General features: G+C 36.8%; 1 protein-coding gene and 1 long non-coding RNA gene across 3 annotated transcripts; both read left to right on the top strand.

Moving 5' to 3' along the window:
- Nucleotides 1-4094: 4094 nt before the first annotated feature.
- On the top strand, nucleotides 4095-10868 carry LOC147581753 (uncharacterized). The gene is made up of 2 exons (XR_015250219.1): nucleotides 4095-5638; nucleotides 9538-10868. It is a non-coding gene; the product is annotated as an uncharacterized LOC147581753 (long non-coding RNA).
- Nucleotides 10869-30267: 19399 nt separating this feature from the next.
- Nucleotides 30268-186437, top strand: LOC147581754 (uncharacterized). 2 transcript variants are annotated; one of them, XR_015250218.1, is made up of 5 exons: nucleotides 30268-30807; nucleotides 36364-36495; nucleotides 112871-112958; nucleotides 182505-182692; nucleotides 183215-186437. XR_015250218.1 is itself a non-coding variant. In XM_086704221.1 (4 exons), the coding sequence occupies exons 1-3, from the start codon at nucleotides 30681-30683 to the stop codon at nucleotides 112951-112953; spliced, it is 342 nt and encodes a 113-aa protein (XP_086560347.1). In that variant the 5' UTR covers nucleotides 30268-30680; the 3' UTR covers nucleotides 112954-112958; nucleotides 182505-186437. The 2 variants fall into 2 exon arrangements, 1 of the variants encoding a protein (XP_086560347.1); XM_086704221.1 differs by having other exon boundaries at nucleotides 182505-186437.
- Nucleotides 186438-288358: the final 101921 nt, after the last annotated feature.

A 288358-nucleotide genomic window follows, 5' to 3' on the forward strand; every position in this document is an offset into this window, starting at 1 on the left:
GTACCTAACTCTGACTCATTCCTTCAACATTGAACACTGTTCTTATCTTCTGTTGGAGTAAAAAAGATCAAGACTATTTGAGAGAACTCTTTTTATAAACGACTGCAACTTGCCTTCCTTCAACTCACAGCATCCCTTCCCTCATTAATTCTTTCCTTTTCTCCGATGTGAGGTAGAAAATTACCCTCCTCCTCATGAAGTTAGCCCAGACACGTGTGTTCTTAATTTTGCCCGATTCCGTTCATTTTCCATTAATCCCTTAATTACTGAAATATTCAGCTTTTTTCTCTTAAATACATCCTCTGATTGGCTTGCATTTATCCTTTAGAAAGAAACAGAAATAAAGCATTACTTTCAACACTGTGTTGCCCTTCAAGCTACTCTTGCTTTTACTCCCACAAAACTTCTGAAAAGATTGGTCTACAGTTCCTGTCATCAATTTCCTTCATTTATTCTACTCCTGTTTTCATTACAATCCCATTTTCTGCTCCCCCATTCTTTGAAATTGTTCTATAAGAGTGCACAATTCCTATCTACCGAGGACAATTGTCATAGTTTTATACTATTCTGCATCTGAGTGCTCTTTCTGTTTGGTGTAAATCCTCGGGTTTCTACTTCTTAGCGGGAAGCAGGGGTTCATGTTCAAGGATAAAGAGATCAGATGCTCTTTGTACCCCCAGGAAGCTAGGACACAGCACCTAGTACTGGTTTGGCAGTCAGATGGTTCCCACCTGGGGACAGAGGAGAATTTATTCGCAGAGGGGCAGCAGCAGAGCCTGGAACAGAGGTGACGGTGCTAGTTATAGAGCCTCTGGTGTCCTAAATTAGACTTTCTCTCTTCAGTGTTTCCCATTGATTATCTCTCTTGGTTCCTTTCTGCTTTCTGAGCCTCATTTTCCAAGTTTCCCATAATTCTGAAAGCTGCCTAATACTTTTACCAGAAACTCCTTTCATCCCTTACTTTTAACATATTTGGTTTATGTTCTTTTGAGTTAAAGACCTCACCGATACAGAGAAAGGTACTTGGGAATGGGTTTAATGTAATGGAACCTTGGGGAAAGTGGGGTTAGGAGTGAGGATGTGGCTGGTTTTCAGACTGGGGCTGAAAGCAATGAAATTCCATTCATCTTCGGCGACCTTGGCAGCCCATTGCATGCAGTGGTGAAAGAGCTAATTAAACACAGCCTACGGGTCTCTGGAATGAAAGACTCCCTTGGAATCAAATGCCTATTCAAGGTAAGGCTTTGGGAGAACCAAGTTGCCACTATCATTAAGCAGATAAAATAAAAGCCTATAGGGTTGCCGAGAATGTTTTGAGAGCATTGAATAGATGACAAAGGCACATGGTAAGTTTCTCTCCTTAAATTCTTGATTATGGCAAAGACTGAATCTCAGAAACTCTGATAATGCTAAAAGAGTCTCTTCATTCTGTCAGCATCTTTCAACAACCATGTACTTGAAAATGAAACTCAGGGTTTGATATGGTTGCCGAATTATGATAAAATTACCTTTGGTCTTGCTGTCTTCTTGTGTGAAAGTGAGAGCACTGATCAGAAAAATGTTGAACCCTAAAGCATCAGAATCAGACCATGTGAGCTGATTCCAAAGGCTTGCAGTTCCTTGAACTTCTCACCTCCTCTACCCTCACCCTCATCCCATCCCCCTCTGTGGTGGTGTTCTGGACCTGGCTTTTTATGGCTCATGAGGGCGGAGCATTTATCTCTTCCCACTATGTTTTCAGTGGGACACAGTATTATGCTGACCACTTGAAGTAAGCCACAGAGTATTTTAAATGCTGGAAATCAGGATTCCCCTCCCCCTCTTGCTGGAGAGTGGGTTGTTAAACATTTACCAGCACATCCCTGTTCTTGGGATTTCAGAAGTACTTCCTTCATTATTTGATAGGTCTATCTCTTCTTGCTTGGAGATTGTATTCCTCTTTTCCCAGGGGCTAACTTTGCAAGAGAGAGAGCCAATTCACCCCTTGGAACTGTAGAGGAGAACTTTTTCTTTCTTCCCTTCTAAGTTCTTTGGTTGGTCTCATAGTTAAATTGACATAAGACAGAGTGACAGAGGAAACACAAATGCAATTTCATTTGTATGGGAGGCCATAAAAATATAAGACTCAAAGACATGACCAAAGCAGGCAGCTCTCATACCTTTTAGACAAGAAAGCAGTAAACTTGTGAAGAGTTGGCAAAAAAAAAAAAAAAAAAAAAAAGGGATTTGGGCTTGGGGTAACTAATTGGTGAAAAAGTAACAAGGTTTGTGTATACAGCCTCACAGCCCCGAATTTCCTATCCCTGGCTATAAGGATGTCTACTATCTTCCTTCTTAAAGAGGATACTTTCATGTGAAAGATTCAGGGGAACAAATGAGGGTCAGGGTGTTCTTTTTGTACTGTCTGGGTCTCAAGTAAGTTAAATTCAAAATAATCAGTATCCAAAGTGGCATCTTTTGGGGTGGTATATTCTGCTCCTCTTCAGAATCTACAAACCTCCCATTATCTCCAAACTTCTAACTACTGGTCAGAGGCTGACATGTCCCAGAGGAGTCAATTGCGCTGTGAAACCTGGATGAGGTTTTCTCCTTTCATTTTTATGATGATAAAACTTGGGACTATACATAAGAATGATAATGACTAATAACAGTGACTGGCCTTGGATAGGTAAAGCATAATTTTTCAAAGTGATGACTGTATCATTCTGAGCTAGCTTGAGTGGGCCTGTTTCTTGGCTCATTTGTTTGACTATAATCTCAATTCAGTGGAGACTTAAGATAGTGAACTTGAGATTCTAGAAATTCTTTAACTAACACAGAGAAGGGTAGTAAGTACTCTGGGGTGAAATTACCATATATAAGTAATCTTTACCCTAATTTGTCCCCCAAGAAATCTAGATCATTACCAAGGTCTTAAGAAACGTATTGGCGAGGGGACTGGCAGCAGTTTTGAGGAGTTTGTTTGTACTGTTCTTCTAGGCTGAGGATATCAGTGGCAGATGCTTCAGTTGAAATGGTTTCCCTGATTGATAGGAGAAAAAAACTGGTGTAGGGCAGTGGAGGTCAAGTGCAGCATTCAAAAGTAAAAGACAAAATTGTTGTGGTGGCCATAGTAGGCAGCAGGTCAAGTTCAGCAGTCAGAATGTTCTGAATTACAGGAAACTTTGGTAGTGGTTGGCTGATCAGGGGTCCCTTAACGGAAATATGTGATAGCACATTAGTCCTTCTTGATTTGTGTTATGAAAACACTCCACGACTGGAAAGCATAGGTCTGACACAGGCCCCCATTGCAGGGAGTTGCTCACTCTAGCCCAATTATCATATTTGAGTTAGCTCCATAAGCAAGAATTACTTAATGATGGATTCAGCAATATCGCTTGATGTGCAATTAATCTCCTTCTTAGCCTTCACTGAAGGCTATTTGTTGGCCATTTACTATGTGGTACAGATAAATAGCTCTTAATCTGATCAATTCAGTTCTATGCTCTTGGTTCACTCAGAATGGCTGGGAAATTTTGTCCTTTTGAAGAAAGAATTCCAAAGACTATTGCTCTTTGATACCAATGATCTAGCAACCATCAAGAATAACAGTATTACATTGTGAGGGTAATGTGCTTTGAGGAGTCAACATTCACGTAAACATTATTAGGTACCAAGTGTTATTGTCTTGACTTTGTGCCAAAAATAGACTTCATTTCAGGTCATGCTGATACAAAACCATCCTAGAATCTGGCTGCATACACATTTCATGCCAGGTATTATCTATATGTGAAAAGAATACAAAGAAGGCATAAAATTCTGTATAGTAAAAATACATATAGCCAACATGCCCTGGGAAAGGGAGATAACTGGAGCTTTGGAGTATTGTTAAATACTGATTCTGAGCTACCTAATTCATGGAGACTGAGAATATCACTATGGTCTACTGATCAGAATGACAAATTGTACTTCAGGTTATACATAGAGTTTCGATCCGAGTCTCCCTCTAGGTGTTCCAGTCTTGGGGTTATTTTTCTGAGGATATAAGTGGAATAAGTCTCATAAGCAATTGGCTGAGTCCCCCACTGGGTCCCTGTACCATGAATAGAGCTAGCAAGATTGAAATTGCCAAGCTTCTGGACTTGACCTTACCTACTCAAGTACTAAAATTCAAAGTAATATTGAATCCATAGGTGAATCACAAAAGTTAAAAGACATCATCAAAGCATGAATGATGTCCGGGTGAGGATTCTTTTCATGTCTCCATTTAGGCCTATGTAAAAGACACAGAGGTACATTGAGTGGTTATAAATTGTACCCAGTTATCCATTTAATAAACATGTATTCAGTACCAACCAAGTTTCATACTTTGCTGGATGTTAGGTACAATGGAGAAGACTGGCATTGATCAAGATAATTCTATGAGCTCATGTTGTCTGGCATTTGTGTGTAAGTGTGTGCAGGGAAGGTTTGAAGGAAACAGCAGGAGAGATAAGGAAAGTCTTCCTTCAGCAAGTGACACTTCACATGAGCTCTGAGGCAGAGGTAGGTATTAGCTTAATCAAAGGGGAAGGGCCAAAACACCACCCGCCACGGGAGAGAAGAGTGTATCTAAAGAACTGAATGAAAGACTCTCTACCTGGAGTGGCGATGGCCTGGGCCAAAGTGGCCAGAGAGGAGGCTGAAGTAATAGACAAGGGCTAAACTGGCTGGATTTGCCAGTCTTAAGAGCAATGCGAAATCAACCACATGTATTTTTTTTTAACTTTTGTTTTTGTTTTTTAGAGAAAGAGAGTGCAAGCAAATGGGGGAGAGTGCCAGAGGGAGAAAGAGACAGAATCTTAAGCAGGCTCCATACTCAGCACAGAGCTCAACATGGGGCTCGATACCATGACCTGGGATCATGAGCTGAGCCAAAATCAAGAGTCCGATGTTCAATTGCCTGAGCCACCCACGCGCGCCAAGTGCATGGTTTTAGGTAAAGAAATGTCATGTTCAGATATTTAAAAGACTTCTCTGACTGCACTGTGGGTTTAATCAGAGAGTAACAAAATATAGTATTGATCTATTACAGCAATCCAAGGGAGGGTTTGTTGTATGGACATAGAAATAGGTAAATTTATGAGATATCTAGGAAGTGATATTAATAGGATTGGTGATGGCCTATTGATAATGATTTGAAAATTGGGCACATGGAAGTAGAAAATGTAAAGCAGTATTCTCATATTTCTGGCTTGTAGAGCAGAAGATTATCTATCTATCCATCTATCATCTTTCTATCTAAAATTTCTGGCTTGTATAGTATATGTATATATATGTGTGTATATATTGTAAATATACATATATACACAATCTGAAGTATCTGGAGTGAGTCTGATTCTTGGCTCATTTGCTTTGAGGGGTGGGGAATAAACTTGGGGCAATGATCATAAGTTCATTCTTGGACCTGTAGAGACGGAGAAGCCTGACACATTTATGTGAAGATGTTAAGTGAAAACAGACACGGGGGTGAGGAATGAAAACCGGTTTGGTGATGAAATGCATAATAAATACAGGGGTCACTGGTCCATGGATTGGAAATGAAGCCAGAGCTGTGGGGAAATCACAGAGGGAGAAGAGAAGAGCCTGAGACCATGCACTGAAGGACTCAGCAGCCAAGGTACGGGTCCCCCTGGAGTGCGGTTGTACAGCAAGCTGCACTTAGCAAGAATTCACTAGAGGTTTTCGCACTTAAAAGCAAACAAACCAAAACCGATGGAGAAGGAGAGCACCCTTTCAGTCCCTCTCACATTTTACTAGCTTACTCTAAAATAGTGAAGATAAACAGAAAATGTTCCAAGTTGGATTGTAACGTCTGACTAAACTCCTCTGGTTCTGATAATGTTGGCTTTTAGGTATTTGGTCTGGTGATTCAAATAAGGTAAAAGATTTCTCATTTGTAAAATGACTTTCTGGTGCTCTCTATTTTGTGCCTTTTTCAGTGCTTAGCAAACTCTGCTTTATATTTAAATTACTTGGCTGGGAATCTGTCCACCCTTTAAGCCTGGGAAATTTGGCAGAGGAGGCCCACGTTTCATTCACCTTTATGTTCACAATGCTGGGGTGGTGTCTCCATGAGAGTAATTGCTTCTGTCTCTTATCAACATTTGTTTTTTTTTAAGGTGTGTTTCAATTTCTGTTATAAAAAAAAGTGTGTGTATATATATTCATATATATGTATATGTATGAACAGTTCATATTTTTTTTTGCCTGAATACAAGTTGGCAAAACTTTAAACAGAAACTCTCGTTTTTATTATTTGGCTTAAAAGCAATCGGGTACATTAATAAGCTACCGGTGGACTTCGCATGTTTCACCAGATGGTCCCCAATTTTTTGTTCCTTAATATAAAAATGCACTTCTAAAACTAAACCACTGGGGGGAAGCATAGTGCAAAGTTAGCATTTAGTTCATCCTGGTGCCCAGTGTAGACTTAGCAAAGCCTCTGGGTCAAAGACTTGTGCTAAGCTCTTAGTGTTAGCAGAGCCTTTGTCTGTCTGTCAGTTGTCTTCCCTTTGTCAAATTCTTCCCACTTCCTCTTTTTTCCAGGGTGCTTTGTGGGTTAAAACTTTTATTTTGAAACTTCTAGAAGCTTAATTAATAAACATGAAAACCAAGTCAAAGCTGGCACGATGCCCTTATTTTGCTCAACCACATGGGCATGCTAGGGTAATTGTAGTTATTTACATTTGGCATCCAACTGACTCAACGAGCAACATTGCCTTTTTTTTCTACCAGTACCGAAGCTATTAAATTAAACAGGTTAATGTGGCTACCGCATTTCGCCCCCTACTATCCCCACAGCTACAGTAAATCTGCCACCTGTTTATTTCCATAAAAATTCAATTAGGCGCCGCCAGTTATTCTTCTTATGCGAGCAATTAACCTCGGGCAGTTTCAGGTCCCAAAGAAAGGCCAGGCTGGCCTGTTCCTTTTTTCCCTCTTTTCTCCCTTTAGCCGCCGGTGGTTTCTTTTGCTAAGTGACTGCACACCCTCACACCAGTGAAAAATGAAAGAATAGACTCGACTGCTGTGCACTGTCATGCCGGTTGAAAAGCAAAAACTGAAAGATCGCCAACAACCCTTCTGCCTCCCCCTGCCTGGGCAGTGGGGGTGCCTTGGGGCCCCGGGGACGACAGCAGTGAGCCTGCAGCCAGGGCCCTGGGGACACCCCAGCGTTGCAGAAAAACACACCAAAAGGAAGGAGAACTTGCTCTAAAAACTGTTTGTTTTCTTTCTTCTTTGTCTTTGTTAAAGTCTGACCGTGTAGGGAAAGGTTGGTAAAATGCCACGGCATCCTGGCTAAAGCAACAACACGATTATGACGAGATAAAGCCACATTCATGGCGCTTCTCCACACTATGGATGGGACCAAATGCATAGCAATGCAGTCGCTTTTCCTTTCCTCTTTAAGAGGCATGTGTCTTCAGTACACGTTGAAAATGCTGACTTTTTCTTTTCTTTTTATGTCTGCTTCTCTTTGTCGTATTTCTTTCCCTTCTCTCAAAAGTCTACCAGTACAAAGAAAAATTACCAAATCTTACACCTAGAGATTTCCTACAGGATCTCGTGGATGACCGGGGATTGAGGTATGGGCTTCTCGTTAATCTTTAGCACATTGACATGTGCTTGAAGAAATAATAGCAAATGCCTAAATGTAGTCTCAAGAGCAAATTAAGACTGGAATGATCATTAATTAAATCACTCGTAGGTTTTCGGATAAAACGAATGTTTCTTCATAAGTGGGTGGGTGCTCACTACCAATGTGTAGTGATTATCAACAAATTCAGTAAATGAGGGAACATGGAAACAAAGAAACGAATAGGGTGTGAGATGATAGAACCCAAGGTGACACGTGGAGAGCTCAGGTTATTCCTGGGTGTTGTTACAAGTCCCGGTGGATCCTGGAGTCACATTTGCTCAGGTGTGCTGCTGGGCTGGCACTGATGTCAGATGTCAGGCATCCCCAAAATGCTCCCAAGGGATTAAGTGGGTGTATATATAACTATATCTTTCCTTTCCTCCTGCATCTGAAGGTGCCCTGTGCCAGCCAGCATTAGTACACTGCTGGGGTAGAAGAATGTAATAAAGTGGACTTTGAAGGCAGCATGTCACAGGAAAAAGATACAGTCTAATTAAATTTAATCTTCTTTTAAATGGTTACTCAAAAGAGAGACTCTATTAGAAGTTCAAAAGTGCATGTATAAATCCTCCCCAGGCAAGTCGGTACCCAGGGCTAACACAGCAGGTGGAAGAGTGAAGGAAATGTTAGAACCCGTGTTTCATCTTGATAGGGCTGACGGAACTTTAATGAAGAAAGACCAATATTCTGTGGCCCTGAAACCACATCCTCTGCTGTCAAATGGGTTCAAGTTCATGGTCTTGAAAATTGTCCTTTTCCTGTCTTCAAATGTTCTCATGAGTCCTTTTCTTTTCAGTTCAAAGTAGAAATTAAAATAGGTTTTAAGTGTTTATTCTTCATCCTAGATTTTGGGCAGATGCCTAATTTCCACTGCTTCCTTACCTCCTGAAGAGTTTCAGGCTTTTTGCTTCTGCCAAAATGAAGCAAACATACAGCTTGGTACTTTGAAGTCTGAGTTAAAGCAAAACTAAATGGACCATGTTTATCTGATCAATTAAAACATTGCCTACATCCTTAGAACTGATGTTTCTCATTTAGACAACATTCTATACAATCCTCAGGAAATTAACAACAGAGATTGAGTTTGGGGAATGGGGGTCGTTATATAAAGAAATGCAGGAAGAGTGTGGAAGAATTTGACCAGGCTCCAGTATAAGCTACATAAACTGACTGGGCTCCAATATAAACTAAAGAATGTCTTAGTAGAAGAGGGACTACAGAAAAATGTTAATGACAGTTCCCCGAGTAAAAGTTTGACTTCAAACTCCTGTTATGTGAAGGGATCTAGTATACTTAATAGTCTTTGGCATTATTAATGTGTATAATTTAAGAATAGTTATAATTATAAAAGCTCTCAGAGATTAGAATGTGTACAGTTCAGTTTAAGCATAGATCAACAAGGTGTGCTCTAAAAGCAGAACCATGCTAGGCAGAGCATTAGATTTAGAAAAATAAAAAGAGCATGGATTACAACTCTCTTAGAAGTATATAGGTTTTTTTTCTAAATCACACAGATTAGCACCAATTAATTAAAATGATATGAAATAGTAGGTACTTGAACCTCCAGGCTGTCCCCAGTCAATACCCTGTTTCATTCTTCTCAGCAATAGTGTGAAGCGGGGCGCTTGGGTGGCTCAGTCGGTTGGGCGTCCGACTTCTTCGGCTCAGGTCATGATCTCGCGGCTCGTGAGTTCAAGCCCCGAGTCAGGCTCTGTGCTGACAGCTCAGAGCCTGGAGCCTTCTTCGGATTCTGTGTCTCCCTCTCTCTCTGCCCCTCCCCTGCTCATGGTCTGCCTCTGTCTCAAAAATAAATAAAACATTAAAAAAAATAAATAAATAAATAGTGTGAAGTAAAACTTGTTTGGCTTCCTTTCCAGCTTGCCCAGGACCTGTGCACATAACCTGTTCCAGAAAGACAGCAATCTCCCTTTCTTCAAAAACCCTGCTAGATTCGTTGTCTTTGGCTGGAGTGAGTTATTTCATCCAATTGGTGCCAACAGAATGAACTTTAAGCTGCATATAGATAATGGTTGTATATTTTCATATTTGGCAGATTCTGTGGAGATTGCCTTCCAAATTCCAAGATTTATCTCCAGAATTGTGGCTTGGCAGGAAGACTAATGTACAGTCTTCATGTGTAGGTTGTTTGATTTGGGGTGGATTTCAATACTGTAGGTGTAGAGGCAACCTGAAAGTTTATAAAATAGCTTTCTTCAAGTGCAAAGTTTTATGCCTTTTTCTCTTCAACCATAAAGGGGGAAAATGGTAAAGACAGAGCTGTTAAGTTCTTTGATCCATATATCCCTGCAAAGTTTTTTCCTCCCGGATTTGGTTTTGTATATGATTTATTTTATGCATCTATCCCTCCCACCAAGGCGGAGGGTGCCTGTTTTGATGTTTAATTAAGTTGTGATAACATTTTAATTTAATTACATATTATGCATTATAATTATTTGTGAAAACTTTTGTGGGTACAAGAAAAGCTGTAGAAGAAAAAAAGCAGATCTAAGGAAAACTGTTTTAAGATGCTGCATTTCTTGACAAAGAGCTGTGTCAATTTAATGTAACACTTAGGTCTCAATGCATTTACATATAAAATTTTGCGTCATTAAATGGCAGACTATGGGGCAAATTTGGAAATATTTAGAAAATATATATATATATTTTTTCCTTATATTTAGGAAAAATTCACATGTATGTTAACCCCTGAGACGGTGTTACTGATTATGTTATAATGAACTCATTATTTGCTCTGTCCTAGGCTTAGACTAAATGTCTTTGTTTATTTGACGTGATTGTAGGTATTCTTGAGTCCGGCCATATCTTCATATTGACCATTGAAATGATAATTTTGAGAAGAGTTAGAAAGAGTGAGGAACATTTTTATTCTACTCTATTTTTTCCTAGAATGTTTCAACCTGCCATGAATCTCTTGAAGGTGAAGATTCTTCTTCTCTTATCAACAGATACTTGATAACATTTGGTCTGTTTCATGTTTGGAAAGATGTGGGTCTTAGACCTAAAGTTCCTGGTTTGGTAAGTGCTGTGTGCCGAGGGAAAAAAAAAAAAAACAACAGCAAAAAAGAAAGTCAACAAGGCTGGTGAGACAGAATCACAGGAAAGGGTCTCAAATTCTTATCCTATTTGACCTGTTACTGTACGGCTGCCAAATACTTAAAATACAATAAATTCAGAGAGTACATTCTGAGTTTGTCTTCTCAAACAGTGTTGAACTGCATTTAAGTTGGTCCGTCTTGATAAGACAGGAAAATGGTCAAAATTTTGTAAATTGTAAGTCCATCTTTGGTTGGAACACTCCTCAACTTCTTCACGTAGTACACTTGACTAACAAGTTGTAATTAATTGGGTAACTCAAGGACTTGGACCTTCAGTCATCTGTTTGTTAAAGAATTTAACAAAAATAGGGGCGCCTGGGGGCGCCTGGGTGGCGCAGTCGGTTAAGCGTCCGACTTCGGCCAGGTCACGATCTCGCGGTCCGTGAGTTAGAGCCCCGCGTCGGGCTCTGGGCTGATGGCTCAGAGCCTGGAGCCTGTTTCCGATTCTGTGTCTCCCTCTCTCTCTGCCCCTCCCCCGTTCATGCTCTGTCTCTCTCTGTCCCAAAAATAAATGTTGAAAAAAAAAAAAAAAAATAGGGGCGCCTGGGTGGCTCAGTCGGTTGAGCGTCCAACTTTGGCTCAGGTCATGATCTCGCGGTCTGTGATTTAGAGCCCCGCATCGGGCTCTGTGCTGACAGCTCAGAGCCTGGAGCCTGTTTCGGATTCCTGTCTCCCTCTCTTTCTGCCCCTCCCCCCACTCGCACTCTGTCTCCTTCTGTCTCAAAAATAAATAAACATTAAAAAAAATTAAAAAAAAAGAACTTAACAAAAATAATCCCGAGAACAGCATGATTCAAACACTTCACAAGTCCTTTTCAGATTTTATGTTCATATAAACTTCTCTGAATCTTCACTCCATTAATGTTTTAAGCATTGCCTCTAAAGGTTGTGAGTTTTCTCTACAAATTATAGGAATGAGTATCTTTGGTCATCACGTTGCATGAATAGTAAGGAATTTTTAGGTTACTGAACCTATTCAACTATTGACCCTCATTACCCTCACACTCTCCAGAGAGCTTAGGACCAGAACATTATGTGACTCTTCGGGTCACAACTGGACTCTGTGGTTGGGGACTTTGTGTTGGTGATCTTCTAAGAACTCAGTTTGAGCACCTGGTCACTGCTTCTTCTACCAACCATCAGACAGGACCACTGAAAGAGTTAGGCTACTAGACATGCAGTCAGAACAAATTATAATTTTGAAATGTCTGATTCCATCTCATTTTAAGTTATATTTCAAGACTCATTGAACTTCTGATCTCACTTTTCACATACTTCTAGAGGAGTCCGACAAGCATCCTCCTGAATGACAATTTGATGTAACTGGCTCCACTTTCAGAATGTCTCTCTTCTTCTTCTTGTGTCTTGGCCTTGGTCGACCTTGAAGAAAGTTCAATACTACCTTACATTCCTGACTATTGCCAGCATTTTTCCCTTTCCCTCCAGAAGTCTTTATTGAAAGACACAGATTTTACTAAAATAAAGAAATCATTCAGCTTCCCAAATTCGTTATAAGAAAATCAGGCTTTGATATCTCTTCCCAAATTCTATTTCTCAAAATAGTCCTCATATTTCCTAGGAGACAGTTTATTTGTAAGAAGAGTTGTAGTAGTAAAAAGAACAAACTTTATGTTTCTACCTGAAAATAAATTTTATTGGTCATATAATGCTAATTTATTGGTTTACTTGGCTCAAATGGACAATTCCTCCTGTTCTCCAGCTACTGTCAAAAGGAATGCCTTAAGATGAATCAATGTGTGGGGCGCCTGGGTGGCTCAGTCCGTTAAGCGTACGACTTTGGCTCAGGTCATGATCTCACAGTTTTTTAGTTTGAGCCCCGCGTTGCCAGGAGTCTGCTTTGGATTCTGTGTCTACCTTTCTCTCTACCCCTCCCCACTTGTGGTCTGTTCCTCTGTCTCTCAAAAATAAAATAAACATTAAGAAAAACAACAACAGGTGAATCAATCTGTAATTAACATCATTGTCTTTGATAACGTTGTCTAGAATAAGTCAATTCATTTGGCTACTATTGACATGTTATGCAAATAATTAATCTAGCAGATATTTAATAAACTTATTATTCAAAACATATTTTACATAATTTTATGAATAGAAATTCTTTTGTTTGTTTTAAACAATTGGTAAACCTTTATTGTAACTTCCCAAGCTAAACCACTTAGGCCAAAGCTTCTTAAGCATCTGTAATAAAGTACTGCTTTGTTGGTGTTAATTGTCACAGTCACATTCCAATACTTTTGTAGAATTCACTGATCATGTGCTTGGATGGCATGACAATAACGAATTGATACGTAAGTCTCTTACTGCTTATATCCAATTTCTGCACTTCTTTTTCTTCTTCTTCTTTTTAAATGTTTATTTTTGAGGGGCGCCTGGGTGGCGCAGTCGGTTAAGCGTCCGACTTCAGCCAGGTCACGATCTCGCGGTCCGTGAGTTCGAGCCCCGCGTCAGGCTCTGGGCTGATGGCTCAGAGCCTGGAGCCTGTTTCCGATTCTCTGTCTCCCTCTCTCTCTGCCCCTCCCCCGTTCATGCTCTGTCTCTCTCTGTCCCAAAAAAAATAAATAAACGTTGAAAAAAAAAATTAAATGTTTACTTTTGAGAGAAACAGACACAGAGGGCAAGCGGGCAAGGGGCAGAGACAGAGGGAGACACAGAATCCAAAGCAGGCTCCAGGCTCTGAGCTGTCAGCACAGAGCTGAATGGGGCTCAAACTCATGAACCATGAGATCATGACCTGAGCCACAAAGTCAGACGCTTAACCAACTGAGCCACCCAGGTGCCCCAGGGATTTTTTTTTTTTTTTTTGACATTGCCCATTTAGTATTCTCTATTTGAAAATTCATGTGAAGAATCAAACTGATTTCATATTTGTAGAGAAGGTGCTTTTTTGCAAGTTATTGTTTTAGGCCTAGTGCACTTTACTATATACAAGAATGAGTTGTTAATCTAGCCAGTCCAGGCTTAGATGTTACTGGAGCATTAGTCATTTCTCCATGCAGCAAGTAAGTATTGAATGCCTACTATATGCTAGGCATGGTACTATCTCCTACTAACTCAATGGTGAGTAAACCAGACATATTTCTTACTCTCAAAGAGTAGAGAGTCTAGTGGGGGAGACAGTCATATAGTTAAGTAATAAGACAAATAAATGTAAACATTTGATTATGATAAGTGCCTTAAAAGGAGGGTACATTGTTATAGAACTGCACTTAACTGTTGGACTTATTTAACCAAAAGTGATGTGAACATGTTCTTCTCTTCCATTTCCTTGTTTTATGCTACTAGGTAGCTTAACACCGATAACAAATAAATCATCCCAAAGATATTAGGGATGGTGTGAAGTTCTAAGAAGAGAGATATCACTTGGGCCAACATTCTCTACAGGTAGATGGTTGATGTACTGGTGGGTTTTACAGACTTGGCTAATGTAGTTATTTATTTATTACCATACATGACTTGGTGTTGCTATAGAGACAGTTGTCTGGGTGTTAGTGATCTTGGGTAGGTGGTAACTTCAAGCAGAGTAAGGATGGAGATTCCCTTCTGGGGGGCAAGCACTCTCACAGACCAAGACGTTAAGGCTATTTCCTAGAGCTTAGAGGTCCCTATGGATATGGAAAAGCTGTAATTAGTGTCAAAAAATATTCTCCCCAGATTAGATTTTCTTCAATTCTGGCTACAAATCACAAAGTCCAAGATAAATACAGACAGATCCCTTTTGGAGGAAGATTTTGGATTTTAGATTGTTAGTACTGAACCTGGGTAGGCAGAACCTGACCAAATGCGAAAGATTCCATCTATCTTCGATTTGTTGAAAAGAATTATGTTAACCTTTTACGTTTTATCCTGTTTCTTGGCCTTGGCTGCGGAAATGGTGAAGTCAGGTCCTACTGGAGCAACAAAATCAAAGTTGGGAAAGAATTTGTACGCTGACTCCAGGGTAGTGAAGACTATCCAAGATCTAGGGAATTAAATTCTGAGGAAAGGTGAGATGAAGGCAAAGCATCTGGCCGACATAGTTGCTTTTCATTGACCCGCAAACAGTTCCGGTTTGGGAATTGTAAAGGAGAAGCATACAGACATAAGGACACCCTGGGGCTTCCTGAAGGTTTATGGGAGAGCAAATGGCAGCACAACTAACCTCCAGTGGAAATAAAAATCATAATGAAACTTTAGTTATTGCCTGGTTACAATTAAAATATATGTTATAATGGTTGATGATAAAATCTTGGAATAAAAGTGGGTTTGTAAATATTCTCCAAACCCTGACCACTCGTTTGTTAGGGAATTGTCCAAGAAAAACAAAGGCCATGTTCAGATATAATCCTTATGGATTCTGCAATTACCACTATGATTTTTCGTTCCCATATCTTTTATCAAGAAGATCAGAGTCTCCTCTCACTTTGAGCTGTTAGCTACAAAGTTTCTGTTGCTCTCCCTTAAAACGTGCCCTTTGAACTTTAAGCTATGAGTGCAAACAAAGCTTATAAAACATAAATGTTAGAAAAATATATTTGTTCACTTACATTTATAGACCATACTTGTCATTGGCAATTGAATTTTCTCACTATTGTTGTGACAATTAACCCATGGGCTATGATCTCTTTTGTCTTTATTTAACCTACCAATATAAAAACTGTGTAAATAGTCGTGTTAGTTAGAAGGATGCCTTGGACTTTGGGTCTGTTTTTCTTTTCTCCTACTGAGCATGTAAGGAAATAAATATGATGGCTTGTGGCAAAGATTGGTCCTTTCCCACAATATCTACTCTCCTTTTTTCCTTAGTAACACAATTCCAACTTTATTCAATGCAGTTATGTGCCTAGCTAGCTAGGAATTGTTTGTGTTTTCTAAACATTAAGAGGTAGGGGCTATTATATACTAGCTTGTCTCTTGACAAACAAGAAACTGTCATGGATTATTTAAACTTTGGAAATGTTTAAAGAGTTACATTTATTTCAGTGGATAATGTATTTTTCAAGCCTCATAATGCCAGATAAAAGTCTTTGATTTACCCTGACTTCTGAATGAAATCTGTGGAGTTGAACTAAGCCAAAAAAGAAAATTGTGAAGGGAAGAATATTGGACTTTAATATTTTACTACTTTAATTTACGAGGAGACAGAATTTTTATTGGGCATTTTACTTTCTGTGTGGCAGAATGATAATGGAATATTGTTCATTATGTTCAAATTTGGGAAAAAACTCCATTCTTATATTCGGAATATAATGGCTGAAATGTGCCTGAAACATTTGTTATTTTTGTCCTCTGGGTATCCCTTCTCCCTTCACTAACAAAATGCTTCTGTTTTGCTTTACTGAGACATCCTACTTCATTTCTCAGGCCATGTGATTGGGAGGGACTGATCTACTCCTGACTCCAGGGCAGTGGCAATTCTGAGTCCTGGCCAATCAGAATCATGAATTATTGTTTCAGGATAAGCTTGTGATATAAGCCTTCAGATTATCTCTCTTGCAGAATCCAAAGTACTAACCATTATTACACTCTGGAAAATCTGTCTTTCAGGATTAGTAAGGTAGAAAGATGTACGCACTGAGACGATATTGTCTTTTCAATGGCACGGAAAGAACCTGGCTGGGAATTAAGTCAATACAAAGGTAGAAGAACTAAAAGATGGAGAGCAAGCAAGCCCTGATGTCATGTTTTGCAGCACACATCTGAAGCTGTGCCACATCTGGATTTATCAATTAGGTGACACAGTAAATTCCTTGCTTAGCTTATGCTCCACTTGGGATGGTGTTTGGTTACCTGTAATTGAAAGAATGGATCTAAGACATTCTGTAAACTGTATGATTCTTTCTTGTGAACCATGTTTGGATCATGTAGCCGAGCATAAATTGAAATTTGAAGTAGAAAAGGGAGAAAATTTGGGGCGCCTGGGTGGCTAAGTTGGTTAAGCGTCGACTTCAGCTCAAGTCAAGATCTTGCGGTTCGTGGGTTCCAGCCCCGCGTCGGGTTCTGTGTTGACAGCTCAGAGCCTGGAGGCTGCTTCAGATTCTGCATCTCCCTCTCTCTGCCCCTCCCATGCTCAGGTTCTGTCTCTCTCTGTCTCAAAAATAAATAAACATTAAAAAAGAATTAAAAAAAATAAAAGGGAGAAAATTTAACCCAGTATTGAGTGTGTTTCAGAGTTAATGTTGGATGCCTGTTCTGGCATACTTCAAGAACTTAGTGAGCAAAAACCTAATTTTCCACTTCACTAGGACTTGGAGGCTACCAAATATCTCTTCTCCTACAATAGACACCATTTCCCTGGTTAAAACTTGACTTAGCTATTATTGGATATAGATGAATATAAAATAAAAATGAGAGAGCATAAGAAAGAGCTGGGGATGTTACACTGTCCTCAGGCCATACTCACCTCTGCAGATACCATTCTTAGCCCCTCCAAGGGAGAAAGACATATTAGTTAGATTAGTCCTTATTAGGTCATATTAGTCCTTATTAGACATATTAGTTAGATTAGTCCTTAGTACCATGAATGAATGTGTGTGCAGTGTGCAGTGCAGGTAGCCAGGACATACTGTTTGTGGGTGGAGTTATGGGGCAATGAAACCCTAGGCACATCCAAGTTCAGCTTCTAATTTCTCTTCCACTTCCTGTTTCCATGCAGCTGAGTGGATCTGGTTCCTCAATGGTTCTTGGGATGTGGTACTTTCTTCTGCTCTGTTTCTCCCTTTTTCTCTCTCTTCTCCTTATCTTTTCTCAGTCATGAATGAGTGTGCTGTTCTCAAGACTTTAGATTCACGGAGTTAGGTAGCTCTTCTTGGAGCATTTAGACCATGTACTCCAGCTCAGACTTTACCAGAGTTCTGAACTTAAGAGTATGAAGCTTGTACAACATTGAATACAGAGGTATGCTGATTCACTCTTGTTATTTATGTGGAAAAGAAACAGTGTGTTTAAACAACAAAAATAAAGTAAATAAATGTGTTTTTTTTTCTTTTTATATTATCTGCCAGGAGTTTCAAGGCCAAATGTGTGGCTTAATTTTTGTATATGTAAAGAACCCTTGGGCATTCCTAATCTGTTTTTATAAGGCTGCGCTCAAGCTATCATTGGACTGAGTTCTCATGTAGAAGCTCGACTGAGGCAGGATTCACTTCTCTTCTCATTGAGGTTGTTGGCAGAATTCATTTCCACGTAGCTATATGACTGAAGCTTTTTGCTGTCAGCTGCAGGCTGTCCTCAGCTTCTAGGGGTTGCCTGCAATTCTTTGCCACAGAGTTCTCTCCATAGGTAGTTCAAAACATGGCTGTTTGCTTTTTCATGGCCGGCAGAGCAGTGTCTCCTATTAGTCTGCTGAGGAATCTTACATAACATAACATAACGATGAGGGTGACATCCCATTACCTTTGCTATATAATGAAACCTAACTAAGGGATGGATATCCCATTATCTTTGCTATATTAAATTAGCTAGAAGAAAGTCACAGGTTCTTCATACACTTACAGAGAGGAGATTTTGCAGAATGTAACACACAGGGGTGAGATCCTGATAGTTCTCTTAGAATTCTGCCTCCCATAGCCAATATTTCTCAAAGTACATTTCATTGAAGATTACTTCCATAGTCAATATTCATCAAGAACAGTTTTAAAGTAACAGGATATAAGTGCCAGGTGACTGATTCAAATCATCTTAAGAATATAAATGAAAAACTGATTTTTTTTTTCTCACAGGACTGAAAGTGTTAGCTTTAGGCAGAGGACAGGACAACAATGCGATGAGGATTGAGAAGGATTCTGCCTCCATTAAAAACTTGATACGATAAGTAAAAGGGGACATCAAAAATGGGAAGTCATGAACGTTAGACAGCACTTAGGAAAAGTTCTGATAGAGGAATTAGCCATAATGCAGAATGCGCTGAGGTTAGCTTCAAGTGCAGTCCACTTGCCCTCTTCCCGGAGGACATTAAATCTGAAAGGACTCTGTCATGGACAGAATGAGAAAAGAACAAAACACAGGCTTATATCCTTCCACCCTGTCATGTTTTCCTAAACCAATATCACATTGTCTCTTATACCCTTCTGCATTTGTAAATATTGGCGCTTTTTTTTTCTACGATAATCTTTGCTCATCTCATCCTCGTCTCCTATGCGTCTGACCAACTTTCATTCATTTTTCTGTGACTCAGTGAGGTAACTCTAAGAGGTCTTCTCTAACCTCTGCCTGTCATTTAGGTGGAGTTGGGTACCACAGCCCACATGTCCATAAGTTGGTAGATACTGTTTGTAAGCTTAGCCAACCCTTATTTCAATCCCCTTCCTCCTCGATACCTCTAGCCAGTCATGGCCATATGATATGGCTCCTGCCAATGAGCCACAAATTACATTTCAATGTGGGGAAAACTCTTGTTTTCTTGAAACAGGAATCCTCCCTTTTTGGATGCTATTCTCTTTCTGGCAGTGAACACAGACATAATGGCTGGGGCTGTTCTAGCAGTCTTGTGATAATTATGGGAAAGATAAGAGACTCACAAAGACCTGGTCTCTGATATCCCAAAGCTGATGAAGTAGACTAACAACCAACTCCCACTACAGTTACATGTAAACCAAAAGAAAACAAAAACCAACCTTTAATTTCTTAAGTCATTATAGTTAGGCTCTTATTACCTGCAGCCTAATAAGATCCTAAATGAAATATAGTTTTCATGTATTTCTAGATGATAACACTAATTACAAACTGACAATTATTTAGTTTTTAACCTATCCTGTGGTGCCATGAATGAATTCCTTCATATTGTAAATGTTATCTTATTTCCATTTTATTCATTGTAGCCTCCATCGTCTTAGAAGCAGATCTAGCACACGAGAAACATTCAGCAAATGTCTGTCACATCTTTTACCTTCCACATTGTAAAAGCTTATCTGGAGAAAATAATGCATTCTTGTTAATCAGAATGAAAGATTTCTACTGGTATTATTTATCTAGGTTTTTAGTTGTCGCCTTATTTTATTCAGCATGTTGTCTCCAGCTTAGAAATAAGTCAGATGAATAAAATCTACAGGTGTTGCAAAAGCTGCAGCGATAGCTACACTCTTGGATGATAAAAGCAACATTCAGAATGAAATGCTGAAAAATTTGGGAAAGTCTCTTTTCCTAAACGTAGCAAAATGAATAGGAACCAAAGAACCGAACACTTAGAGGCAAAAAATAAAATTCACATCTACAATTTTGGATTCACAGTAGATCAGAAGGAAAAACTAACAAACCCAAACCTGTTTTGCTGAACATTAGACACGTCAAAGTTAAATCAGATGAAAAAGCATTGACAGAATGAAGAATATGGTAGATACGGAAAAGGTAAGGAGAGAGAGTGCTTATAACGTGACATATTTGAAGCACTTTCTTGGAAGAGATAAGTTAGATTTATTCAATGCAGTTTCAAAGAGACTAAGAGAAAAATTTGGAGGAATATGTGAAAGCTTCGGGTTGAGAAATTGAAGCTCAAAATGAGGAAGATGCTATCAACACAGATTTTTCAAAAGTAGATTTGCCTTGTGGGGCCCAAAGCTGTGCTGACAGGCAGTGAATTGTCATGTAACCAACTCCCTGTTAAGGATAATGGCAGAGATCTTCATGCTTTGGTTAGGAGCTTGACTTACCTGTTAAGATATTTTCCTTTAGGCTAAAACAGTTTGATAAATTGTTTTCTTTTGTCCCACAGGATGGCGTTTTGGGGTATGTTCTGAAAAAAAGTGACAAGGCAGTGGTAGTTATGGGGTGAGGGCTTATCAACCATATTACTTCTTAAATTGGGTTTTTACAAGATGAGGGTGTCCTATCCTGTTACTCCCTTATCTCAGGATAAAAGTATATCTAATGCTACCTGTTGCTGTTGGTGTGGGATGACGGACCATGATACTTGTCTATTTCAGATGGGTGCTGGCAGCTATTTATCTACAAACATAAGCATGTTCACATTCTGAGAAGTGTTGAATCAGAGGCCACAGAATACATGCCTGCATGATCATAGCATATTTTTATTTAATTTATCTTTTTAATTTACATTCAAGTTGGTTAGCATATAGTGCAACAATGATTTCGGGAGTAGATTCCTAAATGCCCCTTACCCATTTAGCCCTTCCCCCCTCCCACCACCCCTCTGTATGAGATCATAGCATACCTTTAACTTGGTTTGTACAGGTGTGGACTTTTCGAATTTAATGTTTTTGAAGGTGTAATTAGCGGTGGACAAAGGGGACTTTGACACAAGTTTTCCACCCCCTGTTGTGTTTCATTCTCTCATGAAAGTATGGACTTTTGCAATCTGTTTTGACTCCCAGGGATAAATCTGAATTATGCAGAATAGGGTTATTGCTCTGATGACCCATATATTAGTATTCCTGGCCTTCGCTGCATATACCTAAAGCCATATTGGCCATGTTTCAAGTGCTCATTGGCCACATATCACTAGCAGCTACTGTATTTCACATTGCTGGCCTAGGCTTTTTAAGGGAGCCTCATAGGAATGACACATTAACTTCCAGGGGGTTGCCATGTGAACAAATCCTCATTCCTAATTCTGCCTCTTCTTTCTTTCCCCACTATCTCTCTTGGGTTATCTATCTATCTATCTATCATCTATCAACATTATCTATCATCTATCTATCTATCATCTATCAACATTATCTATCATCTATCTATCTATCTATCATCTATCTAGCTATCTACCATCTATCATCTATCTGTCATTCATTTTTAATGGCCTTTAGGTCTCCTATGGTCCCATCTTCTACGTCTTCTAAAATAATTTACCCCTCTTTTGGAAACCGTTGAGTCCCAAGTCCACTCTTGTGTCTCATAAATTACAGAACAGATATTTAGTGTGTTTTGTGCACTACTATTTCCCCAAACCTAAAAAGCTTCCTAACATGTGAATAAGAATTAAGAAAAATTGTTCAAATGAATGATTTCATGCTCCAGATTAAGCCATAGGGTTGAAAGTGCTTTGGCTCTAAGAGAAGACTTCACTTGGAGTGAAGGAGTGATCTCTTGGACAGAGAAGGGACAAGCAAGTGATCCAATTTGGGGAGACTAGTTTTTTGTTTTTTTGTTTTTGTTTTTTGTTTTTTGTTTTATCCTCCAAGGAGTATTTTTTAAAAATCTAATATCTTACACTGTAGAGATTAGTTTCCTATATTAGATAATCCTATTCCACCTGTTAACATAATATGATTTCTTTTCCAAGAGATATTGGCTCTTTTCCTGATGCGGGTTATATTACAAATTCTCTTTAATTAATTTGAAGGTAAAGGGTCCAGGTGTGCTACCAATGCTGATATCTTGCTATAGTGATAAAATAAAGGCTACACTTATCAAATATATTTTATACGTATATATCTCAAGTGCTGTAACCGTTGTTCCTTTCCCGGCTTAGCCTAGTGCCTTAAATGCAGTAGGTAGTCCGTAGACATTGTTAAGTCATTTAACAAAGCCACGCACTGCCCTAATCACGTCAAAGACCTCAGTCAACAGATGAAAGCAGATGAAAATCTTTACTTTTATGGAGCTTACATTTAAGTAGAATGATAGGAAGAAAGAAGATAGTAAGCCACAATTAAAATAAATAATGAAAAAATACGTAAGGAAGAAATACACTTTATTAGACAGTGATCAGTGTAATGTGGAAAACAGTAGAGTAGGAATAAGGAATAATGGGGCAGGGGGAGAGATGGGTTGTAACTTGAAGTAGGAAATGAATTAAAACATTTTAATTGAGGCCCCTATGCTCTGAGGTCGTATACTATGTTATCATTTTAAAAGAGAAAGGCATAGTAGTAATATGCACACATTATTTTTGTGTATAAAAATGCAACTGAGTTTTTTTAAATAAGAAATTTTATTTGTATATTACTTGGCAGCCCTTTAGCTTGGATGAGACTGAATTGCTATAAACTGAAAGGTAATTATAGAGGGCTATGCAACTAACTGGAGAAAATATAAGAAAGGAAAAATACATATGCCTTACTCAATAACCTTTATTTGGAAAAGAATAGAAATGATCATGCCAACACATTTTGAGGAGTTTAATAAATATTTTGCAAATACCAATTATAATAAACCAATAATGACAATAACCTAACAATGGCAGAATTATAAAATAAAATTATATTTGAAAAAGACACATAACATAAAGCATCAGAATTATAGATATTTAAAAAAATAGTAACGGAGAAAAAGGAGCTATATCAACTTAGTAGTTACCGACTTTAAATGGGGCCTTCAGATTAAATGTCAAAAATAAATAATAGGGCCAGGGAGCCACCGATTTATCCACATTTATAATAAGATAGAATTTAACTTTTAGCCGTATTATATTATGAAAGTCATTAAATTGAAAATAACAGTTAGAAAAACAGCTTAGTAGAAGACGTTATAGTAATCTTTGATCATAGATGTGAATTTGGTCTCAAGTCTCGCACTGACAAATGACCTTCCATGTTTGCTGCTATAAATGAAATGGTTGGACCAAGGGCTCAGTGAGATCATTTCTAATTATAGAATTATATGACCCAAGCCTGTCCAAAGATTCTTCTGGATTATTTTAACTAATGGAAATAATTACTTACGTTTAGAGAACTGGATTGTGCTATTCAAAATCGGAAAATCCTCCATCATAAACCCAAGATCACACAGCTATTTATTAGCATAAATTTTCCTTTTAGTTGGCCCCTTATGCAATTAGAAGTTTTTATTTCATTTCTGATACCAATTCACTCTGTCATTATGCTGGAAATGTACTGGTAGAGGATTAAGTGCGCATAAAGCTATACGGTTAGTCCTGATGCGAAAATACATTTTTAAAAGTTTTTTTTTTCTTCTTAAATCAATAGGTAGCAGAGAAATATCAATACCCTTAGTCATAATGGTCTCAGTACTGGGGTCATAACAATAAATTAGTGGGATACAAAAAAATAAAAGGCTCAGCTATAAAGACTTCAACTAGTTTCAGATCATCATGATATTATCTTACTGTTATTCAGGAGAGTTTCACTTTTCAAGATGCCAGTGTGAGGAGTCTATGGACCTCATCTCCAGTGACACGAGCAAAACTAGTGACAACTCTAAAACAAAATCCAACCATTTAAAGTCTCGGGAAAAACACATAATGGCATACAGCAAAGAAGCAAAGGAAGAAACATATACTCAATAAAATCTGCTAAAATGCAAGATGCTATATGTGAGCATCTGTGGTATTTGAGCCACAACCCACTTCCTCTTTTTTCCCCATTCTAGTTCAGATTAACAGAAGCTTCATCCTGGGTGGGTGTGGCCAAGAAGATGGGCCTCCCTGTCCCTTCAGCTCCAATCAAAGCTTACTTTATCACATTCCCAGCGGAGTCACCAGCATTTTTCATTCCTTCCAACTACAAGTTGAAGTGACTAAATTCCTGGTGAGTATGGATGAGAACTCAGGGGCGACCTTCTTCCACCCTGCCCCTATCCATAGGATGCAGCCTCTACTACATCCAGGAAGGTTGAGAATACTTGGCCCAAGATGGTCCTCACCCTGGCTCACTCACAGGACAAAGGTGCCATGATGGCAAAGGCAAGTGGAGAAATCAAGAGGCTACCATCATGGCTGGTGCCCAGAACAGCGGCTCACAGGAGGAGAGCATTTCATGGGGTAGAAAGCTCTGTAGCTCTTCCTAAAGGAACAAGTGATTCATGCATTCACAGAATAAGGGAGAGATGATACAATATTCACAATAGGTAGTGAACACAAGCATTTAGCGAATTAAAGATTTGTGAAATAAAAAGATATTGGGAAACTAAAAAAAGGATAACATTTCCTTATTCTGGAATAACATTTCTAAAAGAGAAAAATCTTATGGCATGCATCATATTAATGGTGAAATACTGAAATCTAATCCTCTCGTATGAGGAAGGGAAGACAAGAATGCCCTCGATTATTTCTATTCATTATCATGCTTGAGATCTTAGCCACGCAACAAAGCAAAAGTAAATATACAAAAACATGCATAAATACTATTGGAAGGTAGAAAACAAATTGCCATTTTCTCATTGATGATGTTATTGTATATATAGAAATCCAAAAAAAAATCTGTAAGTAAGTTATTAGAACAAATTCATGAATTTAGCAAGATTGCTGGATAGAGGTTTACATTTTTAAATTTTATTGTATACAGCAACAACCAAGAATTTTAAATTTTACAGACATTACTAAAAGAATGCAAATAGATTTTCCACTTTCCAAATGAAGAGCAAGAACAGAAAACAACGTAAGGAGTCTTTGAAGAGACTACCACAGACTGATGTCAAGAAAGGGAGACTGCACATTGGCAACGACTTAGGAGGTGGCACAGGGTCATTTGTGCATTTGCCCTCAGCTCTTTTTTCTAATCACAATCTGTATCACAGAGGGCTGGATGCCTGAAGACTACCTTCTAGAAATTTCTTTGCCAGCTGGCTTCTCTTCGGCTCTGACCGTGTGGCAAAGGCGCTGGCAGGTGACTGGAAAGTGGCTGGAAGAGAGAAGCCAAAGCCCTACACCTTTGGGCTTTGGGGGGGGGGGGGGCGCTGAGGAGGGTAGAGCTTTCAGCAGAGACTTGGCAGCAACAGTAGCGGCTGGTGCTGTATACAGCAGTCGTGGCTAAGGCACCCTGCCCCCATCTACCCCAGGGGCAGCCATGAGGAACTTTGGGCTCCAGGGTCCCTTCACAGTGGCCGGAGAATGGCAGGAGAATGACTGTGTACTCCAGGGGGTATCATTTCCCCTGGGCTCCTATAGCCTAAGCTGAAGGAGACTTACTGCAGGTACAAATCAGTGAGGAACTTGTCCTTTTCTTATTCCCTGTATCAAATTTCCTCCAGGAGGAACACCAGGTGACGTTTCTATCTTCCTGACTGAACAGGGATACTGGATATATGATGGGAGTGTAATCCCGCAGAAGCCGAACCCGTTTTTCCTTTGTCTTTTCTTCCACATTTACTCATATTTGATTTTACTTAGTAGTATGCATTTTTTTTTCAACTTTTTTTTTTTTTTTTAATTTTATTTTCGGGACAGAGAGAGACAGAGCAATAACGGGGGAGGGGCAGAGAGAGAGGGAGGCACAGAATCGGAAACAGGCTCCAGGCTCCGAGCCATCAGCCCAGAGCCTGACGCGGGGCTCGAACTCAGGGACCGCGAGATCGTGACCTGGCTGAAGTCGGACGCTTAACCGACTGCGCCACCCAGGCGCCCCAGTAGTATGCATTTTTAAAGTTACATATCTAGAATAAGTTCTCTCACTGATGTAATACATACCACGTAAGCAGATTTAAAAATTCCATAATAAAATTTATCTCGAATAGGAATAAGAATATTAAATCAAGGAAAATATTAAATGTTGTACTTTGTATTTAAAAACATGAAACCACAGTAAGTCCTTCTGGAATTTAATACATGGAGTATAAATAATAACTTAAATCAAGATAGGCATCATATGATAGGTAAACACATTTTCCTTTCTCCTAAAAATTCTTTTTTGGGGCACATGGAGAAGAAAATATGATTATACTTTTAGAGTAGAAATTTCTTATAGTATTTGTTTGCTAGAATTCAAGCTTCACATTTTGACTTTTTAGGACTTGTCACAATGTACATATTACCAAGTATTGTATTTCCTGATTATGCTTTTTTTAATGCCTATTTATTTATTTGTGGGGGCGGGGAGGGTTTGAGGGGCAAAGGTGGGGGGGTGATCCCAAGCAGGTTCTAGTCTCAGCGCAGAGCCCAACTTGGGTCTTGATAACACAGCCCCGGGATCATGACCTGAGCCAAAATCAAGAGTCAGATGCATAACTGACTGAGCCACCCAGGCGCCCCATGATTATATTTAAATTATGATAGCTCATTTCTCCATTGAATTTCAAGGAGCGTGATGTGATTCACTATGTATACTTATGAGTTGTTATTATCACAGAGGGAAACCATATATATATATATATATATTTATATTTATATATAAATATACATACTTATACACATATAAATAAATATATATATATAAATGAAAACATAATTTTAGACATAAGGAAAAAGCTTAACCTTCATGAACATTTATCAGTGAAATCTGTGACACACCGAGAGCGAATGAGGAGGAAGACGACATGAGATAAGAGAATGTGCTTACCTAGTATTGTGCATTCTCATGTATTCCTCTATCTAGGGAATTTCTCCATATCAAGAAATAATAGATAAAGGTCTTTAACCCAAGATTTTCTGTAGATGACTGAAAGATTTGTTGAGAGTGATTGAAACCTCAATAAGAATTAGAACTATACATTTTACTACTCATTAAATTAGGCATATAAAAATCATATGTGTTTGTATATATATAGATAATATTTTGATGCGGGATTTTTTTTTTTTTTCACTTCCTTGTTTGTGACTGATCCCCATCAGTCTAGATTACCTTACGATGGTCTAACGTAGAGGGAAAAGGGTATGGGCTCTGGATACAAGCTGTCTGGTTTCAATTCCTGGTTCCATCACCAACCGCATTCTTGGGTGATTTCCTGAATCTCCCCATACTTCAGGAATGTCATTGCCAAACATCATGAATGCAAAATTGATACTGCACACAACCACTTAGCAAGGTGTCTGCTCCAGTCCCTGTATATTACCACATTAATATCGTTATATCTGGAATGTGGAGGACAAAATAGTCAAAGTCAACCCTTTGCACTTTAAAATAGGTTCTCGGGGCGCCTGGGTGGCGCAGTCGGTTAAGCGTCCGACTTCAGCCAGGTCACGATCTCGCGGTCCGTGAGTTCGAGCCCCGCGTCGGGCTCTGGGCTGATGGCTCAGAGCCTGGAGCCTGTTTCCGATTCTGTGTCTCCCTCTCTCTCTGCCCCTCCCCCGTTCATGCTCTGTCTCTCTCTGTCCCAAAAATAAATAAACGTTGAAAAAAAAAATTAAAAAAAAAAACAAAAAACTGGGCTTTCGGTGGCAAAGGACAAACACTTGAAAGCAGTTTTCTAAATCCCAAAATCTTTCCTTTAAACATCTAGAACAAAAGCTTGGAGGATTGCACATGAAGTTTTTACTATATATTATGAAATAGGAAGGGTGATTTAGAAGCAATTTCCTGCTGAACAGGGATTAGGGGAGTTCTCCTTCCAGCTAGAGGAAAGCAGAGAAGAGTACATTCAGGCTTCAAAGTGGAGCCTACTCCCATATTTTTGGTAATTTCAGGAGAGGGAGTATGTTCTCGGCTGCCACATGGGAGGCATGGCTTTATAATGCTCCCCAATTGGGATGACCAGAGGATTTTATACGAAGGTTTTGTATTTCCATGCAGAAAGAGAGCTTGGATTACGTCTTCTGCTACATCCCGAAGCTTGGAGAGACCTGGTGCGGAGAAAATCAAGAAAATGCTTTATGCTCTAATAAAGAACATCTGATTACAATGAAGGTTACTGGATTATATAGGAGGCCTGGGGTTGAGCTAAGGAGCAAAGAGAATGCATAGACATCAAGACCATGCTAGGGGCTCTGGTCATAAGCAAGGATGCTGTCCACCCACCAAAGCCAGATGGGAACACTTACATCAGCTGTGGATACAAAAAGAACCAATGTGGTCATAAAAAATTAACAGGGAGTGTGATCTAGACCATCGGAATGTGAGGATGGTCGTAAAATGCATTCCCCTACCCCCACTGTTGCGATGACCTGTCAGCAAATTCTTGCTCTCAGAAGGCTTCTCGTGGAGGAGGAGGGCAAGAGGCAACTGCGCATAAAAGGGCATATCATTAATATCTCTATTAATTAAGCATTTACACCAAAGAGAACGTGTCAACCTGAAGTGACTGAGTTACCTGCAGAAGCCTAGATTACATTTCTTAAAAAAATAGACTTTAGCTTATAGAGCAGTTTTAGGTTCACAGCAAAACTGAGCGGAAGACAGAGAGATCCCCCCATACAGCCGCTGTGCCCACACATGCAGAGCCTCCAGGATTATCAATAGCCCCTCATCACAGTGGTAGTTTGTTACAATTGATGTACCTACGTTGATACATCCTCATTACCCAGAGCCCATAGATTACCTGAGGGCTCTTATTTTTAATTTTTTTAATGTCTATTTATTTTTGAGAGAGAGAGAGAGAGAGAGAGAGAGAGAGAGAGGCAGTGGGGAAGGGGCAGAGAGAGAAAGAGAGACACAGAATCCCAAGCAGGCTCCGGGTTCTGAGCTGTCAGCACAGAGCCCAAGGTGGGGCTCGAACTCAGGCACATCGAGATCATGGCCTGAGCCGAAATCAGACACTTAACTGACTGAGTCACCCAAGTGCCCCTACCTGAGGGTTTTTTTTTTTTTTTTGAGAGTCTTTATTTGCCCTTCACTTTTGAAAGAAAATTTGTAGGGTACAGAATAAAAGATTGGTGTTTTATTTTCACTCATCCCTTTAAATATTTCACTCCTTTCTCTTCTTGCTTGCTGATTTCTGAGAAGTCAGATTAATTCTTAACTTTGTTCCTCTTTAGTCAGGTATTTATGCTCTATGCTTTCTTTCAAGATTTTTTTTATCTTTCCTTTTCTGTAGTTTGGAAATGATATCCCTGGATGTGATTTTTTTTTTTTTTTTTTTTTTTGCATTTTTCCTCCATGGAATCCGCTGAACTTTCTTGATCTATAGTTGGGTGTTTGATATTATTTGGATAAATTCTCAGTCATTGTGTCAAATATTGATTCTGTTCATTTACTTTTCTTCCCCTCCTCCTTCGGATATTCTTATTACATGTATATTACACCTTTTGAGGTTGTCCCACAATTCACGGATACTCTGTTTCTCTTTTTTCAGTTTTGTTTTTTTTTTCTTTTTTCTTCTCAATTTTGGAAATTTCTATCGTGATGTCCTTAAGTGCAGAAATTCCTTCCTCAGATTTGTCCAATCTACTAATAAGCCCATCAAAGTCATCCTTCATTTCTCTTGCAGTGTTTTTGCTCTCTAGAATTTCTTTTTGGTTCTTATGATTTCCATCTCTCTATATCACCCATCTGTCTTGCGTGCTGTCTACTTTATCCTTTAGAGCCCTTAGCATTTTAATAATAATTGTTTTAAATTCCCAGTCTGATAATTCCAATATCCCAGACATGTCTGCTTCTCATGTTTACCCTGTTCTTCTAATGTGTGTTTTGCCTTGTAGAATGTAGTGTCTTATATATGCGTATATACATATATATGTGTGCATATATACATATATACACATATATGTATATATGCGTGCATATATACATATATATGCACATATATGTATATGTGCGCGCATATATACACATATATGTATATGTGCGCGCATATATACATATATATGCACATATATGTATATATGCGTGCATATATACATATATATGCACATATATGTATATATGCACACATATATATGTATATATACATATATATTGTATTCAGTTGTGCTGAGTAGAAGAAGCTGCTGTAAAATCAGCCATTAGTAATGTAGTTGGGGGAGGGGCAGCATTCCATAGTCTTTTGAGTAAGTCTCAGTCTTTTATCTAGCCTCTGCCTCCGGTAAGCTTCACCATGTGTTTCTCAGTTACTCACTGGCTCCTCACCCTCCTCAGGTGGGACAGGACAGCTAGAGTGGGCTGGAATTGGGTACTTCCCTCCCCCCCAGGTCAGTTCGACTCTGATATATGCCAGTAGGTGAGGCTGGGGTTAAATAGTTTCTCCTGAGGGTGGACCTTGTTAGGGCGAACAGCATGTTCTGGTGTATTTCAAAATGGTTTCCTTCTCAGCTCTTGCTGAAAGTGAAAGGATTTTTCTCTCAGATATTTACTGTCAGAACCTGGTAGAGCTCTGGCAGGCACAGCTCAGGAAAGTGTGGGGTCCTCCCAATGACTGCATCCCCCCGGAGTTTTTATCTTTCAGGCTTGTCCACACTGACAAACCATTCATTCATTGCAGCTTTTCGTACCCTGGCACTGGCTCTACAGAGGTGTCAGCCCCTGGGTTTCTGCTCCGGTAAGTTGTGTTTCTCTATATTCACCTGTCAGTGAGTTTGGTGACCGCCGTTTGCCCCGTGACCTCGGTTCTCCTAGGGAACCTAAGGACGGTTGTTGACTTTTCAGTTTGTTCAGGTTCTCACTTGTTGGGACAGAGTGGCAACTTCCACGCCTGTTATATGTAGAATAGGAATCGGGAAGTCTGGGTTACAGTTTTAAAAGGAGGCTCAGAGAACAAGTTGATGGCAGCAGGGAGAAAAAACAGCAAGTTATGTGTGGTGCCTAAAGGGGATGTCTCTCAATCGGATGGGGACCCCCAAATGTGGGACGACAATTGGGTGGAAGCTGGGGCATGGGAGGTGAAAGAATTCACCTGAAGCAAAACAAAGGTGATAGAAGTTTACTGAATGCACCGTAAGGGAGCTGTGGGCAGGACCACAGGGGAGAGGCTGTCTGCAGGGAGGCTGTGGGAGGGGACTGCTCTTAAGAAGGGAAAGTGCGGAGGTTGGTGACATATGCAGTTTTCTCTTTTTGGGTAAGTGGGCCTGGTTGTAAGTAGCCCATTGGTTAGTTAGGCCCTATGGGTATTTTGAGGTGGGTCGCCTGACGGGCCTGTCTATATTCAGCCAAGTGGTTGCTTTGAGCCCTTTCTACATACATTCTATTGTACAAGCCTATTTGCCTGAAAGGGACCTCACATTATGTTTTTGTACATCTGAATCATTATGGATAAATACCAAACTTGCTATAAATGAAGCAAACTTACACACACTCTATAACACATACCTGTGAACCGTAATCACTAAAACATGACTGTGTGAGGGAGAGCACAGGACTCCTCTTCCAGGCTCCTACTGTTCCTCTTCTGTCTGCATAGCTGGGTTTTGCAGCAATTCTCACTCCAGCCCCCTTCTCATGACCCAGCCTGTGTTAGGGCGGAGCAATCACTTCATTTCAAAACCTTTCCTTCTAAATTCTTAGTCCTCACCTTTGCAAACACTTGCCCTTCTCTGCCTGCATGGTGTTTACATTTGCATTGTTTCTCTCAGTTATGTTCTCTCCTCCTTATTCTTTAGCCACGGTGATGGTTTCTGTGAGTTTCTGTGTTCTGTAGTTGTGTATCCAAAGCAAACATCCTTTCTTTTTTTAATGTTTACTTACTTATTTTGAAAGAGAGAATGAGCAGGTCTGCGCTTGAGCAGGGGAGGGGCAAAGAAAGATGGAGAGAGAATCACAAGCAGGATCCATGCTCAGCACAGAGCCTGACCTGAGGCTTGATCTCACAAACAGTGAAATTATGACCTGAGCCAAGATCAAGAGTCCCATGCTTAACCGACTGAGCCACCCAGATGCCCCTAAAGTGAACATCCTTAATCCCATACCTCACTCCTGTGTTTCTGTAATTGTCCAGCTATACAATCCACGTTCTGGACGATGTGTCAGTGAGAGGGTCCTTGTACATTGCCATTGGCAGGATGAGTTGCTTTGTGCTGAGAATTGAGCAGAAGGGTGAATCCTCAGTACCTAATTGGATATCACTTCCTATTGAAACATTACTGTTCCCTTGCCAGCAGCAGCTGCGATTTGTTAGCCCCCGAATATTTGCCATCTAATAGTGTATAGACAGTAAGAGTTCTGTATTCTCCCGACTAAAGATCTAACATAAAAATGATGATGCGTTTTTTTTATGAAGATTGAGAGTACTATTTCATGGTGTGCATTCTTTAAAGCAAACTAAATCTATTATTTCACAACCAAAAATCAATTGCTTGTTAGTGTGTTCAATTTTCAATAGTTTTGAGTGCATTTGGAAGGTATGAACTGTAAGTTACTGAAGAAGTTGATTTTCCTTGTTGAGGAAAGCTAATCACAAAGGAACCAAACTCAAGTTTCAACACACCAATTTTGATTACCTTTCTACAAGCAGTTAGAATGTTATTTTCAAAGCTGCAGAGCAATTAATGGCTAGAACTGCAGGAAGTATTTAATTGAGTATTGATTTAAGGCCAAGCTGTTGTTTGGCTGAGGCATTGCATTATAATTAATGGACCTTAACCAGAGTTTAATTTTTGTACACTATACCTGATTTTCAAGCATTATAATAGCAACCCTCAAACAATCTATAGAGGGAGCTTTGAATTTTTCCTGTTAACTTTTTTTAAAGTTTTGACTGCATTTAAAAAAAAATATTTAAATGTTTTATTTATTCTTGAGAGAAAGAGAGACAGAACATGAGTGAGGGAGGGGCACAGCGAGAGAGGGACACCGAATCCCAAGCAGACTCCAGGCTCTGAGCTATCAGCACAGAGTCCGACGTGGGGCTCAAACTCGCAAACCGTGAGGTCATGACCCGAGCCAAAGTCGGATGCTCAACCAACTGAGCCACCCAGACACCCCTTGACTGCATTTTTAACATACCCAGAAGACTTCTGGCTTTTGATAGTAACTTGGAAGTCTATGGCATTTGTAATATATTTAAGATTAAATTCTCCCATTGACATATTGCCAATTAGTCAATGAGTTCATTCATACAAATTTAATGCATGGAAGACAATGTTATTGGTGGAATGATTTACTGAAGAGGGCTAGGCCTTCAACTTCCCTGGAGTTCTGTAGACAAAGAACAGCTTTCCAGTTGTTTGGGATAGTGCTGAATGCTTACTTGAAGGGCAGAGGATGGGGTAAAAATTCCTTTCCAGGGCTCATCCATAATAACATCCAGTGATTAGTTCCTATAGAATGACAGAAATGTATGAATTTGTAATTTTAAAAGCAGCCATCTGGTCACTTTCTGAATTGGCATATGACTTAAAATCTAGCCTTGTTATATTTAAGATGATAACTTGAATTGTTATCAGTTTAAATACGTATCCAACGTAGACCATATCATTGGGATCTGTAGGTATACATAGATGAACAAAACAGGAGTGGCCCTCCGTCATGTGACAGCCTATTTTGGACACGAACATTGCAGAAATAACTACACCATATGGTGATATGTAATACATACTGTAAGAAGGAATGGCTTGCTCATTAAATCTGTTTCCAAAAAAAAAAAAACTTCCTAAAATTATCAGCCATCTCCTTTTCTTTGTCCTACTTACAAGTCCTTACCTTTCCCTCCGGTCACCGTTACAGCTAACTCCCCTTAATTTCCAGTCTTATCAACATTACCCAACAGTTGCTGCAAAGAATTCCGCAGTGTAAAAAGTTTGTCTCTTCAATCTCATCTTGCTATCTTAACGTATGAGCCTCGCTGTTTGTTTCTGCTGTGGTGTGGGGATTTGTTGTAATCCCAGTGGCAATTTCAAGTCTGGCAACTGCTTCTCCCTTTCTGAAGTGTGGAACAGCGACTTTGTGTCAGCTCCCCCGAGAACGAACACATTGGGGGGAAAAAGCAATGGAACACTTACAGGAATGGTTATCCTGGCTGCATTTTAAAACACTTCAATGGATTCAAGACTCCAGTACGTTTTAACGATCGTGTAGCCCAGAGCATAATTGGTTGATCTATCAGAAAAGTAGGTGTTCAGGATTAACCATGCGGATTTTAGCTACGAGTCACTGAGTGACCTTTAATTTATTCTGCATCTTCAAAATTAAGTGGTGTGAAGAAAAGCAAGGAGGAAGGTCGTAGATTTAGTTCCATTTCAGATCAACCAACTCACCTGCTGGTAAAACAGCATAAAAATTTAGCGCATTTATAACTATTTTCATTTTGGTTGCTCATCAGTAAATGTTAGGGGGTGGAACTGTGTGGGATGTGTATGTACTGATGAAAAGGGTCATTCTTCTCTTTTTGTGACTGTATTGTCTATATAACCAAGTCTGCATGTCATTTAACATTTGCAGAATTGTCAGCTCACTTAAAGAATTTTTCCTCTTTACACCCTGATATTTATTCACTTGGACTTTATTTGACACAGATGACGAAAATTCAAAACATTTTTGAGTATGTGTGTTTGTACGCCTTAACTTGGTCCTCCAGCAATGCTATGGGAAAGCTCTTTCCTTAAATACTTATTATTAACATACTGGTTACAATAGAATTGTGCCTCTTATTTTTGTATTGAAATGTTTTCAAAGAAATACAAACGACTCTAACTGTATTGTCGAAGCAGAGGAATTCTGGACTCTGTTCTGTCTGACTGAGTTAGAGAATGGGAAGCCGAGACCCAATGAGCTGATGAGAAAGTGGCTTCATCTTAGAAAGGACGTGGGCATCTGGGCCGGAAAGTGCTTGTGAATTACATACAGTTCAGGGCACAACTAGGGTAAATTGGGAAAGGACAGGAGTCTTGTTCAATGAATGAATATATGAGTGAGTGAATGAATGACAAAATTAAAGAATAGCCAGTACTGTTGTTGGCCACTATGGTTAAGTTGTATTTTCTGTTACCCACCTGTGTTTTCTCAGTTCCTATAGCAGACTGGGGAAATGCCATCAAGGAGATCCATCTAAAGGACAATAGCGATGATATCAAAATGAGTGTTTGACCCCTTATGGTGGAGGCCCTAGAAGTGGAAACCCAAGCTGCATCCCTTCCCTGCCCAGGGTTCTATACAGATTGGGGGAAAAAAAAAAGGCATCTGTTACACGAGGGTGGGAAAGACACTGGTCCTTGTCTCACGGATTTGAAAAGAATGAATCTCGTGGATGAGAGTGAGCAAAGCGATAGAGTTTGTTGAGAGAAAGTAGAAAGTTCTCAAGAGTGAGAGGGGTCCTGACTGGGTAGCTGCTGGGGATTTCTGTCCCTGGCTTTTTACTGTGACCTTCTCAGAAAGTTTGTGAGACTCCATGCATGGCACCTAGCCCTGGCAGGTCCGGAACACGTTTATCTTATTCTCTTCTTCCCCAAACTCTGCTGTCACTGCCGCTTCTTCAGCTTCCCACTTGTAGCTTCATCCTGCCTCCCTGAAGGTCCCTTATCTCTCCCTGCCTAATGTAACCCTCTCCCGATTCACATCTACAATATCCCATTTCAGAGCTCAGTATGCTGTTTTTTGTTTTTGTTTTTGTTTTTTTGCTATATAAACCACAGGTAAGTAACATTAGCCCACTATCCCTCAATTTCCTCCTCTTAAAAAGAGGATAATAATTGTCCCTGAGTCCTAGGGAAGGCTTGAATATTAAATGGGGTGATTTATGGGAACTATTTACAATAGTTCTTGACAAATTTGAAGAACTGTCTAGTTACCAGCAATTATCATCATTATTTCATGTGTGGAATTTTGAACGTTTCGTCCATTCCCTTCTGTAGACTTTTGAATTACTTTTCTGAAAATGATGTTCCCCATTTGCATGTCTGATCAAGAGTGTTGTTGTCCATTGTCCATGTTACTCTGACAGTCACACTGATCTGACAGTCACACATTGCTGCTCTCAGGCAATCCAGCTCTCATGTCATTCCTCCTTTCCTTGGGCGGTCCCTGTCTTTTTCCCTCTCTGAAATTTCTAACTAAAGGAAAGGATATCTTTATTCCCATGAGTCTTCGGGCAGGCCTGACTTTCTCAGTTTCTTACAGTGCCTTGATATTAAGACAATACTTATTAGTCTTTCCCTTTCTCTTGTAGATGTCTCTCAAGATCCCCGGGAATTGGTTGGAAAACAGCACATGTGGACCCTTAGAGTTCTGTACTCCCAAATACCTCTCATTCTACTAGTACTAGCCCAGGCCAGACCTCAACCACTGTCTTCCACTTCAGGTACGTTTGCTGATCACTCAGAACACACTTAAGTTTTAATAGAATGTCTCTCCCAAACCTCTCATACGAAATTCATCATTCTGATACTGTAAGCTGCAGCTATTACTTCCAAAAATCTCTTTTTAATTTAATGTTGCTATTCCTATATAGAAAGGAGGCAGAGCAGAGATGTGGGCAGGTTAAAAACTCAGGTGGACACATGGATATAACGGTTATTGCAAATGCAAATTCAAGGCTGGGAGCCTTGAATTGCCAAACTGAAGCACACTGCTTTGACTCTGTTGTGTCACAAATATGCATAATAATATTAAGGGAAACAACTTGAAGACCTACGGAGATGTTTTACATGGTAGCTTTGGTCAACCGAATGCCAATTCCACTGACCCTTGAGGTTGGAAATGGTTTAGGGGAATAGCACACTAAGAAGAAATTATAATGATTTCCCTTTCAACATGTATTTTAGTTTCTCTATGGAAGACGTGCTTTGGACTACTTATGAGTCATTTTGGAAGACGCTGAGTGTAAATCTGGTTAGTGACCAAACAGGAAAAAATGTTTATTATTTTAATAAAAATACAGTGGCGTAGATTAAGAGAACAATTCATTACTCCATCCATGAGAGATTTCAGGAAAAAATTGCCATCGATTCAACAGAATTAATTTGAGCATCATTATGAGTATGCAAAAGTATGTGAAAGAATGCAATTCATAGAGGCGGAAATGTTAAAAAAAAAAAAAAAAAAAAAAGCACAAGCCATGCTCTGAAACTACAATATTTCTCATTCTTAAAAGGGATACGAGAATATGAAATAAAGCGATAACTTTGAAAGCAGATGTACAACACTGTGCCGTTCCGTTGTTATAAATCATAACAATGCTCCACAATGTAAATGTTTAAGATACTTTTATTGAATTACTGTGACAATAATAACGGCCCATGAAAGAAAGGCATCCATATGTATGCTAATTAAGAAAAAGCAACACACTGTAACTACTGCAAAAATCATAAAATATTCAGTTCATGTTTGCTGAGAATCCAAAGAGGTTCTGTTTTAACTTTATAGGTGCAATTTGGCTGGAAAAGAGGTGTATGCGAAGCAGATTGTTAAACGCTCTTTTACTGTTACTCGCTGTTTAACAAGGTGCTCCAGTATGATGAGAGGGAAGGACAACTTGGACTTGAAATACTCTTTTAAATCACTTTGATGAGTTTGAAGAAGGATATTGACTCAAAAGGAAGTATCTGTGCTTTGCAAATCACTTTGATGGGCTTAAGTCTATTGGGTAGCTATTGACCAAGGTGATATGGTTAAATAGTTGGAATTGTTGGCCATAAGTTTGGTAGTACTTACTTTTTATCTGCATGTTAAACTCAGAGCTAAAGACTATAATGAGACCCATAACTCATTTCTTAAGTGGCCTTAAATGTACCCTACCGAATTGTCATTGTTCTTTCTATATCTGGGCTTCAGGGTACTTAACTACAGAAGACTGAAAAATGTCATTTCTTCCGTCAGATCTGAGAGTTAATTGAAATGATCTGATGAAATGCACTGGATATTTCCTCATTTGTTGTTTTATTTCTCCTTTATAATGCAGTATTTCTAGCCTTTGAACCAGACTTGAGTTACACAATTTTTGGATCCTGGACTTTATATTTTCTAAGGAGCATGGTTTTTTTGTTTTTGTTTTTGTTTTTTTCTGGTTTTTGTTTTTGTTTTTAACCATTGTTTTGTTTTTTACATTTTTAAACATTTTTATTTATTTTTGAGAGAGAACGAGAGAGAGTGAGCACGGGGAGGGGCAGAGAGAGAGGGAGACACAGAATCCGAAGCAGGCTCCAGGCTCTGAGCTGTCGACACAGAGCCTGATGCAGGGCTTGAACCCACGGACTGAGAGATCTTGACCTGAACAAAGTCAGACACTCAACTGACTGAGTTGCCCAGGAACCCCTTAAGGAGCATGTTTAAATTATTTTTGCTTTTGTGACTTTGTAGATAATAAAATTTTCTACATAACCTGTTCCCCTTTCTCAATGATCTCACAGGCTCTCTCTTCCAAGTTGGTAAGGAGATACTGAAAATGGGTTAAAAACCTACGCTCAGAACTGCTATTTTGGGAACTCCACGCCTCTTCACCTGCTGCCAACTCTCTTTGTGTTCCAAGTCCTATAATGATCAGGGCAGTTTTAGCCCTAGTGCTAATGACTCTGTAGACCGATTGCTTTAACTCTCTTTCCTCACTACTACGTGCATCCTAATCCTAGCAAGATTACTAGAATAGGCATGAAATTGCCTACATAGCCTTGAAGGTTTTGCACCAAGCTAGTGCTCTGGCTGAAGAAATTCCTCAGAGGGCACGTTTGCAGGAGCACTTTACTTAAGAGAAGAGCATTTTGTGCCCTACTTATAAATTTGCTATTATAAACCATCGGGGCTGGAAAAGGCATATAGATTCAGCTCAACATCTGAAAGCACTCAGTCTTACTGAAACTGATTAGAAATGTAGTTGGAGTCCAGAATACAAACATTTCTTTACTTGTCCCCTCAGGTTATACTTAGTTGGTGTAGAGACTACTTTGAATCAGTGCTGGAAGTTATTTTCTTTTGAATCCTTCCTTGTTCCTTTTTATGTCTCCTTATCCCAAGTGCCAGTTTCGTCTTTCTCATTCCTTTTATAATGAAACAGACTTATCTCATCTTAGCATTTTCCCTGGCGTCAGCATCAGAAATCCCATTATTATTATTTTTTTAATGTTTATTTACTTTTGAGAGAGAGAGAGACAGACAGACATGAACAGGGGAGGGGCAGAGAGAGAGAGGGAGACACAGAATCCAAAGCAGGTTCTCGGCTCTGAGCTGTCAGCACAGAGCCTGACATGGGGCTTGAACTCACAAACTGTGAGATTATGACCTGAGCCCAAGTCAGACGCTTAACCGACTGAGCCACTCAGGCCCTCCATCAGAAATCCCATTTCGCTCTGGACGTCACATTCTTCAGACTGGAATTTTAATCCTGTGGTGGCTTCGAAGTGTGTCATCTCAGCAAGGGTAGTAGTGGGGCGGGGAATACTTCACATTCTGTCAAGTCCTTCTTTAGCTTCTGACTCCTGGGGAGGTTATATGTACTTAGCTCCTAGTCTCTGTAGCACACCTGTAGTGCCAAGTATAAAATAAATGGACAAGGGTTTCAGTTTGTCTCATGGGTTTCAGCTCATGCTTGTGAGTACCAGCTTGCTTTTTTCCTCTACCACGGTATGTCTATTTTTCCTTCCAACTACTTGCCCTGTGGGCTTCAAGCTCCAGACTCAAATGTGGACACAAGCACTTAATCAGCACTTCAAATTCCACAAGGCCAAATCCTTGTGATAATTGCTTCATATTAATCTATTTTTATATCCATATCTATATATCCACCCTAGTGGCTTTGCACCTCTAATAAAATCCTGACGTATTAATTTTGTATTGGAAATAGTTCTAGGAGACCAGAATTTTAAGAATGATTACTCCAAAACGGTTCTGCATTTTCTTGAATTGGTTCTTTGATCTGATAGACCTAAAGGTATTAGTGACTCTATTTCCAGCAGTTAAGAGAGTACAGATAGGCTGTGCCATGCCATGGTAAAATGGTTGCATGAACGATCACCTTTAGATATCTGTAATCAAGCAACTCTAGAAGGCAAATCTCTGGATGACTAAGGATTAGGTGTCAGAAAAGCTTTTACTAACAATAAGAGTGTAATGGTATTGTTTGGTTGATTGTAACTCTCCTGGGGAACCTGGGAAAAATACATGATGAGCACAGGGCTTGAAATTCCAGGGTCCAAGTCTGCACTAGGGACCTGAAAGCTGCTTTGACTTCCAAAACAAAACAAAACAAGCAAAAACCAAAAACCAACCAAACAAAAAAATCCTTACATCCTGTAGTCACAATACTGAGTTCCTGGAAGTCAAACCTAAAAGCTAACCTAGGGTGACTGAATTACAGTGCAAGGAGTTTCTGAAACTCCTTGGATCTCTTTTGTTAAAGTTAAGGCATTGATTGCGAAGGAAAGGGACTGTGAAAACGGGGATAGGGACATGAGGATGGGTTCTGATGATGCCAGAGTCTTAAACTCCTAAATTTTGCCAGTTGGAATGCCTCTGTCTAAACAACCTGCAAAAGCTTCCCCTGAGTTGGTTGTTGACTTGCAAGGCACTCTGATCCTTCTCAGGACATACTCTGCAACCTTTCCTTGCCTCTGGATCTGTAGTCAGACTCCCATCCCGGCAGGCCCTAAATGAATATGGCAAAAGTGTGACTGGTCTGACTTGTGAGGCGGTACAATACAGACCAAAGGAGCTTCATGATTTCTCCAATTTACAGTGAAAGAAATCTGGGGAGTATGTGTGGGAAAGGAACTTTAGGGCATACGATCAAAGTAGAAGAAACATGAAATTAGATCAGGATGAATTTGCAGATATAAGCATAGTAAGCAAAAATCCCCAATTCAATGTTTTAGCTTGAGGGGCGAGGAATTGCTCTAACACCTTGCTTAGCTGGTTGGCTAAAACACGGATTCGGAGGTTGCCTACGCTAAATGACATTGGAAGGCCCGAATCTGCATGGTACATTGGAGAGAAAGGTGTCTGAAGCCTTGGGGATATTGGAATGTTAGAACAGAATTCTCACGTAAGACCTGCTCACCACCCTGGGAGGATCCAGAGGACTTTCCTTTCCATGTAACTTTGATAAATATATTTTTAAAGAGCTCTGTGATGGCTCTTTTCTGGAGGCCAGAAATAACAGTGGGAACTCCTGCCAACAAACTGGGATCCTGAAATATAATGAGGACGACAGGATTCCGAGGTGGCAGGGAATAAGCAGAGGCACTTAGTTAGACAGCAGAGCCAAAGCCATCACCAGGAAGTTCTGACTCATAGAGCTGTTTGGCATTGGCTGATTGCTCATGGCGTTCCCTAGAACTAAAACAGAGTTAATCCTTCTTATTTTCAGATTCTATTTGGTAAAATATTTTTCTAACCTCAAAAGCAATACTAACAGTAATTCATGGATACGTGCATGTGCAGAGTAGCAAAAAATTTGAATCACCTGACGCTCCCATGCCTGCTGAGGTCGAACAGTGCAACCCTTTGCTGTTTTGTTCAGGCATGAGTTATGATGCTTTTGGCCATGAGCTCAGTGTTAATGAATAAACGATATATATTAAATAAGGTATCTTTAACCAGAAACATATAAAATAAGGCTTTATATTGACTGCCTGATGAAAGTGTAACCAGAGGCTGACAAGAATCTAACTCTGTATTTTCCTTAGGAGCAGTGGTTCAGTATTTGCTCATTCAGTGTCTGTGGTGACTTTATAGAACATAACTATGAATAATGGAATCAACTATATATAGTAATGAAGTCTTATTTTAAATGAGCAGAAAAGCTCTAAATCTGGTGAATTTGATTCATGAAAACAGGGTTGCAGCCTCTTAATTCTTTCCCATACTTGAGCTAGTTTACAGACCTAGAACCCTTCGAATAAAGGGAAGATTGGGTCTATTTGAGGAAAGATCTTGCTACACTGTCACAAAGTATAATGTCAATCACCCTCCCAGCCCTCCTCAGTGGTACCTGCAGTCATTGATCAGGGTTTTTGTGCATGTTTATGGATAGTGGATACGGTATCTGAAGTCACATTAATTCCTAGAAATCCAAAGTGTCACTGTGGTCCACTGGTCAGAGGAGGAGCTTATGGACATTAGGTGATCAATGGATTTTCATTTAGGTTTTCATACGGTGGGCCGAGTGGGTCTCCAAACCCACCCTGTGGTCATTTTATCCAGTCCTGAAATGTGTGATTGGAATAGATGACATCCTCAGAGACTGGATCCTGCTCTGTGAAGTGAGAGAATTCACAGGATCTGTCTCTATCTACAAAAATAGCAAACCACATTCCTGGGAGGATTACAGACATTAGCGGCACCATTGAGGACTTGAAAGTTGTAGCAGTTGTGGTTTAACTGCTACCTGGTAGACAGCCGCTGATCTGCACACAAACTGCAAGGAGTCGGGTAATTGTAGCTGGCTAGGCAAGCAGTAGACTTCCGCTCTCCTGCTGCAGGGCTCTATGAACTCTCCAGTCTTATGTTATGATCTTTGCCCCATGGATTTTGATCAGCTTCCTCCCACAGAATAATCTGTTCTTCTATGACGCTGATTATATGATTCTGCTGCGGCCCGGTGTGCGGGAAGCAGCGACTACTCCAGACGTTGGTGAGATCATTGAATGCCGGATGGTGAGAAACAAATCCCACAAACATGAAGTGGTCTACTAGCGTGGTTGATTTCTAGGTATCCAGTTGCGTGGGGGCCATACAATGGGAAGCACAAGTCCCTGCATGTGACCCGTTCAACCACTAAGAAGGGATAATACTCAGAGAGGCATTTCTGGATTTCAAACACAATATACAATTCACTTGTGTATGTCACTCTGACCCATTCATTGAGTGCCCAGTGAGTTGCCATTTTGAGTGATGCCCAGACAAGACAATACCCCACAACAGGTCCAACGGCTGTGCAAGCCGCTCTGCCACGTGGACCATTTGAATCAGCAAATCTGATGATGCTTGAAGTGTGTGTGACAGGTAGGGAGGCTATTTGGTTGGCTAAAAGTGACCTACAACACAGCACTTAGGATTTTGGAGCAAAGCCAGGTCATTCGCTGTAAAAACAAAACAAAAGTCTATAGTCTTTAAGAACAGCTTCTGGCTTGCTACTGGACCTTAGAAGAAACTGAGCACCTGACCATGACCTGCTAAGTTATCATGTGACCTAAGCTGTCCTTTATGAACTGGATGTTCATACCATATGGATGGTATGGCACACCATCCATAAAGTCAGCCGTGCACACGAGGACACCATAATAAAATGTAACCAAGTCCTGGAGGCACAAGAAAGTTGCATGAGAAAGTTGGCCAAGGGGCCCTTACTTCTGACAGATTGTCTTCTCTTTCTCATCTTATATTTAAGCCTTCTTGCGGAGTTTTCTATGATCGGTTAATTGCCTGAGGAAGGAAAATGCACAAACTATCCACACATGCCTACAGCACTGCCACCCCACTTTGGAAAGGCCTCCACCGAGAGTGGTCAAGGGAAACTCTTCCAGTGGGTAGGACTTCAGGGGTTTTTACCTAGTGGTTTATTTAGTTTGAAAGAAGAGATGGCCAAATAGTCATGGGCTGACAGCAAATCATAGACTGTGGCTAATTTTTTAGCCATTTGGTTGAATGGGCATAGAACGGAGATGTTTGTGTCCTATGTGAACATTTCTCAAATGGTGACCTCAACAGAAGGATTTTAATAATCAGGATGGAAAGATTTATTTGGTGGATACTAGGCAGCCTCCTACCCTGTTGTCTAATGGGCTCATAAACAAAGTGGCCATGGTGGCAGTGTAAAGGTTATGTATGTTTTTCTCTTCACCAAGGCCAGTGTGACTGCAGTCACTGAGTGTTCAATCTGTCAGCAAATGAGATCAACACTGAACCCTGATATGTCCCCATTCCCCTGGGGTGTCAACAAGCTATATGTTGGCAGATTGATTGCTCAGGACTGCTTGCATAATAGATGGGGCGGTGTTTTGTTCTTACTGGAATAGACACTTTGGATATGGTTTCGCTTTAGATGTCCTCAGTGTTTCTGCCAAAACTACCATCTGTAGAATTATAGAACATCTTGTTACTACTTTCCATGTTTTGTTTTGTTTTGTTTTGTTTTTTAATGATACATTAGGTGTCCTATAGCTTAGCTTCTGGTCTGATAAAGCTATCAGCTTCCTATTAATCGGTTACCACTAAAATCTCCCTTGTTCTTAAGAGGTCCCTTAGTCTTAAATCTTCCCATACTCTGTAAAATCACATCCTTTGGAGAGACCCTCAATGTGCTCTGTTCTCATGTCCTACCTCTTCCCTGTGCAAAACTCAGAGCCACTGTTCTAGAGCTGGGACAGTGACCTACTTTTCTTGGTGTGATCTTCTTTGTATTGGGCAGGACACTGGACAGGGTTTGTAATTTCTAGTTTTGGGGGCATGCTTCTCCTAGTTTGGAGGCCTTACTTATCAAATGAGCTGGATTAAGGATGATGGAGCCCCCAGTATTCTCAGCCTGCTGTGTCTGAGCTAGAGCCAGAGCCCTAGGAGTATAGGCTGTGGGGGGGGGGGTGTGGGGGGGAAATACTAGGCTTACCCCTCGTGGGGAGATACACAGCCCTTGAGCTCAGGGACAAGGGTGCACTCTCTTCTTGGTCACACCCTGTTGGAGTGGATCTTCCATTAGCTGAGCTGTAATGGGGATAAGATCATGGCTGTGGTGCCACAGACTTGAGGTTCTGACTAAGAGGTAATAGATTTTCTTGAATAAAGATTTCTTCATTCGATTTATATCTTTAGGACACTTTCTGAGACTTAACTATTTTTTTTTAATATTTTTAAAAAATGTTTATTTTCTTTGAGACAGACAGACAGAGCATGAGTGGGGGAGGGGCAGAGAGAGAAGGAGACACAGATCGAAGCAGGTTCCAGGCTCTGAGCTGTCAGCACAGAGCTCAACGCGGGGCTCAAACTTACAAACTGTGAGATCATGACCTGAGCTGAAGTCGGACACCCGACCAACTGAGCCACCCAGGCACCCCTTAACTATGTTATTTATTTATTTATTTATTTATTTACCAATTATTGTTACCTTTCCTGGGAAGCCAGTCTGCGGAGCTCCTCATACCAGCTTTCTGGACATGTATCTCCATTTTAGCTTGCTTTTGATAGCACCTGGGATAGCCTATCTTGTTAGGCAGAGGTGTCATTTGTTCTTATCTTTATTTGGAGACTAAATATTGTTTAATGAGATGTGTAAGCTTGGCAAATTGGAAAGCAGTTGACTATGGCTGCTTTGCATTGTGTCACTTTTGGCGAGGCTGAACTCCATTTCCCAGAACTCCCTTTCCTTCACGTTTCTGATTAGGGTGGGCCACATGAGGGATTCTTCTGGGGCATTAGGAGGGCAGAAATACAGCAACAGCCATTTGGTATTTATTTGCAGACTCACCTCATGGTTGTGAGATCCCAGCTAGACCTGCAGCTGTTCCGCCTTTCTCTGGAAGCGAATTCAGCCTCGCTGGCTCCTAGGTCCCAGCTTCTGTAACTCTACCAAGTTCCAAGGCAACGGCTCACAGGTTTCTCTTTGTCTTCGTGGGCTCCAGCTCATGTTTGTGGGTTCCACTGTTTTCTTGCTCTCCCTTATGCATACACAGGACCAAGTCCTGTGGTGATCAAGATGCTCTTTCATTGGGACTTAGAGCATCTGTGACCTAGGATGGTGGGGTGGGGGGTGGGGGGGGCTAGATGAGTGATTAAAAAAAAGAAAAAAAAAAAAAAAAAAGAAACAAACAAACAAAACCCTCTGGGACCTGTGGTCCTAGATATGCCTGGATTGTTGCAGACTTTTCTACAGAAACATGCAATGAGTAAGAATTTTGGCTTTCACTGGCTTTTAACTTTGAGACCTTGGGAAGGTTACCTAACTACCTTGTGTCTCAGTTTTCTTGGAACTCATACACGTTTACGTAAAGATTGCAAAGCTCATGATAGTTATTATCATTATTATTTGCCACCTCCTCCAGCCTTTCGCTCACCCTCCACACAGGGAAGTTTGGGCATAAGCTGAATAGACCGTCAGGCAGGCCCTCCCAGCCTGTTCACGTTGCAGCTGTCGGGGTCCCACAGTCACGGAGTGCTGGCCTGCTCAAGCAACCGTGTTTCAATTCTGGTTTCTGTAGTTTCCATATCTTGTTCTGGTTTTTTTGGTCCAGTATTCAAACTCTTTGCTGAGAGCCATAGTAATTTTTTTCTCCTAGAGGAAATAGTGTTTTTCTACCATGTAGCCTTTCTTGTTGGCTTCTGAGGGTTTGGGGCCTTTGGGACTCTTTAGAACCCCGCTTTCACAGGTGTATTGCGCCCTCTGCTGGTGGATTTATTATGCTAGCAAGAGCTGCGGACTGAGATCTTGCTGTGTGCCTGGCATAGTGCAGGATTTGTGCACACATACATCATTTACCTTTCGCCTAGCTCTATCAGCTCTATCAGTTCCATCAGCTCTATCAGTTCCATCTTACAGACAAGGAAACTAAGGCTCAGAGGGGGCTACTTCACCGTCATGCAGCTGGTAAGCCAGCATTGGACCCAGTTAGTCTGGCTCTAGAAACTGTGCACTTCATCACTGTTCTGTAGGAAGAGCCGCTTTGGTCTCTATTGGGTTTGGAGTAGAAATCTCTCCTACCTGCTCACAAATATATGTTGAAGTTCTATTCCATGTGTGGCATTCCCGAGGGAACTTAAACTCCCACAATCAGCTAAAAGTACCTACCTCATGGGATTTTCATGAGGAGTCAAGGACATATTTTAATGTACACAATCTGGCATTATATCTGACACGTGGTAGACCCTCAGCCAATATTACTTATTGTACCTTCTTCCAGATCTTTCTAGTTTTTTTCCACTTCTGCCTAACTGTGGGAAAATTTCCTATAGCCTTAGAGCTTCTTTCGGAAGGACTAAAAACGTTTTAATCCCCTTTTATCACACAATCCTAACTTCAGGATTTGAGCCCCATCCTCAGTTTTAACATCCCGGTGGGTTTTAGTTTCCCCACTCCCATTCTCATCATAAGACTTACAGGCCTTGGGGCGCCTGGGTGGCTCAGTTGGTTGAGCGTCCAACTTCGGCTCAGGTCACGATCTCGCGGTTTGTGAGTTCGAGCCCCGCATCGGGCTCTGTGCTGACAGCTCAGAGCCTGGAGCCTGCTTCACATTCTGTGTCTCCCTCTCTCTCTGCCCCTCCCCTGCTCTTACTCTGTCTCTCTCCTTCAAAAATAAATAAACATTAAAAAAAATTCTTTTTAAAGACTTATAGGCCTTAATGCAACTAAGACTCCTGATAACTTGCCTTGATATTTCAGAGTTAACAAGACAAATACAAGATCAGTTTGCTCGTCATTCATAGCTTCCTACCCTCTAGATTGAATAATGTCAACACTAGCTCATGTTGGTAAATCTCTTAAGTCCAGGTTTCTTTGCGTGCAAACAAGGTGATTCAGGATGCCTGTCATTTAGATAAGTATGTGATGCAGTGTCATTTGGATTAGTCCCTGGGAAGTATGAATCAGCATACCGGCTATCAGATCAAAACATGAATGGCACACCTGTTATATCAAAATGACTTGCCGCATAAGTGTCCATTATTTTAAGAAAGCGAGGGAGTTTACCTTTGTTTCCACAGCTGAATTTGCTAAAAATGAGTGATACTTCAATAGGCTATGCCTTTGCCATTTTAAACTTTGTTCAAATTCAGGAGGTTGGACCCAAAGATGTCTAAGATTCATTTATTCTAAATTCAAGTGGTTTTCGTATTTCAGATCTCACCCTTCATATTTACTAAAGAATAGCCATGACACCCTAGTGGGTGTTTATTAATAAGCTTCAGATATAGGCACTGAAGTTACTGTTTGCATATAACCTGAAAACTATAAGAACTTATAAGTGAAATTTATGGTACATCTAGTGACATTTTACAGTGTTTTTATTGCAAGTAAATTGTTTTTAAAAATCTTGCGTTATTGGGGCGCCTAGGTGGCACAGTCGGTTAAGCGTCCGACTTCAACCAGGTCACGATCTCACGGTCCGTGAGTTCGAGCCCCGCGTCGGGCTCTGGGCTGATGGCTCAGAGCCTGGAGCCTGTTTCCGATTCTGTGTCTCCCTCTCTCTCTGCCCCTCGCCCGTTCATGCTCTGTCTCTCTCTGTCCCAAAAATAAATAAACGTTGAAAAAAAAAATTAAAAAAAAAATCTTGCGTTATCAATGTACATTTAAAAAATAGCTCAAATGTAATAGCTTTTATGTAGCTCTTGACAGAAAAGTTGAATAGGTTTGAAATACAATGGAAGATATAACTATAGGTTTCACCAAGGTACTGTAAAGTTATAACGTACACTATATCTGTTTTAAAACGTCACTATGTAATTATGGGTATTTCTGAATAATTCAAGTAGATTAGTTACAATAAACCTTTGAAGAATGTTTCAAATTTGTCCCTCCCTTTGTGGGAGGGTAGTGGGCCTACTTGAGGGAAGCGATCCATGCCACTAATCCAGATCCTCTTTAAAAAAGAACAAACTTCAAAGAATTTGGGGATAATCTTATCAAAAGGATTAAAAGATATACTAGAGGAAATATGATTTGTCTGGAGAATGGAATGGCTCACATAGTTATTACTTTGCTAAAGTGTAGTACAATGGATTGATACAGCTTCCTGCTTACCAGGATTAAATTACTATAATTTCTAAAATGCTCAGGCGTATTAAACCCTTGCCCATCTATTCTTTTGCTTTTTGGCATTTTGTGTCATAATTGGTATGCAGAGGAAGTCTGCATGTGTCTATTGTATGACCCCCTACACCTGCTGTACCGTCTGTCTCTTTCAACAGATTGCATTAAGGACAATACAAAATACCTCGATTTTTCAATACAAAATCGTCCTTTTGGTGACACGGCACTGCTTTGCTAACTAATAAGTTATTCTGCATCTCAAACCATGTGGCCTAGAAGACAAGAAAGGTCCAAGAACATTGAGTGCAATGGGGGGACATACAGAAGCGAGATTTGTCTATCATTCTGCTTCTGTGGATTCCAACCTATGGCTATGGATTTAGCTGTACATTTAAAAAAATAAATCAAAGACACTGGAATTCATGTGTGTCAGGGGAAGCCCAGTACACTTTCCTTATACTGGGAAGGTAAGAACTACCAGATAAGGACTTCCCCCTCTCACCATTTGCTACAGACTATGAGAACATTGTACCCTTCAAAGGCTATTCATTTCCCTCCCAGGACATGGGACCTAATGTTCTGTGGCACATTAATCATGCACCAGCGTGATTTATATGCCTACATGTTAGAATCCCCTTGCTTCAGAGATGAAACAGCAATTGAATACAAAGTTATGTATTTGGGGTAGAAGTACAGATAGACATAAATAGTAAAAAACCTTCATATTAATTATCGTGCAACTTAAATACGGATAGCCAGGGCCAGGGTGGAGTTTCAAAAAAGAGAAAATAAAATAAGGCCCTTAAGCCATTTTGCTTATCTGAGTTTCTTATTCTAGCTATAATTCTCCTTATAAATCAGTACTTTCTAATCTCACTCTCGATGCAATGCTAGAGCTAACTGTGCTGAATAATAATTTTGTCCTCAGGTGGAGAGGAATGAAGGAGGAATAAACAGGCCTTCTAGATAATTGCATCAGCCTCCCCCACCATTGCAGTGCCATGCCAGCATTTCAAGTAATGTCTCTTTTGTCTCGCTGAGAAAAATCATTTCATGATTTATTACACTGGATTAAAGGGTGTATACACTCAGGAGCTAGAACATGACTGAAGGGCAATCAGACATAAAGGATGTCAAAACACTTGGTATGTTTAAATTTTTCTGAATTTCCTAAGTAAAGTTTTTGGGCTAGGTTTCCAAGAAAACAGACGATAAAACGGACACAAGTTATGTGAACTCTAAATGATGACACCTGGCCATCCCCCTATTTTAGAATTAGGAGAAGAAACTGGTTCTGCAGAAGGCTTTCTTTTATTGAGATTTCTGTTTCAGCAAATTACCGTTTGTCAAAATGAATTCAACATGTGACTTCTTTCAATATCATTCTTTGTCAGTGAGATTGAGAGCCACGGTCGTTTCAGTGCGTGGAATATACCATAAAAACGAGCCGATAGTTTTTTTTCTCCAGATATCACTTTAAAAAAGCATAAAATCAAAGTTTATTATAGTTTTCTGTGCTCTGAATACCTGAAATTAGAGGGGGTCTCGGTCAGTATGGCAGTGATGAAATTTGATTTCTCATTTCTAAGTAGCTCTCGCTCCAGATAAGTTAGTTATTTCATCTACTTATTACTGAATCGGTTTCCTCTTTGTTTAAGATGACAAAGTTCCTCCTTCATGTGCACTTTAAATTGTTAAAAGCAAAAGAAATATTTTTATTTACTTTTGATTCCTCACAAGGAAAGTTGAGCCCTCAACTATACACTACAATAAATAAGATATTTAAGTATTTAAAGTTTCCAGAAGAAGCCAGTTCTACTCTTCCAGCCACTCTTTTCTTTTCTTAAAGATATTTATTTATTTTGAAAGAGCGGGAAGGGGGGAAAAAAGAGAGGGAGAGAGTGCGCGTGTGCAAGCAGGGGAGGGGCAGAGAGGGAGAGAGAATCCCCAGCAGGCCCTGTGCTGTTAGAAGCAGGGAGCTGGACTCAGGACTCAATCTTATAAATCCTGAGATCATGACCTGAGATGAAATCAAGAGTCTGACCGGACACTTAATCGACTGAGTTACTCAGGCACCCCCATCCACTCTTTTCGACTGAAGAATTTCACAAGATTTTGTGAAGAGAAAGAGAACTTGCCTAGCCAGCCAGATTTAAGTCAGATTATTCATCATAGAGGTGATGGATATCATGTCCCACTTACACTTATTCCTATATGTCATCTGTCTACTTCATGAAAACATAATTGCAAATTAAAAAGGAAACCATGTCCTCTCATCACCATCACCAATAAAAATTTATGTTAACAGAAACCTTATGTGTTCTGACTTAGTCTATTCTGAAAGTATCATTTTCAAAATAGTTAAAACCTTGGTTCTTTTTTTTTTTAATTTTTTTTTAACGTTTATTTATTTTTGAGACAGAGACAGAGCATGAACGGCAGAGGGTCAGAGAGAGAGGGAGACACAGAATCTGAAACAGGCTCCAGGCTCTGAGCCATCAGCACAGAGCCTGATGCGGGGCTTGAACTCACGAACCGCGAGATCAGGACCTGAGCCGAAGTCGGACGCTTAACCGACTGAGCCACCCAGGCGCCCCTAAAATCTTGGTTCTTATGCAAGTTGAGGGAGAATGATTCCAAAGTTTCTTTAGCTTGTCAATGAGGAACCAACAGAATAGCAAAATGGATTCATAAATGCATAAACAGAAATATTTATACTTCCTGAAACAATATGGGTATAGCATTGCTAAATTAAATAAAAACTCCATGCCCTTCAGGGATTTGTGCATGTGGCTTTTGTCTGACAGAGTAAATGCAATGAGACTGACAAAAGACCACAAAGTTCTTGGGAAAATTATAGCAGCAGAAACACTGTAAACATGAAAAGAAAGAGGGGATAGTACAAAATGAAAGGGGGCATGGTCCCCAGAAGGCCAGCTGAGAAACCTATTCAGTTACAGACTTGTGCTACCTTTCTTGAAAATGAAGGGTAAGCATTTGTTGCTTAAATTTGCTAGGTTTTGGGGTAAGCTGTTACTCAGCAGTAGATAACTGAGACACAGTGAAAGGTTCAGTGTTGTATTTGAAGTAAGTGGCCTACACATAATTTACGAATGGAGATAAGAAAGGTGCAGACATCCTTTACACAAGGTTAAGGAAGTGTCACTAGAAAGGCCCACAGGAAGTCTTACATCAGCTCCTTGAAAGAGTGAGCCAAGAGCACATTTGGCCATAGGGACAAGAACAGGCAAATGAGATGTTTACAGGAAGCAGTAAGTGAAAACACAGGAGCTGGATTTGAAACCCAATCCTGCCAGTTATGTGTTGTGTAAAGTGGGGCCGGTCAGCCCCTTTGACTTGTTTCTCTGTGTGTAAAATGTGGGTGGAGATCACCCACCGTGATGATTAAATGGGCCAAAGGCATATCCTTGTTTGCTCAGGATAGCCTATTTTTATGTTATTTGCCCAGGATATATTTTAATAGTGCCCCTCTTTCACTCTCAAAGCTTAGGTTGAATGATAAATTCTGTGGTGACCTGAAGATTGATCAAAATGATTCAGATGCAATTTTAAAAAGTTCTCTTTTAACAAATCCCCACATTTACCCTTCGCAAAAACTATAATTAACATTCAGTGAATTTGATTTCAGTTAACTCTTTGCACTTATACAGATACGTACAGAGATATGGTCTATTGTGCATTGGTGGATGTGTAGGTGAGTGTATACATACTGTTTACCCATAAAATGTAAAAATATAAGCCATATTTGCAAACAGTTTAAGAAGATTTATCTGATGGTGGTGAGTCACGTGATTCAGAGTAGAGGGAAGAATAAGAATATGGCGGAATATGGCAGATCTGCTACTGGAATCTTCACGTTCATGTGCAGCATGGATCTGTTTCTGTCTGATGGGGTATAGTACAGGAAACGAGGAATATCCTAAGTTACAGCTATGGTGATGTCTCACCCATAAAAAGTTATTTAAAAAGAAAGAAAAATCAACAAAACAACAGAACTAAACTTTAAGCAGAACCAACTGGGATGGTGGGGACAGCAATGGGAATAGGAACTTAAAAAGTTACTGGCTTGCAGAACACCAGGATGGGGGCACCTGGGTGGCTCAGTGGGTTAAGCATCCGACTTTGGCTCAGGTCATGATCTCACAGCTTGTGAGTTCGAGCCTCGCATTGGGCTCTGTGCTGACAGCTTGGAGCCTGGAGCCTGATTCAATTCTGTGTCTCCCTCTCTCTCTGCCCCTATCCTGCTTGTGCTCTCTGTTTCTCATAAATGAATAAATGTTAAAAAAAATTAAAAAAAAAAAAAAAAAAAGAACACCTGGATGGCTCCTTGGGTTAAGCACCTGACTCTTGGTTTCAGCTCAGGGCATGATCCCTGGTTTCGTGAGCTTGAGCCCCACATTGGGCTCTGTGTGCTGTCTGCTTGAGATTATCTGTCTCCCTCTCTGTCTGCCCCTCCCGTGCTCATGCCCTCTCTGTCTCGATCTCTCTCAAAATAAATAAATAAGAAAGAATTTAAAAAAAATAACTCACTGGCTGGGGCACTTTCTCAGGACATGCGTTTAGCACTCTGCCAAGAACCTAGTGATGGGGTGAGCTTGATTGTAGGGGAGCTCTTAAAAGATTCAACAAAGCGCTGTCCTGAGTGAACAAATCGAAATGTTTGTGTTGACCTGGCAGATGGTTAAAAAAAGAAAAAAAAAGAAAAAGTAGGGGCGCCTGGGTGGCGCAGTCGGTTAAGCGTCCGACTTCAGCCAGGTCACGATCTCGCGGTCCGGGAGTTCGAGCCCCGCGTCAGGCTCTGGGCTGATGGCTCAGAGCCTGGAGCCTGTTTCCGATTCTGTGTCTCCCTCTGTCTCTGCCCCTCCCCCATTCATGCTCTGTCTCTCTCTGTCCCAAAAATAAATAAACGTTAAAAAAAAAATTAAAAAAAAAAAAAAAGTAGTACAAAGTCAAATCTTAGATGTAAATACTAAAATGTGTGTGTGAGGTGAGCCCAGAAACCTTTCCAGAGGGTTATTTTCCAAAGAGGGTCCAGGAGACAAATCACTTACCACGGCTATCAGAAACCAGATCAACATCACTGAAAAGTCAGTGGTGGCCTCCTCTACAGACCAGGGCTACCTGCCTCAAGGGATGTGCCATCTACCTCGCGCAGTGACCTAATTCATGCTTTCAAGGCAATTCTCATTTCCTGAAATTCTCTCAAAGTTGCATCTTAAGCCTGAGTTGTACAAACTTACTATTAATAGTAGCAAGGTATGTTCTACTCATAAAAACAATTGCTTTTCTTTTCCTACTAATGTATCTTTTCCTACTAATGTTACTTCTAGAAATTCCGTTCTTCATAAAATACCATAATGTCCTGGGTTGTGGGGAAAGTTTAGTGAATCTTGGAATTTTCTTCTGTTACCAGACATATAACTTCGGCTATAAAAATTCTCTGAATCTCACAGGGTGCCTCGGTGGCTCAGTCAGTTAAGTGTCTGACTCTTGATTTCTGCTCAGGTCATGATCTCATGGCTTGTGAGATCTAGCCCTGTTTTAGGCTCTGAGCTGAGTGTGGATCCTCTTGGGATTCTCTCTCTCCCTCTCTCCCTGCCCCTCCCCTGAACACATGCATGAACTTTGTCTCTCTGTCTCTCAAGTAAATATTAAAAACATTCTCTGAATTTCAAGCTCCTTATATTTAATATAATAAGCACGGACATTTGTTGAGTACATACATGATATGTACAAAACACTCTTCTAAGCGCTTTTCTTAGCATTCTTTATTCAGTCCTCATTATAACCCATGAACGTTTTACTATTTTCATCCACAGTTTATTGATAAGGAAACTGAGGCAAAGCAAGATTGATAACTGGTAATGTGACATGATTTGTCATGGGTAGATTATTCTGGAATGTCTGGACCCACGCTCTTAGTCTTTTGATAATTTGCCTTTCTACTTTGACTTACTATTTTAAAAGGTGTTTGTTAGGCTCTTACTCCAGTCTTGGTTTCATGGATACAGTAGAAAATGAAATAGAAAAGATCTCTGTCATATTGTTGGTCACATTACACAGTGGAGAAGTGAAAATATGGAGGTGATTGTTATCAGGTTCAAATTCTTAATCCAGTGGACCTGGAATATATAGGGGCTAATTTTTTTTAATAGCTTTCTTTCTTTAAATGTCAGGGAAAATGATTGATATATGACAAAGTGAAAGGCCCAAATTCATAACAGATGGAAACTCAAAACTTGCCATTGTGAATTCTGGCAAAGTGCAAAACCTTTGTGATTTAGTGATCAGAGGGAGGCAAATGACTCCTCTGTGCATAATAACAAACTTTTTACAGGCAGATAATTCAGTATATTAAATAATAACTTTGCACAGTTTGGGTGAATCATTTTATCTTCAATCTCTGGTGTTGCAATAGCTTTCACATTTTTATCAGATTTGCCTTGGTATGAAGGATTTTTACAAACTTATCTATATTATGTATAATGTTATTGGGTTAGGGTAGAAATATAAAATAGGGTTCTATCCTCAAAATGGATTTATAATCCAAAGTAAAGTGGGAGGAAGGCCTGTTATACATATTTCATTAGCTGCTTTGTGGTAATACCTATAGTTTTAAAGAAATGTGCAGAAAAAGAAATGATTGGTGTGGATTGACATAGATTTAGTAGGTTTTACTACGTAGACTGGCTTCTGACATTCACTGACTTTCAGTTCCTACCATCAGAGAAAAAGTGATCATTAAGGTCCTCAGAAAGGACAATATAACCTACTGGGAAGTACAATTTTTTTCGTCATCTGTTGTTTCTTATATGTGTATCATAGAAATGATATGCTTAACCGAAAGTAAAATTCGTATTAACCACACATAAAAAAATTACTGCACACAAGAAAAGTAAATACCAGGTAAACCAATAAGACTTTATTCATTTTTAGGATATATGTTCTGTTGTTAAGCCATATGTAATTTATTCCTATAGATTTGTAATAAATAATTGATATAATTAAATTTATGGATTGTAATTGATTACTGAGCTTATGATACAGATGAAACAATACATGCAGTTTCTAAGCAAGGGGAATGACTATCTTTGTTAAACGGTTATTTGACATTCCCATTCTCCATTATAAGCACACATTAGCCAACTGTGGATGTACAGATGTTGTTGGGTTACTATGTTTGGAAACAACCCATTACTGCCCAAAGGATAAAATTCTCAAATAACATATTTGTTTTTGTTGTAAAGGAAGACATGCTAAATGTAAAAAGCCTGGCCAACAAGAGGAAGAAATGAAAGGGTCATCTTATTGTTTACTTTGGTAGAAAAGAGTGTAGAGTGAAGCAAATATTTATTCTAGATTCTATTGCAGTGTTGCATTTTAATTTTTTGTTTTAATCTTTATTTGTTTTTGAGAGAGAGACAGCGTGTGAGCAGGGGAGGAGCAAACAGAGAGGGAGACACAGAATAGGAAGCAGGCTCCAGGCTCCGAGCTGTCAGCACAGAGCCTGATGCAGGGCTCGAACTCACAAACTGTGAGATCATGACCTGAGCCGAAGTCGGACGCTCAACTGCCTGAGCCACCCAGGCGCCTCTGCAGTGTTACATTTTGACTCAATATTTTTACTTGGTGATTTGGGTTTTTAGTATAGCAAGATGATTAATATTGTGAGTATTGAGTATTGAGTTAAAAGTTTTGACAGTATAGACAAGTATTACTCCTATGATGATACCCTTGCTTTTGTAATGGAAATAAATAAGAAAATAGAATTCACTAAGATCAAAACAAACCAATAATATTTTTAAAAACATTTATCGTTTGGGGCACCAGGGTGGCTTAGTCAGTTAAGCATCTGACTTCAGTTCGGGTCATGATCTCACAATTCGTGAGTTTGAGTCCTACGTAGGGCTCTGTGCTGACAACTCAGAGCGTGGAGCCTGCTTCGGATTTTGTCGTCTTCTCTCTCTGCCCCTCCCCTGCTTACGCTCTCTACCTCTCTCTCTCCCTCTCTCAAAAATAAACAAATATTTAAAAAATTTGAAGACATTTAGTGTTGATATCACATTAGAAAATGTACATGTTGAAACTAAACTTCAATTCCATTATTTCCAAGTAGTCTATAGTCTACTGTTGCTTTCACATAAATCTTCGCTATGCTGTAACAAGTATGGTAGAGAATCCAGATTGCCCACACAAATGGTACAGTAAACCACAAATTATTCTATTTCCCCCTACTGAAATTTATCTTCTCATTTTTTCCCACCACTACCACTCCATCATAATGACCACCTCAATTCTGTCCACTTAAAATTTTGTTTTAATGTTTATTCACTTTTGAGAGACACAGACAGAGCACAGGCAGGCAAGGGGCAGAGAGAGAGGGAGACACAGAACCCGAAGCAGGTTCCAGGTTCTGAGCTGTCAGCACAGAGCCCAAGGTGGGGCTCAAACCCACGAACCATGAGATCATGACCCGAGCAGAAGTCAGACGCTTAACCTACTGAGACACCCAGGTGCCCCGGATCCTGTTGACTTTAAAATGAGAGAACTTTAAGACCCAAAGGCTTGTGGTGTCAAAGTTAATGGCATAGTTCCCGACTTCTGGTGTGTCCAAGCCCACGAATTAACTGTCCTTGTGTCACTGCCCTAAGATTATAGGTTAAACCTTGGATAGTCCCAGCTGAGTATCTATCCTCAAACAAGAACAGTCTGCGGGAGTTCTCAGTGCTTTTTTTTCCACCCACTCCTCTCCCCGCCCCAGAGAGGACAGCTCTCTTTCCAGGTAGCAAATGTGTGAAGCTCATCCAATTAAAATCTCCATTGACTCCTCGCACTGCCGGCTTCCCTCCAGCAAACCTGGCTGAGATTTAATTTTCTGCCGGGATCAGGTCAAACTCTAATCAGCCAGCCGTATATACATTAAGTACATTTAGACAAACTGATGATTCATACTAATTGTTTTCAAATTACGAACACCCAGAGGTTCCTCAAGGGTTCCTCTACTAAGCAGTATTGATTACTTCATTCTGAATATCATCATTGAGTACATACTATGCTCCAGGGTCCAGGCATTTGGGGGATATAAGAGTGAGAAAAATCAACAAGATTCTTCCCTAACAGTGATTATCATTTAGTAACAATATGTACAATAGTACAATATGAACAATATGTTCATCTTATTTGTCATGTACATGTCCTTTTTACAGATGATTTACACTGAGAACATTGCTAAAATATTTATTGAAAACTGCTGAGTTTATTTGAAGACGTGCAAGGGCAAAATGCAAGCTTGTCTCTGAGTTCCTATTTGACTAATAAACAGAAAGGAATAAATATAACGTAATTTGTTTAGCAAGAGGTATTATAAACATGGGGAAGAGTAGCTTACTTATATTAACTCAGATACCTTCCGGAGAGAGAAAGGAAAAGGCCGTTATGCAGCTGACGAAGAAATTGCTCAACTTTTTCTTTTGCTTGTGGGTGGGTAGCCCTGAAAGGATAGAACCTTAATTTGAGAGATTCCCCCCACCCCTAGCTGTCCTAACAGTGGAGTGAATAAAGTTAACTGAACTGTTCTCATCAATTACTGAATGGTTGACTTAAATTGATTAAAAAAGTTCATTCTTTCCCCATAGATATTTAGATACCTTGATGTTTCTAATTTTGAACTTTTAAAGTAAAGCAGTATGTACTGGATAGAAGATTCAAAACTCGAAATTAATAAGTCCCACGTAGATTTCATTTGTTTTACTAACTTCCATGACAATGAGTTTAAATTTGACACACATTGGTCTATTTTCACCCCAATGTTTTATTGGTTCTCTGGAGCAAGAATCAGAAAGGAGAGTAGCTATTGCATAAAATATTGTTATTTTGACTTGCTGTGCCATTCTTTTTTTTTTTTAATTTTTGTTTATTTTTGAGAGAGGTGGGGAGGGAGAGAGAGAGAGGGAACATGAATGAGGGAGGGGCAGAGAGAGGGAGACACAGAATCTGAAGCAGGCTCCAGGCTCTGAGCTGTCAGCGCAAAGGCCGATGCAGGGGTTTGAACCTATGAGCCATGAGATCATGACCTGAGCTGAAGTCAGACGCTCAACTGATCAACCGACTGAGCCACCCAGGTGCCCCTGGGCTACTCTTACTTAGAGGTTTCCTTTGTCTTTATTTTTTTTCACAAATATCTAAGATAAAACTTAAACCACATTCCTAAATAACAAATCAGATATTTTGAAGGAAGGGATATGCATATTTTTGAGGACGCCAAGAAATAAAATCAAAATAATACAAGAATAAATTGTGATTCCAAGTCAGTAATTAGTGCTGAACTTTAAAAGTTACTAATGGTGAATAAGAATTTTCCAAAATAGTATGGTTTTGTTTCATCATTAACTAATAGGTGAATAAGTATGTATTTAAATATTATAATCTTCATTTAAATTAAGAGAAATATAATTAAAATTTTGCAGTGGAAAAGCAGCTTTTAAACATGTGTTTTCACCACACTTAGTTCTCTAACACAAGAGAATTTTTAAATTAGTTTGGATAACTCAGAAATCAGAAGAAAAAAGCTTTTTGTTTTAAATGTTTTTTTACTTATTTTTTAGAGAGAGAGAGACAGAGTGCAAGCTGGGGAGGGACAGAGAGAGAGACACAGAATCCGAAACAGGTTCCAGGCTCTGAACTGTCAGCACAGACCTGACGCGGGGCTCAAACTCACAAACTGTGAGATCATGACCTGAGCAGAAGTCATACGCTTAACTGACTGAGCCACCCAGGTGCCCCTGGAAGAAAAAAGTTATAACATAATTTTTATAATAAGAAATATAAGAAGTAAAAGAGTAAATGCTTTGCGTGCTTACTTTTGACGAAGCATTGGGTTGGATACATGATATGACATATTTCATATGTTATAAAGATAATACTTTATACTTTCTACAGTAAGGAATATCGCATAGGTCAGTATCATCAGCATGCGAATGGTTTACACCCTTAGGTCATTTTTGAGAAGGGTCAGTAGTCAGCAGTAAAATCTTCCTGCTGGCCTAACGTTGCTAGAGACACAGTGCCCCTGTATCTTCCATAGTTTATCTTCTTCTTCTTTACCTGTTACAACCCAGCCATGTGCCCACTGTTGAACCAATCGGTTTTTACAATGGAAATACTAACCAGGAACCATTTACACTGGGGCTTATGTTTGCCCTGAGCAAGGTGCCAGCATCCATATGCACCAGCAGGGAGTACTCATTAGCAAATGTCTCCTGATAGATGGACTTGTCACCAGTACTCTTCTGGTGATTGAAATCTGTTACATGGCATTGTGATACAGCAGTTTGGAGTTGGGGACCTTTTTGTTTTGTTTTGTTTTGTTTTTCCTTGCTGGAAGGATTAACTTATTGGACTTATAGCTCTTAAAAATTACCAAGTAACACATGAAACCTACATTCTTAGTCCATGCTAGAATCTTAACCCTTCCCTGCTTAGGAGTATTAGGGATGTCATTAAGAAAAGTTTAATAAGAGTAACAATGAAGACTGAGTTAAAGTTAAGGATTGAATATGGATATGTCTTTTATTCCTGTTTGTAATAAAAATGATATTTAAGGATGTAAATTATGAAGCTTCTCATTATTTTGAGACTTTTATAGACAAAAAGATAGATGAAGATACAATCCAGAAGCTTACAGAAAACAATGTGGAATAAACTAGGGCAACTCTCCAACTTTTATTTCTATTTAAAAATCTTATTGGACTAATTTGCATTTCTAGAAATGTGAAAATTAAGACTTTTTTGTTCTCTCTGGTTTAAATGTGAATTCTTACAGCACTCACCACATTGGAGAGGTTATTAATAATGATTTAGTAGTTGTTTTGAGATAGATATTTTTATCATGTTAAGAAAGATCTTCTTACTACCGGGGCACCTGGGAGCCTCAGTCGGTTGAGTGTCCAACTCTTGATTTCAGCTCAGGTCATGATGTCATGGTTCCTGAGTTTGAATCCTGTGTTGGGCTCTGTGTTTACAGTGCAGAGCCTGCTTGAGATCCTCTCTCTCTCTCTCTCTTAAAATAACTTTAAAAAAAGAAATATCTTCTTACTACTCATTGCTAATAAATTTCATTGAGTATTTTCTCTAAACTGGGATAGTTTCTTTTTGAATTATAGATGTTATAACATTTAGTAATTTTTCTAATATTAAAACATGTTTGACTTTCCACCTCCAAGTTTACTTTGTTACAAATTAAAATTTTATACTAATAGTCAAATAAAATTGATTTATTATCTTCTTTTAAGGGATATTTTCTTATAAGGATTCTTTGCTCAATAAAATGCATTGACAAGCTTAATATATTTTTATTTTCAAATGCTATATATAGGGTGAAAATATTCCTCTTGGATGTCTGGAAGAACTTATACCTGAAATGTTTGGAAATAATTATATGATACATGTTTGTTCCTTTCAAGGAAGATCCCTTCTTTCCTTTCTTCCATCCGTCCACATTTACTTCCTTCCTTCTGCTCTTTTATTAAGTATAATATGCATGCAAAAACTGCACAAAACATAAACAGCTCAGTTCTCTTAACATGTGTGTGTAGGTGTGTGTGTGTGTGTGTATGTATATATGCGTGTGTGTGTATATGTGTGTGTGTATGTATGTATATACATATACTTAATATCCCTCCCCTGCAAATATAAACATTGTCTCAGAGTTTCTAAACCTCAGCACTATAAATAGTTTGTACTAGAAAATCTTTGTTGAAGGGAGTCTTACTGGGCATTGTAGAATGTTAAGCATCATCACTGTTTTCTACCCACTAGATGTCAGTAGAACACTCTTACCTTCTCTCTGCCCTCCTGCACCCCCTCCTTGCAAATTGTGACAAACCAATATGTCTCCTGATATTGCCAAATGACACTGGGGCATGGGAGAAAATCACCCCTGGGTGAGACTCACTGTATTACACTGACTTTTATGGTAGTCACTTCCTTTCTTTATTCTTTACCATGTAACTATGCATCCTTAAACATTATAAGGTAGTTTTGCTTGGAAAGCTTTATAAAATAATATAACTTATTAAATAGACCCTGATCCTGGGCCCTTAAAATAGCCCACATAATTTATAACCTAACCTAAACTGGAGCCACAGGCATTAAGTATGATTGATCCAGGCAAGTCTATATGATCACCCTACTTCTAAGATACATCAGCAGTGAATATTAACTTTACAGCCCCACACATCTAGGGCTCCCTCTTCCAATGGATAATTATACATAAAATGATAAAAGAACAATTAAAAACAGGACATCCTCTAGGGAAAAATAGGGAGGCCTAACTCAAAGCATCAGAGATGAGAAGTTGCAGAATAGAGCATTCCTCTAATTTGGGTCATAAAAAGTTCTAGTCTTCAAATAATTTTCTCTACTAACACAACATACTGATTAAAATAAACGTCTTTCAAGATTTGCACATAAATGCAAAAAGGATCATAATCACCATGTTGAAGAGATTTTGTGTCTGTGGGGGATGTGTGTGTATTTTATTGAGGTATAATTCATAAGCCATTCAACTCACACATTTAAAGTATACAACTGAACAGTTGTTAGGATGTTCACAAAGTTGTGTACCTATCTTCACTATTGATTTCAGAATGTTTACAACACCCCCAACACCCCTTCCCCCCATACCACTTAACAGTCTTAATTCCTCCTTTGCCCTAGTCAGGCAACCACTAACCTACTTCCTGTGTGTAGGTATTTGCCTATTCTGGACATTTCATATAAATGGAATGATACAATGTGTGGTCTTTTGTGACTGAATTCTTTCATGTAGCATAGTATTTTCAGGGCTCATTCATGCTGCATCATGTTTTGCTATGGCATTTCTGTTCATTGTCAAATAATATTCACTTGTATGTCCATTCTACATTTTATCTAGTCATCAGTTGATGGACATTTGTATTATTTTCATTTCTTGGCTATTGTGAATAATGCTGCTATGAACATTCCATGTGCAAGTGTTTTTGTGGACATATGTTTTCATTCTCTTTGATATATACCTATGTGTGGAATTGTTGGTCTTGTCATCCTATGCTTTACGTTGTAAAGAACCAACAAACTGCTTTACAATGTGGCCACACCACTGTACAATCCCACAGAAATGAATGAGGGTTACAATTTCTTTATATTCTTGGTAGCATTTGTTATTGTCGGTCTTTTTTTTATTATTATTTTATCCATCTTAGTGGGTGATATCTCATTACAATTTTGATTTGCATTTCTTTTATGGCTAATGACATTGAACATCTTTTTACATGTTACTTAACCATTTGTATATCATCTTCGGAAAAATGCCTGTTAAAATATTTCCCCTATTTTTACACTGGGTTCTTTTTTAACTACTAAATTATAAGAGTTCTTTCTATATGCTAAATACATGGCCCATGTCAGTTATAGGATTCACAAATACTTTTTCCAGTTCTGTGAATTGTCTTCATAAAGGGTCTGACCGTTGTTAATGTTTGTCTTCTGGAAACTTTTAAACCCTACCCATCTGAATTCCCCTTCCACCCCACACCTGAGTAAGCTGATAAAATCCAAATCGTCCTTCCTTTGGTTCAAGGGAAGTTCAAACCATGCATAAGGACTCTCAGCCCAGCCTTATCCTATAACTGCAAAATACCCCCAACCAATCTCCTTTCTTGGCTCTCTCAAGCTATTTTTGCACCTGCTCAGGAGTCATCTTGCTCACTCAGAAAGCGTCCTTGGATGAAAGTATGTATTTCATATCCTCGTGGTTCATACGTGGTGTCATCAGTCTTGCTATCCAAACTAATTATGGGTGGAAGTCCATTGGTTAAGAGGAGCGAGTGGTCACATAATTGTCTTTTCGCTGTCCCAGTAGTGTCCTTTGAGGCACAAAATTTTATAATCTTGACAAAATCCAATTGATTTACTTTTTCTTTTATCATTTGTGCTTCTGCTGTCATATATAAGAAGACTGTAGATAACCCAATCTCATGAAAGTTTACTCCTAGGTTTTCTTGTAAGAAGTTTATAGTTTTATCACTTGCCTTTTGTCTATGGTCCATTCTAAATGAATGTTTGTATATGGTGTAAAGAAAGGACACAACTTCATTCTTTTGCATATGGATATCTACTTGTCCTATTTGTTGAAAAGACTATTCTTACCTCCATTGAATTCTCCTGGCACACTTGTTGAAAATCTTCTGACCATAAATGTAAGAGCTTATTTCTAGACTTTCAGTCCTATTCCATTGAACTTCATGTCTTTTCTTATGCCAGTATCCCACCATCTTGATTAGTTTGTAGTAAGTTTTGAATTAAAAAAAAAAAAGTGAGTCTTCCAACTTGGCCTTTTTCAAAATTGTTTTGGTTATTCTAACCCTTTTTATTTTCATATGAATTTCAGGAAGAGCTCATCAATTTCCATAAAAAGAAAGCTGAAATTTTGATGGAAATTGTATTGAATGAAAAAGATTCATTTGATGAGTATAGCCATCTTAGGATTATTAAGTTTTGGATCCATGAACATGGGAAGTTTCCCCATTTATTTATGTCTTCCTTAATTTCTTTCAACAACGTTTTGTAGTTTTTGTGTGTAAGTCATGCATCTTTTTATTTTTTTTATTTTAGAGAAAGAGAGAGAAAGAGAGTGCAAGTGAGGGAGATAGGCAGAGGGACAGAGAGAGAATCTTAAGCAGATCCCATGCTCAGCATGGAATCCAACATAGGGGTCAATCCCTTGACCCTGGGATTATGACCTGAACTAAAATCCAGAGTCAGGTGCTCAACCGACTGAACCACCCAGGAAACCCCCTTTTTTAATTTAATTTTATTTTTTACACCCTTTATTAAACTTATTTTTAACTATATTTTTTCTTTTTGATGGTATTATAAATAAAAAAAATTTTATTTTTTCTGAATTTATTGAGGTAAAATTGGAAAATGTTTCTTTAATTTCTTTTTTGAATGGTTTGCTATGTATGTAAATACTAATTTTTGTTGTTTATAGATCTTCCTCAACCTTGATGAATTTATTAATTTGTTTAACTAGTTCCTTAATTAATGCCTTTGGATTTCCTATATACAAGACAAGACAATATTGTCTATGGATAGAGATTGTTTTAATTCTTTGTTTCCAAATATGGATGCCTTTTATTTTATTTTCTTGACTAATTGCCTTCCCTAGAACCTCCAGTACAATGTTGATTATATGTGATGATACCAAACATTCTTGAATTGTTCCTTAGGGGAAATGCATTTAGTCTTCCATCATTAAATATGATGTCATCTATGGGATTTTGTAGATGTCCTTTATCAGATTGAAGAAGTTCCTTACTGTTTGTTTTGTCATGAAGTTTGTTGAGTGTTTTGTCATGAAGAGATGTTGGATTTTGTCAAGCCCTACTTCTTTATCTTTGAGATAATCATGTGGTTTTTGTCCTTTATTCTATCCATATAGTACATTTGTTAATTTTCAAATGTCAAACCAACCTTGCATTAACAAACCTACTTGGTCATACTCGTTAATATTTGTATGTGTTGGATTCTGTTTGCTAATAATTTTGTGAGGATTTCTGCATTTATGTCTTTAAGGGATATCGATCTGTACTTTTCTTTTATTGTCATATCATTATCTGGTATTGGTAACAGGGTAGTAGCAGCCTCCTAGAATGATTTGGAAAATGATTCTCCCTCTTTTATATTTTGATAGAGGATGTGAAGGATTGATATTAATTCTTCTTCAAAGGTTTAGTAGAATTCAGAAGTGAACAATCTTGTCCAGGGCTTTTTTGGGGGAAAGTGTTTTTTGTTTGTTTGCTTGTTTTGTTTTTAATTACTAATTTAATATATTTACTTGTTACAGGTCTATTCAGATTTTCTGTTCTTTGAGACAGTTTTTGTAGTTTCTGTCTTAACAGGACTTTGTTTCATCCAGGTGATCTAATTTATTTGAAAACAGGTTTTTATAGTATTACTCTATAATACTTTTTATTTCTTTAAGGTCACTAGTAATGTCTCACATTACTAGTTCTACTAATTTGAATCTTCTCTCTTTTCTTCTTGGTCAATTCAGAGAAATTTTTGTTATTATTTCCAAAAAGCTAACTTTTTAAATGGGATATGTATTCTCTCTTTTAGCATGGCTCATAACTGTTTTCTTAATAAAAGACTGACTAGTAATAATAGTGGCAACCCTGGAAATCAGAAGATTATGTCTTGGGTTTATTTGTCACCATTTTTTGGTGTTGTTGCTTTGGTTGTTTGTTTTTAATGACTTTACAGGGAAGATTCTGTAAAGAATGGATTTTTTTTAAAAATGCTACTACTGAATGCTCTTAGTTAGCTTAGTTCTCAGCTAATGACTGAACAGAAATTTCCTTAAATGTCTTGAAGAAATAGAATGTCCCCATCTTTGCTTTGTGAATGTGATGGGACACATTTTCATATCTCTGGCAGATATCACTACTGCCTTAGTCTGCACTTCCTTCTTGCTCAGAGCCGTAAGATTACCCAACTGAGAGATTAAGCCTTCTGAAGTCTTTCATGGTCATGTTCACAGCATTGGACATGCAAGTGATCATCTATATTCCCAGGAATATATTGGAAGGTTACAAAGCCCTCTATGGACCTCTCATTTGCCAGATTTTCTTGATTTTTTAACATGTTTGCTCAACCTTGTTTCACTGACTCAAGCAGGTGCAATTTTAAATAATTGCTGCTGATTATTTCTGACAAACACCCTGGGGATATGGTTTTTCTCCTAAATGAGCTGTGAGTCAGTTCAAATGAAGACAAGCTGTATAAATAAGACTTTTCCAGGCAATTGCCAGATAAATCAGATAGTAAGTATTCTCTGAGGCAAAGCTTTGTGAAGAGATTCAAACCTATTTTGCCCCCTTTATTGGCTGCTAGGCTGCTGTTTTTCACAACTATTGTGGTTATGACACTATTGATTTTCAAAACTACCACAGAGCAGGGAAGAGGTGATTGGGAATCAGAGCAAGTTAAAGTGTTACAAAGTTTTCTGTTCTTACATGGGTTTTAGTACTTTTGTTGAATAAGTTCTCTTTAGATTGTTGCAAGTTTTTAGTTAATTTCCGGAGTTCAGAAAAAATTTTGAAAAGTTGTGCCATTTTAATTGCTTTTATTAAGCAGCTGATTTTCCTGAAGTCCATACTCGGCCATTTTGGAAGTGCTTTATTTTCGAAGGAATTTAGAAATTTTTTTTCCTAGAAATCCTATCATTCATTAAGAGTTTTGATATTATTAGGTGTAACAAACATTATCTTTTCATGTTATTTTTAGCTAATGTAACATTTTATTTTTCTATTTTCTGTTTGTGCTTTTTTAATAATGGATTTCAATATTTTAGTCCTTTTTAATATACTTTTTCTTATAAATTTTATTAACTTCTACTTTAATACTTCTTATTCTTTCCTTTTTATTTTAATTATTAGTCTAATTACTTTTCTTCTGATTAACTGAAAATGGTTACATTTACATGAGAGTCCATGAGTTTTTCCCCAATAATTGTTCTCAGTGATAGATCCTTGAATATTGAGTATATACTACTCAGAAGAAAGAAAATTTCTCAGCTATCTTTATAGGTTGGTACATCCAAGTGGAAATAGCATGTGCAATTTCTGGGTAGTGTCCCTAGAGGGAGCTGTCCTCTTCTTGCCTTTTTACTTATTCTGCTGTCTGCAAAGCAAACATGATATTGGAAGTTGTAATAATTACACTGGAGCAAGGAGCTGGAAGGATATTGATGATCTTTAAGTTGATCTCTTTATTCTGGATTTCTTACATTTAGGATTTTTTTCTTTAATGAGAAAGAAATTTCATCTTGTTTAAACTACTATCATTACAGGAGTTCTGTCAGTTGAAGATGAAAATAATTTTAACAGAAATAATTCCTAAGTGCTGATTTGATTAAATCCTATGTGTTTAACAAGGGGTTACTTTTATTGCATTCCAAGAAATCTCATTTCTATGTGATTCTGTCATTTACTTAGCTATTATTCAGAAAATTCTCATTTTATTAAAATTAAAGATGCTTTTGGATTTAATTTTTATAATTTAGTTCTAGGGTTTTTTTTTTCCTTTGAATTACGACAAGTAAAATTTCTGCTTTTTGAAGCATATTATGGACATTTTTGTAGAATAGTAAAAGGTCGGGGCGCCTGGGTGGCGCAGTCGGTTAAGCGTCTGACTTCAGCCAGGTCACGATCTCGCGGTCCGGGAGTTCGAGCCCCGCGTCGGGCTCTGGGCTGATGGCTCAGAGCCTGGAGCCTGTTTCCGATTCTGTGTCTCCCTCTCTCTCTGCCCCTCCCCCGTTCATGCTCTGTCTCTCTCTGTCCCAAAAATAAATAAACGTTGAAAAAAAAATTAAAAAAAAAAAAAAAAAAAAAAAAAGAATAGTAAAAGGTCACATATAATAAATATATCACATAGAGAGGGGATTCCATTTGTGGAATGGTCATATGAGGAGGTCTTTGGGCTGCTCTCCAGTGAAGCGACAATAACTGGAGAAAATTGAAAATTAGGTTAAAAACAACCATTCAGTGTCTCTGAAAATTGTTCTAAGAATGTACAGAAATGAATATAAAAATATAAATATATATATATATATATATATATATATATATATATATATATATATATATATATATATATTCAAACCAGAATCTTTGGGTTGGAGTAGGAGAGGTAGGGGAAGGGTGGTTGAGCCAGGAATAGGTTAATATTTTTTAGTGAAATATAATTAACCTACAGTATTATATTAGTTTCAGGTGTACGGTATCATGATTCAACGTTTCTATACATTACTCAGTGTTCATCATGGTAAATGTAGTCTTAATCCTTTTTATCTACTTTATGCATTCTGTTCCCTCTCCCCTCTAGCAACCACTAACTCATTCTCTGTTTAAAAGTCTGCTCTTGGGGTGCCTGGGTGGCTCAGTCGGTTAAGCAGCCGACTTCAGCTCAGGTCATGATCTCGCGGTCCGTGAGTTCGAGCCCCGCGTCGGGCTCTGTGCTGACAGCTCAGAGCCTGGAGCCTGTTTCAGATTCTGTGTCTCCCTCTCTCTGACCCTCCCCCATTCATGCTCTGTCTCTCTCTGTCTCAAAAATAAATAAACATTAAAAAAAAAATTAAAAGTCTGCTCTTTTGTCTCTTTTTTTCTTTGTTCATTTGTTTCGTTTCTTAAATTCCACCTGTGAGTAAAGTCACATGGTATTTGTCTTTCTTTGTCTGATTTATTTCAGTTAGTATTATACCCTCTAGGTCCATCCATGTTGTTGCAAATGGCAAGATCTCATTCTTTCTTATGGCTAAATGATATTCCATTACATACACACGGATAGACACACACCACCTCTTCTATCTCCATTCGTCTATTCACGGGCACTTGAGTTGCTTCTATATTTTGGCTATTGTAAATATTGCTGCAATAAGCATAGGAAGGCATGTACCTTTTTGAATAGTGTTTTCATTTTCTTTGGATAAATACCCAGGAGTGGAAGGACTGGATCATACGGTCATTCTGTTTTTAATATTTTGAGAAACTTCCATATTGTTTTCCACACTGGCTGTACCAATTTGCATTAGCACTAACAGTACATGAGGGTTAGTTTTTGTCCACATCCCTTCCAACATCTGTTATTTGTGTTTTTGATTCTAGCCATTCTGACAGGTGTGAGGTGATATCTCATTATGGTTTTGGTTTGCATTTCCCTGATAGTGAGTGATGTTAACATCTTTTTATGTGTCTGTTGGCCCTCTGTATGTATGTCTTCTTTGTAAAAAAGGTCTATTCAGGTCCTCTTCCCATTAAAAAAAAAATTAATGTTTATTTATTTTTGAGAGAGAGAGAGACAGAGCATGAGCGGGGGAGGGGCAGAGGAAGAGGGAGACAGAATCAGAAGCAGGCTCCAGGCTCCGAGCTGTCAGCACAGAGCCCGGCATGGGGCTCAAACTCACGAACCGCGAGATCATGACCTGAGCCGAAGTTGGACACTCAACTGACTGAGCCACCCAGGCGCCCCTCCATTTTTTAGTTGGATTATTTGGTTTTTGGGAGTGTTGAGTTGTATAAGTTCTTTATATAGTTTGGCTTTTAACCCTTTATTGGATATATAATTTGTAAATATCTTCTCCCATTCAGTATGTTATCTTTTAGTTTTGTTGATTATTTCCTTCAATGTGCAAAAGCTTTATTTTGATGTAGTCCCTATGGTTTAATTTTGCTTTTTTTTTTTTTTCTCTTAACTGAGTAGACATCTCCAGAAAAATGTTTCTATAGTTGATGTAAAAGAAATTACTGCCTACCTTTTCTTTTAGGAGTTTTATGGTTTCAGGTCTCACATTTAGGTCTTTATTCCATTTTACATTTATTTTTGTATATAATATAAGAAAGTGGTTAGGTTTCATTCTTTTGCATGTAGCTGTCCAGTTTTCCCAGTACCATTTGTTGAAGAGACTTTTCCCCCATTGCATATTCTTTCCTCCTTTACCATAGGTTAATTGACCAATGAGTATATATGTTTAAAAAAAAATCTAAATTTTGTCAGAATAGTGAGTTTCTATGGCACTTGCGCCAAAATCTGTTTCATCCTCTACTCCCTGCCCCCAGCTTAGCATAATGGAAGCTCTGTTCTGAACAAATGTTGCTAAGAAGACAATGATACCTCTCCTGCCCAGTTCCCAATCAAGAACTACAATACTTCCCAAGAGGAGAAGACTGCCAACTTGTCTTATCTCTTCCACCTATGCATTGCAGAGAATAAATTTCAGGTAAATGCAGTCAATAGTTTGGGCCCCCTTCTTCCACCAAGCTTTGACAAGGAGGCAGAGGCTATAGAGTTCAGGAATGGTGGGATGAGAATACCATTACATTTACCATCAATTGATAGTGTGCCATAAAAATTCTCCGAGGAAAAGAATAGTCATTCAATAAATGGTACTGGGAAAATTGAAAAGTCACACTCAGAAGAGTGAAGTTGGACCCATTCTTTACATCATATACAAAAATTAACTCAGATCATAATCCTAAATATAACAATTAAAACTGTGAAGCTTTTAGAAGAGAGCAGAGGAGTAAATTTGTGACTATGGATTAGGCAATGGTTTATCTGATATGAAAACAAAAGCAGAAGAAACAGAAGAGAAACAAATCAGAGTCCATTGTTAGTGATGAGAAGTTAGTATTCATCCTTATTGTTGATCTTATACATGTAATGTTTTTTTTGAGCTTAAGATTTTGTCTTTATCTTTGGTTTCTAGAAGTTTGATTATAATATGCTAAGGTGTATATTTCTTTGTCTTTATTTTTCTTGGTGTTTACTGAGATTCTTGGAGCTGAGGCTATTTGTTTTCTGACAAATTTAGACATTTTTGGTTATTATCTCTTAAATATCTTTGCCCCATTCTCTCCTTCCTTTGTTTCTGGAATTCTAACCACATGATGTTAGACTACATGTTATAGTCTATGGGTCATTGAGCTATGTTTAATAATAATAATAATAATAATAATAATAATAATAATTCTCTATGTGTTTATGTTGGGATAATTTCTATTCACATCTGCATGTCACTGATCTTTTCTCTTGAGGACTCTAATTTCCTGTAACATCCAATGAATTTTTTTCTGTATTATATATTTTAGCTCTCTGGTTTTCCTTTTTTAAAAGGTTGCTATGTCTCTTCTGAAATTCCTCATTGTTTAACTGATGATATCCATCTTTTTTGGACATTTTAAACATATTTATAATAGCTATTAAACACCATTTTTTTTTTTTTTTTTTTTTGCTAGTTCCAAAATCAAGATCCATTGCTGATTGATTGTGGAACTGTTGATTATGGATATTTTCCTGCTTCTTTGCCTAACTGAAATAGGATTGACCACTGGAAACTGGATGATATGCAGCAAAGACTTAAATTTATATAATTTTTTTCTAAAAATGGTTGACCTTTGTACTATCAAACTATTAAATTAGTAATGATATTGTTCTTGTGGAAGCTGCTTTATTAGAGCAGGCCAATTTCAGTTTTTATACCTTAACATAGGGAGTGATCCTGAGCTGAGTCCTCGGAGACATTTCTTACTCTGAATATGTGGCCTTTCTGGGGTAAGAGTATTTATCAAGCTTCCCTAACTTGGTGGGACTTGGTGAGATTTACAAACTGCTTCCCAGGAACTACATAGCTGCTAAAAATCTCTATGTAGCTCTTTAGCTTCCAGATGTTGCTTTCTGCTGTATCATTTGGAGATTTTCCTGTCAACACAAAGTTTAAGAGTCAGTTAAAGATTTGAGGGGAATTTATATGCAGATTTTAGTATTACGCAATAGGTAGTTAGCTCTTTTCCAAGATTGCTCATTGCAATTTTCAGTTCTGGCAGTGCCAACATCCAGTTTCTGGCAATTCCTCAGCTCTGTGAAACTGTAGTTCTCTCCTCCAGGTGCCATTCAAACTTGGAAGTGCCTTCATGGTTCCCGACCTCAACTGCTATGATTCTCCTTTGTCAAGAGCCACATCCCCTCAGTTCTGCTATATGCTGATCATTCTCAAAGAACGTCGATGTTTATGTTTTTCTTTGAGAATTTTTGTTATGGTTAGGATATTTACTGCTAGATAGGCTAACATGCTATTACTTCAATGAAATTCCCAATGTTTTTTTATTATGAAGAAATTACGTGGTTAAAGAGTCATTCTATTGAGTACATTCATGTAAAACACTATTTTAAAGAATCAGATCTAATATGACACCAGAAATATAGGCAACAAAAGAAAACATAAGTTGGACATCATAAAAAATAAAGTTTTTTGTATCAAAGGACACTATCATGAGAGTGCAAAGACAACCTACAGAATGGGAGAAATCACTTGTAAACTTTATATCTGATAAAGTATTAATATTCAGAATATGTAAATAACTCCTACAACCCAGAGATAAAAATAACCTATTTCAAAAATGGGCGAAGGACTTAAATAGACATTTTTCCAAAGATGATAGACAAAAGGCCACTAAGCATATAAAAATGATTAATATCATTAGTTATTAGGGAAAGAAATCAAAACCACAATGAAATATCACTTCACACTTATTTGGATGGCTATAAATAAACACACAAACAAAATACAGAAAATAAGAAGTGTTTTAGTCAATGTGGGGAAATTAGAACCTTCATACACTGCTGGTAGGAATGCAAAATGGTTCAGTCACTGTGGAAAACAATTTGGTAGTTCTTTAAAAATTTAATATAGAGTTATCATATGATTTAGTAATTTCATCCTTGGCATATATCCAAAAGAATAGAAAGCAGGGACTAAAGTACATAACTTGTACACTGATGTTCATAGCATTACTCCTAAGAGTTAAAAAGTGGAAACAACCCAAAAGTCCAGCAAAAGATGAATGAATAAACAAAATGTGGCTAGATATACAATGGAATATTAGTCAACCATTAAAGCAATGTATTTCTGATACATGCTACAACATGGATGAACATGGAAAACATTATGTTAAGTGAGGTAAATCAGACATGGAAGGACAAATATTGTATGATTCCATTTATATGAAGTACCTAGAACAGGCAAATTCATAGAGACAGAGAATAGAGTAGAGGTCACCAGGGGTTAGAAGGAGGGAAGAATGGGTGTTATCATTTAATGGGTACAGAGTTTCTTTTGGGGATGACGAACAAGCTCTGAACATCGATAATGGTGATGATTTAAAAAATATTGTGGATGGACTCAGTCCCACTTAAAATGCCACTTAAAATCTTAAATTTTATATTAAGCATATGCTACCACATTTAAGAAATCAAATCTATTGTTAAAAAGCAAGGATTTGTTACAAGGGAGGATATTCAGTGGTAGCTGGAGAAATACAATAGTATTTGCTAGCAAAGAAAGCATTCTAAAAAAGCAGTTTGAAAACTAACCAAAACCAACCAGTTTGTGACAGAAAATAAATGGTGAGATATGATTTTGAGTTATTTCACATCTTACAGGTCCAACTATGTTTTAAGTTTTTGTAAGCATGGACTAGGTCTTATTCTATACTTCTGATTCATAAATTCATATTCACTAAATTGTTGAATATTAACGTTTCTTCTACATAAGATTGTATTTTCTTTTTGCCTTTCACATAAATTCACATTTAGAAAACCTCCCTCCTAGTGGATTCCTCCATGTTCTGGGACATTTTAGAATAGTGTTTATGTTTTATGCTATCTAACTAGCTATGCAATGTCTTTTTCTCATAAGTTGTTCATCCTACTCCTGCCTTATGATATCCTATGTGAATCATTTTGTGTTAGGTAGACTTGATTAATGCTTCGTGAAGACCCTGTTCGTGAAAAGATGACTCTTCATCCCTAACAACTGCTATGACAGAGCAACTTATCCAAACTACTCTTACTTATTAATTGCCCAGCCATCCCCCAATTATTAGTTCCATTTGTTTCCATCCAGCCTCTTCCAACTGCTTAAAGATAATTTTTGGTTGTGTGAATGAATGAAATACTTTGAAAAACATTTTTTAAATGTAGTCTTTTTGCAAGTTTATTTTATTATAAAATCAAATAAATGACTTCATATGTATTTAGCAGTTGTGTATTTCAGAATCAGGTCAAATATATATGAGTCCACAAGGGGTACTGTCCATCTGGAAATGTCTTCTTAGATTTTTGTCACTATTTTTTTTTCCTTAGTGTCTTTTTGTTCAGTTATCTCAGTTCTCATCCATAAGGATTCTCTTTCCATTAAATATGACTCTCTTGTTTCCCCTTGGTCATATTATTCCACTTTGATTCCTATCCACAAGAACCTGTTATTTTAGAACAATAAGCTTACACTCTGAAAAGTGTTTCTAAAACATATGTAGTCTTTTCAAAAATCCAGGACTATGTTCTCCTTCTTTTATCCCTTGGATATTCTGTAACATTGAATTCTAATTTTAACTTAGAAGAATATGAAAAATAATCACTACTATGTATTTATGGTTGCCAGATTTTGCCAATAAAAATACAAAACACCCTTTTAAATCAGAATCTCAGAACATCAACAAATATATATACATATTTTTATATAAATATATTCCATGCAATATTTGGGACATATTTATACTAAAAATTGTTTGTTAAATTTGAAATTAATACTTAACTGTGTGTCCTGTATTTTATCTGGCAATCCTACTGATGTCATATCCAAGATAAGGGCATTTTAATTTATCCTGGCGTGATCATTTTCCAGAAACTTATGATTTCTAAATCCCAAAGCATTTTTAATGGTAAATAACATTCCTATTTGAAAGCTGTCCAATGATTAACTCCATAGCTAACTCTTAAAACATTTTAAAAAATTAGTTTTATATTACCATTAGAATACTTCTTGAGTTTTTCAATGGACACATCAAAATGCTTTAAAAAATTAATGGCCATATATATTTTAAGAAATTAAAATGGAGAAACAAAGAAATATGAAAATATCCATATAATCCTAGATTATACTGAATTTCCTATAAACTACACACAAATATGTTTCCATTTTGAAAAGAATGAAACAAAACCTATAAGCATGTCATAAGATTATACTATTTTTCTTTAATTTATCACAAAAGTTAGGACCTATATGCACACTTTTTTTTTTCCAAATTTGTCTTTTTAGAGCTAAAAATAAAGAGCTTCATAGCTCATAGCATGTACTCTAAATATGTACAGCCTAAAGCACAATTTTACAGCTGAATTTCAAGCCCTGTGAAATGGGGTTTCTAATGGAAATGCTGACAGACTGCTAGCTGCAGGGACACCAGCAGGCACCATTATAATAAATGGGTCTGAGAGAGACATGATACAGGCCCACAGGTAATTAATGGCAGGAGTAAAATAAAATATAGGCACACCATCCCACTGAGAGCATGATGCAATGGAAGAAACTTGTAATAAAACACAAAGAATGTCTTTAGCAAGAAGTGTGAGGAAAGTCTTGTAAAATAAATCATGAGCCAGGTCTGTAGCTATAAGAGTCATTGCATATTCCTTTATAATTAGGATTTTTTTAAAAAAAACAACACACTATAAAAATCATTTTTGGCTAAGCAAAAATGCTCTGTGTTGTGGATTGAGAAATCAATGAAACATAAACTCAGCTACTCAAAACAGCTAATAATAACCAGAGCTTTCTAGTTGGAAAGTCTACTTGTAAGAAGTCCAACATTATGACTCCATATTACAGAAGAATTGACTGTAAAATATATTCTTAGAATACAGAATGATATGGCTATTTTTTCTCTCCTCCAAATGTCTTGATTCAGTCTCTTAGTTGCAATTTTTGTTTAATTCTGGAGACCAAGAAGGTCCTAAGAACTTTCAGCTATAATTCTCCTTGACCTTTGAAGTCTGTAGTAATTTTTGGTTCATTTTTTCTTAATTAAAGGGTAGCTGACATCACCTTAAGTGACTGAAATCAACTTTGACTTTATTTCTACATAGGATGTTGACTCAGCCATTGTCTTTCAGAAAGTCAGTGTTTGTAAGTGCACAGCTATTCCTTTCTAGACTAAATTGTCTCCTAAAAAACAGAGATTCAGATTAAGACAGTACCATGCAGTTGGAAAAATACATGGTGGGGTGGGTGGTAAGTGGGGGAGGACAGAAAAGAAAAGAAAGAAAAAAAAAGAATTACTATGACAGATTATTGACCTAAAAATTTTAAGAGATTTCCATCAGTACTTCATCTTGTTTCCTGGCCTCAGGGTGGCAATAAATTAATCCCATATGTTAAATGGGATGACTGAGTCCCCAAAAGTTTGAATGACTTGCCAAGGTCTCATAGCCAAGAAACTGGAAGAGTAATGAGAAATAGCAACCACTTCCTCCTGCTAACATTTTTCCATTTTAATATATTGCCCTTGTAATTTCAGAAAAGAATAAAATTTTTGCTTGAGTTAGAAGTATTCTCAGTTGATTTACAAGCATAAATTTGGGATGAATAATTCAGATAAACTGACTTTTGCTAGGAATATCTGCATAGATGTTGACTGACAATTTCCTATACATGAAAGTATCAGCTATAAAAATCAACTACCATTATTTCCTCATTAATTACTTAGAAAAAAATTCAATAGAGTTATTTTTTAATGTCTTTTCTTCCTGGTGAAATTTGCAAAAATGCTTAAAGCTTATTACATTTTTGTAATTGATAATTCTTTTATTTTTTCCCTCTTTTATTTGATTAGCAAAAGCTGTCTCCTTGATAACGTTTCTGAGTCAGATTCTCTGAGATGAACAAAGAGTAGAGTAACTTATGAAAAATTCATCAGTTCTTTTTTCCTGATTATAAAAACGTTTTGGTGAAATTTATGGGAATGTACTTCATTTATCTTTGGTTGACTGGCTGATATTGTCTAATTCCAATTTCTGGGTTAGTTGAATTACAATTTTGTAGTTGAAATACGTCGATAACTAAATTGTTTTCAAATTGTTTATCTTAAGAATGAAGTGGAAGTATGGCAGACCAGTATTTTTAAATTCTAATTGCATTTCTGCCCTTGTATGATAGTAAGGAAAATCCTTTATGGTTAAAAATAAGTTGAATGTAGGGATCTAGGGAGATGAACAGGTGAGATGAAAGAATCTATAATCTCCAGCCACCTTGACTTCTGTTTTGATAGCCACATGAGGTGTGGGTTACAGGAGGCAAAACCTAGCACCACCCAACATAGGATATTGAGTAGGAGGTATGCAATAAGGCCCAGAAGAGTACACCCGCAGTGAAAGAATGAATTCAAAGGACTACTCTATTGAGAAAGGCAGTTAGGGAACCTGGCCTCTCTTTCCCAAGTGGAGGGAAATTATTTACTACGAAAAAACTTCATGGAAAATTCACAGGACAGCTTTCAAGTGAATTTGTAGCCCAAGCACATATGGACTTTCTGGTCCAAAATACCTTCAGTCCAGTGTTTAGTTGTACATGGCCTCTGTTATTTAATGTATTCGCTATGTAGCCGGTGAACTTCCTGTACCTCTAGTTTTGATATCTTCAGCATCAGGATATTTTCATTAATGTCTTTAATCAATAAACCAGGCTCTCGGCCTCATAAGATTATCAAAGCAAATTTAATAATTTGGCTTCAAATTATTTATAAAAAATGATATTCACTCTTGTATTTTCTAATTGCGGTATAGGTAAGCAATGGAACTTCTTTCAATTATATTATTAGTAACTGATTGGATTTTTTTTGTGTGTAAAATGGATATTGCATTGCCTATGTTTAAATCAATAACTTAGTTATTAAAAGTATAGATTGTAAGAACTATTTTTATCAAGTTTAACATATAAGTTGTGCTTTCAATTTATAAACCTGATAGCTTTTATAAAAAACAAAATCCTTTCATTCATTTTTGATCGTTATTAAATTAACTCAGTTTAACTTACATAGTTGATTATATTTATGAACACATTTCAAACTATAGTCAAAGATTATATATCTGAATCTCTCAACTTTAATTACAAAAATGACAGATTTATAAATCTATCAGAACCTAATGCACTTAAACTCACAAATTAGTGTCTAAATTTTTAAATATAAAAATCATGTTATATAGATCAATCCAAGCATAGTTTGAAAACCTAAGCTAGTTTTCTTATACTTTTGAAATTAAAAAGCTAATATGATACTTCTTCAATTAGATCATATGCTTTTAAGCATTTCAAACATTTAAATGGCACAAAGAAATGATCACCATGGTTAGAAAACTTAATGCTACGCTTAGTTTTGGACTATTAATATTGTTGTTCTTATTTGCTTCCTTATTTTTGTATTTATTTCTGTACCTTCCAGGGATTGCAAACTGATTTATAATACAGATAAAAGTATTGGAATTAAGATCTCAGTCTGACTAAAGTTTCTTGGTGCCAAAATACAATTATAGATTGGGATTATGGCACAAGATTTTTTACAGGCATATGGAATGTGGGCCGGATTACTTGATAAATCCACCTGAATTATAGGTTAATATGGCTATTTTAGGGATAGAGTTCTATCTGTATTGAATAAATGAAGGGAAAGTGGGCACTTAAAACTCATGCTTTTCAGCCTGAATTTATATTTTAATTTTTCAAGACCATGCATAAAGTGTTCCCTGGGTAACTTTCAAGGCTCATCTTCATCATATTTTGGTTTTAACCTCTCTTGACTTTTTAACCTTATTTGGAAGATAAAATTCCACACTCTACAACAAAGTGCAACTGATCTCTTTGCCTTGGATCACAATGAATAAAATTAATACTGTAGTTACTGGTAATAAAATTCTTTGTTGCTTAAGAAAAAAAAGTAATTTACTTCTGCATGCTTTTTATATTTTTACTTTCTTATTTGTCTAACTAATTGCCATTTCATACTTGGGCTAAATTCCTGATCACTTTCTTTCTTTTTAAATTTTTTTTTTCAACGTTTATTTATTTTTGGGACAGAGAGAGACAGAGCATGAACGGGGGAGGGGCAGAGAGAGAGGGAGACACAGAATCGGAAACAGGCTCCAGGCTCTGAGCCATCAGCCCAGAGCCCGACGCGGGGCTCGAACTCACGGACCGCGAGATTGTGACCTGGCTGAAGTCGGACGCTTAACCGACTGCGCCACCCAGGCGCCCCCTGATCACTTTCAAAATTAGTGATTTATAAACCAGATAATACTCTTTTTGTTTGTTGCTTTTGGTGGTTGCTCACAGTTTTGTGAGCCAGGAATTTAAAAAGGGTCCAGCTGTTGGTTGTGCCTACAGTTATTTTCAGGCTTGACTGGGCTGAGCATCTAACATGAATCACTCATGTGATTGGCAGCTGATGATGTTGGCTGGTTGTTCAACTAGAACAGTCAACTAGAGAGGCTGTGTATAGCTTTTACATATGGTGGCTCATAGAATGGTGGCCTTAGGGTAGTTGAATTTCTTATGTGGTGGCTCAGTACACCACTGTGAGAAGCCCTACAAGTAGGTTGGAAGCTGCATTTCTTTTATGACCTAGCCTTGAAAATTATTTAACTTCATTTTTTCTGTGTGCTTTTGATCAAAATACATACCCATACAGATTCAAGAGCATAGACCTCAACTCTAGATGAAAGAGGTGTCAAAGACATCGTTGCCATAAGAAAATTCCATGGGTATTTATTGTTAAAGCTGAAATCACTTATATGAAATTGACTCAAAATTGTGACTTATCTAATCCTAACATTACATCTTGTTATATGGACGTTTTCATTTAGGTCAAGTTTTTAAAAATTTTGTATGTGTGAACTGTTAAATTCATTGAAATTTATTACATAATTTTGTGCAGCATAAATTGACAGTTCTTTTTTTTTTTTTTTTTTGAGTTTATTTGAGACAGGGAGGGAGGGAGGGAGAGAGAGAGAGAGAGAAAGCTTTAACACAAGTGGGGGAGGGGCAGAGAGAGATTGAGGGACACACACACACACACACACACACACACACACAGAATCTGAAGCAGGCTCCAGGCTCTTAGCTGTGAGCACAGAGCCCAATGCAGGGCTTGAACACACAAACTGGGAGATCATGACCTAAGCCAATGTCAGATGCTTAACCACCCGAGCCACCCAGGCCCTCCAAATTGATAGTTCTAATCCAAGTAGTAAGTACAATGGAAGATAAGAAATTATGGGGGCGCCTGGGTGGCGCAGTTGGTTAAGCGTCCGACTTCAGCCAGGTCACGATCTCGCGGTCCGGGAGTTCGAGCCCCGCGTCAGGCTCTGGGCTGATGGCTCAGAGCCTGGAGCCTGTTTCCGATTCTGTGTCTCCCTCTCTCTGTGCCCCTCCCCTGTTCATGCTCTGTCTCTCTCTGTCCCAAAAATAAATAAACGTTGAAAAAAAAAAGAAATTATGATTCACTTTGTAATATTTTTCCATTTAAGAATATTTATTTATTTTATGACATTTAAACAAAATATCCTCATCCTACTAGAAATAAGGTATTCTTAATTGATTAATAAAACTTTAAGGGCCTCATTACAGATATTACAAACAAATTTATCAAGGGCACTTCTGTCATCAAGAAAACAGAAGGATGGTGCTTGAACATAAGGTACATCAAATCATACAAGTAACAATGCAAATCAAGTGTTCTGTAACCTGGAATACAATGCAGATGCTTCTGAAGAATAAAATGGAAAGTCAGTTTTAATATTAATGTTCTGATTTGTGGTGATCAGATTGATTTTTTTCAGGGGTAGGATGTTTTCCAATGATTTCCAGCAGCCCAGGACTACATTCTCACGCTACTGGTGAATTACAAGGAATCTTATTTAGAAGTCTGTAGCACAACTAGAATCTGTGATTGTCTGTGAATTAACACCTTTTGTCTTCACTGATCCTGTCATCTCCCAGACTTCTCTTATATGAATTTCCTGAATTACTTTTGTTTCTAAAGTACTTTACAAAGGAACTAATTTTTTTGTGATAATTGTAGATTCACATGCCATAGTAAGAAATTATGGTTAGATTGCCCTTCACCCAGCTTTCCCCAATGGTAACACCTTGCAATGGTATATATAGTATGATATCACAGTCATGAAATTGACATTGATGTTATCTGGCAACCTGATTCACATTTCACTAGTTTTACATGTATTTATGTGTGTTTGTATTTAGTTCTATGGAAATTTATATCATGTATAGGTTCATTTATTTAGCAACCTAATCAAGATACAGGAAAGCTGTATCCCTTTGCTGTCCTTTTGTGGTGTGTGTGTGCTGTCCTTTTATAATGACACACTCTTTCCCTTCCCCCATTTGATTACTGTTAAGTTCAATACATATAAAATTATGTTTTAATAAACATAATTGATGCAACTAAAACAGAGGGAAAAAGATAAGATTTACAGAAACTGCCGAGATTTTTATTTGAAAGTAATCTTGGAGATTATTAATGTAGAGAATTATTGCACTTGTAATCCTGTTGTTCCACAGTTATTACTAAACAAAATGTAGAAAAGGAATAGCAGTTCCCCTTATCAAATGCCTATACGAATACTTGGAACAAACGTTATATATATCATGCTGGGAAATTTTAAGTGTGACCAAATGTTTGCTTTCTGCTTGTTAATTTATACGATCCAAACTCTTTCTATGTACTGTTTTGATAGGATTCATAGAAGATAAACAATCTCACAATTGTATGATAATGAGGATGAAAGAGAAGTTTTAAAGCAATTTCAGCAATCTCAGGATACCACTTTTTTTAACCAAAATGAGGCAAGTGACTATATATTTTCAAAATTTATCTTAAATCCTTGATCAGTAGGTTTTTTCAACAACTTATCCTTTAAAACTGTTTAAACTGAGGCACCTGGGTGGCTCAGTCAATCAAGCCTAGGTCATGATCTCGCCATCCTGAGTTTGAACCCTGCATCAGGCTCCGTGCTGACAGCTCAGAGCCTGGAGCCTGTTTCGGATTCTGTGTCTCCCTCGCTCTCCTTCTGCCCCTCCCCCACTTGTGCTTTCGAGCTCTCTCTCTCTCTCTCTCTCTCTCTCTCTCTTTCTCTCTCTCTCAAAAATGAATAAACATTAAAAAAATAAAATAAATCTATGTTTATACTCAAATTACCTTTATTTGAATGACATAGACTTTTGGTCTATTAATTTCATATGTTTGAATATTTTCCCCCATAGTGGCTTTTTTTTAATTGCAGTATAATTCACATACAATATTATATCAGTTTCAGGTATACAATATAGTGATTCAACAATTCCATTCATTACTCAGTGCTCATCATAATAAGTATACTCTTAATCCCCTTCACCTATCTCACCCATTCTCTCCCCCACCACCTCCTCTCTGGTAACCACTAGTTTATCTCTTTTTTTCTAACTGTTCATTTATTTTGTTTCTTAAATTTCACATATGAGTGAAATCATGGTATTTGTCCTTTGACAGACTTATTTTGCTTAGCATTATTTCCTCTAGATCCATCATGTTGTTGTATATATATATAAACATCTTTCTTTATCCATTCATCTATCCATGGACATTAGACTTCTTCCATAATTTGGCTATTATTAAGAATGCTACAATAAACATAAGACTTCATATATCTTTTTGAATTGATGTTTTCATTTTCTTTGGGTAAATACCCAAAGTGGAATTTTCTTTGGGCAAATACCCAGGAATAGCATTACTGGATTATATGGTAATTTGTTTTTTTAATTTTTTGAGGAAAATCCATACTGTTTTCCACAATGGCTATACCAGTTTGGATTCCCATCAACAGTGTGTAAGGGTTCCTTTTTCTCTGCAGCCTTGCCAACACCTGTTGTTTCTTGTGTTTTTGATTTTAGCCATTCTGACAGGCGTGAGGTGATCTTTCATTGTGGTTTTCATTTGCATTTTCCTGGTGACCAGTTGAGCATCTTTTCATGTATCTGGTGGCCATCTGTATGTCTTCAGAGAAATGTCTGTTCATGTCTTCTTCCCATTTTTAATTGGATTATTTGTTTTATGTTGCTGTTGTTCAGTTGTATAAGTTCTTCATGTATTTTGGATACTTACCCCTTATCAGAGATGTCATTTGCAAATACCTTCTCCCGTTCAGTAGGTTGTCTGTATGTTCTGTTTATTGTTTCCTTTTGTTGTGCAGAAAGTTTTTATTTTGATATAGTCCCAATAGCTTATTTTTCCTTTGTTTCTTTTGCCTTAGGGATATATATCTAGAGAAATTTTGCCAACAGCTGATGTCAGAGAAATTACCATTTGTTCTCTCTTCTAGGATTTTTATGGGGTCAGGTCTCACATTTAGGTGTTTAATCCATTTTGAGTTTATTTGTATGCATGATGTAAGAAAGTGGCGCAGTTTCATTCTTTTACATGTAGCTGTCCAGTTTTCCCGCAGCGTTTGTTGAAGAGACTGTCTTTTCCCATTGCATATTGTTGCCTTCTTTAATTGACCATGTATCTGTGGGTTTATTTCTGGGCTACCTATTCTGCTTCATTGATCTCTGTGTCTTTTTTTGTGCTGGTACCATAATGTTTTCATTACTAGTAGTTTTGGAGTACATCTTGAAATCTGGGATTGTGATATTTCAATTTTTTTTTCTCAAAATTGCTTTGGCTATTCAGGGTCTTTGGTGGTTCCACACAAATTTTAAGATTATTTGTTTTAGTTCTGGGAAAAATTATGTTGGTATTTTGAGAGGGATTGCATTATATCTGCAGACTGCTTTGGGGAGTATGGGCGTTTTAACAGTATTTTTTTTCTTCCAACCCATGAGCATGGAATATCATTTCACTTGTTCTTGTGGCCTTCAATTTCATCAGTGTTTCATGGTTTTCAGAATACAGGTCTTTTACTTCACTAAGTTTATTCCTAGCTATTTTATTATTTTTGGTACAATTGTAATAAATGGGATTGTTTTCTTAATTTCTCTTTATGCTACTGCATTATTAGTGGATACAAACGCAGTGGATTTCTGTACATTGATTTTGTTTCCTGCTACCTTACTGAATTCATTTGTTTGGTAGATTTTGGTGGACTCTTTTTTTTTTTTTATTTTTATTTATTTATTTTTTTTAATTTTTTTTTCAACGTTTTTATTTATTTTTGGGACAGAGAGAGACAGAGCATGAATGGGGGAGGGGCAGAGAGAGAGGGAGACACAGAATCGGAAACAGGCTCCAGGCTCTGAGCCATCAGCCCAGAGCCTGACGCGGGGCTCGAACTCCCGGACCGCGAGATCGTGACCTGGCTGAAGTCGGACGCTTAACCGACTGTGCCACCGAGGCGCCCCAGATTTTGGTGGACTCTTAAGAGTTTTCTATATACAGTATCACGTTGTCTTCAAATAGTAAAAGTTTTACTTCTTTCTTGCTGATTTAGATGCCTTTTATTTCTTTTTGTTGTCTTATTGCTGTGGTTAGGGCTTCCAGTTCTATGATGAATAAAAGTGATGAGAATAGACGTCCTTGTCTTATTCCTGATCTTAGGGGAAAAGCTCTCACTTTCTCACCATGGAGTGTAATGTTAGCTGTGGTCTTTTCATACATGGCCCTTATTATGTTGACGTATGCTCCTTCTAAACATCCTTTGTTGAGGGTTTTTTTTTTTTTTCCACGAATGAATGGTTTACTTTGTCAAATGCTTTTCTGTATCTATTGAAATGACTTTATGTTTTTTATTCTTTCTTTTGTTGATGTGTTGTATCACATGGATTAATTTACAAGTATTTAATCACCTTTGCATCCAGGAAATAAATCCTAGTTGATCATGGTGAATAACCTTTAAAATGTATTATTGGATTCGGATTGCTAAGTATTTTTTTTGAAGATTTTTGTGTCTATGTTCATCAGAGATATTGGCGTGTAGTTCTCTTTTTTTATAGTGTCTTTATCAGGTTTTGGTGTCTCCGCAATGTGGGCATCATAGAATGAATTTGGAAGCTTTCCTTCTTCTCCAATTTTTGGAATAGTTTGAGAAAAAGAGGTATTAGCACTTCTTTAAATGTTTGGTAGGGGTGCCTGGATGGCTCACTGGGTTAAGTGTCCTACTTTGGCTCAGGTCGTGATCTCACTCTTGTGAGTCTGAGCCACGCATTGGGCTCTGTGTTGATAGCCCAGAGCCTGGAGCCTGCTTTTCTCTCTGCCCCTCCCCCGCTTAGCTCTGTCTCTCTCAAAAATAAATAAACATTAAAAAAATTAGGGGCGCCTGGGTGGCGCAGTCGGTTAAGCGTCCGACTTCAACCAGGTCACGATCTCGCGGTCCGTGAGTTCGAGCCCCGCGTCAGGCCCTGGGCTGATGGCTCGGAGCCTGGAGCCTGTTTCCGATTCTGTGTCTCCCTCTCTCTCTGCCCCTCCCCCATTCATGCTCTGTCTCTCTCTGTCCCAAAAATAAATAAAAAACGTTGAAAAAAAAATTAAAAAAAAAAAAATTAAAAAAACAAGGGCATCCGGGTGGCTCAGTCCGTTAAGCATCCGACTTTGGCTCAGGTCATGATCTTAAAGTTGGTGGGTTAGAGCCCTGCATTGGGCTCCTGTGCTGACAACTCAGAGTCTAGGAGCCTGCTTTCAATTTTGTGTTTTCCCCCTCTCTCTTTCTGCCCCTCCCCCACTAGTGCTCTGTCTCTCTCTGTCTTTAAAAAATAAATGAATGCTAAGAAATTTAAAAAAAAATTAAAAATAAATAAAAAAATGTTTGGTGGAAATCATCTGTGAAGCTGTCTTGTCCAGGACTTTTGCTTTTTTTGGGGAGATTTTTGATTACTGATTCAATTTCACTGCTGGTAATCTGTTCAAATTTTCTATTTTTTCCTGATTCACTTTTGGGAGGTTATATTTTCTAGGAATTTATCCATTTCTTCTAGACTATCCAATTTGTTGGCATACAATTTTTCATAAGATTCTCTTATAATCCCTTATAATCCATTGTATTTCTGTAGTGTTGGTTGTGAGTTTTCCTTTTTCCTTTTTTATTTTAAGTCTTCTTTCTCTCCTTTTTTTTTCTTTTTCTTTTTTTGATGGTCTGTCTAAAGGTTTATCAGTTTTGTTGATCTTTTCAAAGAACAAGCTCCTGGTTTCATTTATCTGTTTTAAGTTTCTATTTTGTTTATTTCTTCTCTAATCTTTATTGCTTACTACCTTCCATCGGTTTGGGGTTTTGTTTGTTTTTTTTTCTAGCTGCCTTAGGTGTAAAGTTAGGTCATTTATTTGAGATTTTTCTTGCTTCTTGAGACAGACCTGTATGGCTATAAACTCCCTTATTAGAACAGTTTTTTCTATATTCCAAAGATTTTGTACCGTTGTTTTAATTTTCATTTGTTTCCATGTATCTCTTGATTTCCTCTTTGATTTCTTGGTTGACCCATTTATTGTTTATTAGCATGTTATCTAACCATGTATTTGTGTTCTTTCTATATTTTTACACATAATTCAATTTTTACACAAAATTTACAATTATTGTATCTCGTTGTTGGATTGTTCCCTTTATTGTATGTATTGTCCTTTGTTTCTTGTTACAGTCTTTGGTTTAAGGTCTATTTTGTCCAATATGAGTATGTCTACCCTGGCTTTATTTTCACTTCTAGTTGCATGATAAATGCTTTTCCATCCCTTCACTTCCAATCTGTATGTGTCCTGCATTGTGAAATGAATCTCTTGTAGGCAGCATGTGGATGGGTCTTGCTTTCTTATCCATTCTATCACCCTATGTTTTTTTGATTGGAGCATTCAGTCCACTTACATTCAAATTGATTATTGATAAGTATGTACTTGTTGCCATTTTGTTATTTGTTTTATGGTTATAGTTCTTTTCTGTTCCTTTCTTCTGTTACTCTCCTCTCATAGGTTTGCTGGCTTTCCTTAGTGATACACTTGGATTCCTTGCTCCTTATTTTTTGCATACCTATTGCTGGTTTTGATTTGGGGATACCATTAGGTTTATATATAACATCTTATGTATATAATGGTCTAAATTGATGGTTTCTTAAATTTGAACCCACTCTACAAGCACTAAATTTTTACTTTTATCTAAATTTTAGGCATAGTTGTCATACTTTATATCCTTTTATTTTGTGAATTCCTTGACTGATTTTTTTGTAGATATACCTAGTTTTACTGCTTTGGTGTTTCTTACTTTTTTTACTCCTATCATGGTCTTCCCTTTCCATTCAAAGAGTCCCCTTTACCATTTCTTGTAAGCCTGGTTTAGTGGCGATGATGTCCTTTAAACTTTGTTTGGGAAACACTTTATCCCTCTTTCTATTCTGAATGATAGTTTTGCTAGATAGGGTACTCTTGGCTGCAGGTGTTTTCCCTTCAGCACTTTGAGTATATCCTGTCATTCCCATCTGACCTGCAAAGTTTCTGCTGTAAAATCAGCAGGTAGCCTTATGGTGTTTCTCTTGTATGTAACTATTTTCTATTGCTGCTTTAGAAATTCTCTCTTTATCAGTATATTTTGACATTTTATGTTAAATGCCATATGTCTTGGTGCGAACTGCCTTAGGTTGATTTTGTTGAGGGCTCTCTGTGCCTTCTGGATCTGGATTTCTGTTTCCTTCCCCAGATTCGGGAAGTTTTCAGATATTATTTCTTCAAATACATTTTCTTCCCTCTTTTCTCTCTCTTCCTTCTGGGATCCCTATAATATGAATGTTTTTACACTTGATGGTGTCACTGAACTCCCTAAATCTATTTTCTTTTTTTTTCTCTCTCCTGTTCAGCCTGGTTACTTTCCATTACCCTGTCTTCCAGGTCACTGATCCATTGTTCTCCTTCTTTTAATGTACTGTTTATTCCATCTTGTGTATTTTAAATTTCAGTTATTGAGTTCTTCATCTCTGTTTGGTTCTTTTTGTTTTCTATCTCTTTGTTAAGGGTCTCACTGAGGTCATCCACTTGTTTTTATCAGGTGCAGTGAGCATCTTTATGGCCATTACTTTCAATTCTCTGTCAGACATCTCGGTTTCATTTAGATCTCTTGCTGTGATGTTGTCCTATGCTTTCATTTGGGACACGTTCCTCTGTATTCTCATTTTGTCTGGTTCTCCATGTCTGTTTCTATGCATTAGAAAAGTCAGCTACATTTTTACCCTTGAAAGTAGTGGCCTTATGAAGAGGAGGTCCTCTAGTGCTCTGTAAGCCAATGTCCCTTGTTCACCAGAACCTGTACTTCAGGGGTGTCTCCTATGTGTCTTGCCTACACCCTAATGTGCAGAATCACATGATTGTGGCCGATCATGTTTTCCTTCAATTCAGTCATCTGCAAGGCTGTCTTTGCCGTTTGTGGACAGGGTTTGGTTCTTTTGTTGATAGCGTGCCAGTCTGGGGCTGCCTTGGTCTTGTGTTGGTTCACACCAGGCATTTGCCAGAGCTATGAGTACACCAAACTGCAGGGTGCTCTCTCTGTGTTGTTCCCTGAGCAGCTTCATTGGTGGGTGGGACCTGCTATCAGACTGGAAGCTTGCCTCCAGCTCAGTGCTGGGGCCATAGTCAAACTCATGTGTGTGGTTTTCTTCCTCTTTACCTGGAGCAGGAGTTATTTTGGGGTGCTACTCAGCCCCATTGGGGCTGCTTGCACACCGTCATTCTTGTGCCGCTTTGGATAGACTCATGATGAGGCTGGGTTACAGGGGGTAGGTTCACAGAAGAGCTCGGGGATAGGGTGTGCTGTTAGCAAGGCAGATGGAGAGTGTTAGTGCTCTTCTGTTTCCCTTAGTTGTCCCTGTAATCTAGGTTGGTAGAGAAGGGGTGGGAAATGGCATTAACCTGTTCTTTTGTTCCAGGACATGCTCTAAGATTAGTAAACAAATCTCTCTCTGGTATACCTTAGGCATTTTTAAACTGCTACTTCTATGTTGTATCTTGGTGGGGTTGTTTGTTATGCTGTCTTTTTCAGGGTGGGGACTCAGTTTCCTTTGATCCTGGGCTCTCCGGGGCCAAGTCAGCTGAGGTGTTAAGCCTCACTGGCTATAGGAATTTACAAAGTTAAACCCCTCTGGTTTTCAAATCCAAATGTTATGGGGATTTGTATTCCCAGTGCAGGTCCCCACGCCTGATATGTGGGGTCTGTTTCTCTCCCCTCTCTGTGCCTGTGGCATCCTTCCCTCCCACAGACAGTCCTGTAGGTCAGTTCGGGTCCAGACCACATCTCTGTTCTTCTTCTCCTCCGTGATGTAATCTTTTCTTTATGTTTTTCTTTCTAAAAATTTTTTTTATTTACATTTATTTATTTTTTGATAGAGACAGAGCACAAGTGGGGAAGGGTCAGAGATAGAAGGAGACACAGAATCCGAAGCAGGCTACAGACTCCTAGCTGTCAACACAGAGCCCGACAAGGGGCTAAAACTCACAAACCACAAGATCATGACCGGAGCCGAAGTCGGACGCTTAACTGACTGAGCCACCCAGGTGCCCCTCTTTATGTTTTTCTGCAGTCTTGCCAGTCTTCAGGTCATTTTTCTGGGTTATATACACTGATGGGGTGTTACCTAGGTGTACCTATGGAACAAGGTGAACCTAGGCTCCTCCTACTCCACCATCTTTTAACAAAAACTAAAATTTTCTAATTCATGAGCTGCAATATTATCTACTCTATGTCCATCATCTATTTCATTGAAAACTATAGGGACTATCTGTTCTTCTACAAATCCAACTTTTGTTGTAGTCCTTCAATCTTATTATTTAAAAAAATGTGATGAATTTATTCATTGCTTGGATGTGTTAAAATAATTTTTAAAACACTTAAGATATAGGTGAATAATCAAGTGTAGTGGAACAATTTATCTTTAACACTTTAGACAAAACTGAAACTTATTTTCAGACATGCTAAGAGTTTGTTCCACAATTCAAACATTAACACAGAATCTTTCTCCCACACTGTCTAGTATAGGTAATATTCATCAGGCTTTCTCAGTGAAGAGAGCAGTGAGTTGATTTATATTCTGGTGCAATCTTAATCTGAGTATCTGTTCAAAAATATAATGAATAAATATATTTTCCTGTGGTTAGAGCTGGACCTTCAGAAAGTAATCCTGCTCAGAACTTAAACTCCAAAACACATTTACAGATAGTGATAACATATTTTTGTGTCACAGCAATTTCAAAGTATAAATACTTACGTACATACATACATACATACATACATACAATGTGTTCCACACTTTAGATTCTTTCTCAGCCTAACAGTTGTGCTCATATGTGCTTCCTGAGAATGAAAACTGAACTATCACACTTGTATTCCTCAAGAAGAAGCATTTTAGGAGGCTATGAATATTAGATTCTAAAAATACATAAATACATATTTTTAAACTTTCTGAAATGAACAATTTGAGAGAAAATAACTTCTGTACTTTTTGACATGATGAAGGGTGTATTAGAAAAGTTTACCTTAAATGCTACCCACCAATCAAATAGCTCTTTCATTTAAAAACCAAATAACTTGTCTGAAAATGACTAGAAATATTTCCCTAAACCTTCAGTTTTGCTAGATCTTGGCTTAGCTTTTCTTTGCTTTTTTATTTTAGTCTGTCTCACCAGTGTCAATGTTCTGATTAGTTTCCACTGCTATGAAATAAAAGTGATCCACATGTCATCTGTTAGATATGATGCTTTTATATGCTGTTCTTATTTTCAGACTTCACACAAGTTAAAAATTGTCCAGGAGAGAGAATTCCTTTTCAATTCAATATTGGTCAAGTACAAACATGTTGTACACATAATAAATTCTGTTGATACTCTTTGGTAAAGTATAAACTTCCAGTTTCAGGGTTTTTTTTTTTAAAGTTGTGGTCATGATACAAATTTATGGTTTCATTTTTGCAGTTATGCAGGCTTTGAATTATTAAAGCCACCCTGAACGTTTTGTGGAACTATTGTTTACATACGGCAGTTTCGTTTGTACACAGATTAATACACCAATCTGTAAACCCTTCTTCTTATATAATTTCTGAACTTCCTTCTTCCTGCATTGCTGGAAAATATTTTAAACATACATAGTATCCAAAGAATAGTATCCTTGGCCAGATTTTTAAAAATTACATTGATTTTGAGACTTCTCACACAAGAGAAAACTTTTTAACCGAGGCAAGTATGATAGCTTAGTGTCATTCAAGATATACCAATAGAAAACGTGAGCGTCATAAATGTCAAGTGCCAAAGTGGTAATCATACCGATTACACTTCACATGGAAAACCACCTCAGTTTACATTTTACTGGAAGCAGGAAAAACTGTATCCATGTCTTTTTATTTATTCAACTTAAAGTTCTTCACATTGAAAATGCTACTTATTTGCCTCTTGGAAGGACGTATTTGTTAGCAGTATGGGAAACTAGCGAGGAGGGTATAACATCAGAATTTAAGGTCTTTCATCGTTTAAATTTACTCTGTGAAACACTTCTGCTTCTGCATGCAGATGGGCTAATGGTGCTGCGACTGTCATTAACCCAGAGTCATTTCCAAAATGCTATACTGAGAGATTATTTTCTGTGATTATAGTCTTGGGCTTTCAGTTGCATGGCCTATTTTTGAGCATAAAGTCATTTTCTTTTTTGTCTCTTAGCAAAACACAAAGATTTTGCTAAAATGAATTAACTCTGTGGTTGATTGCCTCCCAACTGTATTCTCTCAACTGCAGCTACTGTCTTTTGCAAAGCACAAGGCATTGCTCTAGGTCATGCCCCAGTAAGTCACTGACATATCTTTAAACGTGCTTGCTTCCATCAGTTCGTTGGGTGGCACGGCTCTGTTCCTCATTGATTTTCCCACAACCAGCCTAGCAAATCTGAATTCAAATAAGCAGCACTTTGGTGCTGATGAACTCGCTATTCTGCAACACTTCCATTTCATGCTAAGAACAGAGTGTGGATGGTACTGGGAAAATGGAATCTGAATAAGATTTCAGACATTGATGTTCTATATTTCATTGGAAATTTGTACCTTGGCTCTTTAAATCTTAGCCTCATCAGGGAATAGATGCCTTACTCATCTATCTGTATTAATCTGTGTTACATGTATCTTCATATCTAATCACTTCACCTGAAACTTTCTCATATCCCTATATCTGAGTTTTTTTCAGACTCACTGCTGCTTGTCGCCCAGGTGTGAAAGCTGGGAGCTATATTTACTTCCTTTTTCATTCTTAACACCCCTACCCTGTCACGAGTAAGTCCTGTGTAACTTCTTGTGTTCCTCCAATTACTCTTTCCTTGCCTCACTGCATTTCACCCCTTCAGTGACTTCCTGTTTTACTCAGTAAAAGCTGAAGTCCTTACATGACCCACATGGAGGAAAATAGAGGATGATACAGTGGTAAGCTCAGGAAATTTGTGACACGGGACATTTCCAAAGAAAGTAATCTGAAACGGACACAATATTTTGTATACAAACCTATTGCACACAATTAAAATTGCCTTTCATTATAATCTTCCCGTGGATAGCTTTTCTTTGTGTCATCTCTGCCTACGGAGCCATGTATATCCAGGGTATGTTCCCCATAATTCCGAGAATCTTCGCGGAAAATTAGAATTTTTAGATTCTTTGCAGTTCCTTCTATATTAACTTTTATTCTCATTTCAGCTTAATATTGTCTCATGGGTTTTCATTCTAATTTCATACATGCCATATCTTATAGAATGGCGAATGTTTTCCTGTCATTTTTTCTGGATACAGCAGGAGAATATTTTCCGAACTGTTTACTTTCCATAAATCTTCAGGATGATTTCACGGTCCTCTCCCCCGCTCCCTTATTTTTTGTTGTTCAGCAACCATGAGCGTTTTTTCCGTGCTTTGCTCATTCTTAAAATGAGATGAGCTCCCACAAGACTTGGTTTTGGTTAAGAGATAAGTGGTTGGAATGTACTTGCCTCAGATCTTTGGTGAGTTGGTGATGGTCCCGGATCCCTTCGGACCCACAGCTGGAGTTTAGGTTGACTTGTCCAGCCGTTAGTCTAATACTTGATTTCCGGAAAATATTCTCTTCCAAAAATGTCCTACTTCTATGAATCTAAAGAAGACACTAAAAACAAACAAAACCTTCTATTCTCTACACTCAGTGTCATTAGGGTTGTATTTTCTTGGCCATATCATACTTTACCTTCTGGAATCATTTATCCCAGGAAGTAGGGTAATGCTGGCAACCTCCTCCCATCCCCTTCACCCTTTCTTTCTTTTTTTTTTTTTTTTTTTTAATTTTTTTTCAACGTTTATTTATTTTTGGGACAGAGAGAGACAGAGCTTGAACGGGGGAGGGGCAGAGAGAGAGGGAGACACAGAATCGGAAACGGGCTCCAGGCTCCGAGCCATCAGCCCAGAGCCTGACGCGGGGCTCGAACTCCCGGACCGCGAGATCGGGACCTGTCTGAAGTCGGACGCTTAACCGACTGCGCCACCCAGGCGCCCCGCCTTCACCCTTTCTTTACACTCCCCTCTCCCCACCTGGTTTATTCCAGGTCTGTTGACTTCAGCTGTTTCAGAATTGATGTGCAAAGCCAAAAGGGGTTGGAGAAAGAAGAACTCTCTGCCTCAAAAGTAATTAAGACAACCGCCTATTTTTCTCTGACTGATACCAATTTTAGACTTAAGGCAGTAGGTAACTTGCCACTTTGTGAGTCTGTGTCGTGAGATTCAACCCGTATATTACTGAAACACAGCTAGTAGTTCCTAAAATCAGTGCTATTTTTTCTATGGACAAGTAAATATTCCACATTTCTGTTAACTTGTCTTTGAGGCTTGTTCTTAAAGTTTCACATTTTCTGTAGCATTTAAAATATAGTAAGCTGAGAAATTTTATGGTTTTGGTCTGGTTCACTTGTTTTGAGATGAATTCCAAGAATTTCACTGCAGCCTTCCCTTTCAGACCTCAGTTGTGGGAGTAGAATACTCAGGGTGAGCTTGGTTTCAAATGCGATATTATATGAACTGTGAGGGTTGCAGATGGTTTAGTCATATTGTCTTAAAGGCATCGAATCGGAAACATTTCTTGTCATTAAAATGTATAAAAAAATGTGAGTTCAACGAATTTAACAGTAACGCTTCTCTAATAGAACATTGCATGTTGTAGCAAAATTGAATACCATTTCAAGAAGGTAGATATAATCATGATAAAATATTTGGCAGTTGTGTGCTTGACATTTAATATATGCATAAAAATGAGGCATAACTCAATCAGTCGGGCACAGAGATACACTAAGTACTGAACTTAAATTTGAGATCTGCAACTGTATGCTCTGTGTGTAGCCCCTAATAAGGAAGCGTAAAATTGCCAATGGAATAGAGAACATGATTTCTGACCTTAGGAAATTTGCAATTTGATGGATATTCCGACCTTTTGATGTTATGCAGACCAAATAACTCAATATGTTTTTTAAAAAGTAAAGCCAAACACAGCTGATCCTTGAAATGCTGATTTTTCAGCACAGATCAAAACAGCAATAAACAGAGGAAGAGGAAATGGAATATTTTCCTATGAAGGGTAAATGACTTGAGAGAACTTACACTTTGAAAGTTTCATCAAATCAGTATTTTTTAAATGACTAATCTCATAGAAATTTGCCTTCTATTAGAATCTTGACTGTACTGAACCTAATAAAGGCCAAGGACTCTTGATACTGTATACATAGCAGACTTATATTAAATGTTTCTTGAATTATAAATAATGGATATATAGTGTTATTAATTAAAAATAAGGGAACATGGTTGACTTGCATTTGAAACTTTTGTCTATTTTAATTTTAGATTTCTTTAAAACTTTGTGAGACTCCTAGGAATGCACAGGTGAATAAACTCTACTTTTTATACATTGATTAAACAACAGGAGACTTGTTTGTACATTAAAAGTCATGCTTTCATTTATCATTAACCTCTTAATGCCTACTAATCTTACTTGCTATTTTCTTACCAGTCAGTAAAATCTGCTATCAGAGATTGCCATGGATCTTTGTTCGTTTTTAATGTTTACTTTGAAAGAGAGAGCACATGAGAGTGGGGTAGGGGCAGAGAGAGAGAATCCCAAGCAGGCTCTGCACTGTGTAGAGCCTGCACTAACAGTGCAGAGCCCAGCTCAGGGCTCAGTCTCAATCATGACTTAAGCCGAAATCAAGAAACTGACTGAGCCACCCAGGCACCCTGCCATGCCATGGATCTTAGTAATGTGGGTTTTTAGCTTAGCAAAAAGGCAGCAGCAATTTTTTTTTTTTTTTTTTTTTTTTTTTTTTGGATAACAGGCTAAGAATCTGGGACTTGATCTGAGACTTTAGATGCTAGCTTCATCTTATTTGCCCCTCAGGTCAGTTCTCCACTCTTCTCCATTCTATTCCCAAAAGGCTGAAGTGGGGGGACATAACTGGTTTCCAATAGAAGAACCTAGGCGCCAGATTGGAAGGAGTGGGGAGTGGGAGAGAAGTAGCAGGTCCTCTCAGGGCAGCTTTTCCCTGTAACTAATAGCATCCTTTGTTTCTGAGGCCGGGCCTTGGAGGATCTAGAAACAGCCCTGTGATCTGACACCACTAGGTTCTTTCCATGTACCCTGTACACTTGTTTATTAATACTCTTGGTTAAATCTTTCTAGAAGAATCATAATTTGAATATTCATTCTGTTTTCCATTGGGACCCTGCACGAAAAGACCTTTCTTATTTTTATGCTGTGTGCTACAGAATCAAAACATCACCTTTCTCAGGAAAGAGTAACATGATGTGATAATTTTGAGAACCTTTAGGAAAATCATTAAAATACCATTAAATCTCTATTTGAATCACTACAAAGCTTTTTTTTTTTTCAAAATGAAATGATGAAACAACAAAAGAATTTCTCATGTGTTAAAGTATTTTTTTTTCTTCCTGTCTCTTTCCTGCAAGTGTATTTATCAGAAAGAATGCAACTATCATGCATTATGAAGTAAAATCATTCACTGGGAAATGCTCACAGACATCTAAATTAATGAACTAAATCTGTCACTTTCAAAATGCTAAACTCATTGGATTTTTCAAGAAAATGAAATAAAGACTACTCCCTGAAAAATTTTAAAAGACGATACATTCAGTTGAAACACAATTGATATTATAAAGCCTGTTTTAACAATGCATTGCGGGGACTTTTTACTAGTGTTGTATAAGTCAGTCTGCTTCACAATATTTTTATTCATCATATTTTTATGTTGAGAATGTTATCCATCCTTGAATTCAGGATTTATAAATCATTTTATACTCATGATCTTGAAGTAAACACAGTCCACATTAATCTTTTGGTTACTTGATATTTTCTTAATGCCTGTGCAAGAGATTTTATACATCAAATGTGCTTGCTTATTTCTACCTTAGACTCTTTTTCAAGTAGTTTGCCATGCATCTCTGTATCAGAATTATGATTGTCTGGTTCACAGACCGTCTTCAGTACTTCTTTAGGATTCCCTAAAGCACATATTACAAAGTTATGCACACCCTACAAATATTTGTTGATAGATTTCAGTGACTAAAGTTACTCTGTAGCATATGCTGAATTCTCTGATCATGGAATTTCTAGGTACATAAAGCTAGTTATTTGAATCAAGCTTTAGAAAACATGGAATTTTGGCTTTGAAAGAGACTATCTTACCCTTACTCTCTAGCCTGTTGGCAGATGTTAGAATGTATATAATATAACCAACATTGTTTTAAGCAGAGCGAGGAATGGAAAAATGAGATACAAGTAAATCCATAACTTCAATAAGCTTACGTTATAAATTAACAACACATGGTAGACACCTCTACACATTTTAGCTTACTCAAATGTAAATGTTTTCTGCATTAGGAGGAGCCTTCCTAGAGTGAGTTGTATTAGGAGTCAGTGCTCTCCTGCCACCATACTAGGGATGAGTAAGCTGGATCTTCCTTCTTTTAATTGCTGGGGAGAGAAGACATAATCTGCTGAGACTTTGAATCTAAGAATTTAACGCAGAAACATAGGGAGGTTAAGACATTATTTTGGCATTGAGGTTGAGAGATTGAAGCAGTAAAGGTAAAGAGTATATCTTATTCAGACTGTTTCCAGAACCAACCTGAACTGTTTTCCTGTTTCCTAGCATCCTTGAATCCTGCCTATAGCCCAAGCTTGGTTCTACAGGCTTTATTGATTCTGTAAATTCTATTTCTGCTGACGTTATCTAGAGTTGCTGGCAATCAAAACCTGGAGTTGATGAATCAGATAAAAGCTAAAATTTGTATAAAATTTTGAAAGTTAAACATTAATCAGGGTAATACCTGTACGTGAAATAATGGTTGAATGTGGGCTCTAGTTTTCCCAAAAGATCCCATGGAAGAGAAGACCTACCTGTTGGAACTTGATGAAAGAGTAGACTTTGAATAAGTAGGAATGAGAAAGAGAGTTGCCTTCATGTAAGTAACATTGCCAACACCAATGGATTGAGGAATGAATGGGATTATGTGGGGGCAGTGCCATTTTTCCAGAATGAAATAAGTTTTCATTCTTTTAAATTTCACTAGAATTTTCTTATATACATAAGAATTTTCTTACATATATATTATTTACATAGAATACCCAAATTTGTCAAAAGTCTGGTAATAGTATGGATTATAGTTTATATATGTTTACATAAATATCAATAGATTCTTAAATAAGCATGCATGTAAATGACACATACACGTGTTTATTTTTGAACGCTTTCTTACTTAAAATTGGACCCAACCATTTGAACTCCTTAATTTCATAAATTCACAGCTGCTGCCAGTGTTCTTGCCTTAACTGATGGCAATGACAAGAGGCAGGTACAGGTACTTAAGACATACTCTGAGTCAGCCAACTCTGAACCTCCAGCCCATGGCCAGATCAAGAATATCTCAGTGATGTTAAATAAATATTAAATCAAATGTAAATTTAAGTATATCAGGTTGAGTACAAACAACAGAAATTTAAGGTCCAAACTGCCCCCTTTTTATTTGAAGAGGTGTTTTTATTTTTTCTATCTCTTAGTTATTATTCTATTTATGCTTCTCAGTTTCAAAAACGTGATAAGCATTAAGGCCATTTTAGTCAGTGAATTAGAGTTAAATATTATAATTTGGTTGAAACTGGCTAAAAATAAACGTTTGTGCTTTAAGACTTAATTGAATTAAGCACAATTTTATTGAGTGTCTTCCCATATGGTTGTCAGTGTCTTAGTAAAAGAAGAGCAATGAATGATAAATAGGAGGAGATCCCAGGCTTCAAGAGGCTTGCATTCTAGAGAAAAAGACATTTTTGTTTGTGCGTTCGTTCCATTCTGGGGGACGCAATAGGTTTCGTGCTAAACTATGAATGGGAATTCACCCTCTGTGTTTTAAGTCATCATTTTCTTCCCCATTAAATTGTGGGAAATTCTCAGGCAATGCAACTGCAAAAATATTGCCTCAGGCATATGCCTCTCAAAGATTAATATTTCTCAATTAAAAACTGAGAGGTCAATTACTTTTTATCAGAATCATTAGACATATTTTATAACTGCTTTCGTGATTCTTCAGGAAGGGGAAACTAATCTTAACTATTAATATAGACTGAATCTAGGAGCACCTTGTCTCTTGAACTTAGAGCTTCCTCTGAATTTACTCTCAATAAATTCTTTATGCAAAGCACTATTTAATAATATGTTTTAACATGTCACATTGTTTTCATGGTAGCAGCTCTTCCATGGCAAGTTTCTCTAAAGGGAAGTACAGTAGACTGAGATTCAAAATTCTTAGTATAACCTTGGTTCTTGTGCTTACCAGCTGTGTAACCTTTTAAAAGTGTAATAAGCACACCCAATTTACCTACATCATACACTTATTGTAGGATTATACACAATAATGAATATAAAATCTCAAATGAAGTGTGAAGAGCTACAAATAGAAGCAATTACATTTTTAAGTTTAAAAAGGATGCTCAGTTGAAAATGGTACAGTATATTTATCATTTAACAATTAATTAGTTTCTACTCTTTATTGTCCTTGACTTTACAGAGCTTATACTTTCTTCATAAAGACAGTATTATATGTTTACGTTACATACAACAAGATAGTGTCATCGTGCAACAATACTTGGCACAGATGTTTCACAGAAATGTTCAACAAGGAAAGGACTTGTGAAGAGGCAAATTAACTTCAGTCTAACTTGCCAGGATATGTGCCATGACCGTGGACTAAGTCAACCTTGAGGAGGGGACCCTTTTTGCATTTGTACCTATTTTCAGTTTGCACAAGATTCTCGTATGTGTTAGGAGCACCTTGAGTGCCATTTATATCTTAGGAACGACACTTCAAAATTATCCATTTTTAATTATTTTGGCAACAATATAATATTGCCCACAATACAGTTGGTGATCTCTTTATATTAGATTTGTTATTTGAGGCTGAAGAAATTGTTCTGATGATTTTTTCATTATACTTAAGACTGATAAACATAATGTGTCCTATTTTTGTACTTGGACAAACAACAAAATGATCAAATTGCAATATTTTAACTACAAACATTATTATTTAGCTATTTAAAATTATTAAAACGTGGTGACAAACAAGTATTCTTCTGTTATCAGAATAGTCACTGTGATTCACTATTGATCATCTTAATGGTTAATTTCTTATTACCCCAAACCAATGGCTTCTGATTTGTTACACTGTGTATCTTGAATTATAGTGAATTTCTCTGCTATTGTTCAGGGTACGTGGGACATCAATAATTACTGCCTGAGAGTTCAATAAACATGAGATAAAACTATCATGAATTAAATAAGCATTTAGTAATAACCATCTAAAGTGAATATATATGGGGCGCCTGGGTGGCTCAGTCGGTTAAGCGTCCCATTTCAGCTCAGGTCGTGATCTCGCAGTCGATGAGTTTGAGCCCCAGGTCAGGCTCTGTGCTGACAGCTCAGAGCCCTGAGCCTGCTTGGGGTTCTGTCTCCCTCCTCTGCCCATCTCCCTCCCTACTTGTGCTCTCTCTCTCACTCTCTTTCTCTCTCAAAAATAAATAAACATTAAAACAATTTAAAGTGAAATTATATGCGTGTCCTATATTAAAAATATTTTACATATATATTCATGTAAAATTTTGCAGAACACACAAAAAAAACCAATTTCTCTTTAAATATTTAATATGTAGAATGTCTTTTCATTGTAAACTGGTCCATTAAAGATTTTTTAAATGATACAGTACTCGACATGGATGTAATTTCCAACACTTTGTGTCTCTTCTTGTAGTGGTTAGAAACACACATTACATAGTCACAGTCACATTCCATTTTGAGTGTATTTTTACTGAAGTAACATGCTGAACTTTAAAACAAAAATAAATATTTTAATCTCTTCTTTGCTTTCTCTGCATTATTATTTCATCAAAGCAACTTTTTCGCTCTGAAATCCAGATGAGATATCATAATGGAAAATACCATCAATAATGGAGTATTTTTTTTTTCATGGAAAAGAAAGCAAGATATTCTAAAATTCTGAGACTTCTCATGTTTGATAATGTGTACCACAGGGCCTCCTCTTGTTGCTGGATAATGTTTCTCATATGTACACTTACATTTTATTTTATTATTTTATTTTTTAAGCTTATTTTTATTTTTGAGAGAGCATGAGCAGGGGAGGGGCAGAAAGAGGGGGACAGAGGATCTAAAGTGGGCTTTGCACTAACAGCAATGAGCCCAATGCAGGGCTCAGACCCACAAACCATGAGATCACAACCTGAATTGAAGTCAGATGCTCAACTGAGTGAGCCACCCAGGTGCCCCCACACTTACACTTGAGTATGGGAAGAGTCACAGAAAGGCATAACAGCAACCAGTTTAAATATTTAAACAAGCAGTCCAACTCATATTTAACCATTTTTTAATTGTTAGGACAAAATACATTCTTTTGGTTATTTTTCATAGATTGCTAGATTTTGTTCAAAAATAAAAAATAATTATTGTCATTTGCAGGAATAGTAATACTCCTTGAAGAACATACAAAATAATTTTTCTGATGAATTTTGACGAATATAGTAAAAAGATATGCTGGAGATTTGAGTTCCAGTAACACACATCCATGTCATGAAAAGTAAGAATGACTTTTCACAACCCAATGGGGAAAAAAAAAAGATGATTTTATAAACTTTGCATAGGACAAAGCCTTTTTGCATGATGGAGTTCATGATCTTCTGGGAAGAAATTAACTCTCCTGGTGAATAGCTTAAGCAAATATATGATGAATTTTAATGGTAATAAAACTTTTTTAGAAAACTACTCACCTAGGGGCGCCTGGGTGGCGCAGTCGGTTAAGCGTCTGACTTCAGCCAGGTCACGATCTTGCGGTCCGTGAGTTCGAGCCCCGCGTCAGGCTCTGGGCTGACGGCTCGGAGCCTGGAGGCTGTTTCCGATTCTGTGTCTCCCTCTCTCTCTGCCCCTCCCCTGTTCATGCTCTGTCTCTCTCTGTCCCAAAAATAAATAAACGTTGAAAAAAAAAAATGTCTAAAAAAAAAAAAGAAAAAGAAAAGAAAACTACTCACCTAAATCATTCTCAGTTGACTATGAAACATTAAGTATCTTTAAAAATGCATTCATTTTTTTTGTATGAAGTTTAACAATTATTCTGTAATTTGAGTAATTATTGAATTACTGAATATTAAGTAATTTTCCTCAAAATACCTCTACCAAAAGTGAATCTTTGAATTGGTTTTAGTGGTGGTTTTTTTTTTTCAGCAGTTTTAGGTTTATAGTAAAATTGAAAGGAAGATACAGAAATCTTTATGTCCCCTGTGCCCCCCCCCACCCCATGCATAGACTCTCTCATTATCAATATCTACCACTAGATGGTATGTTTGATATACTCCATGAACATTCACTGACACATCACAGTCACCCAAAGCCCATAGTTTACATTAGAGTTCACTCTTGATGTTGTATATTTGAGTTTAGACAAATGTATCCATCATTAAAGTATCAGAGTATTTTTATTGTCCTGCAAATTCTCTGTGATCTTCCTATTTATCCCTCCCACTACCTGCAACCCCTGGCAATGATTGTTTTTTTTTGTTTGTTTGTTGTCTGTTTTACTGTCTCCATAGTTCTACTTTTTCCAGAATGTCATATAGTTGGAATCATACATTGTGTTAGCCTTTTCAGATTGACTTCTTTTACTTACTAATGTAAATTTCTTCTGTATTTTCATGCCTTGATCACTCATTTCTTTTTAGCAGTGAGTGATATTCCATTGTCTGGCTGTATAATAATTTTCTTACTCATTTACCTCCCAAAGGACATCTTTCTCACTGCAAGATTTGACAATTATGAATAAAGCTACCATTTGCATCCATATGTAGGTTTGGTGTGGGCATACATTTTCTACTCCTTTGGATGAATACCACGGAGTATAATTTCCGGGTCATATGGTAAGAGTGTGATTAGTTTTGTAAGAAACCGCCAAACTGTCTTCCAAAGTAGCTGTACCGGTTTTGCATTCCCACAATTAGTGAATGAGAGTTCAAATACTTTGATGTTGTGTTCTAGATTTGGCCACTGTGATAGGTATGTGGTGGTATCTCATTGTTTTAATTTGCATTTCCCAGATGATTTGCAGGGCATCTTTCAATTTCTTATTTGCCATCTGTATCTTTTCTTTTGTAGGGTGTCTATTAAGGTCTTCGACCCATTTTTAATCAGGTCATTTGTTTTCTTATTGAGTTTTAGGAATTTTTGTATAACATGGATATCAGCCTTTTATGAGATGTCTTTTACAACAATTTTCTTCCAGATTATGGTTTGTCTATTCATCTCTTGACATTGTCTTTTGAAGAACAGAAATTCTTAAATATTAATGAAGTCCAGTTTATCAATTTTTTCTTTCATGGGTCATGCCCTTGGTATTGTATATAAAAACTCATCACCATGTCCGAGGTCATCTAGGTTTCTTTCTATGTTATCATCTAGGAGTTTTATGGTTTTGCATCTTATACTTAGGTCTATGATCCATTTTGAGTTAATTTTTAAAATTTTTTTCTTTTAGAGATAGAGTATGTGAGCAGGGGAGAGGGGCAGGGAGAGAGAGAAAATCCATGCTCAGCACAGAGCCTGTTGTGGGATTTGATTCCATGGCTCTGGGTCATGATCTGAGCCAAAATCAAGAGTCAGGTACTCAACCACCTGAGCCAACCAGGCACCCCTTGAGTTAATTTTTATGAAGCGTGTAACTTCTGTGTCTATATATATATATATATATATATATATATATATAGTATGAGGATGCCCAGATGTTCCAGTACTATTTGTTGAAGGGATTATCTTTGCTTTATTGTATTGCCTTTGCTCTCTTGCAAAAGGTAGTTGATTGTATTTTTGGGTACCTGTTTCTAGGTGTGCTATTCTGTTCCATTGATTCTAAGATTAATTTCAGCTTTCTAGTAAGTCATTATGTCAGATAGTGTTAGTCCTTCAACTTTGATCTTCTCCTTCAATATTGCATTGAAAATCTAGGTTTTTTGCCTCTTCATATAACCTTTAGAATCAGTTTGCTGATATCCACAAAATAACTTCCTGGAACTTGTTAATGGTTTTGGCAATAAATTATGCTGAAGAAATACTCAAAAGGGTCAAGTTAATGAGAGAAAAGATCAATTATTCCAGTAACTCAGAATTCAAATCTAGTAATACATAAATTATTATTGAACTTTTTAAATTAAATGTACCTGCCTAGTGAATTAGTGAATTGCTCAAAATTGAGACAAAATTTCCTCATGAACTTATCAGGTGCACATAACCAGAAGATTGTATCCTCTATTTGTTTTAAATAATATCTGTTAAGGAATTAAGGAGATAAGAAATATAATAGAAAGAATTTCAAAATGTTTATACTATATTCGAGATGTATAGAAAAAGAGAAATATAACACATGTGAAAAATTAATCCACCAGAGAAAAGAAGCCTTCTAATGATCAGGAATATAATTTAGTATAAGATGTTAAAATATTTGTATGTTGTTGATGTTAGGATTCCTCAGTGTATAGCATTTTAGTTAACATAGAAAAAAATGCGCTGGCAAAATGAAAAGCCTGTGTTGGAAGTGTAACATGATTGGTTTGTATATGTATTAAGCTTTGGGCAGAATTTGTATGAAGAAAAGACCTCTGGTAGGTTTATCATTTATTTTAAAAATTTATTTACAGATTTTTTAAAAAAGCTACAGTTCAAAATCTGATTCTGTTTTATACTTTTCAGTTGAGCATGAAAAATTGTTCTATTTTATAAACCTGGCAGATTTTAGTGATAATTTTTATTTGAACAATGGATTATGTTTGGGTCTCATTTAAAAATTTAACCACTTTCCAATGTTTAAATTACATGTATAAATTTAATATTCAGTTTAAATAGTTCAGTTTTTTTTAAATCTGCATACTTAAATGATTATAAGTATAATACATTAAACTTAAATGGAATGAAGCTTAAGGTCTCTTTAATATTTCAAAATTGAATGTAAATATTTTTTAATAATCACACATCTAAATTACTTTATTACATATGTAACTTGAAGTTAAGAATTCTAATTCTTGTCAGGAAAAAAAATTGAATATTTGGAAGGGACATAAAAAATTACTGGGTATGAAGTTCTGGCAATGTTAACTAGAATCACAGCATTATAGGATTTTGTGGAGGGGTGCACTTTTGATTGGCGTACAACTTGGTAGAGATAGATGTTAAATTGTAGAAACTGATAACAATGTAAGGTGTTGATCACAGAAATACAAATCATTCCTGCAAATGACAATACAAATGAATTTTGCCACATAGATAATCTAAATCTCTGCAAGTCAAATTTTCATTTGAACTAGTTTTAACATCTTATGGGTTCTCTTGGCAATTAATAAGTTAAATATAATCTTTGATAGTAGTCATTTTATAGTTTTATGAGAGTCATGGTTTTACTCTTTTGAAAATTCCACTTTAACACTCTAATAGGCCAACACCCTAACAGTCTAATATTTGACATAAAATACCAAAAAAAGAAAAAAAATGAGGAACGATGTCTTTCTTAATGCACAACTATGAATTCCAGTGTTTTACTTAAATTTTACTGTAGGTAGTTACCCTCCCAGAGCTGGAAGGTAGATACACACTAAAAGAAAGAAAGCATTCCAGATAAATCATGTGCCACCAGAAATTTCTGCCTAGTAGGAGAAGCTGCAAGTATCCCTAAATTGTTCTCATCTCTGCAACTATCATGTTAAGCCCCTTTTTAGAGTTATAGTATCCTGAGCTAAAAAATCTTGCCTTATTTCTGCTACCTAATGGCACTTTCTCCTCAGTCTTCAACTTTCATCGAAGTTACTCACTTGATGGGATTATACATTGTGTCTTCTCTTAAAGAACATAAATGTCTAAGTCTAAACACCTTATAACCTGATAAAATTCTAAATTCTTCTATATTTTCAGGACCATTAAACTTCTAAGGCTATTTAAAATACTATGTAATTGATTTATAGGTGTTTTTACACAAGTTTTTTTCTATTAGGCTCAATTTACTAACAAATTGAATTCTTAATAAACACACAGACATTTTAAAAAATATTTGACAGAAAAATAATTTTATATCTCTAGATATAACTACAGTTAAACTATATGATTTAGATAAGAGTCTTTGAGGAGTAAATTACATAAATATTTGCATGTTATAAACATTTTCATACTTGTGGATAGCAGAAGGCTGATGGGTGGGGGAAATGGGTAAAATAGGTGAAAACGATTAAGAGTACACTTATCTGATGAGCACTGATTAATGTATGAATTAAATAAATTTTAACATATATTTTAGTTTACAACTTTTAGCCAAATAATATGAAAGAAATCACAGCTTGCATAAGAAACAATGGAAAGTTCATAGGATATATTTAAGATATTTTACATTTTTATTTCCCATCAACTCAGGAGATTATCATGAATGTTTACAAAAACCAGTACTTGACCTTGAGAGGTGACTTATACCCTTAATTTAAGCCTAGAAATGACACCTTTATTCAGCATAGGTTTGGAAATCACATAGCACTCCAAAGGTCCTTTGCCTAGGGGACCTTCAGGGCAATTGCACTGGTTTGAAACAATAATGAGCTCTCTATGAAGCTGACTATGGAAACTTATCTGTCATTCTGACATGTTAGAAGAAATCTACTGGAAATGTTGGTGGCAAGAACATGAAATGGACTTGTTGCAATATAAGATATCCAAAAGGAGATACATTTAAAGACATCCCATTAATCAAACTGACAATGGAAAGCCCAAACAGAGGAAAGAGTACAGATGTCTTACTAAAGTATGGCTCATTAATTTTTCTTTTTTCCCCTTTCCTTCTCCATATTTTCTATTGCAACATTGCTTGATTCTGAATATAGTCAGTTTCATGGGGATGATTTAAAGCCTGGTAGTTACATTACATAGCAATTTATTTCAGAAATGTAAATATTAAAAAAAAAACAACAAAAAACCTCAATCTCACCCTTGAGATTTAAACTTCTGTTTCCCTAACCTAGGATTAAAAATAGCTTGTAAGGAAATGTTAGGTTGGAGATCTGTAAGAGTTTCCACAAACCAGTGGAATCCAAATTGTTAATGAAACAAATGGTTTGTAAAAGATGTCATACTGTGGTAGAGCCCCTCCCTAAGGAATATGGTAAAAACCTCAAGACAAGGGAAGGCAATCTGGTTATGTGCATGTATGTGACATCCCTTACAACTCTGTAACATAGACCGCCCATTCTGTATGTCTCTATGTTACCATGTACGGGAGATGAAGTCGAAATTGTATAAAATGCTACACCCTCCTGCACTCAGGGCTCAGTTTTTTGGATATGAGCCCACTTAGCCGGTGTCGGCACAAATAAAGTTGCTTCCTGGAAAGAAAAGACTTTGTCGGCACAAATAAAGTTGCTTCCTGGAAAGAAAAGACTTTGTGTCACAACTCTCTGTGCAAACCTCAGTCCTGTTACAATACCAAATGTTAAAGTACTCACTCTAGCATTCGCCATAGCTAAAGTGTAAACATTTTAATTTTAATTAATTAATTAAATTTTATATTTAATTTTTAAAAACACCTTAAAAACTTATTTTTAAACATTTTATTATAATCAGTAAATTAAACAAGTATCACTCATGAAGTATGAATATGAAGAATTTTTATTAGCTTTTTCTGCTGATACTTTATTTGTAGTCCTAGTTCTTCCTCAAACAAGATAAAAAGAGTATTTTTACGTTATCCTTTTCTGAACATTGTAGACTCTCATCAGTTGCTGTCATTTTTCTTTTGAAAATGTTCCCATCTTCTGTCCCCCAATTTCAATGGATTAGTCCACTATGATGTTTTCCACAGGGTAAATGTATCATATTTTATCTAGTTTCTTATGTGTTTTTCAATGGCCATACATCCAGTGTTGATTTTATCTTATTTTTGTTAAGTCTGTTTTGTTTGGTGTTTTTGTTTTGTTTTGTTTTTACTGTTCTCCATATGGTTTTTGTGGGGGTATCCACCATGATCCCATACCAATTCTCATCTAATTAAAGTCCGCATTTGGTCCAAGGAAACGCTAGTTCTCACTCCTAGAAAGTTTTGGAAATGAAATTCTCCTAAAAATGTGGCTCATGTTCTATGACAAAGATTCTCTGCCAGCCCTTCTATCCCTTCAAATTTCTAAAGAATGACTCAGACACTAGTTCACTTATCACCTCACAAATAGTAGAGGACGTTGACCAAGATTTTACTGAATACCTTTGAAGCCCTTTCGCTAGACTTGAGTTCAAGGGGTAGCAAACTCTGTATTCTTCTTTGGAAATGGTGAGACTCTAGAGAAACTCTTTTCAAATAAATTCTCTTTGAGTGTCATCTTAACTTTCTAGCCACTTTTTGCCAGAAATGTATAGTTGACTAACACATGGCTGGTGTTCTTACAATTTCAGTATACACCCTGCATCCCTGCATTTGTGCCTCAAATTTTACTTTGGGAACTTAGCAATAGTCTCAGCAAGAGATATAGTCAGATGTAGTCAACAAGCAATAGTCTCAGACTAAGAGAATTACATTTTAAAATCTAGGCAGAGGTAACTTTAAGAGACAAAACAAATATGGATAGTCTTTAGGTACATTTCTTCCCACCTCTGACATTTTAACAGAGTTGACTGAATAGAAGAATAGTGGATTATCAACTATTAAGATCATTCTTCCACCGGGGACCTTCCATTGCTACATAGACACAAAGATGTTTCCTGCTCCTCATTTCAAAGATCAAGTTCTATTAGAACATTTGTGATGATGCATACAGTCCAAGTTCATCTGGTTTAAGTATGCCTCTGGGGATTGGAGGAAGCCTAGAGGTTCTAGTGTGCTCTCCTACTCCACCAATTATTTTTTCTTAACAAACCCTATTTTATATTTCTACTAGCTGGATGTATACACCATTTGCATGAGAATTGGCAACACTGAAAGGACAGATACCACTTTGTCCCCTGCATTATATGTTCTTAGAAGTGGCAATGTTTAACTGGCTTAGCTTGGAAATGAGAAACATTCCTTCTTAGGGACAGTGGCTATAGGGAGACTATAAAAAAGTGTCAGAACTGCTGAGAGAGGCACTTTATATGCCATGGGTGGGGGCAGGGGGCGGTCGCAATATTATTTCATAGCCCAGGACCAAGCCAGGTGGCCAGTGTTTAGAAGACCTGAACTCCATGGGTAACCATGGACTCTAGAAGCCCCAGAGCCTATGGTGGCTGTTCATCTATAATTCCAGAACTGGAAGAAGTGGTACTAAGCCACTATAGGCCCCAAACAAGCCTTTCTAAAGTGAAGTAGATATGTCACAAAAAGAAATCATGGATAATTGGGCCAGTGAAAAGGAGGCTAGATTTTGCAGAGTCCGGGGGAACCCTGCATGAATGATAATGTGTTGTATCTAAAAATTAGATCATACAGTTATAAGGATGAGTCATCTTGGCTGTTGTTGCAGACTTCTCCTAAGATCAAAGGGACAAACAGACCTACTTGAAATAGATCTTACCAGCTCATGAAAACAAAACCAAAGCAAACTTGGAATTTTGTTCTTGTTGTTTTTGGCTATTTCTAGGGAGCAAAAACCCAAACCAATTGATTGAATATAAATTCAGACTTAAGAGAATTATATTCACAGAATAAACTAGACCAATTCTAAGACCTAGTTCACACAATCTGAACTCCCCAAAAGAAGAGGTTCAATTTCCTAAACTTATTGGATACCAGAACTAACACGGCTGTTGTTTTGGCTTTTGTTTTTTGATTGACTTGCTATTTTTTTATGTTGGCCCACACACCCTGATAGGGCTATCCAGGGTGTGTGTATGTTCTTGTTGATTAAATGCATTTGTAGCCCTGTTATTGGATTCTGTAACAATCAGTTACATGCATGGCCAAGAAAATCTTGAATACCTAAAGCTGGCCAGAATTGTACAATGGGAACACTGCTCTTGTGTTAAGAAGAGAACATGAATTTAGTACTTTCATATAAGATTCAAAACACAGATAGAGATAGTATGAAATGCTATCTTCTGCTTTAATAGCTTGTGTGGCTGGTAAAGGTTACTGATACTATAAGCCACAGAGGAAGTAGTCACAATTGTTCCCGCTGTGCCTGATATCACTGCAAATTGCTGATGCTACTGGAAGTTGGCATGCTGTTCATAATATTCCTAGTGCTCTTTTTTATTTATTTTTTGAAATGCTTATTTATTTATTTCGAGATAGCGCGAGTCAGGGTGGGACAGAGAGAGAGAATCCAAGCAGGCTCTGCACTGTCAGTGCAGAGCTGGACATGGGGCTCGACTCATAAACCACAAGATCATGACCTGAGCTGAAATCAAGAGTCGAATGCCTAACTGACAGAGCCACTCAGGTGACCCCTAATGCTCTTTTATTTAAAAATACCTTTCCTGGGGCGCCTGGGTGGCTCAGTCGGTTAAGCGGCCAACTTCGGCTCAGGTCATGATCTCGCGGTCCATGAGTTCGAGCCCCGCGTCGGGCTCTGTGCTGACAGCTCAGAGCCTGGAGCCTGTTTCAGATTCTGTGTCTCCCTCTCTCTCTCTGACCCTCCCCCGTTCATGCTCTGTCTCTCTCTGTCTCAAAAATAAATAAATGTTAAAAAAAATTTTAATAAAAAAATAAAAATACCTTTCCTGAAATAAAATTGCGTCCGTTTATTTTTATCTGGAAAGGCATTCAATACACTTTTATCACTTGATATCCCAAACTATGTTATTTGCTTGTTGGACCAACTCTAAAATTCTGCACGTTGAGTGAAATTTAACTATTGTATTCCATTGATGATATATTGTAATCTTAGAAATGCTGATAAAAATGCCTTCATTACATTTCAAGACATTCAAGCTAGCTGACTATATATGGGTCATGAATGGGATCAATATCTAAGGCTCTGCATCCCAGTGATTGCTCAGAGCCCAGGAGGACATTCCCCATCTTCCTATTGAGAAACAAAAAACAAAAAAACCTACACCCATAACCACTAACTGCAAAGACAGAGGTTTGGTCCTGGATTGGACTTTTATAATTTGAAAACCGTACACTCCTCCAGACCCAGGCATTTTACTAAACTCTCTCTACTAACTCAACAAATAAATTTGAATGAGTGCCCACAACAAGGAACCTTGAAACAATCTTGAGAACAATGAAAGAAAGTCTTCTCTGGAGCCATGTATTTCCTTCAGAATCCATAAAATTACAGGTGTTTGTGACCGTGAATTTCTAGTGTTTGGTCACAAAAATTTCAGAACTACTTGGTGTCTTTGGCATGGATACTCACCTCTACTTTAAGTTTTGGAGTAAACCTCTCCTCCCCCAACCCTACTGTTCTGTGGTATGCGTACATCTGCAATTAGGCCCTAATAGAGATAAATAATTTCTCTGTTACAAAGCCAGGAGTTCCAGGAGTTTTACCCAGTATTTCAACTCTTGAACGTGCTCTCTTTCAATCAAAATCACATAAGCTGCACAAGTCCTAGAGTTTCATTGTAAAATGGAAATTGCACCTCGGGTCAAGGGACAGCCTCCAGGCATTTGAATCTACACAAGACACATGGGAAGATAATAAAATGAAAACTAAGAAAAAAAAATTGAACCAAATCTACAGGGGCTCTAATGTAGATAATTGTCTTTATAATATATTTATGAGAATAAGTAAATGCTTGCTTATTGGGGACCTCATGTAGAGACTTGCTGCCCAGCGAAACGTAAGCTATAATTTTCTTACTGTATAGACGTAAGTAATTCTGAAAAATTTGGCTGGGTAATTCTGAAAATTTCGGAAACTAAAAATAACCAATTGTGAATCTTACAACGAAAAAACACAATAACTAAAGCAAAAATAATAAAATCAGGAAATAAAATGAGGCTAAGTAGACATAATAGGAGAGAGTAAGTGGACTGCAAAATGGATGAAAAGAAAATACTCAAAATGAGGCATGGTATTAGATAAATGGCCGAAAATACAGAAGGGAAAATAAATTTCACAGAGGAAAGAGGGAAATAGTCTAATATTTACACAATCAACTTCTGTAAGGGAGAGGAGAGAGGATTGGGGAAAATTTAATATTTAAGGAAATAATGGCTAAGAATTTTGCAAAACTTTACACATAATAAACTGTCTCAAAAATTTCCTTGAACTCCATATTGGTTTCTGGTGGTTTTCACCACCAAATGAAATGATACTTCTACAAGGAGAAATTATAATGGTTCCAATAAATTTGAAATAAAACATTTGGGCTCCTTATTACACATGAGAATACAATTTTGTGTGTGTTTTATTAAAATGTAGACATAGTATATTGTTGGATAAATAAATAATTTTCAATAATAAATAATATTTCTACTACATTAATGGGGTCCAAATAGGCTGTGAGTAGAATCCAGAGGATTCCCTAAGTGTTACATTATTTTGCCATTTGTAAATGTTCACTGAACCTCTCAGGGCATGATCCACATGGACTTAGGTTCATCTGTAATAAAGATATCTGGCAAAAACTCTTGACAGAAGTATTGGTCTAATGCCTGTAGAACATGGAAATGGATAAAGAAATAGCCTCTTAACTGGCTGCAGAGATTAAGACCCACTAATGTCATTTATAGTAATTTTTTTCTTAAAATTACATAGAAGTTGTGATAATTGAATGTTGTATTTTCTTTCCTCAAACACTCTATATAGGCTATATTGGTAATGTCTGAAAATGTCAAATGTTGCTGAATGAGATTAACATCATTATTGGATTTTTGATACTGGAAACAGCATATACCGTGGAAATTATTGTTAACATTATGAATTGGCTGAATGTCTCTTTGAGGAGAGAGTAGGTGTTCTTAACCATACATGGAGTAATATTATGTGTATGGAAAATACTAAAAATGCTTGTGAGCATAGTACTGAATGTACTGTTCCTAATTCCTGCTTTCTCTTCATCCTTCTTGTCTTTTCAGCCATGTCAAATGAGCAACAATTTATACCATGCAATGACCCCTCCCTCTTCATGTCATCATTGACCAGAGTTGATGGACTCTGATCTAAGTAAGTCAATCTATAAACTGATTAGATATATCTGATGTATGTTCTAATTTATGTTCTAATGTATCAAGACACATATCTTTTTTGGTTGAATAGAGATTTGGGTAAATTAGTCAATCAATGGTAGAATTGGAGTCTAAATAATACTGTAAGGATAGGTCTAGGGAAGCAATTATGGCCAAATTACTAGTTCCATGAGTTATTATTGCATGTTTATTCATATCTTTGAATTTTTCTATAGTAAATATTTGTAATAAGATGGGAAATTTAGAGGATTCAGTCTCTATTTGCTTGGGGTGGGGGTACTAAAGACAACGATAGTGCATTTATATATCCTTTCAGGATCAATATTCACAGAATTGAATGTAGATAAACAATATTGGTAATTTATAACTTTGAATAGAGGCAGTGGTGAAAATACAAACCAATCTTTCCCCATTGAGACTGAATTCATGCTTCTCTTTAAAGTTAGAATTAATTTATTACAATGTAGAACTTGAAGATGAGGATAAACCAAGAGGTAAAAAGAAAATCCAATCTAATCCTCTCTCAAATAAAATGAAACCTTATTAATTTTTTTCTAGAATTAAATACTATTAAAGTACTGAGAAATATGAAAGAAAAATAAAAAAAAAAGATGTTGAGATGGGAAAATCAGGAATTGCATAGTACAGCCAAAAGAAAAGACTAAAAGATAACAGGGTTTTTTTTTAAAAATTGCTGTTTAGCGTTTTCTTTTTATCTTGAAGGATCAAGAACTGAAAATTGAAAGTTCTCAACCAAGCCCAGAAACCAAATTTCATTCATTCATTCATTCATTCATTCATTCATTTATTTAATTTATTTAATTAATTTATTTATTTTCTGAACTGAAGTATAGTTGACATACAATGCTACTGTAGTTTCATTGTCGAATGTAGTGATTTGATAAGTCTTTATGTATGCTATGTTCACTTCAAGTGTGGTTGCCATGTGTTAACATACAGTGTTATTACAATGCCATTGATTATATTCCCTATGCTGTATCTCTTATTGCCATGACTTATTCATCTCCTAACTGGCAGCCTGCATCTCCTGTTCCCCTTCATCCATTTTGTCCATTTCCCAAACCACCTCCCTTCTGGCAACCGTCAGTTTATTCTCTATATTTACCCATTTGTTTCTGCTTTTGTTTGTTCATTTGTAACGAACAAATTTGTTTGTTCGTATGTAATTCCTTAGAGTCTATGTATAACTGAAATTATGTGGTATTTGTATTTCTGTGTCTGACTTATTTCACTTAGCATAATGCCCTCTAGGTCCATCCACGTTGCAAATGGCAAGATCTCATTCTTTTCTGTGGCTAATATTTTTTAAGTATTTTATTATTTTTATTAAGCTTTTTTATTTTTATTTCAGTATGGTTAACATACAGTGTTATATTTGTCTCAGGTGTACAATATAGTGAGTCAGCAATTTTATACATTATCACTACTCAACATGATAAATGTACTCTTAAATCCCTATCCCCTATTTCACACATTCCGTCCCCCCCCTTCCACATGCCCTCTGGTAACCGTCAGTTTGTTCTCTATAGTTAAGAGTCTACTTCTTGGTTTGTCTCTCCCCATTCATTTTGTCCTTTTCTCATTGGTTTTGTTTCTTAAATGAGTGAAATTCTATGGTATCTGTCTTTCTCTGACTGGTTTATTTCGCTTAGTGTTATACATGCTAACTCCATCCATGTTGTGGCAAATGGAAAGATTTTATACTCTTTTATGGCTGAATAATATTCCTGTGTGTGTGTGTGTGTGTGTGTGTGTGTGTGTGTGTACATATACACACCATTTCTTCTTTATCCACTCATCTGTTGATGGATACTTGGGCTGCTTCCATTATTTGGCTGTTGTAAATAATGATGCAATAAATGTATGTAAGTAATGATGTATGTACCCCTTGGATTTGTGTTTTTGTATTTTTTGGGGTAAAGACTCAGTGGTGACATTACTGGATTGTAGGGTAGCCAGTTTTAACTTATTGAGGAAACCCCCTACTGTTTTCCACAATGGCTGCACCAGTTTGCATTCCCATTACAGTGAGCAAGTGTTCCTCTTTCTCCACGTCCTCTCCAACACTTGTTGGACACAACACTTTGTTGTGTGTTTGATTTGAACCATTCTGGCCAGCATAAGGTGATATGTGATTATAGTTTTGATTTGTATTTCCCTGATGATGAGTGGTGAGCATCTTTTCATTGGCCATCTGTATGTGTTCTTTGGAGAAATGTGTATTCATGGCTTCTGCCCATTTTTAATTGGATTATTTATTTGGGGGGTATTGAGTTGTATAAGTTCTTTATATATTTTAGATATTAACCATTTATCAGACATGTCATGTATAAATATCTCCTCCCATTTTGTTGACAGTTTCCTTCACTGGACAGAAACTTTTTTTATTTTGATATAGTCCAAATAGTTTATTTTTGTTTTTATTTCTCTTGCCTCAGGAGACATATCTAGAAAAGTGTTACAGCCGATGTCAAAGAGATTACTGCCTGTGCTCTTCAAGGATTTTCATGGTTTCAGGTCTTACATTTAGACCTGTAATCTATCTTGAGTTTATTTTTGTGCATGGTGAAAGAAAGTGGTCCAGTTTCTTTCTTTTGCATGTGGCTGTCCAGTTTTCCCAACACCATTTGTTGAAGAGACTCTTTTTCGCACTGTATATTCATTCTTCCTTTGCTGAAAATTAATTGACCATGTAATTGTAGGTTTATTTCTGGGTTTTATTTTTTTTAATTTTTTAATGTCTATTTTTGAGAGAGAGAGAGAGATTGTGTGAGTAGGGGAGAGGCAGAGAGAGAGAGAGAGGGAGACACAGAATCTGAAGCAGGCTCCAGGCTCTGAGCTGTCAGCACAGAGCCTGGCATGGGGCTCAAACCCATGAACCACATGATCTTGACCTGAGCCAAAGTCAGACACTTAGAAGGCTGAGCCACCCAGGTACCCCTATTTCTGGGTTTTCTGTTCTATTCTGTTGATTTGTATGTCTATTTTTATGTCAGTAACATACTGTTTTGATTACTACCTCTTTGTAATACAATTTTAAATCTGGAGTTGTCATACCTCCAGTTTTGTTTTTCTTTTTCAAGACTGCTTTAGTTATTTGAGGTTTTTTTATGGTTCCATACAAATGTTAGGATTTTTTTGTTCCAGTTCTGTGAAAAATGCTGTCGGTATTTTGATAAGAATTGCATTAAATGTGTAGATATCTTTGGGTAGTATAGACATTTAATAATATTTGTTCTTCCAACCTGTGAGCATGGGACATCTTTCCATTTCTTTACATCGTCCTGAATTTGCTTCATCAGTGTTTAATACTTTTCTGAGTACAGTTCTTTCACCTGGCTTTTAGTTTTATTGATAGTTCCATCGCTGTGCCAAAGCTTTTTATTTTGTAAAGCCCAAATAGTTTATTTTTGCTTTTGTTTCCCTTGCCTGAGACAACATATCTAGAAAAATGTTGCTAAGTTCAATGTCAAAGAAATTATGGCCTATGTTTTCTTCTAGAAGTTTTATGGCAAAATCATTTTCTATCACAATGTCTAACAAATGAATTCCTTCACCTATCCCCAACACCTACACCTGTACATACACGTGCCATAAAGCTGTTCATTAATGTTCCATTTGTTCATCTTAGGTTACAAGTAGCTTTAAGAGGGTCTTTGTTAAGCATATTTGTGGACGGTATTAGAACTGGCAGAAACAGTAGGTACTTAGGCACTATAAACTCTTACCTCAAGAATTCTGTAATTTCTGTCTGTCTCACAATCCTAGGACAGCCACATGGTGCTCTGCTCCCACCACAGACAGAAATACTGCTTTTGAAGTACATCATTTGCATTCTGCATCTTCTAACCAAATCCGCTGGGATATCTGATACTGTCATAAATCTCCCCCTCCTTAAAAACTACTTTTGCCTTGATTTCTGATTTACCTCTTAACATTCCAACTAAGTCTCTATGTCCTGGAGTACACAGTCTGTTTCTTCCTATGGATGGAAGTCTCAAGCCTGATCTCCAAACTCCGTTTTTCTTCATTCTTTTCCAGGATTTTAATTCACATCTTTGTCAATATTTCACAAATTCTTATTTCCATTTTATTTATTTATCTAAAAAAATTTTTTTAACATTCTATTATTTATTATTGAGAGACAGAGAGAGACAAAGCATGAGCATGGAAGGGGCGGAGAGAGGAGACACAGAATCTGAAGCAGGCTCCAGGCTCTGAGCTGGAGAGCCCCACACAGGGCTAGAACTCACAAACCGAGAGATCATGACCTGAGCCGAAGTCGGACGCTTAACCCACTGAGCCACCCAGGCGCCTCTCTTATTTCCATTTTAAACAAATCAACTGTTTATTTTAAATTTAAAAGTTCTGATGCATATTATATCACTCTTAATGCATCCTTGGTGTTTGAAGAAGCCAAAAAATATCACTCATCTGTCCTAAGTTTTGAACTAATTTGCAAGTAGGACAAAATAATAAGCAGATTGAGCAGCCAAATCTAAACTTTATGAATGTCAAAGTTGTTTGGGAAAATGTGGCTTACACCTAATCTTAATATTGAGACTCAGAATCAGACAGATTTAGCCACTTGTCACTCACAGCTCTGGGCTGGGGCAGAGGCCTCACTGAGGAGATCAATTTTGATTTTCTAGAACTACTGGAAGTGGGACAGAACAGGATGCTCTCTATACATAGCTCACCCCAAAGGAAACAGGGAATAAACAGCTGGGATATTCTAAGATGGTCTTTAAATCATTCCTCCATTCTTTGAGAGGACTGAGTCAAAGTAGAAGGAAAGCAGGAAGGCTAAACTAATGATACTCACTCTACAAGAGAGGAAACACTAGGGAGTAAAAGAATAGATATTCCCACCTCCAGGCTATACAACTGAATTCATTCACTATCAGTTCTTTTTCAGCCTTTTCCTTTAATGGTGTTTTATTTTGTTTGGTTTTGTTTTTTGCCAAAGAAACTGGGTATCTTGATTTCACAGTTTTAGAGGTTTTTATTTGGTCTTACATTTCATTCCACATTCTCTTGCTTTGACCATTTACCACTTTCTTTTCTTTCATTTCCAACCAGTAATCATACATTCTGTACTCTTCAACTTATGTCTCTGTTATTGTGATAATATTCCTTATTTTTCTCCCTTCATTATGTCTGCCTTCAAACTATATTTCAGGCTAACAAGAATCATCTTTTATATACATGGTTTTCACTCTGTTTCTTTCTTTCTTTCTCTATACTACATATTTAGGGAAGACATCTTTTAAACAAGATAAGGCTGATAATAGTATAGTTGTTAAGAGCATAAGCAATGGAGTCAATGAAACTTGAGATAAATTTTCATCTCTGCCAGTTAATGGCAACAGAAAATTGGATAAATTACTTTTCTCTCTGAGAATGAGAAAAAAGAATTTGAACAGATCAATAAGCCATAAAGAAATTAAAGTGGTCATTGAGCTTTCCCTCTCTCAAAAGACTCCAATCTGAGGCAGATCTACATGTGAATTCTCCAAAATTTTGAAAAATAGCAGTCTTCTGTTAATGGAAATAAATGCAAAATTCATAAATAAATTATTGGCTATTTAAACTTAATACATTGGAAATAACATATTATGAAAATATAGGTTTTATCACAAATGTAAGTTTTTGATATTAGTGTATTTAGTGACAGATATTAATAGAGTAAATGAGAAAAATAATTATTTCAATCTACCTAGAAAAACATTTGATAAAGTTAAATGTTTAGTTTTTTGTTAAAAACTAAATTCAGCATATTAGAATGTGCTTAATTTGAAAAAGTTTTCAAATTAAGAAGGGAAATTCCTTAATTTGAAAAAGTTTAATATCCCAAACCCTAATAAAATATTGCATTAATTCCTTTTAAGTTAGGGAACATGACAAAGATGCCCACTATCTGCCCATTAGTATTTAAAAGAAAACTGAAATTTCTGGCCAACTGTTTAAAGAAAAGAAACATAGAAAACTGGCATAAGGGTTGAAGGAGAAGAGATATACCTCACTATTTACGGATCGTATGATTACCTAGAAAAAAAATAACCAATAAAATCAACAAACAATTAGAACTAATTAGTACTATTCGTTAGTTCTGGAAAGAAAAACAATTTACTAAAGCAATAACCAGGAAAGAAAATAGTAAAGTGAAATGCTTTTTATAATGACAAACGATAAAATATCAAGGATTTTACCTAATTAAAATTACAACTGAAGTGTCTGAAGACATAGAAAGATAGCAGATAATCAGGCATTAAGGTGAGATAGCCCATTCACTTAGATGATGAGTTAATACTATGTTAATATCAATTCAAAACCATTGCCAGGTCATCCTAGTGCCACTGTATATCTTCCTGGATAATGTCCAAACTGTCACTCCACATAGAACTGAACCTTCAGTGAAACACACACTCCAGAATTATAGGAAGGACAAAAGACACTATAGGAAAAAGCTATACATTGTTGTAGGAAAAAAAAACAAAAAAAGTCTATGAACTTTAGTGAGAAAAAAAAAAGTAATATGGATTTTCTTTTCTGCAATGCTATTAGAAAGCAGATCTCCAAAATGCCATAAAGTAAATAAACAGAATAGATGATGGAAGGTGATAGCTGGAATCCTAGAGGATTATTAATGGAATATCTCTTATGTAGGGGGGTTACTACACAGTTGTCAATTTTGATATTATTTTTTAAAAATACATCAAGCACACCTCATTTTATTGTACTCTGCTTTATTGCATTTCTCAGATGCTGTGTTTTTTACAAATTGAAAGTTTATGGCAACCCTGCGTTGAGCAAGTCTATTAGCACCATTTTCCCATTAGCATTTGTGTAATCCATTTGTGTCACTGTGGACAATTCTTCTTATATTTTAAACTTTTTCATTAGTGTTTGTTATGATGATCTGTGATTAGTGATCTTTGCTGTTGCTGTTGTAATTATTTTGGGGTGCCACAAATTGCACCCATATAAGACAGCAAACTTAATAAATATTCAGTGTGTTCTTACTGTTCAATCAACCAGCCATTCTTCCACCTCTCTCCCTCTTGTCAGGTCTTCCCATTCCCTGAAACATAATATCTTGAAATTAGGCAAGCAAATAGCCCTAAAAAGGCCTCTAGGTGTTCAAGTGAAAGGAAGAGTCACACATCTCTCACTTTAAATAAAAAGCTAGAAATGATTGAGCTCAGTGAGGAAGGCATGTTAGAAGCCCAGACAAACTGAAAGGTAGGCCTCTTGCACCAAACAGCCAAATTGTGACTGCAAAGGAAGCATTCTCGAAGGAAATTAAAAGTTCTATTCTAGTGAACACATGAATGATAAAAAAAGAAAAGAGCCCTATTGTTGACTGACGTGGAAAAAAGTTTCGCTAACCTGCATAGTGGATCAAATCATCATAACGTTGCCTCAAGCCAAAGCCTAAGTCAGAGCAAGGCCTGAATCTCCTCAGTTCTCTGAAGGCAGAGAGAGGTGAGGAAGTAGCAGAAGAAAGGTTTGACGTTTGCAGAGGCTTGTTGATAGGGTTTAAGGAAAGAAGCCATCTCCGTAACAGAAAAGTGCCAAGTGAAGCAGCAAGTGCTGATGGACATACTTCAGCAAGTTATCCAGAAGGTAGACTTAAGATAATTAATGAAGGTGGTTACACTAAACCACAGAGTTTCTGTGAAACAGCCTTCTGTTGGAACCTCCTGTGAAACAGCTTTCTATTGGAAGAAGACGTCATCTAGAACTATCATAGCTAGAGAAGAGAAGTTAGTGTCTGGCTTTATATATTCAAAGGACAAGCTGGCTTCTGTTGTTAGGGGCTAATGCAGCTCATGATTTTAAATTGAAGCCAGTGCTAGTTTTCCATTCCAAAAGTTCTCAGGCCCTTAAGAATTATTCTAAATCTACTCTGCCTGTGATCTAAAAATGGAACAACGAAGGTTGGATGACAGTACGTCTATTCATAACATGGTTTACTGAATATTTTAAGCTCACTGCTGAAACCTACAATTTGGAAAAAAAGGATTCCTTTCAAAATATGACCACTCACTGAAACACACCTTGTCACCCAAGAGGTCTGATGGAAATGTACAATGAGATTAATGTTGTTTTCATGCCTGCTAACACAATATCCATGTGGAAATCCATGGATTAAGGAATCATTTTGATAGTCAAGCCTTAGTATCTAAAAAGTATATTTTGTAAAGCTATAGTTGCCACAGATAGTGATTCCTCTGATGGAGGAAGAACTTCTAGACGTAATTTACCATTCTGGATGCTATTAAGAACATCTGTGGGACTTCTGGGTGGCTCGGTCGGTTGAGCATCCGACTTCGACTCAGGTCATGATCGCACAGTCTGTGAGTTCCAGCCCCACATTGGGTTTGCTGCTGTCAGCCCAGAGCCCACTTTGAATACCCTTTTCTCTCTGCCCCTCCTCCACTCATGATCGATCTCTCTCTCTCTCTCTCTCTCTCTCTCTCTCTGTCTCTGTCTCAAAAATAAACATTAAAAAGAATTTGTGATTCATGTGAAGAGGTCAAAATATCAACATAAACAGGAGTTTAGAAGAACGTGATTCTAACCTCATGGATGACTTTGAGGGGTTCAAAACGTCAGTGAAGGAAGTCACGGCAGATGTGGTGGAAATGGCAAGAGAACTAGAATTAGAAGTGGAGCCTGAAGATGGGACTGAATTACTACGATTTCATGATAACACTTGAATGAGGAGCTGCTCGTAATGAATGAAGTGATTTCATTGAGATGGAATCTATTGCTGGTGAAGATGCGTGAAGATTGTTAAAACAACAACAAGGTACCTTATGCAAAGTATATTGCATAAAGTTAGTTGATAAAATAGCAGCAGAGTTTGGGAGGATTGGCTTCAAGTTTGAAAGAAATTCTCCTTTGGGCCAAATGCTATCAAACAGCACCATATGCTACAGAGAAGTCATTCATGAAAGAGTCAATAGATGCAGCAAACTTTTATTATTCTGTTATTTAAATAAATTGCCACAGCCACCTTAACCTTCAGCAACCATCACTCCTGATCAGTCAGCAGCCATCAACATTGAGGCAAGAAACCTCCACCAGGCAAAAAGATTATGACTTGAAAGCTTAGGTGAGATTGAAAGCTTAGATGAGGTTAGCAATTTTTAGCAATTCATTTAACAATGTAATATAGTTAATTAAGATATGTACGTGGTCTTCTTAAGACATTATGCTATTGTACATATAAGAGATCATAGTATAGTGTAAATATAATTTTTATATGCATTGGGAAACAAAAGTTCATTTGACTTGCTTTAACACAATATTCATTTATTGTGGTGGTTTGGAACTGAGCCCACAATATCTCTAGGGTATGCCTGTGCAAGTTACATATATTTTCTATATAAAATGCTCTTTCATTTATATAAAAAAACAAACTATATATACATGCTTTCATATACAAACACACCAAAAATTCATAATATTAGATGCTTCTGGTTAGGGGAAGAATGTTTTGAAGAAGTAAGAGACTTTTGAAACATGTAATTAGATATTAAATACTAAGTTAATAAAATCACTTAAAAATAAATGTTGAAAAATACTACTGAAATAGCATCAAATTTAGAAGTCAACTTAGAAATAAACATTGAGGGGCGCCTGGGTGGCGCAGTCGGTTAAGCGTCCGACTTCAGCCAGGTCACGATCTCGCGGTCCGTGAGTTCGAGCCCCGCGTCAGGCTCTGGGCTGATGGCTCGGAGCCTGGAGCCTGTTTCCGATTCTGTGTCTCCCTCTCTCTCTGACCCTCCCCTGTTCATGCTCTGTCTCTCTCTGTCCCAAAAACTAAATAAACGTTGAAAAAAAATTTTTTTTTTAAAAAAAAGAAATAAACATTGAAAGAAGCAGGAAACTATAGAAAACAATAAAAATAGTGCCAAAATGCATGTGAACTAAAATAACTAAATAACTAAAATAAAATGAGCTAAAATAATTTATTATTATTATGGAAAGATTCAGGTAATCAGTATGTTAAGAATGTCAATTCACTAAATTATTCTATATATTCAATTAAAACCCAAAAGAATTTTTACTGGAACTCAAATATATTTTTCGAGTGTCGTGGGAGGGCATAAGATAGAATAATTTTGACCAAAAAAGAACAAATGGTGTGACTTGCTCTACCAAATATCAAGAAATAATAAAGATATGTCAATTAGGCCAATGTGACTGGTTTATAGATATATATGAAGACTTGTAAAAAAAATATATAAAACTAAGAAATAGACCTACATAGTTAATAAATGGGCTGCCATTGCTGATTAGGATGAAAAAAATGGACAATTCAATAAATTGTGGTGGGGCAATTGATACTCTCATAACAAAAATCTGTTCTGAAGGTTGGAAAGCAGAATTCTAAAAGTTAGGGGGAAATTGGGAAAATATCTTCGTGACACTGGAGCAGGGAACAGTTTTCTAAACAAGTTGAAAATAGAATCTGGTAGAAGAGTTAGTAAATTCAACTAAACTAAACTTTTAAAAAATTGTACATCAAAAGATACAATATAAAATGAAAAGGCAGCCTTCATACGGAATACTAATATTCAGAATGTCTAAAGAATTCCTATGAATCAATTAATAAATACACTTCTACAGAAGACTATTCCAGTCATACATACAGACATTTCTCAAAAGAGGAAGCCTGAGTTACCAATAAACAAATGAAAAGATGGTCTACCTTGCTAGTAAACAGGCAAATGCAATTTGAAACCACAATGTGACCATACACTCAAGAAATTAGGAGACATTAAAGTATTGGAATACGTGTATTAGTGAAAATGTAGAATATTGTAAACACATTAACTTTCCTTGTGATTCTATAAATCACTTCAACTGCTTTTTGAAAAAAAAAGTGGCAATTAGTTTAAAAATGCATACATACTTTCACCTAGCAATTTCTTTTCTAAGAGTCAAATTTAGATAAATACATTCAGGTACAAAAATGCTCATGGCTGTATTTTTTTGTGTGTGTAGTAGAAAAATTTAAAAATCCTTGAGGTAACACAAATTAATAAATGCAGTGAAATGATTTTGCATACATATTCTCAGAAACTCTAAGTGTGAAAAAAACCCAGAAAGATAAAATAATGCAATTCATATAAATTTCATCCTCAAACACTGTGTAATATTTAGATATATGTGCATGTATAATAAACATAATACCTTCCTAAGACTATTTACTCCTGGGAGATGTAGGGAAGGAATTCAGTCAGGGAGAGTATCTTAGGTTGGGTTTCCTAGGAGCAGAGGTTGAGATGGGAATTTTTGTGAAAGTTACTTATTAGGGGAATTCTCTCAGGGGAAGCAAGGTGAAGGAAGCAGGAAAGGACAGGAAGAAGAAGCAACAATGTGGTCTCTGCTGGAAAATAGATTCGGTTTGGTACTACAGGAGCACTGGAGGACAAATTATACATCACAGGACACCATCACATTGGTTGCACCCTGATGCGTCATACTGCCATGTCAGTTGTTGGCCAAGGGTTGCTGTTGGGTAACTTTCTGAAAGAGAAGGTTGCTTTTGGGCAAGCACAGTCCTACAGAAAATGGACAGCTATGAGCTTTGCAGGTAATATAGCAGCTGGTTGATGGATTACCTCACTGATCTAGTGAAGGTAATCTGGATGGAGTATCAAGAGCATCTATTATAGCCTACTGTTTGTACCACTCAGATCTTCTTACTTGTCACATTTAGTTTGCTACATTCAAGAACAGCTTGTTTAGGATTCTGGTTGGCCACAATTTCCAGGAAACATATATAAGAGGAAGGTTTGTGGGATGAAGCAAAAGATGTCAGATACCTAGGAGACCGACTCAACATGAGGAAGGTCCTCCATTGATCAGATAGAGGGGGCACAGAGCGAGGATAAGATGGCTGCCTCTAAGAACTGATGTTCATCATAAAACAAGAAACTCAGTCTTAACAGCTAGCTGCAGAAAACTGAATTCTCTCCAAAACATTAATGAACATGGAAGTGGATAGATTCTTCTTCAGAGCCTTCTGATAAGAGAACAGTTCAGCCTTATGGGACTTTCATCAGAGAACCCAGATTAGCCCACCTGAATCTCTGACCTACAGAATTGTAGGCTATAAGTCTGTTCATTTCAATCATGCATTTAAGAACTTGGGAAATTACTACTGGTTGAATCTATACACCCAAGGGACCTACTAAAAGATGGACCCAAGCGTAAGCCAGAACTCCATTTATTGCCTGACTCCATTTATTCTTACTTTAACAGGGAAGCCATGAGGGTACTTTGGCTCCCCAGATACTGGTGTCAGATACCACTCTATTCAACAGCCCTAGAAAGATCTGAGCATTCCTTCTCAATGTATAGTTTGTAGGTCCCTTGGGGAGACTGTAGGTCCCTTGGGGGAAAAGAACTGGGGAAATTACCACAGTATACAATTTGCATGCTGTTTCAGAGCCCTTGATGAGGACTTGTTCCCACCTTCAGTAATGGGTTCTGAGTTTGAGGACTGGCTCAGGTTTGGAAACTGGGAAAAATATCATGATTTTCCATATGTATAGGTGACCTCAGTCTTCTCTGTTCTTGATTTCTTTGATCAGATATATTAAGAAATAATCTTGTTGGCCACCCATCTAACATGCCTCTGAGAAAATCATGTTCTATAAGCCTTGACAATAGATCCCTGCAGATTCATCTTTCCTATTCGTTATTCTGACCCTGCTGCTATTACAATAATGGTGTCCATTTTTGGCGATCTTACCATCCCACTGCTACTCAAGAGCCCTGTACTTTAACGATGTCTCTTACCATCAGTCCCAGCCTGCAGACAGCAGCCATTGGCGAGCTTCTCAACAATGCTAGCGCCCCTTTGCAATTGGCTTCCTTTTTTCTGTGGTGAATGGAGTGTGCTCCAGGCTCTTCTGAGAAACACAGTCAATTATTGTTTTGTTAATTCTTAAACAGTAGAACCATTCGAGAATCTCCTCAGCTTTGAGTTTTGTTTTTGTTTTTGTTTTATCTCTTCCTCCATAGTCTGAATTGGTGGTTCAGGCATCTCCACCTTATTTAATTTGGGCCGTCACTTGTCTTAAGGTTCTGAAAGCCAAGCTTCTGAAAGCCAAACTCAGCAGCGTATTTGGCCCATCACCTCAAGGATGTTAAAACGTGCCAAAGGAGTGTGTCCCTATATAGACAAACTCTCCCCTATGGAGTTTGATAACTCTGCTTCTTGAGCCAACAGCCTCAGGATTCACTCCCAGGCATATTTTTGTTTCCTGCTTGTACAAGGTAGCCGGGTTCTACAGCTCCTGTGGTATATAATCTCTATCCTGTTTTAGCAGTCCTAGAATATTGCCAGTCAGATTTTGCTAAAATTTGACCAAATCATGTATGCATCACGGAGGTGGGGGGAGAGGTAAAGAATGGAGGTGAGAGTAGATCCTAAGGAATGCAAGCATTGTCTTTTAGGGTATCAGTAGATCACCTGCAGTATTTGGGAACACTGCATGGTCTTTAAGTAAAAGGGTCCCCCTAACTTCAGTAAAGGTATGTGGGCTACTTGTGCTGTTATGTGGGGTTCAGGGAAGTCTGGGGGTTCAGCTAGCCAAGGGCATCTATCCTGGATATGTCCGTCTAAAGTCTCAAGGTTTGCAGAGATATCCTCGATTATTGGTACTATGTGAACAGTTGGGCTTTTAAAACTGTTATGTGTATTTAAAACAATCTATTTTGTTGTTTGAATTTGTAAGAAGACTTTTGCTCCTATAGCCCTATGTTCCTAGAGATGACAAATGGTTACTGGAGTTAATGATATCTCGGCTTGGGAACTGCCTTGTCAATTTCCATGGAATTTTTCAATATTTTTCCAACTTAGATTTTGAAACGGTTTTCTGTTTCAAGTTGGTTGATTCTTCCCAAAATGGACCCAGGTGAAAGTGTTTATATTCTGTAAGTGCTTCTAGGAACTGACAAGAAAAGAACCAGGATTACTCTGACTTTATGTTGACATCTAAGGGAAGATGAACCTATTCATCCAGGCAAGACTGAAAGTTGATGTTTAATGTTTAAAGTGTAGTACAGGGCTTACACTCAAGAGAACCTCAGACCTAAAGATAAACACGGGGTACAAGTGCCACGAAAGGGCAAAGAGTCACCCAGTACTTTGGCTTTTATTTTAGCCATCTGCAAAAGAGAGAATCATATTGGAGAACAATAGCTGACACAAATGGTGAGCTGATTCATTATTTCATTACTTTAAACTTACCAGAAATATGAAACAATTTCTGTGGCCTTAAGCAAGAATACTGGGAACGTGGATTTGTAGTGTTGCAGGGCTCTGATAATTAATAGCACTAAGATCTTGGGCAAATTAATTAACCTCTGTCTTTGTTTCCTCTTTGGCATCGTGGGGATAATTCTATCCTCAGTCAACTATCATGAAGATTAAATGAGATGATATGCGACAAGCTTTAACCCAGTGCCTGGTAACAATTAGAACTTGAAAAGATATTTCTAAAATTAAAGTTGCTCCCTTCTTTTTCTCCTACTCTGGATGCAATTCTAGCTGGGCTTGATGCATTGGGAGCTATTAAAAGAATTCTGTTAGGATATTCATGGAGATTCTTGTTGAAAGCAACGGAAACTGACTCTTACTGATAAGCAGAAAAAGCATTTTTTTGTTAACGGATAGTTCATGGAATACTAAGGTGTCTGAAGAACCAAACTCAAGACTCAGCCTCCAGGAACATTGCCCAGGAACATGCCACGGAGCTGGCTTGCTGACCAAAGTGCTGCCACGCCTAGCCCTCACGCCCTCCTGCCACGAAGTGCAGCTCCTTGCCACCCCACTGGACTCATTTCCGAGCCAGGAACTCCATCTTGCCACCACTGCCCCTCGGAAAGCCAGCTGCCTCTGCCACTACCCTCATGGCAAAATGAATCCTGTGCAGATTCTTCTTTGGGTGACTCAGTGCTGAGGTAATTTTTTGCACTAGTGATCTCTGATCTCATTAGTTGAGACTAAACACCAAAGATGAGGGAATTGGGTTTTGTGGGCTGGACCTTGGGGAAGCTCAAATCATAAAGGTGGGAAATCTCCAACATAACAGGGATGTTTAAATGTTGTTAAGCAGCCAGAGAGAGAAAAAATCACCCATTGTAAATCACTGTGGAGAGGGATTTTTTTTTTATGCTTTGAGCAACTACCGTTTAATAAGAGTTGTGTTGATGGACTCGGTTCTTTTTTTTTTTTTTTTTTTAACATTTATTTATTTTTGAGAGAGAGAACAAGCTGGAGAGGGGCACAGAGAAACAGAGGCACAGAATCCAAAGCAGGCTCCAGGCTCTGAGTGATCAGCACAGAGCCCGATGCAGGGCTCGAACTCACAGACCACGAGATCATGACGTGACCTGAAGTGGGGCGCTTAACCAACTGAGCCACCCAGGTGCCCCTGATGGACTAGTTCTTTTTTTTTTTTTAATTAAAAAAATTTTTTTTTAACTTTTTTTTTTTTTTTTTTTTTTGAGACACAGAGAGAGAGACAGAGCATGAATGGGGTGAGGGTCAGAGAGACAGGGAGACACAGAATCTGAAACAGGCTCCAGGCTCTGAGCTGTCAGCACAGAGCCCGACGCGGGGCTTGAACTCATGGACCGTGAGATCATGACCTGAGCCGAAGTCGGACACTTAACCGACTGAGCCACCCAGGCGCCCCCCTGATGGACTAGTTCTTAAGTGAAGGGTCTGCTTGATCTGTGGTGGTTCGCCACTGAGCCAGCTCAGAACACTTTGGCTACTTGTCTCAGGGTGTATTAGAATCAACTTCTTTCCCTTGCAGCATTCAGTAGAACAGTTAAAACCGTACGAAAAGGCAGGTTAGTAGATACTGTTAGCTTCTAAACTATTTGTACATATGATAAATTTGGCTAATATTTATATTAGGATTTCACACTTAGAGTAGTGATTCTATTCAGCATGAAGTAAAGGAAAATGACTTAAATATAATGACACTATAAGGTTGCTAAAAGTAATGAATTGGTGTTAGTTAAAAACCTCATTTGGTTCAGCATGTTGAAATATCAAGGGCATGAGTATTACATGACACGTCCTGTCACAGCAGATGCTACACATTGGAATGAAGGAGTCATAGAAATGTGCTATTAAACTTCCATAACCAAAGGAGAAAATAGTGGAAATAGTTAAAAATTCAGTCTTTCCGTTAATAGAGAATCTAAGATTATTCCTTTAAAAAGAATACATATAAGGAAAAAATCTATACAATTATGCCCAAAGTCATAGCTCGATAATCCTGAGATGGAATCTAAAAATATCAAGATAGTAAATGTTTTACCTTTACTACATAGAAAAAAAGAAACAGCATTTTTCCCCCAGATGGTCCAGTTCATAGGAAGATACTTTTCATTTAAGTTACTATTAATTTTAATTTCTTGAACCTGGTACTCCTGAACATTTGTTCCTAATGTCCACTGGAGGTTCATCTATTTTTAATGATAGTGAATGATACAGATTTTCAAGTGAAGTTAGAGGAACTGAAGTTAAATGTCAAATTTACTAATGTTACAGCTGTAAAGGAATATGATTTTAACTTAAACAAGAACTTTTCTCTCTCCCACTTCAGCTGCCTAATATAATCTAACATTAACATTAGTTGGTTTGTTTTTACTAAGCACTTTCGGTCTCCATTATTTTATGGGGCAGAGAAGCTGCTGCTTTGTAAAAGTGAGTCAGTTGACCAAGGTGACAAGATTAGAGCGTATCAAAAACAAGGCTTTGGACACAAACAACCCGAGCCTACAATTTCCTGCTTAAAACAGGAAAACTACTAATAGTAATAATAGTCAACAGATTTGTTGTGTTTCCCAGGGCCAGGCACTGTCGTAAACACTATAAAAGTATTATTTAATCTTCACAACAAAACTGTGAGGTTGGTATGATTATCTCCATGTCACAGATGAACAAAAAGAGGCCCAGAGATGTTTAGGTGACTTGCCCAAGGTCGCACCGCTAGTAATGGGCAGATCTAAATTTTGAATCGGGCTGTCTGGCTCAGAACCCAGGCTAATAAATACCCCTCTCTCTCAAATGTAAATTGACTTAAAGAAATATATCAGATTCTGATGTATTATGTCTGAAGTCTGAATATCATGTTCGAAGTTACTTTTTTTATTGTTTTTGCCTTAAAATGATAGGTGATAGAAACAGGTATTACACTAGTGAACAAGGTGGAAAGATCCACAACCCACACAAATTTAAAAAGCTCACGGGAGACAACTAGGAGAGACTGGAGATGACAGGAAAGGGTGTTATTATGGAGAAAATACAAGGACCTTTGTGACTTCATCCAGGGACATGATTTAACGTAATAGGCCAGAGAAGGTCTCTTGGCTTATGTAATGTTTAAATTGATGTGTGAATACGCAGGTGTTATCCAGGGGCTTGTGGAGATGAGTATCAGGCAGATATTAAAGGGGTGATGGTACGAAATAATTATTAGAGGAACTGAAAGTAGTTTCATACAGTAGTTTCGAAGCATACCAGTATTTGAGGATAGAAAATGTGTTGGGAAGAATTTATGGAGGGAATTTGAGAAGTGTGGCTTTTATCCCGACAAAAATGAGAAATCATCAAGGAATTTTTAACAAAGTAATGATCATCAGTTTTGTGCTTTAGTAAGATTGGCCTGCAGAATGGAGGGATGATTATAATGGAGCCAGACTAGAAGCAGAGATAAGTTATAAGGCTGTTCCAAATGTCCAAGCAAGAGACCTTGGTGGCCTATGCGAGGAGGCTTTCACTGGGCAGGGGAGAGAGAAGTAAACAGATGGTGGAAATATTTAGGAGGTAGAATTTATCTTTGTGGTTGCATAGATGAATTTCAGGTTAACACCTAATGTAGCAGCTAATGCAACACTAATTTCTAATCAGAGTTACTGGGATAAATGGCATTGCTATTTACTAAAACTGGGAACACAGTAAGCAGGTTTTGGTGAGGATGGTGAGCTCAATTTTATCAAGAGAACTAAATGGATGTGTCAATAAGAGAGAGAATTTTAGCCAATTAAATATAGCATTTATTTATGCAACTATAGATGTTGCAGTGAACTTTTCATAAATAATTTTTATGAATATAGTAAATTCAATGTTAGAAAACTGGTTTTATTTTTGGCATTGTTGATATCTACTGCATTTTGAATCGCTCGTTCTGCTTTATGTTCTCTAACATTAAGGCAAGGGAAGAACTTTAGCTTTGAGATCCAAAGAGAGGAGTTCTGAAAAATCAAGGTGACAGTTTGCTCGTATGGGAAAGAATGAGCATGCTATCCTTGTAATGACTTTGCTTGCTTGCAGTAATGAGCAAATGACTTTGAATTATACGAAGGTTAATTAACTGGTCATTGTTGATGAGAGTATAACTCTGCTGTGGGTCATTTGTGAGACACAGTAAGTGCAGGGCAGATTTAGCTTGCCATTCCGGTTTTAGGCCATCCTTTGTTGTGAACACAATTCTAAATTCACTCTCTGTTACATTTTGACTGCTGCCATAGGTATGAATTAGCAAAGTCTAAACAGCTGGATGAATGTACACATTAGATGCGTTAGATTTATTCAAAGGCGCAAGCGTCTGTAGAGATAGGAGCTTGAAAAGTTTCTAATGGAAAAATGGCTCTGAGAGGGTCCCTGCAGTAGCAGCCAGAGTCACACTGATGAAAAGGAGGTTTCAGAAAAAGTCCAGCACTCAGTTTTAAGAGAGAGACCAAAATCATTTCAAATGCCCGGAAAGGCTTTGCCAAGGAATAAATGTATTAGGTTAGAAATTAAAGATGACATATTATTTGCATAAGTAGTGGACTATTCAAACAATTCTGCTCAAAAGCCGCCGCATTTCACTGGGCAGGCCATAAACTGCACAACTGTTCAATGTGAATAGATGTGAGGCCAGCCTTTATGATTTTGTGAAGGATTCTACTCGGAGAAAACCATTATTTTTAGCCAAACACTTCACCTTAATGAATAAGATACAAAAGAAGTCCAATCCTATAAAGCACTGCCATAAGTTATGTTTTTATAAATACAGAATGCACAGTTAGTGAATTATAAATGTAGGATTCAGTGCATAAATCCTTAATATATAATTTTGAAAAATCTAAGCTATATTAAGGATGTTGCTTTATGTATGTAATACATATATACTGTCTTGTAATACTTTATGTATTTAGAGGTTTTAATTATTCTACTCAGCCAATTACATAGCCAAAATTATTCTAAAATTGTTGAAAATGTCAATTCAAGTTATGATGACAAAATGACATTTGACTGGAATCTATTATAACTGACATTGTGGTTCTTTTGATTTATTTTCAGTGCTGAACACAGATATCATTTATTTTAATATTCCTCTTCTCTGGCAATGTAATAAGAGCCTACTAAGCCAAGACTTATAAATAAAATATGTGCTCATTTCATTAATATTTTCATGATTAGCTGTTTGGGGATTTATGGATATGTTGTAGGGAAGTAAGATTGAACTAGAGTATAGATTCCCTCCAGATAGAGCCAGATGCCATGCATTTTTGTAAATATGAATAAGTTGTGTTGATTGTCAAATGTTTTATTATCGCCATAAATACTCAAATGCCCTTGTTTTATTAGTCCGTGGATAACAAAATAAAACAAAAAATGTAAGATTGCTTTATTTAAAGGTATCTCTCATAATTGTGTGGTGGAGAAAAATATATTTTTCTATGCTGCAAATGTTTTTGTGTATGTGTGTGAGTAAACTGAAAGAGAAGAAGCAACTCCCATTTCTTACCCTAATTTTATACTTTTTTTGTATTTCCAAGTCCGCGTGCATGCGTACACACACACACACCACCTATTGCATTTGCTTACGTCAAAACTATCAGCTTGCAATTTCAAGACTTTATTTAATCTGATTTGGGTTTATGTTGTGACAATTTGCTTATGGTTAAGGAAATCAAAGCATATATAGTTTTAATACTGGATATACTGCATGCCCTATGTCTCTGATAATTTGTGATTTCTCATTTTGACAATTAAGCACTTTATAATGCATAGAAATGTTTTCCTCATGTGTTATCCAAATTGTATAAAGATATGATTCAATAAATGTCATGTAAAAATAAGTATTTGAATAAATAGACTGAATTGATTTTAAAACAGATATTCAATATAACATTATAAATATAATGGTTATAGAGATTCTATTCCTTTTTTATATATTTGTGTTTATTCCGTACTTTATCAGATGTGCATTTAATCGACAGTGGTCTTAAAATCTATTTTTCTCTTCTGTAAAATGGGATAGTGAGTCTCAGGGACAATACTTCAAATATTCAAGGACCAAAGAGACATGAACCAATCCGAAGGACTGGTGCTGATTTTATCACAGTGGGCACAGCACCCAGATGTCAGTCCCTGCACCATTTCCCTTACATGTGATGTGAGATACATGTGAGAATTAAAATAAACTAAATAAGACAATATATTGAAAGAACAAGGAGAAAGTGTTTAGCAGAAGTGAGCCAAGTTAAACATTAGCTCAGTGCTTTATTTCCTTATTTGGCTGACCTCTCAACATTAATTGAACAATGTAAATTAGAGAGCAAGGTATTTAAAACTATTTAGGATTGAATCAAGGACTGATAAAATGGATGGATAGTTTCCAAATCTTGTTTAAACCTGGCTAAAGGCAAGGTAAACTACTGGCAGAGACAAAACTTTCTATGTACTATGATGAAATTTATGATGTAAATTCCATGATAGAAATCAATATATTTTCTGCTTAATCGTGACCTCTCCTTGTGCTTATTTGCAATTTCCTGATTGCTAAAATAAAGGCTGATAAAGTAATGCCTGTGCATAAAGCACATTCTCATCTCCTTGGAAAATCTTAGTGGAAGACATAGTGACTAGGACTGTGTTTTCAGGTTTAACTTGATTCTTAAACACTAAAGGTTAAATTTCAAAAGCATACTAAAAACATTCAATGAAAATGACAGTTTATCTCAGTAGCAATTACAGATCTCTCTGCACTTACTGTGGGGTTATGTCCTGATAAACCCATCTGAAATTGAAAATATAAGTCAAAAAATGCACTTAATACATCTAGCCTACTGAACATCACAGTGTAGCCTCGCTTACATTAAACATGCTGAGAGCACTTAGCTTACAGTTGGGTGAAACCATCTAACACAAGGCCAAAGCCAATCTATAATAAAGTGTTGGATATCTCATATAATTTATTGAATACTGTACTGACAATGAAAAACAGAATGGTTGTTAAGTGTATCCTTGTTTACCCTCACGATCATATGGCTGGCTGGGATCTGGGGCTCACTGCCTCTGCCCAGCATCATGAAAGAGTCCAGGAAAAGATCATTAGCCCAGGAAAAGATCAAAATTCACAATTCAAAGTACAGTTTCTATTGAATACATGCAGCTTTCGCACTGTCATAACATTGAAAAATCTTAAGTTGAACCATTGTAAGTTGGGGACTGTCTGTACTTAGGCGAGCTTGTCGTGGTGTATTCAAATTAGATATTAATCACGAAGCAATTTGTTTGGCTTTTGAAAAGCGTTATTGCCCAGAATTCCATGACAACTTCCATTTAAAACTTTCATTACCAGCTGTGAATATCCATCCTACACAGCAGTTTAAGTCTTTAATAACTGCTTATATCATTAGTTTCTCAACTTGTAGAATTTTCTTTTTGTAACAAATTTATCATTCATTTACATGATGGGAGTAGCAAAGGAGATTTTATTAAATTTTCATGCTAAATCAATAAAATGCTTAAGAATAACCTTTTGAACCTATTCTTTTTTGTGTGTGTCGGGGGGGGGGGCGGATATTATAACTACCTGCTCTAAGAGATTGGTGCTCATGGAGATATTGTACTTGTACATAGTAAAATAAAAGATGTGAAATACCTATTAAGCATTTTTATGTCTAGCATTGTTCAAGTAATGCTATTTTATATGTATAAATGATGAGAAATGGGGCATGGTAGAGATGGGATCACTGTTCATCAAATTCATTTATTTTGCCTCTTAGATTCAAAGTTCAATTCCCTTGCTGTGAAATGTGGCATATGACCAAGTTCCTGACAATGGCATGTGGGGGGAAGTGATGTTGACCTCTTTTACGGCCTGGTGCATAAAAGCCTTTTGTTTGACTTTTACAGTCTCTTTCACCTAATCCACAGTGGAGTGACAGATGTATTTCTAGTGAGCTACATTTTGAAGATGGTGGGGCCACTGACAGCCTGCATCCCTGAATGGTGGTAGAACAGAATCTTTCTGTACCGAAACAAAAAATACCCATTCCTGTTCTGCAAGATCATTGGAACAATTTACATTCCTACTGGTAATGCATGAGAGTTCTCTTTCTTGAGTTTCAACTGAAAGCATGATGTCTTAATCAGAATCTCTTCTTCCAGAAGCCCTGGCCTTAAATTTTGTCTCCCTAGCCTTGTGAGATTGCTGAAGGTTCTGCCTAGGTTTTTGGCCTGTTTAGCCTTCACTTTGCTAATTTCAGTTTCTCATCCCATGAAATTTTGGAAGGAACAACTCTCAAGTGAAAATGCACCTCAGAACACTGCCTCACTTCTCTAGCATTCCCTTCGTTCCTAGGATTTTGGCCTCACACTTTCTGGCTGCTTTGGCACCTACATTCCAACTATTCCCTCCTAGTGCTGTGGGATTGTCAAAAGCTCTACTTGATGCTCAGTTTCGTAGATGCCACTTTCTGTTAGGATTCTTTTCTTCATGCCTGCAGACTAAGAATGAGCAAATGTCTCAAGGCAAATGGAAAAGAAAACGTCAGGTTCACGTTAGTGATGTCGCCCTCTGTAATTCTGACCCCTCCAATCCTGATGCCTTGATGGCTTTGTAATGCCATTAAGAAAATCTATGTGCTTTTGTTGTTGTTGTTGTTGTTGGTGGTGGTGGTGGTGGTGGTGGTGTTCTATTTTATTTGTATTTTATCCAAAGACTGTGACTATTTTGGGGGTGCCTGGGTGGCGCAGTCGGTTGAGCGTCTGACTTCAGCCAGGTCACGATCTCGCGGTCCGTGAGTTCGAGCCCCGCGTCAGGCTCTGGGCTGATGGCTCGGAGCCTGGAGCCTGTTTCTGATTCTGTGTCTCCCTCTCTCTCTGCCCCTCCCCCGTTCATGCTCTCTCTCTGTCCCAAAAATAAATAAACGTTGGAAAAAAAAAAAAAAAACTCAAAGACTGTGGCTATTTTTGATCGGAGATTTGGACTAAAACAAGCTGTTTTGTCTGTCTGTCTAGAAACAGAGGCCTCTTGATTCCTTTTCAAATATGTGTGCCCATCTCTTTGTAGAGGGATGATAATTTACCTTAGTGCTGGTATCACGAAATGCACTTTTTTATCTGCGGCCATACGACTGTATGCGTCAAACACGAGGCCATTTCCGTCACTGTATGGTCATGCTCGTCTGCGTGCGTTCTGTGTTGCTCTTCTTCTTTCCAATATTACCCTTGTAGTATCCTCCCAACTGCAACGTGCTTTAAAATAACAAACAATGGATGTTTTTCAATAATGACAACCTGGAAATGCAATGTACAGATTGGCAGTTATTCAAGAGGCTAAGAAAAAATTCTGATCCTCAAAATTCCTACGGCTTTAACGTTTTTTTTTTTTTTTTTTTTTTTTTTTTTAATTTTTGAGACAGAGAGAGACAGAGCATGAACGGGGGAGAGTCAGAGAGAGAGGGAGACACAGAATCTGAAGCAGGCCCCGGGCTCTGAGCTGTCAGCACAGAGCCCGACGCGGGGCTCGAACTCACAGACTGTGAGATCATGACCCGTGCTGAAGTCGGACGTTCAACCGACTGAGCCACCCAGGCGCCCCAAAATTCCTATGGTTTTAAATGAGCCTGTCAACTCTACAGGAGGTAATCTTCCTTCCATTTAGAGAAACCTATAATATTGTTTAGTCCCATAATATCACGGTTATTACATGTTTCTTTAACAAAGGGGAATTATACTTTAAATGCGTATCTTCCAGCAAACTCCTCTGGGTTTACTCATAAAAATGTTTTTATGATTTTATTAAAAACATTTTTATGTTTATGTAACACCGTGCATGTAAACTTTTCTGGGCAAATTGAAGGTGTCAGGGGCATAATGTGATTGCTTATATCTCCCTTTCCGTGGTTTGGTAAAGTATTAACTACATGTAATAGATGATTACAAGAAAGCTCATGTGTGAAATAAGGTAATAGAATGTGTAATTTCTGAATTGCTGTGAAGATATCTTGATGAGTCCTGGAGGAAATACAGTTATCATCACCTAGGTCACATACTTTCTCATCTCTTAAGCTTTCCTTGACTTTACAGCTTTCTTGTGTCTAAATGTTACCATATTTATGAACATTTAATACACATAAAGGATTGTATTAGGCAATTAAGATAAAATGTTATTTGAAATTTTTGATTTATAAAGTTGCTCTATGTATAGATTGCATATTTTGTATTTTTCTTATTTGAGATCCTTATGTAGATGGCTGTTTTAAAGCATATTGTATATATCGATCTTTTTTATCTATTGCTGTGTAATGAACTACCCCAAAGCTTAGTGACTTGAAACAGCAATTTATAATTATCTTTTACAATTCAGCGTGTTGACTGGGCTCAGCTGGGCAATTCCTACTTGTAGTCTCCTGCGACCCTAATACTGAAGGCTCAGCTGGGCTTAATGTCCAAGATGGCTCATGTACATGGCCTGTGGTTAATACTGACTATTAGCTGGGGACGGTTGACTTCTCATGACTCAGGCTTCTCATGGCATGCTGGCTGGGAGGAACCTTATCATGAGTGTTCCAAGAGAGCAGAAGTAGAAGCGGCCAGCTTATAAGGCCTGGGCCTGGAAACTAGTGCAACATCTGTGCTTCCATATTCTATTGGTCAGTGCACCTCACTAAACAGAGTCTACCCTGATCCCAGGGGGAGATAGATAGATGCCACCTGTCAAAGGGAGGGATGTCAAAGAATTTGTGCCCATTCTTATTCTACCCTATATATAGGGTATATAGAAATGTATATGTAAATAATACATATTATATACATAAAATTTTAAATTATTACCTAGTGTTCATTAGTATTGATATATTTTATAGATGATAATTTAGATTGTTTACACTGTTTGATTATTGCATGCAATATCATTCTTTTTCATTCCTCTTTGTATATGTGTAAGAATTTCACTAAGATATATACTCAAAGTGGGATTGCTAAGTTGAAGAATATTAACAATACAAGAACAACAAAACAAAAGATGTTATCAGCTACTCTTCAAACAGGTGATGCCATTTTTACTCTTTCTTAAGAGTAATCCCTATATGGGAATCCCTCTCTTTCTTCATCATTGTCAACTCTGGACATTATCTGTGTTTTCAGCTTTTTAAACCTAATGAATGAAAATGCAACTGTATGTGTTTCAATTTTTAATCCGTGGTTATTGGTAAGATTATGTATCAAGTCAATTTTGTATTCTGTGAATTGCCTGTTTTCATAATTTACCTCTTTTCCTATTATGTCCTTTTTTTTAATGATTTAAAAATACTGTCTACAGATTCAACACAATAATTTTGTTTTGTCTATGATGTATAATTTCATCAAATGAAAACATGGGGCTTCTCTCTTGCTCCATGGTTTATAACTCAATGGCATGAAAGTGTTCTCATCGTTTTCCATACCTGTGGGGAGATAAGAGCCAGTTTTAGGTTGAAAAAGGTTTGTGAACCACTGAATCTGCACCAGGAAAACAGGCTGTGCGTGGTGAAAGGTCAGAATGAATATGCTGCCTGGGATGCCAAGACTACCAGGCACTGGGGGCACCCTAGTTCGAATTAGGCCACAGAAGCCACAATCACTCCCAAGTACCTATGAACCTAGGCATATAACTGTGCTAATTTTTCAGTAGTGAAATGAAAATGTAAACTAATCTAAGTCATCATTTTTATCAGTATCTGAACTTGAATTAGATTTTGTGATCTGAACAATTTGATGTAGTCTAGGAGATAGGCAAGAATGACATCATACTTTAAGTGGATGCTAAGTGGGAATAAAGAACAAGATAAGCATGTATTCAGAAAATAATGGGTTTTACTTTTTTTGTTCATATTCATTGCTGGGGGAAAGGACCAACAATATTCCCACTTGAGCAGCAAGCTCTTTGTGAAGGCACTTAGAGAAAGGTTATGTTGTGGGAGGCTGATTAAATGCTGCTAAGTTACTCTCTGGAGTGTTGTAAATGACATAAGAGAAATTTCACAGTGGGAAAGTGTTGGATCCTGCCCCTATAGACAAGTGGAATGTTCAAGCGTTAGCCTGGTGGCCTACAGCAAAGAAGACCATGTCATGGGTTGTCTCAGTTGTGACAGCCTCATGGACATGTCTAGAGACCTGGGAAGTTGAGCTGGGCTTCCCAACAAAATCACTGCATCCTCTATACTCTGCTGTCTATCTGTGGCAGGTTGGTTGTGGTAGAGGAGTGTAGGTGAGTCAGAATCCTCCTCCTTAAAAGTGTTCCCCTGGCTCGAGTTTTCAGAGAAATTATAGGACTCTTAAATTTGAATTTTGGGTAATCAATGAAAAATTTTAGTATAAGTGCTTCTTATATAATATTTGGATACAATTATACTAAAACTTAGTTATTGTTTATTTGAAGTTCAAAATTAACTGGCTGTTCTATATTTTTGTTTGCTAAATTTGGCAACCCTACTCCTGGTTTTTATTTCATGTAGTTTCTTCTCTTGGTGCCAGCACCTCCAGATGATTTAGAACGGGTGCAGACAGAGAATTATTTACCAACATCATGATTCCACATTCCTTACAGAAGTTTGTGGAACTGATCAAGTTCATGTAGATTTTTAATTGCAGTCATTAGCCTTGTTCATGATATAACATGGGGTTTAAAAGAAAGTCTTGAGTCTTCTTTTGGTTTCAAGAATACATTGCAAGGATTGAGAAAGGGATGTCAGCTTCAAAACAATGCGCATGAGCAGCTACCTGCCCCTGGTGCAGATAGCCCATAATGGCACAAGCTGAGTGGAGAGAAGGAAAATATACATCCGTGTTATTTCCTCTCTCAAGCTATTTTACCCATGTTAGCACTGAGAGGAAGAGGCCAATGCCTCAGTCTTAAATGGTTTTCACATAAAAACCACCAGAGAACATGGATTTCTCTACTGAGGACTTAGTAATATGGGACAGATATGCAGATCAGACATTCTGAAATTGCCTGAGCTCCAAAACTAAAGTAAAAGACAAGCCAGATTATGTTGAGAAGGTAAAAATATAAGGAAATTGGGATGCACAGAGTTCACATCTTTGAATGGAGGCACAAATGTATTCCTGCCCAATTATAGAGTTGTCATTTGTATGCACCATCAGGAGTTAGAGGTTGGTTGTCAACATGGGCTAGGCACCCATGTTTACAATCAAGGGTAGAATCTTTGAAGAGTATGACCAAGAGTCCTGTTGCACCAAAACTTCCGGTAGCCTCATGATATGGAAAATATATTAAATGTGGAAATTCATAATTATATTTTCTTATCTAGTAAGAGGATGAATCCTGGAATGGTAATGTGACCTCATTCCCATCCATTTACTTTATTTTTATTTATTTATAGACTTTATTTTTTAGAGCAATTTTAGGTTCACAGAAAAATTGAGCAGGTGATACAGATCATTCCCATATATATATACTCTGCCTTCTCAAACTCAGCTTCTCCCACAACCAACATCCCAACTGGAGTAGTACATTTGTTACAATCAACAAACATACCTTGACACACCATTATCACCAAAGGTCCATAGCGCACAAGGGTTCACTCTTGGTGTTGTACATCTGTGGGTTTGGACAAATTTATAATAACATGTATTCATCATTATAGTATCACAAAGAAACAGTTTTCGTACCTTTAAAATACTCTGTGCCCTGCCTTTTTATATTACTTTCCTCCCTCCTAATTCCTGGAAACCACTGATATTTGTACTATCTTTATAATTAAGCCTTTTCCAGAATGTCATATAGCTGGAGTGATACAGCATGTGATCTTTTCCGATTGGCTTTTTTCACTTAGTAATATACACTTAAAGGTGATTCCATGTCTTTACATGGATTGATAAAGCCTTTTCTAAAAATGTTTATTTCTGGGGCGCCTGGGTGGCGCAGTCGGTTAAGCGTCCGACTTCAGCCAGGTCACGATCTCGCGGTCCGTGAGTTCCAGCCCCGCGTCGGGCTCTGGGCTGATGGCTCAGAGCCTGGAGCCTGTTTCTGATTCTGTGTCTCCCTCTCTCTCTGCCCCTCCCCCGTTCATGCTCTGTCTCTCTCTGTCCCAAAAATAAATAAACGTTAAAAAAAAAAAATTTTAAAAAAATGTTTATTTTTGAGAGAGAGAGCGTGAGTGGGAGGAAGGGCAGAGAGAGAGAGAGGGAGACACAGATCCAAATCAGGCTCCAGACTCTGAGCTGTCAGCACAGATCCAGACACAGGCCTTGAACCCAGGAACCGTGAGATCATGACCTGAGCTGAAGTCAGAGGCTTAACCACCTGAGCCACCCAGGCACCTCAAACTTTATTTATTTATTTGTTTGTTTGTCTTTTTATTTAGTGCTAACTAATATATTATTGTCTGGAAACATCACAATTTATACACTCACTTACTGAAGAACAACTTGGTTAATTCTTTTTTTTTTAATTTTTTTTTTTTTAATTTACATCCAAGTTAGCATATAGTACAACAATCATTTCAGGAGTCAGTTCCTTAATGCCCCTCACCCATTTAGCCCATACCTCTCCCACAACCCTTCCAGTAACCCTCTGTTTGTTCTCCATACTTAAGACTCTCATATGTTTTGTCCTCCTCCCTATTTTTATATGATTTTTGCTTCCCGTCCCTTATGTTCATGTTTTGAATCTTAAATTCCACATATGAGTGAAGTTATATAATATTTGTCTTTCTGACTAATTTAGCTTAGCATAATACCCACTAGTTCCATCCACATAGTTGCAAATGGCAAGATTTCATTCTTTTTGATTGCTGAGTATTACTCCATTATGTGTATGTATGTGTATGTATGTATATAGATAGATATAGATATAGATAGATATAGGTATAGATTTAGATTTAGATATATAGATATATATACACCACTTCTTCTTTATCCATTCTTCCAACAATGGGCATTTGGGCTCTTTCCATACTTTGGCTATTGTTGATAGTACTGCTATAAACATTGGGATGCATGTGCCCCTTCGAAACACCATACCTGTATTCCTTGGATAAATGCCTAGTAGAGCAATTGCTGGGTCGTAGGGTAGTTCTATTTTTAATTTTTTGAGGAAACTCCATACTGTTTTCCAGAGTGGCTGCACCAGTTTGCATTCCCACCAACAATATCAAAGAGATCCTCTTTCTCCACATCCTCACCAACATCTGTTGTTGCCTGAGTTGTTAATGTTAGCCATTATGACAGGTGTGAGGTAGTATCTCATTGTGGTTTTGATTTGCATTTCCTGATGATGAGTTATGTTGAGCATTTTTTCATGTGTCGGTTGGCCATCTGGATGTCTTCTTTGGACAAGTGTCTATTCATGTCTTTTGCCCATTTCTTCACTGGATTATTTGGTTTTTGGGTGTTGAATTTGATAAGTTCTTTATAGATTTTGGATACTAACCCTTTATCTGATATGTCGTTTGAAAATATCTTCTCCCATTCTGTCCGTTGCCTTTTAGTTTTGCTGAATGTTTCCTTTACTGTGCAGAAGGTTTTTTATCTTGATGAGGTTCCAGTAGTTCATTTTTGCTTTTGTTTCCCTTGCCTCCAGAGATATGTTGAGTAAGAAGTTGCTGCGGCCAAGTTCAAAGAGGTTTTTGCCTGCTTTCTCCTCAAGGATTTTGATGGCTTCCTGTCTTACATTTAGGTCTTTTATCCATTTTGAGTTTATTTTTTTGTGTATGGTGTAAGAAAGTGTGGTCCAGGTTCATTCTTCTGCATGTCGCTATCCAGTTTTCCCAGCACCACTTGCTGAAGAGACTGTCTTTATTCCATTGGATATTGTTTCCTGCTTTATCAAAGATTAGTTGGCCGTACATTTTTGGGTCCATTTCTGGGTTCTCTATTCTGTTACATTGATCTGAGTGTCTGTTATCAGACAACACAAAGAAATAAAAGACATCCAAATTGACCAGGAGGAGGTCAAACTTTCACCCTTCACAGATGGGAAGGGTGATACTCTGTATGGAAAACCCAAAAGATTCCACCAAAAAACTGCTAGAACTGATCCATGAATTCAGCAAATTGGCATGATATAAAATCAATGCACAGAAATCGGTTACATACCTATACACCAATGATGAAGTAACAGAAAGAGAAATGAAGGAATCAATCCCATTTACAATTGCACCAAAAACCATAAAATACCTAGGAATAAATCTAACCAAAGAGGTGAAAAATCTACACACTGAAAACTATAGAAAGCTTCTGAAAGAAATTGAAGAAGACACACACACACACACACACACACACACACACACACACACACACACAAAGGAAAAATATTCCATGCTTCTGGATAGGAAGAACAAATATTGTTAAAATGTCAATAGTACCCAAAGTAATCTACGTATTCAATGCAATACCTATCAAAATAACACCATCATTCTTCACAGAGTTAGAACAAACAATCCTAAAATTTGTATGGAACCAGAAAAGACCCTGAATAACCAAAGCAATTCTTGAAAAAGAAAACCAAAGCAGGAGGCATCACAATCCTGGACTTCAAGCTATATTACAAAGCTGTAATCATCAAGACGGTATGGTACTGACCCATCCATTTATAAGAAACCCCATGAGCCATTGGTACAGACTTCCTCCTAATGGGTGTACCCTTCACTCCATGAAAGCTAAGATTGCAGAATTTTAAGAGGAAGTGGGAAGGGGCCATCTGTCTTAGATTAGAGCCTGAAGTGGGGAATCTTATTCAAGTCATTTCCCTGGAACAGTGTTCTCAGTAGAAGGGAGATAGGAAAGGGAAAAAAATGTTAAGTAGAGGATGTGAAAGAACTTTATCCTGATCCCCAGGGGTCTCAAGCTGAATTATACAAGAGTTGATCCAGCTTTGAGACTGGTAAGTAGAGTGGTTGAGGATGAGGAGTAGCCTGTATTTCATACCAGTTGAATTACTGGGAAGGGGAGATGGGGGTGGATTTACATTTCAAGGCACCTCCCTTTGGCCCAGGTCAATTCTCTAGAGAAGGGGACAGTGTGAGCCATTAGTAAACAATATCCACAGATAGGATATGAGTCACCACCTTGGTAAAGGGGATAGATGTGGGCTTCAACAGCATTTTTATACCAGCTCATTAGTTGTTTCTTTGATTTAGTATATGGTTCCTATAGGCTTTGCTGATTCTGTTTTAAACCAATTCTGCTCATTATCAGCAATATTGGTCCCAATCTAGCCTTGGGACTAGCTCTACCCCAATGCACTCAAATATTTTAATTTTCCTTCTAATAACCTAAGGAGATTTTATACATAGGTTAGATTCAGCTTCCTTTGAGTAAATAGAAAATTCCATCCACCAATTTCATTAGGCAACATTCGTAGAAATCTAAGTATTTTTTTAACTTTTTTTCCTTATTCTCTTATATTTTTTTCCTACCCAGTATAGTTTAGATATGTTCTTACCTGTGCATTTAATCATCCTTATACTCCTTTTCCTTACAAGAAGAGAATCATGCATATTACTAGTTCTTCTCAAAATCACTATGCAGATAAGTTTGCTAATTGACTAAGATGGATATTTCACCATGGGACTCACAATAATTGCTAGCATTTCTTTCCTTATTAACATATTTAAGATATGAAGAAAAAATAAGTCATAAGGCACAGTGGAGAAAAAGATAGACAAAGTGAATGGTAACAAGAAATAATCTGAGCTAGGTTTAAGCATCTGTATAAAGAATTTGTCTTGAGAGGCACCTGGGTGGCTCAGTCGGTTAAGCACATGACTCTTGATTTCAGGTCAGGTCATGATCTCCTGGTAGGATCAAGCCCCATGTGGGGCTCTGTGCGGACAGCATGGAACCTTGCTTGAGATTCTATTTCTCTTCTTCTCTCTCTCTCTCTCTGCCCTCCCCTATCCTCAATAAATAAATATTTAAAAAATTACTCTTGAAAATATCTATTTCCAAAAACCAAAGTAAGGAAAAAAATATGTCTAAAAGTTTGTGTATCTAAACACAACTGTTGCTATGCAACATTTGTGTATGCTAAAAAGTATCAATTTAATTAAACTTTTTGAAAGTGTTATAAGAAAGTGAATGTCTCAAAATAATAGACAACTTCTTAAAATTTAAGTATAATAAATGTATCCATATTTAAATACAGAAGTCTAATAATGCATAAGTCTATAGTTGGTGCCCACAGTCATTTAGTATTGTATAATCCAGTTAGGCACTTACCTTCTAATAATCATACCATAACAGTAAGGAAAATAGAATTGTGTTACTAAGATACCCTTCTTTGTGAAGCTCTTTTATTTTTAAAACAGTTTAGATTATACTTTTTCATTTACAAAATGGAATAAGCCCATAACACATCTTCTGCCCATTTGGCACACTTGTTATGGAAATTGAATGAATAGTGCTTTTCAAATATCACTGTGAATTATAAGCAGATTCATAACTACATGATTTTCAGATCTCTGTTGGTAAGTGAGGGTAATGCACCCTGATCTAATACTCTGACTAATATACATTCCTCAGTACTGTGAGTCTACACAGGATTTTAACTTCAGGTTAAACCACAGATTCCACAGTGCTTTGTTCATATTCTGGTCTTTACATACATAAAACAAAGGCTTTCCCTTAAGCTATCTACAAGAAAGCCTTTAGAGCTTGGAACCATCAATCATAGGCAGGCCAGTTTATCCAGTGTCAAGTAAAATTGAATCCACATGGGGCCCTGGGTTTGTCAGGGTAGAGTGATCATGACTTGCTCTAGCATAGTGGTTCTCAACTTAGGTTGCATTTTGGAATCTCCTACCGAGATTTTAAAATGTACTGCTTCCTCGGTCCCATCCCCACAGATCCTGATTTCGTTGGTTTGAGTGGCCTGGACATTAGAATTTTCAAAAACTCTGCAGGTATTTTGAATGTACAGCTAAGGATGCCAGCCGCTGGGGAAGTTCAGATGCATCTGCCTGAGATTTTGTTAGGGACTCTACTTTCAAGCAGCTAACGTGCTTGAGTTAATGCTCCAAACAGAAAGGCAAACTTCATTAGATTCTGCTATGAAGACTATGCTTTCAAGGTCATAAAGGTTGGGAGATCTTTTTAGGGTGGTGAACTTGTGGCATTTGATTGTAATCCCCTCAACTCTAAGAAACTGTGTGTACATCTTTGTGATAAGTGGATTAAAATAATATACTTTTCCAACATCTTTGTGATAAGTGGATTAAAATAATATACTTTTCCAACACTTTAGTTTATGTCACAGATAATTTTACTTGTCACAGGTTTTTAAAAAAATATTATTAGTTGCCACTTTAGAGTTATGCCTCACAAATATTTTTCTCAAAGCTTACATCCTTTTCTCAAAGGATGACAGTATCCTTTGATTAATATTGTTTTTAAATGGTTTTTATTATCCCATGCAAGCATAGCTAACATGTATTGTATGCCAGTGTTCTAAGTTTTCATTTTACCAGTGAGGAAACAGGCAGAGAGAAGTGGTAGATGTTGCCAATAGCTTCATTAAATATTAGGTGCATACAAAATCTATAACCTATGGTCAGTTACAGGGTAACAAGCACACATCTGTGTACCTATCAATCACCCAGCATAAGAAATACAATAGCATTCCTATGTTCCTATAAACATTATCTATATGTATATTATTATTATATTCTGTTTTATTTCACATGTATTCCTATAATACTATTTCTTTTTCTATATTTTGAGTTTCTTTGAAATCCCTTGTGCTCTTTTCCAATCCTATTAGCTTTCCCTTACCTTCTATAGATAACTTATATCCTAAATATTATTTTCTTGCTTTTCAGTTTAACACATGTATTTATCTCTAAACAATACATTATTTGTATATTTTTAAAATTTGTGTAAATCAAAGCATTACATATGTACTGTTCTAGAATTTGACTTTTTGTCTAACATTGCTCTAAATTTCATTTGCATATTGCTACCTATAGCTGTATTTAATTTCTTCATTTTATATTAATGTGCTACAATTTAGCCCACTGCTTTAGAAATATATATGGTTGTTTTCAGTTTGTTGTTTATTTGCTATTAATGATATTGTTACCTAGGGGCGCCTGGGTGGCTCAGTCATTAAGCATCCGACTTCAGCTCAGGTCATGATCTCGCAGTCCGTGAGTTCGAGCCCCGCATCGGGCTCTGTGCTGACATCTCAGAGCCTGGAGCCTGTTTCAGATTTTGTGTCTCCCTCTCTCTCTGACCCTCCTCCCACTCATGCTCTGTCTCTCTCAGTCTCAAAAATAAATAAACGTTAAAAAATATTGTTACCTTAATATTGTTACCATATGTCTCCTTGCTCTAGGGTATATGTCTACAAGTGGCATTCCTGGTTGTAAGGTATGCACATCTTCACTTTTATCAGATAAGTGCAAATCATTTGCCAAGTAGTTGTACCAATTTATCTTTTACTATCATTATTTAATGGTTCCAGTTGCTCTCGATCTTTGTCATTATCTCATCTTGTGAAGTGTTGCTTCCATATGTCAGTTATTGGAAAAAATGCTGCAGTAAACGTGGGGTGCATATATCTTTTAGAATTAGTGTTTTCTTTTTCTTTGGTAGTAGAATGACTAGGTTACATGGTATTTCTATTTTTAATTTTTTGAGGGAACTCCATACTGTTTTCCACAGTAGCTGGACCAATTTACATTCTCCTCAATAGCACACAAGAGTTCCTTTTTCTACATACCCTTGTCAGCACTTGTTATTCTCTTTTTGGTTCTAGCCATTCTAACAGGTGTGAGGTGCTATATCATTGTGGGTTTGATTTGCATTTCCCTGATGATGAGTGAGGGTAACTATCTTTTCTTGTGTCTGTTGGCCATCTATATGTCTTCCTTGGCAAAATGTCTATTCAGGTCCTCTGCCCATTTTTAAATCAGATTGTTTGCTTCTTCCTCCTTCTTCTTCCTTCTTCTTCCTTCTCCTTCACTCTTGAGTTGTATACATTTTATATATTAGGATATTAACCGTTTATCAGTTATGATTATATTATTTGAAAGTATCTTCTCTCAGTAGGTTGCTTTTAGTTTTATTGATGATTTTCTTTGTTGTGCAACAGCTTTTTTATTTTTGTGTAGTCCCAATAGTTTAATTTTGTTTTTATTTCCCTTGCCTGAGGAGACACATCTAGAAAAATGTTGCTAAAGCCACTGTCAAAGAAATTATTGCCTATATTTTCTATTTGGAATTTTATGGTGTAAGCTCTCACATTTAGGTTTTTAATCCATTTTGAATTTATTTTTGTGCTTTGTGCAAGAAAATGGTCCAGTTGCATTCTTTTGCATGCAGTTTTACCAGCACCATTTATTAATGAGATTGTATTTTACCACTGTGTATTCTTGCCTTCTTGGTAATAGATTAATTGACAAAGGTATGGGCTTATTTCTGGGCTCTCTTTTGTATTCTTTTTTTATTTAAAATTTATTGTTTATTTATTTTTGAGAGACAGAGAGAGACAGAGCAGGAGCAGGAGAGGGGCAGAGAGAGAGAGGGAGACACAGAATCCAAAGCAGGCTCCAGGCTCTGAGCTGTCAGCACGGAGTCCATCATGGGGCTCGAACTCACAGACCGTGAGATCATGACCTGAGCTGAAGTCAGATGCTTAACGAACTGAGCCACTCAGGTGCCCCAGCTCTCTTTTGTATTCTGTTGATCTATGTGTCTGTTTTTGTGTGAGTACTATACTTTTTTGATTACTACAGCTTTGTAGTATATCTTGAAATCTTGAATTGTGTTACTTCCAGCTTTGTTCTTTCTCAAGATTGTTTTGGGTATTCAAGGTCTTTTATGGTTTCATACAAATTTTATAGTTATTTATTCTAGTTCTATAAGAATTGCTGTTGGTATTTTTATAGAGATTGTATTGAATTTGTACATTGCTTTGGTAATATGGAAATTTTAACAGTATTTGTTCTTTCAATCCATGAACATAGCATGCCTTTCCATTTGTTTGTGTCATGTTCAATTTCTTTCATCGGTGTTTTATACCTTTTACAGTACACGTCTTTTACCTCCTTAGTTAAGTTTATTCCTAGGTAGTTTATTCTTTTTTGTACAATTGTTAATGGAGTTGTTTTATTAATTCATCTTTCTGGTACTTTGTTATCAGTGTATAGAAACACGACTGTTTTCTGTGTGTTACTTTCATATCTGCCAACTTTACTGAATTAATTTATTACTTCTAATAATTTCTTGGTGGACTCTTTAGCATTTTCTATACGGAATGTCATACGATTGGTGAATAGTGACAGTTTTACTTCTTTCTTACTGTTTTGGATGCCTTTTATTTTTCTTGTCTAATTACTGTGGCTAGGACTTCCAGTACTATATTGAATAAAAGGGATGAGAGTAGACATTCCTGTCTTGTTCCTGATCTTTGAGGAAAAAGCTTTCAGTTTTTTTTTTGTTTGTTTGTTTTTTATCATTGAGTGTGATAGCTTTGGGTTTGTCATATATGGCCTTTATGATGTTGAAGTATCTCCCCTCTGAATCCACATTATTGAGAGTTTTATCTTGAACATATGTTGGATTTTGTCAAATACTTTTTCTGTATATATTGAGATGATCATGATTTTTATCCTTCATTTTGTTAATGCGGCTTATCATGTTGATTAATTACAAAATATTGAACGATCCTTGCATCCCTGGAATAAATCCCACTCGATCCTGGTGAATGGTTCTTTTAATGTATTGTTGAATGTGACTTGCTAATATTTTATTGAGGATTTTTGCATTTGGGATTGGCCTGTAGTCTTCCTTTTTTTCTCTCTTCTCCTCTCATTTCCCTTCCTCTCCTCTTCTCCCCTCTTCACCTCTCCTTTCCTCTCTTTGCTTTTTTTTGGTAATGTCTTAGATTTTGGTATTGGGTAATGCTAGCCTCATAGAATATTTTTGAAAGATTTCCTTATTTAATTTTTTGGAATAGATTAAGAAAAATAGATATTAAGAATTTTTTTTTTTTTTTTAATGTTTGGCAGAATTCACTTGTGAAACTATTTAGTACTGAATTTCCTATTCAGTTTTGGAAGAATGTATGTTTAGAAATGTATCCATTTCTTCTAGATTCCAGCTTGTCAGGATATAATTTTTCATAGTAATCTTTTATAATCCTTTGTATTTCAGTGGCATTGGTTGTTGTTTTTATTTCTGATTTTATTTATCTGCATCCTCTTTTTTCTTGATCAATCTGGCTAAGGTTTACCACTTTGTTTTCTTTTCAGAGAACCAGCTCATACATTCAGTCATCTTTCCCATTGCTATTTTAGACTCGATTCCATGTATTTCTACTCTGACTTTACTATTACCTTCCTCTTACTAGCTTTGGACTTTGTTTTTTCTTCTTTCTCTAGCTCCTTTAGGTGTTAGATTATATTGTTTGAGATATTCTTGTTTCATTGTTTTAAGTGTGTATTTATTTCGAGAAAGAGAGAGAGAGAGAGAGACAGAGAGAGAGAACATGCATGAACAGAGGAGGGGCAGAGAGGGAGGGAGACAGAAAATCCCAAGCAGCTCTGTCAGTGCAGAGGCAGATGTGGGGCTCAATCCCAAGAACAGTGCAATCATGATCTGAGCTGAAATCGAGAGTCAGATGCTTACCTGACTGAGCCACCCAGGCACACCTTTCTTGTTTCTTGAAGTAGGCCTGTGGCTCTACAAAATTTTCTCTTAGGATGCTTTTGGCATGTCCCAATTGTATTGGACCACATTGTGTTTCCATTTTCATCTGTCTCCAAGTGTTTTTTTTTTTTTTTTTTTTTTTAATTTCCTTTTGATTTCTTTGTTGATGCATTGGTTGTTTAGTAGCATATTGCTTAGCTTCCACAGTTTGTGACATTTTCCTTTTTTTTTTTTTTTTTTTTTTTTACTTATAACTGATTTTTAGTTTTATACTACTGTGGTCACAAAAGATACATGATATGATTTCAACTTTCTTATATTTATTGACACTAGTTTTATGGCCTAATGTGATCTATCCTGGGGAATATTCCATGTACACTTGAAAAAGAACATGTATTGTGTTGATTTTGGATGGAATGTTCTATATAACTTTTGTTCAGTCCATCTTGTCTAATATGTCATTTAAAGACAATTATTTATTTATTTTTTGCCTGGATAATTGATCCATTGATGTAAGTGGGATGTTACAATCCCCTACCATCAATGTCTCCCTTTATGTCTGTTAATGTTTCATTTATATATTTAGGTGGTCTAATATTGGGTGAATAGATATTTACAATTGTTATATATCCTTTTGTTAGAATCACCTCTTTATTGTTATGTAATGCCCTTCTCTATCTCTTGTCACAGTCTTTGTTTTAAAGTCTAGCATGGCTCTTTTCTTTCTTCCATTTGCATGGAATATCTTTTTCCATCCTTTCACTATCAGCCTGTATGTATCTTTAGGTCTGAAGTGAGTCTCTTATAAAGAGCATATAGATGAGTCTTTTTAAAAATACATTCTGTCACCCTGTCTTTTGATTGGAGTAATTTGACCATTTGCATTTAAAGTAATTATTGAAAGCTATGTACTAATTCCCACTTTGTTAATTGTTTTCTAGTTGTTTTTGTAGTTCTCTTTTTCCCTTGCTCTTTCCTTCTCATTGATAACTTTCTTTTAGTGTTATGCTTGGCTTTCTTTTTTGTGTATCTATTATAGGTTTTGGGTTTGTGGTTACCATGAAGTTCATATATAACATCCTTATTGTGTAGCAATCTATACTAAATTGATGGTCACTTAAGTTTGAACATATTAAGGGTGCCTGGGTAGCTCAGTCGGTTAAGTGTCCAACTTCACTCAGGTCATGATCTCACGGTTCAAGTGTTCAAGCCTGTGATCAGGCTCTGTGCTGACAGCTCAGAGCCTGGAGCCTGCTTCAAATTCTACATCTCCCTCTCTCTCTGCCTCAAAAATAAACACTAAAAAAAAATAAATAAATAAAAAGTTTGAAGACATTAGAACTTCCTTTTTAACCAGTCCCCCAGATTTTATACTTTTTTATTAGTAATTTTATTCTAGGGGTACCAGGATGGCTCAGTTGGTAGAGCACACAACTCTAGATCTCAGGGTCATGAGTTCAGGCCCCATGTTGGGCATGGAGGCTACTTAAAAAAAATAATTTTCCAACTATTTTTTTCCACTTAAAGAAGTCCCTTTAGGGGTACATGGGTGGCTCAGTTGCTTAAGTATTAAGCATCTGACTCTTGATTTCAGCTCAGGTCATGATCTCATGGCTGTGATATCAAGCCCTGCATCAGGATTCCTGCTTGGGAATCTTTCTCTCTGTCTCTCCCTCTCTGCCTCTCCCCAACTCACACTTTCTCTCAAAATAAATAAAATAAAATAAACATAAAGTCTCTTTAGCATTTCTTGTAAGGCTAGTTTAGTTTAACTTTTGTTTGAGAAGCTATCTTCAATTCCAATGATAATCTTGCAAGGTAGAGTTTATTTGGTTGTAGGTTTTTTCTTTCAGTACTTTGAAAATATCATGCCACTCCCTTCTGGCCTGCAAAGTTTCTGCTGAAAAATCAGTTGATAGCCTTATAAGGTTTCCCTTGCATGTAACCTTTTGCTTGTCTCTTGCTGCTTTAAAAATCCTTTGTCTTAAACTTTGACATTTTAATTATTGAGTGTCATGGTATGGACCTCCTTGAGTTTATCTTTAGAAATCTCTGTACTTCCTTGGGGCGCCTGGGTGGCTCAGTCGGTTGAGCACCGACTTCGGCTCAGGTCACGATCTCGCGGTCAGTGAGTTCGAGCCCCGCATCGGGCCCCTGTGCTGACAGCTCAGAGCCTGGAGCCTGTTTCAGATTCTGTGTCTCCCTCTCTCTGACCCTCCCCCGTTCATGCTCCGTTTCTCTCTGTCTCAAAAATAAATAAACGTTAAAAAAAAAAATTTTTAAAAGAAATCTCTGGGGGCGCCTGGGTGGCGCAGTCGGTTAAGCGTCCGACTTCAGCCAGGTCACGATCTCGCGGTCCGTGAGTTCGAGCCCCGCGTCAGGCTCTGGGCTGATGGCTCAGAGCCTGGAGCCTGTTTCCGATTCTGTGTCTCCCTCTCTCTCTGCCCCTCCCCCGTTCATGCTCTGTCTCTCTCTGTCCCAAAAATAAATAAACGTTGAAAAAAAATTTTTTAAAAAAAAAAAGAAATCTCTGTACTTCCTTAACCTGAATGTCTATTTTCTTTCCCAGGTTAGGAAAGTTTTTCAGCTATTATTTGTTCAAATAAGTTTTCTGTTCCCCTATTTTTTCTCTCTTTTCTTTTTAGTACCCTTATAATGTGAATGTTTCTTTTTTTTTTTTTTTTTAATTTTTTTTTTTCAACGTTTATTTATTTTTGGGACAGAGAGAGACAGAGCATGAACGGGGGAGGGGCAGAGAGAGAGGGAGACACAGAATCGGAAACAGGCTCCAGGCTCGAGCCATCAGCCCAGAGCCCGACGCGGGGCTCGAACTCACGGACCGCGAGATGGTGACCTGGCTGAAGTCGGACGCTTAACCGACTGCGCCACCCAGGCGCCCCGTGAATGTTTCTTTATTTGATGTTGTCCAAGAGATCCCTTAAGCTATCCTCAGCTTTTAAAATTCCCTTTTATTTTTTTTGCTGCTCAGTTTGGGTGCTTTCCAACATCCTGTCTTCCAGATCCATTCTCTGCATCTGTTAATCTAACTGTTGATTCCCTATAGTGTATATTTCATTTTGGCTATTGTAATTCTTCAATTCTTATTTTTTGAAAATATTTTGTCTTTGTTGAAGTTCTTCCACTCTTCTCTCCAGTCTGGTGATCTTTACAATCATTACTTGGAACTCTTTATCGTGCATATTGTTTATCTTTGTTTCATTTAGTTCTTTTTTTTTTTTATAATTTTTTATGTTTTTTTATTTTTCAGAGAGAGAGACAGAGCGTGAGCAGGGAGGGGCAGACAGAGAGGGAGACACAGAATCTGATGCAGACTCCAGGCTCTGAGCTGTCAGCCCAGAGCCCAAGATGGGGCTCAAACCCACATACCATGAGGTCATGACCTGAGCCAAAGTTGGAAACTTAATCAACTGAGCCATCCAGGTGTCCCTCATTTAGTTCTTCTTCAAGGTTTTGTCTTATTCCTCCTTTCAGGATACATTCCTCTGTCTCCCCATTTTGCTTGACTTTTTTTTTTTCTATGAATTAGGCAGAACTACTTCTCCTAAATTTGAAGGAATGGTCTTGTGTATTGTCATCCCCTGGGTAGACTATGTATGTTTGGCAACTTTGGCTGGCTGGGTGGAGCTGTTACCGCTGTGGACTGAAGGTCACGAGGCACTCTGTGCTGAGACTGCTTTAGTGGGATGTTTGGATCTGAAGTGGTGTAGGCCAGTGTGTCCCAAAGCTTTGGCACATAAGGCACTCTAGCAGGACAGCTGAAGCTGAAGTGGGTGCAAGCTGAGGTATCCTGGATTACTCCACACAAGGGGCCCCAGGGGGACAGCTGAAGATGAGGTGAGGCAAGAGCCAGGGATCTTGGGGGGGTCTATGTATGGTGGTCTCTAGCTGGACAGCTATAGCAAATTGGGCATGGGCTGGAGCAGTCTCAAGTGCTCCAGAGGGCACCCTGGCAGGACAGTTGAAGCTGAAGTGGGTATATGCTAGGATGTTTCAGGGGACTTGTCACAGGGGCACTCTTGTGAGGCAGCTGAAACCAAGGCTGGCATGGGCTGGGGTCTCCTGAGGTACTCCATACAGTCTGTGCTTGGCAGAGTGACTGGGCCTGTTACAAGGTTTCCCAATGGGTCCCAGGGCACTTCATACAGGGGGTGCCTTGGCAGGGTACCTGGAACAGAGGTGGGCACAGGCCAGTTCTGGAGGGTACTCCATGCTTGGGGCATACTGATAGCTAGAGTTGAAGCACACATGAGCCCAGAAGTTCCAGAATGCTTTTAGCTGGGGGTGACTTAGCAAGCCTGTTGAAGCTAAAGTGGTGTAGGCCCAGAGTGTTCTGGGACTCTTTGCAGCTGTGTCATCTTGGTGTGATGGCTGCAGCTGTGGTGAGTGCTGACCAGGGGTGTCCCCGTGTGCTCTGTGCTGGCGCCACCTTGGTGGGACAGCTGGGGCTGTTGTGGACTCAGGGGCCAGGGATCACCGAGGCAGTAGCCTGGCTAAAGTAACAGGACACTGCCTGTTCATATTATCAAGGTGTAGGGGAAGCATAAACTGAGGCTCTCACCAGCCTCTCTGATTCAGAGAGAGTTCTAGCAGCTCCCCTATCATTTAACATGGTTCTGGGCTAGTTTCTTTATATTCTAATTGTTCTTTTATTTTTTTGAGTATAGTTGACACATGTTATATTAGTTTTAGGTAGACAACTTAGTGATTTGACAAGTTTATATATCATGCTGTGTTCACCACAAGTATAGCTGTTATCTATCTCATTACATTGTTACTAGATACATTAGTTACAAAAAATTCCATTTATGAGTGAAATTATATGGTATTCGTCTTTCTCAGTCTGACTTATTTCACATAGTATAATACTTTCTAGATTCATCCATGTTCTCTTAAATGAAACGATCTTATCCTTTTTATGGCGTGCAATATTCCATTGAATATATATACGTTTTCCTTATCCATTTGTCTATTGATGGACACTTTTATAAATAATGCTTGAATAAACATTGGAGTGTATGTATCTTTTCAAATTATTGTTTTCATTCTCCCTGAGTAAATACCCCAGAGTGGAACTACTGGATCATATGGTATTTCTGTTTTTAATTTTTTGAGGAAACTCCATAATGTTTTCCAAAGTGGCTGTCCCAATTTACATTCTCACCAACAGCACACAAGGGCTTCTTTCTCTCCACATCCTCACTAACATGTATTGTTTCTTATATATTTTTTTTCTGACAGGTGTGAGGTGATACTGTGGTTTTGCTTTGCATTTCCCTGATGATGCGTGATGCTGAGCATCTTTTCATGTACCTGTTGGCCATCCATATGTCTTCTTTGAAAAAATGTCTATTCAGGCCCTCTGCGCATTTAATCAGATTGCTTTTTGGTATTGAGTTGTCTAAGTTCTTCATGTATTGGATATTAACTCCTTATCAGATACATCATTTGTAAATATCTTCTCCCATTCAGTTGGTTTTTCTAGTTGATCTTCTAAACAGCAGCTCTTTTCTGTTCCTCAGGTTGTCTGGAGCTGGAGTGGGATAAGGTCCCAGGGCTCACCAAGCTGGCAGGCTAGGTATAGTGCCTGGACCCTGCTCCTGTCAGCACTTTCAAAGTAGAAGGGGGACATAAACCATGGTACTGACCAGCTCCTCCAACCCAGATAGAGTTCCAGCAGCTCCCACACCATTTGGTGTTCCGTGGTTAGATCTTTTATCTACTTGTTGCCCTTTTAAACTGTTGCTTTTTTATGTGTTCTATAAAGATGAATCTGATCCTCATTCCTCAGCACTATCCTACTCCATGGTAGTTTGCCCCATTGGGGTGGGTTTCCCTTTGTTACTCTCCTTGTTTATCTTTTGTTCTGCAGAAACTGGTTTGTCAGCCCTTCAGTTATTCTTGAGGAGGAGTTGCTCTCTAAATAGATGTAAATTTGGTGTGTCAGTGGAGGAGGTGAGTTTAGGGTCTTCCTATGTCGCCATCCTGGGCTGGAATTCTTCAAGTAAATTTTTAAAATTGATCTGTTTAGTGAATAACTTTCTAATATTATAGCAAACTCGAAATTGCAAGATAAATCCAACTGGCTCATAGTATATCTTGATTTTCTATATTAAAAGAGTCATTCTGGATTCTTGTTTTCGTATTTATGAGAGGAATTTACCTGTACTTTCTCACTCTCACATGTTCTTACCTGGTGCTGGTAAGATAATGCTGGCTTCACATAATGAATTGACTTCCTGGCCTCTCCTTTCCCCTTATTTTCAGATTGAGTCTTTATAAGAGTTACAGTTGTCTTCTGATTACTTGATAATGCTCAGTAATATCACGAAGGTTTGTGGGGTTTGGTGAAAGAAAGATAATCATGGATTTGATCTTAAATGGTTATTGTAATATTCAAGTTGTCAATTTCTTCTTCAATTTTGATGAATTTTACTTTTCTAGAAAGTTTTCCATTTATTATAGCTTTTCAAATTTATTAGAACACATTTTTATTGCTCTTATAGGTTTTTAAACAGTCTTTAAATTTTTTCTTTTGACTTTTGCACTTTTGGTTTCAATGTTAGGATTTTACTATTCCTTTTTTTTTATATTCTTCTGCTGTAGTCTGATGATCTTTTTATTAGTGGATTAGCCCATTTATTTTAATCCTTTATACATTTCTATTTCATAAGCTGAATCCTATAAGCATTTCTTTATGATTCACATTTAAAATTTATTGTTTGAGTATAACTTATCTTTGATTCAGGATTTATTTAGATATGCATTCTTAAATTTCCAGCTGAAAGGGAATTTCTAGTTATTTAAAAACTTTTTAGAGCGTGATGTTTTATGGTAATCATTCTCAATATGCAGCAATTGATATAATTTTTCATTAATATTTGATGTATACTTAAAATGCTTCTTGAGGAATATGTTCTTTATGCCTTTTGTGCTAAGCTTATTTATTCTTTAATTTTTCTAATATTTTTTGGATTGGGCTGGTAAATCTATCTAGGATAGCTGTGTTAAAATCATATTGCTGTGGTGAATTTGTGAATTTCTTATGTGAATTTCTCTTTGTAATTCTGTCAGTTGGTTTTCATCTTATAAAACCATTATTATATTCATAGAAGTTTAGAGTTGGTTTTTCTTACTGGAAAAATCAAATGAATTATCAATATATGATTCCATTTATTTTTAATAATTTTTTGTTTTCTATATTTATAAAGCAATACTAACTTTCTTTTGGAAAAACTCTCCCTGCTATATTATTGTTTGATTTTCTTTTTAATTTGCAACTTGGTAACTTTCCTTTTTTATTGTAGGCTTACCATGTTTTTTTTCATATTTCTTATTTTTCATAATAACTATGCATTTGGATTTATTCTGTTATCTTCATTGGACCCTATGCAAAGTCTCATTCTAAGTGCCCTAGTAGGTGGTCCTAGATTTTGTGTCTTGTTCTCCTGTCCTTGACAGGCATATAAATGCAAGTTTCAGAGCTTACTTAGCCAGGCTATCTGAAATTGCTGAGAAATACAAAATATTTCAAATTACCCCAGATTTACTTAGCAAACTCTAAGTACTCAGTAAGCTGAAAGATGTTTGTAAACAACAACAACAAAAAAATCTGTGTTAGAATGTAGAATTGGTTTGGGATACTGAGAAACTGTTTTTTTTTTTTTTTTTTTAATGTTTATTTATTTTGAGAGAGAAAGGGAGAGCACATGTGGGGGAGGGGCAGAGAGCAAGAATCCCAAGCAGACTCTATTCTATCAGCACAGAGCCCAAAGTGGGGCTCTATCTCACCAACTAATGAGATCATGACCTGAGCTGAAATCAAGAGTCAGACACTTAACTGGCTGAGCCACCTAGGGCCCCAAAACTGCATGTTTTTATAAAAAAAAAAAAAAATTTGAATTATTGGTTATGCATTCACAATTTGACTGAAAACAATTATTTGTGCTGAAATTTTCTTCCTGGCTTTGTAAAGTAGAAATACTGCTGGTATTCAGCTCTCTGACATCTTTGGGCACGCCACTGCTGCTTGGCCCAGTTTTATCAGTTTTGCTACATGCTGCCATCTCTGTGCTTTTCTCCTTTGTTCTGTGCCAATAAGAACAGCTGCTGCTGTTTGTTGCCTGCTTTCCCAGATGTTTTTTTATATTTAGGATGGCAACAGGAGTGAGAAAAAGCTGCAGTGATTTTTAGAGAGTTGATAAATGAACAACAGAAAGCTAGACCTGGAGTATTTCACTAATGCTCTCACCACTTTCCAGTGGCCCCTAGGGGTGATTTCTAGTTTCCCACCCTGCATGGAATCTCACTTCATGACTTGGCCTCTCTTCATTCTCTTACCACACAACTGTTTCAGATTTTACTGATGAGCTACAATTCAAAAACTCTACTATAGAATACTGACATTACATTCTCTCATTCTCTGTTTTTAAATGTTGTGCTGCACTTTATTAAAATATACAACTAAGTATATAGCTTATACTTTTATACATGTGCACCCATATAATTACCAGGCAGATAAAGATTTTAAAAATTTAATTTCTGCAGAAGTCTCCTCTGCCCCTTCCCAGCTAATGCCTGTACCAACTTGCCATCAGAGGTATTCCCTGTTCTTTTATTATTACCAATTAATTTCACCTGTTCTCGAATTTGATATAAATGGAACATATAAATCAGCACAGAGACTGATTTGGGGCTAGAACTCAAGAACTGTGAGATCATTGACCTGAGCCAAAATCTGACACTTAACCGACTGAGCCACCCAGGTGCCCCATAGAGTATTATTTGTGTGTGTGTGAAATTTTTTACCTATCTAAAATCATCCCTTATACTTTGATGTGTGAGGAAGGGAAAATGGAGAGATAAGAACAAACAAAACTAAACCAGGTTTAAATACTTTCTAGTAAAAGCCCTTCTACACAGGAGAGGCACTACGGACAAATCAAAAGTTACCATTATAATAGCACAATAAACGCATATGGCTTAAGAAATGAAATAGAAACCAAATAATGACTGTCCTACTAAACCTTATTTAAGATCACTAACAAAGTCGTAACTGAAAAGGTAAATTCCATGAATATTATCACATAACTTGACGGCAAGTTTAAAAGCAGAGGTAAAATGAAACATAAATATAAATTTGTGAAAATGGGGACATTTGTGCCAAATCAAATTCATATCTAATCCTAAAATATCTTAGGAAGGATAGAAGTTGGTGCTCTTTGAATCTCTCTTTATTAAATATCTAAGCCGTTTACTTGCCTGGAGAAATCTTATACAGAAAGACTTTATATATGTTTCTGGGGGAGTTTTAACTACATGCATTGGTAAATTCTTGTGTTCAGCTAATTAAATATAGTGAAGGGAAGCATCAAATTATTATTTTCTATTAAAAGCATTAAATTCTTAAAACACACAGGAAGAAAAAATGTAAAATGTATTATTTCTTCTCAGTGTGCTAGCATCTGGGTATATTACTTTTGTTAAGTGGATTTAAAGGGTTAAATCAAGCGAGTTAAGGAATACAGAATATAGATTCATGTTTTTTGATGCAAACTTAATGCTTTCACTACATTACAAAGATATTCTTTTCCATTATCTTCCCATTATTTTTAATCATTCACCTACCACATAAAACATTTTTTCTCATCCTTTTCTATGCTTTAAGTAATATTCTCAGAACTAAGAATAGCTCAACCATTGCCCTTTAACCCTTCATTAGGATTTAATAGAAGCAAATTTATGAATTTACATTAATAGATTGTTATTACATAATATCTATGAATTTGTAAGGTTGTTTTTCTGGCAATAAATGTTGAAAATAACACTTATGTGTAATAATATTACACAGCTTAAATTCAAAAAGGGGATTAAAGGAGGTCGCTAATTTTATTCCTCTGTGTTAGGCAGTATTTTAAGGGCTTCCCATACAATAGCTCATAGAATTCTCACAACAACCCTCTGGATTGTGTGCTATTAGGATTACAAATCAAATATTGATATACAGATATCATATGTCACATCCCAACGTCACAGATTTGGCAAGTGGAGGAGCCAGGTTTCAGACTTCACGGCCTATGCTCTTAGCAGCAATCTCACCTTTCAGTAATAAAAGTTTAGTTTGGGAAACCTCTACTATTGCATACTGCTAAGATGCAGAAAGTCACGCACTAATAAATAATCTGTCATAGGGAAAGCCAAGAGGTACATTGGTTAAGGTTGCCAAAGTATTTATAACTAATAAACCCTAAAATCTCAGTGGCTTGCAGAAACTGATGTGAGACTGGCGCAAGAGAGAGACTGATAAACGGGTTTCCTTTTTTTTTTTTTTTTTTTTGTTTTGTTTTGTTTTGTTTTGTTTTGGTAACAATAGTCAATTCAGTTCTAAGAACAGCACTAACCTTTTGGTGTGTGTTTTCTACAAACAAGGGCATTTTCCCACAAAATAACAATGTGATGTAAAAAATCAAAAATTAACTCATGCACATTACTATCATTGAATCCTCGACACCCTTTCAAGTTTTGCTAATAGGCTTAATAATGCCCAGGATCACATATTACCTTTAATTTAATTTAATTTTAATTTAGAGAAGCACAAGCCAAGGAGAGGGGCAGAGGGAGAGAGAATGTTTTTGTTTTTTCCTTTGAGAGGGGGAGAGAGAGAAAGAAAGAGAGAGAATCTTAAGCCAGCTCCACATTCAGCACAGAGCTCGATGCAGGGCTCAATCCCATAACCTTGGGTCCATGACCTGAACTGAAATCAAGAGTCAGATGCTTAACTGACTGGACCACCGACCACACATTACTTTCATTGTCATGTCTCTTTAGTCGTCTTTAATCTAGAACAGATCCTCAGCTGTCCTTTACTTTCATGGCCCATGTACTTTTGTAGATTATATGACTATTATTTTGCAAAATGTCCCTCCATTTGGGTGTGTCTGTTTCCTCATGACTTGATTCAGGTGATGCATTTTTGCAAGGAATGCCATGCAGGTGATGTAGTCTCTTTATATTCTATTGATGGTGTGTGATTATAGTTTTCCTTGTTATAGTTGATGTTAGCTCTTTGGGTTTTTTTCCTAGTTTTAATGAGATAAAATTGACGTACGGCACTGTTTTAGCACGTCCAGCATGATGATTTGACTTTCGTATATTGTGAAATGATTACCACAATAAGTTAACATCCATCATCTCGTATAGAATAAAAAGTGTATTTTCCCCTTATGATGAGAGCTGATGCAATATATTCTTATAATAACTTTCACTATATCATAGAGCAGTGTTAACCATAGTCAACATGTTGTACGTTACATCTCAAGGCTTATCTTATAACTGGGAGTCTATACCTTTTTACAACCTTCCTCTTATTTCTTCCCCCTCACCCTCTCACCATATCTCTTTTTCTGTGAGTTTGTTTGCTTTTAAATTCTACATATAAATGAGACCATACACTATTTGTCTTACTTTGACATACCACACTTAGCATAATGCCCTCAAGGTCCATCTATGTTGTTGCAAATAGTAAGATTTCCCTCTTTTCAGGGCTCAATAACATTCCATTCTATTTTTTGAGGAATCTCCATTCTGTTTTCCATAGTAACTGAGTATACAGTCTGACCATAAACGTAGTTGAGTTACCTTTTCTCCACAATTCCCCCCGCCCCACCTTCCACCAGCATTTGTTATCTTTTGTCTTTTTCATGATAGCCATTCTAATAGGAGTGAGTTGAAATCTCATCGTGGTTTTGATTTGCATTTGCCAAATGATTAGTGCTGGTGAGCATCTTTGCATTCACCTATTGGCCATTTGTATGTTGTCTTTGGAAAAATGTCTATTCAGGGCTTTTGCCCATTTTTAAAATCAGATTGTTTGGTTTTATTTATTTTGCTATTGAATTATATAAATTCTTTTTATATCTGGAATATTAAGCCATTGCCAGATACACTGTTTGCAAATATTCTTTTCCAGTTTTGTAAGCTGTCTCTTCCCTTTGTTGACAGTTTTTTTTTTCCTGTGCAAACTTTTTAGTTAATATAGTCCCATTTGTTTATTTTATTGCTTGTGCCTAGTGTAATATGTGAACATTATTTCTAAGATCCTTGTCAAGAAGCTTACCACCTATATTTTCTTCTAGGAGTTGTATGGTTTTTGGTCTTACATTTAAGTCAAAGAATTTTGAGTTAATTTTTGTGAGTGGTGTAAGATAGCAGTTTAGTTTTTCTTTTACATTTTGAATATCCAACTTTCCCAGTATCATCTATTGAAAAGACTGCCTTTTCTCCAGTGAATATTCTTGGAAAATATTATCAAATATTGATTGGATATGCATGCGTTAATTTCTGGGCTCTTGATTCTGTTCTGTTGGTTTATGTGTCCATTTTTGTGCTGTTATGTTTATGTGTCCATACTGTTTTGATTACCAAAGCTTTATATGTAGCTTGAAATAAGAAAGTGTGATACCTCCTAGTTTGTTTTAGGATTATTTTAGCTATCCAAGGTCTCTTGTGGTTCCATATCAATTTTAGGATTATTTTTTTCTGCTTCTGTAAAGTCAATGGCATTGGAATTATTTTTGAATTTTATTTTATTGAAGAATTGACATACAATATTGTATTAGTTTCAGGTATACAACATAGTGATTCAATATTTATATACATTATGAAGTAGTTACCACAATAAGTCTAGTTACTATCTGTCAAAATACAAAGTGGTAACAATATTATTGGTTATATACCCTATGCTCTACATTATATCCCCATGTCTTATTTATTTTATAACTGTAAGATTGTACTTTTTAGTCCTCTTCACTTATTGCATCTATCCTCCTACACTCCTGGCAACCATTAGTTTGTTTTCTGTTATCTATAAATCTTTTTTGTTTTTTTAATTCTACATATAAGTGAAATCATAAGGTATGTGTCTTCCTCTATCTGACTTATTTCACTCGGTATAATGCTCTAGTTCCATTCATGTTGCAAATGGTGAGATTTTTTTTTTTTATGGGTAATATTCCATTGTGTGTGTGTGTGTGTGTGTGCACCACATTTTCTTTATAAATTTACCTATCAATGAACATTTAGGTTGCTTCTGTATCTTGGCTATTGTAAATAATGCTACAATGAACATAGTGGTGTATAGGTCTTTTCAAATAGCTTTTTCATTTGCTTCAGGTATATACCTACAAGTAGAATTGCTGTATCATATGGTTGTTTTAAAGTTTTTGAGGAAACTCCATACTCCTTCCCATAGTGGCTGCACAAATTTGTTTCTACCAGCAGTGCACAAGGATTTCCTTTTCTCTACATTCTCACTAAAACTTGTCATTTCTTGGGGCGCCTGGGTGGCGCAGTCAGTTAAGCGTCCGACTTCAGTCAGGTCATGATCTCGCGGTCCGTGAGTTCGAGCCCCGCGTCGGGCTCTGGGCTGATGGCTCAGAGCCTGGAGCCTGTTTCCGATTCTGTGTCTCCCTCTCTCTCTGCGCCTCCCCTGTTCATGCTCTGTCTCTCTCTGTCCCAAAAATAAATATAAACGTTGAAAAAAAAATTAAAAAAAAAAAACTTGTCATTTCTTGTCTTTTTGATACTAGCCATTGTGACAGGGTGAGATAGCTCATCGTAGTTTGATTTGTATTTCCCTGATGGTTAGTGATGTTGAACATCTTTTCATGTGTTCATATTTACATTGGAATTTTGATAGGGATTGCATTACAGATGGCTTTTAGTACCTTTGGACATTTTAAGAATACTAATTCTTGTCCATGAATAGGGGATGCTTTTCCATCTATTTATGTCTTTGATTTCCTTCTAGTTGTCTTGTATTTTTCGGTATAGACATTTTTCACTTCCTTAGCTCAATTTATTTCTAAGTATTGTACTGTTTTGATGTTATTGTAAATGGTGTTGGATCCTTCATTTCTTTTTTAGATAATTGTTAGTTTATAGAAATTCTACTAATTATTGTATGTTAATTTTGTATCCAGGAAGTTTTCTGAATTGGTTGATTAGACATAATAGGTTTTTGGTGGATTCTGTAGGATTTTCCATGGATTAGAGCCAATTTTACTTTCTTTCCAATTCTGATGACTCTTATTTTTTAAATTTGTTTATTTTGAGAGAGAGAGAGAGGGAGAGAGAATCCCAAGAAGGCTCCACACTCTCAGCATGGAGACCAAGGTGGGTCTCAAACTCATGAACCATGAGATCTTGACCTGAGCCAACATCAAGGGTCAGATGCTTAACTGACTCAGCCACCACGGCACCTCTTTTTGATTTTTGGCCTAATTGTTCTAGATATAACTTCCAGTACTATATTGAATAGGAATGGTTATGGTGGGCATTTTGTATTGTTCACCTTAGAGGAAAAGTTTTCAAACTTTCATCACTGATTATGATGCTAGCTGTAAGCTTATCATATATGGTCTTTGTAATGTTGAGGCACATTCTTTCTATACCTGATTTGTTAAGAGTTTTTGTTATGAATGAATGTTGATTTTTTTTTTTCTTTTCTACTAAGATAATGGATCACCTTTATTGATTTGCATATGTTGAACCATCTTTGCATTAGAGGGATAAATCCCATTTGACCATGATAACAAATCCTTTTAATGTGAATTTAGTTTGCTAGTATTTTAATGATAATTTTTGCATTTGTATTCATCATGGACATTAATTTGTAGTTTATGTTTTTTGTTTTTTGTTTCCTTTTCTCTAATAGTGTCCTTTCTGCCTTTGGTATCAGGGTGATGCTAGCCTGATAAAATGAGTTTGTTTGAGAAAGACTGACATTAATTCTTTTTAAAATCTTTGGTAAAATGTACCAGCGTAGCCTTCCAGTCCTTTTTCTTTGTTACTGATTCAATCTCCTTACTAGTGATTGGTCTGTTTAAATTTTCTATTTCTTTTTGATTCGGTTTTGATAAATTGTATGTTTTTAAGAGTTTTTCCATATCTTCTAGGTTCTCCAGTCATTGGTTCATTGCTCTTAATTGCCTCCTGTGATCCTTTTTGTATTTCTGTAGTGTCAGTTGTAATACCTCCTTTTTCATTTATAATTGTGTTGATTCAGATCCTTTTTCCCTTGGTAAGTCTTGCTAACGGTTTGTCAATTTTGTTTATATTTTCTATTGTTTTTCACTTCATTAATTTCTCCTTTAATCTGTATTTTTTCTTCTAATTTTTGGTGCTCTAGTTTTTAAGGTGTATAGTTAGGTTGAGATTTTTTTTCTTAACGTAGGCATTTCTTGATATGAACTTCCCTCCATCCTATAATTGATGATATATTTTCATTTTTGTTTGTGTCTACATCCTCCTTTTTCTCCCTTTGATAGCATTCCTAAACTTTCAAAGGTTTTAGGTCTTTTTCCTCTCATCTTACATTTTAGGTTATTAATGTTACAGTTTACATATTAAAATTTTTTTTTTTAATGTTTATTTCTGAGAAAGAGAGACAGAGTGCAAGCAGGGGAAGGGCAGAGAGAGAGGGAGACACAGAATCCGAAGCAGGGTCCAGGCTCCGAGCTGTTGGCACAGAGCCCGACGCAGGGCTCGAACTCACAAATTGAGAGATCATGACGTGAGCTGAAGTCGGATGCTCAACCAACTGAGCCACCCAGGCGCCCCATGGTTTACATATTTTTTGTATTGTGTATCTAATAACATTGTAGTTATGGCTATTTTTAGTCTTTTTATTTTTAACATTTAAATCAGTTGTAAATAAATTATGAACCTACATTACCCTATTACAGAATCTAACTTTGCCTACATATTTTTCATTACTAGTAAATTGTACATTATTTTCTTATGTTATTATTATGTTAGCTAGTGTACTTTTACTTTCAAATAACTCTTTTTGGCATTTCTTGTGTAATATAGATTTAGTGGTGATTAACTCCCTTACCTTTTGTTTAGTTGGGAAAGTTTTTATCTCTCCTCTGTACTCAACAATGCTATCCTTCAGCATTGAATTGAAAACAATGCTGAAGACACTGAATTCTTGGTTGACTTTTTTTTTTAATTTCAACATTTTGAATACAACATTCCATTTTCTTTTAGCCTGAAATGTTTATTGAGAAATCTGCCAATTATTTTATGGGGCTTCATTTTATGTAAACTGTCTTTTGCTGCTTTCAAAATTTTTTCTTTGAGTTTTGGCAATTTACCACGTTTGTACCAACGTGTCTTGGTACACCCCTTATTTGGGTTCAAACTTTTTTGGATCTTTGGGCCTCAGGGATCTGGATGTCCATTTTTCTCTCTAGCTTTGAGAAGCTGTCAACAATTATTGTATGAAATACACTTTCTGTCCCTTTTTCTTCTCCTCCTGGAATTCCCATAAGAGTATTGTTTCTTTTGATTGAGTCCCATGGACTTCCTTTCCTTATTTCTCCTCTGGATGGATGATTTCACATGTTCTTTCTTCTAGGTCACTGATATTTTCTTCTGCACATTGAATCTGCTTTTGAAGCTCTCTATTGGGTTTTTCAGTCATGGTATTTTTCAACTCTTGGATTTTCCTAATTGTATTTAGTTGTATGTCTGTGTGTTCTTGTACTTTACTAAACTTCTTTAAGAGGATTATTTTGAACTCTTTATCTGAAGTTCACAGGTCCCCATTTCTGTAGGATCAGTTATTGGATTTTTATTTGCTTCTTTTGGTGTATCATATTTGCCTGATTTTTCATGGTCCTTGATTTTTATTTGATTAATGCTCTCCTCTTTCAGACCTTACAGGTTCATTTTGGCAGAGATAGTTATTTACCAGTCAGCTTGCTTTGGGTTTCTGAATATGGTTGCTGGTAACATCCTTGGGGAAGTGGGGTTTTATATTAGAGCCTATTGTGGGGTGAGGCCTCTGATTGTGCTCTGGGGTCGAGGGACAACTGGCTGAGAACAGTTGGGTAGGATTGTTGGTTTGGTTTCCTGCCCAAGCAAAGCTGTAGGTGGTTGTCTGAATTCTTTGGTTAGTCTTCCTAGTAGTCGGAACTTGGTATATATATTCAGTTGTAGGTAGTGTTATAAATCTGCTTCCCCGCCCTAGCAGGGTGGCAGAACGGGCCCCAGGGAATCCTTGTAGCTTGGGGATCTAAATCAGATAATCATGCAATGAATTCCCTGGCCAGGCAGGTCACCAGTTTTGCTTTGCTAGTGGAGAAAGCCATAGAATGTGCTCTGTATTCAAATTTTACTGTGAGCAGTTTTGCTGGATAGGCTATGCAACTTCTCATAACTCTGGTTACTTCACCTGGTCAAGTACCTGAGGGTGATATTCATCAATGGGTGGGGCTATGAATTAGTTTCTCTGCAAGGGCAGAATGAGGGAACTGGCTCCAAGTTTGTAAAACTCCTTGTGGTCTTAAGTCAGGCTAACCCATGCTCTGTATCCTGCCTGAACAGGGACCCTGGCTTTGTTCTGTGGTTGATTGGTTCTGCCTGCCAGACTCTCCACTCAAGTGTACCTGAGCTACAGAGTTTTCCTCACGTTCTGGCCCGGTTTTCTGGTTGGGTGGGTTCAGGGGCTACACTCAGCAGTAATGAGCTTTGAAGGCATAATAGGAAGACCAGCTCCAGGCAGACTCCCTGGTGTTCCTGGTCAAGATTTTTGGTCAGCAGGTGTCAGAAGTTATGCTCAGTGATAGGCTGGGGTATGATTCAGCTCTCCCTATCTGGGTAGGGATAGACCAGGCTGTAGGGCCAAAGAGGAGCTTGAGTTTAATAACTGAATCAAGAAGATTTATGCCTTATCAAGTTCCCTGCTCAGAATGCATTGCCATCTTGACTATACAGATGAGTAAAACCACTGATTGGGGCTACTATTTGGTCACTGAAAGTAGGAATTCTATCTTCTAAGATCTGAGTGCTGGTTATTAGAAGCCCTTTCTCTATCACTGGTTCCTAATGGTCAAGACCATCACATTCCTTAGCAATCCCCATGTGACAAGACCTGAGAAAAAAAGCTCCCAAGAAGGGATCTGATATTGAGGTCTCCACTCTCTTTTCCCATTGGGAAAAGGGTGATGTGGTTGATGTGTAGCTATTCCTTTACCCTTCTAATGCAGTCTGTCTTGGGCTCTGTAGTAAAGAAGTATTCTTCAGGCTTACTCCTATGTTCTCGGATTTCCTCACTGGTGTCTTATCCATGAATAGTTGGTAGTTGTTCTTGTGAGGAGAAGCAAAGTTAGGAAACTGATTTAGTCACCACTATCTTGGTGACGTCCCTTACTAGGTGACTTCTTTACATATTCATTTAGGAGTGCGCCCTAACGGAGGCTCTACCATTTCCAACAGACCTGAGGGAATGATGTATTAATACCTAAAAGTTAGAAAAAGTATGCCCAAAGAAAATTTCAGTATCGGGGCATCTGGGTGGCTCAGTTGGCTGAGCGTCCGACTTCAGCTCAGGTCATGATCTGGTGGATTTTGAGTTCCGAGCCCTGTGTCAGGCTCTGTGCTGACAGCTCAGAGTCTGAAGCCTGCTTCGGATTCTGTGTCTCCCTCTCTCTCAAAAATAAATAAACACAAAAAAAATTTTTTTAAGAAAATTCCAGTATCTTCAACAATTTCTAGTAAAGAACCTATACAGACCAGCATAATTAAGCATCTAGCCCTCATGGCAGGCATATCTTTATAGAAAAATAAACTTATAAACTGAGTCTCACCCAGATTGTATAATTGAATATTTAACATACAGTCATCTAATAATCACATGATTACCCACTTATTTTTTTCTCATAGGAAAATAAAATGCTGCTAACAAGTATTTCTCTGTTTTGCCCGGCTGTTTTACTTTTCTGTGTAAAATAACTCATTAGCATTTTAGTTAAGGCATCAAACTCTTATGAAGTAAGTTAACATAGGTTTTAGGAGTTTATTTTTTTTTAATATTTATTTATATTGAGAGGGAGAGAGAGAGATAATCCCAAGCAGCCCCTGCACTATTAGCACAGAACCCAATGTAGGGCTTGAACTCATGAACCTGAGATCATGACCTGAGCCAAAATCAACTTGGATGCTTAATCTACTGAGTCACCCAGGTGCTCCAGGTTTTAGGATTTTATAACACTAATTTCCCCATCTGATTTCTGAATCTATTGGGAAAACCAGTAGAATATAGAGGACAGATCAAATATGACTATTTCTTTAATTGATATATATATAATATTGGTATAATCTGTAGCCAAGTAAGATGGGTTTTTTTTTGAAGAATTAAACAATTTTACCTACCCCATCAAAGAATGCGAAAGCTAATGCTATGAAGACAACCATCTATAAAGCCTTACCTATATAATTTATGGTACAAACAAGCAAAGCATAACATTGGACACATGCTGGCATCTCATTCTTAAAAAAAAAAATGGCAAGTCAGAGAAATTATTCATTTGCCATGAGGCAGAATAAGGGAGAGAATGTCAGAGAGATGCTAGGAGAATTAAGCTTAAAGAGCTTTCTCCCTGTTGAAGTAACTAATTTGGTTGGGAGCAGACAACAGCAGTGTTTCCATACTTTAAATATGAATCAGTCTCCTAGAGGTAAATGATGATTTGTGCATGTACAGAAAATTAAATTAAATTTTTTATTGCATTCTTAGAAATAGATGCTTATTTTTTTACATTGATGCCTTTGTATATTTTCACATTTTAATTATATATGTGAATGAAAATAGGAATCAACCAAAGCACATAAGAAACTGTTACATTAAGGATGATTTCAAAGTTTCTTTTTTCTTAAAATTAAGTTTTAAGTTTATTTTTTGAGAGAGAAGCAGAGAAAGAGGGAGAGAGAATCCCAAGCAGGCTTCACACTGTCAGCACAGAGAGCAATGTGGGGCTCAAACCCAAACCGTGAGATCATGACCTGAGCAGAAACCAAGAGATAGACGCTTAACTGACTGAGCCACCCAGGTACCCCTCAAAGTTTCTTCAGTCCAACAAGGAATTTATTAAGATAAAACGAAAAGTCAGCATCATGATACATTTAATGAGAACACAATCAGATTTTAAAAATTTATCACTGGTGGTTTACAATTGAAAGGCAGATGTACTCATACAAAAATCAAATGATCTGATATGTCAAGGAAGCAAAACACTATTGAAGCAAACTGAAAAATTAACATTGTTTAATTGATATACTGAGAGAACATATTTGTACCTTTTGTCTCTTTCAAAAGATGCAAGAAAACCTTTCAGCAAGAAATAAATTTGACAGTATTTGTGAAAATGATATTTGGAAGTTATATATTTTCATTTTAATATGTTCTCCTTTTTCTTAGACTAATAAAATAGCAAATAGTTGCTAGTTCATTTAATTGTATCTACACCCTTTTCCTGAATTACTATACATCTCTTATGTCAAGAAATGAATTATTTCTTGCTTTAAGGAATTTGGAGTTCTGTTTTGAAGGCTTGTTATAATTTTGCAATATGTCATGTGGATCACAACTGCATCTAGAACTACTGCTGTGGAAAATCCACTGCATTGAAGGTGGCATAAACCCCTCTCCAATGACCAGATAATTGATGCTTCATGTGAAAATATAAACACAGAGCAATAAATTTACTGCAGATTTCATGGAAATACTAATTAAACTGTGACTTATGCACACAATCAGGTGAGCTAGATTCAGTTCATAAAGTGAAATTCAGAAGAGATATATTCAAGGACCAAAATGAGAAAAAAAGATTAAAAAGTTGGTAAAGTCATAGCCTGTTTATATTCCATCACCTTCTGAAACATAATAAAACATGATGGATGAAGGAAGGATATTGTTTATAGATCATTTCTATGTTCTCCAATCTCTCTTTCTGATGCAAGAAAAGTATCATGGCGGATCAATCATAATGAAAGGAGATAATATGAATGGCATCCAATTTCATAACAGAGAACTGAATTGGCTAAGCAGAGGTCAACACTAACCATCAAACAAAATTTCTAAGAGCTACAAGCTTCACTGAGAATGAGCATCTTCTGTCTGGGTGACTACTTGTTTTGAGGAAGGAATACCAAAAGCTGATTTATCAGTGTGGTTTTTCCTTCTCTTAAATTTGTGATCCCAGATCAATCCTCATATGCTTGCCTTAACCATTGCTTAGCAAACAGCTGTACTAGATAAAATTTTCTTGTTAAAAAATGAATTGGTAGGAAAAGTTTCAACACTAAACATATGAACAGGAAAAAAAAAAAGAATAAAACAAATACAGCAATGAAAACCACATTTGAACCAGAACGGTAAATTCCACTGAAAACAGAGACAGGAATACTGACCAACACAAGAAGACTATGAAAAAGCAAATAAAAAATATTATTAATAAGATGATACACATGGGAAAACAAAGGAAATCAAAGACAAGTGTGGTTAGATTTATAAAGTAAATATAAGAAAACAAAACCGGACTTCAAGCTGTACTACAAAGCTTTAATCATCAAGACAGTATGGTACTGGCACAAAAACAGACACTCAGATCAATGGAACAGCATAGAGAAGCCAGAAATGGACTCACAAATGTATGGCCAACTAATCGTTGACAAAGCAGGAAAGAATATCCAATGAAATAAGACAGTCTCTTCAGCAAGTGGTGCTGGGAAAACTGGACAGCAACATGCAGAGGAATGAACCTGGACCACTTTCTTACACCAGACACAAAAATAAACTCAAAATGGATGAAAGACCTCAATGTAAGACAGGAAGCCATCAAAATCCTTGAGGAGAAAGCAGGCAAATACCTCTTTGACCTTGGACACAGCAACTTCTTACTCAACATGTCTCCAGAGGCAAGGGAAACAAAAGCAAAATTGAACTACTGGGATCTCATCAAGATAAAATGGTTCTGCACAGTGAAAGAAACAATCAGCAAAACTAAAAGGCAACCAACAGAATGGGAGAAGATATTTGCATATCAGATAAAGGGTTAGTATCCAAAATCTATAAAGAACTTATCAAACTCAACACCCAAAAAACAAATAATCCAGTGAAGAAATGGGCAAAAGAGATGAATAGACATGTCACCAAAGAAGACATCTAGATGGCCAACCGACACATGAAAAAATGCTCAATGTCACTTATCATCAGGAAATACAAATCAAAACCACAATGAGATATCACCTCACACCTGTCAGAATAGCTAACATTAACAGCTCAGGCAGCAACAGATGTTGGTGAGAATGCGGAGAAAGAGGATCTTTTTTGCACTGCTGGTGGGAAAGCAAACTGGTGCAGCCACTCTGGAAAACAGTATGGAGCTTCCTCAAAAAATTAAAAATAGAACTACCCTACAATCCAGCAATTGCACTACTAGGCATTTATCCAAGGGACAAAGGGATGCTATTTTGAAGGGACACATGCTCCCCAGGCTCTCCCTGAGGAGTGAAGGGTTTGAAACCCATATTGGTCACCCCAAGTTTTAAGACCTGTACAAGAAAGATGAGCCCCTAAAACACCCAGCATTGAAAACCAACTTGTCCCATGTCCATGAGACTCATAAGGCCATTGTGAATGGAGAAATGGCTCTTAAAGGGTTTGTACTCACCCACATCAGGGACTAGTGCAGAGGCAGGCAATTAAAAAGTGCACAGGTGGTTTATGAAACAGAATTAGTTGCTGACCTAAGGGGCAGGCATCTAACTTAACACATGTCTAGGAGCTAACCTGGGGTACTTTCCAGGAATGAAAGCTGGCGGATGCCATGTTTATGCTCTTTTTGCTCACTTACATGTCCCAGAAATTAGCTTATACCCTGTCTGGTGCCTTGATTTTTACAGCTGGCACCATTGGATACCTCTAAATTTCCTGGCTCTGGAACCAGTGGGGCTCATGCTCACAGGCTTCACAGAACTGTAATCAATAGAGAAAGAGTTTTCAACTAGCTACCACCCCAAGGACACAGCAAGAGACAACAGAGCCGGGGGCCCAGTCTTTCCGTGAAAGAAAGCTTCATTGAAGGCCTGAGGGGCAAGCTTATAATTAAATATACATGTTAGAGCCAACTGTAATACTCTCTACAGATCTTGGAGGAGATTCACCATATTTGCACTCTCCTTCTGCCATGCTCTAAAGAGCCAATACCCTCTCCCAGAGAGGAGTTTGTACATGTGTCTAATAACCTGTTTTTTGTGGCTGCCACCCATGTGACAGCCCTTAGTTACCTACCTCTGGTATTCAGCAGGGCTTGCATTCCTTGGTCCCATGGTCCTATAACAAATGGAGATAGACTTCTTGGCCAGCTACAACTTCTAGAGCACTGGGCAGACAGCCGACTGAAACACAGCCAGTCTTTCTGTTCAAATAGTCTATGTGCTTGTCCTAGAGCTTCAACTTGAGGGGCAGATTTCTGATTTGACACACATCTAGAGGCCTGTTAAGGTGCAGTCTGGGGTAAGGTCAGTGGACACCATCTATGCAACCTCCTTCTGCCTCACCTTGGGTTGTTATTCCACCAAGGAACTTGTAATTTTATCTGACATCACAATTTCTGTAACTGCCAGTCAGAGGACACCTCTAGATCACCTACTTCTGATGGTCAGTGGCACTTACCCTTATGGTCCCATAGAACTATACATATTTGTACATTGTAAAAACTGAGGATCTGGCTTCCAATCAGCCTGAAATGAGGTACTCACTCAGATCCTCTGCTTGGTGACAATGGCATGTCTTGGCACGTAGTCATCTACTGGGAACCACTAAAAATAGGCCGCTTGGTCAATTACAATTATTGAGAGGCAACCAAGAGCTAAGACAAGTTTCATCTCATACACAAGGGTATTCCTTTGAGACTTGGAGAGGTAACAGTTCACCTAATGCATAGGAACAAATGCAGAAGTAAGCAAAATTAAGAAACAGAGCAATGTGTTTAAACAAAAGAATAAGACAAAACCTCAAGGGGAAAAAAACCTCAGCATTAATGACACAGAGACAAGTAATTTACCTTGTAAAAAGTTCAAAGTAATTGTAATAAAGGTGCTCTATGAAATTGGGAGAATGAATGAACACAATGAGAACTTCAAGAAAAAGAAAATATAAGGAAGTACCATATAGACATTACAGAGTGGAAGAATACAATGAATGAACTGAAAAATGCAATAGAAGGGTTCAAAAACAGACTAGATGATGCAGAAGAATAGATCAGAGACCTGGGAGACAAGTCAGAGGAACTCTTTCAAATAGGCAAAAAGCAAAGAACTATAAAAAGTGAAGATACCTTAAAGGAGTTATTTGGCAACATCAAGTGGAACAAAATTTGCATTTTAGGGGTCCCAGAAGGAGAAGAGAAAGAAAAAGGGGCAAAAAACTTTTTATGAAGAAACAATGGCTGAAAACTTCCTTAACCTAGGGAAGGAAACAGACATCCACACAAGGAAGTGCAGAGAGGTCTAAATAAGATGAATCTAAAGGATGCAAATTTGGATACATAATAATTAAAATATCAAAATTAAAGACAAGGAAGAATCTTAAAAGCAGCAAGAGGGGAAAACAAACAAAAAACTTGTTACATACAAGGGAATCAAGGGAATCCCCATAAAACTATAAGTACTTTGTTTTTTTATAGTAGGAACTTTTCAGGCTGGAAGGAAATGGGGGGATATAATCAAACTGCTGAAAGAAAGAAATAAAGAAACAAACAACAACAACAAAAAACAACTTAAAACCAGGAATACTTTATATGGCAAGGTTGCCATTCACAAGGAGAGTTAGTTTTCCAGACAAAAGCTAAAGGAGTTCATCACCACTAAACAAGTCTCACAAGAATTGTTAAAGGGACATCTTTAAGCTGAAAAGAAAAGGTACTAATAATAGAAAAATATATATCTCACTAGAAAATATAAATATACAGTAAAATTTAGAGTAGTCCAATGTAAAGGTGGTGGACTAATCACTTGCAAAGCAAGAAAGAAGGTTGAAAGACAAAAGTAAAAACACATAGTTACATTAGTTAAGGAACATATAAAAAGATTTAAAATGTGACATCAAAAACACGAAACATTGGAGGGGAGTAAAAATGTAGTATTTAAGTTTGAATGCATTCTAAAGTTATATAATGTACACTATTAAAAATATGTTGTTATATGTGGGCCATGTGGTAATTAGAAAGCAAAAGTCTATAATAGATGCATAAAAGATAAAGCAAAAAAATAAACATATCACTAAAGGAAATCATCAAATCATAAAGGAAGAGACCAAGAGAAGAAATGAACAGAAAAACTACAAAACATTGAGAAAAAAATTAACAAAAGGACAATATGTACATTCTTATTTTTGATTCCTACAAGTATAAATGGACTAAATTCACCAATCAAAACAGAGTAGGTGAATGAATTAAAAAATAAGAACCATCTGTAAGTTCCTTACAGGAGACTCACTTCAGATGTAAGCACACACAAGATGAAAGACAAGGGATGGAAAAAGATAATCCACATAAATGGAAATGAAAAGGAAGCCAAGATAGTTGTATCAGACAAAACAGATTTTAAAACAAGACGGTTAGAAAAGACAAAGGGCATTACATAACAGTGAAGAGTCAATCCAACAAATGGATGTATCACTTATAAATATTTATATATCCAACATAGGAACACCTTCTATAAAAATAACATACCTAAAGGGAGAGATACCAATACAGTAATAAAAGGGGACTTTCGTATGTCACTTTAATCATGGATAGATCAGCCAGATAGAAAATCAGGAGGAAACATGGGCCTTGAATGACTCATTACAGCAGATGGACTTTTCCCTCAAAAAGCTACAGATGCATATTCTTCTCAAGCATATATGTATCATTCTCTAAGATATATCCTGTTAGACCACAAGTCTCAAAAATGTAAGAAAACTGAAATCATATAAAGCATCCTTTTCAACCACACCCACATGAAACTAGAGTCAGTTACAAAATGCAAACTGGAAAATTCACAAATATATGGAGATTAAAAAAAGGCTACTGAACAACCAATGAGCAGAAATGAAAGAGACAAAAAAATGAAATTATTAGTGAAACCAAGGGCTGATTCTTTGAAAATATGAGAATTGATAAACCTTTAGCCAGACTCATTAAGAAAAAATCAGATGCAAGTAAATCAGAAATAAGAGATCAACAGCACAGAAATACAACAAATTATGATACTATAATGAAAAATTATATATGCTAACAAGTTGGACAGGGTAGATAAAATGAATAAATTTCTAGGAACACAGTATTCCAAAACTGAATTATGAAAAAAAATAGAAATTTGAAAAGACCAATTACTACTAATGAAATGATTAGGCAATCAAAAGTCTTCCAACAGAAGCCCAGAACTGGATAGAGGCACAGAAAAATTTTACCAAACATTTGAAGAAGAGTTACTACCTATTCTCTTCTAACTATTCTGAAAGAGCAGAAGAAGGAAAGCTTCCAAATACATTCTAACTCTTAACGATAGAGAACAAACTGAAGATTGATGGAGGGAGGTCAGTGGGGGATGAGCTAAATTGGTCATGGGTATTAAGGAAGGCACTTGTAATGAGCACTGGGTGTTATACATAAGTGATAAATCACTAAATTCTACACCTGAAACCAATTCTACCATATAGGTTAACTAGAATTTAAATAAAACTTGGATTTATAGAATGTATTTTTTTTCCTTTCCAACATTACTCTATTACCAAAACCAGATACACTACAAGAAGAAAAAGAAGAAAAAAAAAAAAAAAAGACAAAGAGGAAGAAAACTACAGGCCAACATCCCTGATGAACATAGGTGCAAATATACTTAACAAAATATAGCAAACCATATTCAGTAGTACATTAAAAGGATCATTCTTTCAGGACCTAAATGTGAGACCTGAAGCCATATAAATCCTAGAAGAGAACACAAGCAGTAATTTCTCAGACATTGGTCATGACAACAGTTTTCTAGAGAGGCATCCTGAGGCAAGGGAAACAAAAGCAAAATTAAAATATTGGGACTAAGCTGCTACACAGCAAAGCAAACTATCAACAAAACTAAAAGATGATCTACTGAATGGAAGAAGTAATTTCAAATGCCATATCTGACAAAGGGTTAGTGTCCAAAATATGTAAAGAACTTAAACAATTCAACACATGAAAAACAATCCAATCAAAAATGGGCAGAACACTTGAACAGACATTTCACCAAAGAAGACACACAGATGGTGAACAGACACATGAAAAGATGCTCAACATCTCTCATCATCAGGGAAATGCAAACCAAAACCACAATGAAATATTACCTCATACCTGTCAGAATGGCTTAAATAAAAAAAAACACAAGAAACTAAGTGTTGGCTGTGGAAAAAAAGGAACCCTTGTGCACTGTTGGTGGGAATACAAACTGGTGTTGTCTCTGTGGATAACAGTATGGAGTTTCCTCAAAAAATTAAAAATAGAACTATCCTATGATCCAGTAATCACACTACTGAGTACTTACCCAAAAAACTTGAAAATACTAATTCAAAAGGATACTAACACCCCTATGTTCACTGCAGCATCATTTACAAGAGTCAAATAATAGAAGCAACCCAAAAGTCCACTAGCAAATGAATGGATAAAGAAGACACAGTTTATGTGTATACACACACACACACACACACACACACACACACACCAGAATATTATTCAGCCATAAAAAATGAAACCTTGTCATTTGCAACAAAATAGATGGATCTAGATAATATAATGCTAAGTGAAATAAGCCAGAGAAAGACAAATACCATATAACTTCACACATATGTTGAATGTAAGAGACAAAACAAAGGAAAAAGAGACAAGCCAAGAAACAGACTCTCAACTGTAAAGAACAAATGGTTACCAGAGGGGAGGGTGGGTGGAGGGAATGAGTGTAGTAGGTGAAGAGGATTAAGATTACACTGGTTTCATTACACTTTTCACTATAATGTAAACCTGAAACTAATTTAAAAAAATTATTTTAATTCCATGTGGTGTTAAAAGGGTCATTTACCACAATCAAGTGAGATTTATTCAGAGTTACAAGGATCCTTCAATATTCCCAAATAAATCACTGTGATATGTCACATTATCAAAATGAAGGACACAAATCATATGATCATCTCAATAGATGCAGAAAAAGTTTTTGACAAAATTCAACATACTTTTATGATAAAAACTTACAACAAAGTGAGTTTAGAAGAAACGTATCTCAACATAACAAAGGCCATATATGAAAAACCTATAGCTAACATCATACCCAATGGTGAAAACGTGAGAACTTTCCCCCTAAGTTCAGGAACAAAACAAGGATGTCCACTCTCACTACTCTTATTAAACATAGTACTGAGAATCCTAGCCACAGCAATCAGACAACTGGTAAGAAAGAAGTAAAATTGTCACTATTTGCAGATGACATGATACTACACATAGAAACCCCTGAGACTCTACCAAAAAAAACTATTAGAATAAATGAATTCAAAAGTTGCAGGATATAAAATTAATACACAAATTGTTATTAGGTATAAAAATACAACCAAAATACCAGCAAGATAAAAACAATTCTATTTACAATTGCACCAAAAATAATAAAATTCTTAGCCATAAACTTAACCAAGGAAGTAAAAACAAATGGAAAGGCATACAATGCTCATGGATTAGAAGAGCAGGTATGGTTAAACTGTCCATACTACCCAAAGTAGTCTACAGATGTAATGCAATACCTATCAAAATACTGACAGCATTTTTCACAGAACTAGAACAAATAACCCCAAAATTTGTATGGAACCACAAAAGACCCCAATAGTCAAAACAGTCTAGAAAAATAACAGAAGTATAACAATCCCAGATTTCCAGGTATACTACAAAGCTGTAGTAATCAAAACAGTATGATACTGGAACAAACATATAAATGTGGAATAAACACATAGTTCAATGGAACAGAATAGAGAACCTAGAAATAAACCCATGGCTATATGGTCAATTAATCTACAACAAAAGGAGGAAGAATATACAATGGGGAAAAGAGAGTCTCTTCAGTAAATGGTGCTGGGAATACTGGACCATTTTCTTACACCATACATAAAAATAAACTTAAATAAATCTAAGATCTAAATGTGAGCCCTGACACCATCATACTCCCAGAAGAAAATATATACTATAATATCTTTGACATTGGTCTTAGCAACATTTTTCTAGATATGTCTTCTCAGGCAAGTGATTTGTTTCAGCAAAACTGAACTATTGAGATTCAACAAAATAAAAAGCTTTTGCACAGAATAGAAAGCAACTAGCAAAACCAAAGGGAACCTACTAATTAGGAGAAGTTATTTACAAATGGTATCTTTAATAAGAGGTTAATATCCAAAATATATAGAGAACTTATGCAGCTCCACACCAAAAAAAAAAAAATGATTAAAAATGTGTAAATGACCTGATTAGACATTTTTCCAAGGAGCCATAGAGATGGCTAACTGACACATGAAAAGATGCTCGACATCACAAGTCACCAGGGAAATGCAAATCAAAACCACAATGAGGTATCAGCTCACACCTATCAGAATGGCTAGAATCAAAAAGACAAGAAATAACAAGTGTGGGTGGGGATGTGGAAAGAAAGGAACCCTCCTGTATTATTGGTGGACTGTAAACTTGTACAGCCACTGTGGAATACTGTATAGACATCCCTAAAAAGTTAAAAATAAAAATGCCAGATGATCCAGTAATTCTACTATTGGACATTTACCCAAAAAAAGAAAACACTAATTTGAAAAGATATATGCAGCCCTGTGTATTGCCGCATTATTTACAATAGCCAATATATGGAAGCAACCTAATTGTTTACTGATAGATGAAGTATAAGAAAGAAGTGATACACAACACAGACACACACACACACACAAGAATGTTATTCAGCTGTAAAAAAGAATGAGCTCTTGCCATTTGTGATACAGAGAAAGACAAATACCATATGTTTTCACTTACATGTGGAATCTAAAAAAAAAAAAAAAAAAAAAAAAAAATGAACAAACAAAAAAGCAGGAACATACCCATAAAAGTAGAACAAAATGATGGTGGCCAGAAGGGAAAGGTTGAGGAGACAGGCAGGATATATGATGAGAGGAGAAAGAAAAAGTTGTGGAATGAATACATCATTGGGATTAAAGGTACAGCATAAGGAATGTGGTCAACAATACTGTAATAGCATTGTATGTGACAGATGTTACACTGTGGTGAGCATGGCACCTTGTAGAGAGTTGTTGAGTCACTACATTGTGCACTTGAAATTAATGTAACATTGTCCACTATACTTCAATATAAGTAAAAATAAATAAAACAGAGAACAAAACCACATAGGAAAGGAAGAAGGAAAGTACACAATGAATAAAAAGATGGAATAAAACCTCAAATATGTGTAATAAATGTAAATTACATAAAATTACTTAGTAAAACAAAAGTATTCCTATATTTGAAGAGAAAATTAATCCAAAATATGTGATCTTGTATTAATGAAAAGCTAGATCCATAACCCAGCTTTCCCAATTTTGAGCTATGTGTCCATAGGTTAAGATATTTTTACCTCTTTGAGTCTTTTTCCTTTACCTTTCATTGGGGCTAATATAATGCCTATGCCACTGGATTGTTCTGGAGATGAACTACTAATATTTGTACGGTACTTATAACAGTGACTATCTTATAACAATCGTTATGGAGATTGCTAAATAAGTAAATTAATAGGATGATTTATAAATAAACTAGGAGGCATACATATTCTGGAAAAGGATATCTACAGTGATTGGAAAATTGTTAAAGATATACAGTGAGCAGATTGCAGTGTTGTATTATGTCCTTTGAATGTCTCCAAGTACTAAAAACAAATACAAAAAACCATTTTAACAATGGCACCCTCTGGGTTTTGAGATTGGCAAATTTGGAGTAATTCACCTAAAACAATTCTCTTGGAATTATGTAAGTTTTTCACAATGAGTAAGCATATATTTTTTTTAAATGTTCATTTATTTTTGAACTAGAGAGAAAGGGAGTGGGGAAGGGACACGGAGAGAGAGAGGCAGGAGATCCAAAGCGGGCTCTGCACTGACAGCAGACAGCCCAATGTGAGGCTCAAACTCATGAACTAGGAGGTCATGACCTGAGCCAAAGTCAGATGCTTAACTGCCTGAGCCACCCAGGTGCCCCTAGGGATGGTTTTATACTAAATTTATGGAGGGAGGACCTAGAATCATTTGAGGAAATGGGAATAAAAACACGTTTTTGGTCCATATCTATTGCCTCTCCTTTCACATGTCTGCATGAACATAACCATGGCAAAATGACTTTGCTAAACCCCAACTTATATTTTATTCTGCTTAGTTGCCTTGCCAACTATGGAGATTTCAAAAGTGAGCTGGTGCAGATTGGTGCATCAGCATAGGGGATTTTCATAGTTTTTCTCTGCTCCTCGCTTCCCAAAGTCTAACCCGCCCCCCCCCCCCCCCTCCGAACTCCTTAGCTTTCATTTCTGACCGCTAGCAATAGGCTGTACTTCTGTTTAGATCTTTGCCTTATTTTACAGTGTCTGCTGCCTCCATAAAGGAGATGGAAAAGAAGATAATAAACATTGTAGGCTCTGGGAACAAAGTGCTGGGTTTGAATCCTGGCTCCGCCACTGACTCGATGGGTACCTGAATACCCAGTTTTCCTCTGTCAAATATGAAGAGAAAGGATGCTGCTGCCCTCAGACAGTGTTGAGAAGATTGAGTGGTATATAGCCATGTCTTTCTTTTTCTCCCTCGATACATTTTTCTTCCTCCTCCTCAGCAGTCATTGAGTTATAAAAATGCAAGAGTTCATTCATGTTCTGTAACAATCAGTACTGTTTCACTGTGTTTAGTGGCTGTTTGAACAGACCTTACCGTAACTCTGAAAGAAATGAGAAATCTCTGTCTACATTCTTTGTTCCTCACTTGCAACGTTATCTGTGAAATGCAGATTTACAGACTTTGCCTTGAAGTTATCTTTCTTAATGCAATGCCTCTATTCAACCTGTTTTAACTTAAATTACTTTATTAATGCTATAACCTTAAATTCTACCCATTTATGTGTACCATAGATCTAGTTTTAAAGGATTAATCATTTATTTCCCCTGAATGTCGTAAATTCTCCGACATTTTTAAAATTTCGGGAAATGCAAGTAAAATGGAGGCTAAACTTTAATCCAATTTAAGTAGATCAGACAAAAAAAAATGTCTTTATTGGACGAATGTACAATGGTTTTCTCTGCAGGTAAACCACAAGAAAGAAGAAATCATCAGTTTTAGTACTCCTATATCCAAAAATATTTATGGAGAACCTCAATTATCAGTGACCAATGCCTGGCAAATTCTATAATCTTTTGTTTCTTTATAATTAGAAGAAATTAAGTAGTGATGATACTAGGAATTATTATTATGATTAAACTAAATGATGCAATGAGAAATCACTCAACTTAGTGTCTGGGATATATCAAATTCCCAATAATGATTTAGTTTCCTCCTCCCAGAGAATTGGCCCACACAACGCATGCACATAAAACAGCCACCCTCTCTACAAGGTACAAGGCCAAGTAAACAACATGGCAGTCCCCAAATAAGATAATTCTAGCCAGAAATCATTTGGGGGGAATACAAAACTGCAATGCCTCTTTCCTCTCAGTTCTGAGAAATGTAGCGTGGATAGGTCTATCTCCCATAGAGTGGCTTTTTTGGCCTTTGCTCTATCTTCCTGTTTGTCCAAACCCTATTTCCTGCCAATCCTATTTCACAATTGACATGATTCCAGGTGCTATAACTGCCAGTTCTACATCTTACCTGCTTCCCATCACAGGACTGTGAGGACAGTTTATGAAAGAGACAGATCTTCACTGCCTGCTGTGGCAATGAGCCTGCCCCTGTGGTCACCTTGGCTTTCACTTTCTTTATGTTGGATCTGGCTCCACTTTTAGATTACCTGCCTTGGATTTGGAAGTAAAGCTTCTGATATTAATGCCATAAGCCTTACCTCCTAAATTACCCCGAGTATCCTTTCCATTATAGAAATGCTCATAGCATGAATGGCATTTAGCAGACATTCAGTAAGCAAAAACTAATGATCAAGTACTATGCGAAGTATTGGGGACATAAAGGTAACTAACCATGACTCCCTACCCTTCAAACCTTCAGCTAATAACTTTTAGCAATTTCCTTTCCTATTTTTGTTGTTATTCACATCCTGAAGAGAACGGAGATCCAGAATCAGAAACTCCACATCTCATTTGGCCAAATTGCTGTACCAGATTTCTTAGCATAAATGTTCAGAGGATATTGCTGGCAGAGAGTTTCAACAGGGTAGTAATAAAAATAACATCCAACATTTACTGCGAGTGTATTCAAAAGGGTTTTACATATATTAACTCATTTATTCCATATAATCATAGTGTGGTGCCATTATTCTGTCTTTTTTACTGATGAAATGGAAGCACAGAAAAAATAACCCAGGTCACATAGCTAGTAAATTAGAGCCATATTTTGAACTCAGCTCCATAGAACTGGAAAAAAATCACTCACATACACACGATTACTAGTAATAAATATAAATATACATAGATATATTACTACACTAGTGGGATGCTAGAATATTACTATACTAGACTATTGAATTACTTCACTAGTATTCTGAGATTCAAGTGCTGCAAATTGAGTCATATACTACAGCCATTCCCATAAATATATATGGGTTTTACTTTCAATGAATCTTTAAATTATACAGTATAAACATTTACTTGATACATAACGGAAAGACCAATAACAGGCAAAGGTCAACACACAGCATACATATACTACCCATCCCCTGGATTATTTTCTTGGATTTATACGTTTGGTGTCACAATTTGAAGATTACTATTCATTGCCTACTTATCTTCCTACTTACAGTTAAATTCAAGTTTATCTAGTCAAATTCAAGACTTCATGTGAGAATGTGAATTTCTTAAAATACTTGATGGTACTGTCCACTTAGATACAATTTTCTAATTCTGTTATGATGAATTTTGTTGATGTCACCAATACTATATTTTAATGTGTGTGTGTATATATATATATATATATATATATATATATATATATATATAACCTAGTAAACTGGGAAGGAAAGAATTTCATAAAGTTCACAAGCATTGGAATAGAACACTCTCAGAAGATGATTATATTTAGTGCAGGGATTATTTCAAAATACCAGACACATACAAGCATAAAAAGCTTACTATAATTTGTACAGGTTTTTATATTTCCTTGTATGCTCTCATTTCTAGAAACTTATTATTGCATTTAAATTGCTACGGAATAGAGTTCCTATGTAGGAACAGCAATGCTTTTTTAGCAATTGTAGGTGTTCTGGTATCAATGTCAAGCTGTATAGGTTGCTTCTTACAGAGTTTTTCAGGGTTAACCAAAGTAGTCCAAAATCTATGGCCTGACACATTCTATATATTAGCCCTTTCAGTATTTCACAGTGATTTGAATCCAAGCTAAATTGAGAGTCCTGAATTCCTGAACTTTAAAATAAGTCAGAGCTATCTAAACACTATTTTCTATAGTCTCTAGAAAATTCATAGTGGCATCCCGCTCCACCCCCCCCCCACCCCCACCCCCCGCCTCTTCTCCCCCAGTATCTATTATAAAGCCTTCTTTGCCTGGCTGATTTTGAACAAGTTAAAAACCTTATTGGGTGTAACAAATCTCATGTTCCTTGGACTTTTATCCGTATAATTAGAAATATGGCACTTCAAATGTAAAACATACCCGACATGTAATTGAGAATTTATGAAGTTATAGAAAATAAGGCTCTTTAAATATAAAAACATCTTGAGCAAATTAAGCCCCACCCTCACCTATATGTTGACTGCTGATTAACAGTAAATGCTAGAGCAATAATTGGCAAACTTTAGGGTGTCTACAACAATCACTCAGGATACACAGAAATTCTTAAGATATGAGATGACCCTGACATAAGTGTTAAGACCCACATTTTAAGAAATGTTTGTTAGGTTAGAATGTCCTTAGAAAGTTTTAACCATCCAAAAAATATAGAACATACTAATAAAATCAAAAAAGATAATGGACACTAATATTAATTTTCTTTGGCAAAAAAGTACAATGAACAGGAGCCTTTAAAGATACAATATTGTAAGGTGTGGCCAATTGTGGAAATATGCTCTGTAAACTCATACTTGACAGAAAAGATTGCATATGAGGTTTCATTCTTGGTCCTTAAAATTTTACATACTGTTCTGACTTGTAAATATGTAATTAACTTTGTAACTTGTTATTATAGGAACAGTTTTCTTTAGACTTACTCTGAATGCTGGACAACGTGGTTTTTAGTCCAGATGTTAGCTATAACTTGCTTACGTGGAATTATCATGGTGTATATTGGCAGAAATGTAGGTATTTTGCAACTTGCAATAAACTGGCTCACTTAGCAGTCAACTTTAGCTATAAGATTTGACAAGCTTGGACAATATTAAGTTTTAAATTATGTCTGTAATTTGCATATAATTTATACAGCCTTATCAGTACAACTTTAAAGACTCTAGCCCACTGGCATCACAAAATAGTACATTAATTATTAGAATCTCGAGGAAGGAAAAATGAAATCTAATATGGATTGTTTGTTGCTTAAACTGAAACTTTATAGAATATTTTATATTCTATAAATATTTTATATTCTAATAGGTAAGGCATGTGAAACTGATTTAAAACATTATTTAAAATGCACTTTTTTCAAAATATATAATAAATTCTTTAATATTTGATTTAATAAGTGCTTGGTATGGCTGAATTTCCCTTTAATAAGATAATGAGCCTTTTCTGAACATGTTCTCCTATGTTCTCATAAAAAACACTCCTGAAGCATCTGCTGTAGACTTGATATCCAAGAGACTGTCCTTTACATCGAGTAATGAAAAGCCATCTGTCTCCGTTTATAATCATTAGAATTGTACTACCTAAAAATGAGACTGAAGATTTTCTTGGAATTAGAAAATATGACTTTCCAACTAATTTTTGGAATATAATATTGTCTCTTCTAAATTTTTTTTTCAACGTTTTTTATTTATTTTTGGGACAGAGAGAGACAGAGCATGAATGGGGGAGGGGCAGAGAGAGAGGGAGACACAGAATCGGAAACAGGCTCCAGGCTCTGAGCCATCAGCCCAGAGCCTGACGTGGGGCTCGAACTCACAGACCGCGAGATCGTGACCTGGCTGAAGTCGGACACTTAACCGACTGCGCCACCCAGGCGCCCCTAATATTGTCTCTTCTAAATGGAAGGGTTTTTGGAAAAAAAAAAAAAACTATCTTAAATTTATTTTAGCTCTTAATACTCCCTTTATACTTTCTTGGTCAAAATACTGGAAGAGTAACAAGGAAGGTGATACTATTGAAAAATAAATCCTGTCTTTATATAATAAGGTTAACAAAGGCTTATATTGATCATATTTTAAATCATCACTGCACTTGTCTTATTGCTGAGTTTTGTAGTCCCGCATCAGCAGACACAGATGCATGTTACAGAATATATTTACCTCTATAGGAGAAATAATAATGCATATTAAAGAGCTCCTATTTTGCAAAGACATCTAGTAATCCTAAAGATATGCCAAAGCAATAGTCAAATAAGAATATACCTGGACAGTTGAGGTTAAAAATGCAGAACTCAAAGATGTTGCAATTTGAGTGGAGGGAAAAAGAACTGGATGGTAGGACAAGTTTTATTCACTGGAGAGTAGGGGGGGAATGAACTCTATAAAGTAACTAGCTATCAAAATTAGACTTGACAAAGATACCTGAGCAATAGGAATCCAAGAGAACAAATGGTATAGCAAACTGCAGAGGTCAATTACATGAATAGGATTTAAGGTTTAATCCAGAAGATGGAGAATAACTGTGAAGTCAGTCTAGGGGAAGATAAAAACACAGAGGGGTAACTGAGTCTGGAGATTTGTCTATTGGCAGATGTTGGCAGGGCACAGTGAGGGAAAGGTCTAGCCTTTTAAGAGGCTAGAGAAGTGTTCTTGACTACTGTAAGATTGCCATTCTTTTGAACATGTATTTAAAATTTGGGGTTTTTTCCACTTCATATAATTTGTCAGGTTATCTCTTTGTTTTCAAATTGAAGTGTTGAGTTCTTTCTATAAGTATTTCTATGTTAATTTATATGTATGGTAAATATCTTCTCCCTGTGGCTGGATTGACTTTTAACATGTTTATCATTAACATTATGAAATGTCCGGATTTCCATGTAAAGTACTCAAATATATTGTTTCCTTAATGATTTATGCTATTTTGATTCTTGCCTAAAGAGTCCTTCCCTGCCCTGCATTGAGAAAGATTTTCTCCCATATTTTCTATAGTTTTCATATTTTGCTATAAATATTTAGGTTAACTATGGCTGCAATTGTTTTTATGCATGTATATCTGTCTATAATAAATCCAGTTTCATATTTTTAAATATTAATAATCAATTTTCCCAGAAAACTTACTGAATGATTTTACATTTCCCATAGGTTTGGAAAACCATCTCTATCAAAAATTAAAATCTTACTATTGGGTTTATTTTGAATTCCTTATTCCACTTCATTGTTTCTTTGTCTGCCTTTACTGTCTTAATCCCTTGGCTTCTCATCCTCATTTCCTTTCTCTTTACCTTTCCTGTATAGAGTTTCACATTTTAAAATAAATTCATAGAGGGGCGCCTGGGTGGCTCAGTTGGTTAAGCGTCCAACTGTGGCTCAGGTCAGAATCTCGGGGTTTGTGAGTTCGAACATTGCATTGGGCTCTGTGCTGCTTGGTCTCTGTGCTCAGAACCTGGACCCTGCTTCGGATTCTGTGTCTCCTTCTCTCTTTACCCCTCCCCCACTTGTGCTCAAAATAAATAATTGTTAAAAAATAAAAATAGGGGCGCCTGGGTGGCGCAGTTGGTTAAGCGTCCGACTTCAGCCAGGTCACGATCTCGCGGTCCGTGAGTTCGAGCCCCGCGTCGGGCTGTGGGCTGATGGCTCAGAGCCTGGAGCCTGTTTCCGATTCTGTGTCTTCCTCTCTCTCTGCCCCTGCCCCGTTCATGCTCTGTCTCTCTCTGTCCCAAAAATAAATAAACGTTGAAAAAAAAAATTAAAAAAATAAATAAATAAAAATAAATAATTGTTAAAAAATAAATAATTGTTAAAAAATAAAAATTATTAAAAAAGTAAATTCATGTAAGTGTTCATTTTTTTAATTGCCACATAAATAGTATTTTATTGTTGATCCAAATGGGGTACATATAACTTTCTTGTTTTGATTTTTTAAATGTTTATTTATTTATTTTTTTTTGAGGGGGGAGGGCAGAGAGAGAGAGATACAACATCTGAAGTGGGCTCCAGGCTCTGAGCTGTCAGTACAGAGTCCAATGCTGGACTTGAACCCATGAACCACGAGATCATGACCTGAGCTGAAGTCGGATGCCCGACCGACTGAGCCACCCAGGTGCCCCTTTCCTTATTGGTTTTCTGTTTCTTAATTTGCATTTGTTAAATCTCTGGCTAATTTTGGATAGTCTCTAATCTCTCTGGAAATCTATCAAATGTTTATTATATTCTTTTTATTCATTTTTTTTTTGTCTTAGAAACATCCTTTTTGTATTCTCTTGTAAAACTATGCCTAGTACTTTTTCTGTTCCCCTCCCCCAATGATGCAATTTAACAGTTATTGGTTTATTCTGATTATTAATTCTTCCTTTCTCTTGGTAATTTTTATCTTTTCTAATAAATCATCAACTTCATATAAGCTTTTAAATTAATGGACGTGAATCTGTTCATGTTGTTCTCTTTAGGTTTATTTAAATCTCTATTTTATCTATTTTAGTGCCACTTAAAAAAATCTTGTTACTTTACTGTTGAGTAAAGTTGGTTACTATTGTTGACTATTATTGCTTGACTATTACTTTACTTTTTGTTACTTTTGATTTGGTAAATTCCTTCTTATTTCTTTGTATTCCAGCATAAACACAGGGTTAAATGTGGGAACCAGAGCAGTGTGGACAGTCCTACCTAACTTGATTACATAGCCCCAACCCCCCCACCCCCCATGCTTCGGTAGATCTGCCCTTTCCAGTCATGTTTACCTCAGTCCTGGTACAGCAGGCCCCTCCACCAGAAGACCAGCACAAACTCCCACTAATTCCACGTCTCTCAACCCACATATTTGCAGGTTCTTGGTTCTGGTGGTGGCAGCAGCAGGTCTCATTTCACAAACAGACCAGCCATATACCTTGTTAAAATGTGCCCCACCCCTGCTGGGGACCAAACACTTCCCATAACAGACAATGAGAGCCTCTGTAGATGACTGGACAGAAAAGAAAAACAGCTAGACACAATAACAGAACACATACAACACACATAGGAGATGCTGCTAAAAGCACCAGCCCTGGGGAACAGGGGGCATTGCACTGCAGGGCACTACAGGACCTCTTCTTCGTAAAGCCATTACCTTCAAGACCAGGATATGTAGTTGACTTTCCTAACACAGAGAAACAGACAAAGAGATTTAGATAAAATGAGGAAATAGAAGACTATGTCCCAAATGAAATAACAGAACAAAACAACGGCAAGAAACCTAAGCAAAATGGATATAAATAATATGCCTATAGAGAATTTAAAGTATTGAGTGTAAAGATACTCACTAGCCGTAAGAGAAGAATGGAGGACATCAGAAAGAACATTAACAAACAGATAAAAAAGAACTGATCAGATATTAAGAACAGAATAAATGAAATTAAAAATACACTTGATGGAATAGATAGTAGGCAAGAGGAATCAGAGGAACAAAAAATGACCTAGAAGACAGAGTAATGGAAAGTAATCAGGCTGAACAGGTGAGAGAACAAATATGCAAAACAAAAGTAGACTTAAGGAACTCAGTGACTTCATCAATGTTAATTCATACATAATGTTCATGCACAATGTTAATTCAACATTATAGGGATCCCAGAAGAGAGAAAAGGGAGACAGAAAATTTATTTGAAGAAATAGTTGAAAACTTCCCTAATCTGGGGAAGGAAACAAATATTCATATCTAGGAGACACAGAGATCTAAATGTGAGACCTGAAACTATAACAATTCTTTAATTTTTTTTATTTTTTTTAACATTTATTTATTTTTAAGACAGAGAGAGAGCATGAACAGGGGAGAGTCAGAGAGAGAGGGAGACACAGAATCTGAAACAGGCTCCAGGCTCTGAGCTGTCAGCACAGAGCCCGGTGCGGGGCTCGAACTCACGGACCGCAAGATCATGACCTGAGCCGAAGCCGGACGCTTAACCGACTGAGCCACCCAGGTGCCCCCTGAAACTATAAAAATTGTAGAAGAAAGCACTGGCAGTAATGTCTCTTACATCATCAATAACAATTTTCTAGATGTCTCCTGAGGCAGGAAAATAAATGCAGAATTAAACTATTGGGACTATATCAAATGAAAGGTTTCTGTATAGTGAAGGAAAAAAAAAAAAAACTAAGGAAAACTTGCTGAATAGAAGTTATTTGCCAATGACATGTCCAATAAAGTATTGGTATCCAAAATTTTTAAAAGACTCATACACAGCAACAACCATAAAACAAATAATCTGATTAAAAATGGGCAGAACACACTGTTATTCAACACAGTATTGGAAGTCTTAGCCTCTGCAATCAGACAACACAAAGAAATAAAAGGCATCCAAATCAGCCAGGAGGAGGTCAAACTTTCACTCTTTTCAGATGACATGATATTCTATATGAAAAACCCAAAAGATTCCACCAAAAATTGCTAGAACTGATTCATGAATTCAGCAAAGTTGCAGGATATAAAATCAATGCACAGAAATCGGTTGCATTCCTATACACCAACAATGAAGTGACAGAGAAATCAAGGAATCGATCCCATTAACAGTTGCACAAAAAAACATAACATACCTAGGAATAAATCTAACCAAAGAGGTGACAAATCTATACACTGAAAACTATAGAAAGCTTATGAAAGAAATTGAAGAAGACACAAAGAAATGGAAAAAGATTCCATGCTCCTGGATAGGAAGAACAAATATTGTTAAAATGTCGATACTACCCAAAGCAATCTATGTATTCAACATAATCCCTATCAAAGTAACACCAGCATTCTTCACAGAGCTAGAACAAATAATCTGAAAATCTGTATGGAACCAGAAAAGACCCCAAATAGCCAAAGTGATCTTGAAAAAGAAAACCAAAGCAGGAGGCATCACAATCCCAGACTTCAAGTTATACTACAAAGCTGTAATCATCAAGACAGTATGGTACTGGCACAAGAACAGACACTCAGATCAATGGAATGGAATAGAGAACCCAGAAATGGACCCACAAACGTATGGGCAACTAATCTTTGACAAAGCAGGAAAGAATATCCAATGGAGTAAAGACAGTCTCTTCAGCAAGTGGTGCTGGGAAAACTGGACAGCAACATGCAGAAGAATGAACCTGGACCACTTTCTTACACCATGCACAAAAATAAACTCAAAGTGGATGAAAGACCTCAATGTAAGACAGGAAGCCATCAAAATCCTTGAGGAGAAAACAGGCAAAAACCTCTTTGATCTTGCCGGCAGCAATTTCTTACTCAACACATCTCCAGAGGCAAGGGAAACAAAAGCAAAAAATGAACTACTGGAACCTCATCAAGATAAAAAGCTTCTGCACAGCGAAGGAAACAATCAGCAAAACTGAAAAGCAACCAACAGAATGGGAAAAGATATTTGCAAATGACATATCAGATAAAGGGTTAGTATCCAAAATCTACAAAGAATTTATCAAACTCAACAGCCAAAAACCAAATAATCCAGTGAAGAAATGGGTAAAAGACATGAATAGACACTTGTCCAAAGAAGACATCCAGATGGCCAACCGACACATGAAAAAATGTTCAACATCACTCATCATCAGGGAAACACAAATCAAAACCACAATGAGATACCACCTTACACCTGTCAGAATGGCTAACATTAACAACTCAGGCAACAACAGATGTTGGTGAGGATGCAGAGAAAGAGGATCTCTTTTGCATTGTTGGTGGGAATGCAAGCTGGTGCAGCCACTCTGGAAAACATTATGGAGGTTTCTCAAAAAAACTGAAGATAGAACTACCCTACGACCCAGCAATTGCACTGCTAGGCATTTATCCAAGGTTTACAGGTGTGCTGTTTCGAAGGGACACATGCACCCCCATGTTTATAGCAGCACTATCAACAATAGCCAAAGTATGGGAAGAGCCCAAATGTCCATTGATGGATGAATGGATAAAGAAGAGGTGGTATATCTATACAATGGAGTATTATTTGGCAATCAAAAAGAATGAAATTTTGCCATTTGCAACTATGTGGATGGAACTGGAGGGTATTATGCTAAGTGAAATTAGGCAGAGAAAGACAAAAATCACATGATTTCACTCATATGAGGACTTTGAGACAAAGCAGATGAACACCAGGGAAGGGAAGCAAGTATAATATAAAAACAGGGAGGGAGACAAAACAAAAGAGACTCATAAATATGGAGAACAGACTGAGGGTTGCTGGAGGGGTTGTGGGCGGGGGGATGGGCTAAATGGATAAGGGGCATTAAGGAATCTACTCCTGAAATCATTGCTTCACTATATACTAATTTGGATGTAAATTTTAAAAAATAAAAAATAAAGTTAAAAAACAAAAACAAACAAAAAAATGGACAGAACATGAACAGACATTTCTCCAGAGAAGACATACAGTTGGTCATCAGATACATGAAAAGATGCTGCACATCACTCATCATCAGGGAAATCCAAATCAAAACTACAGTGAGATATCATCTCATACCTGTCAGAATGGCTAAAATCAAAAGCACAAGAAACAACGAATGTTGACAAGGATGTGGAGAAAGGGGAACCCTCATACACAGTTGGTGAGAATGCAAACTGGTACAGTCACTGTGGAAAACAGCATGGAGTTTTCTCAAACAATTAAAACTATGTTCCAGTAATTGTACTACTGTGTATTTATCCCCAAAATACAAAAACACTAATTCAAATGGATACATTTACCCCTATGTTTATTGCAGCATTATTTACAAGAGCCAAACAATGGAAGCAGCCCAATATCCATTGACAGATGAATGGATAAAGAAGTGATATATATATTAAAAGGGTTATTATTCAGCCATAAGGAAGAATGAAATCTTGCCATTCGCAACAACAGGGATAGAGCTAGTGAGTATAAAGCTAAGTGAAATAAGGCAGAGAAAGACAAATATTATATGGTTTCACTCATATGTGGAATTCAAGAAACAAAAAAATGAGCAAAGGTAAAAAGAGAGAAAGAGAAACAAAAACCAAGAATCAGACTCTTAACCATAAAGAACAAAAGTGATGGTTAACAGAGGGGTGGTGGATGGGGGGATGGGTGAAATAGGTGATGGGATTTAAAGAGTACATTAATCATCATGGGCACTAAACAATGCACGGAATTGTTGAATCACTATATGGTACACCTGCAACTAATATAACACTGTATGTTAATTATACTGGAATTATAACTAAAAGCTTAATAAAAAATATCTATAAGAGAATATATTTTTAGGTAAAATTAGACTTCAGAAAAAAGTAAGAGATTTCGAGGTACTTTTTCCTGCAACGAACAGGACAGAACATGAAAATGAACAGAAAAGGGATATTTGTTTTTAATGTCAAGAAAATATGTCCTTTAAAAAATATGCATAGCTTATTTGATCAAAACCTATAACATTTCATTTACTTTTCCACCAGGTCTTTCACTAAGATGGAAGTTTCACTGTCATCATGATAGGTGTGTTATTTCCTATTCTATGTACATTGGAAATAAATCTATCCATATCAAAATCCATTCCTTCCATTTTAATGTCTTTGAAGTGTTTATTAGTATCTCAGAAATTGATATGCCATATCTTCAATTTGTATTAGAATTCAGTGAGAACTCCATCACTTGACTTTGAAGTAGACTCTTATTTTCCAAACACTGACTCTCAAGCTATCTGGCAAATCTATAGTGAACCACTGCTACCTTGATTTTTCCTCTGAATCATTTTTTTGACTCCCTGTTCTAGGTCTCGCTCTACACTCATGTGTGCATACACAATATCCTAAGTGATGTAATGCTTAACTCAAGAATCCTCTCAATCCTCTCTAATTTCTTTAAATCATTCATTAAAAATCAAATAAATCTCTGACACTCCCTGGTAGTACTCAACGTGTGCACTTCATACCACACAACCATCTTCTAAAGTCCTCAACAGAGTCACAGCAGTCCACTGGTTTCATCAAGTCAGAGTATTAAAAAAAAATTTTTTTAATGTTTATTTATTTTTGAGAGAGAGAGAGCGAGCGCGAGAGTGAGCGAGACACAGAATCTGAAGCAGGCTCCAGGCTCTGAGATCATGACCCAAGTCAGACACCTAACTGAATGAGCCACCCAGGCGCCCCATGTCAGAATATTTTTAAAGAACTATACACATGAAACAAGGCATTTTGTAGTGCTTTCAGTACAGCCGATGGGTACCAAGAGCTGACTCCTGAGGACCAAGAGGATTTATGTGCCATGTCTTTATGAAGGGGCAGAACTGGTCCAACCAGTCAGGCACTACCATGGTTGCCTTAGAAGTGGAACTCTATATCTAGGAACTTCCTTAGAGTCTTTTAAAAGAGGCACAGGGACTCTTTCAGATAGAGCTAGTATTTTCTACTTGCCACAAGGAGGTCATCAAAGGCCAGACAGAATTAGCTAAAGACAGTAACAATTAACAGAAGGTTCAGACACCAGACTCCTCTGCTCTAAGGCGGTAGAGTGGGAAGAAGAGTAAAGGGCAGAACAGGCTAGCTTGCACAAACCTGAATGGTGCTTACAAGAGGCAGACAAGTAGGTATGGGGCAGATGATCAGACTCTTAATCACAATATCATAAACACTTTATAAACTCTGGGTTATAGGCCAAATATAATGTATTAGTATTTAAATATGTACTATTTAGCATTCCTCTAGATACTCAATTTGATATAGGTAAATTAAATGGTTCAAATGGTTTCCTGGAATTGGGATATCAAAACAAAGCACTAGCTTTTGAGCTTTCTCTATCAAGAATTGGGCATATTCCTAGAATATAGACCTATAGTCCTAGACAATACACTTCCTACCCAACCCTTCAGGCATTTACAGAAGGATTCTTTTTGTGAAAACACACATACACACAACCCAACAGTAGGTTAGTCTGCTTTAGAAATGAAGGAATAGAGGAAAAGACAAAAATGAAGGGAGGTAAAGAGGGAAAACGAAAGGATCAATAGAACATAAGTTGATGGCGATATGGATTGTAAGAGAAAGAAATGGAGTTATCTAAATGTCTGCATGTAGTTTAGTTTGCCAAGGTAAAATCCCAATTAAGAAAATTGACAGGGTTGATATAAATACTAACTGACTCCAAAACTACAAAAGTTTCTTTATGCCATTACTTCTGTTGTGAATATTAGAAGTCTCTAATCTCCTGTTGAAGTTAAACTTCATTTGCCATCCCCTAAATGCAGAGAAATTGCTTCTGTTCCCAGACCATTATGGATTAGATCACATAAGCACATTTTATATCCAATACTGATGATTAAGCCATCGTAGTAAAAGAATCTATCTGCTTCAAAGTCAGAAATAATGCTAAAATATAAAGCCCAGCTATAAATATGGTAAACATCAAAATAGGAGAAAACTTTTTGTTGAAAAAACATTTGAAAAAGAATATAGCAGTCCACTTTTGGTTAGACATATGTGTTACACAAGGCAGCTGTTTTTTATGGAACACTTCATTTCTACCAATGCTATCTTCCTAATCCAGCTCATCTGTGGATATTAAGTGCCTAAAACTTGCTTTATTTTCTCAGTATTTCACAGTCTTCCTTTAATTTAACAATGTCTGTGGTATGTTTCGGAAAAAATAACTTCACAAGGCTCAAATTTTATGATTGCTGAGTTTTTCCCCTGGGATAACTAATCAATTGTTTAACTTTTATCAGAAGTGGTAATGACAAAGTTGTTATGTTCCACCGTTAAAATTATCAAAAAAGGAAGTAAAATTAACAGCTCAAAGTTCAACTAAGCTTTGGTGAATTTCTCTTGAAAGCAACATCTATTACTTTTATTGATAAATAATGTGTTCTACATGTAAATGCTATATAATCCATTTCCATGCCTCACTTGATTCAAGTGCTCAACTCCCTAATTAGGCATCTGTTAGACAATGAAACTTTGTTTTCCTGCACATAATATCGGTCTCTTCACTAATGTAGCTTGAATAATAACAGCTTCTTTCTCAAGAGATTAATTTGATGACTAAAGTGTCAGGAACAAAGATTCAACATTTACATTATATTAATTGATAGGGTGTGAATATTGTTATTCCACAAAGCCACATATTTTTAAATAACAGAAACCAAAACTCGACAATTTGCAACACAGGAAATACTGCATTAGCAACATCAATGACATATGAATATGGTTTCCATGACTGTTTCATATGCTATTATTTTCAAATAGACCAATGACACATCATTCTTCTGTACTTTGTAAGTATGGATATACATAGCCAGCATTTTCATCTGTATTCTTAGAAGAGGACATCTTCTCCAATGGAAAATACACAAAAATAGTTGTTGATACTTGGTCATTAGTTTTACAAAAGAAAGTTGCGTTCAAGGAAAACTACCAAATGGAAAGTGCAGAGTTATAAATCATGTGGAACTCTTGGATGTCATGGCAGTGAGTTAGGACAAGAAGCAGAACTGCAGGCAGCAATCAATCCTATTCACTTATTGTTAATAGTGTAAAGAGAGGCAAAAGTAGATGCCAGCTCCCCATTGTCCCGTTTCTCCACACAGAACAGCAAGGCAAGGGTTAGATACATGAGTGCAGTCGGGCCATTGTCTAACAGACAAGGAGCCCCAGACAGAAGCCCCTGACTTTTTGTGGTCCTGAGGGGCTTGGGGAAAAGTAAAGGGAATGGTCGAGAGTGATCAAGTACTGAGCCAGGTTGGAGAAAAGTGACTTCGTCAAGGTCCCCTGCATAGAAGGTCTTAGCAGAGATGCCTGAAAAGTGCCTGTGCCGGTTCCCCTGATAAAGAGGCTTCTTTATGGAGCTGCCTAGGGTAGGGATACAGATATGTGCATGGGCATGGCTAGCCTGAGGGCCTTCAGTCCCTAACTGCAACTCCCTCCAGAACACTAATGCACAGGCTGTGCACCAAGTCTAGTCTGAGGGCAGCTTTCCCCACGAGGCCTGCACGGCAATGCCTGTGGAATTGCCTATGGTCAGGCCTGAAAGGTCATGTAGGGAATTCTGGCCTGGAGCCAAGATGGATTCTCAAACCGATAGTGTCAGATTCAACAAATATGTCCTATACTTCTGAAGACCTGTAGCCTTCGCAAATGGCATGGGAGAAATTGTTTGTGCTGTTTTTCATCATTGAAATTAAAGTGCAATGCTCAATTCAAGTATTCTACTCTATAAGAATGCCTTTCTCTTTATATACTGTTGAATTTGGTAGAAGTAGAATAAAGTGTTACGTAGCTCTAATTTCAGTGTTCATAGGATGCCGGACCTCAGATGCTATGGCGTGTGATATTTATAATGTAGATGAAATCCTATCTCATCTCAGCCCGTGAATGACCGTTTCTTAGGTTGCAATATATTACAGGAATAGGTACAGCTTCTCTGAAAGAAAAGCAGTATTTTTTAAAGATGTAGCATGGTGAAGCAAAAAATATTGGCTACAATGATGCAGTTATCCACGATAATGAGGAAATAATGAGAAAAGAAGAATTATTGTGGAGCTGGAAACCTTGGAAATTAATAGCTAAATAGTTATTCATTAAAGCGAACTGTATATGAAATGTAATAAAGATGAAAATTTTACTGAAGTAATTTTCTCTTCATTATGGAAACGTTTCTGACAATATTGAAGAGCAATGTAAAGGCAAAAACAATCCTGTTTTGCTTTAAAGAATTGTTTGAAAAAGTAATGGATAAATAGAGAAATTATACTAGCTGCAAATCCAAAGACTTATTTCCTTACCAAGAAATCACAGCATTTAATCAAATACAACTTCCATCTCATTTTTAAATTAGTTTTTTTAAGGCAAAAAGAAATATGTGAATTATATAGAATGGTAGGACAAAAAATAAAAAGGGAATTTAACTTAGTTATATTATAAATAATATGTTTTTAATACATATTTATAGCAGGGCGCCTGGGTGGCTCAGTCGGTTAAGCATCCAACTTTGGCTCAGGTCATGATCTCAGGGTTTGTGAGTTTGAGCCCCGCATGGGGCTCTGTGCTGACAGCTCAGAGCCTGGAACTTGTTTCAGATTCTGTGTCTCCCTCTCTCTCTGCCCCTCCCCCCACTCATGCTCTGCCTCTGTCAAAAATAAAATAAACATTAAAAAAATTAATACATATTTATAGTATGTACTATAGAAATGTACATTATGAATGTTATAGATTATAAATTATATATCCTACACATTTACATAGGTCCTAATCTTTGAAAAGTATCATTTATCAAGTTTTTAAACATTTTTTTAATCTTTATTTTTGAGAGAGAAAGAAAGAGTGACAGCAAAGGAGGGGTAGAGAGAGAGGGAGACAGAGGATCTGAAATGGGCTCTGCGCTGACAGCAGAGAGCCTGATATGGGGCTGGAACTCAAATTATGGGATCATGACCTGAACCAAAGTCTGATGCTTTAATGGAGTGAGCCATCCAGGTGCTCCTATTTATCATTTTTTAATTGAACAATTATTTTGCGTCCTAAGTTTTTATTAGTTTTAAGTCATTGTTTCTTCTGACTTCAGATATGAATAGAATCTGAGCAAAGAAATGAAAGTAATAACCACAAAAATATACACAAGCAAAACACACGAGAGGATGTGATACACATTATCTTACAGTTCCTTTTACAAAATCGCATGACTTATTGAGAGGATCTAGAACCTAGAAAGTAGGTATGTCTAAGTGCTATTTCCCACTTATCACTGGTGTGCCACCTGGCTTGTGAGTGACATAAGACACTGACGAACAATCACGACAAACTTTCCAACCTAATGGATCTACTGTAAGTAGCACAAGAATAAAAAATACAAATGACTTGGGAATTACGTAAGAATGTTTAATCTAATCTTTAAAATAATAACACACTTTGCAGAAAACTGAGCCATCAAAACAATATTTGTTTCCTAATTAGAGCTGAAAAATCATAATATTATACACAAAACAATATAAACAGAATTCAAATGTCCTTGTGCTGTTACAGGTTACATTTCTCTTCTCCAAGAAATGTGATGGTGCTGTGTAAGATCGTCAACATTCATATCCTTAAATAAGTTCCTTCACACTTTATTTATCAAGTAGTTTCATTACTTACGGTCCTGTGATTTCAACAATCATAAATATTACAAAAAAGTGTAACAATAATTTAATGTCATATAGAATTGAATGTTTTTCTTTCAAATATATGTTCCTACATGATCATCTAAATTACAATGAACACATAAAATTAGAGTTGTATTCAATAAAACTAAATAAATATTGTCTTATCAAACTCAATACGGATGCTCAAAGACTTTATATATAACAAACCAAATCACATTTTTGTCCTGATTCCTGTATCTATTGCAGTTAAACATCAATCATGTTAAAATGAAATAGACATTGCTGAAAACTTTCTTGTTGTTTTTCTGCTAGCACATTGTTGGTTTCCTAAACAGGCAAACAGCATAGTGAATTGCATGGATCTTCTTAATGCTAAATCAAAGACCATTTCTTTTCAGTACCAAATTATTTTTGACATTTGAGTTGGAAACTCCAGATAAGCCAGCAGAGTTCCAAAAATAATTGATAAAGCAAAATTCAATTAGTCAGATGTATCTCAGCTACTTCTTCCTTGCAGCTTAATCAAATTTGTGAAACTTTTTAACTTTGGGTGAGTCGTAATGCTACAAAATACTTTAAGAATACAAAGACTGAATCGGGATTCTGATATGGAAACTGAAGCTACGTTTAGTAGTTTTACAAAATAGTGTGACTAATTGAGCTACTTTGCTAAGACTATACCTATTTCTGCTTCATCTATTCTGTGTCCTAAAAGCATGAGAAACCCTGTGCTAAAGAAAAAAAAAAAAAAAGGATTCAGTAGTCAAATGATAATACCATCATGTCTTTATATTTTTGTCTTTTCTGGAGATTTTCACTTTGACCCAAAAGTACATAGATGATTACAAGTGGATCTCCAATTATGTAGATTTAAGTAACATATATTTGTATATGCCTTCAGTATAGCTATGGTCAATCTTCTTCTGTTATCCTGACATAGAATTCCAGGCTTGAAAATTTATGCAGAGTAATTCTAGCTTTGGTTGTATGGTGAAATAGATAATATGTCTTCAATTCCTAACCCTGACCTTTAAAAACTAACCCTGCTAGAAATATGGGATGAAGTTTAAGAAGCATTCTTACAGGGGAAAATGGAAGTCACCAAGCAAAATAGGCAAAACACAACTTCTGTGTAGATTACAAGAACATGAGCTGGCACTGGGGCTGTGGAGATCTTATTGTTCATTGTAACCTAATCAAGGATTTAGGACTGAGATTCCCAGGTAGAGCTGAGACCCTCAGATACTCCATTCTGAGGTTGCCCAGAGAAAATCGGCCTAGTTGCATGTGGGGATGACGAGGAAGAGGGTGTGCCTATCTAGATTCTGACTGGAGAAACAGATCTTATAATTCAAAGCAATGGATCTTCATCCACTGATTTTTTGGTTCAGTTTGTATTAACCAAATGGTTTTAGAAACCCTACAGTAAGAAACCTGAAACAGGCATTGGCTCAAAAGACAGAGCTAGGCTTGGGGAACTAGGAAGAAGCAAATGGTAAAATCTCTCCAATCATACGGGATCCCTATAAATAAAACCCTGGGAAGGTGAGTTCACAATTCAAAGTTTCAAAGCACTCAAACAAAAATGTCCCCTAGAAGAGAGTCACAGCTGTGACAAACTGTAAGAATAGAACCTTAGAACATTAGCTAATAAAGTCAACTGTGGACATGAAAATGGGTGTTTAAAATAATTAAAAACAATATAAAATTGAAACTATAAGAAATAAAAAGCAAAATTAAATAAGAATGGGAATATTTTAAAAACAAATATAAATTTCAGAAAGGAAAAATTAGCATTGGAATTAACATTTTAACAAGTCAAATTATCAGAAACAGGTGAATAGAAGATTTGTGACCTGGAAGCTAGATAATAACAATGCCTATTGAGTGCTTAGCCTACAAAAAAAGTAATTTGTATACTATTTTTTTAATGTTGTTTGTTATTAATTTTATTACTGTGAGAATATTCATTATTATATTCGGGCTGGCTGGGATTTGTTAGTGACAAGCAGACTGGTTCTGTCATCCGTGCCATCAACCAGTCTGCTGTTTTGCCTCTGAGGAAATTATTCAGAATTTAGCGTAGAGTAATAACTAGATTATCGATATGGAGATTATAAAATGTGGAGGATGAAATGTAAAGGATATGCGTCTCTAATATGTGTCGAATATGTGTCTCTAATCACTCTAACACTCTTCGGAAATGCACACACTACTGGATTTCTCTAGCTTCTTCACTGGCTACAGTGTCTAGTGCAATTCATGCTTGTTCTTCCCCGTCTCTAATGTCGGAACATTGGACCACCCGAGGATCAGTGGCCACCTACTTCTCTCCTCTGTGGATTACTCAACTCACTTGATCTCATATGGTCCCATAGTTTTAAATCCTTAAATACCTCCATGCTGATAATTCCCAATTGCTCTTCTATGTATATATAGATCATATATACAACTGCCGATATGGTAACCCAAATTAGTATTCCAGAACCCTCCCCCTTTACCACCAGTCTGGCTCTCACAGTATTCCCTAACTTAGTCTCTTCCTGTTCTCTAAGCCATCTAAATTACCAAAAAATCCTGTTGGCTCAAGCATCTAACCACTGCTTACCCCCTGCACCAACCACCCTGGTCCAAGCTACCATTATCATTATCCCAGATAATTGCAACAGTCTCCTAACTTGATCCCCTGCTCTGTCCTTGATTCCCTTCAGTCTATTCTGAATACAGACATTTGTATGATCCTACTGAAATGTAAGTCAAATGATGCTACATGTTTGCTCAAATCTGCTTAACTCACCCAGAGAAATAAAAGCTTATAAGACTGTAAATAATTAGACTATCGTCAGCAGCCATTCTCATAATTTCCCACTGTTCCCTTTTTTCACTGCACTTCAGTCACGTAGGCCTCTAAGTATTCGAGGCATGCTCCTACTTCAGCCTATTTGCACAGGTTCTGTCTGCATGGAAAATTCTTCCTTACGTACCACATGGCTGGCGTCTGTCTTTACCTCCTTTTTTGTTCACTTAAATATTACCTTTCCTCACCATCTATGTGAAATTACAACCTTTAATAACTCATTCCCTATACCTGCTTTGGTTTTATCTTTAGCACTTCCTATTATACATAAAATATGTTCCTTTATTTATTTATTTTTTTTTAGTCTATATCTCCTGAAAGGTAAACCCCACACATCACGACCAAATCCCTAAAGCCCAAAGAAGACGTGGGCTAAAGCAGATCCTGAAGACATAAATAAGTTGCAGGACCAGAAAGCTTGCACTCACAGTGCACACATTCACCCTGTCTTATTGCCATTTCTTTTTTCAACTCTTATCTATGGCCTCATAGAGAGTTCCTATGACTAGGCGACTAAGAAAAGAATTGTACCTGTCATCTAGATGGCTCTGTGTGATATGATATTACCAACTAAAATGGAAGCCCATAGCATTAAAACCTTCCTTAGAGGGTCAGTGGGAAAAGAAATCTTTGGAGTATGTAGAATTTTGAGTAGTGTGCCTTGTAGTCTTTACTGATCTAGACTGATTTATGGATGATGAAGAATGGTTGAATGGTGAAGAACTTAGATACAATAAGATAAGTAGATTAGATAAAAAGCAGGAAAAGGTTGCAAGCCTCTGACTATGGGCTCTTTAGTTCTAGCAGATTCTTCCCACCACATAGGTTACACTGACCAAAATTTGTATGCACCTCTGTGAGGATCTGGGAAGAAACTGGGACGCAGCTTCCGGTCATGTTGATTCTTTTCTCATAAACACTTTTCATGGCTTCTACTGGGTGTAATAACAACTACCTTGAACCCACCTGAGGTACTTTCTCTTAACTTATGTAATCTAGTTGGCCCCCAAAGGTTTGGCATAGCTTGCTTTGAGTGCTTTATGTTGGAAGCATTTCAGAATTAAAATATATAAGTATTTATAAATGGAAATGAAAACTTATGATAATATTTCAAAAGTGGTACAGAGTTTCAAAGTAGATGAGCTCCAGACAAAATAGTTATGAGAGTTATTTCACTCTCATTTATATATTCTAAATCTGTTCATCTCGAAGATCTTCAGTAACTTTTACTTTACTGTTCTTTACCCCACTCCACCATCACATCCTATCTAGATTGCCCCACACTTCTAAGTTTCTTCCATAACTTTTGTTTTTCCTGAGTCAAAACTCTTATTTCCTAATATTTAACATTCTTACTTTGAAGTCTTTACACTTAAATCTTCAAACTATATAAGAGATTCCTATTCTGATTCCTCCTAATTTCTGGGAGTTGTGACAGGATGCTATTGATCCTAATGGATTATTCTTTCTCAAATTCTATTTTCCAAAGTAAGAGATCTCTTTTCATCAGACATCCAGCAGAGAAGAATAAGATCAACTTTGGTCAAGGGAAAGCCAGAAGTAATTTGCAATTTTTGCCCTTATTTTTTCCTTCTGTCTCTTCCAACTCCTGTCTATTACATTTTACTTTGCTTATCACAAGGAAAAGCTTCTCTCACTTGTAAGTATTTTTATAAAGTTAGTAATTATATTATTTATTTTTCTTTGTATATAACATGGTTATTTCTTGCTCAGATATAAAGAGCCTCTGATTTTTCATAGTCTTATTTCTTTGGTCTCTACTGGTGTGGAGAATTTTAATTTGACTAAATTGTTGTCCAAGAATATTAAATTCCATAACAGGAAAGACTTGTTATAAAAATTTATAATTAGCTTATTTAAATACTAATACTTAAATAAAACCACGAGTAAAAGACAAGCTAATTTTGATTTAAAAATAAAGCAAGTTACAAAGGAAACCATTAATTCAAAAAGATATATGCACCGTTATGTTTATTGTAGCATTATTTACAATAACCAACTTATATAAGCAAAATAAGTGTCCATCCATAGATGAATGGATAAAGAAAACGTGTATTATATATATACTATATAATATATATTATACATATATTTTATATATATATATATATATATATATATATATATATATATATAATAGCAACAAAAAACAATGAGATGTTTCTAACCCCAACAAGAAGGCAAGAAGGATGGACCTTGAGGGTATTATGCTAAGTAAAATAAATCAGGCAGAGAAAGACAAACACTATATGATCCTACTTTTGTGGAATCTAAAAAAAAACCATTTAAAGAGCAGAAACTGACCTATAAATACAGAGAACAGCTGATGGTTGCTGGAAGGTGGGACAGATGAGCAAAATGGGTAAAGGAGAGTGGGAGGTACAGGCTTCCAATTAGGAAATGAAAAAGTCACGGGGATAAAAGCATAGGGAATGCAGTTAATAATATTGTAATAGTGTTGTATGGTGATACACATGATAGCATGTTTGTGGTGAGCATAACATAACCTATAGAGTTGTCAGATCACTATGTTGTACGCCTGAAACTAATGTAACAGTGTGTTTCAAGTATAATTCAATTAAAAAAATAAAATAAAAACTAAAAAGGGGTGCCTGGGTGGCTCAATCAGTTGACTCTTGATTTTGGCTCAGATCATGATCATACAGATAGGGAGATTGGGCCCTGTGTCAGGCCCTGCATTGATAGCATGGAGCCTGCGTGCGATTCTCTGTCTTTCCTCTCTCTGCTCCTTCCCTTCTTATACATGCACATATGTGTGGTGCCTCTCTCTCTCTCTCAAAAAACAAACATTTTTTTAATTAAAAAAAAATAAGGCAAGAAATAAAATTCCACCAGTAGCTAGGGCTAAACATTGACAATCCCTTGTCAAAATATGCAAGCATTTTTATGCCCCAATTTCAATCATGGATTTAAAAAAAGAAAATGAGCAACACTTTACATTTGTATAAGATGTTTATATTACCCCGGAAAAAAAAAAAACATGTAAAAATTAAATTAGTTACATTTTCCCAGCATTTTAATGTTTCGGGGGGGTCCTTGGAACTTCATATACTAAGCAGAACTTCACTTTGAAAGTATTTTCAAACTTTCCATTATGTAAGTTATTTTTATTTTGTAAAAACAGAAAATATTTCTGTAACTGAAATACTCATTCTATCTTTAGAAATCCTATATAAAAATGCTAAATGGTTAAGTGATAATGCCATGACTTCATTGATATTTTGTATCATTGAAGGACATTTAACCTGATTATCCAACTGGGTCTTTGGAATGTTTTGGAAGAAATACCTATTAAAGACTTATTTGTATGGTTAGACCTAGTATACTAAAAGGTGACTGTGAAGAATAATTTATGATGAAAAGTAGCCATTCAAATGATCTTATTCCTATTATTGGGTGGCATATAGAGTCAAGGGGTTATTTCTTTTTAAAAGAAAAACTTTTTTAATGTTTATTCATTTTTGAGAGACAGAGAGAGACAGAGCATGAGTGGGGAAGGGTCAGAGAGAGGGAGACACAGAATCTGAAACAGACTCCAGGCTCTGAGCTGTCAGCACAGAGCCCGACGCAGGGCTCGAACTCAAGAACTGTGAGATCCTGACCTAAGCCCAAGTCGGCCGCCAACCAACTGAGCCACCCAGGTGCCCCAGGAGCCAAATGGTTATTTCTGTTTTCGGTGCTTCCATCTGTGATCACTATGTGTATCTTAATAAGCAAAATGTTGGTTTTGGGTTCAAGATGGTAATATAAGAGGGGGCATATAAAAGAAGGTCCACATTGAAGCAGATAAAAGAGGCTTGGGCAAAATGTCACCATATACTTTTATCTCCAGCAAAACAACCCACATTTGAATGAGAATTCAAAACCTGCAGCTTCTCCCTGAGGAACAAAGGTTTTAAATCCAACATTGGGTACTGTAACTTTAAGACCTACACATGAGAGACAAGACCCCAAAACATCTAGCTTTGAAAACCCATGAAACTTAAATTCAGGAGACCAACACGCCTATGGCAAAGTGAGAAACTATTCTTAAAGGGCTCACACACAAACTCACTGCCAAGGGGCTCAGAGCAGAGGAAGGTGATTGAGAGGAATCCAGACTTTATGTGAAAGAGTCTCATTTGCTAAACATAAAGCATCAGCCTAAGGGGTAGTCATCTAATTTTACATGCATCTAGAGGCCTATTGGTTGGTGGGCACCATATTTGCACTCTCATTCTGTCCCCAGCCAGTGAATACTTTTTTCTTCCACCACTCTGGCATCACCTACACATTCTCCCTCTGCCTTATTGTAGCCAGTGTGTAATACCTCTTTTTGTTGTTAAGTTTATTTATTTTTGAGAGAGAAAGAGAGGGGAGGGGGCAGAGAGAACCAGAGAGAAAGAATCCCAAACAGGCTCCACACAGTCAGGTGTAACCTGATGCGGGGCTCGAACTCACCAACTGCGAGATGATCTCTGCCGAAATCAAAAGTCAGACAGCTTAACTGAGCCATCCAGGCACCCCTTTTCATTGCTGTTTTTAAACTCTAGGCATTTTTGTTTTCTCCAGGCACTACACGTTACGCACCCCCTCTGTCTTGCTTCAGCTGGTGGGTTGAATATTCACCCTCCCCATCTGCCACATTCTAGAGCACCACTATCTCTGAGATGGAGACTTTTACATGCCTCTGGTTCCCTAGGCTTTTCAGCTACTGCCCAGAGGACACCCCTGGATTGCCTGGCTCTGGAGGCCATAAAGACTTGTGATCCTGAGTCACATGGGACTGAAGTAATTGAAGAGAAAGTTCCAGCACTGCACAGATAGCAGACTGAAACATACCTCTAGGCTTTCTGTGAAGGAAACCTATTTTTTTTGTAGACCTTTGGCCTAAGGGGCAGGTAGGTATGGCACATATTTAGGGGTCTGTGGAATGACCCTCAGGGAATGTAAGCTGATGGATGCCATCTTTGCAGTCTTCCTCGGCCTTGATATAGTTCCCTGGTATCTCACAGAAAGAAACATACACTTATCTTCAGCCCTGAATTTTTTTTTTTAATTTTTTAAATGTCTTATTTATTTTTTAGAGAAAGAGAGAGACAGAGTGCGAGCAGGGGAGGGGCAGAATCAGAGGGAGACACAGAACCTGAAGCAGGCTCCAGGCTCTGAGCTGTCAGCCCAGAGTCCAACACAGGTCACAAACCTACAAACTGTGAGATCATGACCTGAGCCAAAGTCAGATGCTTAACCACCTGAGCTACCCAGGAACCCCTTGAGCCCTGAATTTTGTGAAAGCCATCCAAGAGATACCTACTGGTATCTCTTTGGTAGCCAGTGGGCTTATGCTTGCAGTCCAGCAGGACTCTACTGAATACATTAAAAGCTGCTGCCAGATTGTCTGGCTTCCAACAGCCTGAATCTAGGTGCTGAACTCAGACTTTTCCCTTTGGGACAATGAGATGTCCTGGCACACCTTCATCTACTGATAGCCATAAAATATAAAATACACTGCTTTTACCATCTCCATGGTTTGAGAGACAATCAAGATCTAGGGCAGGGTTGAATGATAATGTTAATTTTCTACATGAGGCCACTCACTAAAGACTAGGAGAGATGGCTATTTTATCTAATGCAATTTTAAGAAGATTGGAATCATATCAACTATCTTTTCTGACCACAATGGTATGAACCTAGAAATCAACGGGGAAGCTGGAAAATTTGCAAACATGTGCAAACTAAGCACAACACTTCTGAACAACCAATGGGTTGAAAAAATCAAAAGGGAAATAACATATCTAAAATCAAATGAAAATGGAAACACAAAATAACAAGTCCTATGGGATGCTGCAAAAGCAATTCTGAGAGGAAGGTTTATAGCAATAAATGCATATATTACAAATTCAAAAGACCTTAGAAAACCTAACTTTACATCTCCAGAAACTGGAACACAAAACAAATTAAGCCCAAAGTTAGCAGAAGGACAGAAATAATAAAGAGCACAACAGAGATAAATTAGAGACAAGAAAAACAATAGAAAGGATTAATAAAACGAAGATCTGGTTTTTTGAAAAGATAACAAAATTGACAAATCTTTAGCTGCACTAAGAAAAAAAGAAGACTGAAATATATAACTAGAAATTAAAGAGGAAACATTACAACTGATATAAAAGAAATCTATAGGATTGTAAGAGTCTACTATGAACGATTATACACCAGCAAATTAGATAATCCAGAAGAAATACATAAATCCCTAAAACTGAGTCAGGAATAAATAGAAAATCTGAACATATCAATAACGGGTAAAGAGATTAAATCAGTAATCCAAATCCTCCCAACACAGAAGACCCCCACAAGACAGTTTCAGTGGTTAATTCTGTCAAACACTTAAGGATTTAATGCAAGTCTTTTTCAAACTCTTCCAAAAAATTACAAGAATAGAGAATACTTCCAAACTCATCTGAGATGACTATTACACTTATACCAAAGTCAGATAAAGACACTACAAGAAAACTATATACCATTACCTGTGATAAATCGAAGGTGCAAAAATTCTCAACAAAATATTAAAAAACCAAATTCAAGAGTATATTAAAAGGATTATATGCCATGACCAAGTGCGCTATGTCCCTGGGATATAAGTATGGTTCAGCATATGCAATTGAATAAATGTAATGCATCACATTAATAAAATAAAATATAAAAATCACATAATTATCTTAATAGGTGCAAGAAAAGCATGTAACAGAATGCATCTTTTCATGATAAAAACTTTCAACTAATTGGATATAGAAAAAAATCACCTTAACATAATAAAGGCCATATACAACAAACTCACAGCTAACATTATACTCAATGATGAACTATTAAAAGCTTTTCCTCTAAGATCAGGAGGACAAGGATGCCAGTTCTCATCACTCTTATTCAATGTAGTACTGGAAGTCCTAAATAAAACAATTAGGCAAGACCTAGCAATAAAAGTCATCCAAACAAGAAAGAAAGAAGTAAAATTATCATTATTTGAATATATTATTTCATATACAGAAAATCCCAAAGATACAAAAAAAAAAAAACCGTTGCGGTTGGAGGGAAGATGGCGGCGTAGGAGGACGCTGGGCTCACCGCGCGTCCTGCTGATCACTTAGATTCCACCTACACCTGCCTAAATAACCCAGAAAACCACCAGAGGATTAGCAGAACGGAGTCGCCGGAGCCAAGCGCAGACGAGAGGCCCATGGAAGAGGGTAGGAAGGGCGGCGAGGCGGTGCGCGCTCCACGGACTGGCGGGAGGGAGCCGGGGCGGAGGGGCGGCTCGCCGGCCAAGCAGAGCCCCCAAGTCTGGCTGGCAAAAAGCGGAGGGGCATGACGGACTGTGTTCCGACAGCAAGCGCGACTTAGCGTCTGGGAGGTCATAAGTTAACAGCTCTGCTCAGAAAGCGGGAAGGCTGGAGGACAAAGGGAAGGAGAGCTGCTGAGCCCCTGGACGACAGAGCTCAGTTTGGTGGGGAACAAAGGCGCTCGGCAGCGCCATCTCCCCCGCCCATCCCCCAGCCAAAATCCCAAAGAGAACCAGTTCCTGCCAGGGAACTTGCTCGCTCTGCGCAAACACCCAACTCTGCGCTTCTGCGGAGCCAAACCTCCGGCAGCGGATCTGACTCCCTCCTGCTGCCACAGGGCGCCTCCTGAAGTGGATCACCTGAGGAGAAGCAAGCTAAGCCTGCCCCTCCTGCCCCTGTGCACCTTGCCTACCCACCCCAGCTAAGACGCCAGATCCCCAGCATCACAAGCCTGGCAGTGTGCAAGTAGCCCAGACAGGCCACCCCACCCCACAGTGAATCCCGCCCCTAGGAGAGGGGAAGAGAAGGCACACACCAGTCTGACTGTGGACACAGCGGTGGGCTGGGGGCAGACATCAGGTCTGACTGCGGCTCCGCCCACCAACTCCAGTTATACACCACAGCACAGGGGAAGTGCCCTGCAGGTCCTCACCACGCCAGGGACTATCCAAAATGACCAAGCGGAAGAATTCCCCTCAGAAGAATCTCCAGGAAATAACAACAGCTAATGAGCTGATCAAAAAGGATTTAAATAATATAACAGAAAGTGAATTTAGAATAATAGTCATAAAATTAATCGCTGGGCTTGAAAACAGTATAGCTGACAGCAGAGAATCTCTTGCTACAGAGATCAAGGGACTAAGGAACAGTCACGAGGAGCTGAAAAACGCTTTAAACGAAATGCATAACAAAATGGAAACCACCACAGCTCGGATTGAAGAGGCAGAGGAGAGAATAGGTGAACTAGAAGACAAAGTTATGGAAAAAGAGGAAGCTGAGAAAAAGAGAGATAAAAAAATCCAGGAGTATGAGGGGAAAATTAGAGAACTAAGTGATACACTAAAAAGAAATAATCTACGCATAATTGGTATCCCAGAGGAGGAAGAGAGAGGGAAAGGTGCTGAAGGGGTACTTGAAGAAATAATAGCTGAGAACTTCCCTGAACTGGGGAAGGAAAAAGGCATTGAAATCCAAGAGGCACAGAGAACTCCCTTCAGACGTAACTTGAATCGATCTTCTGCACGACATATCATAGTGAAACTGGCAAAATACAAGGATAAAGAGAAAATTCTGAAAGCAGCAAGGGGTAAACGTGCCCTCACATATAAAGGGAGACCTGTAAGACTCGTGACTGATCTCTCTTTTGAAACTTGGCAGGCCAGAAAGAATTGGCACGAGATTTTCAGTGTGCTAGACAGAAAAAATATGCAGCCGAGAATCCTTTATCCAGCAAGTCTGTCATTTAGAATAGAAGGAGAGATAAAGGTCTTCCCAAACAAACAAAAACTGAAGGAATTTGTCACCACTAAACCAGCCCTACAAGAGATCCTAAGGGGGACCCTGTGAGACAAAGTACCAGAGACATCACTACAAGCATAAAACATACAGACATCACAATGACTCTAAACCCATATCTTTCTATAATAACACTGAATGTAAATGGATTAAATGCACCAACCAAAAGACATAGGGTATCAGAATGGATAAAAAGACAAGACCCATCTATTTGCTGTCTACAAGAGACTCATTTTAGACCTGAGGACACCTTTAGATTGAGAGTGAGGGGATGGAGAACTATTTATCATGCTACTGGAAGCCAAAAGAAAGCTGGAGTAGCCATACTTATATCAGACAAACTAGACTTTAAATTAAAGGCTGTAACAAGAGATGAAGAAGGGCATTATATAATAGTGACAGGGTCTATCCACCAGGAAGAGCTAACAATTATAAATGTCTATGCGCCGAATACCGGAGCGCCCAAATATATAAAACAATTACTCATAAACATAAGCAACCTTATTGATAAGAATGTGGTATTTGCAGGGGACTTTAACACCCCACTTACAGAAATGGATAGATCATCTGGACACACGGTCAATAAAGAAACAAGGGCCCTGAATGAGACATTGGATCAGATGGACTTGACAGATATATTTAGAACTCTGCATCCCAAAGCAACAGAATATACTTTCTTCTCGAGTGCACATGGAACATTCTCCAAGATAGATCATATACTGGGTCACAAAACAGCCCTTCATAAGTTTACAAGAATTGAAATCATACCATGCATACTTTCAGACCACAATGCTATGAAGCTTGAAATCAACCACAGAAAAAAGTCTGGAAAACCTCCAAAAGCATGGAGGTTAAAGAACACCCTACTAACGAATGAGTGGGTCAACCAGGCAATTAGAGAAGAAATTAAAAAATATATGGAAACAAACGAAAATGAAAATACAACAATCCAAACGCTTTGGGACGCAGCAAAGGCAGTCCTGAGAGGAAAATACATTGCAATCCAGGCCTATCTCAAGAAACAAGAAAAATCCCAAATACAAAATCTAACAGCACACCTAAAGGAAATAGAAGCAGAACAGCAAAGGCAGCCTAAACCCAGCAGAAGAAGAGAAATAATAAAGATCAGAGCAGAAATAAACAATATAGAACCTAAAAAAACTGTAGAGCAGATCAATGAAACCAAGAGTTGGTTTTTTGAAAAAATAAACAAAATTGACAAACCTCTAGCCAGGCTTCTCAAAAAGAAAAGGGAGATGACCCAAATAGATAAAATCATGAATGAAACTGGAATTATTACAACCAATCCCTCAGAGATACAAACAATTATCAGGGAATACTATGAAAAATTATATGCCAACAAATTGGACAACCTGGAAGAAATGGACAAATTCCTGAACACCCACACTCTTCCAAAACTCAATCAGGAGGAAATAGAAAGCTTGAACAGACCCATAGGCAGCGAAGAAATTGAATCGGTTATCAAAAATCTCCCAACAAATAAGAGTCCAGGACCAGATGGCTTCCCAGGGGAGTTCTACCAGACGTTTAAAGCAGAGATAATACCTATCCTTCTCAAGCTATTCCAAGAAATAGAAAGGGAAGGAAAACTTCCAGACTCATTCTATGAAGCCAGTATTACTTTGATTCCTAAACCAGACAGAGACCCAGTAAAAAAAGAGAACTACAGGCCAATATCCCTGATGAATATGGATGCAAAAATTCTCAATAAGATACTAGCAAATCGAATTCAACGGCATATAAAAAGAATTATTCACCATGATCAAGTGGGATTCATTCCTGGGATGCAGGGCTGGTTCAACATTCGCAAATCAATCAACGTGATACATCACATTAACAAAAAAAAAGAGAAGAACCATATGATCCTGTCAATCGATGCAGAAAAGGCCTTTGACAAAATCCAGCACCCTTTCTTAATAAAAACTCTTGAGAAAGTCGGGATAGAAGGAACATACTTAAAGATCATAAAAGCCATTTATGAAAAGCCCACAGCTAACATCATCCTCAACGGGGAAAAACTGAGAGCTTTTTCCCTGAGATCAGGAACACGACAGGGATGCCCACTCTCACCGCTGTTGTTTAACATAGTGCTGGAAGTTCTAGCATCAGCAATCAGACAACAAAAGGAAATCAAAGGCGTCAAAATTGGCAAAGATGAAGTCAAGCTTTCGCTCTTTGCAGATGACATGATATTATACATGGAAAATCCGATAGACTCCACCAAAAGTCTGCTAGAACTAATACATGAATTCAGCAAAGTTGCAGGATACAAAATCAATGTACAGAAATCAGTTGCATTCTTATACACTAACAATGAAGCAACAGAAAGACAAATAAAGAAACTGATCCCATTCACAATTGCACCAAGAAGCATAAAATACCTAGGAATAAATCTAACCAAAGATGTAAAGGATCTGTATGCTGAAAACTATAGAAAGCTTATGAAGGTAATTGAAGAAGATTTAAAGAAATGGAAAGACATTCCCTGCTCATGGATTGGAAAAATAAATATTATCAAAATGTCAATACTACCCAAAGCTATCTACACATTCAATGCAATCCCAATCAAAATTGCACCAGCATTCTTCTCGAAACTAGAACAAGCAATCCTAAAATTCATATGGAACCACAAAAGGCCCCGAATAGCCAAAGTAATTTTGAAGAAGAAGACCAAAGCAGGAGGCATCACAATCCCAGACTTTAGCCTCTACTACAAAGCTGTCATCATCAAGACAGCATGGTATTGGCACAAAAACAGACACATAGACCAATGGAATAGAATAGAAACCCCAGAACTAGACCCACAAACGTATGGCCAACTAATCTTTGACAAAGCAGGAAAGAACATCCAATGGAAAAAAGACAGTCTCTTTAACAAATGGTGCTGGGAGAACTGGACAGCAACATGCAGAAGGTTGAAACTAGACCACTTTCTCACACCATTCACAAAAATAAACTCCAAATGGATAAAGGACCTGAATGTGAGACAGGAAACCATCAAAACCTTAGAGGAGAAAGCAGGAAAAGACCTCTCTGACCTCAGCCGTAGCAATCTCTTACTCGACACATCCCCAAAGGCAAGGGAATTAAAAGTAAAAGTGAATTACTGGGACCTTATGAAGATAAAAAGCTTCTGCACAGCAAAGGAAACAACCAACAAAACTAAAAGGCAACCAACGGAATGGGAAAAGATATTTGCAAATGACATATCGGACAAAGGGCTAGTATCCAAAATCTATAAAGAGCTCACCAAACTCCACACCCGAAAAGCAAATAACCCAGTGAAGAAATGGGCAGAAAACATGAATAGACACTTCTCTAAAGAAGACATCCGGATGGCCAACAGGCACATGAAAAGATGTTCAGCGTCGCTCCTTATCAGGGAAATACAAATCAAAACCACACTCAGGTATCACCTCACGCCAGTCAGAGTGGCCAAAATGAACAAATCAGGAGACTATAGATGCTGGAGAGGATGTGGAGAAACGGGAACCCTCTTGCACTGTTGGTGGGAATGCAAATTGGTGCAGCCGCTCTGGAAAGCAGTGTGGAGGTTCCTCAGAAAATTAAAAATAGACCTACCCTATGACCCAGCAATAGCACTGCTAGGAATTTATCCAAGGGACACAGCAGTACTGATGCATAGGGGCACTTGTACCCCAATGTTCATAGCAGCACTCTCAACAATAGCCAAATTATGGAAAGAGCCTAAACGTCCATCAACTGATGAATGGATAAAGAAATTGTGGTTTATATACACAATGGAGTACTACGTGGCAATGAGAAAAAATGAAATATGGCCTTTTGTAGCAACGTGGATGGAACTGGAGAGTGTGATGCTAAGTGAAATAAGCCATACAGAGAAAGACAGATACCATATGGTTTCACTCTTATGTGGATCCTGAGAAACTTAAGAGAAACCCATGGGGGAGGGGAACAAAAAAAAAAAAAAAAGAGGTTAGAGTGGGAGAGAGCCAAAGCATAAGAGACTGTTGAGAACTGAGAACAAACTAAGGGTTGATGGGGGGTGGGAGGGAGGAGAGGGTGGGTGATGGGTACTGAGGAGGGCACCTTTTGGGATGAGCACTGGGTGTTGTATGGAAACCAATTTGACAATAAATTTCATATATAAATAAAAAATAAAAATAAAAAAAAAAACTGTTGCAAGTAATCAATAAACTCAATACTGTTGCAGGATATGAAATCAACATACAGAAGTCAGTTGTATTTCTATACACCAATAATGAAACATCTGAAAAGGAAATAAAGAGAATTATCCCATTCACAATGACATCAAAAACAGTAAGACATCTAGGAACATATTTAGTCAAGGAAATGAAATATCTTTAAATGAAACCTACAAGACTGTGTTTTTTTTTAAATTTTTTTTTTTCAACGTTTATTTATTTTTGGGACAGAGAGAGACAGAGCATGAACGGGGGAGGGGCAGAGAGAGAGGGAGACACAGAATCAGAAACAGGATCCAGGCTCCGAGCCATCAGCCCAGAGCCCGACGCGGGGCTCGAACTCCCGGACCGCGAGATCGTGACCTGGCTGAAGTCGGACGCTTAACCGACTGCGCCACCCAGGCACCCCGACAAGACTGTGTTAAAAGGAATTGAAGAAGACACAAATAAATGGGAAGACATCCAGTATTCATGAATAAGAATATTATTAGTTCTTAATGTAATATCTAATATTATATTAGAACTAATATTATTATAATGTCCATAATGCCCAAAGCCATCCACAGATTCAACACAATCCGTATCAAAATTCCAATAGTATTCTTCACAGACATAGAGCAAACAATCCTAAAATCTGTATGGAACCATAAAAGACCCCCAACAGCCAAAGCAATCCCGTTAAAGAACAAAGCCACAGGCATCATGTTCTTGAAGTTTCAAACGATATTACAAAGCTATAGTAATTAAAACAGTATAGTACTGGCATAAAAATAGACACATAGACCAATGGAATAATAAATAACCCAGAATTAATCCCCTGTATATACAATCAACTAATATTCTACAAGAGAGCCAAGAATACCCAATGGGAAAGGGATAATTGCTTCAATTGGTGCTAAGAAAACTGGAGAAACACATTAACAACAGAATCAGACCCTTATCTTACACCAATCACAAATTAACTCAAAATGGATTAAAGAGTTAAACATGATGCCTGATACCATAAAACTCCTAGAAGAAAACATAGGGAAGAATCTCCTTGACATTGGTCTTGGTGATGAGTTTTGGATGTGATACCAAAAGCATAAGCAACAGAAGCAAAAATCAAGAAATGGGACTACATCAAACTTAAAAGCTTCTGTGCAGCAAAAGAAATAATGAAATGAGGAGACAATCAGATAAGGGGTTAATATCCAAAATATATTCAATTTATCAAAATATATTCACACAATTCAATAAACAAACAGCCTGATTAAAAATAGGCAGAGAGGGGGGCACCCGAGTGGCTCAGTCTGTTGGTGCCCAACTCTTGATTTTGGTTCAGTTCATGATCCCAGGGTTGTGGGATCGAGCCCTGTGTTGGGCTCCATGCTGAACATGGAGGCTGCTTAACATTCTCTCTCTTTCTCCCTCAGCTCCTCTCCCCTATTTGTGTATTTTCTCTCTCTAAAGTAAAAGGAAAGAAAGAAAGAAAGAAAGAAAGAAAGAAAGAAAGAAAGAAAGAAAGAAAGAAAGAAAGAGGAAAATGGGCAGGGGGACTAAATAGAGAATTCTTTAAAGAAGACATTAAAATAGCCAACAGGTACATCAAAAGTGCTCAAAATCGTTAATCATCAGGAAAATGCAAATCAAAACCACAATTAAATGTCACCACATATCTGCTAGAAAGCTATCATCAGAAAGACAAGTGGTAACAAGTGATGAGAATATGATGAAAAGGAAACACCTTGGGAATGCAAGTTGGTGCAGCCACTCTGGAAAACAGTATGGAGGTTCCTCAAAAAATTAAAAATAGAACTACCCTACAACCCAGCAATTGCACTACTAGGTATTTATCCACGGGATATAGGTGTGCTGTTTCAAAGCAACACATGCACCCCCGTGTTTATAGCAGCACTATCAACAATAGCTAAAGTATGGAAAGAGCCCAAATTTCCATTGATGGATGAATGGATAAAGAAGATGTGGTGTGTGTATGTGTGTGTGTGTGTGTATATATATATATATACACACACATATATACATACATATACATACATATATATGTATATATATGTACATATATACATATATATACATACATATATACATACATATATACATATATATGTATATATATACATGTATATATATACATATATATGTATATATGTGTATATATACATATATACACATATATACATATATACATATATACATATATATATACATATATATGTACACACATATATACATATACAATGGAATATTACTTGGCAATCAAAAAGAATGAAATCTTGCCATTTGCAACTACATGGATGGAACTGGAGGGTATTATGCTAAGTGAAATTAGAGAAAGACAAAAATCATATGACTTCACTCATATGAGGACTTTAAGAGATAAAACAGATGAACATAAGGGAAGGGAAACAAAAATAATACAAAAACAGGGAGGGGGACAAAGCATAAGTGACTCATAAATATGGAGAACAAACAGAGGATTATTGAAGGGCTTGTGGGAGGGGGGATGGGCTAAATGGGTAAGGGGCATTAAGGAATCTACTCCTGAAATCATTGTTGCACTATATGCTAACTAACTTGGATGTAAATTAAAAAAAATAAAATGAAGTATTACGTTGAAAAAAAATAAAATGACAGAAAAAAAATTAAAGTAAATAGCAGCAAGAAAAAAAAAAAAGGAAACCCTTATACACTGTTTGTGAGAATGTAAGTTTGTCAGCCAATTGGAAGTTCCTCAAAAAAATTAAAAATAGATCTATCGTATGATCCAGCAATCCCTCTTCTGGGTATATGCCCAAAGGAAGTGAAAGCAGGGTATCAAAGAGATGTATGCACTTTCATGTTTATTGCATTTTTCACAATGGCTAAGAAATGGAAACCACCTAAATGCCCATCAAGTGATTAATGGATAACAAGATGTGATGTATATATAATAGAATATTATTTAGCATGAGAAGAACATAATAGTATTTGTTGCAACATGGATGGAATTTGAGGACATTATATTAAGTGAGGAAAAGACAAAATACTGCATAATGTCACTTATATGTATAATCTAAAAACAAACAAACAAACAAAAAACAACAAAAAAAAAAACCCCAAACTCCTATAAACATAGTAAAATGGTGGTTACCAGGGGTTGGAAGGTGAGGGGACAGAAAACACATGTAAGAGTAAATAAGTCCTAGAGATCTAATGCAGAGTACAGTGAATATGGACAGCAATATTGAATTATAATCATCAGACTTGCTAGGGAACTAAATCTTAGTTATTCCAAACACTAAAATAAAACAATAATTTTGTAATATGATAGAAATGCTAAATGTCACTATGATGGCATTAGAGTAAATGTATCAAATTAACACTATACACCATTTATTTACACATTATATGCCAAATATACTATTAAAAAAACACGGAATAAAGATATTTGTAGGTGCTATATGTGAGGGGAAAGAAGAAATTGATTTAGTTTTCAAATAAAATAAGATTGAAGCAGGGGATTACTGCTTCTTTAGAAACTCAGTTTCAGGTTAACTTCCTTTTTCTGTCTGATGGAAAACCTGTCTTGCAGAAGTGCAAAGTTTATTAAAGATTATAAAGATAATACACCAGCATAATTAATTTATGGCATAGTGTTAGAGTAACTCTACCAAGTTAATAAATTGGCGGTGTGCTTTATTAACTCTAGTACTAAGAGCTAAGACAAATTTTTTATTATACATCGGTGACCCTTAATTTTTGCAGAACCCTGTGTGGTAAGCACCATTGTTATCTCCACTTAACAGATGAGTAAAATAAGACAAAGTTTAAGTTATCTGTTCACAGTTACCAACTCAAAACTGTGATCCAGACCCAGGCAGTAAAGCTCCCTGAATCAAACTTTTAACCAATATACCAATAGGTTCCCAAAGTGAGTTCTGCAGAACCCCAGGGTTTCCAGAGAATTTTCAGAGTACTCAAAATTATTTTCAAAATGCATTTTCAATATATATATATATATATGTATATATATATATATTTTTTTTTTTGACTCTGCTGTCTTTGAATTGATGATGCAAAAAGAAAAAAAACAAAAAACAAAAACAAAAAAAAAACGGGAAAAACTGGTACCCGACCATGAATCAAGGCAGTAGCATCAGAGTGCTACTATTCATCATTACCATGCTTTTGCTAAAACTAATTTTTTAAAAGGCTAGTTTAAGATTTTCCTTAAATAAACAATTATTTTTAACGTCTACTTGTGAGTGTATATCATTTCATCTATATGACTAAATAGAAAATACATATTAAATAACTGTAAACATAATATTGTAGTTGCAATAAGCAACTCAAAGGATCAGGTGTTTGAGTTGCGAATGGAAATGGCTGCTTTTTTCATGAAATGCCATTTTTTTAAACCAAAAAACAACATTCCTACAGACTAAGTTTATCCAGACTTGGGGTATTTTGCAGCTATTTTCTCAAAAAAAATGAATGCAGTAAACTTGTTACTTCAGGGAAAACTACTGGTAATACACTATTGTCAATAATAAAATTTGAACCTGAAAGTTCAAGCTAGAAGTTTAAAAAGTTTGTATCTACCACTATGAAATTCACAGCTTCTCAATATACACAGGTTTGTCTCATGAGATTAGCGATAGTATAAATTAATGTGTTTTTTTAAATATTCTCTACTGAAATACATTATCTTATGCAAGATCTGCCTAACTCAGTGAACCGGTATTTTACAAATGATTAATGCACAGTGTTACAAAATCATTCATGATAATCCAGCCATTCAAAGTACAAAATAGATCAGTGGCTTCAGGTGGCTCAGTTCGTTCAGCCTCCAACTCTTGGTTTCAGCTCAGGACATGATCTCACAGTTTGTGGGTTCAAGCGCTGTGTCTGCACTATCAGTGAAGAACCTGGTTGGGATTCCCTCTCTCTCTCTCTCTCTCTCTCTCTCTCTCTCTCTCTCTCTGCTTTCTCCCCCCCCCCCAAAAAAAAAATAAACATTTAATACAAAGAAAAGCAAAGTGCAAAACAGATCAAAGGGTTTTATTACAACAGAGAAGAAAAAAATGTATTCATATTATTCATATACATTTCACCTTGCAAATGACCTTTAATAAGCTACCATTTGTTGAGTTTTGGTATACTATTAAAGAAAAAAAAATATCCATAATTACCTGAAAAGGCTATTAAAATATTCTTTCATCTGTAAGTTTGTGTGAGGCCAGATTTTCTTCATGTACTTCAACCAAAAGCCATGCAGATTGAATATGAAAGCAGATATGATAATCCAGCTCTCTTCAAGTGAGTCATCCATTAACACACTTGAGAAAATGCTACTTTTGTCACTTTTTTAATAATATAGCTACTTCTCATAAAATGCTATTTATGTTAAATAGGTTTATTATTTAATTGAATTAACAAACATGGATTTAATTTTTTAATTTTTTTTTTTACTTTGGGGATCTTTTTAATTTAAACTAAACCATGCTTTACATTCCAGTATCACAGTTTTGTGTCTGTGGGTTTTTATTTATTTTTTTAAATTTCTTATATGATAAATATTTTCAGCTATATATAATGCACATTTTTTTTTAAAGCACTTTGATGTCCTCAAGATTTTTAAAACATTTAAAGGAATCCTTTGGGGCACCTGGGTGGCTCAGTTGGTTGAACATCTGACTTCAGCTCAGGTCATGATCTCACAGCTCATGGGTTCAAGCCCCACATTGGGCTCTGTGCTGACAGCTTGGAACCTGGAGCCTGCTTCAGATTCTGTGTCTCCCTCTTTCTCTCTGCCCCTCCGCTGCTCACACTCTGTCTCCCTCTCCGCCGCCCCCCCCCAAAAAAAAATAAACATTAATTTTTTTTAATTAAAAAATTAAAAAAAAAAAAAAGGGATCCTGAGACCTAACATTTTGAGAACTCTTTAGAATATATTATGCTGCTTAAGTATCTAAACATAGTATAGCAATTGTATATAAGGAATTATTTTTTAAGTTTATTTATTTATTTTGAGAGAGAGAGAGAGAGAGAGAGAGAGAGAGAGAGAGAGAGATTGCAAGCAGGGGAAGGGCAGAGGGAAGGAGAGACAGAATTCCAAGCAGGCTCCATACCATCATGTAGAGCCCGAGGCAGGGCTTGAACTCACATACGACAAGATCATTACCTGAGCCAAGATCAAGAGTCAGATGCTTAATCAACTGCACCACCCAGTCACCCCTATAAGTGATTACTTCTTTTTAAAATTTTTTTTTTTTTTTCAACGTTTTATTTATTTTTGGGACAGAGAGAGACAGAGCATGAACGGGGGAGGGGCAGAGAGAGAGGGAGACACAGAATCGGAAACAGGCTCCAGGCTCTGAGCCATCAGCCCAGAGCCTGACGCGGGGCTCGAACTCACGGACCGCGAGATCGTGACCTGGCTGAAGTCGGACGCTTAACCGACTGCGCCACCCAGGCGCCCCATAAGTGATTACTTCTAAAGTGCCTGACACAAGTATGGATGTATATGTATATATATTCCTATTATGTGTAGATTGCTTATTTGGACATATTCTCACCAAAGTTTGCACTTTTGAGAACTATAACAGTTGAGAATTCCCAACCTCCAGAGGTAATTCCTTTCATTTTTAGAATGCTCTACAATGAGAAAGGTTTGGGTTCTTTTTAACCCAAGTCATTATTTTAAAATTCTTCAACCTAACACAGCTATCATTCTATTAATGTAGGCTAGCATTGTATTTGGCATATGGTTTGGTACATTATACCAATGTTGACTATTACTTGAGATTGACATGGAGCTTACTAACAAAGCCATGTCTCATGACTTCCTAGGTATTGCTGCTCAATCAAATTGCCATTTTCATCTATCCTATTTAGAACTAAATGTTAACAGTTTATATTTACCCACTTTCAAGTCCATCCCAGTAGACTGATTGCTTTATTACACTAAATTCCTTTAGATTCTAGTTACTTCACTAATGACCACTTCCTCTCATTTGGAAATTTAAAAAAGGGATTCAATATTTTTTCATATTATTGGTTAAAATGTTTTGAAAAAAACTTCTCTATAAACTTCTCTGCATCACCCACATTTCTTTTACTATCCGCTAGGTTACATGATGAACCTCTATAAATGCCATACCAATTCCACATAACTGAGCAGAGACAATTAGATTAGTCATAATGACAGTTATTAATGAACCCATTAGTGCTTATAGTGATTAATGGTTTAATTTTCTAAGCACACAAATTTAAAACATCTAATTCTAGAAACTTACCAAAGATCTATATAATCACAGCTGCTTATAATTTACAGAATCTATTCTTTTTATTGAAAACACAAGCTACATCTTGCCTTCTTTCTCTTCTCCATTATTTTGCAACACTGATGTAACTCCTTTAGTGACTTTATCTGAAACTTCTCTCAGCATCCTTCTACAAAATTCATCAGTTTTGTTGTCAAATAATGCCCAGATCAGATTCTTCCCATCTGGGAGACCTCTCTTCCTAATAAACTAAAGAGCTTTCCTTAAACCTGAGGGAAGGCCCAGCCGGCAAAGAATGAAGGTATGCTAATCAAGACTTGCCCTCAAGTGCCAGTGCTGCCTCCTACTGGCTGAATAAAATGAAGGCTGGTTAGTTACTTCATTAAACAGTTTGCCCTAGTTACATTATTACATAATAATACCCCCCCTCCCCATGGAGGGACTTGTATATTACATATTCAAGACATAATACATAACAAAATTTTCAATAAATCTTAGCTTTAATGGGTCATTCAGTGCCCAGTTTCTAATTTTTACATTTCTCTATTCTCTGTGCTGCTGTCTTTTATTGTTTCATGGCTCACATTCATTTTAACTTATCTACAGACTCACAAAATCAGATTTTCCTATGAAAATCTGTTTGGTTTGTAGAGCTGCAGTGGGCATGGTTTTTGTAACGAATGCCCTCCATTTTTCTTCAAGAGATTTTGTAATTTTCTTTTTATTTTTTTAACAGATTATAGTCTTGAATATTCTTTCAGAACATAAATATAGGAAAAGCAAAAAAAAATCACATGTGATTGCTGTTAGTATTATTATGAAATGATTATTAATGAAATATAGAAAAATACTAACAGAAATTGAGAACTCAGTATTATATCAATGGCTTCAGTTATTTCTATTTAATTTTTAAAATTTTTACTCTCATTGCTAACGTACATTGCCTAAAATAAATAATAAGGTAAAAGGGTTTACATTCTTAGGAGCCAAGGATGAAAGATATTTTTGCATTACCTATTATACCTGTCTTATTCTCGGGACTGAATATATGATTTAAATATTTACAGTGATGCCTTGAGGATTATCTTACCTATGTGAATAATGTGCTTACACATGGTTATACAATTCAGAATTAGATGATGCATTCCCTCCATGACCCTGTACATATTTCATGAAGCTGCTGTTAGTACATTTGCCTTTGTACTTTGTGTTTGAAGACTGCATCATAATTCTTATATTCATAATTTGTTATTTCTATCAGTTCTTAATATCATTAGTTTCCACTTTTGCAATCAGAGTGACCAAAGCATAAAATAGATTGTTGTCCACATTAAATAACAATGTCGTCCATTAAATACCACAAAACTCTCTGTTTCCTTGTTTACATTATAGTACATAGCCATTTTATGAATTTTCTTTTCAACAGTATGGACCTAGAGCATGTTCTTTTTTTGAAGAGAAGACATGTGACATTTATGTTTTCTTTTTTTAATTTTTTTTTTTTTAACGTTTATTTATTTTTGGGACAGAGAGAGACAGAGCATTAACGGGGGAGGGTCAGAGACAGGGAGACACAGAATCGGAAACAGGCTCCAGGCTCTGAGCTGTCAGCCCAGAGCCCGACGCGGGGCTCGAACTCACAGACCGCGAGATTGTGACCTGAGCCGAAGTCGGTCGCCCAACCGACTGAGCCACCCAGGCGCCCCATATATTTTCATATTCTATATGTTTACTACAGTAAATAAAATACACGAATCAATAAAAAAAGTGAAAATTCAGGTTGACTCTTGACTTTATATAATAATTTAGCTCTGGCTTTCCAGTTTGGATTTTTCTGGTGCACTCAGCTGCAATAATGATCATTCATCCTGAAGCCAGTGAGGGCAACGTTATTGCAATCACAGAGGATCACAAGAATCAAAGTATCGATTTTTGGTTTTGGTTTTGTTTTTTTTATACTTGTAATCAGAACCTCAGCAACATGTAGGCGCTAGCTCAGAGTTTCTAAAGTTGAAAGCTGTGGAATGTGAACTGTTTTTTTTTCCCCTCAAGGCGATAACTTTATTTTTCCTTCCCAATTCTAGAGAGGTTACAGAGAAAGAGGGGTAAACAGACCTTAGCATTTTGCACTTAGACTCTCAGAGCTTACTTGGTGCCTCAGCCTCCTGTGTAAGCAGCTGTAACAAAAAACTTTGCCTGCAGGCAAGTGTCCACAGAAGCCAGATTTTTCCTAGCTTGCCTAGGAGCTGTGCTCCAGGCTAAACTTATGGCTTCGTTACTTTTCAAATCTGCATTTGCAACAATTTTATTTGAATACCAAGTCACCTTTCAGGTTGTCTGTATTTAAAAAATTTATCACTAACGTGTCCCTGCTTTCTTGTGTCCCCCACACCTATGTTCAAATGATAATATATATATATATATATAGGAGCAATATATATTAAAATAAAACATTTTGGAGCAATATATATTAATAAAGTAGTACTAGACCCTACAGTTCATCAATATTCATGTTTACTTATTGGAAAATTCTCAAAAACAAGGAGACAAAACAAATGTTTGAAAAGTTTTACAGAGTTGATATTTGAGACTGACTCAGAAATCAGGTGTATGGTGATAATTAGAGCATAAAGCTGTTATGTATATTCTGCAGTAAGAAATGATGACATTTTTAGATGTTTGTTTATGTTTTTGAGAGAGGGAGAGGGAGACAAAATCCAAAGGAGGCTCTAGGCTCTGAGCTGTCAGCAGAGCCGGACGAGGGGCTCCAACTCACAGACCACAAGATCATAACCTAAGCTGAACACCTAACTGACTGAGCCACCCAGGGGCCCTGAAATGATCTAATGTTTCAATAAAGGTAAATTAAGTGATAAATTGGAAAACACAACTGTAGATAAGGGAGAGAAAGATGAAATACACAACTAGAAAATCTTTAAGACTGGCCAATATGTGTAACCAGATTCCAGTAGAGAAACTGAAACTTGACATCATGCCCCCCCACCAAATACTGTATTTTAATGGCTTTTTAATAAAACAATCAAATAAATAGACATCATAAATGTCTCAAAACCTTTTTCACATCTTCATTAATTCTCATGTGAAACAATGTGGCATATAGAAACCAAGGCTGGGTAGTTCCTATCAGGGTTATTAAAGTCGAGATTAAATGTCCACAGGGAACAAAAGCAGGAAAACTGCACTCCTGACAGAGGCTGTCTTAGGGAATACAGTAATGCCACCTGTTCACCTCTGCCTCACATTCTGTGGCATCATGAAATTTATGCAATTCTTGTGAATATTTCTACATGCACCTAATATAAATTTCAGTTTATCTATAGACTATTTTCAAAGATATCTATAAGTTTCTAAAAGCGTTTTTTAAACTTTATTTATTTTGAGAGAGAGAGAATCCCAAGCAGGCTCAGAGCCTGGTGTGGGACTAGAATTCACAAACCCTGAGATCATGACCTGAGCCAAAATGAACAGTTGGGTGCTTAACCAACTGAGCCACCCAGGCGCCTCACCATAAAGTTTTCTTATATAATCAGAAGTATATAGTCAGAACCTTAAAATCAAAACAAAACAATGACAATATATGCATCACACAAACACACACACACACACACACACACACACACACACACAAAACTGGCACTATTTGCTTTGCTAATATCAATATGTTGAAATGTTACATTTATATATTTTTATTAATAGTCTAATGGAAAATTAATATGTGCATATTATAAATTAAAAGGTGCATAAAAGGATTCTTTTCTTAATTTTATTATTTTAATTTATTTATGTTTATTCACTTATATTTGAGAGAGACAGAGAGAGTGAGCAGGGGAGGGGTGGAGAGAGAGGGAGAACCCCAAGCAGGCTCTGCACTGTCAGTGTGGGAGCCCAATGTGGGGCTCTATCTCATGAACTGTGAGATCATGACCTAAGCCGAAACCAAGAGTCATACCTAGGCTTAACAACTGAGCCACCCAGGTGCCCGGGAAAGATTCTTTTCTATAACAGATTCCACAGCTCTCTTTTTGATACGCAAACATTATTATTTTGTGCGTCCTACCATCATTTGACTAGAAATTTGCACAAATGTTATATTTTCTAACAAAAATGAGATATGACACACACGTTTCCTTCTATGCAATCTTCTATTTTCAGTAAATAATATATATTTTGGCTCCGTATCATCTAGTTGTGTCTACTTCATTATTTCGGCAGCAGCAGGGTGAATACTCATTATAAAAATATACTACGATACGTTTAACTGGCCCTATGCTAATGAACATTTTATTCTTTTCTATCATTTTGCTAATGCAAACTATGCCACAATGAGAATCTTTGTACATATTTCTTTGCACAGTTGTGACCAAGTGATGTGCTTTAACTAATAGAATATGGAGGACATGACATCTTCCTGCTTTTGTGCTATGGTAGCAAGTCACCAAGTAAGAAATCCAACTACCAGAGACCATTATGCCCTCCCAAACTATAGAGTTGTGACTAAATACTACATGTTTTAAGCTACTGAGTTCTAGGACAGCTAATTACATAGCCGTAGGTAACTGAAAGAGGCTTCATTAAATTTAAGACATCCTGTTCATCAAAAGACACCATCAAGAGCTTGAAAGAAGCCATGGATTGGAAGACATTTACAACACATACAACTAAAAAAGGACTTATATTCAGATTATATAAAGAACCTCTATAAATTAATAGAGAGATAGTCCAAAGAGTAAATGGGCAAAATACGTGAGACACTTTATAAAAGAATTTATTAAGACAAATAATAGTTATATGAAAGGTGCTCAACGTCAGTAAGTAATCAGAGGAAGTGCAAATTAAACTGCAAGGAGATATCAGTACACATCCCCCAATGGTTAAAATAGAGGGTTCGCCAATACCAAATGTTGACAGGGATTTTGGTAGCAAGTGAAATTTGTTTGCATAGAGTATAAACAAGCACAACCACCTTGGGGATACTAGGCAGTGCTTACTCAGCAACCAGAAATTCCCCTCCAACGTAGGATCTCCAGTGAAATGAGTGCACGTGCCCTCTGATGACAGAAAAATGTTCGTGATAGCTTTCCTGATAGCTAAAGTTCGAACCAAGCAACCACAGAATAACTGTGACATGTGTGCAGTGAATACGCAGCAATGAAAAAAGTAAACTATTGATGCCTGCAATTACCTGGGTGGATTTTGGGTTTTTCTTACTCGATAAGTGGCATCTTTCAATCTAAAATTTTTATTTTGCTTATGATGCACTTCCCCCAACCAAAAATTCTTTTAAAAATTCAGAACTACCCTGTTTTATTGTGCTTCGTTTTATTGCACCTCACAGATACTGCATTTTATACATGTTGAAGGTTTCTGGTAACCCTGTATTGAGCAGGTCTATTGACACCATTCCCCCCTCCCCCAATAGCATCAGCTTACTTTATGTTGCTGTCACATTACAGTCATTAGTGATCTTTGATGTTACCATTGTAACTCCTTAGGGGCTCCATGAGCCACATCCATATAAGACAGGGAACTTAATTGATAAATGTGTGTGTGTCCTGACTGCTCCAACAACCAATCATTCCTCAGCACCCCCCCCCCCACACACACCCCACATCTCTCTTCCTCTTCTCAGGCCTCCCTATATCCTGTGACACAGCAATACTGAGGTTAGGCCAATTGACAACCCTACAATGACCTCTAAGAGTCCAAGTGAAAGAGTCATATGTCTCTCACGTTAAATAAAAAAAACTAGAAGTAATTAAGCTTAGTGAGGAAGGCATATTGAAAGCCAAGGTAGGCTGAGAGCAAAGCCTTTTGCACTAAACAGTTATGCAAGTTGTGAACACAAAGGAGAAGTTCTGAAAGGAAATTAAAAGTGTTACTCCAGCGCATACAAATAATAAGAAAGCAAAAACAGTTTTATTGCTGATATGAAGGAACTTTGAGTAGTCTGTTTAGAAGATCAAACCAGCCACAACATTTTCGGTCAAAGCCTAATCAGAACAAGGTCCTAAGGATCTTCAATTTTATGAAGTCTGAGAGAGGTGAGGAAGCTGAAGAAAATTCTGAAGCTGGCAGGGTTGGTTCATGAGGTTTGAGGAAAGAAGCTTCTCATAATGTAAAAGTACAATGAAGTAGGAAGTGTTGATGTAGAAGCTGCAGAAAACCATCCAGAGGAGCTGAGATAATTAATGAAGGTGGTTACACTAAACAACAGGTTTTCAACAGAGATGAAACAGCCTTTTATTGGAAGAAGATACCATCTAGGGCTTTCACAGCTAGAGAGGAGAAGTCAGTGGTTGGCTTCAAAGTTTCAAAGTGTCAAAGGACAGGCTGACTGTTTTATTGGGGCAAATGCAGTTGGGGGACCTTAAGCTGAAGCCAATGTTCACTTACCATTCTGAAAACCTTAGGGGCCTTAAAAATTATGCTAAATCTACTCGGCTTGTGCTTTATAAATGTAACAACAAAACCTGGATGATAGCACATCTGTTTATAATAAAGTTTCCTAAATATTTTAAGCCCACTGTTGAGACATACTATTTAGAAAAAGAGAGTCAGAATATTTCTGTTCACAGACAATGCATCCGGTCACCAAAGAGCTCTAATGAAGATGTAATGAGATTGCGGTGTTTTCATATTTGCTAACACAATACCTGTGCTGCAGCCCATGGATCAAAAAGTCATCTCTACTTTCCAGTCTCATTAGGTACATTTCATAAGGTTCTAGCTGCCATAAATACGGATTTCTCTGATGGAACTGGGAAAAATAAATTGAAAACTTTCTGGAAAGGACTCACCATGTTAGAAGCCATTAACAACACTCATGATTCAGGGGAGGAGGTCAAAATATCAACATGAACCGGACCGAGGGAGAAGTTGATTCCAAGCCTGATGTACGTCTTTGAGGGGTTCAAGTCGTTAGTGGAGGAGGTCACTCAAGATGTGGTGAAAAAGACTTTACCAGAGGAGGAGTTGCTTATTATATATGAACATGAAAAGTGATTTCTTGAGATAGAAGCTATTCCTGAAGAAATTGTAAAGATTGCTGAACTGACAAAAAAGGATTTAGAATATTACACATACTTAGTTGGTAAAGCAATGGCAGGGTTTGAGAAGATAGACTTCAGTTCTGAAAGAAGTTCTACTGTGGGTAAAATGCTATCTAACAGCATCACATTCTGCAGAGAAATTGTTCGTGAAAGGAAGACTCAATTGAAGCAGCAAACTTCATTGTTGTCTTATTTTAAGAAATTTGCCACAGCCACTCTAGCCTTTAGCAACCAACACTCTGATCAGGCAGCAGCCATCAACATCAAGGTAAGAGCCGGCACAAAGAGCCTTCCACCAGCAAAAAAAAAAAAAAAAAAAAAAAAAAAAAAAAAAAAAAAAAAAATAGGACTCACTGAAAACTTAGACAGTGATTTACATATCTTAACAATAAAGTATTTTTCAATTAAGGTATATACCCCCTACCCTGGCCCATACCTTAACCATTATCCTGGTCCTAACCTTAATCCTAACCCTAGATCTGAGGGGGGGAAAAAATATATATGTATATATATATATGTATATATATATACACACACTATATATACACACACATATATATGTATATATATAATAAAATATGTGATATATAAAATATGTGAGATATATAATATTAAATATGTGATATATAATATATAAAATATGTGAGATATATATAATATATGTGATACATATAATATATAAAATATGTGAGATGTGTATACACACACACACACACACACACACACACACACACAATAGGATATTACTCTGCCATAAAAACAATGAAATCTTTCCATTCGCATTTGCAATGACGTGGATGGAACTAGAATGTATTATGCTAAGTGAAATAAGTCAGCCAGAGAAAGACAAATACCATCTCATTTCAATCATGCAAAATTCAAGAAACAAAAGAGGGGCCCCTGGGTTCCTCAGTCGGTTAAGCGTCTGACTCCTGATTTCACCTCAGATCACCATCTCATGGTTGGTGGGTTCAAGCCCCATGTAGGGCTTTGCACTGACGGCATGAAGCCTCCTTGAGATTCTGTCTCTCTGCCCCTCCCCTGCTCATGCTCATTCACTCTCTCTCTCTCGAAATAAATAAACTTAAAAGAAACAAAACAAAGGAGCAAAGGGGAAAAAAGAAAGAGGCAAACCAAGAAGCCGACTTCTCACTGTAAAGAACAAACTAATGGTTACCAGAGAGGAGGTGGGTGGGGGGGATGGGTTACATGGGTGATGGGAATTAAGGAGTATACTTGTGATGAGCACCAGGGTGACATATGGAAGCCTTCAATCTCTATTGTACTCTTGAAACTAATATTACACTGTATGTTAACCGGAATTCAAAACTCAAAAAAATTAAAGGTGTGTACATCTTTGGGCACAATGCTGTTGAACGCTTAATATACTACAGTGTAATGTAGACATAGCTTTTATATGCACTGGGAAAGCAAAAATTTCATTTGGCTTGCCTTACAGCAACATGCACTTTATTATGGTGGTCTGGAACTGTCCCTGCAATATCTCTGAAGTAAGCCTTTATATTATTTTATTCTAGCATTGTTATAGATTCAGGTTTTAATAGTTAAGTCTTTGATCTATTTGTAATTAATGTTTGTTGCAAGGGAGTACAATTCAGCATTATTTCTTTCTGATGGCTAGCCATGTATTCCAACATTTACAGAGATCTTGTATTTTCTTCACTAATTTGGAATGGAAATTTGTCATATATTATGTTTCCATATTTGTTCATGTTTGTTTCTCAATTTTCTAATTAGCACCATTAATATGTTTATGTGTCAATATGAAGTTATTTTCATTATTAAAATCTAACTTACCTTTTACTCATTTTCACTTTAGAATATCCTGGCTTTTCTAAAAAAAAAGCTTTTGGACTTTTTTTGTCTGTTTGTTTATTTGTGTGTTTATTTACTTATTTATTTAACATTTATTCATTTTTGAAAGACAGAGAGAGAGTGCAAACGGGGGAGGGCTAGAAAGAGAGGGAGACACAGAATCTGAAGCAGGCTCCAGGCTCCCAGCCATCAGCAAAGAACCTGACGCGGGGCTGGAACTCACAGACTGTGAAATCATGACCTGAGCCAAAGTCAGACGCTTAACCGACTGAGCCACCCAAGCGCCTCTTTTTAAAATTTTTTTTAATGTTTATTTATTTTTTTGAGAGAGATAGAGCATGAGTGGGGGAAGGCTAGAGAGAGAGGGAGACACAGAATCTGAAGCAGGCTCCAGGCTCCCCACTGTCAACACAGAGGCCAATGCATGCTCGAACTCATGGACCGCGAGGTCATGACCTGAGTTTAAGTCGGATGCTTAACCGCCTGAGCCCCAAGGTGCTCCGACGTTGTTTTTAAAAACTTTAACATTAGAACTGTTGAATCATATTAACTATTTGATAGGATTAGAGTTCAGATGAGTTTAGGGGAGAAATGACATATTTAATTATACCGGACTCTATGGGGTGCCTGGGTGGCTCAGTCAGTTGGGCGTCTGACTCTTGATCTTGGCTCAGGTCATGATCTCAGGGTTCCTGAGACTGAGCCCTGCATAAGTCTCTGTGCTGACAATGCAGAGCCTGCCTGGCATTCTTTCTCCCTCCCTCTCTGACCCTCCCCTGCTCTTTCTCTCAAAGTAAACTTTTTAAAAAAAGGAAATAATGCAAATGAGGTCTTTTTCTCATTAGATTTTCTTTGTTCTACTTATCACACGAATGACTTTTTAATTAATTGTGCAGCTAACCACCTTAAAACATTTTTCAATAGAAATCTACCATTTTCCAACCATATTCTGGTTGAGTCTTCAGAGTTTTACAGAAATGCAGCAACAGCATCTGCCAAAGGTATTTTTATTTATATACTGAATGTATACATGTATTTGAATGTATACTGAATGTATACTAATAATACTATCAGCATATTTAAAATCATTGTTGTTTGGAAAAACTTTGTGTGTTTATAATGATGATGTTTAACTGAGATAATATATTTTAATTTCTTATCTGCTAGCCAATTATTCCTTAAAGGTGTCAAACTATTTTTCCTACATCTCACCTTTATTTTAGGTAAAGTGTGTATATGAGTGTGTTTGTTTTCAAAGAATGCAGTTCAAGTGTCTCTTTTAGTACCTATCATTTGTTTTCCTCCTTTGTTCAAGTAAAATTAATACATGTCCTAATATTGAAGATTCTACGTTTCTTAGATAAAATTCACTCATTTGATGATACTTATGTATTAATATTACATTTAGCATTATTGGAATGATATTTATAAGCAATATTGGTCAGTAATTTTCTTAAATTTATTCTTTGCCATTTTCAAGCTTGGGTAATAGATAGCATTTACCTAGCTTTCTTTTTCTTAATTTTTTTTTATGTTTATTTTTGAGGGGGGGGGAACCATGTGAGTGGGGGCGTGGCAGAGAGCAAGGGAGACACAAAATCCAAAACAGGCTCCAGGCTCTTAGCTGTTAGCCCAGAGCCTGACCTGGGGCTCGAACTTATAAACTGTGAGATCATGACCTGAGCTGAAGTCAGATGCTCAATTGACTGAACCATCCAGGTGCCCCATACCCAGCTTTCTTCAAAGAATTTTACAAATTTCTGCCTTTCTCTATGATCTAGACAAATTAAAATATAACAGGAGCTGTTTATCCCCTATAGAAAAGAATGCATCTGTAAAATGTATGGACAACATTTTTGAAGGATAGTTCTTTGGTAATTTTTTCAAACAGTTTAGAATTATTGTTATAGATTTTCCATCTCTTTTGGGTCCAGTTTTTCTAAATCCGGGTTTTCAAATTAACTCATGATGCTGAGAGAGGTAGTAAAAGAAATCTTATTTATTACTTTTCTAATATCATTTGTGCTTCAGTTTTGCCATGTTTTAATTTGCATTTCATAAATGTTTGCTTTTATCCTTTAAAATTATTTTCTTCTCTATTCCTTTGTTGAATTTTGTTCTTTTAATGATTGCATAAACTCAAAGTTTACTTTGCTTCCAGTTTTTCCTTTTCTTTGTAACCTAGGTATATATAATAATTTTTCATCTGAACATTTTTACCAGTATCATAAAAATCTGATAAGTAGTGCTATTGCCTTTATATTCTACAATTTATAGTTCTTATTTATTTTATAAGCCAAGAGTTAAGATTTACGTTTTACATTTCTAGCTGTTTTTTTTTTTTTTTGGTCTGTTTTCAGTCTCTATTTTTATTATTTTATTCATTTCTTGTGTTATTACACTTTAATCAGAAAAAGTGGTTTTGGGCGCCTGGGTGGCTCAGTTGGTTGAGCGTCCGACTTTGGCTCAGGTCATGATCTCACGGTTTGTGAATTTGAGCCCCATGTCAGGCTCTGTGCTGATAGCTCGGAGCCTGGAGCCTGCTTCGGATTCTGTGTCTCTGTCTCTCTCTGCCCCTCCCCCACTCGTGCTCTGTCTCTCTATCAAAAATAAACAAAATGTAAAAAAAAAGCTAAAAAAAAAGCAAAAGTGGTTTTTCTCTTTCAATAATAATAATGTCTAGGAATCCTGGTAAATGTATACTTAAATACTTCTTGAGTGGTTACAAAATATATTCTGTGTGCTCAGTGTATATAAGTATACAAACATATCTATCTTTGTATCCTACCATAATTATTCTGTCTATATACTTTATTTTATTGGGACTATTTCATCTATTATTACCAAGTGCATACATAGAAAGTGCTGGTAATTTTCTAGAGTTCTTGCTTTATTAATTTTAAAGATTTTTAAACATTTAACATATCCAAAATACTACATACCTGACTCCATTCCAAGTCTTTTATAAGTATTAACTGATTTAATCTAGAAGTAACTTTTTGAAAATGTACTATTTGCACATTAGAGATGAGAAAATGGAGACACTAAGAACCTAAGTGACTGACTTAAAATCACATAAATATAATCAGTGAACCTAGGATTTGTGCTCATCAATAATGACCAGAGTCCCTGCTCTGAATTATTACACAAAGCACTAAAGAATCTACAAAAACCAGGCTCCAGGATGGCTCAGTCAATTAATTGAGGGACTTTGGCTCAGGTCATGATCTCACAATTTCTGGGTTTGAGCCCTGCCCTGCGTCAGGCTCTGTGCTGACAACTCAGAGCCTGGAGCCTGCTTCCAATTCTGTGTCTCCATTTCTCTCGGTCCCTCCCCCACTTGCAGACTGCCTCTCTCTCTCAAAAATAAACAAACATCAAAAAAATGTTTTAAACAATCTACAAAAACCTATCAGAGCTAATAAACAAATTCAGCAAAGTTGCAAGATACCACAGTAACACAAAAAAGTCAGTTTTAAAATATCATTAAAATGTCAGGGGCGCCTGGGTGGCGCAGTCGGTTAAGCGTCCGACTTCAGCCAGGTCACGATCTCGCGGTCCGTGAGTTCGAGCCCCGCGTCAGGCTCTGGGCTGATGGCTCGGAGCCTGGAGCCTGTTTCCGATTCTGTGTCTCCCTCTCTCTCTGCCCCTCCCCCGTTCATGCTCTGTCTCTCTCTGTCCCAAAAATAAAATAAACGTTAAAAAAAAAAATTTTAAAAATGTCAATAAGACCTAAAGCAATCTACATATTCAATGCAATCCCTATCAAAATAACACCAGCATTCTTCACAGAGCTAGAACAAACAATCCTAAAATTTTTATGGAACCAGAAAAGACCCCGAATAGCCAAAGCAATCTTGAAAAAGAAAACCAAGGGGCGCCTGGGTGGCGCAGTCGGTTAAGCGTCCGGCTTCAGCCAGGTCACGATCTCGCGCTCCGTGAGTTCGAGCCCCGCGTCGGGCTCTGGGCTGATGGCTCAGAGCCTGGAGCCTGTTTCCGATTCTGTGTCTCCCTCTCTCTCTGCCCCTCCCCCGTTCATGCTCTGTCTCTCTCTGTCCCAAAAATAAATAAAAAAAAAACGTTGAAAAAAAAAAAATTTAAAAAAAAAAAAAAAAAAAAAGAAAAAGAAAACCGAAGTAGGAGGCATCACAATCCCAGACTTCAAGCTATACTACAAAGCTGTAATCATCAAGACAGTATGGTACTGGCACAAGAACAGATACTCAGATCGGTGGAACAGAATAGAGAATTCAGAAACGGACCCACAAACGTATGGCCAACTAATCTTTGACAAAACAGGAAAGAATATCCAATGGAATAAAGACAGTCTCTTCAGCAAGTGGTGCTGGGAAAACTGGACAGTGACACGCAGAAGAATGAACCTGGACCACTTTCACCATACACGAAAATAAACTCAAAGTGGATGAAAGACCTCAATGTAAGACAGTAAGCCATCAAAATCCTTGAGGAGAAAGCAGGCAAAAACCTCTTTGATCTTGACTGCAGCAACTTCTTACTCAACATGTCTCCAGAGGCAAGGGAAACAAAAGCAAAAATGAACTACTCATGAAAATAAAAACCTCATGAAAATAAAAAGCTTCTGCACAGTGAAGGAAACAATCAGCAAAACTAAAAGGTAACCGACAGAATGGGAGAAGACATTTGCAAATGACATATCAGATAAAGGGTTAGTATCCAAAATCTATAAAGAACTTCTCAAACTCAACACCCAAAAATCAAATAATCCAGTGAAGAAATGGGCAAAAGACATGAATAGACACTTGTCCAAGGAAGACATCCAGATGGCCAACCGACACATGAAAAAATGCTCAACATCACTCATCATCAGGGAAACACAAATCAAAACCACAATGAGATACCACCTTACACCTGTCAGAATGGCTAACATTAGCAACTGAGGCAACAACAGATGTTGGTGAGGATGCGGAGAAAGAGGATCTCTTTTGCATTGTTGGTGGGAATGCAAACTGGTGCAGCCACTGTGGAAAACAGTATGGAAGTTCCTCAAAAAATTAAAACTAGAACTATCCTGTGACCCAGCAATTGCACTACTAGGCATTTATCCACAGGATACAGGTGTATCCCTCAAAGGGATACAGGTGTGCTGTTTCGAAGGGACACATGCACCCCCATGTTTATAGCAGCACTATCAACAATAGCCAAAGTATGGAAAGAGCCCAAATGTCCATTGATGAATGAATGGATAAAGAAGATGTGGTATATATATATACAATGGAGTATTACTCGGCAATCAAAAGAAATGAAATCTTGCCATTTGCAACTATGTGGATGGAACTGAAGGGTATTATGCTAAGTGAAATTAGTCAGAGAAAGACAAAAATCATATGACTTCACTCATATGAGGACTTTAAGAGACAAAACAGATGAACATAAGGGAAACAAAAATAATATAAAAACAGGGAGGGGGACAAAACAGAAGAGACTTACAAATATGGAGAACAAAGTGAGGGTTACTGGAGGGGTTGTGGGAGGGGGGATGGGCTAAATGGATAAGGGTCATTAAGGAATCTACTCCTGAAATCATTGTTTCACTATATCCTAACTAATTTGGATGTAAATTTTAAACTTTTTTTTAATTAAAAAAAAAAGAAATTAACATTGGGATTACTATGTAAATGCTGAATTCATGTTGTAATAAGCATGTACAAGTTTTACAAGTATTACAAGCATGTAATAAGTTTTTTTTTATTTTATTTTTTATTTTTTTTAATTTTTTTTTTCAACGTTTTTTATTTATTTTTGGGACAGAGAGAGAGACAGAGCATGAACGGGGGAGGGGCAGAGAGAGAGGGAGACACAGAATCGGAAACAGGATCCAGGCTCCGAGCCATCAGCCCAGAGCCCGACGCGGGGCTCGAACTCACGGACCGCGAGATCGTGACCTGGCTGAAGTCGGACGCTCAACCGACTGCGCCACCCAGGCGCCCCAATAAGTTTTTTTTTAAAGGAGCCACTTGTGATGTAATTTGAAGTGGGGTTTGTGAGCAAACAGCTAAGACAGAATTCTTGAGATATCTTTGGTGCAAAAAGGTGATTTTATTCAAGCATGGGGACAGGACTCATGGGCAGGAAGAGCCGCACTGGGGTTGGAGCCACTGATTATATACTTTTAGGTTTGGGGGTGGGTAGCAATAAAGTTAATTTCCTAGGAATTTCTGGGTGCTGAAGGCAGGGTCTCACAGTACCCTGAAGATTTAGCTATTGTCAAGATAAGGTTGCTTTGTTTTATTTTTAAGGGAGTGTAAACATTAAGTCATTAAGGCAGCCATAAACTCTCGGGGAGTGTTCCACACTGCAGGTTTCTGACATCTATCAATAGGCTGCAGGCTGTGAGGGAATTTAATGTAAACTATAGTTTTCTTGCCTTTGTTTCCCTGTTACTTTATACTTCCCCTCATCTAGGTTACCTCCTCCTAAATCTTTCTTCATTTAGCATTACTATATTTTAAAATAATTTTTAACATTCGTCTCTTTTCTTTTACCACCATTGTTTAGTCTGCACTGTGGTTTGTGGATTTATTGCTCGTCATTAAATATAGTCAAAAAATGTCTATGCATATCTTTATTGGTTACAATGTATTCTCAGGGAGAAACAATGGGTACTTCCTGAGCTTGCTTTATTTGATGATAGAACCTGTTTCTAATGGACTCTGAATCCCAGATTGGCACATACTGAGTATAAAATACTTAAGTCGTGGCTTCTGATCTGGCCCTGAGAACACATAGACCTTGCTCCCCAGTTTTGTTTTGTTTTAGCACTAAATAGTGTTATTGACAAGTCTGAGAGGAGCTCTATATTTTTGTCCCTTTGAGATTTCTTGATTTTTTTTTACCTAATTTTTTTTTTTTTTTTTTTTTTTTGTGATTGAAGTTTTGTAAGTTCATCAAAATTAGCCCGGTATTAATAAATTGTTTTTTCCCTCCTTGGGACAGTGTGTGCTATTTAAGGGACTAGTACAGGTCTTCCTTTAATAAATTATTTTCTTTAATTATGTATTTTTCCCACGTTTATTATATTCTCATTTGTTACATGCTACTTCCTATATTCTTCATCATTAATTTCTTACAGCCTTTGTTCATTTCTAATTTGATTTTGTATATGTGCAAATATTTGACTAAAGACCCGTTTATTAACTAATACTTTCAGGGTTTTTTTCCTGGAACCAGTTTGCTCCCTTTTCATCTCTGTATGTTAGCTTGTGCTTGCCTATTTGAGCAATTATTTCAGAGGCCGTATTTTTTTTTCATTGTTCTTTGCTTCTGTTGACTTTTAAATTTTGATCTGCCTTGTGGTATAATTCACCTGTCATGTGTTTGTCCACCACAGGCTGTTTATTTGGGAGTGTCTTGGCAGAGGTTGCTTTGCTCAGTCCTTCTCAGCTTTCATTCATCCCTGAAAAGAGACCGTTCTCCAAGGATCAGCTATTTGTAGAAGTGCTTCTTGAGAGAGGAAAAAGGTCAATGAGCTGTAATAGCCCATCTTGGACATTTTTTTCTGTGGTTTCCAAATTTTTCCGTCCTTGAGATGGAAAACAGTCTCCTTGGCTCTCAGTTTTGCTTCACAGGCTCATTGTAGGTTAATGTGGCATTTTCTTCCTTTCAGCAGGCAAGCTTGAAAACTGCATTTCTGCATGTACCTTCATCCTGCCTCCTAACAGCAAGCATCTTGCCCAGACAGTATATGTGGGTAGGTTCTTTTCCAGACCCCGTTCCCCTGACATACCTCTATGATGAATACGGTTTAAGGACATCTCCCTGCTTGACTATCCAAACATTGCAATTTCAATGAAGGACATCTTAAAATGGCCCCCTGGAAAATGATATCAGATCTGTAATTCTCTGTGTTCCTCTCATTCTGATCTAGATATGCAGAGACAATTTTCTCTCTTGCCTCTTCATTGTACCGATGCTAATAATTTCTGCTGTTGGCAACCTTACTCTATATCTGATGTGTGTGTGTGTGTGTGTGTGTGTGTGTGTGTGTGTGTGTGTTCGGTCCTAATTTTATCAGAGGTGAATTTTCTATTTCTCTCTCTCTTTTTTTTTTCTGTCTTAGAGAAGTAGATTCAGGAAGAGAGTGGGCAAAGTGAACTTTGAGATCTACAAATTGAACTCAAAACATGCTTTATACCTTGATGTGTCTTGTAAGATACTCAGAACACAGAAAATTAAAAGATAAAAATGACCTGATGTAAGAATAATGGCTGAGTATATTCACATATTTATAATTGTACTCTTTTCTAAAGCTTGCAGCCTTAGGTCTCATCCATATAGGACATTATCATACATCATATTCAGTATAATACTCACCACTATACAAAATTCAAATTCGGTATTAAATTATGTTAATATATATTTCCAATAAGGTATTAAGTATCCCCACATCTATTATCTAAATGAAACAAAACAAAACAAAACAAAAAGTTCATGCATAATACTAAGAGAAAAATGTACCAGGTCTTTATAATGTTATTATTCAAAGGGTTTTATATTTTTTATGATATTGTCTGGCTCTCTGAGAACTAAATTATAAGAATCTTTCCAGGTAGTATGCATAAAGCAAACATTTTCTCAGATTACATTCTCATTTCCAATATAGTATAATTTTTCTCATATATTTTGATTCATTTCAAATTTATTTCCAATGGTTACTACTGACTTTGGCTACCTCATTTGAGTACTTGAATATTTCAAATATTATTTCAATTCAGCACATTTATATGCCCCATGACAAGCTGGGACATTTGGGTTGGAGGGAAGATTTCTGTGTTGTCAGGAACTCAAAGAGTGATGCTTTATGCTACTGTATTATTTATCTATTGCTAGGGAACAAAATGTCTCAAAATTTAGCTATTTAAAAGTAACAAATATTTATCACCCACAGCTTCTGTGGGTCAGGGTCTAGTCCCAACTCATCTGGGTGCCTCTGGTTCATTGTCTCTCTTGAGGTTTCAGTGTAGCTTTTGACTGAGGCTGTGGTCTCTTCTGAAGGTTCCACTGGAGGGAGGGATCCCAATCACAAGCTCCCTCATAGAGCTGCTGGCAGACCTCGGTCCCTTGCCCTGTCGGTCTCTTCACAGGGATGCTTCATGATGTGGCAGCTGATTTTCATCAGGGCAACGAAAGTCACAGTCTTATTTCCCGATCTCATAAGTAATAGATCACTTTTTCCAATTCTCTTTGTAAGAAGGGAGTTGATGAATTCAGCTCACACTGAAGGGCAGAAAACTACACAAAGGAATGAATACCAATGGGTGGGGATCATTGCAGACCATCTTAGAGGTTGCCTCCCACAGCTAGCTTCTGAGAGAGTGTGAAAATGGATCACAAACACCAACATTATGGAGAGCCTGGATGGCTCAGTCGGTTGAGCTCCAGACTTCAGCTCAGGTCATGATCTCAAAATCTGTGAGTTCCAGCCTTGTGTCAGGCTCTGTGCTGACAGCTCAGAGCCTGGAGCCTGCTTTGGATTTGGTGTCTCCCTCTCTCTCTGCCCCTACCCCACTCGTGCTTGCTCGCTCTCTATCAAAAATAAATAAACATTAGGGGGCGCCTGGGTGGCGCAGTCGGTTAAGCGTCCGACTTCAGCCAGGTCACGATCTCGCGGTCCGGGAGTTCGAGCCCCGCGTCGGGCTCTGGGCTGATGGCTCAGAGCCTGGAGGCTGTTTCCCATTCTGTGTCTCCCTCTCTCTCTGCCCCTCGCCCGTTCATGCTCTGTCTCTCTCTGTCCCAAAAATAAATAAACGTTGGAAAAAAAAAATTAAAAAAAAACAACAAAAATAAATAAACATTAAAATTTTTAAAAAATAAACATTATAATAACCTCTTAAATTGATAGTTTTTTTTATTATTATCTTTTAAAAAATTTTCTCACAGTGGTTCAAGGTAATTATTTGCAAAACTCTTTCAAAAAAGGATGTACAATGGGTAGAAGAGGCTGTGTATGTGTCTGATAAACAAGAATGTTTATAAATAGGAAATTGTTCCACTCCCTAGGCTGTCTCAAAAATAGCTTAGTTATTTGGGGTTTGTTTCAGAAGGAAAAGGAGGACACAGAAAAATAGCTAGGCTATTAACTGTCCTGGGTTTTACAAGAGGAATATTTGTGGGGTCCCCATAGATTTCTGAACATCTCATCTAAACAGTGGGAAGAAGATCCACTTTAATTCTTTAAGCTTTATCTTTCAAAGGAAGTATAGAGCATCAGCAATTCAGGTTTGTCATTAATATTAATAAAGAATGAAATATACAGGCAGAGTAGTCATCCTTACGTTGTCCTCTTATCCTCAATACTGTTTCTACTCTCCAGCCATCACTTCTAGAACACTGAAGAGTCTTTCGCCCCACCCAACTTTACGTGATTTCTCTCTCTCCAAAAAGTTACAGCAGTATGAATTTCCAATTCCATTGATTATATTTATCATTATATTTATTATTGCTCATCCCTGTATTTTGCAGTATTTTGCCAAGGTTTTATGCATCGTACATTTCCACAAAGACTTATTTAATTCTATTGAGTGGGATTCATAAATAGGGCTAAATATTAATACATTTACATTAATAAAAAAAGAGTGTATGTTAGTTTACATTAGTATTCTACAAAAGTAATAAATGCCAAATTTATACAATTTTATTATTTGCAGTCGTTCAATATTGTCCTTCAGATGTGGTAATTTTGCTTTGAGCACTGAAATTAATTCAAACTCCAATTGATCCAATTTTTCAGTTTAGTTTTTAAAGAGTCAAGTTGGTTTCCCATATGGAATGAATCCAGTGGGGCCATATAAATAATATCTAAGTTATTGACATGTGTATTTTGACATTAAATTTTCGTCTAGCTTTTTCTGCTTTGAGGATATTTGGCATTTTAATATAAATAGTAAATTCAAGGGGCAACTGGGTGGCTCAGTCGGTTAAGCCTGAGGCTTTGGCTCAGGCCATGATCTCGCGGTTCATGGGTTCAAGCCCTGCTTCGGGTTCTGTGCTGACAGCTCAGAGCCTGGAGCCTGCTTTGATTCTGTTGTCTCCTCTCTCTTCCCCTCCCCTGCTCATTCTCTGTCACTTTCTGTCTCAAAAATAAATAAACATTAAAAAAATTTAAAAAATAATAAATTTATGTACGCATGTTAGAATAAACCCACAATTACTAAGCAAAACTGTACACATCAAGAGACATGCTCCTGTTTTACAACAATATGCCATAATCAAGGTGTGAGTCACTTACTTAGCTAAGGAAAAGTAACAAGTCTCTTGGAAAATAGAAGCTACTTTTATTTGCTGTGCAGCATTGGCCAGATTGGAGAGATGAATATTGTTTTCTATGCCCATGACATTGTATTGTTTTTATGATAAAGAAGCTATATTTGAGAAAACCATAACTATTTTTTTCTATTATTTTTGCATGGTAAAATATATAAGGAGAAAAAGTTAAACAATTACCTTAAGTTGCATTCTTTTTACAAATATTTTTAAATATTTATTTATTTTGAGAGAAAATATGTGCATGCGTGTGTACACGCAAGAGAGAGAGTGAGTGGGGAGGGCAGGGAGAAAAAGAGACAGAGAATCTCAAACAGTCTCCATGCTCAGTGCAGAGCCTGATGTGGGGCTTGAACTCAGAGCTGTGAGATCATGACCTGAGCTAAAATCAAGAGTCTGGCGCTTAACCGACAGCCATCCAGGTGCCCCAATATTTTTTATTCCTAAAATTATTTTCATAAACTATACAAATAATTTAGAAGATTTCCTGGTACTCGATAACTAATTTTAAATGAGTTTTGTAATTATTTAATTTTCTTAAAAGAGTGATATTATGTTTTCGAATAACGGTAATCAAAATATGCAACAAAACCATGATTCTGAAACCGTCTTTTTAGATAAATAAGAGGACATTTAATTTTGCCTTCATAATGTGTGTGTGTATATAGGTACACATATTGCATGTGCAGGTATGTGTATATTTGTATGAAAGCAAGGTCATATGTTTACCAACTATAAGTAACTTTGAAAATATACATAATAATTTGAATACTAAGTACTGATATTACAGCATATTCTATAATTATTATATATGGTAAAATTCAAATGAGGAATTCTTCTAATCTATATGGTTTACTTCTTATCTTCCTCCTTCTTCTCCTCTTCCAAATGTTCTGTGTATTCTTCCATACGTTATGTCATCCACATGTGTATGGGTGTGTATATACAAACATATATAAACATTGATATATCTATGTACACAAATATGTATAGACTATTTTGGCCATTCTTTTATATGAAATACTATAGTAAATACACTTTTCTAAAATGTGTTTTTAATAAGTTGTGTTATAGAAATCTCCCAAACATTCCTATAACTTATAAAAATTATGAAAGCGTGTAAAAAAATTTTTTCCCAAATCAAAGGCATTTGACCAACATGCAAAAATGACATAAATAAATCAAAGAAAGCATAGAAATAACTCTCCCTCCCAAAAAGCAAATGGCAAAAGTACACACAACCAACCATATTAATAATTACATTAAATTTAAATGGGCTTAACAATCTAAACAAAAGGGAAATATTATTAAATTTCAAAAGGGCAAGAACTAATGATAAGAGACCAGTTTTTTTATAGAATAATTGAAAAGTCAATGTACTGTATAGATATAACAATTATGAATGTATATGCACTTAATAACAGAATTTAAACTATATGAAGCAACAATTGACAATACCTAGGTGAGAAACAGACAAATCCACAATAATGGTGGAGACTTTCACCAACTTCTCTGTTTTTGATAAAGGAGCTTGACAAAATTAATGGGTAAGGATGTAGAACCTTTGGTCAACACTAGGAACTACCTTAGTCTAATTGACACTTGGAGATCATTATATCCAATAACTTCAGAATGCAGAACACAATCAGCAAGAAAGATTATATATAAGCTGCACCATAAAATAAGCTTCAATAGATTTCAAAAACAATCTCCTGAGGAATCTTTTTTTGACTACAATAGAATTAAACTAGAAAGCAATAAAAATATAACATCTAGAAATGTCTCCAAATATCTGGAAATCAGACAAACTACACCTAAATATCTTATAGGTAAAAAGAATAAATAAAATTAGAAAACGTCTTGAACTAGATGATAATAAAAACAATACATCCAAATTCAAAGCATTAATCTACAGAAACACTCAAAGGGAAATGCATAATTTTAAATGTTTCCATGGGAAAAGAACAAACTAAAATTACTGATTAAAGTTCCTACCTTAAAAAGTTAGAAAAAGAACAATTAAATTCAAATAAGTAAAAGGATAGAAAATAAAGACAAGATTAGAATAAAATAGGAATCAGATGAAAAATAGAGACAAATTAAGAAAGTCCAATTTGTTAGAAAACACCAACAAGATTGGCTTCTACACTTAATGATAAGAAAAAAGGAAAGAGAGCAAAATTATCAATGCCAGGAATGAAAGAGTGGGCCCCACTAAAGAACTTACAGAAATTAAAAGTATATAAGGACACATTAGAACTTTATTGACATATTAGACTCATACTGACAACTTAAATAAAGGAAAGAAATTCCTGAAAGACATATTACTAAAACTAATACAAGAATAAATAGAAAAATCTTAATCCTTGTATTTCTGTTAAAGAAATTGAAATCATAATAAAAACTTTCCTACACAGGAAGCTCCAAGGTCAGATTGCTTCACTGTTGAATTGTATCAAATATTTAAGAAAGAAGTAATATGAAGCCAAGATGAATATTTTCTAGAAATAGATGAGTAGGCAGCAGTTCCCAACTCATTTTATTTGGCCAAGATTTCTCTGGCACCAGAACCAGGCAAAGACAATATAAATTACAAATAGCTTCATGAACATCAATGCAAATTCTTTAACAAAATATTAGCAGATCTATCTCCAACAATATATAAAAAGAATGTATTGTGACCTTATGGAGTTCTACAAATGCAAGTTGTTTAACATACAAAAATCAATCAACCTTTCATCCAAAAGACATAAAGAACTCTTAAAACAATAAAAGAACAGACAATCTGATTAACAAATGGATCAAAAATTTGAACAGATACCTCAACAAAGATACCCAGAAGGCAAATAAGCATGTGAAAAGCCACTGAACATCACAGGACATCAGGAAAATGCAAACTAACACGATAATGAGATACCATTACACTCCTATCAGAACGGTCAAAATGCAGAACACTGACAACACTGAATGCTAGTAGCTGGTGTTGCACCAGGAAGTTTCATACACTGCTGGTGAGAATGCAAAATGGCACAGCCACTTTGGAAGATAGTTTGGTGGTTTCTTACAAGCACAGTCTAACCATCTAACCTTTCAATTGCACTCCTAGGTGCTTATTCAAATAAAGTGAAAACTTATATCTAAAGTAAACAAACTTATGTCCTGCATACAAATGTTAAAAGCAGCTTTACTCATAATGCCCAAACTTAGAAGCTACCAAGTATCTAAGATGTCTTTCAATAGGCGAATGAATAAATAAATCATATATCCATTGAACGGAGTATTATTCAGTGAAAAAATAAATGAGCTTTCAATCCCTGGAAAGACATGGGAAGGGGAAGGGACTTTAGTGCATATTGCTAAGCAAAAATTAAGTCTGAAAAGGCTTCATACCATATGATTCCAACTATACAACATTCTAGAAAATGTAACATTTCTAGTAAAAAGATAGTAGTTGCCCGTGGGGAGTGGGGGACGGTGCTGAGGGTGGAGTAAAGGACATATGGACAAATAGGTCAAGCTAGGGTATAATAATCAAATTATTCTGCATGATAGTTAATGGTAAATACAGGACATGAAAGCTATACAACACAAAAAAATAAACCCTAATGTAAACTATGGACTTTGGTTAATAATATAGTATTGGGGCGCCTGGGTGGCTCAGTCAGTTAAGTGTCCAACTTCAGCTCAGGTCATGATCTCACAGTTCATGAGTTTGAGCCCCATGTCAGGCTCTGTGCTGACAGCTCAGAGCCTGTAGCCTGCTTCAGATTCTGTGTCTCCCTCTCTCTCTGCCCCTCCCCTGCTCCTACTCTGTCTCTGTCCCTCAAAAATAAATAAACATTAAAAAAATTAAAAATATATTGTATCAATATTGAATTATAACTTGTAACAAATGTAGTATACCAGTGCAAATGTTAACAGTAGGGAAAACTTTTCATGGGTTGGGGGAAAGGGAACACACAGAAACTCTATGCATCTGTTCACTTTTCTGTATACTTGTAACTGCTTTGAGAAATAAAGTTTATTAATAAAAAATTTTTAAGTCCATTGGTTTGCCATATCAGTAAATAAAGGGGGGGGAATGACAATTATTTCAATATATGCAAAAAAATAATTTGACAAAATTCAACACCATTTCATGATAAGTAAAAGATCTCTGCAAATTAGGAGTAGACATGTAAAAGTAGGTTTATCTTAAAACCAGTCTGAGATAGCTTTGTGCTTGAAAAATGTGAAGCTAATACTTAACCAAGATAAGAATAAATTGTGCTACCTAGTACTTTTTAATTTTCGGTTGAAATTTTACAGTTTTCCTGGGAACAACTCTATGTTCTCCTCATTGTTTCCTGAAAATGTATACATTAACGTTATACACCTGGTTTAACTGGGTACACAGCCTGGTTTTAAGATACTTTCCCAGTGGGGTATAGAAGATCCCTTAATCAACTTGTGCTTTGGCTCTCCAGAAACAAGGGCATTTCACATAGATTGAAGATGAAACACGTTCTGAGTGGCTGAGAAACATCTCTAGGAGCTGTGTTTGGAAGTTTTCCGAACCCTAAGATAATTTCCTGTACTTTCTTTCTCTTGCTGTACCGTATCCTTTATGTTTATGAACACCTTACATGAATTTACTCTGTGGATGTTCTCTCGATTATCTGGCTCTGTTTAATTGCTGAGTTAGCACCGCTAACAGGATAACTGCAATACTGTTGACTCTGTATTATAAATAATTGCTAAGTCTTGATTTGGGGAACAAGACGAGGAGTGGCAGAATGGACAATCTGTAAAGCTAAAGTGACATCTTGACAACCTCTGCTTTGAGGTCCTCTTTGTGACCACTGAACCCAGGGAACACATACCAATGGAAACTGGAGTCGGTATATCCGCAATAGGTGTGTGGGTGCGTGGGTGGGGGTGGGGTAGGGTAGCTAAATGAATTAGAAAAGAAATTCAAAGGGGGGAATCAGCCACTTTGTATGGTAATTTGGTTGCTTTTGATCACTTTGGAGAAAATGAGTGTAACTGATAACAAATCTCAAGGCTGCCAAGGCCTCCAGATTATAGTCCATGATCCTGTATGTTCAGAGGACAAACATGACACTAAAGATAGGTGGCCAGATCTGGCCCTCATTCAATAATAAACCACTCAGAAGATTTTAGAGGTCACACGAGATTGGAATTAAGAGTCTTAAAACATAGGAATATTTTTCAACCATCAAGTCATATTGTGGGATACTATCAATAGCTTTCTTCTCAAACCCTATTGATATAGGTCCTAAGCACTCATGGTCTAGGAACTATTACCCTTGTAGTAGATATTACCAAATGAAAAGACACACCTGGTCTTGGTCAGGATTCCCATTAACTTCAACTTTTGCAGAAAGATAGCAGGATGGATGAACTCTCAGTCTGTTGAGTGAGATAAAATGGAGATATGTAATTTAGAGCCTGAGAAGGAAATTGTCTAAATTCATCCTAAGCAATTAAATGGAATGTGTTGTTTCTGAGGCTGAAATGTGGCAAAGGCAAACACATGTGGATTCATTTTATGATAATACTAAAATATTCCCTAATTCTGTGCTTTTGACCCAAGTGATGTTTGATAAAAGATGCAGTGATAAAAGAGGTTCCAATTGCTTGGACTCCTTATGTAGCCTTATTGTTACAATAATTCTGCTACATAAGGGCAGAATGATGTGACAGATGTTGTGATGTACCTCCTTGCTGAGCTTCCCCAGAATGGGGTTGAATAATGCAAAAATAGGTTTTCAGAATAAAGTAAACAATACAAATAAAATGCATGAAATAGCATTAGGACAATTAAGCCAGGTAGAAGTGTTCTGACAGTTAATTAAAAATGACTTAAAAAGGAGGAGATAGATGTAGTAGCTAATAAAATTTTAATGCATCCCTATTTAAAAATAAATAAATAAATAAGTGGTTTAGCTGCTCTACCAACTCCTAATACTGCACAAAGTCCACAATTAATTTACTCTACTTACAGTAGCCATGATGAATTTTTAAAAAGGATAACACAAAGAAGAAATCTAGAATCCCTTCAAAACAGTGCCAATTAAGTGTTGTGAAGTAAAGGAAGTATTACAATTTTGAATGGCAGGATGGCTAGGATCTCTAGGTACAACCCCAGCAGGGGACTCAAATCTATTTGCCTTGATAAAAATGGTCTAGTTATGGTGAAGATACTTTACTGGAATTGCTAGATACTGATGCATAAAGTACTGTCATAACTAAACCTGCCAATCAAAACTTAAAGGGTAATAGAATTATATTAGGAAGATGTTGCGATACAGCTTTAACAGACTTCAAAGTATGATTTTGGCCTAAAGCAAGCATTTAAGAACAAATGTCTAGAATTTTAGAAGAAATATTGGTATTTTGAACTTACCATAGTATACTATTTTAATGGGAGTGATGTTTGAATGGGAGACTACTATGACCTTCTCCAAAGCATTGGAAAATGGATGGTGTTCTATCTGCTTTTTGTACTGTTTTAATATTTATGCAAGCTAAGAACTTTTTTTAAAATTTTTTTTTTTAACGTTTATTTATTTTTGAGACAGAGAGAGACAGAGCATGAACGGGGGAGGGTCAGAGAGAGGGAGACACAGAATCTGAAACAGGCTCCAGGCTCTGAGCTGTCAGCACAGAGCCCGATGCGGGGCTCGAACTCATGGACTGCGAGATCATGACCTGAACCGAAGTCGGCTGCTTAACCGACCGAGCCACCCAGGCGCCCCACAAGTTAAGAACTTTTAAAATTACCTGTACACCCCCCAGTGGTTAATTTAGATCAATGTTAGATACCCTGGGAGATACCAAGAAATTTCAGCTTTAATGAAATATGTTACATGTAAATCTGTAAGCACCCACAAATTCTTTCTTTAATAGTCCAGTATTGCCTTGGAGGAAAGGTGATGAATCCAGGAGGTTAACTTTGGAGTATAGAGGAAAACATGGAGTGTTGATTCAATAGCATCAGTTCTGCCAATATGGTATTAATTCAAAGAGAGATTGGTATTCTGTGTTCAAGGGATCAGTAGTCTGTGGTCAATTAGTCTAACACTTACTATTCAATAACAAAAAACTCTTTAAAAAGAAGAAAATTGAGGGGAAAAGCTAGAACCAATGTGCCATCATGTGAGACAAACTCTAATATACTTTTTAGTGTTTATAATATTGTGCTTTTAGACAATTTAAATTCTCCTCCTTATTGCCAGAGTCTTGAGAGAAGAAACTTATACTTGATTAACTTGGAAGTACTAACATATTATATGGAGGATATACTGTTCATTCACAATCTGAATATCAAGCTAAGATTCAGTTCCAGATTCTGGTTAATCATATGACCTACAGTGTTTAGCTAATTAATCTAAGACACATTTCCCAACACAAATGGGAAAATTCTTAGGAAACTTCAATTAGCAAATCAAATCCAACAATTTATAAAAGGAATTATCCATCATGATCAAATGATATTTATTCTAGTTATGGAAGGCTGGTTAAAGAGTAGAAAAATGATTAATATAATTCATCACATAAACAGGCTAAAAAAAGAATAGCCATATGATCATATCAATAGATGCAGAAAAACTTTTGACAAAATCTAACAATCATGAGAAAAATTTTCAGTGAAATAAGATAATTGTCTCAACTTCAGAAAGAATGTACACACAAAAAACTGCAACTAATATCGTAATGGTAAAAAACTTCAAGCTGACCCACTATAATCACATACAATGCAAGACTGTCCCCTCTCACCAATCCTTTAGAACATCATACTGCAAGTCCTTGTTAATGCATTAAGTCCAGAAAAGGAAATAAAATTTATGCAGATTGGGATGAAAGAAAGAACTCTTTCTTTCTTTGGAGATACGGTCATCCACATGGAAAATCCAAAGAATCAACAAAAAAATTCCTAAAAAGGGAGCTAAAAAGGGATTACAGCAATGTTGCAGGACACAAGACTAATATACAAAAGTTAATCATTTTCCTATATATCAATAAACAAATGGAATTTGAAATTAAAAATACAAAGCCATTTACATTAGCACCCACAAAAATCAAATACTTAGTTATAAATCAAATAACATATGTACCAGGTACATATGAGCAAAACTATAAAATTTTGATGAATAAAATCAAAGAATTAAATAACTGGAGACATAGTCCATGTTCATGGATAGGAAGATTCAATGTAACTCAAGATGTCAGTCCTACCCAATTTGATCTGTAAATTCAATGTAATGTCAATCAAAATCTAGTTACTTTGTGGAAATTGACAAACTAGCTACCAAGTTTATATGAAGAGGCAAAAGACCCACAATCACCAACACAGTATTGAAGGAGAACAAAGTTGGAGGGCTAATGCTACCTGACTTCAAGACTTACTATAAAAGTACAATTATCAAATCAGTGTGGTATTGGCAAAATTAACCAAATGGACTCAATGAAACCCAAAAGAGAGCCTAGAAATTAACCCACATGAATATAGTCAACTGACCTTTGACAAAGGAGCAAAGGCGATAAAATGGAACAAAAATAGTCTCTTCAATATTCAAAAAAAGAAAAAAAATCAATTTAGACACAGACCTCACTACCTTCATAAAAATTAACTCAAAATGGATCACAGGCCTAAATGTAAAATGCAAAACTATAGAACTGTCAGAAGCTATCACAGAAGAAAACCCAGATGACCTTGGATAATGGTGATGACTTTTTAGATTCAACATCAAAAGCACAACGTATAATAAAAATGGATGTTAGACTTGATTAAAAACTGCTCTGTGAAAAATAATGCCGAGAATATAAAATGGCACACAGACTGGGAGAAAATATTTGCAAAATATATATCTGATAAAGGGCATTTAACTAAAATACACAAAGAATTCAAAATTCAACAATTAAACTATCTTGTTAAAATAGGCCACAAACCTTAAAACCTCAACAAAGATACCTCAGATGGAAAATAAGCCAATGTAAAGATGTTCTACATCATGTGTCACCAGGGAAATGCAAATTAAAACAACGAGATACCAGTAAACACCTATTAGGATGGCCAAAATCTGGAACACTGACAATATGCTACACTGATGAAGATATGGAGCTACAGGAACTCTCATTCATTGCTGGTGGGCATGCAAAATGGTACAAACACATTGGAAGACGATTTGGTGGTTTCTTATAAAGCTAATCATAGCTTACTAACCAGCAGTGTTACTCCTTGTTATTTACTCAAAGGAGTGGAACACTTATGTCCTCACAAAAACCTAAACATGGATGGTTATAGCAGCTTCATTCATAATTGCCAAAACTTGAAAGCAACCAAGATGCCTTTCAGGTAAATGAATTAATAAACTCTGATATATCCAGAAAATGGAATATTATTCAGCACTCAAAAGAAATAAGCTATCAAGCCATGAAAGGTTATAAGGGAACCTTAAATGCATATTATTAAGTGAAAGAAACCACTCTGAAAAGGCCACATACCATATCATTCCAACTCTATGACATTCAGGAAAAGGTAAAGCTATGGAAACAACAAAAAGATCAGTGATGCTAGGAGCTGGGGTTAGAGGGAAGTGATGAATAAGTGGAGCACAGAGAATTTTTAGGGCAGTGAAAATACTCTGTATGATATCACCAAATGGGACCCATATCATCATGCATGTATCTAAACCCATAAAATATACAATGCCAAGAGTGAAGCATAATGTAAACTATAGAATTAGGGTGATTGGGATGTATCAATGTAGGTTCATTAGCTGTAACAAAAGTACTACTCTGGTGGAGGATGTTGATAATTCAGGAAGCTATGCATGTATATGGGAAACCTTTGTACCTTCTCCTCAATTTTGCTATAAATCTAAACTGCTCTTTAAAAAAGAAAGAAAGAAAGAATAATAAAGAAAAGCAAATCACAAGTCCTGCTCACACTCAAGAGTAAGGGATCGCAAGAAGGGGAATAGTGGGACGTGGGCATCATAGCAACCACCTTAGGATCTTTCAGGCACAATGTTTCTTTCTGCCTTATAACATAGAAGGATAATTTTCTTTCCTCTTTCCTCTCAAAATTGCCCATATCCTTTATTACATCCTTCTTTTTTTTGCAGAAAATCACACTTTCAGATATGTCTACAAGCGTAAAGGACAATTTAACATGTAAAGTCTTTCCATTTTCTTTCTCTTTTTCTTAAGTTTATTTATTTATTTTGAGAGAGTAAGCATGCACATGTGGGGGAAAGACAGAAAGAGGAAGAGAGAGAGAATCCCAAGCAGACTCTGCACTGTCAGCGCAGAGCCCAGCAATGTGGGGCTTGAACTCATGAACCCTGAGATCATGACCTGAGCCCAAATCGAGAGTCGGATGCTTAACCAACTGAGCCACCCAGGTGCCCCACCCCCCATTTTCTTTTTAAAGAAACTTAGAGTGGTGGTAAATTCAGTACAGTCAAATGTACAATTGGCTGATTTGCAGTTCTGCTCTTAACAGGTCCACATTCTACAGAGTCCTGATGTCAATCCAATCCAACATCCAATGAAATAACCTCAATAAATACTCTTGAACATGAAATACTCAGGATTTTTCCTAGAAAAAGCAGAGTTTTAGACTTAGAAATTAATGATTTGCACTATAAAAATACCCACTTTGTATCTATAGACTTGTTTTGGTAGATTGCCAGATGTTTGCCAAACAGGCCATTTGTATCTATAAACTCGTCGTATAGACTAAGTCTAAAATATGCATAATTTTAAACATTCTAAAGCACATTTGGTATTCAAAGTTAAACCTTTCTCAGAGAAAACAATTTGAGAGCACGGAAGTAGTTGATCTTATGAAATAGAATTTGTATTCTATGTAAATTTAGTTTTAGTAAAGAAATTGAGAAATCTTATTTAGCTTGGCTTTCATTTCTGGTGATTTTTTTTTTTTATTTTGAGTGTTAATTGCCAAAATGATGTATTTGTTTCACCATATCACTTTTTGTCAGAACTTACACAAAATACTGATCAATTCAGATCCTGCTTATTCCCTAAACTTCTTATAGCCTTGTCAAAGATCATCAAACATTTTAGAGAAACAGCATATACATTTTTATTTTATCCTAATCCTTTTCTCCATTCTCATCCTCATTACATTTCCTAATTACAGAAGGATTTTTTTCCCTACACTTTGTAAATATCTCAAGACCAGTATTTACATACAGTAGGCCAACAACACTTTAGCACTTTTTACATGGTTTGCAACAATAAAAGCCATTTTATAAGTACATGTAAGACCCACATGGATAATCCAGGATAATCTCACCATCACAAGATTCTTTTTTGGGGAGGAGTGCCTGGGTGGCTCAGCTGGTAAACTGTCCAACTTTGGCTCAGGTCATGATCTCACAGTTCGAGTGTTTGAGCCCTGCATCAGACTCTGTGCTGTCAGCGTAGAGCCCACTTTGGATCCTCTGTCTCCCTCTCTTGCTGCCCCCTCTGTCTCTCTCTCTCTCTTAAAAATAGACAGATGTTAAAAAAAAAATTAAAACCCCAGGATTATTTTTATTAAGTTTTTTATTTAAATTCCAGTTAGCTAGCATACAGCATATTATTAGTTTCAAGTGTACAATATACTGATTCAACACTTCCACACAATACCCAGTGCTCATCACAAGTGCCCTCCTTAATCCCCATCACCTATGTTGCCCATCCCCCCACCCGCCTCCCTTCTAGCAACCATCTGTTTGTTCTCTATAGTTAAGAGTCTATTTCTTGGTTTGTCTCTCAGTATCATTATTCATAATTTAATCACCACTGCACAATTCCTTTGCCAAAGAACTAACATACGCAGTTTCCACGGATTGGGACCTGGGTATCTTTGGGTGCTATCACTCAACGTCTCAACATAACACATTTATCCATAAGTTTTCATTATGAAAGTCTCAGAATCACAGGTGAGAATATCATATTCCTTTTTAGCAGCGATTTTCTTTTTCTTTTTTTTTTCCCCCCAACACGTATAGGACATTAGACAGGTCAGCTTTTTATTTTTCCCTATATGAAACCTACAGACAGAATGAAATTTGCCAACATTTACATGTTAGCTGCTAAATATGCATAGATAAAGTCTAGTGTGTACTTTGACAAGATATTTGTTTCCTGTGGTTTCATTAAAATCTTCATAGTAATAATGAGATACTTTGAAACTAAATATTTCTCAAGTAAAAGTATCTAAGAGAACATTTTTTTTTGGTTGCATGATTTAATACATCACTTTACATACTCTAGAAAGCAGCCATTTGGTAACGTATGGCAGAATGAGCTCTAGACTTGTTTCACTTTTCTATGGCTACCTTGGCAACTACTGCAAACTGAATGACTTCAAAGAAATTTATTTTCTCACAGTTCTGGAGGATGGAAGTTCAAAATCAAGGCATTGGCAGCACTGTGTTCCCTCTGAAAGCTCTGGGGAATAATTCTTCCACGCTTCTTCCTAGCTTCTGGTGGTGGCTGGCAATCCTTGGTATTCCTTGACTTATAAATGCATAATTCCAATCTCTGCCTGTGCCATCGCATCACATCCTTCTTGTGTCTGTGCATCTCTGTGTCTTTACAGGGCTTTCTTATAAGGACAGAACCCACTGGATTTAGGACCTACTCTCTAATCCAGGATGCTTAACTTCAAGCTAACCTGATTACATCCTACAAAGACCTCATTTCCAAACGGTTTCGTATTTTGAGATTCTAGCAGGATAGGACTTTAGGGGAATAGTATTCACCCCAGAACAATACTCTAAGATACTCAAACATCTGTTATCAAAACCTCTTGTTTGCCCATAGGATAATTTAGTTGCAATGTTTAAGATGGGAAATGAAACTGTGTTCAGTTTCAGAAAGCAATAAGAGGAACAATATAATAATGCAGATTCATTTGTGTGGTATACCCAAGCTAATTCATTGGCCACTTTTTTTTTCTCTGAACACTAGTATCTTTTTGGGAAACAAAGCTTTCAATGTATGTAGATATACTTGATTGTATCCTTACAGACTTGAGAGATCCGGTCTCCACCATGCCCAATCTCAAATTTTTTTTTTTTTTTTTTTTTTTTTTTGTGTGTGTGTGTGTGTGTATTGTACAGTATGCTCTGCTTTGGTCCTAATGCCACTGTATATGTCCTTCCATTGCTAATAAAATAACCGAGTTAACCTTTTTGTAAGTGATATCGGAGCTTGGCTGGTGTTGGTATTGTAATCATCCTCGTTTTCATTATCTGAACTCTTAGAAAATATTGTTGTAATATTCACAAGGTTAGAGAGAAAACCAGCACGATTGCATTACAAGGCCCAACAGTTAATCCACAAATAATCACAACACACATGAACTGCATCACTTAGAATGGTGCCAAAAAAGGATTCATTACTGTGAACAGTAAATCGTGGTTACCAATATCAACAGTTGGGTAAAAAGAGTGAGCATGACCACGGAAGGTGTATAATCTATGCGATATCTGTTTGACACTAAAAACAGTGTTTCTTTCAGTCCCTATATTTGGCCAATGATCCTGTTACGTGGTTTCATACTATTCCACAACAATCTACACTGGCTACTAAAACCTTTTCCAGCCTACGGTTAGGTTTCCTGGGATTCAAAACTTTTAATGAAATTCATATACAAGTCAAGACAGTTGATCACCCTTCTTAGGGCCTCAGTGTTTAAATGATACCGCGTCATCCATCACGCTAACTAGAGACTCAGTCAAAAGCCCGTGACTGCTACCCAGCAGCAACTTCTGGGATTTTGGGCTAGAACTGAGTCTTACCAACAATATGTAACCTGTGCGAGACCATTACTGGGTTATTTTCTGGCTTTTGTTAAAACTACTTCTGTTACAAAACAAAGATTATTTTGCAATAATAATTGCAACTCATCATGACTCATCATGCCGTGGACTATAGCACAACAGCCCTCCATTAGAAAATGAAATGTAAAGGGGGCACCTGGGTGGCTCAGTCGGTTAAGCGTTCGACTTCCGCTCAGGTCATGATCTCACGGTCGGTCCGTGAGTTCGAGCCCCACATAGGGCTCTGTGCTGACAGCTCGGAGCCTGGAGCCTGCTTCAGATTCTGTGTCTCCCTCTGTCTCTGACCCTCCCCTGTTCATGCTCTCTCTCTGTCTCAAAAAAAAAAAAAAAAAAAAATTAAATGCAAAGAAGAGTTCTCTGATCAAATGGACATATCATACTTAGGATATCATTACAGGCACTACGCACAAGAATACTTATTGCATTTATGAAGAGGTGGCTGGGGTGACATTGGGTCCTGCAATACGTACCACTGAGTTACCTAACTCCAAAGCTAAATAGTCCCTTCCCTATGATCGGTATCTGAGAATGCCAGACAAGCAGTCTGATTTAAAGGCAGTAGTTCATGGGTGAAGTGACAAGAATTAATTTGGAAAGGAGCTTCACTGCTGCTGGTTAACAGGTGTACCTTAAACAAAGGAAGGAAAGGTAAATCTGCTCAATAGGCAGACTTGGGAGCAGTGTTCCTAGTGGCATCCTGAAGGAATCAATACCAATAATGATAGGATATGGATGTTAGCAATACCTGGGTAGTAGACAACAGACTAACAGTATGGTTTAAAATGAGTCTTAGATAACTAGAAAATTAAATTTCAACTTGGGTGACACATTATAAAATGTGGTGGGCTTAAAGGGAGAAAAGCAAAGGGGGTATGTTGATAATCTCAAAAGAACCCCTTTTCTAACTTCAGAAAGAGACTAGAACCAGTAAGTGGATGCCCTTATGTATTCTTTCAAAGAATTCTCTTCTGTTTATGAAATGATTGTCATGGAGATATTTCATCATTGAAATAATAGAGAAAAAAATACATCACTAATTTGAACCACTACAAAGCCTGAAATGTGGTAACAATTGTTTTTCAAACAGAAACATACAAAAACTAAGAGCCACTGTGGGCCACCTATTGAGAGGGTCTTAGTTCAGGCTGCTACAACAAACAAGGAATCTATTCTCCCATAGTTCTGGAGTCCTAGAAACCCAAGATCAAGATACTGGTAGAATAGGTTCCTGGTAAGTGTCCTTTGTCTGCCTTGCAGAGAGCTTCGCTCTTGCTATATTCTTGCATGGAAGCAAATAAAAGTTCTGATTCTCTTTTTCTTTTTATAAAGGGACTAATCCCACCATGAGAGTTCCATCCTTATGACCTCAACTATACCTAATTATTTCCAAAAGGATTCACCTCCTAGTATCATCACATTGGAGGTTAGGGTTTCAACATATGAATTTGGGGAAATGAGGGTTGGGACACAAACATCCAGTCCATAATGGATAGATTCAAAATTGGCCCATAGCTGGCCTATTTCCCATGGTCCCAGTAAGACTTTCTGGAGATACACACTGATTCTGGATTTTGATTTGCATACTCAGTAACTGAAGCAAATATTTCAAACACTACTATAGGTCTGGAGCCAGAAGTTTTCAACCAGTATATCACCTGATCAAGGAATATTGTTTTACTACAGATGCAGTACAACAGTGGGCTAAAAAGCATCATATACACTAGATTTATCACATACTTACTTTATTATCTACTAAAGTAGTGGACTGATTGTGAATTGCAATGGGCAATTGAAAAACCGCTTTCCCAAATTAGCGGGGTGGAGGAGTGATGAGGAACTGAAGGAGTGGATTGCCCGACTGAATAAATGTCTTAAAAGTTAATTTGTATAGAAAGAAGGTGATTATCCTAGAATAGATGAAAAATTTTGAGATTTTGTAGGAAAGATATGTAAGAGGGGTATAGGGATGACTCAAGATCTTACATAAACTTCTTCCTTATTACCATAATTTTAATTTTTTTCTGCCTGGTCCTATAGTTTTGAGATCTGAACTGCATATAAAATTCCAAAGGAATGTTCAAATGCTAACATGATACCATAAAAGAACCTCTAATTAAGATATAATAAAAACAAACATTCCACTCAAAAATAACAAATACTACATAAGAAAGCATAAATATAATCAGAGATGGTGAGGGTTTTTGAAAAGGAGTGGAGCCTTCTGCGCTGATAGTTCAGAGAATGCTTGGGATTCTCTCTCCCTCTCTTTCTGCTCCTCCCCTGGCAAGAGAGGGAGACACAGAATCTGAAGCAGGCTCCAGGCTCTGAGCTGTCAGCACAGAGCCCGATGTGGGGCTCAAACTCACAAACCAGGGGATCATGACCTGAGCCGAAGTTGAACATGTAACTGACTGAGCCACCCAGATGCCCAAATTAAATATGTAAACAAATCTAAGGAACAGTTTTCAGGAGGACATTTTGAAACTTGACACAATGTTTATAAAATATGGAAAAAGGACATATTGTTGCAGAAAATTTTGAAAGAAAAGATGGGACAGCTGGGCTATTTTCCTTTTAGAAACTAAACTTTAAATTTAAAACTAAACTTTTAAATCAAACATACTTAAAATTCTCTTTTGTGGAGGCAGACAGAAAAAATAAAATAAAATGGAGAACTCAGAACACAATCAATTAGATCTAAAACTGAAATCCCTTGATTATGCACTCTTTGAACACACGTTAATGTATAGTGTTATTTGATGGAGTTATTTATTTATAAAATGTATTTATTTATTTGGGGGCGGGGGGGTGGGCAGTCTTCACACTGTCAGCACAGAGCCAGACATGGGGCTCGAACTCAAGAATGGTGAGATCATGACCTGAGCCAAAATCAAAAGTTGGATGCTTAACTGACCGAGCCATCCAGGTGCCCCAAAGGGTTTTATTTTAATTATAGTGATTTAGGAGGGGAATACTGAGTTCCATACATCACTTATTTTCCAGTTACAGTGTCCTTTGGTATCAGCTCACACACTTGTAAAAATGTTCCAAGATCTCATGACTAGAGACGGCTTCATTTGTATAACAAACCACAAGCTTCTGGTAGCATGTGGTTTTGATCTATGTATTGACAAATACCGTCCTTATATCATACTCCAGACTAGGAATTTCATAAATAAGAGGAGATACGATTGTACGGGGAAAAGAGCAAAACTGAAAACTTCATTAACTTTAAAACTGTAGAAAAACTTACAATGGAAAATATTGGCATGTTATAATATATACAAACAAAAATTGCTATGAATTGAGTAAAAGTAAGAAAATTCAGGGGTGCCTGGGTGGCTCAGTCAGTTAAGCGTCTGACTTCAGCTCAGGTCATGATCTCACACTCCATGAGTTTGAGGCCCGCATCGGGCTCTGTGCTGACAGCTCAGAGCCTGGAGCCTGCTTCGGAATCTGTGACTCCCTCTCTCTCTGCCCCTCCCCTGCTCATGCTCTGTCTCTGCCTCTCAAAAAATAAATAAACGTTAAAAAAGAAATTAGAAAGAAAGAAAATTCAAATAAAAAGTACAGTAGAAAATATTTTTTCTATCAATGGATGAATTAAGTATTGACATATGTATTATGCAACTATAATTTATAAGAAAGCTATCAAACTATTATTACTTCAAGTAATAATTATATCTGAATAAAACTGGAAAAAAATTAAAAGAGTAAGTAAATAATTCAACGGCAGGAATACAACATAACGCTGTACACAATATGATGTTTCAATAACATACTAGATACATGACAAAGATAATATACAAAAAGTACACAGGCTTGCTGAAATTGTAGAATTATACAGTTCTACTAATATAAATTTTTAATATTATCTTTTCAATAAAAACAAATTGAAAACAAAGTTACCATATAGCAAATCTCTCCTATGTATGAATTTAGAGCATTTTAGACATGTTCTATTCTACTTCACTACATTTGGCCACTTTATTAGTATAAAATTTAATTCTTCAATCATTTCACAAATATATATTGGATATCTACCACATTGCAGGAAGTATTCTAGACACACTAGGTTACAGCTATGAGGAAAACAAGAAAAAAAAAAAGCAAAAAATAATACTTGTCCTCAAGTAGATGATATTCTAGTAGAAGAGATGGCAAATATAATTAACATTTATAAGGTATTTTAGAAGGTGGTGCTGTGGGAAAACTAAAAGCAAGGAAAGAAGAATGAAAATAGTTGCAATTTTATTTATTTATTTTTTTAATGTCTGCTTAGTTATTTTGAGAGAAAGAGCTCCAGCAGGAGAGGGGCAGAGAGGAGAGAGAGAATCCCAAGCAGGCTCCATGCTGCCATTGCAGAGAGTGATGTGGGGTTTGAACTCAGAAACCATGAGATCATGACCTGAGCCAAAATCAAGGGTCAGATGCTTAACCAACTGAGCCACACAGGCACCCTGAAACAGCAATTTTAAGTAGAGAGGTGAGGGTAGGACCCAATGAGAGAGGGAGTTTAAACAAAGTTGTGAAAGAGACAACACAGCAAGCATGTGGGAGAGCGTTCTAAGCATAGGTAGCAAGCAATTCAAAGACAGAGCAGGAGAATGTTGGGAACATTAAAGAAACAGTAGTAGGAAAACCAGTGCATTTGCAATATATGAGCAAGGGGAGTTTATGAGGATGAAGGTAGTAGGAGATGCGAAAGAGGGATAAAAATTATCAGCAGGTTAACATCTTTCTATATTCTTCTAATTCAAATAAACATGGGGAAGTGTATAGGGAAAGCACAAAATAATCTTGCCCTTCTTTTTTTCCATGTGTCTTCAGCTTCTCTAAAGTAGGAGCTTGATAAATACTTATTTTAGAAAGTGATCCAATTGTTATGGTTTATGTTTGAGAAAATATATACATCTGAGTTGTTTTACAGACAATGATTATGCTACATATATGCTTGATTTTGTAAATACTGTGCTAATGAAAATAAAAGTCATACACAATTTCACTCTAAATCTGCACTTAGGTGATTATTTTCCTTTGATAACTTAGTTTATTTTGCATATTTATGCATTCAGATGCACACTTAGAAATCCTAGACCTGATGCAAAAGCAAAGATGTGCTGTAAATAATGACCTCAAAAAATACAAAGTTATCCCAAAAGGTTATTGTAATACATATTAGACAAAGAATGCATACATCCTAAATAGAAGAGCCATTTACACAACAAAAAAGGTCATATAACATGAGGGATACTAAAAAGCCAACTCCATTAGGGACAAAAGAAGGCATAGCATTAGCACAAGGGAATTATGTATGTGTGGCATTTTCTACAGGCATTTTTTAATAATAAGTAGAAATCCATCATATCCATATCTTACTGTGCCTTCCATTCTCCAGGAAAACATAATGGATTATATCTTAAATATTCTATTTCTTTGTAATACACATCAATACAAAGTTCACAGCAGAATTTTAGAGATATTGGCAGGTAGTTCCTGATACAAAACAATGAAACCCTTAATTATATTTTATAATTATAGTTAATGTTAACAGTTAAGTAAAGAATCCTTATTTATATTTTAAAATCAAAATATTTACTCAGTGTAGTCCCTTGTAATTGATGGTATTAAATTCAAATGACTTGGGTATATATTTGCAGAGAGAGATGTGTCAAGGTTTTTGTTTTTATTTTTTATTTACTGTAGTTTCCATCTAAAGTGTTTCATGTATTTAGGAGAGGACTCTGAAAAACAATAGCACTTAAACAAAGTCGGATATAAAGCAAGTCAGTAGATGAAAATTGTGACCAAAATATAAAACATGAGGGAAAGAAAAAAAAAAATGTACAGCTTTAAAATCCATTCACACTGAAATTGGTATCATCTTAAACTGTTACAAGTTGTTTTGTGTAGGCCTCATGATAAGCACAAAGCAAAAATCTATAGTAGATACACATAAGAAACCTAAGCATGCCACTAAAGAAAATCATCAAATCACAAAGGAAGAGAGCAAGGAAAAAAGAATGGATCTGCAAAGCAGCCAGAAAACAAATAACAAAATGGCAATAAGTACACTGTCAATAATTACTTCAAAAATAAGTAGACTAAAGTGTCCAATCGAGACAGAGTGGTTAGTGTTAAACAAGGTCCATTTGGTGTGCCTGGGTGGTGTAGTCAGTTAAGCATCTAATTTTGGCTCAGCTCATGATCTCACAGTTCGTGAGTTCCAGCCCCACATTGGGCTCTGTGCTGACTTCTCACAGCCTGGAGCCTGCTTTGGATTCTGTGTCTCCCTCTCTCTCTCTCTTTGCCCCTTCCCTGCTCACGCTCTGTATCTCTCTCTCTCAAAAATAAACATTTAAAATTAAAAAGAAAAAAAACAAGGCCCATCTATATACTGTGTACAAAAGATACGCTTTATGTATAAGTACTCACACACAAACGGAAAGTGAAGAGATAGAAAAGGATATTCTATGCAAATGGTAACCACAGAAAGCGAGAATAGCTACTTTTACATCACACAGAATAGATTTGAAGATAAAGACTACAATAAGAGTAAAGGTCATTATATACTTATAAAGCGTCAGTCCAACAAGAGGTTATAAAATTTGTAAATATTTTGCACCCATGTAGAAGTACTTAAACATATAAAACAAATATTAACACTTAAAAGGAGAAATTGAAAACACTACAAGAGTAGTAGGAGACTTTAAGTCTCCAATTTTATCAATGGATATAGATCATTCACACAGGAAATCAGTAAGGAAACAGTGGCCTTAAGGGAAACATTAGACCACATGGACTTAGACATATAAAGAACATTCTATCCAAAGGCAACAGAATACATGTTCCTCTCCAGTACACATAGAACATCCCCCAGGATAGATTATATGTTAGGCCAAAACAAGTTCTAATAAATTGAAGAAAACTTAAATTATACTAAGGATCTTTTTGGACAACAATAAAATGAAACTAGAAATCAGTTACAAGTAGAAAATTGGAAAATTCACAAATATGTGGAGAGTAAAGATGCTACTAAACAAGCAACTGGTCAAAGAAGAAATCAAAAGAGAAATAAAAAAAATACCTTGAAACTAATGAAAATGAAAATAAAACACATCAAAACTAAAGTCATGCAGCAAAAACAGTTCCTAGGAGGGAAGTTTATAGCAATTAATGCCTACATTGAGAAACAATAAAGATCTCAAATAACAATCTAACTTTACACCTCAAGCAAATAGTTAAAGAACAAAAGAATCCTAAATTTAGTAGAAAAAAAAAAGTAGAAGGAAATAAAGATCAGAGGAGAAATAAATTGAAGAGAAACATAGGACAAAAAAAAAAAAAGATCAATGGGGGAAAAAAAGAATAAAAAAGATGAGTAAAAATAAGAATTGAAATTTTTCAAAGATAAAATTAATAAATCTTTACTAGACTCACTGAGACAGAAAAAAATGTATTAAATGAAATCAGAAGTGAAAGATGAGGTGTTACAACTCATACCACAGATATCAAAAGATCATTAGAATATACTATGAACAATTATACATGAACAAAGGAACAACCTGGAAGAAATGGATAATTCCAAGAAATATACAACTTACCAAGAAAAAAACAGAAAATCCGAACAGACCACTTACTAATATGATGATTAAATCAGTAATCAAAAACCTCCCCAAAATAAGTCTGGGACCAAATGGTGACTGAACCAACTGGTGAACTCTATCAAGCATTTAAAGAATAATTAATACTAATTCCTCTCAAATTCTTTCAAAATAATAGAACAGAAGTGAACACCCAAACTCATTTTACAAAGCCAGCATTACCTTGATACCAAACCAGACAAGGACACAGAAAAAAAATTACCGCTTTTCCTCCAAGATCAGGAACACAAGAAGGATGACTATTCTTTCCACTTTTATTCAAGATAGTATTGAAAATCCTAGACAGAGCAAGTAGACAAGAAATAAAAGGCATCCAAATGAAACAGAAGTAAAACTGTCATTTGCAGATAACATGACATTATATTTAGAAAACCCTAGGGGCGCCTGGGTGGTTCAGTCGGTTAAGCATCCGACTTCAGCCAGGTCACGATCTCGCGGTCCGTGAGTTCGAGCCCCGCGTCAGGCTCTGGGCTGATGGCTCGGAGCCTGGAGCCTGTTTCCGATTCTGTGTCTCCCTCTCTCTCTGCCCCTACCCCGTTCATGCTCTGTCTCTCTCTCTGTCCCAAAAATAAATAAAAACGCTGAGAAAAAAATTAAAAAAAAAAAAAAAAACAACCCTAAAGACTCGTCCAAAATACCATTAGACCCAATAAATATATTCAGTAAAGTAGGATACAAAATCAATGTACAAAAATCTGTTGCACACACTAATAACAAAGTATCAGAAAGAGAAAGTAAGAAAATAATCCCATTTACAATTGCACCAAAAGGATAAAATAACTGGGAATAAATTTGACTCAGGAGGTAAAAGACCTATACCCTGGAAACTGTAACACACTGATCAAAGAAACTGAAGACACAAATCATTGAGAAAATATCCCTGCTCATGGATTGGAAAAAATATTGTTAAAATGTCCCTACTACCAAAAGCGAGCTACGATCCAATGCAATATCTATCAAAATTCCAATGGATTGTATGTTCCAGAAATTGATTATTCTAAAATGTATATGAAACCACAAAAGACCTCAAAGACAAAGCAGTCTTGAACAAGAAGAATAAAGTTGAAGACATCAGTCTTCCTGATTTCAAACTGTATTACAAAGCTATAGTAATCAAAAAATAAGGTATTGGCACAAAAACAGACACATAGATCAATGGAACTGAATAGAAAACGCAGAAATAAGCCCATGAATGTTCAGTGAATTTATTTATAACAGAGGAGCTAGAAATACACAATAAGGATAGTACAGTATCTTCAGTAATTGGCATTGGGATGACTGGATAGCCACATCAAAAGAGTGAAGCTGGGCCTCTCTCTTATACCATACACACAAAAATCAACTCAAAATAGATTAGACTGAACACACGACCTAAGACCTAAGACCATAAAAATCCTAGAAGAAAACATAGGCATTTATCTCCTTGACATCAATCATGGGGATTATTTTTTTTTTGGATTTACACTAAAAATAAAGGCAACAAAATGAAAAAAAAAAAAAAAAAAACAGTTGGGACTACATCAAACTACAGTATTGCACAGCAAAGAAAACCATGAGCAAAATGAAGAGACAACTTACTGAGTAGGAGGAAATGTTTGCAAATCATATATCGGATAAGGAGTTAATATCCAAAATATAAAAAGAACTCCTATAACTCAACAAATACAATTTAAAAATGGTCAGAGGATTTGAACAGAGAATTTTCTGAAGAAAAACACACACATGGTTAAAGAAGACATACTAGATGGCTAAAGTACATGGAAGGGTGTCCTACATCACTAATCATCAGGGAAACCCAAATCAAAACAACAATAAGATATCACTCATACCTTTTACGATGGCTATTATCAAAAAGACAAGAAACAACAAGTGTTGGCAAGGTGGTGAAAAGGGAACCCTTATTCACTCTTGATGGGAATGTAAAGGTGCAGCAGCTGTGGAAGCAATATAAAGTTTACTCAAAAAATTAAAAATAGAACTACCATATGATTTAGCAATTTCACTTCTGGGTATTCATCTGAAGGAAACAAAATCACTACCTCAAAAAGATATATGCACTCCTATGTTCATTGCAGCATTATTTACAATAACCAAGACATGAAAACAACTGATGGATGAATAAGAAAGATGTTATATACACAGTGGAATATTATTTAGCCACAAAAAGGAAGGAGATCCTGCCATTTTCAACAACATAGATGGACCTTATAGCCAATTAAAGACATATATCTTATAATCTCACTTAAATGTGAAATCTAAAACAAAACAAACAAAAACAACAACAAAAAAACCCCTAAAACCCAAACAAAAACAAAAAAAAAACCCTGGAACTCAAAAACAGAGAACAGAACAGATATGTGCTTGCCAGAGTCAAGGTCAGTTGGGGAGCAGGTGGAAAAGACAGAAAGAGGGTCAAAAGTTACAAAATTCTAGGTATAAGATAAATAAATACTGGGGATGCAATTTATAACATGGTGACCACAGTCAACAATATGGTTGATATGGTGATAGATGTTATCTAAATTTATTACAGTAGTCTTTTGTAATGTAATATCAAATCATTACCTTGTACACTTAAAACAAATTTAATGCTATATAATTTATCTCAATTAAAAAATCTTTTAATTAAGGGTGTCTGGGGGCTCAGTTTGTTAAGCATCCAACTCTTGATTTCAGCTCAAATCATGAGCTCAGGGTTTGTGAGATCAAGCCCTGTGTTGGACTCCATACTGACACCACGGAGCCTCCTTGGGATTCTCTCTTTCTCTCTTTCTCTGCCCCTCTGCCACTTGCACACGTTCTCTCTCTCTTCCTCTCAAAATAAATAAACATTTAAAAAATCTTTTAATTAAAAAAAAAAAACTAGGCAAAATGTGTGGTTAATTTACAGAGCTCAACAACACTAGAACTCAGGGAAATACAAACTAAAGTAACAGCAAGGCACAATTTCATACTCATCAGTTTGACAAAAATTTAAAAGTCTTATTATGGTAAGTGTTGTTGAAAAATAGAAACTGTTCTTCATAGCTGGTGGGAGTATGAGAAAAAAGAAAATGATTTAGATAACATTCATTCTTAAGTTGATATGCACCATTATCATAATTATATTAACTATTCAATATCAAAACATGTATTCAGACTTTGTTATATACCTCGATTGATGTTGAGCTTCTCATGTGTTATATTATTTTACTTATAAAAATCCTATAGTGTAATTACTGTTAGACAAAGCAAATTGAAGAGAAAAAAATCTATTTTTAATTTTTGTTCAATATTTATCAATAGTTATCCAAATACATCCTGTGGGAAATCAACTCAAGTATATTTATATTTTCCATTAATAATTCTCATTGGTGATTATAATCTATTAAATTTTTAAAAATGTATAGACCTTGTAAATAACAAAAATTGAGTTTTTCTCATTAAAGGGAATTCTTCAAATGGAAAGTAAAGGCCATAATCAGGAGTAAGAAAATTAGGAAAGAAAAAAATTTCACAGATACATACAAACATAATAAAATTAGTAGGTTAATCATTTATAAAACCAGTACAGAGGTTAAAGCACAAAGGAAGTAAATCAATGATTTTATGAAAATCTGTCAAGCGATTCATAAAATAAAAGGATATAAAGTATGACATCATATATATAAAACACCGAGGGGGTAAAAATTTAGTGCTTTTAAATGGATTCAAAGTTACGTAACCTTCAACCTACTATAGACTACTATATTCATGAGATGTTATATACAAACCTAATGGTAACCACAAATCAAAAACCAGCAACAGGCATGCAAAAAATACAGGGAAAAAAATCCAAGAATATCACTAAAGAAAGCCATCAAAACACAAGGGAAGTGACCAAGAAGAGAAAGGAACAGAGAACTACAAAACAATCATAAAACAAGTGACAAAATGCCAATAAATGCATACCTATCAATAATTACTTTGAATATAAATGGACTAAATGCTCCAATCAAAAGACATCAGATGACAGAATTGATTAAAAAAAAAAAAATCAAGACCCCTCCCTATGCTGCCTACAAGGGACTCATTTCAGGCCTAAAAACCACACAGACTGAAAGTGAAGGGATGGATAAGCATTATCATGCCAATGAACATGAAAAGAAAGCCCAAGTAACAATACTTATATCAGACAAAATAGACTTTAAAACAAAGACTGCAATAAAGAAAAACCCTATATAATAACAAAGGGAACAATCTAGCAAGAGAAACAATTGTAAATATTTATGCACTCAACATGATAGCACCTAAATACATAAAGCAAATATTAATACATAAAGGAAGAAATCCATAGTAAAACAATAGTAGTAGGGAACATTAACACCCCACCTATATCAATGGATAGGTCATCCAGATGGAAAATCAACAAAAAAAACAGGTTTTGTTTTGGTTTTTTTTGAACCAGTGGCTTTGAATAACACATTGGACCAGATGGTTATAATAAATATATTCAGAACACTCCATCCCAAAATAGCAGAATACATCTTCTCAAGAGAACATGGAACATTCTCCAGAATAAATCACATTAGGCTATAAGACAAGTCACAACAAATTCAAAAAGATTGAAATCACATCATGCATATTTTCTGACCATGATAGTAGGAAACTAGAAATTAATGACAAGAAAAAAAAGGGGGAAATACACAACACATGGAGATTAAATAAAATGCTACTTAACAATAAATGGGCCAACCAAGAAATCAAAGAGGATATCAAAAAAAAAAAAAAATACATAGAGACAAATGAAAATGAAAACACAATAGTCCAAAATATTTGGGATACAACAAATCTTTTCTAAAAGGAAAGTTTATAGCAATACAGGCCTACATGAAGAAGTAAGAAAAATCTCAAACAACCTAAACTTACATCTAAAGGAGCTAGAAAAAGAACAAGCAAAACTCCAAAACAGTAGAAGGAAATCATAGATTAGAGCAGAAATAAATGAAACAGAGGGAAAAAAATAAAAAAAAACAACAACAACAACAAAATAGAACTGATCAATGAAACCATGAGCTAGCTCTTTGAAAAGATCAACAAAATTGATAAATCTTCAGAGAAATTCATAAAGAGAGAGAAAAAGAGAGACAGAGAGAGAGAGAGAGGGATGACAAACAAAATCAGATAAGAAAAAGGAGAAATAACACACCCAGAAAAACAAAGGTTTATGAGAATATTTTGAAAAATTATATGCCAACAAATTGAACAACCTAGAAGAAATGGATAAATTCCTAGAAACATATAACTTACCAAAACGGAATCAGGAGAAAATAGAAAACTTGAACAGATTGATTACCAGCAATGAAGTTAAATCAGTAATCAAAAAACTCCCAACAACAAAAGACCAGGACCAGATGGCTAGATGACCAGATGGTAAATTCTACTAAACAATGAAAGAAGAGTTAATACCTATTTCTCTCATACTATTCCCCCAAAAAAATAGAAGAGGAAAATTTCCAGTATCATTCTATGAGGCCATCATGACCCTGATGCCAAAACCAGACAAAGACACCACAAAAAAAGAGAACTACAGGTTAATATCTCCGATGAACATAAATGAAAAAATCCTCAACAAAATACTAGCAAACTGAATCCAACAATAAAAAAAATATATATATCATTCACCATGATCAAGTGGGTGTTATTCTCAGGATGCAAGGGTGGTTCAATATTCCCATATTTTCAAATCACTTCATGTGATATGTCACATCAATAAGAGAAAAGATAAGAATCATATGATCATTTCATAGATGCAGAAAAATCATTTGATAAAATACAACATCAATTCATGATAAAAACTCTCAACAAAGTAGATTTAGAAGGAAAATACCTCAACATAATAAAGGCCATATATGACAAACCCAAAGCTAACATTGTACCTATAGGGGAAAAACTGAGAGCTTTACCCTAAGATCAGGAACTAGACAAGGATATCCACTCTCACTTTTTTTTTTATTTGTAGTTTCAAGTTTTTATTTATATTACAGTTGGTTAATATACAGTGTATTATTAGTTTTAGGTGTACAGTTTAGTGATTTACCACTTACATACAACACCCAGTGCTCAACACAAGTGCCCTTCTTAATATCTATCACTCATTTAACTCATCTCCCCACCCACCTACCCTCCTCAAATCCTCAGTTTGTTTTCTATAGTTAAGAGTCTGCCATTCCCACCACTTTTACTTAACATAGCTCTGGAAATCCCAGCTATAGCAATGAGACAACAAAAATAAATAAAATGTATCCAAATTGGTAAGAAAGAAGTTTTTACTATTTGCGGATGAAACTATATATAGATGATATGAACAGGTAATACTATATAAAGAAAACCCTAAAGACTCCACCAAAAAACTTCTAGAACTGATAAATGAGTTCAGTAAGATCATAGGATACAAAGATCAATCTGGTTGCATTATTAGTATACAAATAATGAAGTAGCATAAAGGAAAATTAACAAAACAATCCCATTTATAATTGCACCAAAAATAATAAAATACTTAGGAATAAACTTAACCAAAGAGGTGAAAGACATGTACTGTGAAAACTATGAAGCACTGATGAAACAAATTGAAGACAACACACAAATGGAAAAATAGTCCATGTTCATGGATTGGAAGAAGACAATTGGTAAAATGTCCATAGTATCCAAAGCAATCTACAGATTTAATGCAATACCTATCAAAACACCCACAGCATTTTTCACAGAACTAGAACAAATAATACTAAAAGTTGTATAGAGCTGTCAAACACCCCTAACAGCAAAAGGAAACATAAGAAAGAAGAACAAAACTGGAGGTATCACAATCCCAGATTTCAAGATATACTAACTACAAAGCTATAGCAGTAAAACAGTATGACAGTGGCACAGAAATAGACATATAGATCAGTAGAACAGAATAGAAAACCTAGAAGTAAACCCACAATTATATGGTCAATTAATCTTTGATAAGAAAGGCAAGAATATGGAATGAAATGAGAAAAACACAGGTTCTTCAACAAATGGTGTTGGAAAAACTGGACAGCTACATGCAAAACAATGAAACTGGACCACTTTCTTATACCATACATGAAAATAAACTCAAAATGAATTAAAGACCTAAATGTGAGATCTGAAACCATAGAACTCTTAAAGGAGAAAATAGGCAGTAATTTTTGACATTGGCCATAAGAACATTCTTCCACAGGGGCGCCTGGGTGGCGCAGTCGGTTGAGCGTCCGACTTCAACCAGGTCACGATCTCGCGGTCCGTGAGTTCGAGCCCCGCGTCGGGCTCTGGGCTGATGGCTCAGAGCCTGGAGCCTGTTTCCGATTCTGTGTCTCCCTCTCTCTGCCCCTCGCCCGTTCATGCTCTGTCTCTCTCTGTCCCAAAAATAAATAAACGTTGAAAAAAAAAAAATTAAAAAAAAAAAAAAAAAAGAACATTCTTCCACAATGTCTCCTGACATAAGGGAAGTAAAAGCAAAAACAACCTTTTGAGACTACATCAAAATAAAAACAAAACAAAACAAAACAAAAAACAAAACTTTTGCACAGAGAAGGAGACCATCAACAACTTCAAAAGATGACCTACTGAATGGGAGATGTTTGCCAATGACATATCTGACAAAGTGTTAGTATCCAAAATATATAAAGAGCTTGTACAACTCAGCACCCAAGAAACAATCAAATTAAAAACTGGACAGCAGACATGAACAGACATTTCTAGAAAGAAGTTATACAGATGGCCAAAAGACACATGAAAAGAGGCTGAACATTTTTAATCATCGGAGCAATGCAAATCAAAACCACAATGAGATATCATCTCATACCTGTCAGAATGGCTGAAATCAAGAACACAAGAAACAACAAGTGTTAGCAAGGATAAAGAGAAATAGGAATGCTTGTGCACTTTTGGTGGGAATGCAAACTGGTGCAGCCACTGTGGAAAAGAGTATGGAGGTTTCTCAATACATAGAACTACCCTATGATCTAGTGATTGTACTACTGAGCATTTACTCAAAGAATACAAAAACAGTAATATGAGAAGATATATGCACCCCTATGTTTATTGCAGCATTATTTGTAATAACCAAACAATGGAAGCAGCCCAAGGGTCCAATAATAGATGAATGGATAAAATAGATACACACACACACACACACACACACACACACACACACAGTGGGATATTACTTAGCCATACAAAAATGAAATGAAATCTTGGGGAACCTGGGTGGCTTAGACAGTTGAATGCCCGTTCTTGATTTTTGGCTTAGGTCATGATCTCATGGTCGTGGGATTGAACCCCCTGCCAGTCTCCATGCTGAATGTGAAATCTCCTTAACATTCTCTCTCTCCCTCTGCCCCTCCCTAGCTTAGAGAGCTGTCTCTCAAAAAAACAAACAAACAAAAATAAATCGTATCATTTGCAATTAAATGGATAGATCTAGGGGGTATGATGTTAAGTAAAATAAGTCAGAGAAAGACCAATACCAGATGATCTCGTTCATATATGGAACTTAAGAAACAAATCAGCAGGGGTGTCTGGGTAGCTCAGTTAAATGTCCGACTCTTGACATCCACTCAGGTCATGGTCTCCTGATTCATGGATTCGAGCTCTGCTCTGTCAGCTTGGAGTTGGCTTGGGATACTCTCTTTCCTTCTCTCTCTCCTTCTGTCTCTACCCCTCCCCCACTCATACGTGTTCTCTCTCTCCCTCTCAAAATAATTTTTTTTTAAGCTCTTAACTATAGTGAACAAACTGATGGTTGTCAGAGGGGAGGTGGGTGCAGAAATAAATGAAGTAAGAGAAGGGGATTAAGTATATGCTTACCACGATGAGCGCTGAATAACGTATAGAATTTTTGAATCACTACATTATACACCTGTAACTAATATAACACTCATTTACTATACTGGAATTAAAAATATATTCATAGCAAAAGTAAACTAGCCCATATTCCTGACTGCATTTTTTAAAAATTTTCAATCTTACCTAAATACATAAAATTATAGGAATGGCATTTACAAAGAAGGATTTCTTCTTTAAGGTAGAATCAATATAGAAAGTATCGTATCTGCATATATGCAGTAAATAATATTTGGCTTTATTTACTAATTCTGGAAGAGTCCTCTTAACATCAGAAATACATGGGAGGAGAATCAGTGTATCAGAGAGCTTCCCTGAAAATAAAATCGTCAGTATTACTTACAGAAACAAGAGGTTTGTCTTATCAATTAGGAGTAGACTGACACATTTAACCCTGTACCTCTGCAGTGAGATTTTATATTATATTACATGTCCTCAACTACCAAGTATGGTACCTATACTGGTTTCCAAGTCTTGCAACTTGGAAATCACTTCAGCTAGTTTAACAACAACAACAACAACAAAAATTACTTGAGGGATAATGGTTTCTTATAGAGACAAGGAGTAACTGATTTATCAAACTTCAAAAGGTTTAGGAATCAGAGCATATCCAATTTCCCGGATAGTGGGAACTATTTTCCTCAGGTACCATCATTGATATAAATCAGCCTAAGAGCAAAATCTCAGGGAGAATCCAGTTGGTGAATCTAAGGTTCTGCCTCTTGGTGGATACAATGTAGGGCACACTGACTTACAGAATTCCTAAAAGGCAATTTTACTAATGTGAGCAAAAATAAAAGGTGATAGGGCACTATGTGGTCTAAGGAATCAAATGGCTTACTATCACTTAGATGAGTTTATGCAGAGGGGGAGTATAGGTTTAACAACACTGAATTAGTAACTTGTCATATAGTAATCTACTAATTCACAGTAGAGTAGAACCTGGCAAATCAATTATGATTTCTTTCTTTTTTTAAGTTTATTTATTTTGAGAGAGAGAGTACAAGCTGGGGAGAAGCAGAGAGAGAGAGAGAGAGAGAGAGAGAGAGAGAGAGAGAGAGAGAGAGGTGGGGGAGGGCCAAATCCCAAGCAGACTTCACACTGTCAGCACAGAGCCTGGTGCGGGGCTCAAACTCAGTCACTATGAGATCATGACCTGTATTAAAATCAAGAGTCGATGTTTGAGCCTCTCAGGTGTCCCCGATTATGATTTCTAAAGAACTTTCTGTATTTATTTTGTATTTGAAATATATGCAAAGACATACATTGAGAACTTAATCTCAAAGGGAGACAGTAAAGTGGAACATTTAGAAGTCGATAAAAAATAGAAGTCAGTGGTTTGCATTTTTTGAAAGCCAAAATTCATGTTTCAGCGGTTGGCAAGATTCAAAAGAATTGCATTCCTCCTTGTTTAACTTTAGTCTATTATATTTCTCTGGTGTTAGCACACTTTCTGCAGCTTTCCATCATTATGTCAGGGTAGTACTTCATAATATTTTTCACATTTTCTGCCTCATACATCAAACTATAGAATTTTATCCATAAGGCAGAGCTGTCATTCTGTAAAATTTTTAGCAATGTTCTCATTTTTATCTGACATCTAGAAATACCTAAAGTAATAAAAAATCATTTTTACCTCATATTTGCTTTGGTTTTCATTCTGTCCCTGTCAGTCTATATACAGTATAGCAAGGGAAGATTTATATAACATCATTTTGGGTGTTCTAGAATCAGACAAAGAATCCTCACCTTAGCTGTTTTTTTCCCCCACAAAATTTTATACAAAAGCATAAAACCTATACTTAAAATAATACTCTGCTTCTCTTAAAACTTTACTTTTTGCTAAGAACACTTTTCATTAAGTAAAAGACTTATATATCTATCTATATATAGATATAAATATAGATATATTATATATATAATTTAACAACTACAGAGAAAGATGGACTTCATTTCCTCAGGAATGTCACTATTCTGCGCAATTTAATGGAAACATTAGAAAATAGCATTTATGTTGCTTAGTATTGTCTCCTCTTAAGACACTTAAGAAATATGATTTTACCCAGCATCCAGGTTTCGATCCAAATGTGGAAATGCAAACTAAGCATTAAAAAAGGTCGTTATTGCAAACAACTTATTTCTCAAAGTGGTGTCATTGAAAATGTAGATCCAATCCTCAATATGTTTAACTTCAAGGTATAAAACCTTGAAGTGAGAGATATTAATGCCATGAAAAATCTAAACTATGATACAACTGGGACGCCTGGGTGACTCGGTTAAGCGTCCAACTTCAGCTCAGGTCATGATCTCATGGTTCGTAAGTTCGAGCCCCTTGTCAGGCTCTGTGCTGAGAGCTCAGAGCCTGGAGCCTGCTTCTGATTCTGCCCCTCCCTGTCTTTCTGTCCCTCCCCCACTCACACTCTCTCTCTCCCTCTCTCTCTCTCTCTCTCTCTCTCAAAAATAAACATTAAAATATGATACAACCTCCTTTAAGATGATCATATATTAGTTTTGTAGTTTCATTATGAACATATTTTAGTGATCTCCTAGTTTGTGCCATATACTATGCAAGTGAATTAACTCAATGGACCCGCAAATAAAACTAGGTATGATTAGTCTTCTTATTTAGTATGGAGGAAACTGAAACTTAGAGAAGTTAACCAATCTGTGTGAGAGGTTAACCAACTTGTGCAAATTCATAAAGCTTATAGGTAGCAGAGCTGACATTTGAAGCCCAGAACTCAGACTTGGGCCCTTACCTCTGCTTCTCTGTTGTACTGCTTCTCCCTAAGTGGCTTCATTGCACAAAAGCTAAAGAATACCAGACTGAAAGTGTTACAGTTTATTTTAATCAAGTCTATATCTTTCATAGTCATGATTTCATAACAGAGACAAAAAGGAATGGTAAAAATGATTTATTTTATCATTCAATAATCTCAGTTTTGACATGAAGATAAACTTTAGGGATATCTGGGTGGCTCAGTCAGTTAAGAGTCCAACTCATGATTTTAGCTCAAGTCACGATCTGATCTCATAGTTAGTGGGTTCGAGCCCTACACGGGGAGCCTGCTTCGGATCCTATTTCTCCGGCTCTCTCTGCCCCCACCCCCCATTCAGACTCACTGTCTCTCTCAAAATGACTAACTAAAAAAAAAAAAAAAAAAAAAAAAAAGAAACTCTAAAATGGAACTGGCAAAAAAATCCATCTACACAACATTGAGAAAAGGAGGTTTTGTTTGTTTTTTGTTTCCTAGTGTTTGTACCTTCGAGGACTAGTTATATGTTTTGGGAAAAGGGTGGAAGCAGAGTGATGCAAGAATTTGCAAAATGATACATGCTCCCTTCTTCTCAACATACATTCCCATTTTGATAACAGAGAGAACCTTGCGGCCAGCTTACCTGGAATTATTGCAGTGTTTTCCAAACTTATGTGAAATAAATAAGCAAGTACATAGTTTGGGAAAGGTTACTGAAGACCAAGTGAGAAGTCACATTTTTGTGATATAGTGTATAAGTTTGGTTCAAGTGTTATAAATTAGAGGAGATTAGTATAAAAGTGGTTTTGACCAAAAATCCAGATAGAATGACTAGATTTTATCAAGGATTGCCGGAGAATATGACTGATTCTTTTTCTTATTATTTTTTTTTTTTACTGTTTATTTGAGAGAGCACGAGTGGGGAGGGGCAGAGAGAGAGAGAGAGAGAGAGAGAATCTGAAGCAGGCTCCAAGTTCTGAGCTGTCAGCACAGAGTCCGATGGGGGGCTTGAACCCATGAATCGTGAGATCATAACCTGAGCTGAAGTGCAACACTCAACTGACTGAGCCACCCAAGTGCCCCTGGTTATTTCTGAATGTTAAGAATATAATTGAGCCATAGAATTAGCAAGAGTACATATGTGATAAACCTGTAAACATGGGTTTTTCTGTTGTTTCCCATCAATTGTTTTGCCTGTAAAACTAAAAGAGACAAAACCAGTTTGTAACTGTTCCTTCTACTAAATCTTCTAGTTACTATACTCATAAAAATTCTTGATACCTAGTTATTTTGCCTTAAATATCAATACATAGCTTATCTACACTCATAGCATGAGTTTTTTGGGGTTTTAATTGTTATTTATTTTTTTATTTATTTTATTTTTATTTATTTTATTTATTTATTTTTGAAAGAGAGACAGATCGTGAGTAGGGGAGGGACAAAGAGAGAAGGAGACACAGAATCCAAAGCAGGCTCCAGGCCCCAAACTGTCAGCACAGAGCCTGACGTGGGGCTTGAACCCACCAACGGGGAGATCATGACCTGAGCTGAAGTGGGAAGCTTAATCAACTGAGCCATGCAGATGCCCAGAGCGTGAGGCTTTAAGTTTTCACTTAGGTTATCACTATAAAGATATAAAGCAAGAAGGACTTCATTTTTAATAATGATCATATTAAAAAGTTTTCACTTCTGAGCAATTTTTAATCACAGCTTGGTTTTGTAATAACTACATTTTGCTCAAGATTAATTTTAAAAAACACATGATACACACAAATTTTTTTCTTTAAATAATGTTTGAATTTTAAGTGTGCCAGCATTTCTGGACTTGAATCTGTAATTGAGATAACTTGCCACCAGGTGGAAGTCGTGTTTCCATTACCAAATTAAGACACTGTAGGCTCCAGCAGGAAATTAACAAAACATTTTGTATTTATATATAAAAATATAATTCCTCATTTATATTATAGCCAATACATTAGCAACAAATATTTTCTTGATGTTTGATCCCTGTAGCTATGCTTTTAAAGGTAAAAGGGAAATGAGCCTTTATTGACCTCAACTGGCAAATGGAGTTTCAAATTTTCATTACATAATTTCATTCATAATCATAATAACTGGATGGCAAAGGAAGTATTTCACTTCTGTTATTTTACCGATGAAGAAACTGAGCTTAGATTTCTCCTGCAATGATGGTTTTGAGATATGGATCTAACAAAAGATCTGCCCCCTCCCCCTTTTGGGGGGGGGGTTGTCAACTTAATCTTATCCTGGAATACCAAATCCTAGGTGAGAGTTCAATTACAAATCTCCATTTTCAAATTTCAGGTTCTTTAATAATCATCACGGCTGTCTGGGAACATCATTACTTCCTGATTCTATTCAGATGTTATTGGAAAAAGTCTTTGTAGGGGCCAAGAAAAATGGAGTGTGATTTCATACTGTGTTCAATCTGTATTTTCTCTTAGTTACTACTTGTCTGATCTTGTCCAATGATACCTACCCCTCAAATTCATGAACATTTTGTGTTTTCCTGGCCTATTATCCTGATTCCTGAAAACTAAGAGCTGGTGATATATCACTGGAAAATCACTGACATTTGGGATCCTGAGTCACATTCCAGTATCTGCCACCGTATAGCTATTATTTCACATCTTTGGGCTTCCAGTTTTTTAAATACAATTCTGAGTTTGATCTGAATAATAATGCTCCTTTAATATTCTATGATTGTAGTTTTAAGTGGCTATCTTCTAACACTTGTTAATAAGATTGGGGGGGTTGACAATAATGTGAGTTTTATCACAATGATTACCATCAATATGTCCTGATGTGTGTTTTTTTTTTAAATGGCATTCTTTAGATATTTCATCAGTGCTGTATTTCTCAGCCTTCAAAGTTTCTCAATATATTGAAATAACTTTTAATCTCAGTGGACCTGCATTAAGAAAAAAGATACACGGAATTTTGGATTTAAGTAGATTTATTTTAGGAAGGGGGCAGTATTTTGCCAGCCTGCATGTCAGCAATTATGGGGAAGAAATATACCGTATCCACCCTATGTGTTAGCAAAACAACAAGCTTAGATAAATATCTCCCCAGTTAAATGATAGTAAGTTGGAAACACATTTTTTAAAATATGTCTCCTCCCTGCCCCCCCCCACACAAAATAGAAAAGCAGAGACTATGTTTGTAAAAATAACTTTCTAGAATAAAAATATAAAAATATTATGAGTTATATGCTTGGTGTTATCAAATATATTGGGAAAGGATTTCAACCTAAAATGGAGCTGAAGGATATGAAATAGACTCTCACACATGTGCCTTCAAAAGAACAGAACTTCATAAGTGAGGGTATGCTTTCCATTAAATGCCTGATTTACAGAAGACAGAGACTTCTCTCCTGAGCAATGAACATCCACCAAGAATTTCTCCCCATTCTTAAGCCAGTAAATTTATTGTTCTGGCTAACATCCCCCCCCCCCTTTTGAACTCCTTGCACATAAATACAGCACATCCCAAACCCTCAATGGGCTTGCCTAGAGCTTGCTGCAGCACACATTTCCCAAATTGTAATCCCTCTGCTACTCCTGAGTAAACTCAAGTTTCTGGTCCTCTGAGCTTGCCTCTGTTGACCTCCTTATGTAGGATGACAATATCAAAGATATGGCCTCTAAGAAACAAGACTTTGGACCCATTCACAGGAAATCAAAACTAGGATGAAGACAAAAATGCAAAGATACTATCTGACCAAAAAAAAAAAAAAAAAATGCTTGGAAATTAGTGGCAAAGATTATATTTGAAATTTCTGGAAATGTGAAGCAGTGATTTGCAGCATATAGGTGAAAGACTTGAAAGGCTCACCAAGCAAGCAGTGGGAGATTAGAACGGATTGTAATGAAAGAATGGATTAGAGCACTCAAGACCAGAGAATGGTAATCCAGTCTAAAATAGTTGCCAAAGGGAGGCGACTGGGTGGCTTGGTCGGGCATTGGACTCTTGGTTTCAGCTCAGGTCATGATCTGGTGGTCAGTAACTTCAAGCCCCACATCGGGCTCTGCACTGACAGACAGTGCAGAGCTTACTTGGGATTCTATCTCTCCCTCTCTCTCTGCCCCTTTCCCCCCAAAAGTAAATAAATAAAGTCTAGAAAATTTTTTTTCAATAAAAAATAGTTGCTGAAGGAATAGGAACAAACTCAAAAGGAATAGGAACAAAAAAATTGATATTATAGGAAAGAACACAATAACACAAAACAAACTGGTGAAGCCAAAAACTTTTGCACTTTTTTTTGTAAACCAAGTTTACAAATTATGTTCCTGTATTAGAGAAAAACTGATGTATTTATTGAATAAACTAAGAAAACTATTAGAATTTAAAAAATTTGACCACCAAAAAATAACCATAAAATTTAAAACAGAATATAATCTGTCTGGTAACAAAGAAAAAACTGCAAAGAAATGTCCCAACATTTCAGAAGTTGAGCTAAACCTTTTGTTTATGAGGGCAGACACATTAATTCTTTGTGTAAACATTTAAGAAAGAGAGATACATAAAATAGTACATAGTTGTATTATCAAAAACAGAATCCATAATAGGAGCTTAATCATGAGTCCTCATGTTATACATTAAAGCTTAAAATGGTAAAACATTTAGAAGTACAAAGACAAACCTAAAGAAACAAAATCATAAACACTTTTCTTCAGTCTTTGCCACATTAGATAAAAATGAGTGAGAAATTCAATAGTATATTAAATACATATGTAATTTATATAGAAAATAGTATACACAGAATATTCAGAGCTATAAAAATACATCTCTAAAATTGCCACAAAAAGCCTTTTTATAAAAGGCTTTTTATAAAAGCCATAAAAAGTTGAATAAATTGAGATGTTCAATACTACTGGATACAAAACCTGACTATTACAAAGAGAATAATTTATAGGTTTTAATCATAGCAAGTATAATAGAAACTGCAGTGAGATTTTTTTTTTAAGAAAACACAAAAATTATGGTCCTACAGTCCATTTTGATGAATTAAAAGAGGAAAATAACTAAGACCATATTAAAACTAAAAATGAATAAGAGGGCACTTGCATTGTCAGCTCCTAAACAATATTATAAACGATAGTGATTAAAAATGTGAAACCAGGGCAGGGAGGCGCCTGGGTGGTTCAGTCGGTTTGGTGTCTGGCTTCCGCTCAGGTCACGGTCTCGGGGTCGAGCCCTGCGTGGGGCTCTGTGCTTACAGCTAGGAGCCTGGAGCCTGCTTCAGATTCTGTGTCTCCCTCTCTGTGCCCCTTCCCCACTCACACTCTGTCTCTCTCTGTCTCAAAAATAAAAACAAACAAACAAAAAAAGAAATGATAGTTCAGTGTGGCAGAACAGATAGTTGTGAAAAGGAATCTAAGTACAAACTGAGCAGGCATTAACGTCTCCACATATGCCAATATTTAACAATAAAAATGAGAAATGAAGAAAAAATATTTGTTACTAGTATGACAGGGAAACTATATATATATATACACACACACACACATATACACACATATATACACACACATAAATATATGTGTATATATACACATATATATGTACATATATATACATATGTATATATACATATATGTGTATATATATGTATACACACATATGTACATATATACACATATATATACATATGTATATATACATATATGTGTATATATGTATACATATGTACACACACACACACACACATATATATACACAATTGTTAAATACATATAAAAAAGATATTCAAAAACAGGAAAACTTAGGGGTACTTAAGTTGCTCAGTTGGTTGAGCATACAACTCTTGATTTCAAACAGGTCATGATCCCAGGGTCATGGGATAGAGCCTGGTGTTGGGCTCTGTGCTGAGCATGGAGTCTGCTTAAGATTCCCTCTCTCTCTCTCTCTCTCTCTCTCTCTCTCTCTCTCTCTCTCTTCCCCCCCCGCCCCTCTCCCCTGCTCACGTCCTCTAAAATAAAATAAAAAATTTTAAAAATTAAAAAAAAGCAAAATATAGACTTAAAATCAAATATAAATTTTGAAAATTGTTACCATAGTCTATGTAAGACTGGTACTATGTATAGGGGTGTCGAATTTCTGGATCTTTCTAGAAAGTGATTTGAATATATGAATCAGGAACTCTAAAAAACTTAGATTTGGCCTTTGGTCTTGGATTTAAAATCTAAGGAGTGTCCTAAGAAAATATTTAGTGAAGCAGAATGTAAAATGTTGTATGATTTGTCATACTGGTAATTTGGAAACAAGTATATGTATTATAGTGGTATACCACTTTTCAAACTTGACTATCCGTCTCAATCCTCTGTAGAGTTTTTACCTATAATCATAGATTCAGAACTTTTAAAAAGGCCCATAGATGATTTTCTTTGTAGTCAAGGTTAAATAAATTATAGTACCTATTAGATTCTCTCCATTAAAGTAATATTTTTGAATGTTTAATATTGTACATAATAGCTGTATTTTTCAAATATTTGTAATTAAAGCATATTAACTTTACAGTTGAAAAAACATGAAGAATATGGGGCGCCTGGGTGGCTCAGTTGGTTAAGCGTCCAACTCTTGATCTTGACTCAGATCATGATCTTGCATTTTGTGAGATCGAGCCCCATGTTGCACTCTGCCCTGACAGCAAGGGGCCTGCTTGGGATTCTCTCTCCCCCTTTCTCTCTGCCCCGCCCCCACTCATTCACTCATGCATGCACTTTCTCAAAATAAATACACTAAAAAAATGAAGAATATACTGGCTCACATGTAATAAATTTGCCATAAAATTCACTGTGGTCTATACTGTAGTAGGAGAAAAAAATGTTTACCCAGAGAATAGGCATCTACTTTAAGGCTTAGGTAATTTCACTATTTTGTCTTGGTAATTCTTAAATCCCTAGCTACTGACAAACTATCTTATAGATTTGAATTCAAACATAAATAAAGAAAGTGGCTAAATGAATATGAAATTATGTAACCTTGTGTATATTAACATATCCATAGTATGCATGCATAGGTTTGCTCATTTATTAACTAATGCGGATTTCTCCACTCTTACAGTTTGGAGTAGCATTTTATTTGTTCCGAGTAGCATTTTATTTCCTACTCTTTACATTGAAAACATGTTAATATCCTCAAAATATACTCTGTCTCTCTGTTAAATTCTTTCTTAATTGCCGTATGCCCTTTTTCAAAGGTTTGTAGGCTTGAGTTTATTGTCAGAATTCTCTGTCAAGTATTAGAATTGCAAATAGGGCACACTTGCTTTGTATTAAAAGAACAAGCGCTGCCAATGTCTGAAAAGTTAATTAGACAAAACAGACAATTAATTACATCTTATTAACGTGTAAAAGACCTGTGACAAATTGCACTAATTGCATGCTCTTATACATCTGAAGAGGTCAGGCTACTTTAGAAGTATGTTGTTAATGGAAGACAAATGTATCTTTATGCTCTTGATAAGAATATTATAAACTGCATTATTTATGACTCCATTGGAATACTTAATAATTTTAAGCTTTAAATTAAACTGCTCATTAAACAGGAGAGCTAGTACCAAGTTCTTAAAATAGGCCATAAAAGCTGGCTGCAGTATAAGATAAATTTGAAGGTCTAGCATTTCCTCAGAATGTGTTTATACCCTTATTTTTAAGTGACTGAGCCCTAGAGATGTTAAACTTATCTTAATGTGCCCTTAGTAAAGGGGAAAAAACTTCCATTAACAGCATTCACCCCAAAGAAATATAGCATTCATTTAAAAAGCCTTCAGTTGCTTAAATTCAGGAATATTCAGTTGAATGCTCTCATTAGCTCTCAAGCTTTATTTCCAAACAAAAAAAAATGAAATGGAAAAAAAAAAAAGTCACGGGTGTACCTTGCTTGCAGGGGTCTAAGGGGATTTTAGGAGGTCATGATTAAAGGCAAAGGAACAGTAGTAAAGAAATACATTGGAAAAATGGTCAAAACACCCAATAGATGCTTAGAGAGAAAAAGTAGATGGAAACAATTTAAAATGAGGAATGAGTCAGAGTGGCTCTTGCAGGCAAATACCTAATTACACAAAGGCGCTTTAGTTTCTTTCATTGAGTACCTGTCAAGGGGAGGGAACACTAGCACTTCTGGAGGAAATTGTTTCTAGTTCAGTTAACAAAACCGGATGCTCATTCAGGTCTCTCAGAGGGGCTTTACAAATAATTTAGGTTATTTTTCTTCTGTTCCCCGGGACCAACGGCCTTATAAAATGAACCCGACTGTCACCACACTTTAAATGTTTATGGTTGGTGAGCTCAGTTCATCAAAGCAGTGTGCTAGTGAAATCACCTTGCCAAGCCTTGGTCTCTCAGGAGTCTGGAAACTGCAGAGAGGCTTGTAACTAAAGAGGGGGGGGGGGGCAAGGGCAAAGGACAAACTCACACCTTCTGCTCTCCGTTTATCCATCCAACAGCTTTATGCTGTTTTAATGGGCAAGCACATCAGAGCTCTCAACCCTGTAGGAACAAACTCAAGCTGATGATCGAAACATCTGAACGTTAGCAATTATTTCAGTTGGCCCAAAGAATTCATACTTTTGTTTTTCCATAGCTCTTTTCCTACCTGTTGTCTACAGGTTAGACCCGTATGTCAAATGACAAAGATTTCTAAAGGGTCTACATTAAAGTACTTTTTAAGCTAATGCATGTAAATAGGCCTATTATTATAGGTGCTTAATAATAGTTGAACCTAAAACCGAACCATGGGAAAGTCAATTCCAGAAAATTTAACCCTAAGATATTTTCAGAGTATGGGGAGATTTATTAAAGAATAAAGTAGATGACCTTGAGATTAGAAAGATAAGTCTTAAAGAGAGAATATATCACATTCATGATCATGGCCATGCCAATATTTCAGTGGAAGAACTTGTGAATCACCAAGAAATCCATCACTATAACAACATAGATAAAGTTTGTTGTCCAAATGTATGGAGACTAATGTTATACATGAGTTAATCATCACGTTTCCTTGAGACATTCTTGGTGTATCTTCCATACTAAGCAGTTGATAATGGTCATTTTTCAATCTGACCATCTGTTCACATATTCATAGTTTACAAACATTCTTCCTAGTGAAATCTGCCATTATTACTAATTAATTTGTTAGTGTTTTTTTTCAGGTAAACAAGTTTCATAGAGATTAAAGTTATACATTTTTAAAGGAGAAAATCCACTTATAAAATGTTAGCAGGAAATTTTAATATGAGAATGTATGATGAAAGGATGTTGTTTATTTAAGGCATTCGTATCTCCTTTTTCTAAAGGTAGAGAAGCTGAAACCACTTGAGAAAACACTTTCACCAAAATCATCCCACCCCAAACACAAGAAATAAGCACTAGATGAATACGGTGCACTGTGAATAAATGTAAGGCGGTGGACAGAATCTGAAGATTTCCCTCAACATCTTGAAGTCAGAGGGATTTTCACATTGACTTTAAAGCAACAAGCCACCATGATTTGCAGAGAATGACAGACACTTCCAGTTTCTGAGAAGGATCCTCAATTAACAAGAAAGTAAGAAATTTAGTCCTGCAATCGTAAGAAATCATATTCTGCCAACCTGAATGAACATAAAAGGGTTCTCGGAGCTTCCAAGGACATTGTAGCCATGACCAAAACTTGATTTCAGCCTCATGACCCTAAGCAGACATTGTATGTGGACTTCTGACTGAAGAAACTGGGAGAACATAAATGGTTATGTTTTGTTTTGATCTCCATTTTTATCACCTTCAGTTGAATAGGCTCTAATCAGCTCCTCAAGGGAATGGAAACCCTTGGCTCCAATAAATAATATTTTTTTATGTTTATTTATTTTGAGAGAGAGAGAGCGAGAGCAAGAGAGAACAAGCGGGGATAGGCAGACAGAGGGAGATAGAAAATCCCAAGCAGCCTCCCTGTCAGTGCAGAGCTAGATGTGAGGCTTGGACTCATGAAACATGAGATCATGACCTAAGCCAAAATCAAGAGTCGAATGCTTAACCAACTGAGCCATGCAGGCGCCCCAGTGTCTTTTTGTTTTGTTTTAAGATAAAATTCACAAATATAAAATTAATCATTTTGAAAAGTACAATTTAGTGGCATTTGGTTCATCTACAATATCATGCAAATAGTACCTCAATTTAGTTCCCTAAACGGGTATTGTTTTAAGGCACTAGGTTTGTGGTAACCTGTTAAACAGCAATAGAAAACACAGATTTTGAGGCCCAATATACGCTGCAGGAGGAATGATGAATTAAGTCACAGAAATGAAGGGCACTGGAGGTGACATAAATTAATGTAAATATAAAACATTTTTTTATGTTTACTTATTTATTTTTGAGAGAAAAAAAGGGCACATGCACAAGTAGGGGAAGGACAGAGAGAGTCCCAAACAGGCTCTGTGCCTTCACCATGGAGCCTGATGGGGGCTCAAGCTCACTGTCCATGAGATCATGACCTGAGCTGGACGTTTAAGCAAATGAGCCACCCAGGTGTTCCAAAACTTAAAATAATGATAATAATAATAATAATAATAATAATAATTCCTATAGATCTAAAACAAAAGGAATAACAATTTATTATGAATTGATTTATGAAGGTAAAATATATGGCAACAATATGACAAAAGAAGGAAGGAGAAACCAGGAATATACTGTAGAAGGTCCTTACAGTACACATAAAGTGTCAGTTTTCTGGACCTATATAACACGTTATCAGCTAACTTATTGCAGTCTGCTCTAATTAAAAAGACAAAACATATATTGTACATTCTAAGGCAAAAAGTATTTTTCATAAAATGTATGAATAACAAGTAAATAATGAACAAAATAAGCTCATAAAAGCACATCAATCCAAAAGAGGGCAGAAAGGGGTAGGGTATAAAAGATAAAACAAAAAGGAAACTAGGAAGATGGACATTATAGTCATATCAGTAACTACATTAAATATAAGTACTCTGAACACCAAATAAAAGATACACCCAGCTAGATACTTACTCCAAGTAACCTACTTTAAATTGAATTGAAAACATTTTTACAAAAATATAATGCAAATATAATCAAAAGAAATTTATATTGACTATATTAATATCAGAAAAAGTAAACTTCACCACAAGGAATATTACCAGAATAAATAGAAGCATTACATAATGATAAAAGGGTCAATTAATCAAGAAGACATCATAGTCCTCAAATTTTACACACTAAAGAGAGCTTCAAAATATATAAAGAAAAGCTGAGAAGAGAAATAGATCCATAATTATATTTGTTTTCAACTCCTTTTTTAAGTAATCAACTGAA

The sequence above is a fragment of the Puma concolor genome, chromosome B1 (assembly GCF_028749965.1).
Source record: "Puma concolor isolate L17-30 chromosome B1, mPumCon1.1.hap2, whole genome shotgun sequence".
Taxonomy (NCBI): Eukaryota; Metazoa; Chordata; class Mammalia; order Carnivora; family Felidae; genus Puma; species Puma concolor.

Coding starts and splice junctions, on each gene's coding strand:
- LOC147581754 (XM_086704221.1), top strand. CDS start 30,681: ATGACTGCATCCCCCCGGAGTTTTTATCTTTCAGGCTTGTCCACACTG. Junction 30,808..36,363: donor GCCCCTGGGTTTCTGCTCCG/GTAAGTTGTGTT, acceptor TTTCTCTTGTAG/ATGTCTCTCAAGATCCCCGG. Junction 36,496..112,870: donor ACCACTGTCTTCCACTTCAG/GTACGTTTGCTG, acceptor TTGTCTTTTCAG/CCATGTCAAATGAGCAACAA.